A 288,358-nucleotide genomic window follows, 5' to 3' on the forward strand; every position below is an offset into this window, starting at 1 on the left:
GTTTGGTGGGGTAATCCTGAAGGGTTTGAAGGATGGATAGACCAGATTTCTCAGGGGTCTTTTTTCCAGCAACAAGTTGATCCTCCTCTGTGTTGACTTCCAAGTCCCTGATTGCCAACCTCACTGGGTCATCTTCTATCTGGAGTTGAACAAGTGGCTGGTGTCTGGCAGTCCTCTGAGTGCCAGTGAGGCAGCTGTCACTATGAGGTGCTCACCAGCTTGTGTGCCTATGCCTGTGGTTCCCAAGTGTATGTCTATACCCATGGTTCCCATCCAGGTGCAGCAGCAAGTCTGAGTGATGCTCCTAATGTCTCAGAGGTTTACAAGGGTAAACAACAACCTGCTTCCCCTGCAAATGTTGTGGGTAGGTTTACATGCAAGTCAAAAGAGAGAGACAGCATTACAGCCAGTAGTTAGAAGCGGTGTGCAATGCCTGAGATCAACATTAGGGTTAATAGAAGTCTTGGAGTGGCATTAAGAGTGATACTTCGTTGTTTGGCAGAAGATGGATATTTCTGTGACCATACAGATGACTCCAGAAGAAGCACTTGAAAAGTTGACTCTACCTCTTTCTTCAGAGATCCTGCCACACCTGCTGAGTCTCTCACTTTCTGTTTTGTATTCAGATTTCTGGCATCCAGAGTACTTTGTTTTATGTGAGATTCACTCGCATTGCTGGTTTCCTGCCCGGCTGGAAGCATAACTTTATTGTTTAAGAAAAGAGTGTCTCAATCCTGGCAAAATCATAGCTGTCACCTAACAGGTAGAAATGCAAATATTCGAATCACAGAAATAAGCATCTTCTCATTCTCTGAGCAGTCTAGTTTGAAATAGCTAGCCTTGAAAGATGCTCAAGAGATTGTACAAATCCACTGCATGTCTTTAAACCAATATTGACAAGGTTTGGGTTTAGGGATTCTTGGTCAACTTCAATCTGGAGTATTTGAATCCTGGGTCCAGATTTACATTGTGTAGCACCAGTACTAAACCCACAATGTAAATGTTAGATTTTGCAACAGTGGCAAAATAAAAACAGTTGTATTCAGGTGAAGTGAGTGATTTTCAAATATCAGATCATGCGTTCTCACTCCTTGCCTGATAACATAGTATCGTGCTGAATCCATTTTCTTGGTTAGGCTTTATTTTAAGAAATGTATGAGTTGTCAATGTTGGATGATTGTTGATGAACAATTTTCTGGTTAAGTGAAGGTAGGAAATTCAGTGGCACCTCTTGGCTACAAAGAAATAATTGGAATGAGTGTTGCTTCCCTTATTTTTAAACAGAGTCTAGATCTGCCCTGTCATAAAGCATTTTCTGACCTCTATTTAAACATTCTAATGGAATTCCCACCTTTTTAATTGGGATCATTACCTAACTCTTTTGAAAATTGTATTAGATTACAAACGTAAGATCACTGCAAGCCTTTTTTTAAAAATTCAATCTCCAACGGTTCATGCTGGAAAATGGATGATTTTCCTCTGAATTTCAAAAATTTATATCTCATAATTTGCATATTTTGTCCTTTTACCCCCACGTATAATTAAGTAAAACAATCATCACTCCACTGATAAACTACATCTTTGACATGATTCCAGCATTGTCCTTGTGTAGTCGAGACAATGCTTGTTGATTTTTGAAAATAAATAGGCAGACAAACAAAGAGATGTGATTCAATATAACTAAGATATTGTATGGTAAATAGCTGGGGGAGCTTCCTCATGTGCATATATTAGCCTTAACCTTACAGGCAATCATATTCCATTGTGTATTTCATTGCAGCTATCCGATAATGAATACCTGAGAAAGCAAAAGTAACCCGATAGGACAATTTTCATGCCTATTGAAGATTCATGTTTTCTGGGATTGACATGTTTATTAGTAATTTGAGATAATCAATGTTTATAAATAGACAGACATTTCTGTATATGAGTCTCAACTGGAAAATTCCAAAACCTGTGTACATCTTTTGTTTTACATATTGGCAGGTAGATAAAGTGTTGACATACAATTAATGTTTGCCTTTGTTTAAAGCTGCATTTTTGCTCATGAATTTATCACTGGTGCAAATTTTCAGTACACAACAAGATATTTTTAACAAGCCATGATTGTATCTCTTGCAGCATGTTCTTTTATTCTGCAGTAATTGTTGTTTCTGTATCCTGGTACGAATGGGTTTCTCAGAATTTTTCATTGCAACAGTTGCAATATTAATCGCACTTGTTATGAACAATTTTATAGTGTTATATGTGTTTTAAAAAATCAGTCATTAATTTAACGGTAGGTAGTTTGTTTTGTTTATACTGCATTTACATTAGAGTCTTGCTTTCAAAGGTGGCCTTTGTTCGCTAGCAGTGTTGAATTGTAAATGAGCTGGCCTCAAGGGCTGATTTCTCACTTGGCGCTATGGATGTTGCTGTCATTGGCAAACGTAACCAAACATTGTTGTTAACATTGGTGAAAGCTTACAGTCAAGAGTAAAGATGACTAATATGAATTAGAGATGATACATATCAATAACTGTGTCCTCATAGAAACCCCATTGCTCCGAAGCACATTTGAAGTTTCACATTTCAAATCCCAGCAATTTTACATACAGCTCGAATACCGACAATTACATGTCTGATATCAATAGCTAAAACAGTGTTTGTAAATCTGTGCAATTAGATCTTCAAATTGATGTAAAATGTGCCTCCTCCATACCTTTTCAATATATGGTTAATTTCTTTAACATGATCCATTTTGCCCGGGTGTACTTTTTAAATTGATAAAACTTTACTACAATATGTGGTACTGTGGGTTCCATGGGTCATGGCTATATAACCCAACAGACAACAAGATAGCATGCAGGAGCAAGAACTCGCTGCTAATTCTTTTTAACCTACTGGACGAAAGACAAACCTTTCTAGTATATTTTCTGATCAGTTATCTTGGACTAACAGGCAAAAATGTGTGGATCCAATTTCTGCCGTGTTTTATGCACAGTCAGTGTTCTGCTTAGCATTTATATTGATTAGAAAATTTCCCATCGATTAATATCGAAATTGGATCCTGATGACATCATTAGGCATTCACATAATTTCCTACAATTTATACCAAAGAAGCATAGTCATCACCTGCTGATTTAAAAGGGGACTCAAAAATTAACACAACATGCTATGCATAGAATGCATTTGAAGAACTTTGTATTAAGCTTTAAAGTAGGCTTTTAATGCTATTTGTAAATTATTTTTCTTTCAATTATTTTCAGATTTTGTGCCAAACAATGTGGTTGCACTGTTTTCTGTAATTTCCATGACTCTTGAACAATGTTGTTCAACGAGAATTTCTCTTTGGAGAATCCTATAATAGAGACAAAGATCTGTGGTGGCAGGCAGGTTGACTGCACCAAGACAGGAGGCAGGACACGGACACGAGCCAGATATCAGGATAGCTTCCAATTCCTGACAACAGCCCCAGGGAGGAAGCAATCAGCAAGACTGGGTTTCCCCCATAATTTGCTTGGGGACAAGATAGATGACTGTTAGCTTGTCATTGGAATGGAAATGGAGATATCTGATTTGACTAGATCATGGCACCATTGTGGATGCCATGCCATTACATTAACAATTGTTAAAAAGGTATCTCAGGAGAGACAGATAACTGGATGCTTTCTTCTGCAGAGGTATCACCCCAACTGGGTGGCACAGTGGTTAGCACTGCTACCTCACAGTGCCAGAGACCTGGGTTCAGTTCCTGCCTCAGGCAGTTGTCTGTGTGGAGTTTGGGTGTTTCAGTTTCCTCCCACAGTCCAAAAATGTGCTAAATTGCCTGCAGTGTTAGCTGAAGGGGTAGATGTAGGGGAATGGGACTGGGTGGATTGCTCTTCGGAGGGTCAGTGTGGACTTGTTGGGCTGAAGGGCCTGTTTCCACACTGTAAGTAATCTAATCTTTATCCAAAATAATACTTGGAAGCCTTGTTCCCCTTTATTTGGCCTCACAGTTTCAGTAGGGTGAAGACTTCCAGCACTGACTGATACTTCAGTGCCCACTGTCCAAGCAACATTCACTGCTCTGATGGTGTGTGCAAGCCAATGGCTGAGTCCTCCTCTGCAGCATTCATTCTTACATTTTTTTAAGTCTGCAGCTATTTTCCCATCTAAAGCACTGTGCGTGGGCAGAGCTGAGAGCTAAACCCGGGAAAAATCATAAAGAGCTCAGCAGCACCATTGTAGTGGTCAGGCGGTAATCTGTGTCCAACACAGAGCTAAATTAATTTGAGAAGGACTGGAAGAAACCTGAATAGCTATCAAAACCTTCAATAGCAGTAAAGATTCTGCAAAAATATAAAATATGACCAAAACATTTCCAACAGAAAATGGATTTCCTATCTGAGCTTATTTTGTTTCAGCAATGTATTGAGCTATGTTTTCTGGATTACAATATTTTCAAACCAGATTAACAAGCTATTCAAATTGAAATTGCTCTAGGCAATGAAGATCTCCACAGACTGAATACAGGTCTGGCCAATGTTAATAATCTGGAAGAAAATATGGTCAACACTTAAAAGTCAATTGAAGTTAGTCTCATCTTCAGAATATGCTGTCTGGAAATTTTATCTTTCAGAATGCAACCAACAGGGACCATTGACCAATACATCGGTAAGTACAGTAATAGCAGTTGATTGTAGCTGAGCCAGCTGACTGAATAATCATGCATGTGACAGCATCCATCGAGCAAAAGAGATCCAAAAGATCTCTTAGCTCAAGCCAAACATGGATGCACTAATACTAATGGATACAAGTAAAAAGCCATACTAAAGCCATACTATGTGCAATTCATCTATCATCAGCTCATTTGGCAATACAAGCAAGACTAGTATGCACTGCAGGTAGTGCAGCCACTTGCATGTACCCAGTAAATTAAATGCTCAGCCTTTATACTTTATACAGGGCATGTGGCACCTGAGCACACCGGAAGCAATGATGCAGAAAGCAAATGGTGGAATAAGTGATTCCTTATTTTAGAAACCAAAAAATGAAGCCAGAGAGGTACAACATTCAAACCAATCAACAACGTAAAGACAAGGTCTACAAAATGTTGAACCAATGTACACAGTCAAATGACAAGCATGACAAACATATTACAAGGAGTGAGCAGCCATTCAGCACAGTGAACATCAATGAATATAATGATGTTGTGGTACCAACAGAAATCTTTACTATGATTTATATTAATTGTCTACAGAAGTAAGATCAGTTGGGTTATATGTGTAAGTATTGTTTTTTTCCAGTTTGCACATTGAAATGTATGTCCTCACAGAAGGAGAACTGATGATTTGCCAAACAAACACCAACTTACCACATAAAGCAACATTATGATTCCTTTCTTGGAATCCATCATATTGTGTCATTGCAAAAGCTTGTCATAGTCACCCATCTATTTAATGTTAAAAATCACTGTGTAATAGAGAACTTGAGAGTGCTGAATAAAAGACATTTTGTTGAAGCTTTTTGTCTTGCCGTCATCTCTTGATCACTTCTAGGCTGATCAAGCTTTTCAGTTCATTTCCTTGTCCGGTGGTTTGTAATGTTGTTAACTGAATGCTGCTGAGCACTTTAAAGGAAAATAAATCCCAGCATTGATATGTTTGGTCCACTATGTGACTTCATTTCAGCATCATTGATTTCAATAGATCACTACTAGATATGAGGTGATGACTGAATGAACATTTTAAAAACATTTTTATGAGTATGGTAAATAATGTTGAGTGTGGAATGCTGTCAATTATTTTCACAATAATGTAACCCATCTAGAAAAAGGAGCCATTTCCACTTTTATTAAACATGACTTGGAGGTGAACCCTTTCTCATTTATCTAAACTTTTACCTTACGATTCAAAATGTCAGTTCTTCTTGAAAAATGAAAATACTGTACTAAAAAGGGAAACATTATTATAACTTGATTTAGTTTCAAAATGTAAATTGGAACAGAAATAAATTAGATATTCCCTCAACTTAAAAATCACGCCTCAAATCTTTAAACCATCTAAAGGGCATAATTACTGTTTTGTAATAAATTTGCTAATAAATTGGACACAATTAGAGTCACTTTTATTGGCGGTACCAATGTGAGGAGTTTGGGCCTAAGGGATTTCAAGTTTAATTTATATTATGCCATTAATATAAAGTCAGGCTTTACTGACTAAAGGTTAAATCCCAGAGACACAGAAGGCATTGAGATTGTTAATTAGGACATTCAGGTGGATAGCAGACTGGAAAGCCACCACTTCTTCACATTGTGTTGGTTTTGCGACAATGGATATCTCAGAGCATTTCCCATCAAAGTGTTAGAATAGATTTTAATTGAATACATTTGACAGGTTTGGTTGGGGTTTCCAAATCAAGGGGATAATATTTAATCCAAAGTATTAGCTCTGGAGCAGAGATGAGAAGTTAGAGGGTATGTGATTTAAAGTTTTTTTCCTTTCTCTCACTCAAGAAATGAGTATCAGACAATCTGGAACAGATAGAAAGGGATCTTACTTTGCAATCAGTGTGAGAGACTTGAGACTAAGGCCTGACATTGAAAGAGCGAGTCTTAGTTTGATCATGGACTGCTAACTTATCAGTGTAGGTAGGAAATAAAATGGACAAAAATGGAAAATTGTGTTCTGTTCATTCTGTCTATTCTATATAAAAATGTTGTTGGTTTACAATCAGTTCCATCTGTCTTGAATGCTTCTCACTCTGTCTCTGAGAGAACAGTAACAAGCTTCAGCAGTTCACAGTTTGTTATATCTGATCATTTTATTTACATAACAGGAATTTCTTCACTCAAAAGATAACACTACCTGAAATATGTTGAAACATGATTAGTATAAAAGCTTGAACAAATGTAAATGTGAACTGCAAATTAAACTGAAGCTATGAGATGCATAACATCTACTCACCTGGAATTCCTTAAGATTTTCTCCCAGTCTATGGCTACTACTTCAAAATAAATGGCAGAACCCTGGCAAAAACAGAATTACCAGCCAAGTTTAGCCATGTCTGCCACTTAATCAAGGGTGTCTCTTGAATTGTTGTAGACCATCTGTAAAACCATGTAAAAATTCACTGCCACTGTATTATTAGCAACGTCCAGGATATTTACCACTTGGAGCAATGTGAAATGGTGGAGTGGAACCCTTTTTTAAGGCTCTTCAAAGAGGATTTATGGATGGTGCAGTAGCATTATTGTTGCTGTGCTCTGACTGGCCATTTAATCAACTGTGAGTTGTAATATGGTACATTGATCTCCAGGAGAGCACAATCAGTTAATTAAAGAGCAAATGCAACCTGAGGAATACAGTTTTACTGCCAGATTGTACTTACCGTGGTCTGTTAGTGGACATTGAATAAAATCTGACAAGTACACTTTTATGTTTTCCAGCTTATGAGATACTATATAATTTTTAATTGACTCATTTATATAACTTTATTCAAATGATCTGCAAGGATCAATACAGGGTCCTAGAAAGCTACAGCCATGCCAAATTTAATATTGAATTTCATCAATTAGGAATTCCTATCTTATGTAATCAGGGAATGTCAATAGTCTCGATAGACTTAGTAGCATAATCATTCATATGTTCAAATATTATGTACATGTCTTGTGCTGCTAATGGAAATGGAGAATTATTTACTCTGCTATTAATTACATTCTTTTCCAATTCTACACCAATATTTGCTTTGCTACATGTGCAAAGCAAAAAGAATCCTTTCTCTTCAAAGATTTATCAATTTTAACTTTTAAACAGATATCCAATCTTTAGAGTTTATTTATGCATATAAAATATAATTTTCCTGCTACTTCACAAGTGTACTCAGTTTATACTGTCACAACTGACAGGGAAGGAATAGGAGAAATTATCCCAACTCCCAGCCTGTCACAGCTGCTCCCACTGCTTGTTCATGAATAGTTTATACTACTTAAGCAACACAAATGTCTTTACTGGGTCCCAACACAGCTAATTCTGGTTTGATTCTGCTCATTTGATGTTCTTTCTATCTTGGAAGGATTCTGTCTGAAACTTAAAAAGAAATATGATAGATGTTAAATTTACATATGTGGAGAAATGTATAGGTTTCAATATGAACATTCTTAACTTTGCTGAGGAACTGCTTAGTCTACAAAGTAAAGACAATTGAAACTGGTGAGCAAATGAGTCAAAAGCTCAAGGAGGTTAGGAGAGTTAACTGTGATGAAGAGAATGTTCTCAGACATTTATTATAAAATAATCCACATATTTTATTATGCTTCCTCTCTATTGCTATCTTCAAATCCAAAATGCAAATTGTTAGGATGTAGCATGAGCAAAGGCAATTATGACGCATAAAAGATTGGAGATACAACTAGCACCAGATTAAGGAATAGCAGGGTGTTAGGCAATGCCAAACTATGAGAGAATGAAGTAAAAACTAAATTAGGTTAATAATACATGTATATAAACACTTGAAATGAAATAAATAATGTTGATACACTATATGTGCAAATAGCCACACAGTGATGTGATGTTGTAGCAATAACAGAGGTCTGGCTCAAAACAAAATGCAGTAACGGGTATTAAATGTCCTGGGTACATGGTGTACAGGAATGATAAGGATGGAAAATAAAGGAAAGGAGGGATGCCAGTAATAGTTAAGGAAAATAGTGCTGTAGGAAGAGGGTCGTCTAGAGAAGTCAAGCACACAACTTATTTGGTTAGAGTTAAAGCAAACAGTTGCTTCTCAGTACATATTGTATACCCTCAACTGGTTACAACATATGTAGAAGCAAATGTATGAGCAAGTTATAGCTGACTGCAGAAACTATGGAGTAGTGAAGGTTGGTTATCTTAATATACTATGGTTGTAGTAAAGGGGAAAGAAATCGGTAAGAGTTTTCTAAGAGTGTTTCAGTGAATTTTCTTGAGAGCCAATGAGATTTCCAGAGATTGACATGGGAAAGCCCATTCTTCTGGATGCTAATTGATGATTTACATGGTGTACATGACATAATTTCCAACTTTTCAGATGAAACAAAGCTTGATGCAAGGTTTGTGAAGGTTTGTAGCTCAGGTTGAGGTTTAGGGTGTAGGTTTGCTTGCTGAGCTGTAGGTTTGATATCCAGACAATTTGTTACCTGGCTAGGTAACATCATCAGTGGCAACCTCCAAGTAAAGCAAAGCTGTTATCTCCTGCTTTCTATTTATATGTTTGTCCTGGATGGGGTTCCTGGGGTTTGTGGTGATGTCATTTCCTGTTTGTTTTCTAAGGGGTTGATAGATGGCATCTAGATCTATGTGTTTGTTTAAGGCATGCCAGAGAATTCCTCGAGGCCTGGCATTCCAACACAACACAATAAACAAACACATAGATCTAGATGCCATCTATCAACCCCTCAGAAAACGAACAGGAAATGGCATCACCACAAACCCCAGGAACCCCACTAGCTGGCAAATTTAATGAGCAAGTATATGACTTAATGACTTTTGATCGAAAGAACAAGGAGTGATAAAATGAATTAATTGTACAAGTGTAAAAGTGATGAGGAACATAGATACCTGTGGGTATATGTGCATGAATCATTGAAAGTGGCTGGGCAGGTGAGAGAGCAATTAAAATGTCATAGAGGATCTTGGGCTTTACCAAATCATATAAAAGCAAGAAATAATAATTACATTTTATAACCATCAGTTTGACTTCATCTGGTGTGTTGTTTTGATTCTGGGCATTGTATTTTAGGAAGAATATAATAATTTTAAAGAAGAATCAGAAAAGATTTATAGGAATGGTTTCAATGATGGGAGACTTCAGCTTTGTGAATATAATTCAGCAGTTTGTGTGGTTATCCTTAGACAACGGGACGAGATTTGAGAAAACACACATATACAATCTGAGATAGATTAGATATAGAGAAATTCTTTCTTTTGGCAAAAATATAAATAATTATGGATACAAATTGAAGGTGCTTCGCAATAGAAGCATGAGCAAGAATCATTTTTATGAAACAATTAGTTATGAATGCACTCCCAGAGAGTGTAGTGATGGCGGGTTCATTGTGACTTTCAAATAGGAATTAGATAAGCACACGAAGAAAAAACATTTGTGCTTCTACATGGAAGGGTTCTCGAGTGGGACGAGCTGAGTTGCTGTTGCATAGAGCTGGCATGGACACAAATGGCAAAATGACACTGTAGCTATTTCATGATTCCATGTCAAATTCACAAACAGTCGTGCACAAAGTACTGAAAACGTGTAATTTGAAAATGTTAATGGAATATTTGGCTGGTGCCAATGATCCTTTAATATGAATGTATGACAGTGATATCTTGCCTATATTGAGTTTTGGTCACACTATCGTCTGGGGTATTGCATTCAGTTTTAGGTGCAGATATTCAGGAAAGTCACACTAACCTTGGAACTAGTAATATTTCTATTTGCAAGATGATAGCAAAGTGTGATAGCAAGTGTCATAAACTTGGTTTGTTAACTGTGGAATTATGAAAGTTGGAAAGTGGTCAAATTGAATTAACTCAATAAAATCTCAAATAATTTTATTTGGTTTATAGAGAGAAAGCATTGTGGAGGAATCCAGAATTATATGACACCATATTAAAATTAGAATTATGTTATTTGGAAGCAAGTCAGAGAATGCCATTTTATGCAAAGGGTGATAGAATATATTATTAAGCAACAGATTTTGGATGCTGGTCAATTTAAACTTTGAAGACCAAATTGATTAATGCTTTACTCAACAAAAATCTAAGAATATGAGATTGAGTTATAGATCAGCCATGATCTCATTAATTAGCTGATTAATGTTCAGATGTCCCTTTATTTCTAGTTGTCTTTAACTATTAATCTAGGAGATCAACAACCTCAGTAAAATATGACTGAATATTTCAGGCTTTAAAATTACATTTTGTCTTAGTTTTGTGGTGATCAAGTGTTGGCTGGGATATTTAGTTGTTGTTAGGGTTAACAGGTGAGTTAGAGACGTGACATAAATTGTCTTGGGTTTGGAATATGATCATGGATTTCAGCCAATGGCTCTCAATTATTAGTAGACTGCACCACAGTTATTTGAACAGTTGATATTGATATGCTAGATGAAAGGGACCAATGTATTGGGCATTCCCGGTGAGAGGTATAATGAGAACTACCACACGGCGGCGCAGTTGAGAATTAAATCCAGGGGTGTGATTGGAAGCAGCACTGAGCTGAGAAAGGGTGACATTTTCTTGTGGCTGGATGATTAGATCAATATTATTTTAAAACAACACCATTTAAACTTGCTTAAATTTTCCATCCAAGAAACAAACATAACTGCAGAGCAATGGGATGCATGTTCAGTCGCAACTGAACTTTCTACCCATTTATAGATTTTTTTTAAGATACCTTTCTAGTTCCCGAGCTTTCATTGCATAAAAGCGCTCGATTTTTGAAACAATCAGAACTTTTTTTCGCTGCTTAGAAGCAAGATGCATTCGCAATTTTTTTTATTATAAATTATGGACAGCTAAACTTGGATAATGAGCACATGTGTAGCAAACTGTGAGACATATCTGAATATAAAATATGGGGATAACGAGGTAATTTTAGGGTAGGCACTGCCTGTCTGTTCCATTCTTCGCCCTGTTCAGCTGACTGTTCCGTGCTTATGTCTTTTTCTTTCTTTATCGTGACGTCTTACTGGCAAAGATCATTTACATTCAGGCAGGATTTTTAACAAGGTAAAGCAGAGCGTTCATTTGCAGTACTCTTCCCAGGCTTTCAAAGTGCAGTCGGTGAGTGACACAAAACCGGAGGGACTGTCTCTGACACACAGATCAGACAAGGGAGCTCGGAACCTCGTGAGCAGGACCAGGAGTGAACCTCTGGAATAAATAGATCGCCTGAAAAACCCGTCCAGACGAACTGATATGGCAGCGTCAAATAATGTTTTGTTTGGCTGTGGTCTTCTCCATCAATAATTCACACCGGGATTTATAGATCAAGAAGGGTTTGTTTTTTTGTGTGTGTGTCACACATTCCGGGGAGAAAGGTTTGCAAGGGACGGGGGACTTTCAGGTGCAGTGCCATGTTTCATGGAGGGGGTTCTGCCGATTCGTACTGGGATAGCCAGGTGTAGAGCAGGTTAAGAGGAGCAGCTTTCGTTCGTCCAGCTGAAATCTAGGAAGAGGGAAAGGAGGAAGACACGAGAGTTCGGCTGGAGTGGAGAGAGAGGCAGGCTTGTTTCTGGTTGCTTGGTGTTGCTGCGAGGGCTCGTGTTGGCCGCAGTCGACAATGGTGCTGTCCATGGTGCTGACGGCGCTGGCTGGCCTGGCGCTGACCACGGTGCCGGTGCTGACACAGAATGACACGGAGCCCATCGTCCTGGAGGGGAAGTGCCTGGTGGTGTGCGACTCCAATCCGACGGGAGACTCCAAGGGCTCATCCTCCTCCTCCCCGCTTGGGATCTCGGTCCGCGCCGCTAACTCCAAGGTGGCTTTCTCCACTGTGAGGAGCACCAACCATGAGCCATCGGAGATGAGCAACAAAACTCGGATCATTTACTTTGATCAGGTAATCTCGGAGAATTGGAAACAAGAACAGCCAGTGGGAGATCTCACTTCCAAAGCCAGCGCTTATATCAAGGACTGGCTGAAAGATGGCCAGGTGTGAGTCAGTGTTAACCCTAACGTGGAAATGCAATGACATTGTTTTTAAAAATGGCTAAATGTTCAGTCAGTGTGTCACTCCACAAATCGATTTATTTGCGTGTCTATCTGAAACTAGGAGAAAGTGAGGACCGCAGATGCTGGAGATCAGAGCTGAAAAATGTGTTGCTGGAAAAGCGCAGCAGGTCAGGCAGCATCCAAGGAGCAGGAGAATCGACGTTCCTGAAGAAGGGGTTATGCCCGAAACGTTGATTCTCCTGCTCCTTGGATGCTGCCTGACCTATCTGAAACTAGACCCGTATTATAAAACAAAGAGGATTGACAGTGTAGAATGGTGCAACAAGTGTTAATGGGCAAAGAGGGAATCTCAGTTTAATGGAACTATCTTGTATTACTGACTCTAAATGTACTAGGATGTAGCAATAAACGTTTTGATGAAATGGCATTGGATTAATTCAGGATTAATTGTAAACGAGAAGAAAAGGAACAGATGCGTTCAGAATGTATAATTACATAATCATTGCCAATAAATAGGAGTGGATGCATAGCCTCTGGCTCTCAATAAAACTAAAAGAAGCTAAATATAAAATAATTCATTCAAACTGTACATTATCTGCGCTTTAACATTCATAGGATCCAGTAAGTGAGAGATATTACAGTCATGAACTCAGTTTGATAATGTCGCGCAGTTTCGATTTTAAAACTGCCCGTGAGGGATATATATTTCAGTAGATAAATAAAGTTGCTGGAGAGAAGCGGATTATGATTCAGGTTTCAGATAATAGGATCTTACTTCGGAAAAGTTAGCTCAATGTACATTTTCTAAAGTTGCATCGGGAATCACAGGCAAACATTGCGTTAATAGTTTCCCTCTCCTTAGTTAAAATGTCTCAGCGTTATTGTTATCGGATTGTGACACAGAATACGTGGCAACTACTAGAGGGGGAAACAAGCAGCCTCAATCAGATCAACTCCAATATTGCTTTCCCCACAGAAATTATAATTTAAAAAATCTCAACTTTTCTTGATTTATTTTCAGATAGTCGCCTTCTTCAGTGTGTTATTAAAAATAGCCAGTAGTTGTGATCTGTGACTTCCTTAGTATCACTCGACATGTCGGAATGTCGATTGACGAGAAATATATTGATCAGTTCAGCACACCTTAAAGTTGAATTAATACAGCTGCCATCTATACCAGCTGCCAGATTCACATGGAGTAATGATTGGAAAGAGGGCATTTATTTCTACATTTGGTCAGTTTGGATTCGCATCAGCTGCGTATGTAAATATATATATAATATATAATATCTCCTATGATTTGCCAATGTCTGTGAACGCAATGATTTCTCCTCCAGGCTGACAACACAGACTGATCAAATTATCCCCCTCTGTCTCTCTTTCTTTATTGCAGATCTTAGTAAATGTGGGCAATTGCTTTACCCTGGAGTCGGTCTTTGTTGCCCCAAGAAAAGGCATTTACAGTTTCAACTTTCATGTTATCAAAGTGTACCAGAGTCAAACTATTCAGGTTTGTATGTGAATGTTTATAGCTATTGAAATTCCCATTGCAGCAATGTGGTCAGTTAACCCTATCCAACGCTATCCAAATACAAACAGGATGATGTGTATGATGTGTAAACATGACAAGGGCTTTTACACATGGAAACTCAGGACTTTGTGCAGGTATTTTCTTGGGACAAATCTGCCACACAATCACTGAGAGATATGTCATCATTGCATTGTTTCTCTACATTGATTGTGATACCATTAGTGATGTAATTTAAAAAAAAAGAAATTAAATTTGTTACTTTCAACTCAAATAAAAAGAAATAACTTCAAAAGCCATAATTGACACTTTGCATTTGCTTTGAGAACTAACTCTTGCACTGGATAAGGAAACTGTGTCGAGATAAGCTAAAGGAAAATTCACTGCTCAGAGTATATCTGATTACAGATACAATGTGAGAGAGGAGACCCAGACCTCTCTTGCTATAGAAAATTTATAAGAAGCTTTTCAGTCAGCTGCAGTTCTTTTAACGTAATGGCTTCTACCCTGCAGCACTGTCTAACTCTAGCATTCAGTTCATCAGCTAACACTGATCTTAAGGCTGGACTTTACATATCTGTCAGTTTGAAATGCACCAAGTGAAGTATTCCATTGACGTTTGCAATGAGACTTATTCAAACCCTCCATTTGAAGTCTGTTTATTTATGACTTTTTTTTGGTAATATTTGATATGTATTGTGATCAGGAATATCATTGCTGTAGGGCAATTCACTTACTGTCATCATCAAATATTCAGGTATAGTTAGTGAATTTCATATCCATTTCTCTTGGATGAATCCCAAAAATATTAACAACATTTTCCCCTTTACCACAGCATAAATTAAGTTTCCATTTTACAGAGTCTACCAATTTAAAACCATTCATAACAGAATCTGAATTGTTTAGATCTTTGAAATCTAGATGGATGAAGTCATGTCTTCCAATAATATGGTAAAGCAAATAAGAAAGACAAAAGATATTGAAGTCAATGGTGTGAATAAATGGGATGGGAATTATCAGACTAGCAGAGTTTACAGTGTTGTAGAAGGCTAGGCTATTGGAGGATTTAAACAACATTGTTGTGTCCTTAAATGTTTTATCTTGTCTTACCGATGTTACTGTTCAATGCACACATTTGGAATTAACTTCAATAGCCTTTGTCAATGCCAAACACCCATCCACAAATAGCTGTTATGCTCTGCTAACAGATCAATTTTGGTTTCCCAAATGCATTTCCCTCCACAACAGTTTTTCGTTGGTGAATAAGGTCCATGCTATTCATGACCATATTGTGAATTACTATATTGCTAATCATTGTATAACCTACATATTTTACATTCTATGCAGTTTGACTTTGAATTGAATTTAAAAAAAACTAGAGAGGTATATATGTATGGCTCATTCAATCCTGTTAGGTTCCCATCAGAAGATGGGAAATGAGAGTTGTGCAACATCATTGAGAACTTTTAATTGTATTCAAATGTGTGTGATACATGTTTGCAATTCCAAGTCTTAGTTGATGCTAAAGCTTAGTTAAATGACCAAAGTTTTGATCACAAGTTTGATATCTCCTTGGTTTGGCATCAAAAACATTTTTATTGTTAAAGCTTTTCCAAACACACTATGTTCAAAGTGTCATGCAAATTCATGTTATTATTGTCAAACATAATAACCATGTTCCAGACCACAAGCTACTCATGGACAGTACCATAAGAAATATGATAATTGTTTAAAAGTTAGAAAGAAAACTCAATATTTCAGTCTTGAGAAATTGAAGCAGTTGAATGTCAACTTTTACAGTTCATGGAAATAACTAATAGTGAAGGTCACAACAAGATTGATAGGGAGCAGTGAAGAAAATTCAGCTAGACTGGTTTTGAAGTTTTAGTTTAGCATTGATGTCACAGGAATCATAATCAACCATAGCATGGGACATTACATGCTGCATTAACTCCATAACATCATCAGCAGCACCAGCAGAATGTTTTTATTATGTACAGATGTTGTCTCATTGTTATCTGTAAGTTGTTTTGATCTGTTGTCATCCGCACTTGCTTTCTTAAAGTAGCATTTTCTGATGCTCTCAGCTCTTTTGTAATTCTGAAATGGAAAGAGTAATATTGATCTGATTCTGACCCACAGCATAAAACATGCTTTGTGAAGGACAATTAAATCTTTTACTTTTTTCACTTTAAAATCTGGGCAATGTTAGACTTCATTTCAATTGCATTATATTTCACTTTGCTTTTCCAATGGTACATTGCTAAATTTTCTTATTTTTATTGACACTGTCCTCAGTTTGGGATATTCTTCCATTTCTTCTCAGTCAGTCATCCTATTTGTTTTTTTGTTCATCTCTCTTCATTTTCTCATAATTTCATTTCCTTGTGAATATCTTCATTCTTAGCAAATCTTCCCCTCCCTTTTCACATTCAGCACTTTCCTGATATTATTTCTGCTTCCTGTGTATGATGCACGACATCATCTGGTAATAATGTTACCTCTATTTCCTCAGTGCATTGCAGTTTTTCCTTCATTCTTGCTGAATTTTCTTCACTGCTTTTTCTGTCAATCTTAATGTGACCTACGCCATTGGCTACCTCACAGTGCAAGGGACCTGGGTTCAATTTGAGTTTTGGGAAATTGTCTGTGCGGAGTTTGCACCTTCTCCCTGTGTCTACGTGCGTTTCCTCTGGGTGCTCTGGTTTCCTTTCAAAGTCCAAAGATGTGCAGGTTTGGTGAATTGGCAATGGGAAATGCAAGGTTCAGGGATGGAGTAAGGAATGGGTCAGGCTAAGGTGCTCTTCTGAGGGTTGGTGTGGACTAGATGGATTGAATGGCTTGCTTCCACATTGTAGGGATTCTATGATTCTATGATTGACTGCATCACCATGAATCACAAAACAATTATGTTTCTCAGGACTACAAAACTAAGTTTTGCTTCTTTTTTTAAGCAATTCTCACATTTTCTGTGGCATTTTTCCCTGAGTAGCCTATGGTCTGGGACATGGTTGTCACCTTTGACAACAATAACATTAATTTGCATGACAGTTTTAATATAGAACTCTTGTAAAAGCTTTATCAATAAAAATGTTTTTGATGTCAAGCCAAAGAAATTATCAAACTTATGATTGAAAGCTTGGTCAATGAACTAAGTTTTAAGGATCAACTTAATTTGAGAAAAAGGAGTGAAAAGTGAAAAGTAGAAAGAGGGCATTCCAGAGCTGGGGGCCAAGATAGCTTAAACATGGCCACCAATGGCAAAGCAATTAAAATTGGAAATACACAACAGTCTGGATTTAACAAGTGCTGTGATGTACTAGACTTGAATGTCTGAAGAGGGTCGTAAAGTTAAGGAAGGGTGAGCTCATGAAGGGCTCTGACAAGGAGAAATGAGAAGGCATGGCTGTGATTATTAAGGGATGAGTTAGGATCTAAAGATGTGCAGCTTGGGTGAATTGGCCATTCTATTTTGTCCATTGTGTTCAGAGATATATATGTTAGATGCATTAGTTAGGGGAAATGTGCGGTAATAGGGTAGGGGAATGAGTCTGGGTGGATTACTCTTTGGAGGGTTGGTGTAGACTTGTTGGGCCAAATGGCCTGTTTCCATACAGTAGGGATTCTATGATTCTATGATATATTTGAGTGCATGTAGGAGAGACATGAATTATCAGTGGTGGTCAGCATCAGTCTGATGGTGGCTGGGAGTCTGGTAATAGTAAAGGGTTTGAATTCTTATGGTGGTGCAGGTGGTGTTGATGGAAGAGGAGTTTACAGATGATAGCATTGAGGTAGGGGGCATGTGGTGGTAAACTTTAATGTTTATATTGCTAGAATAAAGGCTATCATTGGGATGCAGCCTGTATGCCATAAAGGTTGAAATTGATGGACAACACAAATAATTGTGTTGCACAGAAATCATATATTATACTTCCTTGTATGGAGTGATATTCAGTTTTATGAGGAAAACCAGAAACAATTGATTGGGCTGGAAATGCAAGCAGCATACTGAGTAGATTCATCGTTTTTCCTCCAGGTTCCAATTGCCTTTCGTGACCTAATGCAATATCTTGTGAGGCAATAGTTGTACTCCTGCACCCAATGGTCTACAAATTGTTTTGAAGTCATTAAAATAGAAATAAAAGGGATCTAAAAATGAAATACAATATCTATTAAAATAAAGGCATGATCAGAATATTTTAAAATGACCACATTCCCTCCTGCAATTAAGAGGCAGTTGGATAGGTACATGAATAGGAAGGGTTTGGAGGGATATGGGCCGGGTGCTGGCAAGTGGGACTAGATTGGGTTGGGATATCTGGTCAGCATGGACGGGTTGGACCGAAGGGTCTGTTTCCATGCTGTACATCTCTATGACTCTAGGAGTGCCTACCCCTCTTTCCCCAACTCTGTTGAAATCAGAAGTGAGTAGACTGTGTAAATTTTCATTTTGAATTCCAACTGCTAACTTGATCCAAAGTTGCCCATTTTGTGAATGAAAAGTCATGTCAATCATCTCAATCTTCCTAATATTTACCTCATGAGTGACACGTTGGGAGCTGAAAGGTGGTTCATTGGTTATCAGTAGTTAGTGTCAGGGACCCAGGTTCAATTCCACCCTTCGGCGACTGTCTGTGTGGAGATTGCCCATTCTCTGTATGTTTGCTGCAGGTGCTGCAGTTTCCTTCTGCAGTCCAAAGATGTACAGGTTAGTTAATTTAGCCATGCTAAATTGCCCACAGTATCCAGGGATATGTGGGCCAGGTGGGTTACCCAAAGGAAATGCAGAGTTACAGGGATAGGATGGGTCTGGGTGGGATGCTCTGCAGAGGATCAGTGTGGACTCGATGTGCTGAATGGCCTGCTTCCACACAATGGAGATTCTATGCATTCTATGATCTGGGAAATGGTTGTGATGTTAATACATAGCCTGGAGATCACTGCTGTGAAGATTGGGAGAAATAGATAACAGACTGAGGATCTGGTATCTTGTCTTGTACATTTTCATCCAGTATAAATATGACAACAATCTTGATCCCACTCCTACTCCGCACCCATCCACTTTTGTAAAAAAATCAGCTGCTTACTTTATTTCTTTCCTTGCCTTATGGTAGTGACCATATTTTCAAAGTATATCATTGGCAACATAACACTTTGGGATAATGTGAAATATGAATCACAATGTATAAAAGTGGATCTTTTACTTTTCATTTTAATTTATTATTCAATCAATAAATATTGATGAATGAGTATGTTAAATGTATTTTTTGCAGATGATTACATTAATAAATATTTATGAAATGAAATTTAAAGATTGAAAGAAAATAAAGGCTCGAGAATCATATTCTAAAAAAAGAAATCAATTAATGGGATAAAATGGCAACTTTAGATGTCTTATTGATATGGGGAGATGTCAGGAATCCATGAGAGTTTGCTAAGGATCTCTGAGGCGCTTTGGGGAAAGTTAGAGTTAACATGTGGCACGATGATCCTGGAGGCTCAGTCTTAGAAAAGGTAAACTGCAAAAGACTTTCTATAAATGTATTGCAGAGAGGAACATCACTTAGTTGTAGTAGCCAAAATCCTTGGCGTTTTGTTTTGTAGAGACAACTGGACTGGGACTAAGAGTCACTCTGCGTTATTGCAAGCATGGAGAAAGAGGTGAAATTCCATGCTGACCAGCAACAAAAATAAATGTGTTGGGGAGAAATAATTTTCTGAGAAGGCATCCTTCTTTGTGTTGAATAGTATTTGGTCTTATAAGGAAAATAATGCTGAATTGGGTTGAGATGATTTGAGGAGCATATTCCAAGTAAATTCATCATATAAGCACTTGCCTTCAACTATCCTGACTCCCTTTATTTTGCCTTTCATTTCCTAACATGTTGATCCATGTATTGTCGGTTAATAATGGAGAAGACAATATTCTCAATTCTTGGATTACACCAGTAAGACCACATATTCACCAGGACTGCTTTGTATTCTGGATTCCTTCCAGGCCTGCTATTTGTTGTGCATATGGTCAGAATGATTTTTGCTTTAGATTGCTTGCAGTAATGCCCAGTAAATTTATCGTTATCTCTGGGAGACTTCATGGCTCCCAGAAGGGAATCTGAGAAGGCTAATGGTCCTAATGTTAGAACATGGGTGTGTTTTTTTTTTAATGTCCATGGCATATGGGCATGGCTGACCAGGCCAGTAATCATTGCTTATTCCTAATGACACCAGAGAAGCTGGTGGTAGGCTGCGTTCTTGAATTGCTGCAGTGCTTATAGGATAGCAACATCCAAAATACAGATAGGAAAGGTGTTACTGGAATTTAATCCAGTAACATTGATGAAATGCCGGTATGGTTCCACGTTAGCACCATGGGTGACTTGGAGGGAAAACTACTGTTGATGGTGTTCCCAATTGTCTGCTACCATTGTCTTTCCAGGTGATAAAAGTCATACATTTCTGTGCTGTGATAGCGTTGTCGAGTCATAGAGTCATTCAGCATGGAAGAAGACTCTTAAGTCCAACCAGTCCATTCTGAACACAATCCCAAACTAAACTAGTCCCACCTGCCTGCTTCTGGCCCATATCCCTCCAAACCTTTCCTATTCATGTATCTATCCAAATGTCTGGTAACTTGTTGTAATTGTACCCACATCCACCACTTCCTCAGGAAGTTCATTCCACACGCGAACCACCCTCTATGTGAAAGGAATTGCCTCCTATGTCTTTTTAAACCTCTCTTCTCTCACCTTAAAAAGTGCCACTTGCCTTGAAATCCCCCAACCTAAGGAAAAGACAGCTACCATTAACTCAATCTATACCTCTCATTATTTTATAAACTTCTATTAGATTGCATCTCAACCTTCTACATCCCACTGAAAAAGTCCCAGCCTATCCAGCCTTTTTTCATAATTCGAACCTTCCATACCCAGCAACATCCTAATAAATCTCTTCTGCACCCCCTCCTGCATAATAAAATCCTTCCTATAACTGGGTGACCAAAACTGGAGACAGTATTCCAGAATAGGCCTCATCAATGCTCTTAACATTGATGACTTAACCTTAACCTTAACATGACTTCCCAACAGCTATACTCAAATGGCTGAGAAATGAAAGCAAGTGTGCCAAACACTGTTTCAACCATCCTGTCTAGATATACGCAAACCTGAAAGAATTACATACCTGCATCCCTAGGTCCCTCTGTCGAAGGAGTTTAGGTGAGTTACGTTTAGATGGTACACAGTGATGCCATTGTGTATTTGTAGTGAACATTGAATATGCTGGATGAAATTTCAGTTACGTGCGTTGCTTTGTCCTGGATGATGTCAAGCATCTTGAGTGCTTTTAGAACTGAACTCACCCAGGCAAGTGTCGAATACTACATCTTATTCCTGCCTTGTGCCCTGTAGGCTTTGATGGATCACTCTGTGCAGAATTCTCAGCCTTAGACCTGCTCTTTTGTAACTATGTATATGGTTGGTCCAGTTCAGTGTTTGGACAAAGGTTACCAGCCAGAATGTTGATAGTGGGGGCAGTCAGTGTTGGCAATGCCATTGAATGTCAAGGGGAATTGGTTGGATTCTCTTTCATTGGACGTGGTCACCACCTGGCACTTGCAAGGCATTAATGTTATTTGCCATTTATTGGTCTAAGCTGAATGTGTAAAGGTTTTGCTGTATATTGATACAGATTGCATTAGTATCTGGAGAGACATGAAATATATCGGACACCATGCAATTATTAATTTATGTTCCCATTTCTGACCTGACAATAAAACGAAGGCCATTGATGAAGCAGCAGAAGATGGTTGGGCCCAGGGCACTATTCTAAGGAACTGCAGCAGAGATGTCCTGGGATTGAGTTAATTGACTTCCAGCAAGCTTTTTCTTTTGTTCTAGGTATGACTTCAAACAATGGAATGTTTTCCCCAATTCACATTCACTTCAGTTTTGCCAGGGATCCTTGATAAATATGTGTCAAATAGTTATAAATAGTTATAAATAGTTATTCCAGGATAACTCTTATCCTGATCTCACCTCACTTCCTGAGTTCAGATCTTTTGTTCATGTTTGGAACAAAGTGTAATGGAATTAGGAGCTGACTTACCCTAGCAAAATCTAAACTGGGCATCAGTGAGCAGATCATTGGTCAGTCACTGCCTGCTTGCTAGTGACTCCTTTCAACACTTTAGGGATGATTGAGAGTAGCCTCAGGGGTTAGGAATTGACCAGGTTGGGTTTGTTCTGCTTTTTATGGACAGGACACGGCTGGATAGTTTTGTACATTGCCAAGTAAATGGCATTGTTCTGGATACTAGCTGAGAACTGCTTGCCACAATGTAAATTCAGATGTGTCCCTTTAAGATCATAAAATATAATACTGTCATCTGAGGTCTAACAGGATTTACAAATTCTGAGGAAGGGTCACTTGACCCAAAATGTTAACTCTGATTTCTCTGTACATTTGCTGGCAGACCTATTGAGCTTTTCCAGCAATTTCTGTGTTTATTAAGGTTTATTACTATTTGATAGAAATGGACACGAATATTTATAGCTTTAACTTTGATCTGTACTTATACATTCCATGTTTTAAGAAGGGAAATCATTTGTTCTGTTGGATTTCTGTATGTGGTCCCAAATGGTCTAGAAAGTTGTTCCCATGCATTTACGTGAGGCCTTTAAATATCCTTAAGATGAATAGCTCAGTGCTGTGGAAAACAAAGAGTAGAAGAGAGAAAAATTAATGTGCCTTTGTTTAACAACAACTTTTTGGCTGACCTAATGAGACAGAAATAGAGAAAAAGCTATTTTAAAAAGTCAAAACTAATCAGAAGATCAGTGAGTGGACAGGTCTTCTTCACAGAGAAACACATAATTCAGAGAGGAAATAGCCTGTAAAATCAGACGTGCAGTTTAACAGTCTCTAAAACAGAAGCAAAGGAAACCTGAGTAGCTTGGAAGTTAGTGAGAGAAAATGATCCAGAAATAGAAGGCATTGGGTGTCAGAGAGGAAACATCCAACAAAGCTGTTGAATGTATTAGTTTAAGGAATTGACATGAAGGAGTGAATGAGCTGTGTTACCAGTTTGTTTTAGGGTTTCATGAAGAGACATTAAATAAATAAGATAGCATAGAGTGGTTCCAAATGATTGTTAGAAATAAATCACGACAGCATTGTCAACTGGGCAAGAATATTTCAACTGAAAACAGAATGACTGTTCACTGATGTTTCAGAATCTATAAGGTTGTGGTTGAGGAAAGAAGGGTTAATTTTTTATTGTTGATATATTACAGTTTTACATAATTTTTTAATAATGAAGATGTTTTGTGAATCAGTACTTTAACAACAAGTGGCAAACAAATTATGGTCATCAAGTCAGGTTTCACTCTTTGACCTTACTTGTTCAGTATTAGCAATAGCTGAGATCAAAACAACTAAAAATCTTAAGTTTGTTTTGCAATATAATGTGTAACATTTGAATGGTGTTAGCTGCACATTATATGCATGCCACCTCCAAAATGTCATTTGTGTCACTCTACTGGTGAAGGCAACCTGACAGAAATAGTTCAGGTGTCATTAAGATTTACAAGAATGGAGCCGTATTGATATTCTGAGCGCCAGTAAAGATGCCTGAACACACCGCCCAATTCGGGGGCTGGAACATTGTAGCAACAACGATGGAATACACTGGGGAAAGAAGACATGGGAAGGGTCCATTGCAGAAGAAAGGATGCAAATCTTCAGATTCTTAGAAGATGCGTTTTTATTGATGATCAATTCCATTCAAGGTCAATTGTTCAGATTGCTAAATTTCAGTGACTATGGTAGATCTCACACCACTACTTTTTTCAAAAGACTTCTAAGCATGTTCCAGGCAAACAATATTTCAGACAATTAAGTAGCCTTTATGGTAGCCAAGTGATCAAACACTTCTCTCTGTCTTTAACAAAATTATTCTTTAACATTGTGGATTTCTTTGTAAAATTAAATTCTATTTACTTGTGAAAGAGTCATGGAGTTATATGGCATAGAAACAGGCCCTTCGGTCTACCATTTCTTTGCTGACCAACAGACACCAAACCACACTAATCCCATTTACCTGCACTTGGTCCATAGCCTATATCCTGGCATTTTAAGTGCTCGTCCAGATGCTTCTTAAATATTGGGAGAGTTTTTGCCTTCACCACCCTCTCAAAAGCAGCATTCTCCATATTTCTATCACCATCTTGGCAGAAAAGTTATTTCTCAGATCTCCACTAAACCACCTACCCTTTACCATATACTAAGGCCACTAGTCTTATGCAAGTCTGCCATGAGGAGAAACATTCTCATGATCTACTCTGTCTATGCCTCTCAACATTTTGTATATCTCAAAATATGTCCCCCCTCAGCTTCCTCTGCTCCAGGGAAAACAAACTCAACCTATCCAGTCTCTCCTCATAACTGAGACTTCTTGTCCCAGGCAACATCCTGGTGAATCTCCTCTACCCTCTCTCCAATCCTTCTGATAGTATAGCAACCAGAATTTCACAAAGTATTCAGTCAGTAGCCTAGCTAATGTTGCATGACATTGTAACAAGGCTTCTTTGCTTCTATATTCAATACCCCAGCTGATGAAGGCAAGCATTCTGTACACCTTCTTCACCACCCTGCCTACCTATGCTGATACTTTCAGGTGACTATGGCATTGTACACCAACCTATTCCTGTGATTTATTTTTGTTAAATGCATGTAATTAAACAATTATTTATGACTTGTAACAAAAAATAAGCAAATTCAGTCCCCAAAATGCTGTTATAAATCTCAGAATTGCATTATAAAATTGCATTAAATGTCTTGAGGCACTTCTGAGCCCTAACGTTATTCTGTTATGGCATAAATACAATTATTGTTATATATCGACAACTTTATTCACACACCGTGAGTAAAATCATGGGATATCTATTAGTAGTTACAAAAGACTGAGTATATTCTGCTGAAATTCCCTCATCAGGCAAACCAATAAAATTTGGTGCTAACAAAGATCACTGCTTGGAAAATAATGGGCTTTCAGATTTTATCTTCCCATTCATTTAAATCAATAGATGGAGATCTAAGGCCCAGTCTGTAATCTCCCAAATATTGCTGGTTACTAATAATGCTCCTCACCAGAGACGTCTGTTTGGTAAATCTGCTCTCTGATGTACTTTTAGTTGACTTGAGTATTCCTTTAGTTTGACAGTTAAATTCCCAGTTGTCAAGTAAAAACCTTGACACCAACAATGTGGTATTTTGCATAATTTGAAAGTGATATTGCCTGAGAAATAGAAGTAAAGTACTGGGGATCTGAAATATAATAAATGCTAAAGAAACTCAACAGGTCTGGTAGCATCTGTGGAATGAGTAACAAAGTTAATGTTTTGAGCCCAGCTTCAGAGAAGAGTCATTTGGGACTCAAAATGTTAATCCTGATTCTCCCTTCACAACTGTGTCTGAATTGCTGTGTCTGACCAGTACTTTTTGCAAAGTTTGTGAAGATTTTGTAGCTCAGGTTGAGCTTTAGGGTGTAGGTTTGCTCGTTGAGCTGTAGGTTTGATATCCAGATGTTTCATTACCTGGCTAAGTAACATCATCAGTGGCGACCTCCAAGTGAAGCGAAGCTGTTGTCTCCTGCTTTCTATTTATATCTTTCTCCTGGATGGGGTTCCTGGGATTTGTAGTGATGTCATTTTCTATTCGTTTTCTGAGCGGTTGATAGATGGCATCTAGATCTATGTGTTTGTTTATGGCGTTGTGGGTGGAGTGCAAGACCTCTAAGAATTCTCTGGCATGTCTTTGCTTAGCCTGTCCCAGGATAGATGTGTTGTCCCAGTCGAAATGGTGGTTTTTTTCATCCGTGTGTAGGGCTACGAGGGAGAGAGGGTGTGTAGGGCTACCAACAATCAAACCAAAAATCTGGGTCCGCTATGTAGATGACACCTTTGTCATCACAAAAGGAAACAAGATAGAAGAGACATTTAACATCATCAGCAACACCCTCACAGGCATAAAGTTCACCAAGGAGGAAGAAACCGACAACAAACTCGCATTCCTAGACGGCACAGTCGAAAAAAAGGGCAATGGAGAACTACAAACCTGTGTATACAGAAAACCGACAAACACTGACCAAATACTTAACTCCACCAGCAACCATCCCAACATATACAAACAAAGCTGTATCAGAACACGATTCCAATGAGGCACCACACACTGCAGCACAGACGAACTTCAGAAAACAGAGGAAAACGTTTTCAAGAAGAACAAATACTCAAAAAATACAGTCCACAGATTCCTCAAGAACAAACCACAACAAGCAGACCAAACACAGCCAGAAACCCTAACCACCTTACCATACATCAAAGAAGTTTCAGAAGTGACAGCCAGACTACTGAGACCCCTCGGAATCCTAGTAGCACACAAACCCACCAACACTCTCAAACAAAAACTAACAAACTTAAAAGACCCAGTACAACCCATGGACAAAACCAACATCATCTACAAAATTCCATGCAAGGACTGCCACAAACACTACTTAGGACAAACAGGAAGAAAGTTAGCCACCAGGATACACGAACACCAGCTAGCCACAAAAAGACACGACCCTCTCTCCCTCGTAGCCCTACACATGGATGAAAAAAACCACCATTTCGACTGGGACATCACATCTATCCTGGGACAGGCTAAGCAAAGACATGCCAGAGAATTCCTAGAGGCCTGGCACTCCAACCACAACGCCATAAACAAACACATAGATCTAGATACCATCTATCAACCCCTCAGAAAACAAACAGGAAATGATATCACCACAAACCCCAGGAACCCCATCGAGGACAAACATATAAATAGAAAGCAGGAGACAACAGCTTCGCTTCACTTGGAGGTCACCACTGATGATGTTACCGAGCCAGGTAATGAAACGTCAGGATATCAAACCTACAGCTCAGCAAGCAAACCTACACCCTGACCAGTACTTTCTGACACAAGGAGGAAAAACCTGGCAAATTTCAAATTTATTGCTGTCTTTGAAGTGTATGCACCTTGTGTACACAGCTTCTGTCTTACAAGTCGTAAAATCCTGATAAAACCATTTTAATGAACATAATTATAATTGCATAAGATTAAATGGTTCTGTCCAATTATACTAAATATCCCGGTGGGAAAAGTTCCCAAGTAAGATTTCCAGCAATACTGAAATCATTTTTCACTGTAATTATTCATTCCAGTTCAGAACAATTGTCTTTGAAGTAACCTGTTTCTAAATTGTTCTTTAAGCAATCAAACTTAATACATTGTAAAGACAGTGATCACATTACAAATTGAAGCACTTTTGCTGTTCTATTATATGTGATCTATGCATGGCTCTAAATGCTTTTCTGTTTTGCATATTAACATAAGAAAGAAGGAGTATCATTGGTGTTGTTTTGATATATACTATCCAATGTCTTTATTTTACATATCACTTCCTGCAATGTAAGTGAGGACAGGCCAGTACTATGGTAAGGAAAAAATAATCTACTTATGTCCACATTGGAGCTTCTATTTTTAATATTTTAAACAAGGACAACTATTGCTTCTTTGAAAATATTGTTACAGTTTAGCTGTAACGGTTTGAAATTTCCAGTTTGTGGACTGACCCCTTTTAATTCCTTGAATGCTCTTCCTGCATCTTTGTGTGTACTACCTTTCTCTTTATTTAATTCAATCTTTTATTGATGATGATATTTGGTCCAGTGTCACAGTTTCTCCTGCACTTTGTTACAAAGCCACTAGAGATTCCCACACATCACTTTACTGATTGAATTTGCTTTTTTTCTGTAAGTTGGATTGTTGGTACATTGCAAATCCCCAATTAGCAGGTGGGAATTGAATCTCTGTCAATCTCTCATTGCATGAAGATAATTTTGTTAGATCTCCAGGGTACAGTATAACAAGAAATACCACAATCTTTAGTTTTCTTCCATTATTTGATTTGAGAAGGATTGGCTAGTGTCAATATTCAGGCTTCTGTGGTATCTGCTGCCTCATATGCTTTTGGAAGAAACTATAAGTTTCCCCTGTGGACTTTATGCTCATACTTGCATGACATATGGAAAAATGTTCTGCTTTGTGGATCACAGGTGCTGCTTCAAAGCATTTTATCAGGATTAAAGTCAGCTCCATTTATTGCATTAAAATGAATTAGTTTCAATCCACTATTTAATATAGTTCCTGTTGGAGTTGCACAAATTTATTTGAAAATCTGAATAGCAGGTTTCTGGTATGTTTAAAATTCATTCCATTTGAAGTTAGGTTTAAGGTTTTAAAACAACGGCCATCACATTGTCTCTGATAACGGGTGAGACTGTGTGAGGTAAGAAGTGATTTTTTTAAAATCCCAAAGTTGACACCAACTTCCTTCAAAACGACTGAAATAACTCCACAGAGGCTACCATCCTGTCACCAAGTCACCCATTATTTACACATGGAAAATTCTTGACTCTGGCACAGCCTCATTAGAGTCAGCACCCAGAGTGTCGGGATCTCAGATACTCCTCCCTTTGTCTGTCAGACCAAATTAACAGTCCAGTCAGGGAGCTCACATTCTGTGGTGTCTAGCTGGCTGACTTCATCACAATCACAGTCTGAGGACAGGAGCTAGTCTTTTTTTTCATTCGAGAGCCTTCTTGGGCGTTTTAGCAGTGGAACAGGTTCCTCCAACTCAGTGTCCAATATGGCCGCCATGTAGCGCACTGGAGCTCACCTCTTGCACCAGGACTGCCCAGGTAGAAATTCACTCTCTTCTTCTGCTGGCAAAGGCATCAATGCAGCTACACTCATTATATCCATCTCAAATTCAGAAGTCTTGAGAACACTTATTGGAGAGAGTTGTGGCTGCCTTTCTGACTGTTCCAAGGAGAAGGGCACATTTTGCTCCATCACTGTTCATGAGTTCTCAACTTTTATATAGTCCACATGCTTGTTCAGGACTGTTGCACCAACCCAAACTTTATACATCATTGGTCCTGACCATGCCCTTTACCCATGCAGGACCATTACTGTGATTCTTACACCAAACTTTGTCTCCTGTAGCAATATGTTTCTCTCACTTGATGGAGTCTTGAGTTCAACACTGATATTCCTGATACCATTACACCCTCCACCCCTAGGTCTGGGATGACAAGATTTAACCTGGTGCAGAGTCTTCTACCCATTAACAATTCTGCCAGTTGCATGATGGGTGGTCCGATAATCAAATAAGAATCAGGACAATTTGATATCTAATGAAGCTGCAGGCTGCTTCTTCAAGTCTGCCTTCAAAGTTTGGACTGCAGTTTCTGCCAGGCCATTGGATAACAGATGGAATGGAGCTGTCCTTATATTGAATCATATTCGAATTTCGGAAATAATCAGAGTCCCTGCTGATAAACGATGGTCTATTATCTGTGACCAAGACTTCCAGGAATCCATGTATTGAGAAAAGATGCATGCAGTTTTTCTATTATTGTTCCCATATTTAACAAATGAACTCCATGCATATCCAACCACGTTGAGAGGGCATCCACAATGACTAAGAACATTGAACCCGTGAAAGGAACTGCATAGTTGACGTGTAACCAAGTCCGAGGTTTTCCTGGCCATTCCCACAAATGCAGGGGAGTTGCTGGAGGTAGTTTTTGTCCTTTTTGGCGCTCTGGGCACTGCCTCACCAATATGGCTATGTCTGCATTCAAGCCTACCCACCAAACATAACTTCTTGCTAACAACTTCATTTTGGAAACCCCTAGATGACCCTGGTTGACTTCAGAAAGTATCTGACCATGACTTTGCTTGGGACAATCACTCTTGCTCCCCATAACAGTACGCCAACCTCTCCTATGATCTGGTCTCTCTGGGTCCAAGAAGGCTTTAATTCTGATTGTGATGGCCCTTCGGTTTCCCCAATCACCACCAGCTGTTTCAGTTTTGCCAGAGTCGAATCTTTCTCCAACCAAAATCCAATATTGCCAGCTGTAACGGGAAGTGTGTCCAGAAAATTCAAAACCATTCAGACTTTTCTAGTGGCAGTCCCACCGATGGTGTATCTGGCAGTGAGTAGTGGCTCAATGCTTCCGCATTTGTTACTTGGCCTCCCAGATGCGGTTCCAACTTATAATTATAGGCACTTAGTATTAGAGCCCATCGCTTGAATTCAATCGGAAGCCATGAGTGGCACTGCTTTGTTCTCTTTAAACAGACCTAGCAGGAGTTTGTGGTCTGTTGTAATTACAGAGTTTCACCCATTAAGGAATTAGTGAAACTTCCTGGCTCCAAATATGATCACCAATCCTTCTTTCTCTAATTGGGCATATTTACCCTCTGCATTAGCCAAAGTCCTGAATGCAAGGGCTATTGAACGTTTGTTTCCATTGGGCCACCATGAGCTAATACCACTCCGATGTTATATGAGGAGGCATCATATGCCAGTATCAACTTCGGATTGTAGTGTGCCAGCACCTTAGAGGATGATAGCTGTTCTTCACTTCCTATTATTTCCAAACATTTTCAAGGCTGACTCTGTTTTAGAAATTGATGCAAATGTGCTAGGATGGAGGCCAGGTTGTGTATGAACTCTCTATAATAATTTACCAGCAAAAGAAATAACCTAAGTTCCTGGACATACGTGGGAGTCAGGACACCTTGGATTGCCCTCACTTTATCTTTCAACAGGTGTGACCTGGTCTTGTTGACACTGTAGCCCAAGTAGGGCATTTAGGATGTCTGGATTATGCATGTATCCCTTCTTAGGTGTATGCCTAAGTTTTCTATTAGTCTTCTCTGATATTAGTACTTCATCTAAATGAATGATGACCTAAGGTATCTGTTACAAAATGTTCTCCATCATCCACTGAAACATTGAACAGGCTGATGATAACCCAAATGGCAGTCTCATATATTGTTATAAACTGATACAGGGATTAATTGTAGCATGAATACAGCATGTATCTGACAATCCTGAGCTCCATTCTCCTGCCTTTTCCCCTAATTCTTAATTCCCTCATTGACATGTCTATCTCAAACTTGAATATAATTAATGACACAGCTGTATAGTCCTCTTTGGTAAAGAATTTCACAGATTCACTATGCTATGAAACAGTAAATTCCTCTTCATTGCTGTTTTAAATGGGTGACCACTTGCTCTGAGATTATGCCATCTCATCCTAAACTCTCCCACAAGTGGTAACAAACTCTCAGTGTCTACCCTGTCAAGTCATCTACTATACTTATATGTTGCAATAGGTCACATATTATTCTTCTGAAGTCCAGTGAGTACAGACCCAACCTACTCACTCTCTCCTCATAAGAAGATATCTCCATACTCATTTCAACTTAATGAACCTGTCTAGACTCTTTCCAAAGCTAGCAAAACTTTCCTTAGATAAAGGAATTAAAACTGTTCACAGTATTCCAGGTGTAGCCTGACCAATCCCTTGTATTAGCTTAGCCAAGACTTCTCTACTTTTATAATCCATTCCCAGTGAAAGAAAGATCAACTTTCCAGTTTCTTTCCCTTTTAATTGCTGAACTAGTATGCTAACTTTTTCTGATTTACACATAAGGACTCCCAAATCCTTCTCTGTTATAGCTTTCTGCAATCTTTCCATATGTAAGTAATATTCAACTCCTCCAATCTTCCTGCCAAGGTTCATAACTTTATACTTTTCCATATTATATTTAATCTGCCAAGTTTTTGCTCACTCCCTTAAGCTGTTTATATCCCTCTGCAGACTCTGTGTGATTTTCACCACTTGCCTTCCCATATAATTTTGTATCATTTGCAGACTTGGCTGTAGTACAGTTATAGTCCCTCATCATGATTACTAATATACATTACAAATAACTATAGCCCCCTGACACACTCTGTTAGTTACAGGTTACCTTCCTGAAATGCCTCTAAATCCCAACTTTCTGCCTTCTATGAGTTAACTAATCCACTAGGTGTGTGAACATATGACCTCCAACATCATAGGTTCTTACTTTATTAAGTGGCCTTATGACTGGTACGTCAAGGAAAGCCTTTTGGAATTCCAAATATGTTATTTACTGGTTCCCCTTTATCTACTCTGCTAGTTACCTCAAAGAATTATAATATATTATTCAAGCATAATTTCCCCTTCCTTTTAGCCATGCTGACTGTTTTGCATGAATGGCCAGGACTTTATGAAGCCCAAGGAGCTAAGTGGGATGCGGGGCGAGGCTGTAAAATTCAATAAAATGATAGAGGTGCTCTGCTCAATAGGCAAAAGTGAGGACTGCAGATGCTGGAAACCAGAGTTTAGATCAAAGTGGCACTGGAAAAACACAGCAGGTCAGGCAGCATCCGAGGAACAGGAAAATCGATGTTTCGGGCAAAAACCATTCATCGTCGATTTTCCTGCTCCCCAATGCTCTCCCTATTGCCTTTCTGCTGAGGCTGGCATTGTGAATGGTGGGATATATAATGAATGGCCTATCCTTAGGCCAATTGAGGCTTTTGAGGGGCCAATAAAGGGTTAGTTCTGTGCCTCATTCTTCATTTGCTGGACAACCTCCTCCAGTTTTTGCTTTGAAGTGAGGATGATGTTCAGTACGGTTCCTGTAAATGTGTGGCTGATTGTTAAGATGAATCATTGCCCATGTTGCTAATAACATAAGATACCTTGTCTTCAAAGGGGCCACACTATTATTTAATTGTGTTAGATACAGCAATCCTGGAAGAGCTTCTCCCTGGTCTCGAAAGTGATCTCAAAATTCCTACATGAAGGCTGCAAAGCATTTTTATATACTGAGGGACTATAACTGTACTACAGCCAAGTCTGCAAATGACACAAAATTATATGGGAAGGCAAGTGGTGAAAATCACACAGAGTCTGCAGAGGGATATAAACAGCTTAAGGGAGTGAGCAAAAACTTGGCAGATTAAATATAATATGGAAAAGTATAAAGTTATGAACCTTGGCAGGAAGATTAGAGGAGTTGAATATTACTTACATATGGAAAGATTGCAGAAAGCTATAACAGAGAAGGATTTGGGAGTCCTTATGTGTAAATCAGAAAAAGTTAGCATACTTGACATCTTTGACTGGACCAGCATTTATTGCCCTTCCTTTGTTGCCATTGAGAAGGCGGTGGTGAGCTGCCTTCTTGACCAGCTGTAGGCCATGGGCAATAGATAGACTCACAATACCCTGAGGCTGGCAATTCCAGCATTTTGACCCAGCAACAGTAGAAGAACGGTGATATAATTCCAAGTCAAGATGGTGAGTGACTTGGAGGGGAACTTACAGGTTGAAGTGTTCCCATGTACCTGCTGCCCTTGGCCTTTGAGATGGAATTGGTCATGGGTTTGGTAGGTGCTGTCTAAAGAATCCTTGGTGAATTTTGGCAGTGCATCTTGTAAATATTACACACTGCTCCTACTGAGTATCGGTGGCAGAGAGTTTTGCTGTTTGTGAATATGGTACCAGTTATGCTTTAACCTGGATTGTATCAAACATCTTGAATGTTGTTAGAGTTGCACCAATCCAGGCAAGTGGGATGGGTTCCACCATGCCCCTGACTTGTACCTTGTAGATGATGGACAAGCTTTGGGCAGTCAGGAGGTCAGTTACTCACTGCAGTATTCCTAGCTTCTGACCTGCTCTTATAGCCACTCTTGTAATATGCTGAGTCCAGTTGAGTCTCTGGTCAATGATAACCCTCAGGTTGTTGATATTGGGGGATTCAGTGTCAGGGAGTGGTGGTAAGATTGTCTGTCTCTTATTGGAGATGATATTTGTCTAATATTCGTATGGTGCGAATGTTACTTGCCACTTGTCAGCCCAAGTCTGGTTATTGTCCAGATCTTGTAGCATTTTGGCACGGGCTGCTTCCGTATCTGAGGAATCACTAATGTGCTGAACATAGTGCAATCATTGGCAAACACCCCCTCTTCAGACCTTATGATGTTGGGAACAGTCATTGATGAAGCAGCTGAAGATGGTTAGGCTTAGGGCACCAACCTGAGGAATTCTTGCAGAGATATTCTGGAACTGAGGTAACTGACCTCCAACAATCACAGCCATCTTCCTATGTGCCAGATATGACTCCAAACAGCAGAGAGTTTGCCCCCGATTATCATTGATTCCAGTTTTGCTAGGGGTCCCTGATGCCACACTTGGTCAAATGCTGCCTTGATGTCAATGGCTGTCACTCTCACTTCCCTCTTGTTCAGCCTTTTGTCCGTGTTTGAAACAAGGTGTAATGAGGTCAGCAGCTGACTGGCCTTAGTGGAACCTGAACAGGATATAGTTGAGCAGGTTATTACTGAGCAGGTGCTGTTCGATAACATGTTAATTATACCTTCCATCACTTTACTGATGATCGAGAGTAGATTGATGGAGCGGTAGTTGGCAGGGTTGCATTTGTCCTGCTTTTATGTACAGGACAAACCTGAGAAATTTACCTCATTTTTGGATAGATGCCAATGCTGTAACTGCATTAGAAAAGCTTGGCTAAGGGAGCAGCAAGTTCTGCTCCACACGTCTTCAGTACAGTTACCGGAGTGTTGTCAGGGCTTATTATCTTTGCACTGTCCATTGCCTCCAACTGTCTTTTGATATCATGTGGAGTGAATCAAATTGGCTGAAGACTGGCATCTGTAATGCTGGAGAGCACCGGAGGAGGCTGTAAAGGAATTATCTGCTCGGCACTTCTGGCTGAAGATTGCCGCAAATACTTCTGCCTTATCTTGTATGCTGATATATTGGGATCTTCCATCATTAAGATTGGGGATGTCTGTGCAGTACTTTCTGTGACTGGCATGAGAACACAGCCCTGACTCAAGCTTAGAGTTTATCTGGAGTTGTCTCAGGTTGAGCAGCTTTCCATCCAGAATATATCTGATTTTGGGACTAGCATCATGATCATAGAAGCATTGGAGAGCATGGCAGAGAAAAATATGCTGTTGGTGGTAGTGCATAATCCTGTTTAAGTCAAGAGTGACAGGAGATTCGCCAGCATCCAGGTCATGTATGAACACATGATCATCAAAATGTCATACCATTGTAATGAATTTCTCAAAGCAGTTGAGTTTCTCTGTTACATTCCAAAGGCCTTCATGGCTGACTACATCAAAAATCTTGGTAAAATCAGCAAACATGGTGCAAATATCCATGTTCAGTTCTCGCTGTTGCTCCTGGAGCTAACTGTAAGCACCATACCAATAGTTCCTCAAACATTTCTGAAGCCAGCCTGATGCTGGCAGCATATCCTGCTCAAAATGTTGCACTAAATGACTCAGAAAGATTCTGGTGAACATTTTGGTGATGAGTGAGATTCCTCTCTGTCTGTTCCAAGACTGGTGAGATTATTTTCATGTGTTCATGTAGATAATGAGGCACCTTTGTATTTTTGCATTTTCTTGATTCCATGTAGACTGAAAGAGTTCAATGAACTAAAACAAAAACAGAAACTGCTGGATAAATTCAGCAGATCTGGAAGCATTCATACGGAGAAAGTAGAGTTAACATTTTAGGTCTGAGGACTCTTGATCAGAATGGATAGCAGCCAGGAAAACGTGGCATTTATACTGAAGACAGGGTTGGGGGACATTGGGGGAGAGGTGAGCGGATAGGTGGAGATGGAATCCAGAGGGAGACAGATGTTAAAGGGACAGGCAGACGAGGGACTACAGGACAGAAGAGAAGCTGAATAAGTGATAATGAGAGCTGAGAGTGGTAGGCTGTGCTGAAAGTAATAATAGGACAACAAGTGGGTGACAATAAGTTGTGTGTTCTGGAAGCGACAGATGGCATGATAGGACCAGGGTTTGGAGATTGATAAAAACATGAAAGAATGGAATCAGACTCAAAATATATTCTACTGAACAATAAGTCCTAGAGGCTGCATGGTCCCCAATTGTTCATTTTTGCATACAGAACATAGGTGTTTTGCAAAGTGGTCACCCTAGTGTAGAGCAGACCATACTATGAACAGTGAATACAGTAGACTATATTGAATGAAATTCAAATTCTCTTGCCACCAGCCCTCACCCCCAAGCCCTCTCCTCCCTCCAGATCTAACCCCCACCCCACCTTGTCCCACTCCATACTTGACCCACGTTATACCAGGAGCCTTCTCCTGCTCCAGACCTGACCTCCCATTATACCACTCCATAACCGAACAACTACCAGGAACTGATTAGACCCACTCTGGACCCAATAAGACTGATCACTGCATTGATCACCTGCTCCACACCCAAAACCCATTCCCCTCAGTGAGACTGACCCCCTTTACTCACCAGGACCCAATTCCCCCTCACCCCACCCCACACACTGCATCACCTTGTCCCAGTCCAGACCCGAACCCCTGCTTCCAATACACCCCAGGGCCTGAAAAACCCTAGCCTCAGACATATCCCCCACCCTGTCCCAACCTGATACCCACCCTCCCAATCCACTCCAGACCCAATTATCTTCTCTGAGATGTGGATGTTACATACTTGAGGATTAATTTTTGCAATTACTCTAACAGTTGGACTGTTAAGTCTGATCTTTAAATTGACATCAGAAAGGGTGGGAGTGAAATAATAATAATATGTATCCCTAAAGGGGCTTTGCTCATTTGGACTGTAGTTTGAAGGATCAGATACATTGGATAACATGTTTGATTCATATCATTCCTAATTTTCCAGTGATTTGCACGAGTTGAAAGAATTGGAAAACACGTTTATTTTCAGGAGGTGGCATTTGAAGGTGTGAAACTGTTTAATTTAGAAATAGAGTACATTTAAGATCTCCCTGTTACTGGATCCAGCATCGCTTTCCAGCCCCTGTTGTGCACCAGCAATCTTAAGTATTTCTATGCTAAATGAAATGTCCTTACTAGGGCGATTTGAGATTATATGCGTTAAACTACTAACTTTGTATAACGTAAACAAACACCTGAAGCAGTATTCTTGCCTCCTGTTTCTGCAAATATAAATTCCCCTTTCCCAGTAGGGAAGCCATGCTGTAAGTAAGCATACATCAGACAAAGGACAATAACACATTAGCCTGATTCCTATGAGCGTGGCTTGCTCTAATAGCACTTGAGTACTGAACTTCTCTTGCAATGTGATCCAATTTAATTTTTAAGAAGAATTGTGATAATGTTAATTTTTGAGTTTGAATTGCCTTTCAAGCCTTTGTAATCCAAGTTCATTTCATTTTCATTTGGTTCTGTTTGACTCTTACCTTCAAAAAATATGGCGCAGTGATGTCCAGAGCTTAGGTACAATGCAGCATCCAGACTTTCTTCTGCCCAAGCTTGGTGTATCTCAGGCAGCAAGAAGATTAAATAGGATTAACAAGGTTTGAGGCTAAATCTCTACTCCTAATAAGTTTTCACGGTAATGTCAATGGCTGAAAGGGCCCAGGAATTGACTAAACACCACAAGCTAAAGTACCATAATCTTACCAAAACCTCAGCAGTAGTAATGCTTCAGAAGACTATGCTTGCTTACATAAGTTGCCAACTTCATTTATATTCAGATAACACCTTTACTGTAATGAAACATGACAAGGTGTTCCACAGAAGTACATAAGTGAAGTATGACGGAGAGCCATGCAAGGAGCTAATAGAGCAGATGATGAAAATAATTAGGTTTTAAAGAGCATTGTAAGGAGGAAAGTGCGATGGTACGGTGAGGTGTAGGGAGTGACTTCCTTGAGTTTTATGCAATTGAAGGCACAGCCTCTTATGATTGTGTTGCACATGGGATTAAAGTTGGAAGAGTGTGGATATCTCAGAGGCTTGCAGGGCTAAATGTAATTACAGATAAACTGAGCAAGTTGTGAGTTGTCATGATCTACACTGCCATTGCCCTTCACAAAGGCTATCAACCTATTCAGTAAGAAAGATTTTCAGCCAATGAATAGCAGCTGTCTATATTTAACAAATAATGCATGCCACAATTCTTCTATTTCTAAGGCTGTCAACTATGCCACCATTGTATTCACCTTAACCCCAGGTATTTGAGTGGTTGTTGAGTGATCAACACAGTCCTCTGCTGTGGTGGCTAACAATATCAGTTTAATTCCCTGTTGAGAACTTTTTCCAATGAAGTTGATGCTGCCTCCAGAGTCATAACAGAAAAGATCATTGATTTTCTGAGGGTATGTTCAGGTTCCTTGAGAAATCTGGGGGAAGCTGTCAAATAATATTTATCCTGGTATTGTCAAATGTAATTTGCTGCATGTTACAGCATTTTGCAATTCCAAGAGAATAGGTAAATGCCCTGCAGTGACAAAATAAATTGTGAAAGTTCAACATGATGAGCAGATAGCCAAGATCCCCTTCACGGAGAGATTGCACATTTATAGCACAACTCACGAAACACGTCTTTCTGAAAACTACACTTGCAACTACTGTGGATAAAATATCCAGACGTCGTATCCTACCTTTTCTACAAATGCCATGTTGTTTATATGCGGACATCTTGTCCCCTCACTGCAGCTCCCCCCCCCCCACCCCAACCCCCACCAAACTATTAATACTGCCTTCTGTTAGGGAGTATTCATCAATTGCATTTTGTTAAGCTATTCATAGAGTCATTGAATCGTTGAGGTATACAGCATGGAAATAGGCCCTTCAGCCCAACTCATCCATGCTGAACAGGTTTCCTAAGCTGATCTCCCATCTTGTTCTAAAGCAATTCTGCACATACCAAAAAGAACTTTGGGCTTGCAGTTGCTAAAGTGCATGATGCTGTATCTCAAACAAGAAACTGAAGGTTTTCCCTATATTGAAGTTCAGACCAAAGTGAATATTAACTGAGTTAGCTATTGCACCTTTGTAAGGAGATCTACCATTTACTAATGTTGAATTTTGAGCTGCTTGTATTGCTGATGGAAACAGACTAACCAGGAGGGCCAATAGAATGGCAATGGTAGAAATGATGGGTGGATGTAGTGTCTCCTTGAGAGTTGGAAAGGCAAAGTTGGAAATTTTTTCTTTATATTGTTCTGCCACATGGGACAATTGTATACATGAAATCTTGTCTATTCCTTTTAGCTGTGATCCAAACTGTCAAAGTTTCTATTCACAAAAAAAGAGGATTGCTTCTAAACAATGTGAGGAAAAGAGTCATAGATTAGCTGAAGAAGTGCTTAAACTGGAATTAAGTTATTTTAGAAATATAGTCTAGGGAAGAACTGGACTGATAAGTGGCAGATGGATTTCAACCTGGAAAGGCGTGAAGTGTTTCATTTTGGAAGGTCGAATCTGAATACAGAATATAGGGTTAAAGGCAAGATTCTTGGCAGTACAGTGTGGAGGAATAGAGGGATCGTAGGGTCCATGTCCATAGTTCCCTCAAAGTTGCCACTCAAGTTGATAGGATTGTTAGGAAGACATATGGTGTGTTGGCTTTCATTAGCAGGATCGAGTTTAAGAGCCACGAGGCTATGCTGCAGCTCAATACAGCTCTCTTTAGACCATACTAGGAATATTGTTTTCAGTTCTGGTTGCCTCATTATAGGAAGATGTAGAAGCTTTAGAGAGGATGCAGAGGAAATTTACCAGAATGCTGCCCAGACTGCAAGGCATGTCTTATGAAGAAAGTCGGAGGAAGTGAAGGCTTTTCTCACTGGAGCGAAGAAGGAAGAGAGGCGACTTGATAGAGGTGTGCAAGATGATAAGAGGAATAGATAGAGTGAATAGTCAAAACTTTTTCCCAGGGCAGAAATGTCTATCACGAAGAGGCATAATCTTAAGGTGATTGGAGGAATGTTTAGGGGAGATGTCAGAGGTAGGTTCTTTACACAGAGAGTGTTGGGTGCATGGAATGCACTGCCGGCGGTGGGAGTAGAGTCAGATAAACTAGGGACATTTAAGCAACCCTTGGATAAGCATATGGATGATAGTAAAATGAAGAGTATGCATGTTAGAATGATCTTAGATCCGCACAACAGCGAGGGCCAAAGGGCCTGTACTGTGCTGTCCTGTTTTCTATGTTCTGTGTTCTAAGATTTTACAAAATATCAGTATTTAATATTTCTATGGCTTCTTTTAACTGTATTTAAATCATGCATCTGTGATATAACACGATCAGAATGAACTTAGCTTCTCACCATTGAACACAATCAATGATGGATCATTTAACTGCAGAAGGAAATACTGGCATTAAGATCGAAAAGTCAAAAAAGCAGTCTCAAAAAGTATTGTCGCAATGCAATTGATCAGTATTCAAAGCTGGAATAATAAGTTACAATCAAGATGAATCATCAGTTCATTTCAAAAGCAGCAGCTGCCATTTGGTGGAATGAATAAGTCAAGTGAATTCTGTTGCACTGCTTCCTTGTCACACTGTACGTAACTGTAATGTATGAAGAACTGCTCGTTCATAATCCTTTGGCTTATCTTTGTCTTTTTAACTATTATGTGAGAATACTGGAAGAATCTTACATTTTTAAAGTTCTCTCCATTTGGGCAGCACCTCATAATTATGAGCAAAGTGCACCACTCTTTCTACCTCCCACTGACCGACAATGTATTCAGAATTAATCTGTGAAAGCAGCAGCAAGTTCTGCACCCACACATCAACTGTGCAAGTGTCAAAAATTTTACTTTAACTGTAGTGGTTGTTTACATTTTAGTCAGTTCAGAAGCATTTGATTAGCATCAACATGAATTCATTGACATATTATTAAATTTATATACTACTGCATACAAATGAAACTATTATTAAGTGACTTTACCTTATTTTTGATGGCTGATTTGTGCCCACATAGCATCACTGGATTTTCTTTTTACTTATTTGCAGAGAGATTTATCACAGAGCTTTTCAGAGGAGTGATCTGAGTACAAACTGAGCAGAAGTGTGCAGGTAGAGGAGAACCAGGTTGATGTAGATAAATGTAAACTCCATACTTCCAATGAGGTATTAAAGGACAGGGAATAAGGTGCAGGTGGTGGCGACATGGAGGATTTAAGAGCCAAGTAGTGGGAGTCCATTACTGATGGGAAACAAGTGATTGGCAGATTTGATGAGAAATGAATATGACTGGGGTTGGGGGTGTTGGGGTGGGTGATGAGTGGAAGGGGGTGACCGTAAGAATTTGAGGAGATTCAGTACTGCACTGAGGTCTTGGGCTTAATCCTGCTGGTATGGCTGCTAATCGAGTCAAGGCCAGTCAGATGTAGATGCTGTCAGGAGCAAAAAGAATTCTGAACATCCTTATATTTTTTCTGGAAGGTGTTTCAGCTCATCCAGATCTTGGGACTGAATTTTCAGCTTCGAGATGGAAATCAGTAATCAAGAGTTTTTTTTCAACTGTGCAATCCTGCCTCCATTATGGCAGTGGCTAACTCCCACAGTTTCATCTTCACAGTGGCTGGAATGGGGTCTGCTGCATTCTAAAATGGCCCTGAGATGGGCAAATGTCGAGGTGGACAACTTACAAGGCCCACCTCAATCTGCTGAGATCTCAGTACCGTTATAAAAAACATAGAGCATAGAAAAATACAGCACAGAACAGGCTCTTTGGCCCATGATGTTGTGCCGAGGTTTAATCCTAATGTAAAATATAATAACTTAACCTACACACCCCTCAACTCACTGCTAACCATGTGCATGTCCAGCACTCACTTAAATGTCCCCAATGACTTTGCTTCCTCCACCACCACCACAACTGGCAACGCATTCCATGCATTCACAACTCTCTGCGTAAAGAACCGACCTCTGACATCTCCTTTATACCTTCCTCCTAGTATCTTCAAACTATGACTTCTCATACCAGTCAATCCTACCCTGGGGAAAAGTCTCTAGCTATTGACTCTATCTATTCCTCTCATTATTTTGTACACCTCTATCAAGCCTCCTCTCTTCCTCCTTCTCTCCAGAGAGAAAAGTCCGAGCTTATTCAGCCTTTCTTCATAAGACAAGCCCTCCAGTCCAGGCAGCATCCTGGTAAACCTTCTTTGCACCCTCTCCAAAGCTTCTGTATCTTTTCTATAGTAGGGTGACCATAACTGGACACAATTTTCCAAGTGTGGTCTTACCAGAGACTTGCAGAGCTGCAGCAAAACCTCGTGGCTCTTAAACTTAATCCCCTGTTAATGAAAGCCAAAACACCATATGTTTTCTTAACAACCCTATCCACTTGGGTGGCAACTTTGAGGGATCTATGCACTTGCACACCGAGATCCCTCTGTTCCTCCACATTGCCAAGAATCCTGTCTTTAATCCTATATTCAGCATTCAAGTTCAACCTTCCAAATGCATCACTTCGCATTTATCCAGGTTAAACTCCATCTGTCATTTTTCTGCCCAGCTCTGCATCCTGTCTATGTTGCACTGCAGCCTGCAGTAGCCCTCTATACTATTGACGACACCTTCAATCTTTGTGTCATTTGCAAATTTATGAACCCACCCCTCAACCTCCTCATCCAAGTCATTTATAAAAACTACAAAGAGCAGAGGCCCAAGAACAGAGCCCTGCGGGATCCCACTCAACACTGTCCTCCAGGCAGAATACTTTCCATCTACAACCGCTCTCTGCCTTATGTCAGCCAGCCAATTCTGAATCCAGATAGCTGAATCTCTCTGTATCCCATACTTCCTGACTTTACGAATGAGCCTACCATGGGGAACCCTATACCCGAAAAGTTGATTCTCCTGTTCCTTGGATGCTGCCTGACCTGCTGCGCTTTTCCAGCAACACATTTTCAGCTCTGAACCCTATCAAATGCCTTGCTGAAGTCCATATACACCACATCCACTGCTCAACCATTGTCGACCTGTCTTGACACCTCCTCAAAGAACTCAATAAGATTTGTGAGGCATGACCTGCCCCTCACAAAGCCATGCTGATTGCCTTTAATCACACTATGCTTTAACAAATAGTCATAAATCCTAACCCTCAGAATTCTTTCCAAAACTTTGCTGACCACAGACATAAGACTGACTGGTCTGTAATGCCCAGGGATTTCCCTGTTACCTTTCTTGAAAAGAGGAACAACATTTGCCTCCTTCCAATCCTCTGGTACGACCCTCGTGGAGAGTGAGGGGGCAAATATTCTGGCCAGCGGTTTAGCAACCACCTTTCTCACTTCCCGGAGCAGCCTGGGATAAATCTGATCTGGCCCTGGGGACTTATCAACCTTAATGTTTTCCAAAATTTCTAGCACATCAACTTCATCAATCTTGATCTGGTCAAGACTGTATCCCAGCTCCTCTAAGTTTTCATTTACAACAAGTTCCTTTTCCTTGGTGAAAACTGAAGCAAAAAACTCATTTAGGGCTTCCCCTATCTGCTCAGACTCCACAAACAAGTTCCCTACACTATCCCTGATTGGCCCTACCTTCTCCCGGATCATTCTCCTATTCCTCACATATGAGTAAAATGCTTTTGGGTTCTCCCAAATCTTTCTTGCCAAGCCTTTTTTGTGTCCCCTCCTGGCTCTCCTCAGTCCATTTCTGAGCTCCTTTCTAGCAAGCTTGTATTCCTCTAAAGCTGTGCTTGATCCTTGCTTCCTCCACCTTACGTAAGCTGCCTTCTTCCTTTTGACGTGAAGCTCCTCTGTTCTCGTCATCCAAGGTTCCTTAATCTTACCCCTTCTTACCTGTCTCAGAGGAACAAATTTGTGCATCACTTGCAACAACTGCTGTGAATAGTCTGCTGTGCCCTTTCTGTGGAACGATTGCTCCTAGTCTGCACTTCCCAACTCCTGGGAGAAAGTGAGGACTGCAGATGCTGGAGATCAGAGCTGAAAAATGTGTTGCTGGAAAAGTGCAGCAGGTCAGGCAGCATCTAAGGAGCAGGAGAATCAATGTTTCGGGCATAAGCCCTTCTTCAGGGATCATGTCTCTGCCGACTACATCTGCGTGAAGAGCACCCAACTTCCCAACTCCTGTCTGATAGTGTCATAATTTCCTTTTCCCTAGTTAAAGAGCTTCCCTCGGTAACTGCTCCTTTCAGTCTCCTGCTAACTGTGAGCAGTTGTGATCACTTTCGCTGATGTGCTCTCCCACTGCGGGATCTGACACTGTCCTGGCTCGTTGCCGAGCACCAAATCCAAAATGGCCCCTCCTCTCATCAGTCTGTCTACGTACTGAGTAAGGAAACCCTCCTGAACACTCCTGACAAAAACGGCTCCATCCAAACCATCTGCAATTAGGAGGTTCCAGTCGATATTGAGAACGTTGAAATCACCCATAACAACAACCCTGCTACTTCTGCATTTTTCCAGAATCTGCCTGCCCATGAAATCTTCAATCTCTCTGCTGCACGATGGCTCAGTGGTTAGCACGGCTGCCTCACAGCGCCAGGGACCTGGGTTCGAGTCCCACCTCGGGCACCTGTCTGTCTGGAGTTTGCACATTCTCCCCGTGTCTGCGTGGGTTTCCTCCGGGTGCTCCAGTTTCCTCCCACAATCCAAAGATGTGCAGGCCAGGTGAATTGGCTATGCTCAATTGCCCATATTGTTAGGTGCATTAGTCAGGGGTAAATATATGTTTGGGAAATGGGTCTGGGTGGGCTACTCTTCGAAAGATTGGTGTGGACTTGTTGGGCCGAAAGGCCTGTTCCATACTGTAGCTAATCTAATCTAATCTATTCTAATGTAATCTAATCTGCTTTTAGGTGATCTGTAGAAAACCCCCAATGCAGTGGCTGTTCCCTTGTTGCTCCTAACTCCCACCCATACTGACTCAGTAGACAAACCTTCCTCAACAACCTTCGTTTCTGTAGCTGTGATGCACTCTCTGATTAGCAATGCTACATCCCCTCCTCTTTTTCCACCCTCCCTGTTCTTTTTAAATGTTCTAAACTCTGGAACATCAAGCAACCATTCCTGCCTCTATGAAACCGACGTCTCCATCATAGCCCCAAGTACTGATTCACGCTCTAAGTTCATCACTCTTATTTTGGACACTCCTTGCATTAAAGCAGACACACTTTAACCAATCCTTTTGTTTCATCACGTGAGAAACCTTCTTGATAGATTCAGTATATCCTGTCACTGTCCTGTCTGCAACAGACCCCCTCTCAGACATGTGGCTCTGATTCCCATCCCCCTGCCAAACTAGTCTAAACCCTCCCGAATCACACGAGCAAATCTCCCACCCAGGACATTTGTGCCCGTTCCAGTTCAGGTGTAACCAGTCCTTCATGTACAGGTCCCACCTTCCCCAGAAGGTATCCCAGTGGTCTAGATATCTGAAGCCCTCCCTCCTGCACCAGCCTCGCAGCCACATATTAAACTGCATTCGCTGTCTGTTCCTCATCTCACTATCTCGTGGCACCAGTAACAAATCTGAGATCACTACTCTATTCATCCTGCTCTTCAGCTTCCAACCTAGCTCTCTGTAGTCACTTTTTCAGATCCTCAATCCCTTTCCTGGCTACATTCCTGAAGAAGGGCTCATGCCCGAACCGTCGATTCTCCTGCTCCTTGGATGCTGCCTGACCTGCTGTGCTTTTCCAGCAACACATTTTCAGCTCTGATCTCCAGCATCTGCAGTCCTCACTTTCTCCTACATCATTTGTACCAATATGTACCATGATTTCTGGCTGATCCCCCTCCCCCTTCAGAATCTTGTAATCCCGATCTGCGACATCCCGGATCCTGGCACCGGGGAGGCAACATCCCTTCCGAGAGTCCCGTTTCTGACCACAAAATCGTCTGTCAATCTGTCTCACTATTGAGTCCCCTACCACTAGCGCTTTTCTATTTCCCCCCTTCTGTTCTGAGCCACAGTGCCAGGCTCAGTGCCAGAGACCTGACAACTATGGCTTTCCCCTGGTCGGCAATCCCCACCAGCAGTATCCAAAATGGTATACTTATTGCTGAGGGGAACGGCCACAGGGGATCCCTGCTTTGACCGTCAGTTCCCTTCTCTCCCCCTGACAGTAACCCAGCTGTCCTTATCCTGTGTCTGGGGAGTGACCACCTCCCTGTACATCCTCTCAATTTCCCCCTCAGCCTCCCGGATGATCCATAGTTGATCCAGCTCTACCTCCAGCTCCAGTTCCCTTACTCTGTTTTCGAGGAGCTGGAGTTGGGTGCACTTCCCGCAGATGTAGTCAGCAGAGACATGTGCAGTGCCTCTCACCTGCCACATTCTGCAGGAGGAACGTGCAACTACCCTAACATCCATACCCCTCTACTCTGAAAGCCCGCACAGAACTAAACAAAGGAAGAGAAGAAAAAAAGAGAAACCTGAAAACTTACCGAGTTTACAGACTCTTAGTAAGTTTAGAGGAGGTGGATGGGAGGGAGGCCCAACGGTGTAGTGTCTCGGGTTTAGATCTCAGCCACTTAAAACCTTTCCAGCGGTCCTTCACTCCTCCCTCGCACCTCTTCGCAAATGGAGGCCCCAACGCCTGAAGTAAGTGTTTTAAACAGTTAGACTCACCTTCCCAGTGGTCCTTTGCTCCTCCCTCGTACCTCTTGGTGCTGGACCAATACTGGGACATAGGTGGTAAACAGACAGATGCACTGGAAAGGGCTCTAACCAAACCATTGAAATAACTTTCCTGTTGTACTGGATGACAGGGAGAGAGTGATGGGTGTGAGTTATAGTAGAGTCAAATACATTCGGGACATTTAAGCGACTCTTGGATAGGCTCATGGATGATAGTACAATGAAGGGTATGTATGTTACTTTGATCTTAGAGTAGGATAAGATATTGACCCAACATAGAGGGCTGAAGGGCCTACTCTGCTCGACTGATCTATGTTCTGTGATTAATTATTACACAATTCTTAGGTCAAAAAGGTGAAACCCTTGTATCAATCATAAACTTTGTTAAACATTGTTACTAGCACTATGCTTAATTGTTCTTTTAATAGAGGAAGAGAAATTGACTCAACTTTTATTATTTAAACTTTCATTAATAACCTGCCACCACAGGTAATTTACTTTAAAAAAACTAAAATAATATTCTTAAATTTGCCATAGATTGTTTTTTTTTCTGAGTAATTATTAAAAACATGAATTCTGAATGTAGAAACTAAGTTATTACATAGTTAAAACAGCAGTCAGAAATCAACTATTCATTTAAATATAGTACCAGGATGGCAATAAATGAACCGCTGCTATTCCAATTCAAAGTTCAAATTAAAAATTAAATATTAGCTAATCACAATAAATATTTCTATTTCTAACTGCGCTGATAGATGAAGGTATAAATATTTTACTAATCTTTCAGAGCTAATTAATTTCTGTTTCGTTCAGTATTTTCTTGTCCTATCCATTTCAATTTTTTTCCATCGTACACTGCTTGCTACATGACTCCATAACTCCATGATCTTCTTAGCTTTGTTTTTAGCTATATTGTGTTTCTATGTGTTTTCTTTCTCATTCCATGTATGTTAATGATATTTTTAGCAATCTAGATGTAGGGCGAATAAATAGGTTCCGACTACTTAGTAGGTAAGTAACTCACCTCCTGACTCTTCAGAGCCTGTCCACCATCTATAAGGCACAAGTCAGGAGTGTAATGGAACATGCCCCAGTTACTTGGTTGAGTGTAATTTCAGTAACTCCCAAGAAACTTGATACCATTCAGAACACAGCAACACATTGAATTGGCAAGCCATCCATAATCTTAAATATTCACACAATGATGCACAGTGGGAACATCGTGAACTACAAGTTCCACACCAAGTCACATACCATCATTGGAACCCCAGTGCCATTTCTTCACTGTGTCTGGATTAAAATCCTGGAACTCTCTTCCTAAAGGTAACTTAAGCAACAAAGATGACAGCATTCCTCGAAAGTGGCTCTCTACCATTATATCAAAAACAAATTAGGAATGTTCAACAAATACTTGCCTGGGCATTGATGCGCAGAGTAATAGAGCCAAAGAGTCCTATAGCCCGTCAGCCCAAACTGGTCCATACCCAACCAAAATGTCCACCCATACTAACCCCATTTCCCAGCTTGGCCCATATCCTTCTAAACCTTTCCTATCTATGTATTTGTTCAAATGCCTTTTAAATGTTGTTAATGTACCCGACTCAACCACGCCCACCGGCTGCTCATTCCATATGTGCGCTACCTCTGCGTAAAAAAGTTGTCCCTCAGGTTCCCTTTTATTCTTTCCCCTCTACCTTAAACTAATGCCTACTATTCCTCCATTCCCCAACCTGGGAAGAAGACTGAGTGCATTCACCCTATCCATGTCTCTCATGATCTTATACACCTCTGTAAAATGGCCCCTCAGTCTCCGACGTTAGAAAGAAAAAGTCCTAGTTTGTCCAAACTCTCAGATCCTGAAACATAATTTTAAAAATAGATTTAAGCATTTCTTTGATTTAGACAAAGCAAAACAGCCTGCAAATAAGAAAGACTTCTAGATTAACATCTAGTTTAATGCATAATAAGTATATTTTGCTTAAAGTATTAAAAAAATCTATATTTCTGCAGATGTCATAGAGGACAGACTGGTGCAAAATGACTGCTATAGTTCAAACATACATATATTTAGCATACATTGTCATATCTTAACTACTTGAAGTTACTAAAAACTTGACATAAGCAATCCCCTGACTTTGTAAACCTTTCATTGAAAGAATTAGATTTACCACACAAAAGAAGACCTTTTAATCCATTGAGTTTGTTCAGTTCTGAAATCTCAAGTTTAATAGTGAACAAAATAATTAATATTTGCGGTTATAACCAGTTAATATTGGAGATATTTGGTACAGGTACATGAATATTATTCAATGTAACTTTGGTATGACACCTCTGCAGATAATTGTTTTGTTGTAAATTGCTATGAATTTCAGAATATTATTTAAACTATTTGTAAACCCATTAATAAAACAAATACCACTGTTAAGATCAAAGTTTTAAACAATACATATCCTCCAACATTGTCTATGTGACTATTGTCATATATTACCCTCTCCAGGAAAATAATTGAACATCAGTGCTCTGGAAAGTGTGCTATAATACATCTATAAGTACTGGAGAATAATAATAAATGCTGGCCTTGCCAGCAACATCCACATGGCATGTGTTAATAAACAAGTCCAGAAAAAGAGCACTCATTCATTAGTTCTTGCAATATAGATTTGTAGAAAAATATGCTAATGTAATGATTAACTAGAGAGTATGCCGTCTTATTAAATCTTTTTGGTTAACGCTGTAATATATTTGAAGTCTGGAGATAGTGCAGTCGCAAATTAGTGATCAAGACATACTGCTGGAATGCATTCATGTGATAACATGAATTATTAGTACAGATAGTGCTGTAATGTTTAATGCGCTGGAGATATGTGTTCTCTGGTAATAGTGCTAAAATGTCTTAATGCTCTTTAGAAGGTGCTGGATAATGTTATCAGGTATCAGCACTTTGTAAGTGGTATTGTAATCCTGTGAAGAAGAACTATAACATTTCACCACTTTAGAATTCATGTCCCAGAGATTGTTGTTAATTACGTAGTTATTTTAATTAACCTGTTTGGCCGTGTTGGGTGACACACCTCCAGGGCAGGTTGAACTTGAGCCCGGGTCTCCTGGCTTAGAGGTAAGCATATCACCACTGCACCACAAGAACCCAGTTTAATTGTGCATATATTTTCTAATCAGCCTGTACTCACACACTCAGGAGCAGCTGGGACTTGAACCTGGGCATCTGGCACAAAGGTAGGGATGCTACCACTGTGCCACAATACCCATTATTAACTGAGTATCTATTGGCTGTTAATTGTGTCCAGGTCGTGACCATTAATTGGAAACACACCTGTGCGGATAGATGCAGAATGAAAGCAGGTTAATTTGAAAGTCTACAAAATATAACGCATGATGACTCCAAGTGCAAGCTTGTAACTCAATCAAGACTAGGCTCCAGTATTGTATTCCTCAAACCTAGTTATTGAGTTTTGACAATAGTGTTGTAACATAGAGGTGATCCTGAGATTATACTGTAATATGTGAAGAAATAGCTTTCTGTTATATTAAAATTTTGCAGTTAATGTTTGGGTAGTATTAATGATCTGGGGATAGGGGCAAATATTATTAGTGGTGTGAGGAAACTGGTTGGTGTTACTAATGCTCTAGGGATGGTGGTCCATATCATTACTGCTCTGGAAATAATGTTTTGTATTGTTAATGCTCTGCAGATAGTGTTTGATATTATTAGTGCCCTGAGGATTGTGGCTGGTATTAATAGTCCTCTGGGGATACTGGTCAGGGTTATTAGTCTTCTGGAGACAATGGTCAATGTTATTCTTGCTCTGGGGTTAGTTTTGGATATTAGATTAGATTAATTACAGTGTGGAAACAGGCCCTTCGGCCCAACAGGTCCACACTGACCTTCCGAAGAGCAACCCACCCACACTCATTCCCCTACGTTTACCCCTTCTCCTAATACTGCGGACAATTTAGCATGGCCAATTCACCTGACCTGCACATTTTTGGACTGTGGGAGGAAACCGGAGCACCAGGAGGAAACCCACGCAGACACGGGGAGAACGTCCAAACTCCACACAGTCAGTTGCCTGAGACGGGAATTGAACCTGGGTCTCTGGCGCTGTGAGGCAGCAGTGCTAACCACTGTGCCACCGTGTCACCCATGTGCCACTGTGCTGCCCATATTATTAGTGGTCTGAGGATTGTATTTGATATTATCAGTGTTTTGGGGATTATGGCCAGTATTATTACTGCAGTGTGCAATATTATTAATGTTCTGGGGATACTGGTCAGTGTCTTTAGAGCTCTGGGCATAGTGTTCAATGTTACTAATGCTCTGGAGATTGTGATTAGGGATATAAGTGCTCTGGGAATAATATTAAAGCCATTGAGTATCTATTTTTCTCATTACTGGAAGATTGAAATTTCAACCTGCCTATAAAGACATGGTTGGTTTTAAGCTATCATTGAAAGTGCAACATTTTTACATCAAAAATTGCACCATATTTCAGTAGGGATATGATTTAGTGGTGACAACATTGATTTAAAATACACCATTTAAATCTTTGGACCAACATAATGAGTGATGGAAATTCTTGTGAACATATTAGTGTTCTGTCACTATTATTCCACAATGTGTTTTCAGGAACTAAAGTTATGAGAGTGATTTTTACACTAGCGCATTTATTTAATCACTTACACTTATACTCATAACAATAGCTTTCCAATCAATGGAGTGCTTTCCAAGAGCAGTCACTGTTACTAAAGGAACAAACTTTGCAATTTGTACAAGGCAAGTTTCCACTAAGATCAGATGAATGTGTATATGTGTTGGATGTTCAAATGGAGAGAGGTACAGAGTTAACATTTCAAGTTGATGATCTTACAACAGAACTGGAAAAAGTTGGAGATGTAACTAATTTAAATCAAATACAAAGTAAAGCATATTTCCTCTTGGAGGAAAATCTAAAACTAGGGTGAGCTGTTTCAGAATAATGGCTGACCCATTTAAGAGACATAAGAAGAAATGTATTTTATACTCTTTGGACCTCGCTTTCTCAAGAGTCAATGGAAGCAGAGTTCTTGAATGTTTTTTAAGGCAGTGTTAGATAGACTCTGGATCAGCAAGGGGATAAAAGGTTATTGGGAAGAAATGCAAATTTTGAGTAATTAGATCAGCCATAATTTTATTGAATAGTGTAGCAGAGTCAAGAGACGAAATGTCCTTCTCCTGCTCCTAATTTGGATGATTGTGTGCAAGCAGTGTGAAGAAAATGAATGATCTCTGTTAGGGAGGGAGGCAGGAGAAATCAAGAGAAATGATGATTCAAATAGAGGTGGTAACGGGGCAAATGAGGGACAAAAAATGATAAGTATAGAGGATCAGTGAATTACAGAGGTGGAATCATTATCAACCTTTGCTGACCAAATAAATGAAGATAGTGGTACAACCTGAAATTGTTGAAAATAATGCTGAGTTAATACAGCTGAAAAATATCTAATTTAAAGATGTAATGACATTACTTGACCCTATATTAAGTATCATAGGGACAATGTCCGAAAATGTAAATTATCTGGATGGTGGAATTGGTTCAGGGAGGAATGCTGGGCAAGACACCAAGAGAATTTTATGATCTTCAGAAGAGAAACAGGGATACCAAACTGGATTAGCTCAAAGCATCCTGTAAAGCTGCTGAGATGCCAAGTTTTTATCACATTAAAAGATCTCAAGTCAATAAAATCATAAAGCTTCGAATTTTCTCATAACGTACAGAGCTTTGGTTTACACTGAACTAAATCCCACTGGATAAATCATTTCCCTGTTATTAGTTTAAAATAGAATATATTTCCATAAAACAAAATGGTGAAAAAAAAGCGATTTCAAAATGGCTTTGGTGTTGCAGCCACATACCTAATTGAGCTGTATGTGCAATCCAAGTTAACATTAGTAGCTTTACTACAATGGACCTCAAGCCAATCAATCTTTGATCATTATGGCTCATAGTTATGAAAGGAACCAAGTTCTCCTTGTCAGTCAAGGAAGCTATAAGCTGCTTGATTTCTGAAAACTTATTTCATGCTAAAGCAGCCAACGGCAATTTGTAGATCAAACAAAAGGTACTGAGTCACCTCCTTCAACAGAGCAGGCCATCATTTTTGTGGAGATTAACTTTTGGAAATGCTGCCGATTAGAAGCCCACATGCTGCTGAGCAGCTTTACCTTTCCAAATCAGAATAAATCATTTGTAGTTATGAAGGTTTAGATAAATGAATATTAAAATATCTGCATATGATTTGCTCTTAAGTAGCAGTGTTAATGTTGATATGTATCATAACAAGTCAGATTTGTGCCTGATTTAATCTCTTAAGAGCTACAGCAGTCTAATTGATCATAAAGCATTAATGTAAGACTTTAATAAAATACAGTTTTCAAACCTTGCAGAAGTTGCAGTTACTATTTATATAGCTGTAACAGAAAACATTACCATGAATTTTCATACTTAGTGTATATATGTTATTTCAGTCACCATACATTATGATAGAATTCCAGGATCAAGACCGAGAATAATTTTAAATATATATGCCGTTGGGTTATAGCAGAAACATCCACAAGAAAGGTTGAAGTAATAATACTGTGCTATTTACAAGTGCAAGACTTTCAAAATCTACTCAAGCCTAAAAGTTAGAAGTTCTGTTTTAATTATAAATTCATTGCACTAAATATTCCACCTTTCCCTCTCCATCTCTTCCCTCAGCAGTTTCATTGCAATTGCCACTTGATAGCTTTGTTTCTCTTTATATTGGATGTCTTTATTTTCCCTTGCTGCTAATTAGTTTTCTGTCACTTGAGGAAAGTGCTGTGACAGACAAAACATTATTCGAGATGTGCTATTGGTCTCAACGCTCCATTGTTACAGTCAGCCCATCTCATTGAATAAAAGAGATTGAAACCAGTAGGACTTGTTGTTAATAGACTAGGAATCGATGGTTACCAGTCACTAAACTATGTATTTGTGCTAGCACAGTGATCTTCATTCAAAAAGTAATCCATTACACCATTACAGACTGCACCAAGCATCCTGTATAACAGAATGGAATATAGTGCGCAGCTGATTCAAAACCATGGTGGTAAATCCAGTGTCTGAAGTGAATGATTCTAGGTTTGTTGCCATTGCAAATCTGCTTCCTCTTATCTCAAGAGGGATTGAGAGAGTTAAACCATTATGATTGCTCATTGAAAGAACCATTGTGTTCCCAAATCATTCAGTGAACAAACTGTTTGATTGCAGTGTTCAGGAACCCTTATATTGCAATGGAATGTCAGTACTCATTCATTTACTTGAGAATACAAGGAAAATCAATTATTTTTTTCAATCCAAGCACAGGCAATGAGTCACAGAAACAAAATAGTTTGCATTTAACCCGGCATTAATTATTCATCTGACTGGAATCTCAGGTACTCAAAATCAGCAATGTAAGAAGAAACTTTCATATATATTGCTCCTTAACATATCCACAGATTACTCTGCTAATAAATAGCATTTTGAAAATTTATAGCCAAGTTGCACACAGTAAGATCCCAAGATCAGCAGTAGGATTACCAGTTTGTATCGGTCTTGTGTAGAGAGTAAATTTGTTTAAGCTGCTGAAATAGTAGGCAGAATGTTGAATGTGCCCTAAAGGGGGAGTGGAGGTGGACTACCTGGAATTGCCAGGTGCCAAACAGTAGGTTAGTTAGCTGGCCTGGTCCTGCCTCTGGGGCCTTTTTTAGGAAAAAGGATCAGGACAAACTGCGCACAATCAACTAATGATAGGTCGCTAAGTGAGACCATTTTGGGAGATGGTCATGCCCCCAGACCACATTGAGGAAGGTTTCTTCCTCCACAAAGTCTGTCTGGTGCCTATGGTCTTTTCTGCTCAAAGTGCTGAGAGGGTACTTCCATCGTGATGAGCTTTCTGCTCTTTAAGTGCTGCATTGCCTCCAAATGGCCATCTAGTGACAGATGACTGCCTGCTGGTCTGATTAGAACACAGCTGTTCAGGTCATTACTTTGTCCATCCAACAAAAATAATATTGTGCATGATATATGTATTGTTTAGGCTCAGGACCTGAGAAATAAAGAACTTTAGACCCACAGAGCCCCCAAGAAAAGAAACTGACAATATATTTGGTTGAATACTCCATGTACTGCAAGTGTATGAGGACCACAAAATCCTGAAGCAGTTCTTAGCAAACTTTTCTTTTTTGCAAATTCAAATATTAAGCATCTAAACCTATAAAAGACCAAGCAACAGTTTGGAACCATATTAGTCATACTGCACCTTCATTTTGAAACTTACAAGATGAGTCAGACCAATATTTGGCTTTCAAAAATGATACCTTTTCTTCCTTCTGGGATCACTGATGTAAAATAGGAAATAAGATGTTGCACTGGGGTGAATTTTAACCCCACTGGGTGGGTTTCAAAGCACATGAAGGTTTGAATCTAGCAACATTGATGAAATGTTAGAAACTGGCACCAACATACTGACTTCTGTGTTTCACTTGAGTGCATGAGGATTTCTGTTTGTTGGCCTGTTTATGCAGAGAGATTTGTTCACAACATGTGCACTGAAAGCTTACTCTGAAAACTTACACTTCACGCTTTGAAGAATTCTTAAATTCACTTTGAAGGCATGGTATGCACATTGGAAGTCATATCTATCAAATCAGTATGAACGCTTTTTACACTGACTTATATTGGACCTCAAATGAGAACAAGGTGTTCAGCAGCAATATTAGGAGCAGCAATTAGCTCAGAATGAGAGAAGTAGCAGAGGAGGTGCAGTTTAAGTACACAGCATACCAGCACACATCCAACATTTCTTCAATTGTAGGTGTTGGACTAATTACCCTATAATTTCCTACTTTTTGACTCCATCTTTTCTTGAACAAGGTGTTTTATTTTCAGTCTGCTGGATACTATCTGAATCTAGCTAATTTTGAAAGATTACAACCAATGTAGACACTATCTGTGCAGAGACTTATTTAACACCTTACGATGGAGGCCATCAGATCCACAGGACTTTTATATGTCTTTAGTTCCATTTGTTTTCTGAGTACTTTTCTTTCTCCAGTAATACTGATGGTTTTAAGTTCCTCCCTTTTTTCCATTGCCTTTTTATTGCCTTTGGGATACTTTATGTATCTTCTTGCCGAAGAACAGACATAAAATACTTCGGCAAAACCTCTATCATATGTTTGCTTTCTGTTATTAATTTTCATTTCCCATACCAATGTTAACTTTGGTTACTCGCTTTTCATTTACTGGTAGGAGTTCCTACTGTATGTTTTTATATTTCTTGTTAGTCTATTATCATGTTGTAAATTGTCCCTTTTCAACATCATCTTTTGCTGGTTTCCAAAATGTTCTCAGTCTTTTTGTGCACAAATCTTCAAACCTTGCATGTTTTTTTTCAATTTGATATGATCTTAAATTCTTTAGTTAGTTATTAACATAGGACATTAATTATCTCATGTGTGGTAAAGCTAATTCTAAAAACACAAGGAATTTCACCATTCCATAATGGGCTCAATCCAGTTGGGTTTATAAGCAATTTCCTTCTGTTGTCCACAGAAGTTGCATAGACATAGGACTGAATGCTATATGGGATATGAAGACATATAACAGAATCAGCCAAGAAGTCTAGTGAGGTCATTCTTGATGGTGGAAGCAATTCATTGCACCTTCTAATTTAACATTTTGGAGAAGAAGGTGAGATTCTCATTGCCCAGCAGTCAGTTGCTTATTGAGAAGGGGTAATGCTTGTTAATGAGTTTATAAGCTGCAAATCTTGCCTTGTTGATATGCAGCTTTCTATCCTCACTTCCTCCATGAAAAAACAAGACATCAACAATTCTCGAAATGGAAATCAAAGCAGCTATCTGGTGACTCCAGCTGGCTGCTTGCTCCATCTTAGATAGCAGGCACCAACATCAATTCTATGGGTACTGGCCACATGCCCCACACTTGGACAAACGTTAGCATCCAATGTGCATCAACTCCTAAGAACCCTCATGGTATACTTCTGATCCACACATAGGACACTTTTGCACTTCAATGCTGCACTTTGTGCTGCACAGATAATTATCACTGTAATGCTGCAGCAAGGAACCTTTGTGCTAGGTGAGACACACCTACTTCATGGTCTAGACCAACTTACATCTCCAAGCTGTTTTCTTGCTCTTTTTGTGGTCTCTGAATTTACCTGGATGCTCACAACTTACTAGACATGTTTTGCCTTTGTGTGTCTTGCCTTTTTGCGCTTTGGCCCTCAGCCAATTATATTTGGCTTACAGTACTGCTGTATTACTGTGTTATTTAGCATAGGCACACAGCCATGGTTGTCTGCAGGCCTCAGTCAAGTCAAGAGAGCTAGGTCTTGGTCAAGTTCTATCTTGGTAAGTAAAGAGGAGTATCTGATACCACAGTTCATGGGCTTGGATACAGTCACTCAGCCACTCGGGGTGGTCAGAACCATGATCTCCACCTCATTAGATGCGAGGAGTTGGATGGCAGGCAGCACCTCATGTGGCTTGACTCTTTCTGCCCTTATGTGGGTTGCTTTCCTCCTGGAATAAGAGAAAGAGACAGAGATTAAGAAAGATGAAAATGGGGAAGTGTCCTGAGCAGGTGAGTAAACTGCATAGAGGGCATGTAGGATTAGTGTTGTTGGACATTCGGGTGGATGAGAGTGAGTTAAGAAATTGTAAGCGTTGGGATCGTGATTCTTGGCAGGTGGTGGGTACAGTAGCATAGATGAAGTGAGTATGGTGGTGACATGAGAGAAAAGATGGTGACACTTATTTTGGCAGAGTGGAGATGATCATTGACCTTCTTCCTACATTACTGTGGAATCCTCTAGACAGCTGAGACTGCACTGACCCAGATAGGAGCTGTAACTCAGGTTAGTGCGGTTTGGTGTTGTGGTGTCCTCTGCCAGTCATGGAGAAGGTGGAAGTGCTGCTTCTATACCACCTATCCATTAGGATGTTCAGGTCCTTGCCTACACAACAGAAAGTCAATATTCCCTTCTCTGCAATATCCAGGGCAAATATCAGGATCCATACAGGGCAGCTCCAGGTGAACAGTGCTTGTCCGGATGTGATTTGGAATAACTGGGGTGGACAAAGTCAGAAGTCACATGAAACCAGGTTACAGTGCAATAGTGGGTCAGGCAGCATCCAAGGAGAAGCCAGCACCACAATCTTGAGTCTGATCTCCAGCTTTTGCAGTTCTCACTTTCTCCTATAGTTCAACAGGTTTATTTGAAATCACAAACTTTTGAAGTGCTGCTCCTCCACCATCATAATTTGCTCACTTGTGAAGTGCAAAGTAACATGTATATACCCAACTATTTAACCAGTCCCACCAAATTTGTGATTATCTGAACTATTGGCATATGGTTTTCATGTGAAGCTTAAGAAGATGTATCTTCAAGGGAGTGGTCTTCTCTAAGAAACACTTATCATTATGGATGATGTCTTGTATCTCTTCAAGTTAAGTGAGGGCCTGTGGAAAATAACAGGATGATTATTGTTTGCAGTAAGAATGACTGAACCTATCATTGTGTTCGCAATTATATTTCACCCTCTGTTGATACCAAATAAATAGAAGTTCGCTAGGACATTACTGTCAAATTATTCTGTTATAGGTATGTATGCACATAGTATATACATAACACATGAAAAAGTTATAGGACTAATCTTGTACTATGAAGAATTAAGGTTGAGTGTTACATTACATTTCCCTACTCGCTGGTTGCAAGTAACAAAAATACTGAGTTGATTATGATCGATGAGGCATTATTTAATTCTAAGTCCTTGCTTGGCATGCACTCAGTTCATATTGAAGCTAAGTAAAATAAGGTAAAACACCTGATTTAAAATGAGAAATAATAACTATTTTCAAGTTTACTTTACTTGTCTTGCTTATACATACAAATTAATGAACATAGCTTGTACTTGTATCTGTAGTTTTGTAGACTTGAACTACTTCCTACTTTATTGGAGCTATACAAGTCTAAGTGTTGTTGCAAGTTTAAACAAAGGAAGAATGACTGTCAGCTAGGAAAATCACAAACCAAGTTATGTATTCATTCAAATGCTCTCTGGTGGTTGAATCTGTTAGATAAGAACCTTTTTGATAAGCTTTAAACATCAGTATGCCTTTGGCTATTGAAACAATGTAGGAGCATTGTAATATAAGAGTAGAACGTGAAGTCAATTCAAATTGTTATGCAAGCAGTTCCAAAGTGATGGAGACTCAACAAGGACTAGCTGCTTAAGCATTAATGTTAAGAAAGTTCAAAATTAACAGAATGAGAGTTCTTTGCAAATGTTAAATCATCTCTTTTGGAACTTTATGAAATTTTGGGGTGCAGAAGAATTCCATCACCTTTAAGTTTCCATTCGAATATCTTGAATTGGGCAATATATCACTGCTATGTCAAAATTGTGGAACTCCTTGTACACCAGCTGAGTCTAAGGTCCTTCAGCATGCCAATTCCAATACTTTAAGAAGGTGAACTACTATATGGGCAACTAAGGATGGAAATAAATATTGGCCTCCCCAGTGATAGTCACATCTGAATGTAAGTTAAGACAAAAAAATTCTTGAGCCTTGAACAGCTAGAAAGGAAAATTTATGCACACTTTGGATCAAGGGAAAGAACAAAATAAATTAAAGCTAAATAAAAAAGTCACTAATTAAATATTTGCTTTAGGCAGGGTAATTTACATTCATAAATACATTCATACATTCATCTGGTTATAAAAGTACTAAATAGGGGAAGAGAATGTATGTTGAACTGATGCCCTAATCAATCCTGCCAAAGGATTCAAAGAGCTCAAAGAAGTGACAAACTGCTGCATGGTTTACTGAACACATCAGCCTCAGTGAAGTAATCAAATCAGCAGATCAGTAACATAGATAAACTGACTTGCAGGCGGACTTGTAGATCCTCCTTCTGAAGCTCAAACTCTTTCTGTTATATATTGTGGATTATCCATTGGTCAGGAGCTATTTATAATTACAGTACCAGCTGAAAAATAAATGAGTGATGAGAATGTTGTTGTTAATAAGATGGGGCGGGTCTACTGTCTTCCCCTAGCCTCGCTTCTCCATGGTTTGCAATACAAATTTAAATGTTCTATTATGCTTTCAATATGGTCGGTCATGTGCTTTCTCTGTTATATTGAGAATAAAGAAGATTTAGGAAATAGTGTGCACTGCAGATGCTGGAGAGTCAGAGTTGATAAAGTGTGGCACTAGAAAAGGCACTGCAGGTCAGGTAGCATCTGAGGAGCATGAGAGTTGACGCTTCAGGCATAATCCTTCATTAGTCCTGAAGAAGGGTTATGCCTGAAATGTCGACTCTCTTGTTTCTCTGATGCTGCCTGACCTGCTATGCCTTTTACAGAGCCACACTTTATCGACTCAGTAAAAAAGATTTGTCAACCTCTTTTCTTCAATAAACATCATATCATTAATTTATTATAAAGCAAAATTGACTCCACTAAGTGCAGAATTAGTTAATTTTAAACAGTTTGCAATATGGCAAACAAATATTTATATTTCTAAACAAATCAAGACACGCAAGCACACATGAACCAGAATTAAGGGGGAAAAAATGGATTTCACTCTGCAGATATTCATTTTGGAAAGGTAAAGAAGCACTTTTGGCCAATTAGTTTTTGTTCTTGAAAGCCAGAAGAACAGAGTGTGGAATGTTCAGCTGGCTGATGGTCTAATTTTCTGGCATGTGTAATGTCACCGAATCTAGGCTGTTATCACTTGGCAGGTGCATCTTGCTCAAGAAACTTAATTTAAGTAAGTGTGTGCTAACGAAGCAAGGTGAAGACCCTGATGTGTATCTTGTTCTGATGCATGACATTGGTGCTTGTCCCTGCTTGCAAACTGGTCTGTTGGCAATGTTGTAATGGAAAATTTTCGAGTGCTCCAAAATGTATTGGTGAAATGCTGAACTGTATTGTAAGTGAGTTCAAAATCTGCCATGTTGATACAGTGAGGTTAGTGCTGGCAACCTCTGTAGACAAAGGGTGTAAGCAGTGCTGCCCATGGAGTATGCCTTGAGGAGCGGAGTCTGCCTTAAGGAGATGGAGCATGCTGTCCAAGGTAAATTTCCAGAGGAGACACTGGTGAGATGCAGCTGCCAGATACTTGCTCAGACTCTCATGTCAAGTCTTGTCATTGTTTGAGTTTCTGTCCGCTGTGAAAATTACAACTTGACAAGATTAGGTCATAATGAGAGGTTAATGCTTGCAAATAGATCCTTGGTTGCTCACCAGCAAAATTCTCATCTAGCTATTAAAATTGTGTGTGGAAAATTAAACTTTTTTCTTAACATTGAGTCTCATTTTCCTGTTCTTGCCATATTTTCTAAAAGAAAACATCATTACCTATTTAATTTAGGGCTTGGTAAAATCCAGTTCTATGTCTAAACTAAATGAGTGGCTTTTGAGTGAGAGCATTTCTCATTCAAATTATTCTTTAATTTATTCATGGAATGCGGGTACCACTGGCTGGGCCAGCATTTATTATTCTTTGAGAGCATAGGAACATGATAGGCCATTCAACCCCTTGAACCTGTTCCTCTATTCACTGAGATCATGGTTGATTTGTGGCCTAACTCCACATTCCTGTCTTAGACACATTTCCCTTAATACCTGTACTTGTCAAAAATGTATCTATTTTAGATTTTAAATCAACAACTAGTCCAACATTTACTGCATTTGGGAAAAGTATGTTCCAAACATCAACCACCATTTGTTTGTAGTACTGCTGCCTAAATAGTCTGTCCCTAATTCTCAAACAATGTACCCTTGTTCTAGAATCCCCAACCAATGGCAATTGTTTATATTTCTCTACCCTCTCTTTTCCTGTTAATATCTTGAACACTTCAATCAGATCACCCCTTAACCTTTTAAAATCAAGAGAAAACAGGCCTAATTTGTATCATCTCTCCTCATGATTTAATCTCTGAAGTCCAGGTATTATTTTTATAAACCTATATCGTACTCTCTCCAAGGCCAGTATATGCTTCCTAAGGTGGGTGTCCATATCTGCTTAGAGTATTCCAAGTGGTCTTCACTAAGACCTTAATCAGAATGTAGTGTTGGGCTGCCCTCTTGAGCTGTTGCAGTCTATTTACTGTAGATAGACCAACAATGCCATAGGGAAGGAGTTCCAGGATTTTGGTCTAGCAAAACTGAAAAAGCACCAATAGATCTCTAGGCCAGGATGGTGAGTGTCTTGGAAGAAAACTTGCAATAGACTGTTATTCCCTGACCAGGAATCAAATCCCAGGCCAACTCAATGAGAATGCTAAATCCTAATTACCTAACCATGAGCAAAGTTGATATATTAAGTTTCATACATTGAAATTTGGTCATTCAGAAAGGTGGATGCAGGTTTCCATTGAGAAACAGATGTGCCAATAAATTTGTTGGATTGCCAATCAGTCATTTCATTATATTATCATCATCGAGATTGAGCAGTGTTTAATCAACATCTCAGCAAATAAAAGGACAAGGTTCTAAAAAGTTAAAAATCACACAACACCAGGTTATAGTCCAACAGGTTTAATTCGAAGCACACTAGCTTTCGGAGCGATGCTCCTTCATCAGGTGGTAGTGGAGGGCTCAATACTAACACACAGAATTTAGAGCAAAAATTTACAATGTGATGTAACTGAAATTATACATTGGAAAATTGATTGTCTGTTAAGCCTTTCATCTGTTAGAATACAGTGATAGTTTCACTTCTTTCATGTGTAAATCACAAAACCTTTTTTTTAAAAAAGTTGCATTCTCGGGTTAGCTGTTAACAATGGTGATAGCTAGACAATATGTTGAAGGTGTTGGCTCCCTGTGTTCTCTGTCGATGCCATGATGCTTAGATTGATTCTAATCTAAAAAGTGAGATTACAGAGTTTTACATGAATTCAGGCAGTTTTTGACCTCAGAGTTCTACATGAATGCATGCAGTTTTTGAGCAAAGTACAATGTAACCCTGAAAGTACAAATTCACCCCACAACATATATGTGTGCATCTGGGTCTTTATCTGTGTGTGTGTCTGTCTGGGTTGGGGTTGTGAGTGTGAGAAAGTGTATGTGTGTGTGCAGTGAGTGCAGAGTGTCTTAAATCTGTGGGGGGGGGGGGTGCATGTGTGAGTGTGAGAGTGTGTGTGTCTGTGATGGTGTGTGTGGTTGTGTGAGTACGCGTCTGTGTAGGTGTCTGTGTGCATGTCTGTGTATATGTGTGTCCGAGCGTATGTGTGTATAGGAGTGCCTGTGTGTGTGAGAGTGTGTGTGTGTGTGTGTGTGTGTGTGAGTGTGTGTGTGTAGGAGTATCTGTGTGTGTGTATAGTGCAATGGTGGTCACCTGTACTGTGACATGAACCCAAGGTCCCGGTTGAGGCCCTCCCTATGGGTACCGAACTTAGCTTTCAGCCTCTGCTCGGCCACTTTTCTCTGCTGCCTGTCCCAAAGTCCACCTTGGAGGATGGTCACCCGAAGGTCCGAGGCTGAATGTCCTGGACCCCAACTGGGAGGGAACACTCCTGTCTGTTGATTGTTGTGTGGTACCCATTCATCCAACACGGGCATCTCCAAATCAAGATTCTAAAAGCATTGAAGGAAAATCTCTGAGCAGTTGCAGAAATGGCTATACAAAAAATGGGCTAACGTGTTTGACTGTGGGGAAGTATATTACAGCTCAGTTCAATGAATCATCATTAAGTAACTGGTGATTTCTTTCAAATATTCAATGTCATACACCCCCAGAAAAAGTTTCACATTAATTCTGTCTGGCTCTAATAATAATTATGCTTATTTGTACAACTATGTTTTACATAGTCATATAACATGATTTTACAGTCAATCAGTAAAAGTTTTACAGCACGACAAGGGAAAGTAATGTTAAGAATTTGTGACTTAACCCTTTAGTTTGTCCTGGCATTTTGAATAAAATAGCAGCAGACCACCATGACTAGAATCCTACATCCTCTAGTAAATGCTAGTAAACTATTTATGCTGTGGAGAAAAAAAGATTTGAATCCAAGGGACATATACAAGTGCATTTGCATTGAATTGAATTTATTGTCAAGTGTACCAAGGCACAGTGAAAAGCCTTGTCTTGTGAACAATACATGCAGATCACACAGTTAGGTTGTATAGATAAGTAAATAATGGGTAAACAAGTGGCAAAAACAAAAACACAGGTGCAGGTGAATGTTAAGAGTTTGTGAGTCCATTTAGTATTCTAACAACAGTAGGGTAGAAACTGTTACGAAACCAGCTGGTGTGTGTGTTCAGGCTTCTGTACCTTCTCCCCGATGGTAGAGGTTGTAGAAAAACATTGCCAGGGTGGGATAGATCTTTGAGAATGCTGGCGGCCTTTCCTTGACAACGGGCCTGGTAGATTGGAGGTTGACCATTGTGACTATCCAGGCTGAGTTCACCACTCTCTGTAATCATCTCTGATCTTGAATGGTACAGTTGCCATACCAGATATATCTAGACAGAATGTTTTCGATGGTGCACCTATAAAAGTTGACAAATTTCCTCAGCTGCCTGAGGAAGAAAAGACATTATTGGGCCTTTGTAACCAGTGCATCCACATGAAAAGTCCAAAAAAGATTGTTGTTGATGACCACTCCCAGGAGCTTGACACTCTCCACTTGTTCCACCTCTGTTTTGTTAATGTGTAGGGGAGCATGAGTAATATCCTGCCGAAAAGTCCATAATGAGTTCCTTGGTTTTGCTGGCATTGAGAGCTAGGTTGTTCTCAGTGCACCATTGTTTCAGGTCTTCTACCTCCTGTCTGTATTCTGTTTCATTGCCATCTGAGATTCAACCGACTATGGGTGGTGTCATCAGTAAACTTGTAAATGGCATTAGTCTGGTATTTGGCGACGCAGTCATGGGTATACAGTGAGTACAATAGGGGCCTGAGTTTGCACTCCTGGTGGTCTCCAGTGTTGAGTGTTAGTGAGGATGAAATATTGTTCCCAATCTTCAGTGATTGTGGCCTGTGGGTAAGGAAACTGAGGATCCAGTTGCAGAGAGTGGAGCTCAGTCTGAGATCACTAAGTTTAGTAATCAGTCTCAAGGAGATAATAGCGTTGAAGGCTGAAATGTAGTCAATCAGTAGGATTCTTGCGTAGCTGTTCTTGATGTCAAGATGTTCAAGGGAGGAGTGAAGGGCAAGTGATATGGCATCTGACTTGGATCTGTTGGTCTAACAGGCAAATTGGAGCAGGTCAAGAGTAGTGGGGAAGCTGGAGTTGATTAATTCCATGACCAACATTTCAAAGCATTTCATGACCACCGAAGTTAGGGCCACTGGGCGGTAGTCATTGGGACATGCTGCATGAGCTTTCTTGGACACAGGGATGATGTTGGCCCTCTTGAAACAGGCAGGGACAGTGGCCTACTGCAAGGAGAGGTTGAAGATGTCCGAGAAGGCCTCTGCCATTGATGTGCGCATGCTGTGAGTGCACGGCCTGGTACTCCATCTGGTTCCAGCACTTTCCTTGGATTGTCATGAAGGAAAACTGATCTGACCTCTGATGCAGTGACTGTTGGGATAGGTCCGTCAGCACTTGTCAGAATAGGTGTTTCCTCTCTGACAAAATTCTGCTGAAAATGAGTATAGAAGTTGTTGAGACGATCTGGGAGGGATATGTCATCGAATGCTATCTTGCACTGTCTCTTTTTAGAAACTGTGATATCATTCAGTCCTTGCCATAGTTGCTGGCTGTCTGTCTGGCTCTCTAGTTTCGATCAGTATTGGTCCTTGTTGTCTTAATGGCTCTGTGAAGGTCATACTTGGATTCCTTATATTTGAGTGGTCTCCTGATCTGAAGGCCTCACATCTGGTTTTTAGCAGGTTCTGTATGTCCTGATTCAGCCAGGGTTTCCTGTTGGGGAACACCCAGATTGACTTCCTCGGAATGCAGTGCTCCGCACACTTGCTGATAAAGTCTGTGACGGTGGTGGTGTACTCGTCCAAAGTACCTGCAGACTGTTGGAACACGGCCCAATCAGCCAATTCCAGACAGCATCAGAGTTGATCCTCTGCCTCCTCCAACCAGCACTGGACCTGTACCCACGAGGGGGGTCTCCTTCTTGAGCTTTTGCCTGTAAGCCGGGAGAAGAAACATGGCACTGTGGTTGGAGTTCCTGAAATGAGGGCGGGGAATGGAGCAATAGACATCCGTCACAGTGGTGTAGCTGTGGTCTAAAATGTTCAGGCCCCTGGTGGGGCAAGTAAGTTCTGCAAGGGCGACATATTCCTTAGATTGGCTTGATTGAAGTCACCAGTTACAATAAATAGAGCCTTGGGGTGTTCCATCTCCAGGGTGTTAGTGGTGGAGTACAGCACATCCAGAGCTTCCTCAACCTTTGCTTGTGGCGGTATGTACACAGCAGTTAGCATAGCAGTGGTAAATTCCCATGGTAGGTAGAAGGGACAGCATTTGATGGTAAGGAACCCACAGATTGGGGAGAGTTGCAATGTCAGTGCACCACTAGTTGTTGATTAAAAAGCAAATCCCTCCACCCTTTGTCTTACCTGAGGACGCTGTACGGTCCATATGATGGATAGAAAAACCATCAGCCTGAAGTGCACAGTCAGGAATGGATGGGTGAACCAGGTTTCTGTGAAGCAGAGTGCACAGCAGTCCTACTGTTCATACTGGAAGCTAAGCCATGATCTGAGCCATGATCATATCCACAGCCTGTGTAGAAAGTTGGTTTTGTTGTGGAGTCTCACATTAATTTGCTCTGGAGTCATATGAGGATCTGCTTCCAGATAAAACTTCAGCATTGGTGCACAAAACCAAAAGTTGCCAAAATGATAACTGTAGCATAATTACAGCCCACATCTTGCATTTAATGAAATGCAGCAGGCTCTTGGTTCCTTGAAAGTAGAGTCACAGGGAGATAGGATAGTGAAGAAGGCATTCGGTATGTTTTCCTTTATTGGTCAGAGTATTGAGTATAGGAGTTAGGAGATCATGTTGCGGCTGTACTGAACATTGGTTCGGCCACTTTTGAAACATTGCGTGCAATTCCGGTCTCCTTCCTATTCGAAGGATGTTGTGAAACTTGAAAGGGTTCAGAAAAGATTTACGAGGAGGTTGCCAGTATTGGAGGATTTGAGCTATAGGGAGAGGCTGAACAGACTGGGGCTGTTTTCCCTGGAGCGTCGGAGGCTGAGGGGTGACCTTATAGAGGTTTATAAAATCATTGAGGGGCATGGATTGGATAAATAGACAAAGTATTTTCCCTGGGGTTAGGGAATCCAGAACTAGAGGGCATTGGTTTAGTGTGAGAGGGGAAAATATAAAAGGGACCTCAGGGGCAACTTTTCATGCTGAGGGTAGTGCGTGTCTGGAATGAGCTGCCAGAGGAAGTGGTGGAGGCTGGTACAATTTCAGCATTTAAAAGGCATCTGGTTGGATATATAAATAGGAAGAGTTTAGAGGGATATGGGCCAAGTGCTGACAACAGGAACTAGATTAGGTTGGGATACCTGGTCAGCATGGACGAATTGGGCTGAAGGGTCTGTTTCCATGCTGTACATCTCTAGAACTTTATGACTCTAACACATTTAAAAATAAATTCCTGGCAGCGGTAATTTTGACTTTGGCAAAGTCAATAAGAATGTAACTCAGAAGAAATGCATCATGAACAAATATCTTCTATTTGACTCAATTGTTCCATACCAAAATTATGCCATGTACCAACTATTGGCTCACATAACTAAGGTATGGATGGTCATGGATGTACATTTCTGCCAAAGATTTCACCACTTCGTTTGTGTTTCAGTTTCATGTTTAATATTTTCATGGCATCTGCTTGATTGCAGCTCAGATAAACAACAGGCCAGTTACGTTACGCATTGTGTGAAATGAAAATAATTCAAATTCTATTGGAAGTTGTGCTTTTCTTCATGATTTTAGTATATTCATGAGTAAGCATCAATGTTACTGTGACTAGGAGAATGTAAGGACTACAGATGCAGGAGATCAGAGTTGAGAAGTGTGGTGCTGGAAGAGCGCAACCGGTCTGAGGAGCAGGAGAGTCATTTTTTCAGGAAAATACCCTTCATCAGGAATGTGGGGGGAGTGGGGAAGGGGCTGAGAGATAAATAGGAGATTGGAGGTTTGTGGGGAAGATAGCTGGGAAGGCCATAGGTAGATGCAAGTGGGGGTGATTGAGAAAGAGCTTCAAAGTGGTCTCTTCTACCCCGGGGAGACAGGACGCCAACTCGTGGAACATTTCAGGGAGCATCTCTGGGACACATGCACCAAACAACCCCATCACCCTTTGGCCAATTACTTCAACCCCCTCCCCTCCCATTCCACTAAGGACATGCACATCCTGGGCCTCCTCCGCCGCTAAATCCAAAGCACCCAATGAATGGAGAAAGAATGCCTCATCTTTCACCTTGGGACCTTTCAACCACACGGCATCAACCTTGACTTTACTAGTTTCCAAATCTCTCCTCCCCTAGCCTCACACCAGATCCAACCCTCTGACTCAACACGCTCTCTTAGCCTGTCCTACCTGTCCATCTTCCTACCCATCTATTACAACCACCCCCCACCTCCATCCACCTATCATCCTCCCAGCTGCTTTCCCCCTACCCCCAGCTCTACCCTCCTATTTATCTCTCTGCTCCCTTCCCATCCTACTCCCCCACCTCCTTCATCTCAATGCTGGTGTGGTACTACATGATTGTGAGAGTGGATTAAAGTTCCCAGAATTGGTTTGCTTTGAAGGCTAAGTATTGTAATATTATTTATGATTAATTTTCTTCCCCTACAGTTATTTACAACTTTCCAACTTGCAATTTTAATTAATGTCAAAGGGGTTGTTATGCATTACTACAACGTGCTGCTACCAAATACCCTACAATAATAAGAAATGTATTATCTTCTTGAAAGCCTAATGTTTGGCCTTGGTTAAAGGAGAGGAACCAAAGCATATACTTGTGAAGAAAGAAGTAATAAAAAATGATTTTTAAATGTTGTTTGGAGAAGAAATTTAATGTTTACGTTCCTTGTGAATCATTTTATGACTCAACATGTAGTTAATTGTTATAATATATTATAGATATATTATTATAATTCCCAATCATCTTTCAATCAGTATTCAGAAACTCTGGGCTGCATTTCCCCAGCATTTGGCTAACTGTTAATTTTGGGCCGTTTCAATGCGTTTTCCTGTCCATGAAGGCATGCAGAGTTGGTCATCTGGTGGGGATGGAGTGGGTGAGAGCCATTGAGGTAAAATGCTGCATCCCTTACTGAGAGTGGTGGACCATGAACCTTTGTGGAAGGTGGATGTAGAAGCCGGGTTAGAGTAGGCCTGACGTCACAGAGAGAAGCATTTATCTTTTTTTTTGGAGTACAAAGTCATTTACCTTCTTTCAGCTTTACTGGGCATGCCTCCATACTGTTGATGCTATAGTGATCCAGATGGCAACTTCAAACCAGGCTGGTATGATGCAGTGCTGTGTTCTTTTCTGGCAGTCCTGAGGATAGAGAACAGCTCACCTATTCAAAAGAAACTTGCAAGACCCCTAGGTTTGTGTCAACGAAGTTTAGATTAGATTACTTACAGTGTGGAAACAGGCCCTTCGGCCCAACAAGTCCACACCGCCCCGCCGAAGCGCAACCCACCCATACCCCTACATCTACCCCTTACCTAACACTACGGGCAATTTAGCATGGCCAATTCACCTGACCTGCACATCTTTGGACTGTGGGAGGAAACCGGAGCACCCAGAGGAAACCCACGCAGACACGGGGAGAATGTGCAAACTCCACACAGAGAGTCGCCGGAGGCGGGAATTGAACCCAGGTCTCTGGCACTGTGAGGCAGCAGTGCTAACCACTGTGCCACCGTGCCGCCCACCAGAAGTGAAGAGCCACTTTTGCTCTATCAACCATTTCTTATAAGTCTTCAAACACTGGAACTGTGAAAGACAAGTTATGGTCTGCAGCATTCAAACTGGTGTACAGTTGGTTTTGAAAATGGTTGATTTTGGAGATTTGTGATCACACCCACCTACTACAGGTAGTTGGTCATTTGTAGGCAATTTTCAGATAATTTAGGAAGAATGTTAAGAAGTATCAGTTTAGGTTTGGTATATTACATAATTAGTCAAAGAAAGGAAATACATGATCCATTGGATTCGCCCAAGGAGTTGGTGGCTTTTTTTCCTGGATTATATCTCTTTTTCTCTTTCTCTCTCACACATTCGTCCCACCTATTCTTGTTGATGTGCCTTATTTTGGAGTCTAGAAATCTATACTGTGTCAATCCCCTACCTAAACCCTCGTGGTCAATGACCATAGGAAGCTTCTCACCACACCAGGATGACAGTTGTCTCCACACCAGCCTTCATCTGAGGGCTAGTTTCGTAGGTATTTTTCTGTAAGCTAAGGCTTATTTTCTTCAGTAAAACATTGTGTGTACTGTATATATAGTTCCAGATATATTATTAATGTTAATTCAATAGGATATTATTATTTTAGTGATTCTTGTGATGTTTCCTTTTGTTTTCATATGATAGAAATTTGGAAAGCTACATACTACTGTAATAGCAGTTAAATGAAGTCTCTTGCTTCACAGTAGAGATTAGGACCATTCAGGTTTCACAACAGAGTGTCAGAAGGACCCAATTTCCAACATAGTATTGAAAGGACCCAGCAGTGGTGAGTACCTCTGCTTCTGGTGAGTGCACAATGGCACCTGAGATGTGAATTCGAACTGCAGGAATTATCGTGGCCATATTCGGGGAATGCAATGAGATGGATCCCCTGGACCTAAACACTCAAAATGGCCAACTGGCTGTGGACAAGGTCCTGGGATAAGAACACACATTGCCCTTGACTGTGAAAATGGCTATCTCTGATTATTGGTTATCCCACTTAACTAGACTAAGGACTACTCCTAGGAGAAAATGAGGACTGCAGATGCTGGAGATCAGAGTCGAGAGTGTGGTGCTGGAAAAACACAGCAGGTCAGGCAGCATCTGAAGAGCAGGAAATTCAACATTTTGGGCACAGGCTTCCTGATGAAGTGCTTATGCTCAAAACATCGATTCTCCTGCTCCCTGAATGCTGCCTGACCTGCTGTGCTTTTCCAGCACCACACTCCTGACTTTGATCTGCAGAATTTGCAGTCCTCACTTTCTCCTAAGGATTACTCCTCTTACATTTTGAGACATGGCTACTTGGTTGAGCCACAATCAGTGAGTTGCCTTGTAAGCTAATCTGGCACATGGTGTAGGTCTGGCCTTTATGAAATATGTCAATCCCCTTGACTGATAATTGCGGGCAAACATGACAAGTTGCCTAACTTCCTGACTGTGCTAAAAATCAAAAACACTGTGAGCCTGTAAGATTGAACAAAGTGGCAATGTCAGAAAAGACAAAACCAGGTAAAGATGCGGTGAACATGCAAGTAATCACAAAAGTAACTTAGCAATAAGAAAGCAAGTTGAGTCCTAATATGCACCCTGTTCTGATGCACAAGACAGATGCTTTTCCCTGTGCATAAAGTGATCTAGGGCAGCACTGGATGGTCAGAGAAGACACCAGCAAGCTGCAGCCATCAGGTACCCACTCTATTTTCATGTTCTGAATTGGCACTGTGTAGTTTCTCTTGGTTGCTTGATAATATGGCGACCTGTATATAGGTGTCATTAGGGAATAATAAGTTGTCAATATATGCAAAATATATGCAAAAGGGTCCCTTGTCGATCATGAGCAAAATTCTCATCTGGCTGTTAAAAACTTATGTGGCTTTTATTTTATTTTAAAGTTGAGAAAACTTTATTTTTTTTTCCACATGTTCCCAACTTTCTTGCTGTTTTCTGCCTGTTGTCTTACTCTTATTTGTATTGTTTTCATTGAAATGGTGTGATATATTAAAATGTGATTTTTAAAATGTGATGTTTACCTATTTACACATTAATTACAAGTCAGTAATACACAAGATGCTTTGAGAAAGAATGAGAAGATCAGACTGAAGCAAAGCACAAAGCTTCCTAATCTATTTTATCAACTAACCATTGGAAAGATTGGCAGTGATAGCTTTGCACCAGTCTCTGATTTCAGAGGATGTAAATTTTCCAGCTGGAATCTTGTTCACAACATTGTGTTTACTCATTACATTACACTGTGTTGTAAAATGTTAGTACAAACATCGCTGCAACCTTGAAATGTTGAATAAAACATTATTTTGAAAAATCAAGGAAGTTTGCAATAATCAAAGCCTCAGCTTGTCTTTTTTTCTCATCTGCAATGGTTATGGTTAGTAAGGCCAGGACTTCACTTCAGGAGTTTGTCAGGGTAGTATGCTACCTTCAACCATCTACAGTGGCTTCAGTAATGACCTTTTCTTCAATGTGAAATCAAAGGGAATGCATTTGGTGATAATTGTAATGTTCACAATTCTTCAGATAATGAATCAATCCATGATCGCATACCAGACAACATTCAGACTTGAGTTAATAAGAAATGAGGAATATTTGTATCACAAATATGACTTTAAATGACTCCCCACCCAACTCCCCTCTGTTATCCCTCCCCATCATGAACCATCATCAGCAACAGTAATGTTTAAAGTGATCAAAAGCACTTATATTTGGTTGTTGGTTTAGTATTTCTGGCTACTGGTCAAATTGTACACATTGTTGGAGTTCTCATATACTGAAATGCAGTTGAATATTTTACAAAATGCACTCCCATTGGTCTTGATCCAGTTTCTTGGTCACTCAAAATATTGTGCTGATACAACATGCTTTCTTGAGATGTATTGCCCGTTGAGGTTTTATCCTGGTGACTGTGAGAATGAGCTGGCAGGGAACACAACAAGCTGCTAAAAGGGGGAAGAGGAGATGGGCTTTCAACTCGGGTTTATAGCCAGCAAGGGACTTCAGTGAGCAATTACCCATAGTCTTCTTCAGCCAAGTTCAATATATAATGTTGAAAAGCCCAGTTCAAAATTTATATGTTTTAGAATAAGACTTATAGTTTCAGTAACTAAGTTGTAATTGTGGAAAAATGGGAACACCTGCTTGAAAAAGTAGTAAACTCAGCAGGGATGTAAAGGCAATTGAAACAGGCTTGGGTTTATTGAAAGCAAAGCTTCTAGTATTTACACAATGTGGACAAAGTTGACAGTGGTAAAACTTGAACATTGGATGATCTATCATTAAACTTTGAACAGCCTTCCGTTAACTTCAACAAAATATTTAAATGACTTATGTAGTTTCTCGATGAAATAAAATTCAAAGGCTATTGGTTAAAAAAGAGTTTCTGGTAGAAAGTCATAACTTCATTAGTGATCGTTCATTTGGATTACAAAATCAAAATGTTGTGCTGAAGGTAAAAACTATCAGCTTGCAGTTCTGTTTGAGTCATTCAAAGAACTTCATGTTATCCTGGAATGGATTGTGGGGGCTTAGAAGATTCTTTAGGTTCTCTGATTTTTGATGATAGAAGAGAATCAAGTACCAAATAAAAAAGCTAAGTCATATTGTTTTGCGCAAGCTGTAGCTTAGTGAATTGGGAGAAACAAAGGAAATAAATATTAGTCAAATCTGCATCTTAGGCAAAGAGAGTGCTATCTTTGTCATTCAGAGTAAGGAATGCAGCTGAACTTACAAGAGCTATTGTTGTACCATTAAAAATGCTTGGCTGGGTCTCAAAAGCCATGTCATCTCAATAAAGTATTTACAGTTTGATTGAGAGGAACTGAGTTAAGTATAAAGTCAAAAATGATTCTCTTTCAATGAATGAAATGAAGTTTTATTCAACACAAAACATTAATTCTGCTTCTCTTTTCACTGATGTTGCCAAACTCATTGAGTATTTCCAGGAGCTTCTGATTTTTGCAGAAATCTAAGGAGAATCTGAATTCCAATGCTTTTTCACCTCTTTATGCCTTTGCCAGAGCAGATTAGGAATATATTTGGAAACCTCATTGGCTGGGGCATGCAGCGTAATACTGCATTAGAACGACAATTAGAAGCAACTTTTTCCTCGCAATACTTCTTCCCCAAAGCCAACATATTATACCTATGTCAGCAATTCTGCAGTTTTGAGATGGCACATTCAATCAGAAAGTCAGTGAGGTTTGAAGCTAACATGACCTCAGCAGTATAAAGGGAGATGCTGAAAGGAGCTTGTGATAAAAGAAGCGGCTACTGAAAGCTAATCTCAGTGACATTCTTTTATGGAGAAAACAACTGGGTCCCATTTCTGTCAAGTAACTTGGAGAGTTCTACAGAACCCTTTTTTTAAACCTGTAAACCAGCTCAGCAGCAACAGTGGCAGGAGGAATACCAAAAAGAAGAGTATTGGACACAGCAGACAACACAACCACGTGCATCTGGATGTAACAAGATGGAATGGCTACTGAGCAGCACCTGGAATAAAGCTGTAATCATCTGAATGTGATCTCTTCTCCAAGAATCTGGTTTCATGATGTAATATTAAATCTGCGATCAAGTGGTTTTGAGGTCTGTACGTGGAGATTTTGGTGGAAGATTTAAGGCTTTTTGCAGTAGGTGGTTGCCTATTTCCAAATGGCGTTGAATCTGTCAACATTACTCCATGACTTCCATCTGTGACACATACCCATCAAGGCAAATGTCACTGTGCTTGTGGATGTTTTTATGACAGTGCATCATCAGATTGATGTTCCTCCACTGAGTGTGACACTGCCTCCTCTCTCATCTCTTGATGTATCCCTGGCAATGCCCAATGCAGGTGATGCTTCATTGATACTCATTGATGCTTCATGAATGGGGAGAATGGTCTAATTCTTGCACTGTGCTGCCAATCAGATTTGATACATAGCTGTAATGAATCAACAGGGATAACAGGTCTGTACCAAGTGTGATTTGTGATGCTTTCACCAATCCTTGGCTACTCTCATTTCTCTATCAGAAATAGCCTGTTCAGGTTTGTCACCTTTCTGATTTCAATGCCTTCCTCCTTTGTTGGTCCCAAGGATGCAATTCCATTCCCACTCCTCCACCTTTCCTACCATTGTGGGCTCCTTTCTGTGCAAATGAGATGAGGCAGACAGTTAAGACCATGAAAGACAAGTATGTAAGGCAGCTCACTAAGCTGGAAGGTTTGACTTCAGAAGTTTTGTCTCCATACTAGGTAACATCATCAGTGACAGTCTCTGGTGAAGTGCTGGTGGTATGTCCCTCCTCTCTATTTATTGGTCTTAGTTCCTTAAGGTGGGTGATGTCATTTCTGTTTTGTTTTCGAGGGAAGGTTGATAAGATCTAAATCGATGCGCTTATTGATGGAGTTCTGGTTAGAATGCCATACCTCTAAGAATTCTTGCGTGTATCGCTTGCATGAAGAACAATTGAAGGGGTCACTATGGAAAGGGATGAACAAGGTCATCAGCTTAAGGGTGATTTGTGATGCCATTTGTGGAATTGGAGCATTAGGGAGGAATCCAGGGAAACGTTATTCTGTATGATTGAAAATTATGCACCTCAAAAGACATGGTGCTGATGTCTGTTAAGGAGATGACAAGAATAATGGCTGCCAGTTGAGATTTTTTTGCCATTCACCTAGCTGAATCTCATGTAGTCAACAAAGCATTAGATCGGTGTCATTTTCAGCCAAGCCTGTTTGATGATACAGGCTGTCTGCCTTCTAATATCCTCTGGGAAAAATACCTACCCTTGATAACTCTCTTACTTCCAAAATCACCTCCAGGGAACTGTCCATGAAGTAGAGGGCAGCTCCTTCATGTCTCGTCTGTTCTTAGCCTTTTTTGTGCCACTCTGCTTTAACTGTATGTGCTACCAGTGTTTCTTTAAATGCAGCTCCTTCATCTGTTCTTCTGATCCCATATTCCAACTCTTATCTTGACTTGGACAATGATTCTAAAGGAAGGCTGCTGGTGCCTGCCTCACAGAAACAGCAGCAAGAAGGCTGTGTTCGAGTGTTCAGGTTCGCAACCTGCAAATGACCCCAATATTGCACAAGAGACTGAGGCAGTTAGATTCTGTCCATTGTTTCATCAATGAGAATTCATCACAATATTTATAATTTATAGTGAAGATACATCAAGAGATTTGAGGTTAGCAGGGTGACATCTTAAAAAGGGCTTCAAACTCTCTCCTGGACTAATTTAGATAGGCTAACCTTTAGTTTTATGACACATTTCTCTCTCATGAAACTGCATCTGGCTGAAGTAAAAAATTGAACAATATTTTAGCACAAAGTGCTGAAAATATAATGGGTAAATGATAAAAGACCACCTGCATTTTGGTTGGGACCTTTCAAAATAATTTCACAATGTGGCATTTGCAACTTGTTATTTTGTCTGTAATATTTTTAATAAATCCTTCCAGTTTAAGGTATTTAAAGACATTCATGGCCTCAGCTGAATTGCTGACAGACAGCATGTACTTAGAAATTTCAGCAGAGGGCTGCCAGCCTGGAACACTACCGTAAGGAATTGAGGCTGATTGATAGTCCATTAAAATTCCTAAGGCCAGAGACTTTAAGCTTCAATACGCCTGTAGCACCAAGCTGACCAAAGCTGTAATAAAGACAAATACAGCTTTATTTGATTCAGTAATCAATATACTTTTCCAGTTTAGATATGACAAAGGTTACTTTGATTAAAAAAACGATTGCACTGATTGAATGAATTTATGGAGGCAATTTCCAAATTATTGCTCTCTATTTAGGTATTTGTTCAAGCTGGTTTTACATTCCAATCAGCAGCTGGTGAGTCATTTAGTTGTTTCAAACATTTATGAGATATGCACAAACTAAATGTCATATTTGTACAAAACATCAATATCGACCAATTGTCTAAATTTATAGTTGGTCCCATTTGAAATATGAGGAGAAATGGAGAAGACACTTAAAATTAAATTAACTTCCAAGTTAAAGGTTCCAAAGTTGGAAAATGAAGCATGCTGCAGGATTCTAAATTCTTCTCAAAATCTCATAGCTTGTCCACCATCATAGGCTATAAATGAAGTAAGCCAACACATTGAAATATACTATAAATGCCTAAATTGTAAATGTGTATTTATTTGTAAATGGACTGTAGCAGTGACACTGTTTCTCTTCCCACTCAAGCTTCAGATACAGTGAGAGGACAAACCAAATACAGATTCAGGGTCTGATATGAGTGAGTGGAGTGCCAGTCCATTATACACTGTCTCAACATGTGATTTCAATTCGGTTGGGATTTGGACTTGAAATCTAATGTGCACACAGGAGATTAAAACACAAGTGAGAAAACAAAACAAGTGTGAATGCACTCTTAACTGATAGTTTAAAAAATAGGTGAATAGCACAACATTTTTGATATCTGTGATATTAGGAAATTGATTTACTTCACATTAATTGTAAGCATGAAGAGACCATTGTTATAACGGTGAAATTTACTTATTTCTTACCACAACTTGTCATATCAAAAGCAATAAATTATGAAAATTATGCCAAAATGACTGACTTTACAAGCTAGAAACACTGAAATGGCAAACACTACCTTACAAAATCAGTTTCTTTCCAGTTTCAAGTTTGCTGCAAATATCCCCCTTTCAGGAAAAGAAGAGACCTAAATTTATCCCTCTCCAATGCAAATTTGGAGATGTGTTTCATAAAAATAGTAAGAACAAGATTATCAATGGTCACACAGAGGTCCTGAAAGCAGATCACCCACAAACCTGGTTAAAATAAAATGTAATGTTGGTTATAATGGACTAACGACAACTTATATTAATATACATAATTTCAGTACAGAAAAAGACCTCAAGACATTTTATAAGAATATCATCAGACAACATTTGACTCTAAACCACTCAAGGAGTATTAAGACTGAATAGTGGGAGAGAGGTAGAGAGATTTCTTGAGATACTTCCAGGCTTGGACCTAGCCAGCCAATGGCACAGCCACTAATGGTGGAGGGATTATAGTGAAGAGATTATGCTCAAGAGGTCAGAAGTGAAAAGAAACAAGATCATGTTCTGTGAAGGACTGAAGGGATGGAATTTGGGGGGAGTGAGACAATGAAGGGATTTGAAATAAAGATGAGTATGTTAAAATTAAGTTAAATGTTACACAACACCAGGTTATAGGTGTGTGAATTTTAACTTTGTCCACCCCAGAACAACACCGGCATCTCCACGTCATGTTAAAATTAAGACATTGCAGGAACATGAGTCAATCTATTGAGGAAGCACAGTGATGATTGCAAAGGGGCTTGGAGGTGAGAACTTGACTGTTAAAGTTATCAAAAGTATAGTTGGAGAAGAAAATTAAGCAACAATTCATTTTCTCATTAAATTAGGATGAATCCATACAATTCATAGAATGGAAGAGGTAAAGGCAAAATGAAAGAGTTAATAGTTTTTAAAGACTTTGAAGATGTGAATGGATGAAACAAATCAGAGTAGTTCCTGAGTGATCAGCGATGAATAAATGACAGCTCTGCTGTGGATGATGGAGCAGATAGCAGATAGAGCCCAGACCTAGAACAAGAACTGTGATGTACGGCTTTGAGAGATTTTGGAGATGCGTTGGAGTACCGCCTGCTGTGATTGTAACGAGGTTAGCCAGGTGGATCTCACAGAATATAAATCCCCTGATTGCAGCTATTAATCTGATCCAATCAGGGAGCCCTGGCTGACAGATATAAACAGCAGTGATTTTGTGAAAGGCACTGCTTGTCACTGGCCACTTGGGTGTTTTCCTTTCTTCCTGGTGGTGGAATTTGAATTCATACATCTTGCCTCTCTCACTGGGTCTCACACCTGCACACACACAACATGGCTGCTGGGGAAAAAATAAGCACTACCGCAGTTAGGCGGTAGTGTGGGAAAAGGAAAAAAGAAACAATACTGGGTAAAGAAGAAAAAATAATAAACAGGAGTGTTGTTTGATCACACAGCATTGCTCTTTGATGTGAAGGACACTGCTGGTCACTGGCCACTTGGGTGTTTCCTTCCTTCCTGGTGGTGGAAACTGAATAAAGATTTGTGCACCTTGAAAATAAAACAGGAGTGTTAGAGATTCTATTCCCTCTGAGGGAGCTGGATTAGTGTCAATGACTCTCCATGTGCAAATAAAAGGTGACTTGGTGATGGGTTACCGGCTTCCGTGGTGTGATTTCACTGCCATCCAATGGATCAAAAAATAGCTATGAGAAATTTGAAATTGGAGCATTAATGGAAGTGACTTAGGAGCTCTTCAATTTGATTTACAAAGCATAAAAGGTGTGGTAACGTGATTTAAAAATTCTTCAGAAGATCAGGGTACTTAGTGCAATAGGTAGAGTATTTACAAGAGGCAATTGAAAGGCAGGCATGACAAAAGTGAGATTCCAAATCACTCAGAAGAAGATTAAGACATGAAACTTACATGCAGACTGTAACAATATAAGCGTAGACATGGAAAGATAGGAAGCAAGTACCTGCATTTGGAGTGGTAGCTTTAGTTCTTGTTGAAAGACAATTCTGAGCTCTCTTCCATTTGTTCCAAATGATATTCTTCAATCTTTTTTAAAACAAGAATTTAAACCTGCTGATTTTCATTTTGTTTACTTCAGCTGAGCGAGTAATGCTATAGCAGCTGAAAACCTTGATAATAACACAATGGCATTTACAAGGAGCAAGTTTCAAATAGTGAATTGATATTTCTGTCACTAGTAATAGACAAGGAAATCTTCTCTGGGATTGCTAATTGTGATGTTGCTTATCTTGTGCTCAAGTTGAAATTTTATCCTGCCTGTTTTTCTTTGTTAGAACATGTCTTACATGATGATGTAAAAAGGTTCAAGAGTTTTCCCCATCTATAATAAGTAAGGGATTTTTAAAAAATCAGATAACCCAGTGACATAGAACTCAGGGTCATTCTTGTGTTTTGCAATGATTGTAATAACATCATGGCCAAAATGTTGGGCTCTATGGAGGTTGGTTTTCTGGTAGCACAAGTGCTTCTTTCTCTCTGATATGGTGCATGTCTCATTTTAACAACACTGGATGCCAATTTGGTGACAGTATTAACACAGGGAGCGTTGACCAGAAATATACGCAGTAGGCAGAATATGGCATCAGCAGAGTGTGTAATTCGGTGCCATTCTGGCAGTTGATTTTCTTGCTTATCCTTTCTCTATCTGAGTGGCATAATAGCACTGCTGCCTCACAGAGGGATTGATAACATTTCTAAGGTCGAAAATGCAGTAGACCTGTGACTGAAGGGTGTTTTCCTGACTTCAAGGATTCAACACAAACCATTTGCTCCAAGAGATGGGCACAATAGTGCACATTCTCCTTTGTCTGCAGCATGACAAGGGGAATGAGCAGAGGGAACACTGAGCAGAAAGGCTGCTGGGAGAAGCAGGATGTGGACGAGGGGAAGCAGGGCTTTTCAGAGGGTGCCATATAAATGCAGGATATTCAGGGATAAATTCATCTCCCTGGAGCTTAGTTCGGAATGGGTGTGAGGCACTATTGTCAAGAGTGTGGTGCTGCAAAAGCACAGCTGGTCAGGCAGCCCCGATGAACAGGAAAATTGATGCTTTGAGCAAAAGCTCTTCATCAGGAAGATGAAGGACTTATGCTCGAAACATTGATTCTCCTGCTCCTTGGATGCTGCCTGACCGGCTGTGCTTTTCCAGCATCATACTCTCGACTCTGATCTCCAGCATTTGTAGTCCTCACTTTCTTCCATGAGAGACTAGCACTTCACTGAGGATGTTCTCACTGAATCTGCCATCGCTCTGTTACTGACCATCAGAGTCACCACAAAATAAAATATTTCAAAACCAATTGATAAATCAAACCTTGCCAGGTTGCCCATATATGGTATCCTTGTACATTTCCTTTGCTCCTGTCTTGTTTAGCCTGCCTTTCAGAAGGTGTTAATGCAGATAGCCTTAGAAGATGATGTTGAGCAGTTCCACCCTTCAAACATCTGGCTTTATTGCACCACTTCAGCACAAATGACTTTGTCTACCTGATGAGCAAAAGCAAGGGTGTTGATGGAGTGGCAGTAGTAGGAGGATGAATACTGGTTTCCTGAGAAAGGGTAACAGTCATTTGCTTTGATAAGTCAGAGCCTTTCTCAAGGGAAGAGCACCTCAGCAACATTAAAGTTAACAGAGGACAGATTGATGGACATCTGTGACAGCCTACAAATGTATCTGAGCAGTGGGTATCTGCAGCTTCTTTAGCAGCAGCCTGAGTGCCAGTGGCAGCAGGCCGAGTTGGCATGACTCAAATTGAGCTTCCACTGCAGCACCCGGTGATCTGGTGATTCTTCTGGAAGTCTTCTGGAAGTATGATGGTGGGCGGCACGGTGGCACAGTGGTTAGCACTGCTGCCTCGCAGCGCCGGAGACCCGGGTTCAATTCCCGCCTCAGGCGACTGACTGTGTGGAGTTTGCACGTTCTCCCCATGTCTGCGTGGGTTTCCTCCGGGTGCTCCGGTTTCCTCCCACAGTCCAAAGATGTGCAGGTCAGGTGAATTGGCCATGCTAAATTGCCCGTAGTGTTAGGTAAGGGGTAGATGTAGATGTAGATGCAGATGTAGGGGTATGGGTGGGTTACGCTTCGGCGGGGCGGTGTGGACTTGTTGGGCCGAAGGGCCTGTTTCCACACTGTAAGTAATCTAATTTAAATCCTAATTGGTTGTCTGCCACTTAATGCTGTAAAGGATGGACAACACACTGCTCAAAGTCAGGTGAAAGGATAGGCTGGTAGGTATCGGGAATGTTGGATGACGAAAAAAACTGAGGGTTTGGTTAAGAAAAAGAAGAAAGCATATGTCAGTATAGACAGGATAGATCGAATGAATCCTGGGAAGAGTATAAAGCAGTAGGAGTGTACTTAAGAGGGAAATGAGGAGGGCGAAAAGGGGACATAAGATAGCTTTGGCAAATAGAATTAAGGAGAATCCAAAGGGTTTTTACAAATACATTAAGGACAAAAGGGACATGTGGGAGAGAGTAGGGCCCCTCAAAGATCAGCAAGGCAGCCTTTGTGTGGAGCCGTAGGAGATACTAAATGAGTATTTTGCATCAGTAATTACAGTGAAAAGGACATGGAAGATATATAGTGTAAGGAAATAGATGCTGATATCTTGAAAAATATCCATATTACAGAGGAAGAAGTGCTGGATGTCTTGCAAAGCATAAAGATGGATAACTCCCCAGGACCTGATCAGGTGTACCCTAGAATTCTGTGGGAAGCTAGGGAAGTGCTGGGCCTCTTGCTGAGTTATTGTATCAACGATAGTCACAGGTGAGGTGCCAGAAGACTGGAGGTTGGCTAACGTGGTGCCACTGTTTAAGGAGGTGGTAAGGACAAGCCAGGGAACTATAGACCAGTGAGCCTGATGTTGGTGGTGGGCAGGTTTTTGAAGGGAATCCTGAGGGACAGGATGTTCAAGTATTTGGAAAGGCAAGGACTGATTGGGGCTAGTCAACATGGCTTTGTGCATGGGAAATTATGTCTCACAAACTTAATTGAGCTTTTTGAAGAAGTAACAAAGAGGATTGATGAGGGCAAAGCAGTAGACGTGATCTATATGGACTTCAGTAAGGCGTTCAACAAGGTTTACCATAGGAGACTGGTTAGCAAGGTTAGATCTCATGGAGAACAGGGCGAACTAGCCATTTGGATACAGAACTGACTCAAAGGTAGAAGACAGAGGGTGGTGGTGGAAGGTAGTTTTTCAGGCTGGAGGCTTGTGATCAGTGGGCGCCACAAGGATCAGTGCTGGGTCTACTACTTTTCGTCATTTATATAAATTATTTGAGTGTGAGTATAAGAGTTAGAGTTAGTAAGTTTGCAGATGACTTTAAAATTGGAGATGTAATGGACAGCGAAAAAGTTTATGTCAGATTACAATGGGATCTTGACCAGATGGGCCAATGGGCTGAGACGTGGCAGATGGAGTTTAATTTAGATAAATGTGAGATGCTGCATTTTGGGAAAGTAAATCAGAGCAGGACGTATACACTTAATGGTAAGGTCCTAGGGAGTGTTGCTGAACAAAGAGACCTTGGAGTGCAGGTTCATAGCTCCTTGAAAATGGAGTCGTGGGTAGATAGGATAGTGAAAATGATGTTTGGTATGCTTTCCTTTATTGGTCAGAGTATTGAGTACAAGAGTTGAGAGGAGAAAGTGAGGACTGCAGATGCTGGAGATCAGAGCTGAAAATGTGTTGCTGGACACCTCTGGGACACCCGGACCAACCAACCCAACCATCCCGTAGCCCAACACTTCAACTCCCCCTCCCACTCCACCAAGAACATGCAGGTCCTTGGACTCCTCCATCGCCAGCCCATGGCAACATGATGGTTGGAGGAAGAGCGACTCATCTTCCGCCTGGGAACCCTCCAACCACAAGGGATGAACTCAGATTTCTCCAGTTTCCTCATTTCCCCTCCCTCACCTTGTCTCAGTCAAATCCCTCGAACTCAGCACTGCCTTCCTAACCTGCAATCTTCTTCCTGACCTCTCCGCCCCCACCCCATTCCGGCCTATCACCCTCACCTTGACCTCCCTCCACCTATCGCATTCCCAATGTCCCTCCCCTAAGTCCCTCCTCCCTACCTTTTATCTTAGCCTGCTGGACACACTTTCCTCATTCCTGAAGAAGGGCTGATGCCCGAAACGTTGATTCTCCTGTTCCTTGGATGCTGCCTAACCTGCTGCGCTTTTCCAGCAACACATTTTCAGTACAAGAGTTTTGCGGCTCTACAGGATATTAGTTAGGCCACTGTTGGAATTTTATGTGCAATTCTTGTCTCCTTCCCCTCAGAAAGACGTTCTGAACCTTGATAAGGTTCAGAAAAGATTTACAAGGATGTTTCCAGGTTTGGAGGATTTGAGCTATAGGGAGAGGCTGAACAGGCTGAAGCTGTTTTCCCTAGAGCATCGGAGCCTGAGAGGTGACCTTATAGAGGTTTATAAAATCATGAGGTGCATGGATAGGATAAACAGACAAAGTCTTTTCCCTAGGGTGGGGGAGTCCAGAACTAGAGGGCATAGGTTTAGGGTGACAGGGGAAAGATATAAAAGAGACCTAAAGGGGCAACATTTTCACACAGAGGGTGGTATGTGTATGGAATGAGCTGCCAGAGGATGTGGTGGAGGCTGGTACAATTGCAACATTTAAGAGGCATTTGGATGGGTATATGATTAGGAAGGGTTTGGAGGGATATGGGTCAGGTGCTGGCAGGTGGGACTAGATTGTGTTGGGAAATCTGGTCGGCATGGACGGGTTGGACCGAAGGATCTGTTTCTATACTGTACAACTCTATGACTCTAGGACTCTATATGCTAGATGTTGCCAGACTCCCCAACATTTGTTGACCATACCACTGAACATTCTTCTGTAGATTGTTGAGGTTTTCATCTGATTTCTTTTTTGCAAAACTCATGGAATCATTTAGAACAGAAACATACCCTTTGGCCTAACCAGTCTATGCCAACCATAATCCCAAACCAAACTAGTCCCACTTGCCTGTGTTTGAACTGTATCTCTCCAATAATTTCTTACTGGAATCATCGAGTTACAGAGTAATGCAGCAATGGAACTGGCCCTTCAGCCCAATCTGGTCTATGCTGACCATGGTGCACACTCAGCTAGTTCCAATTGCCCACATTTGGTCCATATCCCTATCATCCCATCCATGTACCCCTCTGAATGTTTTTAAAATATTGCTATTGTATCAGCCTCAACCACTGTCCCATATATGCACCACTCTCTGCGTGAAGACATTACCCCTCAGGTTCTTCTTAAATCTTTCCCCTTTCATCTTAACCCTATGCCCACTAATTTTCAATTCCCAACCCTGGGAAAAAGACTGTATGCATTCATCCTATCTATATACCTAATGATTTTATACAACTCATTAAGGTCTCATTCTCCTACATTCCAAGGAATAAAGTCCTATCCTGATTAACCTCTCCCTATAACTCAGGCCTACTAGTCCTGGCAACATCCTCATAAATCTTCTTTTCACCCTTTCCAGTTTAACTATGTCTTTCCTATAACAGGGTGATCAAAGCTGTACACAATACTCCAAGTGTGGCCTGACCAATGACTTATAAACTCTAACATAACGTCTCGACTCTTCTATATTGAATGTCTAGACCAATGAAGGCTCACACACTAAAGGCATTCTACACCATTCTGTCGACCTGTAATGCTGCTTTCAAACAACTGCATACTTGTACTCCGAGGTCCCTCTGTTCCACAGCACTCCTCAGGCCCTTACCATTAATTGTATAGGTATTACTTTGGGTTGACTTTGCAAAATGCAATACCTCACCAATCTGCATTGAATTGTATTTGCCAATTCTTAGCTCACTTCCCCATCTGACCAAGATCTCTCTGTAACTTTTGACAACTTCCGTCTCTATCAATGATACCTCCTAATTTTATTTCATCCACCAACTTACTAATCATGCCTTGTACAGTCACATCCAGATCATTTATATAAATAACAAATAACAAATGATCCAGCACTGACCCCGTGACACGCCATTAGTCATAGGCTTCCAGACTGAGAAACAGCCTTCAACCATCACCCTCTGCTACCTATCATCAAGCCAATTTTGAATCAAATTAGCTAGCTCTCCCTGGATCCCATAACCTTCATGACTAGCCTGCTGTGCAGCATCTTGTCAAAGGCCTTACTAAAGTCCATATAGACAACATCCACTGCCCTACCCTCATGTATCCTCTTGGTTACCTCTTTGAACAATTTTAAAAGATTTGCTAGACATGATTTTCCATGCACGGATCCATGCTGATTATCCCTAATCACACCTTGACTATCCAAAGATTAGTTGATCCTATCCTTGAGTATCCTATCCTTGAGTATCCTCTCCAACAACTTGCCTACTATTGATATCAGGCTCATTGGCCTGTAGTTTCCTGGCTTATCTTTGCTACTTTCTTAAACAATGGAAGCATATCAGCCACCTTCCAGGTTTCCGAAATTTGTAGCTAAAGGTGAATCAAACATCTCTGTGAGGACCTCTGCAATTTCTTCCCAATTCTCCCACAAAATCAGAGAGTGGACCTGTTCAGGCCCGGGGATTTATCCACCTTAATGTGCTTTAAGGCTGTAAACACCTCCTCTCTGGTAATATGTACATGGTCCAAAACATTCCTGCTTGTTCTTGTTATTACCTTAGCTTCCATGATTCTCTCCCCAGTAAACACTGAGGAGAAATGTTTTATAAAAATCTCCCCCATCTCCTATGGCTTCACGCATAGACAACCATGTTGATCTTTAAGGGGACCTATTCTCTTCCTAGCTCCCTTTTACTCCTAATATAGCTGTGGAAACTCTTGGGATTATCTTTAACCTTATCTGCCAGATCTATCTCATACCCTCTTTTTGCTCTTCTGATTTTGCTCTTAAGTGTGCTCCTATTCTTTTTATAGTCTTGAGCCTGTTAGCTTAAACCCAATGTATGGCTTCTTCTTTTTCCTGACCAGAGCCTCAATATCCCTCATCAGCCAGGGCTCTGTAAACCTGACAGCTTTTCCCTTCACCCTAACAAGGGTCTCTGGACTCTTGATATCACACTTTAAAAACCTCCCATTTGCCACTCGTTCCTTTTTCTTTCAAACAGACTCACCCAACCGATATCTGCTAGGTCCTGTCTAATGGCCCTGTTCCAGTTTAGCACCTTAACCTGTGGATCTGTCCTATCTTTATTCATAACCATGTTAAACTAAGACACCTTAATTGTTTGCCTGACCTTTTTTCCAATTCATGTACATATGCAAATGTATTTTAAATGTTGTAGCTGTATCCACATCTACCACTTCCTCTGTAGGTTCATTCCACACATGAACTACTTCAGCGTAAAACAATTGCCATTCAAGTCTTTTTAAAATCTTTCTTGTCTCACCTTAAAATATGCCCCCTAGTCTTGAAATAACCCCACCCTCAGGGAAAAGACACCTGCCATTTACCTTATCTATACTCCTCATGGGTTTGTAAACCTCAATAAGGTCAACCTTCAACCTCCTATGCTCCAATGAAAAGAGTCCCAGCCTACCCGTGGAGCGGCACAATGCCTCAGTGGTTAGCACTGCTGCCTCACAGTGCCAGGGAGATGGATTCAATTCCACGCTCGGGCGACTGTCTGTATGAAGTTTGCACATTCTCCACATGCCTGCGTAGGTTTCCTTTGGCTGCTGCAGTTTCCTCCCATAATCCAAAGATGTGAGGTTAGGTGGATTGGCCATGCTAACTTGCCCATAGTGTTCGGGGCTATGTAGGTTAAATGCATTAGTCAGGGGAAATGTGGAGTAATAGGGTAGGGGAATGGGTCTGAGTGGATTACTCTTTGGAGAGTTGGTGTCGACTTGTTGGACCAAATGGTCTGTAGGGATTCTATGATTCTATGATATATTTGAGTGCATGTAGGAGAGACATAAATTATCAGTGGTGGTCAGCATCAGTCTGATGGGGATTGGGAGTCTGGTGATGGTAAAGGGTTTTGAAAGCTTATGGTGGTGGAGGTGGGGTTGAAGAAGGAGAAGTTTACAGATGATGGCATTGAGGTATGGGGAATGTGGTGGTAAGATTTAATGGTTGGGATAATCCTCGGAGGGTCCTTGTGGACTTGTTGGGCTGAACAGCCTATTTCCACACTGTAGGGATTCTATGATTCTAAACCTAGCATCTCCTTATATCTCAAACCCTTCATTCCTGGCAACATTCTGGGAAATTTCTTTTGAATCCTCTGCAGTTTGATAATATCCTTCATATAACAGGGTGACCAGAATTGGATACAGTATCGCAGAAGAGGCATCACTAATGTCCTGTATAACTTCATCATAACACCTCAACTCCTATACTCAAAGGTATGAGTGATGAAGGATACCATGCCAAATGCCTTCTTAATTATCTTTACGATATGTGATGTAAACTTCAAAGAATTATGTACCTGAACCTCTATGTCTCTCTGTTCTACAACACTAACCAAGGCCCTACTTTTACTTGTATAAGTCCTGCCCTTTTTATGTTTTACCAAAATGCAATATCTTGCATTTATCTAAATTAAACTCTGCTAATCTTTAGCCCATTGGCACAAATGATCAATATCTCTTTGTAGTCTTAGATATCCTTATTCACTGTCCATTGTCTCATAGTTTTTAGCATCATCTGCAAACCTCTGAACTATGCCTTCTATATTCTCATCTAAGTCATTAATTAAAATGACAAAACAAAAGTGGACCCAGCACCGATCCCTGTGGTACATCACTGATCACAGACTTCAAGTTCAAAGAATAACTCTCCACCATCACTCTCTGTCTTCTGCCATTGAGCCAATTTTGTATTCCACTGGCAAGCTCACCCTGAATCCCATGTGATCTAACTTAACTAATTAATCAACCATGCGGAACCTTATTAAAGGGTTACTAAAGTCCAAGTCAACAATGTCCGCTTGGCCCTCATCAATCTTTTTTGTTTCACTTCATCAAAAAACTCAATCAAGTTTGTGAGATACAATTTCCCTCATACAAAACTTTGCTGACTATCCCTAATCAGACCTTGCCTTTCCAGATGCATATATATCTTATCTTTCAGAATCAATTCCAACAACCTACCCACCACTGAAGTCAGATTCACAGGTCTACAGCTCCCAGGTTTCTCCTAACAAAGGTAGAACATTAGCCACTCTCCAGTTATCCAGCACCTCACTCTTGGTTATAGATGATACAAATATTTCTGCAAAGAGCCCTGTAATTTCTTCCCTAACTTCCTACACAGTACTCGCATATATTAACTCAGGTCCCAAAGATTTATCCACTTTAACATTTTCTAAGACCTCAGCACTTCCTCTTCTGTAATGTGCAAAGTTAAAAATCACACAACACCAGGTTTTCATCCAGCAGGTTTATTTGGAAGCACTAGCTTTCAGAGCGCTGCTCCTTCATCAGGTGGTTGTGATACATAAGACCACAAGACACAGAATTTATAGCAAAAGATTACAATGTCATGCAACTGAAATGAAATATAGAACAAATCTAGATTGTTGTTAAGTCTTTCATCTTTTAGAATGGGTTGCAGGTTTCGATTCATTAATATGTAAATCCAAGAACTTCTTTTAAGTCGCCTTCTCGAGATAATTTTAAGTTTTATAACAAAAGGTGACATCTCAGCTCAGACAATGCATTAAAGGTGTGAGGTTAGAGTTTGTCTGTATCCCAGTCTTGAGTCAGACTGGTCCTATTTCCAAAATGGAATTTACAAAATATGACATGGATTGACTATAGACAGTCAACAGAAACAGTCATCATTCTGTAATGTGAACTGTTTTCAAAACATTGATATTTATTTCCCTGCATTCTCTCGCCTCCATTTCTTTCTCAATAGTAAAAACTATTCATTTAGTATCTCTCCCATCTCGTGAGGTTCAACTCAAAGATGACTTCTTTGATCTTTAATGAGTTCCACTCTCTCTTTAGTTGCTCAGACATAACTATAGAAGGCATAGTTCAGAGGTTTGCAGATGATGCCAAAAACTATGAGACAATGGACAGTGAATAAGGATACCTAAGACTACAAAAAGATATTGATCATTTGTGTCAATGGGCTAAAGATTAGCAGAGTTTAATTTGGATAAATGCAAGATATTGCATTTTGGTAAAACAAAAAAGGGCAGGACTTATACAAGTAAAAGTAGGGCCTTGGTTAGTGTTGTAGAACAGAGAGACATAGAGGTTCAGGTACATAATTCTTTGAAGTTTGCATCACATATCGAAAAGATAATTAAGAAGGCATTTGGCATGGTATCCTTCATCGCTCGTACCTTCTGCGATACTGTATCCAATTCTGGTCACCCTGTTATATGAAGGATATTATCAAACTGCAGAGGATTCAAAAGAAATTTCCCAGAATGTTGCCAGGAATGAAGGGTTTGAGATATAAGGAGATGCTAGGTTTAGAATCATAGAATCCCTACAGTGTGGAAACAGGCTGTTCAGCCCAACAAGTCCACAAGGTCCACTATGCAAGCTGGCATTGGCAATATCATTGCCCCTTGACCTTGCTGTATCTCATCTGCGTGATGTCTCACCAGTTGCAGACTATGGCTTTAATTTATCCTTCAAAGTATATGCAATATCTGAGTTGAGGTCATGAATATGAGAGTGGGCTTTTTTCTTCATCACCATTTTCCTGTTCGGCCATTGCCTTGCCAGTTTCTGCACCTGGGCATTCTAGGAAAGGAGAAAGCTACAATATAATGAATCATGGATGACGGAAATGACAGATTCATGTTTAGTTCATCTGCAGTTTGTAAATAAGAAGAGATTTTCAGATGAGGTCAAAGTGGGATTCGTGATGTATGGAAACTCCACTGATAGCAACACCTTCTCCATTAGGGTCAAAACATGTAACTCTGTCAGTGCTGCTTCTGGTTAGTCGCTGCTGCCTCTGGTTAAATGCCTTCTTGACCTGTAACAGTGTCATTTAACATCATGCAATGTATTTGGTTGTTGTGTCTGACATTTTTGAATAACTAGCAGTATGTGTGAATTGTAATGTGTATATGTTAGATTTGCGGCAATGCTGAGTGTGAATGGGAGACCTGAAGCTTTGGTGCAAAGGATGAATTCAAATTGACAAGAGATTGTTATTAAGCAGTGATGGAGGTGGTCTGCATTATGTGTGAAGCTAGTGGTACAGTTGGTGAGAAATAGCATTCACTGACCTTAACCTTTCGCATGAAATTTTGTGGCTCTGAATTCAGATCATTTGGATAAGGTTCCTGGCATTGATTTTTACAGCTACTTGGCCCCTCTGTCTTTAGAAAATTTGTCTGGAGGGCCTTTCATACCTTTTTGATTCAGCATAGCTTTCCTCCTCTTCACCGTATGTAAGAAAAATTCAAATAAGCATTAAACATACTTTTGAACCATGCTTCTGCCACTATGTGCTATTCTTGTGTCTTTTGCACAACAGAAGTTTCATTTATTCTGTCTTGTAGACCACGCTTCAGCCATAAAGCAGGCTGAATTTAAATAAACCAGCTAGAACTTGTCATCGCAACTCATGAATTTGCAACTCCTGCTCAGCCATGCACCCAGTCCGTTGTCTGGTGAGCATTAGTTGGACACTTCAAGCATTTAAATGAACAGGCAGCACAATGTTTATGTACTGCCTGCACTTGTGTGGTTTGCACTGAAGGAACAGGCTTGAGTTTTTGTGCATTGAGGTCTTTGTCCCTGTTTTGTGGTTTATCAGACTTAGCCATCGTGGTTCATAGATTTTTTTAGCACAATAATTTATGTATGAGCTTTATACACCAAGGGTATAATATGCTATGGCCCATTTTGCTGTTGAAATTGTTGCCTTGATACTTTTAGTGCATCTGCAATTATTTCAGAAAGTGCCATATATTAATCAACTTGTTCAGGCCAGTATGCCACACATTTGGAGCAAGTGGAGCATGAACCTTGGCTGTTTGGCACAGAACCTCAGCCCAGAGTTTGTGGGAGGGGAGGTGGTGGTGGGGCTGGGTGGGTGGGGGAGGCGGGGCTGGGGGGGGGCGGAGAAGGGGGAGGAGGGGGAGGCGGTGGCAGCTGCTAAAGTGACACAAGATTCTAAATAGACATTTTCTACTCAACATGTCCAATAATGTTATTACAAATCTCTGGAGCAGGTGGGATTTGAACTCAGGGCAATTGGATAATGAGTAGAGACACCAGCAGTGTACCACAAGAGCTGAATTATATTTTGTCAAATTAGTTCACAATAGCTGAACTGCATTATTGCTAGTTTGTGTGAATAGAACAATTAGATTTTAACAACCTCAGAGGCACTGCGTGTTGTGGTTCATTTGCATCCTATTTTCTCAATCCTTCCTATTGTCATTCTCCTATTTCAATGATTTGGAGGTGCTGGTGTTGGCCTGGGGTGTACAAAGAAAAAAAATCACACAACACCAGGTTGTAGTCCATCAGGTTTATTTGGAAGCACTAGCTTTCAGAACACTGCTCCTTCATCAGGTGGCTGTAGAGTATAAGGTCGTACCCATGAGGATGGCCTTAGCCAGGACCCCACTGCACAACACACACACACCTACAGACCCTCTTCATAGACAAGCTCTCTCTCATTAGTTCACACATACACTCCCACACTCACCCTCTCATAGACTTACACCCCTTTACACTCACACTCACACACACGTACTCTCTCTCACAGCCACTCATACCACATTCGCCGCCCCCCCCCCCACCACCCCTCACCATACACACACCCACATGCACAGACACATACATAAATGTTTGTGGGCTGAATTTGTACTTGCAGAGTTTCATTTTATTTTGCTCAAAATCTGTATGAATCCATGTAAAATTCTGTAAATCCCTTTTTTAGATGATTATCAGTCTGAACATTGGGGCACAGACAGATTCACATAGGGCATCTCACACATTCAATGCATCATCTGGACCAACATGGCACCTATTGTCTAAGTTCAGGTGAAAATGTAACTTTAAAAAAATTCAGGGATTTACTTACAAAAGAACTGAAAGAAACATGGTCATTCTAAAAGATGAGAGACTTAACAAACAATCCAGGTCTTTTTCAATCTATAATTTCAGTTACATCACACTGTAAACTTTTGCCATAAATTCTGTGCCTTACCATCTTATACTCCACAACCAACTGATGAAGGGGCAGTGTTCCGGAAGTTAGTGCTTCCAAATAAACCTGTTCAACTATTTATAGAGTCATAGAGTCATAGAGATGTACAGCATGGAAACAGACCCTTCGGTCCAACCCGTCCATGCTGACCAGATATCCCAACACAATCTAGTCCCACCTGCCAGCACCCGACCCATATCCCTCCAAACCCTTCCTATTCATATACCCATCCAAATGCCTCTTAAATTTTGCAATTGTAACAGCCTCCATCACTTCCTCTGGCAGCTCATTCCATACACGTACCACCCTCTGTGTGAAAAGGTTGCCCCATAGGTTTCTTTTATATCTTTCCCCTCTCACCCTAAACCTATGCCCTCTAGTTCTGGACTCCCCCAACCCAGGGAAAAGACTTTGCCTATTTACCCTATCCATGCCCCTCATAATTTTCTAAACCTCTATAAGGTCACCCCTCAGCCTCCGACGCTCCAAGGAAAACAGCCCCAGCCTGTTCAGCCTCTCCATATAGCTCAGATCCTCCATCCCTGGCAACATTCTTGTAAATCTTTTCTGAACCCATTCAAGTTTCACAACATCTTTCCGATAGGAAGGAGACATTTGGTGTTGTGTGAGTTTTGACTTCCTATTTCAATGTTATACTGTCAATTTTACGTGTTAAGAGTGTGGTGCTAGAAATGCACAGCAGGTCAGGCAGCATCCAAGGAGCAGGAGAACAGACATTTCGGGCATAAGGCCTTCATCAGAAATGACCTCTCATTCCTGATGAAGGGCTTATGCCTGAAATGTCATTTCTCCTGCTCCTCGGATACTGCCTGATCTGCTGTGCTTTTCCAGCACCACACTCTTAACTCTGATCTCCAGCATCTGCAGTCCTCACTTTCTCTACTGTTAATTTTAACCCTGATTTCACGCTTCAAGTCCAAACATGCCTTTATTCGTGTGATTTCCATGTAGTGAAGCTTCGATCAATTGGCTTTTCATCCAATCAGGGGTGAGACATTTGCCTTTGATGTTGTTGCATTGTTCTGACAATTCAAACATATGGCACATTATCTTTTTCACAGGTCTGTACAGAAAGAACTGCTGATGAAAGGTTATGTTATTGATAATACTGTAAGAGCTAAATGTGATTTAGTTGCTTACCTGCTTAGTTACTCAGTGTGGGAGAAAGTGAGGACTGCAGATGCTGGAGATCAGAGCTGAAAATGTGTTGCTGGAAAAACGCAGCAGGTCAGGCAGCATCCAAGGAGCAGGAGAATCGACGTTTCGGGCATGTATCCTTCTTCAGGAATGAAGAAGGGCTCATGGCCGAAACATCGATTCTCCTGTTCCTTGGATGCTGCCTGACCTGCTGCGCTTTTCCAGCAACACATTTTCAGCTAGTTACTCAGTGTCTCTTGGTTTTATTTTGGAGATTAAAAGTCTTGGATTAGATTACCAATTACCTAATATCCGCCCTTCTGTGTAATATTCAAATTTAATCAGTGTGACTAATAAGACAGTCATAAGTAAAAATAACAAAATAGCTTCTATTAACTTCATTGTATCACCCAATGAAGTGCAAGTGTAACGGAAGTGATGATAGCAATTGCAGCACTTATTTTACAACAAAGTCTAAACAGCAAACAACAAAAAAGATCTATTTAAATTGTGTACTACAGCAATAAGTTTTATATTTACAGCAAATAGAGTCCATTTAAAAGTGTCTCTATGAGCTGCAGTGAACAGAATGCATGAGCAAAACTGCATCATGTCTTCCGACAAAATCAGGATTCTTTCTTGGGTAAGAATCAGTAAGTCGAGGGCAATTTCATATTGCAAATTATGTGTGTAAAATCAATTCCAGTCGCTTATAGTAGTGCAAGTTCCAGATGTGATTGGGAAAGAAATTCCAAATTATTTCCATTTTGGCTGAGATTAATGATGCTGGAGTATTGCACTGGGTACTTCCACTCATTCATGGGCGATTGTTCACTTCTTTAAAAAACGTTGCCTTCAGCTTGTCTTCTATCATTGAAGTAAATAGCTGGCCAATATATTGTAGATTGTTTATTTGATATTTTAATACCTCGATAATTAGTCCTGATAAAGAAATCTTGATAAAATGGTTTTTGAAATTAAAGATGAAAAACTGCAATCAGGGTTCTTAGCAGAGGCAGTAATGCAGAGACTTGAGCAAACACCTCTGCCAACCATCCAACCCAAACTCTGGGTCCACAACATGGATGAAACTTTTGTCATCACTAAATGAAACAAGTTAGAGGAAACCTTCAAGACCATCAATTATACCCTTACTGGCATAAAATTCACTAAAGAGGAGGAAAACAACAACAAACTGCCAGTCCTAGATGTCACAGTAGAGCGAACAGCCAACAGGGAGCTTCAAACCAGCGTCTACAGAAAAACAACATATACGGACCAAATATTGAACTACAGAAGCAATCATCCCAAAACCCACAAACGAAGCTGCATCAGAACATTATTTCAATGAGCCAACACACACTGCAGCACAGAAGAACTACGCAGAGCAGAGGAAAATAACCTATACCATGTATTCAAAAAGAAAGGGTACCCAATGAACACAGTCTGCTGATTTCTCAACAACAAACCCAAACAAGCAGATAAAACACGGCCAGAAACCCTAGCCATTCTCCCCTACATCAAAGACATCTCAGAAATGACTGCCAGACTACTCAGACCTCTTGGCATTATGGTAGCCCACAAACCCACCAACACACTAAAACAGCAGCTAATGAACTTGAAAGACCCTATACAGACAATGAGCACAACTAACATCATTTACAAAATACCGTGCAAGTACTGTAACAAACACTACATTGGACAAACAGGCAGAAAACTAGCCACCAGGATACATGAACATCAACTAGCCACAAAAAGACATGACCCTCTCTCACTAGTATCCTCACATAAGGATGAGGAAGGACACCACTTCGACTGGGACAATGCATCCATCCTAGGACAAGCCAAACAAAGACATGCACAAGAATTCGAAGAAGCATGGCATTCCAACCGGAACTCTATCAACAAACACATCGAGTTAGATCCCATCTACTACCCCCTGAGAAAAGGAACAGGAAGTGGCTTCACCGCCAGAAATAACATCACCACAGGAAATGATATCACCAGCCCAAAGAAACCCAAACATATAAATAGAAAGCAGGAATTTTCAGCATTGCTCCGCGTGAGGTCCACTGAAGATGTTACCTAGTAAGGTAATGAAATGTCTGGAAATAAACCTTTCAGCTCAGCGAGCAAACCTCCATTCATAGGACAGAACTCACTTTTCACCCTTATTGACTTACATACAAATTTCACGAGATTTTCTTGCACAGCTTTCTTTAATAATAAACTTTGCATGTATTCTCATTGCATATATCAAACCAACAATTTGGATCAATAGTTTTAAGGATTATGTACAGTTTCTATTGAAGTATTTCTTACTGTAGAATTTTTCAATCCCTGTAGGTAGTGAGTGAGAAGAAGAAATACTTGGCTGAATTGGAACGAAAGAGATATTCACACCTTCTTGCCACCTACCAGTTAACGTCTAAAATAGAAGGTCCATTTGGGACTTTGTGGACCACCATCAATTAAGAGCTTTAAGTGGTCAATTAATGAGCACTCAGAGATATCAACACACCATCTCCCTGATTACTTGTCTTCCTGACCAACCAGAAAAAGGGATTAGTTTCCTAACCAAGGATGAGCTGCCTGTCAGGTTGGAGAAGTCTGCAATTGTCCCACTCTGGAGGTAATCAAGGCATGACAAGGAGTAGAGTGTACATCAGAAATCCACCTCTGTACTTGGCTCCAAACACTCATCATCCGGTGAGAAAATGTCATGCAGAGTAGGCTCATCCAATATTATCAGGCCCAATAATAAGCCAAAATACTTGCGAAAGCTTGCCACTCAGGTCTTAACCAATTGATTCTTGTATGATCTGTTGCATTTTCTCAGTGGTATGAAGATCTTATGTTTGATAGTTGTATTTTTCTTGGAGTTTGATGCAATCTCCCCACTGTTTTAGCTGCTGGATTGGGAATATTCCAGATGTATTATGATAGTAAACTGTAAAAGCTTTCTTTTTATTTTTCTTCAGTTTTGATTGTGAACTCAAATAGGGAAAGAACTGTTTTTAAAAAAGGATATGGGAAAGAATTGCTGCACTTCTGAAAACAAATTACTGTAACTCATTGTAAGGTTAATTTAGACTGCTGGTTTGCAAGCAGTAGGTAAGGTGAGATCAGAGGGCATGGTGCTGGGGAATGTGTGTAGAGTGAGATTTAACCAGCAAGAAGTAGTTGAATGGTTTGTGTAATTATGACCAGATGGGAGGAGTGTGCAACAAGTCAGTATCAATGTAAATCAGACTGGGAGAAGTGTACAATGCAAATCAGACTGGGAGGTGTGTATAAAAGGCCGGTATCACTGTGAATCAGACTGGGAAGACTATAAAAAAGGTCAGCATCACTGTGAATCAGACTGGGAAGACTATAAAAAAGGTCAGCATCACTGTGAATCAGACCATAAGAGCAGAACTGTGAGAAGGCCAGCAGTAGTGAGAGATAAGGACCAATGGTAGAGAGCTTGCAACATACTTCAACCTATCAGAGTCAAACTGTGTTGTCACAGGAAAACAAGAAAGTGATTGGTGGCTTTTTTTTTGTTTCTGTTTTAATTGGCCAAGTGACTTAAACAATGAGACTTTGTTAACACTGAAAAGCACAATTGGGAAACTCATATTTAAAATTTATAGCATCCAAATGAATGAATTAAACAGAATAGAGATGACTGGAGAGGTGATGTGTTGCAGCTGTATTATTTAGAGCTGGTGGATCCCACCACAATCCACAGTGACTATATCTGAAGCAAGTGTTCGCTGTACAAGGAAGGTCAGCTGATGAGTGGAGTTGAAGCTGTGGATGCTGTGACTCATTAAGGTGAGAGAGAGTTACTTGGAGACTGTGCTTCACGAGGTAGTCACACTCTTTACATTAATGACATCAAATTTGATTCATAGCCAATGATAGAATGTTGTGACTATTGAATAAAACAGATCTGAGGATGCCAAATTTATCTTTGGAGGAAGTTCAATCATTGATAAGGTACTTGCTCCTAGTGTGGATAAGGATACAGATTGCAGACAGGATGAGCAAACTGACCAAAACATTATGGTGGGGAGAAGAAATAGGAATATCATAGCAGGGGGCAGTATAATTAGACGGATAGATACCATTCATTGCAAAATTAACTGAGCGTCCCAAAGACTGTGTTGTCTGCACAGTTCCAAGGTTTCACATATCTTCACAAGTCTGTAAGTAAGCTCGCTGAGCTTGAAGGTTTTTTTCAGACATTTTGTCACTATACTATGTAACATCATCAGTGAGAGTCTCTGGTGAAGTATTATTGCAATGTCCCGCCTCTCTATTATTAGATCTTGGTATCTTAAGGTGCGTGATGCCAATTCTGGTTCTTATTTTAAAGAAAGGTAGGTAGGATCTAAGTTGATGTGTTTTTTGATGGAGTTATGGTTAGAATGCCATGCCTCTAAGAATTCTCGCACATGTCTTTGTTTCACCTGTCCTTGGATGTGTGTGTTTTCCCAGTCAAAGCGGTGTCCTTCTTTGTCTACTTGAGCTACAAATCTTCTCAAAAATCACTAATATCTTCACAAGGTTGGAGAATAGCTTAGGGAGGCAGGAGAGAAATTCTGTTGTCATTCCTCCACATTGGTTCCAGTGACTTTAGTAGGACTAAAAAGGAGTTTCTGCTGAAAGATTTTGAACAGTTAACAGCTAAATTATAAAGCAGACCCTCCAAGCTAATAATCTCTGGACTTCTAGCTGAGTACAGGTAAATTGGTAAAGGATAAATGATGTTAAGTAGTTAAATGCTTGTCTTACAATTTGATGTAGGTGAAATGGGTTTCAGTTTGTGGGGCACTGGCACCTGTGCTGGAGTAGAAGGAAACTGTTCTGGTGGGACTGGCTTCACCTGAACCATGCGGGGACTAGAATGAAAGGGTGATGGGTTAGCTTTATTGGTGTGAGATGGAGTAAGTAAAATAGCATGAAATAATCTTGGATTGGAAGACATAGAATCCATAGGACTGAAGGCAAGAAATAAAAATTGAAAGAAGACACTGATCAGAGTAGACTATAGGCCACCAAACAGAAACTATATGGTAGAACAGAAAATAAATCAGGAGAAAATGAGGGCACGAGAGAAAAGTAATGCATTTGTCATGGCTGACTTCAATTTTCATGACTGGAAAATTCAAATGGATGCAGGAAGCCATGAGGAAGAATTCATGCAGTGCATTTGGGACAGTTACTGTTCCAAAGCTTGCATCCCTTGGAAGGTACTTGAAGAGATAAAATGCTGGGAAGATCTTCTTGAGCACATGTTGGGTATTACCCCAACCATAACCATTTGACCAGATTGATGATGCAAGAAGAGAATGCTGCCTCTGAACTAGACTGGAACATCCTAGCCATCCTGGCACAATTGAACTTGTTAATCATGAAACTGCTGTGCAAGTGGACACTGTGTACTAAATGTAGTTGCCAGGACAGATCATTTCAAACAGGGCAGTGTGTACTGAGACCTCCAGCAGGAGGGTGCTGAGGAAGAGCCCCAGTAGTTGTCCTGGACCTTGAGGTGATGATGATGATGATGATGACGATGAGAGATAGCATAGCTGAATGGACTCTTATTTGGAAAAAGGATGTTTTTAGAGGAAGGAGGCCTTATGGTTAGAAGGAGCTGATAGATAAAGCATTACTCAATCTCATGAATTATTCCATGCACATACTCCTTTCTTTGACTTTAATTTCCTTTCATGTTTGTAATGACCTGTTGCCAGTAGAATAAAGAATCCCTGCTTTATGGTCTTTAGGCTGTCCGTGTATTTAAATTTCATGTTACATTTCAATAAACAAAATTTTAACTTTTTGGATTTGTCACTTGAACCTAATTTATAATCACAAGTGAGATAAAAAGAATAAAGTCTATCCAATTTCATATAAAATTAAAATGTTAAGCTGTTGATGATATTTCAGTGAATTATATTAAATAGGATTAAACAACTATATTCCTTTGATATCTCTGAATAGAAAATATAATGTATGAAAATGAATGCATTCACTTGGTATGCAATTACTGAATTATATAATGATAACAACAGTCATATCTAGTTCTAAAATTAACATTGAATTTTGATTAAGTAGTCTCTGCTGTCCTTGTTCTTTTGGATGGAAGTGGTTGTGGGTTTGTCAAAAGAGCCTTTGTGAACTTCTGAAATTCTTCTTGCAGATGGTACACAATACTGCTACTGAGCATTGATGGTGAAGGGAGTGAATGCTTATGATGTAGCCCTAATCAAAGAACTGCCTTGTTCTGGTTGGTGTCAAGCTTCTTGAGTGCTGTTGGAGCTGAATTCATCCAGGCAAGTGGGCAGTATTCCATCACACTCCTGACTTGTGCCTTCTTGATGACCACTAAGCTTTGGGCAGTCAGGAGGTGAGTTATTTGTTGCAGGATGCATAGTTTCCTGAGTTGTTTTTGCAGCTACAGAATTTATATGGCTGGTCTTGTTCAGTTTCTAGTTAATGGAAACCCCCAGGATTTTGATATTTGGGGAATTCAGTGATGGCAATGCCATTGCATTTCAAAGAGTGATGGCTAATTTCTCTCTTGTTGAGATAATCAATGCCTGGCATTTGTACGCTGAAAATATTACCTGTCATTTGTCAGCCCAAACTTGGATATTGTCCAGATCTTGCTGCATTTGGATATGGACTACTTTAGTATATGAAAAATCTCAAAACGTTATGCAATTAAAAGTGAACACCTCCACCTTTGACAATATGATGGAGGGAATATTATTTTGATGAAGAAGCTTGAAGATGTTTGTGCTGAGGACACTACCTCAAGGATTTCCTGTGATGTCCTGAGCTGAGGGAACTAACTTCCAATAACCATAACCATTTTCCTTTGTGTTAGCAGAGAGGTTTCTTTCTGATTTCCTTTGATCTAGTTTTCCTAGTTTGCTCTTTAATGCCACATGCAGTCAAATATGGTCTTAATGTCAAAGATAGTGGCATTCACTCACTTCTGAATCTAGCTCCTTTGTCAATGATCTCTCTTACTTTTTTACAGATTTTAATTGATTTGCTATCAGATAGACTGGCTTGAATTTTGTGATGGAAACAATAGAAAGGCAAACGGTATTCACTGTTATTAAAAATCAACATGCAGAGACAGCACATGCACAGTTCAAGGGGAAAAACAAGACATTGCTGGCTGTATGCTTTGTATCTCCAAAGGTTACTCTTGAATAGTATCTTGCTGAGATTGAGAGCTCTGGAACAGAGTGTGAAGCTGGAGTATGTATCCACTAGAAACTCTTAAACAAAGCAGAAAAGTTAAGATCTGTTGCAATATATCTTAATTACTTCCAAACATCCTGTATGGAAAATTAACTTTTCTAAGCGTGGGATATGTTTTCATTTTTAAATTCTTGAGCAACTTTCAAGAATGTATTTTTAAAATCCTAACCTTATTTAAATTGCCTCTCATTTTTTTTTAGAAATTGTCCTTTCTTCCTTCTGTCTTGAGTTTGGCCTCTAATGAAATATCCAAAGTGAGCCATCTTGCTTCCACCCCGGTTATAACTGCATTGGGGTTCTGGACACAGATAAAAAAAATTCAAGGTCAGGAACTCTATGGGATTTTAACTCAATGGTGCACATTTTTTTTATTTCATGGCTTGGCTGCCTGTCACTCAGACTGCTCCAAATAAGGTTGTAACTAGGTGCAGATAGGTCTTGTGGTGATTGAACATTGGAATCGTGTTGGTACAGGTAGCAAGGTGATTAGGGAGGCAAGGAAGATCATGAGAGTTTGGAGAGATTGGTGGCATTCAGATCAGATCTTAGAGGTGATAATGTATTACGTTTATTGGCTGAACAAAGAAGGATGTGGACCAGAAGGTCTACGAGCTCCTGCATACAAATTTGTGTTTTTTTAAATTCATGGAATATGGCAAGGCCAGCATTTGCACTTCTGAAGGTGGTCCTGAGTCACCTTCTGGAGTTGCAAGTGCAGCACATTTGATCACAGAGCTAAGAAGGAGGGAATTCCCTGTTTTTGATCCAGTGACATTGAAGAATTGGTGATAGAGTTTCATGTCAGGATAGTGTGCAACTCAGAGGAGAACTTGCAATTGGTGGTGCTGTCGATACTTTTGGCCCTTTTCTTTTCAGTGGTAGAATTTACTGGTTTAGAAAGTTCAGTTGGATGGGTAGCAATTAGCTGCTGCAGGGCATGTTGTAGATGATGGACACTGTAGCCACAGTGTACAGTGATGGAGGAAATAAATGTTTAAACCCTTTTAGCTCAGGCTCTGGTAAAGTATTCCTGGAAACCATTTAAAATTGGCTTTTGAATGGCCTCTTAGACTTCCAAATGATAGATTTAATGTCGCCTCCAATTTCAAAATGTATTTACTCTGCAAGCTGCAGATGCTGTCTTTCTGCTTGTGGGACTAATAGGTTATACATGTTTCTTAACTAGTTATGATTTAAAGGGACTGCTGAGACTGCTGCCAAAGTACTGATTTTTAACTGGTTGTGGAGCCAATATGAGCAGGACTGGTGTCTTTGAACTATAACTAAAAAAAAGGATTCCTCCCTCCAAGTATCTACCATTCATGTTACATTGTCAGCTACCATCCTGATCATCTGATCTTTCTGCTCTTTCTTGACTGAACTGCCTCTAGGATGGTGACAACCATCAGTGGCTCACTGTGGACAAGCTATTATCATAAACAAAAGAAGCACTGGAGCATTTTCCTTTGGTATTAACTCCTGCCATTTTAACCAGATACAACATGAATTACACCTGCACCCAATCTTGGTGTAAACACAATCCACTTTCTTGGCCATAATCTCAGTGTTATTGTGCCAACTTTGTTTGATGTCAAATTTGTTTGATGGTTAATCATTTAATTTCCTCCAATTCACCAAAATTTATTTTTTTTAATATATTTCATTGCGGCCTTTCTACTATGGTTATTTATCATTGATACACAGCTCTGCAAGTTGTGTTTGAAACTGCTTAAAGCATGCTTGAGGTTGCATCTGTGAATGTTCCAGCTTATCATCAATCATTAATTCTTCTTGAAGTGGGCATACTGATATCTTTTTGAGTCCTTCCAGTTGAGACAAGTAGCTCAGGACTTAGGCTGAAATCTCAATTGGCAGAAATTTTAAAAGGCATGAATCCACTTCATGACATAGACATGTTCAATCATTTTCTAATGAATGATACCATTTTTAATGTCTTTTTATTACCACAAAATGCAAGATGAGTTTTCAGAAATGAAGAATAGAGTCATGGAGGCTTACAGCATTGAAACAGCCCCTTTGGCCCAACTTTTCCATGCCCTCCAGTTTTCACAATTAATCTAACGGTGGTTCCCTGCGTTTGGTCCATGTGCTTCCATGTCAAAAGCACAGCAACTCAGGTAGCATACAAAAGGCAGGAGAATCAATATTTTGGACATAAGCACTTCATCGGGAATGATGAAGGGCTTATGTATGAAATATTGATTCTCCTACTCCTCAGATGCTGCCTGATCTGCCATGTTTTTCCAACACCACACTCTCGACTCTGATCTCTAGCATCTACAGTCCTCACTTTCTCCCATATCCTTCCATACCTATTCCATCCATGTACCTGTCCAAATGTTCCTTAAAAGACAAATTGTACTCACCTCCAACACTACACTGGCAGCTTGTTCCAGACACTCACCACTCTCTATGGTAAAAATTGCCCCTCCAGACTCTTTCATGTCTTGCCCCTCTCACCTTAAATCTATGCCATCTAGTTTTAGACTCCCCTACTATGGGGAAGAGCTGTTGGCTATCTGCCTTATCTATGCCTTTCATGATTTTATAGATCTCTAAGGTCACCCCTCAGTCTCCTCTGCTCCAAGGAAGGAAGTCCCACTTTTTACAATCTCTCCTTATAATTCATTCCTTCCAGTCCAGGTAGCATCCCAGTAAATCTTTTTTGCACTCTTTCTAGTTTAATAACAGTTGAAATGAACTAAGAAACATTTAAAGTATATAGCTGTGTGTCACCACCTGTGTGACTATCAGTTGAGCAGACTTAATTGAACAGCAAAGCATCTCACAAATAAAACATGTTTATTTTCTCATTGGAAAGTATGCATCAATCTGAACACACATTATACATAAAGAGGCATGCATCAGGAAACATTCCATGAAGTTATGAACTATTGAAGAAAATTTGACATATCAGGTTAATTATTAATGTTATTTATGCTTCAAACACTGAATAATGTATTATATTGTGTTTTATTAATTATATGCAAATATGTAACCAAATTCTTTTAAGCAATTACTATAATTCAGTCCCTACTAACATTTTGGAAAAAAACAGGGTTCAATAAATTTTGAGCTTACAATCAGGTGAACAGAAGAATGCATGAAACCCTTATTCATCTATCATTGTTAGGATCATCTCATTTATGTTAATGATCGTTACCAATGAAAGTAAGGTAATTATTTTACACTTGACACTCTACTTATGTCAAAAGGATTCAAAATTAACGTAATGATATTTTTTTGAAAATTATTATAGAAACAGTACATTGAACTCAATTGTCACATTATTCTAAATGTCTCTTCTGTTTAAGGGACAAGGTCTCATTCCCTTTTATCAGTATTTTTCATGTTTTCGGTCTGTTGTTTAGATGCCAATCAAGAGCTAATATTTGTACATAATGATGACTGCTGTTCATGGGCAGAGAGATGTGCTTCAATTAATTAATTAATTAATTAATAAAGCCTGAATCTGTGCTCTTCATCTTAGCTAAAATGGTGCCTGAAGCACATATCCTGTTCTCTCTTCACCTGCCCCCTCCCCTCCCATTTGTATAACTGTGCATCATGGAGTCAACAACACAAGTTAAAGTGCAATAACCCCAAGCTGATCTGAATTTTACTGGCAGTATGCTCTTGTGCACTTTAGCTGTGACTGGAAAATGTCTGCGCTTGTCAGATTTCTTTGACGTGAAAGGGTCCTCTTTTAGAGAGGTAGTGTACCCTCTAGATATTGCCTCAGGATGCCTTTGGAGGGGGTCAAGTATTATTTGAGAGAGGTGAATTTTGTTTAGATTGTTGAAAGTAGACAGGAATGTGCATAAAAAATTTCAAAAATATATTAGAACTCTCGGGCTCATCCGATCTGTCAAGAGATCTGTAAAGCTGACAAGGCATTTAAATCACTTGCCCTTTAAAAAAAACTGCAGTGTTTAAAAAGTGCTCATCATTATAGAATTAATGCTCCATGACATATTCCACAATGTATTATTTGCAGTGAGGTGCCAGTCGATTCACAGTTTGATTCACATCTCTAAGTGCTTGTTAGCTGGAAGTGTTTGGTCTTTTGAAATCATGAATTTATCAATAGACATTTAAGTTAGTTTTATTTTATCTCGGCATTGAACTTGAGATCTTCACATGATGAGTTGGTATGTAAGGTGTAAAGGCAAAGAGTGGATGGTGTGGGTTGATATGAATTTTTATTACGTGAGCTATTGAATACCGAGTGGGAGGTGTTGGTAATATGTTGGCATGAAAACATGAAGGGTCGTGGACAGTTGATGAGGTAGTGTGGGCAGGCATAGGTGGAGCATGGGGATTGTGTGGGTGTGTGTGTATATGGGGGGAGGGCAAGGGTATGGGCTGAAGGGATGTTTTCTGTATATTTCTTTCTTTCTTAGATAAAATGTGCCACTGTGAATGCCAGCCTTTCGGCCTTCCTGCTTCCACAACTGATACAACCCGTGGCTACCTGCAATCCATTTGCTGGGTGAGGCCATAACTGCCAGTTTCCATCCCCTGAATTGGAAACTAAAACTATTGAGACATTTTCTTCTCAGTTGGATATGCAGAGCCAGGAATTATCCAGCATACCCAATCAGAGAGAGAAAAAAATGTTGGGCCTCAGTCTCAATAATGATAACTGTACAGAAATTTGTCTATGGCCATCAAGACACATCCATTCACCAATGTCTTTCAGGGAGGAAAGTCTCTCCTCCTTAGCCTCTGTGGCTCATATATGATTCCAGACTCCCAACAGTGTGGTCAACATTTCATTGTTCTCTGAAAGGGCCTAGCAAGCCATCCAATTCAAGATCAAGAAGGGGTCAACAAATGCTGTCCTTGTTAGCAATGCACATATTTCATTAAAAAATAAAATGGTTGTCATTATCAGTGCATAGCCGAAACAGTCAGAGAGGCCATACCACGCACAGTCATCAACACACAGAATTATGTAGAAGCTGCATTGAGAATGCAGAAATTAGATAATTACAGAGAGTTGGCAGAATTCAATGAAGATCAAACAGCTACTAAAGGGAAATGTTTCCATCCAATTAAATCCAACTTGATGCATTCTCTGAGAATATTCTCCAGGTTGTCAGATGAAGTAAATTGTGTAGATAATCCTGGAAGAGGGGAGTATAGGTGCCACTATATATCTGACTTATCCTAAGAAGACAAGTCTTTAGTGTCTGTTTCTCTGTCTGTCACTTCTCCTCCCTGTCCATGCACAATTGTTATCTCCTCCACCTCTTAATAGATTGGAGCTGCTGGAGTGAAGTTCAGGTTTACAATGCCCCTCTCAGTGGAGTTAAGGTCAGAGTGTATATCCAGCAGATGCCAATTGCTCTGCTGGACCTGACTGTCTCCAACAACATCACTCAGTCCATGGAGGCAGCCATATTCTCAAATGCTGGAGCCACAACATCAGACAGGATGTGGCATACTCTTCTGCCCTTTGCTCCTGTCTAAGCATGATCTCTACCATCTCTGTTGGACAATCCCTGTTGTCTATGCTTCTGTGTCAGATTATTAATGGAAAAATCCAGAGGGTCATTATTTGCACTAGATTCAGCAGGGGTCCATTATCTAATACTCCTCAAGTGTCAGACTGCTTAGCCATATCATCTTCCTTTCACACTGGACCATGTCAGTGCTGAGCTCCCCAACATGTGACAGAGCACCTACTCTAGTTGCATTGCCCACCAGGTGTATCTCCAATGCTGAAGGGTGGAGTGCAAGACCTTGACAGGGCTTTGTCTGAGGATTCCGGCTCTTCTTCCTGAGGTCTCAGAGAGATAGGACTGTGGGCTGGGACACTTCCTTACTCTTCTAGCTCTGAATTACAAGTGGGAACCAAATATTATGGGCACGAACGTAAAGATTTGTTAGTGTTACATGGCACTACCATTACTGAAGGTTTTAATAAGACTTGGATGTTTGATGTGTATCTGGAGTAGCTGCTTGGGGGATTTCTGAGTAGATGCTCTCCTGAAGCTCCTGATATATTGTGAGCAAACTAATTTCTGGCATGCAGTTCCCTGTGTGCACACACTCAACTGGTTATTCTGCAGAGTTATAGAAGAATTAAGAGATGTTTACATTGCTCAGCTCAAAACGAGCTTTTGTGGTCTCATTTCATTCCATGTGAGGCTTTAGTGATTAACTATGTGATGTTCTCTAAGTTGAGATGAAAGGTCAGTGAGCTTGCGGTATATGAACGACATAGGGTTATATCTCCTCATCTGCTTTAAGTTTGGCAAATGGGGGAGAGACAGAAACACTGTGGTGTGTTATATGTAACTATGAACAGAAATGCTAGATTAAAATGGTATATTAATAAGGACAGCAGATGCAATTTTGAACTAATGCTGTGTATATGTACTTATTAAAATTATATATTTACACTCGCCCCACTGTTTAACTGCACCTCACCAAGAAATTCCATATGTTCACACCAGGAAAGAAATAGTCGTGAGGTGATATAACTGATAGCTTTCTGAATTCTAAAGAGAATGCAAACATATCGTGACATGATTTTTCATTCTGCACAGAATAGTAGAACCAAAGGACATAACAACTACTATTTGAAGTAGGTCAAATATTTCAGTAATTAAGTAGTCAACCTATGGGACAAGTTCCCTGGGAAAATTCTGGGAGAAGTTAGTACTGATTTTTTTCAAAGACTAATTGGTTAGATTTGTTTCAGAAAATCAAACTTTGAGAACAAGAATATCAATGGAGTGACTTCATGGGCCATTGACTGGTCAGAAAGGAAGGATGCACGTCCATTACAGGAAGGGACTGGCAGACCACTTTCATGTACTTGGTGGTCCCCTTACAAGGTGGAATCTTCCTGCTGCCTGTAAAATAGCCATTAAAATGTCAATTAATTGGCTGCCTTCATTAGGTCAACTTGTGGCTGAGCCACTTACATTCTTGCACTTGGCAATATCCTGTGGGAGAGGAAACAGGTTGGAATTTCCTCCTCATCTCTCTCTCATCTTCAGTTTGAGCCGCCCACCTCCAACTCTTTCCCAGTGGGTTTTGACTGTTTAATCATGCAGCATTGCTCTTTGAGAAGGGCACTGTTTGTCACTGGCCACTCGGATGTTTCATTTCTTCCTGGTGGTGGGTTTTAACAAAGATTTACACACTTGTTGTTCTTCACTGTTTCCGACACCTACACACACACGACATTGGGTGCTGGGGAAAAATAAGCACTCCTGTTGCTTGGCAGTAGTGTGGGGGACAAGGAAGAGAAAAAAAACACAGCCTTTTCTTTAATGTGATGGCAGTTTAACTACCACAAACGTAGTGAATTATAGAGTCATACTGCACGGAAGCAGACTCTTTGGTCCAACTCATCCATGCTGACCAGACATCTCAATCTGACCTCGTCCCATTTGCCAGCATTTGGCCCATATCCCTCTAAACTCTTTCAATTTATATACCCATCCAGATGCCTTTTAAATGTAGTAATTGTATCAGCCTCCACCACTTCCTCTGGCAGCTCATTCCATACACACATCACCCTCTGGAGGTGAAAAGTTACCCCTCAGATCCTCTTTTGAATCCTTCCCATCTTATCTTAAACTTATCCCCTCCAGTTTTATACTCTCCCACACCTTGGCTATTCACATTCTCCCTGCCTCTCATGATCTTATAAATCTCTGTAAGGTTTCCCCTCAGCCTCCAGGGGAGAAAAAGCCTGGGCCCATTCAAACCTCTCCCTATAACTCAAACCATCCAGTCTCAGCAACATCCTTGTATGTCTTCACTGCACCCTTTCAAGTTTAACAGCATCAAAACTCATTGCAAAAGTTACAGACCAATCAGAATTAAGATGTGTTCTGAAATTTATTAAACAAGAATACTTAGAAACCAAGGCAGTGCTGAGCTCTTTTATTGAATGTGTCTGCTAGAGAGTTAGATGTCAGTCAGACTTGACAATAATGACAAAATCCCCAACCGGGAAAGCATATTACATTTTGAGAATGTCTGTCAACACAACTTGTAGCCATTCTAAGTAGAGTAATGTGCATGATGGATTACAGTGAAATGTGAGTTTCCAATGCTGTTCATAGTAAATCCAAGAGTTGACACTATTTTCTCCATTATTACTGTTTTGGATGAGCTTAACATTGAAGGATACATTTCTCTATATTGATCAACAACGTAAAGGCAATTGATGTTCCAAAAATATTACTGGCAATTAAGTTCCTATTAGCAGAATTACTACATTTTAAGTCCCATCATGACAATGTTTGCAAACCACAAGTCTAGGAACTCTCCATGCAGAGAACAAAGAGACTAGAGGGTATTATGAAGCAGTACTAAGAAGATGATAATTCAGCGTTACCCATTAGAGTCATCCCATTGCTTATGAGTTTTGAGAACATTTGTAGTTCAGGATGCAAGAAATGTTTACTTCTGAGTCAGGAAGCAAGTTTGGATGTAAATTTGCTCACTGAGCTAGAAGGTTTGTTTTCAGATGTTTCATCACCATACCAGGTAACATCATCAGTGAGCCTCAGATGAAGTGGCGGTGGTATGGCTCGCTGTTTATTTATCTGTTTAGCTTTCCTTGTGTTGGTGATGTCATGTCCAGTGTTGATATCATTTCCTGCGGTGATGTAATTTTCTGTTCCTTTTCTCAGGGGTAGTAAATGGGATCCAAGTCAATGTGTTTGTTGATATGTGTTCCACTGAACCACCTGATGAAGGAGCAGCACTCTGAAAGCTAGTGCTTCCAAGTAAACCTGTTGGACTATGACCTGGTGTAGTGTGATTTTTAACTATTTAACAACAAGTTTTATCCTTATTTTCCTTAGCATTCTTTTTCACATAAAATCAAGACTGGGTGTTTTCCTACTTTAAATGCCCTCTCCCTGTCTTTATCTATTTGATCCTCTCTAATTGATCTCCTCCCCCTTACCTTGTAACACCTAAAGTGCATCTAAATATTCTTCAGTGATTTCTGTAAGAATGTGCAGGTATGTTGATATTGAGATGGTTTAAGTGTGATATGCCCATTATTGAAAAGTTTATCGGTCCTTGTTATCAGCTTGCTGTGCAAATTCTAGACAGTTTAGAGGAAACATAACACTGGAACTGGTCCAAAGAGGGAGCGTGATAATACATTTGTGTGGCACACAAGTGGATTCTATAGTCACTTATACAAAGAACCAAAGGATAGTCTTAAAGAAAGGTGGGTCAATATAGGACAAGATAAGACATTTATTTTCTGAAGATGGAGGCATGACTAAAGTACTAAATGAGTACTTTGAATGTAAATCAATTGTAAAGGAGGTAATGGATTGCAAATTAGGATAAAATTGCTAACGTTGGAGGATGGCCATTTAAATCAGAAAAGCATCCTATACTGGATTTTTACGCAACAGAAGTTCAAATTTACTTTATCCACTGGTTCCCCTTTAGCTACGTTACCAGTTATATTCTGAAACAATCTCTAATACGTTTGTCAAATATAATTTCTCTTTTATAAAACCATGTTAACTGTGTCTGATCATACTACAATTTTTAATGTGCATTATTATTTTTAAGTGATTATAACACTTTCATGATGACTGAATTGAATTAGCTTTTATTGTCACATGTACTCGCTCACATGAGTACAGTAAAAAGTGTACAAGCTGCCACTTACGGCACCATTATAGGTACAAATGTACCTAGGCACAGAATTTTGCTACAAAACAGTGAACTAAAAGAAAGCAAGTTAAGAAATTAAACATTGTACTCCTTACTGAAACATCGAAAAACAAAGAAACACAGTTAATAATTCAACATCACAGTCCATAAACACCTGGGCTCACTGGGCTCACCTGCTGGGCTTGCACTCCTCACAAGGGCTTGACCTTGACCCCACTGCTGCCTCAATCTCCTTGTTCCCTCTCTTGCTGCCAGCTCCACAGTACTGCCTATTCCCTCTCTCGCTGCCGGCCCCCAGGGCCCCCTGTTTCCCCTCTCACTTTTGGCTCCGTGGTGCTGCCTGTTCCCTCTCTTGCTGTTGGCCCCAGGTCTGCCTGTTCTCCCTCTCATTGTTAGCCCCAGGGCTGCCTGTTCCCTCTCTCACTGCCAGCCACCCGCTGCTGCCTGTTGTCCCTCTCACTGTTGGCCCCAGGGCTGCCTGTTCCCCCTCTCACTGTTGGCCCCAGGGCTGCCTGTTCCCCCTCTCAACTGTGGGCCCCAGAGCTGCCAGTTCCCTCTCTCGCTGTTGGCCTCAGAACTGCCTGTTCCCCCTCTCACTGTTGGCCCCAAAGCTGCCTGTTCTCTCTCTCACTTCTGGCTCCCAAGGTTCCCTGTTCCCCCACTCACCATTAGCCCCAGGGCTGCCTGTTCCCTCTCTCGCTGTTGGCCCCAGAGCTGCCAGTTCCCCCTCTCACTGTTGGCCCCAGAGCTGCCAGTTCCCTCTCTTGCTGTTGGCCTCAGAGCTGCCTGTTCCCCCTCTCACTGTTGACCCCAGGGCTGCCTGTTCCCCCTCTCACTGTTGACCCCAGAGCTGCCTGTTCTCTCTCTCACTTCTGGCTCCCAAGGTTCCCTGTTCCCCCACTCACCGTTAGCCCCAGGGCTGCCTGTTCCCTCTCTCGCTGCTGGCCTCTAGGGCTGCCTCAGCCTCCTCTCACTGCCGTCTGGAATGACTGACATCGACATCAGAGACCTGTCTTGCCACGGGCTCATACCTGACATAAAGTACATAGATTAGACTAAGGAAAGACAGTAGTGAAAGAACAAGAAAAAAGTAAAAAAATAAAGTGGACAGAGCAGATGAGCCACGTGTGAGCAGGAGCCCACTGCTCTACTATTCTGCCATCTTGAATTTACAAGCTAACTGGAACATAGTTCCCTTTCTCTTTCTCACCTTTCTTGAAAAGCTGTTCCACTTCCTACATGCATTTCCAGGAGGACCATTCTGGAATCTGGGGAAAGTTTGAATGTCATAATCATCTGGGATGCACTACCTCAGCAGCTACCTATTTTAGGGCCTTAAGATGAAGACCATCAAGTCCTGGGCATGTGTCAGATTTTAATCAATTGTTGACATTCCTCCATGAAGAACTTACAAAGTTCCTCAATTTTTGTAACCTTGTGGTTATCCTCTATTTTGGTTTACTATTGATTATCTTTTATAATTGTTGGTGTGGGGTAAATCTAAATGAAAGCAATGCCTGCCTCAGTAGTCCAAAGTTCATGAGTAAGAGCGCAAACTCCAAACGTTTGTTTCAATCAGAGCCTTAGGGAAGGCAGAAATATAAGAATGACTGAAATTAGTTGTACACGTTAATTATTGATCCAAAATGATGTGTAAAATATACTGAAAGTTTCTTCAAGTTTTCTTTCTACTTTAATTACATTTGAATGGTGGGGCAGAGAAGAGGGAAGAATAATAAGTAATTTCACATGGATAGAAGGATTATGGAGAAGGAGAAGACTGTTCTGAATATGTCAGATGGTTAGAATTAGAGGCAAGTAGCAAAACCAGAGAAGACATGCATAAATGGCAAGGGGAAGGACTAACTCAGATTAACCTTATTTTTTAAAATCTGCAATAAACAGAAGTGTGCAAGTAGTGTGAGGGGATAACACTAGGTCTTGAGACAAATACAAATAAGGATCAAAACTTTTAGATCACATTACCTTAGTTGTGTAGACAGGGGAAATGAAAGACAGAAAATGACAGATGGGGAGAATGCCACAGAAAACATTTAGGAAGGATGGAAAGAAGGAATTTTTTTTAGAATCCCTACAGTGTGGGAACAGGCCATTTGGGCCAACAAGTCCACACTGATTTTCTGAAGAGCATCCCACCCAGACATGTTCCACTACCCTGTTCCTTTAACCTTGTCAATTCATCTAACTGGAATATCTTTGAACTGTGGGAGGAAATCCACGCAGAGATTGAGAGAATGTGCAAACTCCACACAGTCACCCATAATGAAACCACAGTGAGATAGGCACCAATAGAAAGAGCGAACACAGAAATTTGAATTAGCGAGTCTTGAAAAAGAAATAGAGTAACAACAGAGAAGATATGTTATAAGTTGAAAAATATAAATCAGTCAATGGCAGATTCTATTGAAAAAGTGAGAAATGGATTGTTCTTCAATGGGTTAGTGTGATAAAACTGAGGTTTTAATCGGAGTATTTTGTCCTAGTCTATTTTTATGAAAAAGAAGTTAAGGCAGAGGTGGCAATCAGTCTGCTCCAAAGCTAATAAAGTAAACAGCCCGTATGAGGCTTTGGGTTTTGTTTTTTAAAGCTGGAACACTAGAAGCAGCATGGATGGGTGGGGTCAAGCAGCAACAGAACCAGTTTTTTTTTAGTTTTAACCATCAGTAGCAGCTGCTGGGGTCTTGAAGCTTATTCCTCACTCTTCCTGCTGCTGGAATTGCACATGAGACAATCTGTTTCCCTGAATTTGCCTTTGCCAAGGGTGCGTTTATGGCCAATTACAATATTGGAACAGTTAATTAGTAATAGTTAATTCATATGTTATTTCGTTAAGCATTTGGTAGAGTTACTGTTAAGCCAATTATTTTTTTTTCATTTTATTTTGTCTGTATTTTAATTATGGTGTTCGAATAAAGTGTTTTGTTTCAAGCCTGGTAGTTTGACCAATTGAATTGCATCAGAACCACAAAACCTTACACTTCCCTTTAAAATAAGAAAAGGTTAGGACCTAAGGTTGGCTTCTTAATATATTTTGAGGGGGTTTGGTCTGGTCCATAACAAATTGTGATCAGACAAATGAGAAAATCCTTATTATGGACATGGGGAATTTTTAGCTTTACTGAGAGCCTGTTGCAGCATAATAGGCTTATGCAGTAAAACAGTCAATTCTGCAACTCTCCTGGGAAATGTCACAGGAGATTGACTATTAACAGAAATGCTTTCCAATAGGCATTATGTGCTTTTTTTTTCTTTTTTGTTTTAGTGCTTTGAATTTCTGTGTAAAGATCTTTGCTGTCTATCACATCAAGTTGATAGGCAGCATGTCTTACAACAGAAGCTCAGTGTATTTCTTCAAATGTCACTGTTGAGCTTAATGCTTGTCTTGTAACTCAATGTGGATTAGAGTTGGCTCCAAAAGATTTAATACAGGACAAACTTTATGAGGGAAAATGATTTGTCCCTGAGGGAGATAAATTACAATTTCTTATGTTAACTGACAAGCTCAGAATATTTATTTTTTTTCACTTGCTGGACAATTTCCAATAAGATTGGACAGACTAAGTTGGATAGCTGTGAAAAGGGATCAGTATGCACAATTATCCTGTGTCATTCATTATAGAAAACAAGCAAACGTCGTGCTGCTTGCTGATTTTGAATGATTTCAGTGTTCTGTCAGCATTAAATAGATGGCTGATTGATTGGCAATATCAAGAAGGTGGTCAATATTGTAAAAACATTGAAGCTAAATAGCCCTGCTTAAAACTAGACTGTGCCTCTTAAAGAGGAATGACATTGTAGTTCAAGCAGATATTGGTAGTTGTGTTGGAGGTGACCTGAGAAATATTGAAGAAATGGCATGAGATGGAGTAGGATCCAAGGTTTTCAAATGCTGTACCAGAAACCTTGGCAGAAGTGATGAAAAGAGGGAGTAACCTCATGGATTCTTATGAGTCAGGAAACCATATGAAAATATGTTCACAACACAATGGAAGTGAATAACTATGGAGGCCAATGCTCGGAGTTAGGGACCTGGATGTAATGTTGCAAGAAGTTCAATGACCTCAGCTAAGTGGTCAGGGTCAGTGAATGTATCTTCAATGCCATTTCCCTTCAACTGTACTTGTTCACCAACCAACCAATAAGTTTTATCAATCACCACTCATGCCTAACCTTCAGTAACTTCATCACATCCTCTCACCCACAACCTCATAGTTTCACGAAGCCAGCTATGCAGTCATGACAGCAACATCACGCAACACATTACACATCACTCATTGACAGCCTTCTCTCTCTTATGCAGGCAAAAGCTGGATATAGCAGGATTTAAAGTACAGCGCCATCTTCGTTTCCAGCAACACCCCCCCCCCCCCCCCCCCCCCCCCCGCAGCAACACATCTAGACACACACACGCACGCATGCACGCACACACGTGTGGATGCACTCACACACACGGACACACCCATATGCAGACACATGGTAGACGCACCCAAACACACATACAGCAGGGATGCATGCACGCACACGCACACTTGTTCTCCCTCTCTAATGGTATCCTAAAACTAAAAATTTTCTCATTCTACTTCCCTAGTCATCCAAAAATATACTCCAATATAACATCAGGAGTGGGCATGTTTGCTGATTATTGCAGGGTTCAGTATAATTCTCAATTTCTCAAATATAGAAATAGTCCATGCCTGCTTGCAGCGTGATCTGGGCAACATTTAGCCATGGGCTGATGAATGCCATGTAACATTCACATCACGCATGTGGCAGGACATGATTATCTAATGGTATTACCAATCAAAAAACTGAACAGGGCCAATCACACAAAAAAAAACCATCAGGACAAGTCAGATTTGGGGAATTCTACAGTGAGTGATGAACCTTCTGACTGATCAGAGCTGTCGAGGATCTACTGGCTACTGGAGTATTTTGGAATATTTTCTAAATGCCTGAATGAGTGAGTCCATCTTCAACAACAGTCAAGAGGCTTGATACAATCCATGAAAGAACAGTCTGCTTGATTGGCACCACATCCACCAATTTAAATGTCTCCACCACCTGTGCGGAGTAATAGTAATTTGCACCATCTATACATCATAAGGCACACTCACCAAGGCTCCTTCTACAGCACCTTCTCCTTCAACAGCATCCTCCAAGCCTATGACCTTACCAACTAAGATAAAATCAGAAGTTACATGACACCAAGTTATAGTCCCACAGGTTTATTTGAAATCACAAGCTTTCAGAGTGCTGCTCCTTTGTCAGGTGAAGACTCGAGTGCTTTCTGACTTTGGCCATCCCAGTCCAACACTGGTACCACAACATCATGGCATCTTAGACAAGGGTAGAGTGTACATTGGAAGGTGCATGTGGTGCACTGGGCGTGTCCCTAACTCTGGACCAGAAGGCCCAGGTTCATGTCCCACCTGTTCTACGAGATATGTTGATTCAAAATATCTGGAACATACAATGGAATAATCGCACCTGCAAGACACATCCCATTCTAACTTGGAACTACATCACTGCTCCTTTGCTGAGTGAAAATCCTGGAACCCCTCACAATATGGTGCAGAGCAGCTGTTTAACCACAGCATCAGCAACTGTTCAGTGACAATAAAATATGGACTATTATTGGCTTGTCAGTGTCACTTATATTTCAAGCACCGCTAAAGCAAACACACTCAGCTGCAATGACATAAGCATATCCCCTTTCTTTTACTCCTTCAGCACTCAGTTGTGCAGGTGCCTATTCTCTGGAGGGCAGAATTGACAAGTCTCTAGCTGCAGAGGACTCAGATGAGCACTGGATATGGTAAAGTTTGCTCAACTACATGCTTACGATGCCTGCCAGAAAACCTATGTTCAACCTGAAAGAGCACGGAAGAGTGTAGCACCAAAATGGTACTGGGTTTTGCACAGAGCTTGGAGCACATCTGTTACAGCATGGATATGGTGGGCAATGCATCAGCACATTTGTGGGCCTAATCACCTCTCATTGGCTGATGTCACAGCTTCCAGTGCAGCAGAAGTAGAAGTCACTAAATAACCGAGTTTGGGCACAGAAGCTCAGACAGCTGTCACACAGGACCAGATTGTACACAAGCATGCTTGTCATGGCTATAGATTACAGTGTGGAAATAGGTTTTGCAGACTGTCAGATGAAATTCGTTCTCCAATCGTAGAGCTGTTGAGACACCATCCCAGGGGATTGGCAATTCTTCAGTGGAGCACGTTCCTGCTCTCCTCTCTCAGGATGACAATGTTCATCTTCAAACACCTGCCACTTCATCAATTTCCTTTCTGTAGCTTGTCAACAAATCAGTTCAGGTTACTGCTGTCCAAGACTGAAATGATTCAATCCAGATCTGGGTCCTGCAGTCCCAAAACTGCTCAAGGTTGTCTTCCAAATCCATTTGGAATCAATTGGTTGGGTGTACTGAAAACCAAAAATCCTAATGCTTTTATATGGACTGTTCTGACATCAAGCCCTTTTCAACACCCTTGAATATCAAAATATCAATTTATTATGTATATGAAAAGTTTCCTTTGCTATTTTGCAAATAGTTGTAGCCTTTAGTCATACCTTCATTTTTATCCCCCAGTGTTATCTTGCATTCAAAGATTTTAGAAACTGTGGATGACTAATTATAGGGTACATGGTATTTTTCAAGATGACCACTTCTGAATATCTTGTTGTATTTGCCACTTCCATCAGTAATACTGTGTAAAGCTTATTTACTTGGTTACTTAAAGTTTGATTAGAGCAGTTCCTCAGTGGGGGTGGAAGGTAAAAAAAAAGAAGGTAGAGAATATTCAATTGTAGTGTATGTATAGTGATAGCCATAGAGTTGTACAGCAGAGAAACAGACCTTTTGTTCCAATACATCCATGCTGACCAGATATCCTAAATTAACGTGGTCCCATTTGCCAGCATTTGACCTGTATCCCTCTAAACCCTTTCTATTCACATTCCCATCCAGATTCCTTGAAATGTTGTAATTGTGCCAGTCTCTACCACTTCCTTTGGTAGAACATTCCATACATGCAAACAGCTTCTCCTTGAAAAAAGTGGCCCTTAGATCCATTTCAAGTCTTCCCCCTTTCATCTTAAACCCATGCCCTCTAGTTTTGGATTCCCCACCCTGTCTATTTACCCTATCCATGCTCCTTACAAGGCCCTTTCACAAGAAATTTCTTTCAATTTCTTCATTTCTTCTAAAACAAAAGCTGAAATCTTCAAAGTTTGATAGCCCTAATCTAAATTTCTTCCCTGGCCCTTTCACGGTCCCCTGCAGTTGTGCCTCATTGTACCTGATGTTGCTCATGGCAGTGCTTGTTGATGACCCTGTTTTACACTCCCTTGCCTTCCCTTTTTGGTCTTTTTGCAATATTTCATCAACTTCTTACATTTTCCCTTGAGGATCATTAACTTCATCTCCTCAAGATTCTGCTTCCATTAGTCTGTACAGTGCTTTCTCCTTTAATGGCTTTTTCTTCTCTATTTGTGCCTGGCTTTGGAGTACTGAGTTTGCCTTTTTTTCTGTGTCCACAGGCGCTGCTATCTCCCCTTGTCAGTGGTTGCCCTTTAACTACTGACCAACTAAATGTTTCTTCTTAAAGCAGTACTGCTCTTAACGTGGTAAACTTGTTTGCTTGATTTTTTCCTTCCTTTTCTTTGGCACTTCTAGATTTCTTTTCACAATGCTGCTAGTCAAATCCAAACCATGAGAATCATGTCATATTTTTCCAAATGACCACTCTTGGTACTTTGTAATATTTGCTAGTATGTGCTACTGGGTCAGGATTGTTTGAGGTGTTTTGTTGCCACCAAATTTGCTTCACCTTTGTTTAGTCTTTGGCCTATCATGTGATTAATAGCAGAAGATGCCCCACTGTAAACCATCTGCAGAAGAGGTACTGTTGTTAAACAGTTTGAAGGTTTATTGCGTGATAACAATAACTGCAAGCACATTTGGTCAGAAATAATTGCTAGGACCTTTGGAAGTTGCTATAGATACATCTACAAGCGAAGGTAGAACGTATTGTGTCCACTTACAGATTGTGATGCATCAACGTAATGAATGGATCCACTATAACAAGACGAGTTAACTTCTTCAGAACCATTACCTTATATAGCAAAACAAACATTGAGGAAGGTCCTATTCATCTCTAGCTCTGATCTCTTTTGATGGATCAACGCTGTACATGTTTTATTTTTCTTCAAGCAAGTTTTGGTATCGATCTCATCCAAATTCCTTTGAACAGAGGTACCTCTCAATAAGAATAACCTAAAAATATTGTAAATGTTATTTCTTTATTCTCATTTTGTGCATTAATCTCAAGAAATCAATATCTGAGTTCTTCATCTGGTAGCATTCATCGCATTTTATGAGCTGACTTGAATCTTTTACAGATTTGCTGAGGGGGAAGCATAGTCTGAAACTGCCTTGATCTCATCTGTACCATTGAGATTACCTATATCCCCAGAAGTAACATTTACAAGTATCTACCATTGAGTCTTGTAGGATTTCCTATAGTATGGTTTCAGTAACAAGAAAAGAAAGAGCAGGCAACCAATGAAATAAAATTTTATTTCAAATGGGAAAAGGAAAGCATTTGTTTTTAATTGTACAATGGTGATGCAGCAAAACAAAATATACAATATTTGTGGTAACTGAACTAGAAAATCATGTGAAAAATAATTTAAACTTTGCAATATCATTGGCTGTGAACACACTTGACTGAATGAAAAGTACGAGCAAACTGCCAGACGCATTGCTTGAACTGTGCAATTTAAAAATGATGATGGTTCATTTGCATAATAAACCAAAAGAAAGCATGAAAATTGTGTTAGAAAAGAGTTTTACATCATACAGATGCCAAGCAGAAGGATAAACTTTCAATGATAGTGTCTTTGTGTGAAACTGATGAGGCATGATCACCTATCATTTTAGTGTACTGTTGTGTTAGTGCTGATCCTTTGAATTTAATACGGCATCAAAAATTCTGACTCACTGTATCAATGTTTGTTTAGAATGAAAGTTTCAACTGTGTTTTTTTTATAAATATCAGTTTTGCTGAAGTCATCCTTAATTTGAACGGAAATTCATTTTGGATTTACTTGCTTAAGCAGCAGCATTCCAGCTCCTAACTAATTCATAAACCATGTAACAAAACATCCAAACTTGCAGGAACTAACTGTGCTACTTACTTCACATGTATGAGCATTGTTGCAAATAAGCAATGAGATATGTTAATTAATTAATTATTAGACTTTGTCATTTGTAATTTCACTTAAAAAATACGTTCAGCAACATAACTTACAGCAAGTGCAGAGTGAAGTTCAGTACATTCCACTGGACTTTTCTGTTCAGAGTTGACAATTTGACATAACAAACTAAAATACCAAGTAGACTCCATGTGACTTAGTCATATCACCTGTCTTTGCTAATTTCTGTTTCATGGACTTGTGTTTGTTATTGATAAATGAGATCAGAAATTACAGAATTGTATTAAAAATAAAGAAGAAATAATGAATACAGCAATTAAACCATTTGTAGATCAAACCTCTGGCCTGGTCAGGTTATGTTTGTACATTTGTACATGTGAAAAAAAGAAAAAGATTAAGTAAGACATATTCATCACTGTCTGAAACAGGAGAATTAATAATGGAGAGCAAGGCAAGGCAGAGAAATTAAACAACTTACTTTAGTTTTGTCTCTACAGAAGGGCATACAAATAACTTTAAAAGGAAGGATGAATGGAAGGACGTTAATATTAGTAAACAGCTTAAAATTGATGACTTGGTTTTATATTTATGTTATGAAGGACAATGGAATCCCTACTAAAGAGGAAAGTGGAAAATTTGAAACAATCTGCAACATAAATGTGAATGATCAGCATTGATTTCAAAAGGCATATTCTTGTTTGACCAAGATTAAAGAATTCTTTTAAGAGACACATGAGAGAATGATGTCGTGTTGCAGTTCACTCGGAGAGTCTATTGTTGTGGTAACATGTATGTTGTAGACTGGAGTTGTGGATAGTCATGTCAGTGGCTCTAACACTCTTTCCATCATTACTGTGCTCAAAATACACAGGGTGGCAGGCAAGGTTAACCCTCAAATCACACAGGAAAATGAGCTCAAGGAGGCAACCAATAAGTGAAAGTTGCCCCCATAACCACAGAAGTATTACAATGTGGAAAGAGGCCATTTGGTCCTTTGTGCCTGCACCAACCCATTACATAAACATTGTTACTAAGTGCCAATGTTCTGCTAACCATCCAATGCCCAGTTGATTGCCTGAATTGAATCCATGATCACCATGTTTCCATACAGTGCATTCCATTATCTGAAGTACTCGCTGTGTGAAAGAATGGGAACATATTCTCCAAATGTACTCTATCCAGAGTGCTCATGATTTTGAAAACCTCTCTCAGATCTCTTAGCCTTCTTTTCTCCAAGGAGAACAGCCTAAAGAGAATGAATAGCAATGATGAGGAGAAGCTCACCCAATCATGGGCTGATTCTCTCCAGTGCTTGCTGCTCATAGGTTAACTATAAAGCAACAAACACAGGACAAAAGCAATCTGTGACTGGTGACTGAGAACCAATGGCCAGATGCTATCAACCAGATATGGGAGGACAAGGATGGGCATGGGAGCTCATGTCTGGGGATAGGCAGACAGGTCAGTGGGAGGAGCCAGTTGTCATTTTCCGGAGGATGTGAGAGGGAGCGGAGCTGGAAGTACACTTGTTTAGCTGAGGTGGAATTATGAGGAGAGATTGGGGAGAATGAGGGAGGTTAAAGATAGCAAGGCTGCAAGGAGACTCAGATAGATAAGGAAACTGAATATTTCCACAGTTGAAACTCTACCTGGAGCCCTGATGCAATGTGGCACTGCAGCCTGTGCCAAGATCCAGGGGATGGTAATGGCCTGCTGTGAACAGAGCAGTCTCCTTCTTCTGTATTTTTGAATGTAGTTATCACCACTTGCACAAAAATAAAAGAGAAAAGTCAGATTATTCCAAATACTGTGGGAACACCCTCCTTTCTAGAATAGGTCTAAATCAGCTTGTGCTTACTATTTCAGAAGAAAACCCTTCAGGTAGTCAGTTTGGTTTAAGAGCAAACTGAGGCCCCACAACTATGATATTTGTAATGAGACAAATGCAAGGAAAGTGTCATGAGCTGAACAAGGCCATTACGCCACTTTTGTAATCAGTACTGTGTGTAGAGATGGACTTTGGAAAATCTTTGATAAACTGGGGAACCAACCAGGTTTTTGATATAGTGAAGCAACTTTATGAACATCAGTATGAGCAACTCAGGCAAGACAGTTACCTCTTTACAATGACATGACTCTGCAGTGGCATAAAGCAGGGATGTGTGCTGGCCCTGATCTTATTCACCATTTTCTTCAGAATAACGTTGCAGTAGACAGCAGGATATCTTATGGAGGACATTTACTTATACTTTCAAACAGAGAAGTCTCCTTAACCTCTGGTATTTACATATTCACAAAAAAAACTGAGAAATATCTCATCTGTGCACTTCTTTTTGCTGATAATTGGACTCTCCTAGACTAAAGTCAATCAGGCCTGTAATGTACAACAACACATTTCTCTGAGATGGCACAAACCCTTTGGATTAAAATGAGTTGAAAGACAACTGAAGTCCCCCATAAGCCTGCAGCCCCCCCAAAAATGTAGACTTATAAATTTTTGTCATCAAGAGCTGAATGCCATCAAGTTTGGGAGTGTCATCTATTTTGTGGCATTGTAGACAAGAAAGTGGACAAATTCAGAAAATTCAGCCGATTCTGTGACTGAGTATGGAGCAACCACAGACTCAGAAAACTGACTAAAATCAAAGTGGACAAAGCCATAGTACTTCCTATGTTCCTGTGTTTCACTAAGTCTTGGGTCTTGTATTGGCATCGTATATGCCTTCCGGAACAGTTTCAGCAGTGCTGCCTCCACAGCATCCTCAGGATCTCCTGGCAGAACTGCATCACAATTATTGAAATTCTGGAAACAGCCAACGTTACCAGCATTGAGACTGTCCCCCTGAGAAGCCAATTGCGTTACATGGGTGACATTGCACAATAGCTGATGGTCGCTGATTCAAGATTGTGTTGTAATGAGAGCTATTCATGAGTAAACAAAACACAGTGCACCACACAAATTCTTCAAGGACTCTCTGAAGAAATCCCTCCCCGTGTGCCACGTCAACCACTGCCAGCAGGAAGTGCAGGTTATAGATCACGATGCTTGGAGATGCTAATCAGGAATGCTTGGAGATGTTAATTGGGAATGCTACAGAGATCCTTGATCCTTGAAGAGTCTACACAATAGAGAGAAAGAGGAGAGGGATAGATTCAATTGTGTCCAGCATTATCTATACCTTCACTTACATTCAGTGCAGGTAGGAGTATTTGGAGAAGGCTGAATAGCCAGTGATGAGCTTGCACCAACTTCCTAAAATTTTTGCCCACATAGAAATACCAAGAAGACTGGAATGATTTAGAGTTTGCAATCGAAAGCATAGAAACTGGAAAACATAGTTAATGCAGACATGGGCTGCAAAAAATTAAAAGAAAGAAGACATTACTGACCTTATAAAATACATATGTTTTATAATTGGCAAATTAATTTCAATGTAGTTAAGTATATGATACTACTTTTTGAGAAATATATGGTGGTCATATAATAGGCAGGAAATATGAACAACTGCATGAGAGTACACAAAAGTATTAAATGTATTAGCACAGGTTAGTTTTACCACTGAAAAATGCCAAAACAAATGCAAGCATTTACATTTAGGTGGGAGAGTTAAAAAGTAGAGAGACAAATTTATATTGAATCTTCTTTAGACCACGCTTTCAGTATGTGTATACCAGATCACCAGATAATAATAAAATATAGAGTGCAAAAAAGATTTACATGATGATAACAAAAATCTGGGGATTGTATCTATTTGGAAGGGGTGAAATGATTGGCCACCATTTCTGTTGAAAGAGAAGGTAGATGAATGACCAGATCTTTAGCTTTCTAACCAAAGACAAATCAAACCCATAGTGCTGTGCTCTTCACCACAGGTAGGGAATGGAGTCAGGTCCCAAATCCAGCATTTGTATTTATCCCAAATTGTAAGGGAGCCCTGGCTGACAGATATGAACAGGAGTTTTGGAGGTTCTGGTCACTCTGAGAGCTGGCTGTGAGGGAGCTGGATCAGTATTAAGGGTTCCCAAGTAGAAAGTAAATAAAGGTTACTTTGGTGATGGGATACTGGTTTCTGTGGAGTTATTTCAGAAAATAGATTTTCTTGTAAAAGGGATGATAGTGTTTTCACAATTGTTGATTGTGGCTGTTATCATTATGGAGATTTAAGTTTCCAGTAGCCATCAAGGCAAGATTTTGAACCCATTCCCCTATAGCATCTACCTTTGATTACTAATCCAGCAATATTGCCACTGTGCCACAATCCCCCAATGGCATTTCAGCTTTTACTTTTGTCCCATGTCATTTACCTTGTTCTCTCGTCAGTTGAATGAAAAATGATGAAAGATTAATACTTTTTAATTTCTTGGTTTTCTATTTGTGAAAAGCATTTAATGTGATTGGCTAAAATAAAGAAAAAGAACTGTGGATGTCAGGGATCTAAAATAAAAGCAGACATTGCTGGTGAAACACAACAAGTCTGGCAGCATCAATGGGAAGAGAGCAGAGTTAACGTTTCAAATGTGGTAACTTTTCATCAGCACTGATAGCAGTTAAGAAAGAAAGTGGTATTTATGCCAAAGCTGAAGTGCCAGTGATGGGGAAGTGAGCAGATAGGTGGAGATGGAGTCCAGAGAGAGAGAGAAATATGAAAGTGGTAGGTAGTCAAGGAGATTACTCATAGAAGGCTAGGGCAAAAGAGAAGCCGAACAAATGATAATGAGAGCAGAGTGTAGGAGAGAGTGGGTTGACTGTGCTGAAAATAACACGTGAAAAGACAGGAAGAGGGTGTGGGGTGGGTCGAAAGCATGGATGGATGGAATAAGGCTCTAAAGTTATTGAACTCGATGCTGAGAGCTAGAGGCTGCAGGGTTCCCAAGTAGAAAGTAAGATCTTGTTTCTCAAGTTTGCATTGCTGTTCACTGGAACGCTGCAGCAGGCCTGTGAGAAATGTTGGCATGGGAAGACAGTGGTGTGTTGAAGAGGCATGTGACTGGAAGCTCAGTTTCGTTTTTACAAAGAGAACGTTGGTGTTCTGCAAAGTGGTCACCAATCCACATTTTGTCTTCCCAGTGTAGAGGAGACCACACTGTGCAGAGCAAATTGAGTGAAATCCAGGTAAATTGCTGCTTCATCTGCGGCGTGTGTCTGAGGCCTTGGATTGTGAGGAGGACTGGTATTGCACTGTCTGCGATTGCTTCGCAAGGTAAGCTATGCCTGTGGGAAGGTTAAGAGGATAGAGGAGGAGTAAACCAGAGTGTCCCTGAGGGAATGGCCTCAGCAAAATGCCAACAAGGGAAGACTGGGGAGATTGTATCCTGTGGCCTCTGCTGGAGGCAGCAGAAATCATGGTTATAATGCTTTGGGGAGGCTGGTAAGGTTCAAGGGGACTATATTGTTATTGTGGAATGGAAGAGAAAGAGTGAGGCAGAAGTGCAGGAGTTGGATCAGACCCACTTAAGGGTCCTGTCAACCAAGATAGTGAGAATTCTATTTTGATGAAAAAGATGGACATTTCTGAAGTCCTTTTGCAGAAGGTGACATCATCAGAACAAATGCAACTGAGACAGAAAACTGGGAGAATGGAATAGTCTTTACAGGAAGCAAGGTGTGAGGATGAAAAGTCCAGGTAAATGTGGGAGTCACTGAGGTTGTAGTGGATATTAGTGGCCTTCCTATCCCCAGAAATGGAAACAGAGATGTCAAGGAAGGAAAGGGAAGAGTCAGAGATGGACCAGCTGAAGGTGACAGCAGGGTGGAAATTGGCAGCAAAATTGATAAACTTTCCAATTCCACCAATGAAGTAGCAATGACTATGCCATTGATATACTGGAGAAAGTTGTGGGGAGGGACCAGATGAGGATTGGAAAAATCCACGTACCCCACAAAGATACAGACTAACCTAGGGCCCATGTGAATACCCATGGCCACACCTTTGACCTGAAGAAAGTGAGCAGGAGTTAAAGGAGAAATTGTTCAAAATGAGGAAGCACTCAGACAGGCAGAAGAGGGGAGTGGACAGGGATGGTTCAGGAAGAAGCACAGAGCCCTGAGACCATCCTGATGGGAGATGGACACAGAAAGGACTGCACATCCACGATGAAGACAAGGTGGCTAGAGTCTGTAAACTGGAAATTTTGAAATCAATGAAAGAATCAGCAGATCCAAGTGGGGAGAGACTGGAAAGAGGGGAGGAAAAAATTAACTTGAGATAGGAAGAAATAATTTCTGCTTGGGGCAGGTACAGGCAGAAACAATGTGTCTACCTCACAGTCCTGTTTGTGGATTTTGGGGAGAAGGTAGAAGTGGGCTTTGCGAGGTTGAGGAACTATAAGCTGGGAGGCTGTTGTGGGTAGATTCCCAGATGAGATGTGGTTGATGATAGTCATGGACAAAATGGCATGATGCTCAAAGGTAAGGTCATGATTCAGGAGGAGATATCCGAAAGCTGGCCCTCAGCGTCTAAATGAAGAAGTCAGGCTACTATATTTGCTGTTTACAGTGTGGTCTCCTCTACACTGGGAAAATGAAACACAGACTGGGTGACCACTTTGCAGAACACCTACATTCTGAGCATAAAAACGATCCTGGGTTTCAAGTCATCTGCCACTTCAATGCATCACCCTGTTGCCATGCCAATATTTCTGTCCTAGGCCTGCTGCAGGCTTCTAATGAGACTTAGCGCAAACTCAGGAACAACATCTCCTTTTCCACTTGGAGATCCTGCAGCCACTAGAACTCAACATCAAGTGCAATCACTTTTTAGAGCCTGATTTTGACCTTCCAAATTTATTTTCCCCAGATGCGGGTCCTGTCACGACATGGATTACTTTCAGCAATGCCAATCGCTTCTCACACATTCTTGTCCTATTATCATTTACATGGGTGGCCTTCAGCACAGCCGACCCATTCTCTCCTTCTCTCAGCTGTCATTATCACTTATTTAGCTTCTCTTTTGTCCTGGCTTACAATGAGTAATCTCATCTGCCTACCCCTTTCATATGTGTGTATATCTCTCCCTCTGGGCTCCACCTCCACCCATTTGCTCACCTCTCCTCCCATGCTCCCCAACCTCGCTTTCAGCTTAAGTGTCACTTTTTTCTCCTTGTTGCTGTCAGTTCTGATGAATAGTCTCTGGACTCAAAGCTTTAACTCACCTTTCTCCCCTTTGATGCTGCCTGACCTGCTGTGCTTCACCAGCAATTTCTGTTTTGGATGTGATTCTGGATTAGTGGTGCTGGAAGAGCACAGCAGTTCAGGCAGCATCCAGGGAGCAGTAAAATCGACGTTTTGGGCAAAAGCCCTTCATCAGGAATAAAGGCAGAGAGCCTGAAGCGTGGAGAGATAAACTAGAGGAGGGTGGCGGTGGGAAGAAAGTAGCATAGAGTACAATAGGTGAGTGGGGGAGGGGATGAAGGTGATAGGTCGGGGGCGGGGAGGGTGGAATGGATGGTTGGAAAAGAAGATGGGCAGGTAGGACAAGTCATGGGGACAGTGCTGAGCTGGAAGTTTGGAACTAGGGTGAGATGGGGGAAGGGGAAATGAGGAAACTGTTGAAGTCCACATTGATGCCATGGGGTTGAAGTGTTCCGAGGAGGAAGATGAGGCGTTCTTCCTCCAGGCGTCTGGTGGTGAGGGAGCGGCGATGAAGGAGGCCCAGGACCTCCATGTCCTCGGCAGAGTGGGAGGGGGAGTTGAAGTGTTGGGCCACAGGGCGGTGTGGTTGATTGGTGCGGGTGTTCCGGAGTTGTTCCCTAAAGTGCTCTGCTAGGATCCCAGAGATGTCTGACTACTTCCCCTGTCTGATGACATCACTGTTGTTAGGTTTCTAAAGAACCCCTTGACTTACAGCCAGGTTGAAACTAAAATTAAGAAGAGGAAATCCATGTCAAAGAGATGGCCTGAGCTTGTAGACAGCAATTTTAATGTCAGCAGCATATCTCGACCTTTGCTATTTATTGTTAGCATATGACTAACAGAAATTAAGTTAGTAGACTGCTATTATTGATACTCACAATGTATAATTTGCCACATTTTTGAGAGATTTTCACCGCTTTCTACACAACAGAGTTAAAGAAAAGTTACATGTTAAGTTTATTAAATGCAATGCATTTATGCACATTAAAAAAAGATACAAAAATGCTAAGGTAGCAGACAACCTTCAAAACTGAACGTAAAAATTTAATTGTTAGATTATTTTTAAAATAATTGTTAAAGACTCACATCCTCTATAATCCTGTGCATATTTGTTTGGCAAAAACACTCCTGTCTGATTGTGAATTTAAATGCTATCGCAGTGCAAGACCTGAATTTATTACGTTCTGATTGCCACTAGGCAGGATTCATAAAGTATTATGAGCACACTTCAAAGATTTGTTAATGGAAAAATGAAGAGTGTAAAATGATTAAAGTATAATTTATTCCCTCAGAATATCAGTTACTTTTTTAAAGTAACATGTCAGCACTTTGTGACATTATTTCCTTGCTGAATTATTGCTCATCTGACATCTTAATGGACATAGACCTTACAATTTAAAGAAGAGAGTGATTGGATTAAAATAAATTACAACAGGTGAACAGGAAACCGTGATGGAATCTATTAATATTGAATATAAAGCCCTCCATGTGATAGGGGAAACTATTAATGTTTGAGTATGCAAGAGAAATATGAACCAAAATAAACAAACCCTTTCAGCCTTCGAGACTGAAAATAAAGTACAAATGCCAAAGTCCAATAGATATGTACAATTCATAAGCAGTAAATATTAGATGCCTTGGAATAAGAGCCACAACATTACCGAGCAGATGTGTTCTTATTTTATGTTTTCTTGTTTTTATCTTGTCTGTGCAGAGCAGAAGTAATAAATAATTAATCACTTGAATTTGATTGGTCATTTGAGCAGTTGCGGTTAATGTCATGTTGAACAATTTTGACCTTGCTTCACACAAAGCATTCCTCAGCACTTGACTCATAAACGTATCACTGATTAAATTATTTCCACTTTCATCTACCTTAAGAATAAAATTAATTTTATAATTGCATACTAAGAGGGAATCTGTATTTTTAAAACATCAGACAGACCCTAACTCAAAATAAAAACTGAACAGACAAAAAACTGAAAAGGGAAGCAGCAAAGATAAATCTTGCAATGAAGAATGAATTCTCATTTTCTGCTGATTGTAAGCCACTTTCTTGAACTGCTTGTGCAATGAACCAGATTTGATCACGGACCTCCGAGTAAAGGAGCCGTTAGGAGGTAGTGACCATAATATGATAAGTTTTAATCTGCAATTTGAGAGGGAGAAGGGAGAATCGGAAGTGTCAGTATTGCAGGTGAACAAAGGGAACTATGGAGCTATGAGGGCGGGCTGGCCAAAGTTCAATGGCTCAATACCCTAGCAGGGATGGCAGTGGAACAACAATGGCAGGTATTTCTGGATATAATGCAAAAGGTGCAGGATCATTTCATTCCAAAGAGGAAGAAAGATTGTAAGGGGAGGCAAGGGTGACCATGGCTGACAAGGGAAGTTAAGGACTGTATAAAGATAAAAGAGAAGAAGTATAACTTAGCAAAGATGAGTGGGAAACCGGAGGACTGGGAAACTTTTAAAGAACACCAGGGGATAACTAAAAAGGCAATACGTGGAGAAAAAAATGAGGTACGAAGGCAGAAAACTGGCCAAAAATATAAAGGAGGACAATAAAAGCTTTTTTATGTATGCGAAAAGAAAACAAAAAGGTTGAGACTAAAATTGGGCCTTTGAAGATAGAAATGGGTGAATTTATGATGGGGAACAAGGAAATGGCAGAAAAGGTGAATTGGTACTTTGGATCTGTCTTCACTGGGGAAGACACAAGCAATCTCCCAGATGTAATAGTGGCTGAAGGACCTAGGGTAATGAATGAACTGAAGTCAGAGTCAGCATCGATCTACCAAGGGGAAATCATGCTTGACTAATCTTCTGGAATTGTTTGAGGATGTAACTATGAAGACAGACAAGGGAGAGCCACTGGATGTAGCCAGTGGATAACTGAACTTTCAGAAAGCCTTTGATAAAGTCCCACATAGGAAATTAGTGACCAAAATTAGGGCACATGGTATTGGGGTCAAAATACTGAAGGATTGAAAATTGGCTGACTGACAGGAAGCAAAGAGCAGTGATAAACGGGTTTCTTTCGGAATGGCAGGCGGTGACCAATGGGGTACCACAAGGTTCGGTGCTGGGACCGCAGCTGTTTACAATGTACATCAATGATATAGATGAAGGTATTAAAAATAATATTAGCAAATTTGCTGATGACACAAAGCTGGGTGGCGGGGTGAAATGTGAGGAGGATGTTATGAGAATACAGGGTGACTTGGAAAGGCCAGGTGAGTGGACAGATGCATGGCAGATGTAGTTTAATGTGGACAAATGTGTGGTTATCCACTTTGATGGCAAGAACAGGAAGGCAGATTACTCTCTAAATGGAGTTAAGTTAGGTAAAGGGAAAGTACAATGAGATCTAGGTGTTATTGTACATCAGTCAATGAAAGCAAGCATGCAGGTACAGCAGGCAGTGAAGAAAGCTAATAGCATGCTGGCCTTGATAACAAGGGCAATTGAGTATAGGAGCAAAGAGGTCCTTCTGCAACTGTACAGGGCCCTGGTTAGACTGCACCTGGAATATTGTGTACAGGTTTGAGGAAGGACATTCTGGCTATTGAGTGAGTGCAGCATAGGTTCACAAGGTCAATTCCTGGAATGGCAGGACTATCATATGTTGAAAGATTGGAGTGACTGGGCTTGTATACACTTGAGTTTAGAAGGATGAGAGGGGATCTGATTGAGATGTATAAGATTATTAATGGATTGGACATTCTGGAGGCAGGAAGCATGTTTCCACTAATGGGTGAGTCCAGAACCAGAGGACACAGTTTAAAAATAAGGGGTAGGCCATGTAGAATAGAGTTGAGGAGAAACTTCTTCACCCACAGAGTGGTGGATATATGGAATGCTCTGCCCCAGAAGGCAGTAGAGGCCAAGTGTCTGGATACTTTCAAGAAAGAGATGGATAGAGCTCTTAAAGATAGTGGAATCAAGGGTTATGGGGATAAGGCAGGAACAGGATTGTGGATGATCAGCCATGATCATAATGAATGGTGGTGTTGGCTCGAAGGGCCAAATGGCATACTCCTACACCTATTGTCTATTGTCTATTGTTTGCTGCAGACCAAATGGTTTAGATACATCCACAGTACTGTTAGGAATTTGACCCATTGGCAGTGAAGGAACAACAATATATTCCAAATCAGGAGCTTGGTGGGAAACTTAAAGGTGGTGGTGTTCCCATGTTCAAATGTTTCTGTAACTGGAAGACAACATTGGTTAGTCTACCCCATCCAGACCAAGTTGAAAAGGTCCTGTAGGTGTGTGACATTCATAGTGAAGATTGTACCCATGGAACTCAAATTGGTTATATCGTGCTGTTGACTGGCGATCAGACTACCTTACAGAAGAGATGAAATGAAGTTATTTATGATGAAGTCCAGATTATGAAGAATATTTTAATTGAGTGTGATCATTACAATCTTAGTGGAGAGCTGATCCAATTTATAAGATCTGTCTCTAAATTGTTACTCTTTTCATGTTCTTTGTATTAAGGTTGACTCATTAGTTTTGATCAAAAAATCCTTGATTTTCATTTACCTCAATTCTTTATTAACTAAAACAACATTTACAAATGCCAATTTAGTTAAAGGTCCCAGTATGGAATTTTGTTTTCATTGCAATTGCCATTCAAGGTGTAATATAACTCATAAAAAGTTTGGACTGTAATTTGCATATTCATTTATGTCTAACTTATTGATTCTGAATGTAAGAGTAAACGTTGATATTATTTAACATTTTTGATATTGACCCTGTATTGTAAAAGCTCTTCTTTTAAACTTCAGAATCTTGCAGATTTATTCTTTCAGTAAATTATCAGGATTTTAAATTTTACCTATCATGTTATACTTACAGAAAAGATGAATTTTAGAGATCCAGTTTTAGATGAAAGGATAGGGAGTTAATGTTTTTACAGGGTACAATTTCAAGGGATTTAATTTCAAGCGAAAGTTACTGGGGGAAGCCATCACAAGATGAATGGAAACACTCGCCTAGAATTTTCATCATTTGTGTATGTATCGATGAACAGTTTTAAACCATGAAACTTATCTTTGTTTCCAAAAATATGTCAGGACCCAATAGTACTCTGTGTACCAGATAGCTAACCCATTACCATGAAGATATTTTTAGCCTCGTCAACATTGAATTACACATAGAGTTCCCATGGCATCTAGTTTCAGAATGATCCAATGTTACTGTGTTCAACACAATGATCTGTTACTCTCACCAAGACATCATAGAAGCATCAAACTCAAGTCCATTTCTACATACACTTTCAGCAAACTGTGGTGTTGCACCAGGGAGCCCTCCAAGCTCTTCCTTGAATCCCATTGACTCTGACCTTCGCTATCAGTCTCCCATGTGGAACCTTCTTAAAAACCTTGCTGAAGTCTAAGTCAAAGATGCTGAAAACAAGCAGTCCCTATCTGTTCTGAGGGTTGAATACAGCTTCTGTTTGTTTATTATTTGCTTTTGCTGTTACCTCATAAAAGTGAACATTTGGAATACTTTGAAGGCTTTCCAATATATGATAGTCACATATTGAACAGTGAGAAGATGTTGGACTACATTGGGCATTGGGGAAAGGAGACCACTCCCTTAGGGTTCTAAGATGGGATAATACTAAGGATCGGTAAGCTAAGGAGTTTGTTTCTTAAATAGTAATAGACTTATGAGTGTGAACTTGTATGTGCAATGACATATCAGCAGTGTGAGCCTTTATTTTTGTGTTCCCCTTACAATATATGCCCAGTGAAGGGCAGATCCTGGCTGGCAATGCTTGTCCAAGTGCACTGCTGGGCTTTAAAGATGGTACGAGCACCAGCGATCCCAGGAGGTCCTGGCAGTGGTGAGTTCTTCTGCCTGTGGCAAGAGGGAGGGTACAATGATTGGGATGCTATAGATTGCAGTGTTATTGGTCATGAGGAATCTCACTAGGCTTCTCGGGGAGAAACCTTCCATGAAATTAAGCAATATTGACATTTTGTAATTTCTGGTAAGATTCAGCCCATTGTTGCTGTGTGCAGCAACAATTAATGATGATCTCTGTACTTCCTCACATCTTAGCCTCACAGGTAATGTTTAATGCTAATTCTCAGTTTAAAATGTGCCTTTTTTTAATCACTTCAAGCTACTGATAGGAGATGTTGCATATGTTTATTTTGTTTATTGAGCAATCTGTACCACAGCTCACCATGTTGTATGATGTCATTGTAAAAATGCACACTATAAGGTAGATTTGCTGCTGCCACTCTCTTTCTGATATGGATCTACAGGGCTGGTTTGGTCTGGTGTGGTAGAGTCATAGAGATGTAGAGCGTGGAAGCATGCCTTTTGGTCCAACTTGACTATGGCGACCAAATGTCCAATGTAAGTCTAATCCCATTTGCCAGCATTTGGCCCATATCCCTCTAATCCTTCCTATTCATATACATTCCTGATGAAGAGCTTATGCCCGAAATATCGATTCTCCTGCTCCTCGGATGCTGCCTGACCTGCTGTGCTTTTCCAGCTCCACACTCTTGACTCTGATCTCATCTGCATCTGCAGTCTTCACTTTCTACTGTTCATATAACTATCCAGATGCCTTTTAAACACTGCAGGTGTACCAGCCTCCACCACTTCCTCTGACATTCTGTACATGCACCACCCTCTGCATGAAAAGGTTGCCCCTTAGGTTCCTTTCCCCTCTCACCTTAAACCTATGTCCTCTAGTTCTGGATTCCCCACCCCAGGGAAAAGACCTTGTTTATTTATCCTCTCCATGCCACTCATGATTTTATCAACCTCTATAAGGTCCCCCCTCAGCCTCCGATGCTGCAGGGAAAGTAGCCCGGGCCTATTCAGCCTCTCCCTTTAGGTCAACCATTCCTATCCTGGCAACATCCTTGTAAATCTTTTCTGAATCCTTTCAAGTTTCACAACATCCTTCTGAAAATAAGGGAGACCAGAATTTAATGCAATAGTCCAAAACTGGACTTACTAATGTCTTGTACAGCTGCAATATGACTGGGAAACCACTTGATAGGTTACTAAGAAGAGACTCTCATCATAAATAAGATGTACTTCATTACAGGATAGCAACTTAACTTATATTAACAAGATAGATATTTTCAGAGACTAGAGGAAGACCCAAATGATCGGTCTAACTCCTTCAAAATCCTCAGATATTATCCACTCAAACCCATGTATCATCATTGTAGTTGGCAATACTTAGGGTAGCCATCCTTCCTGATTCTTGTGCCCAGTGTACAAAAAAACATTTACTACAGTGAAGGATGCATATCCAATCATTCAGCCTGTACTTCTGTAGCATTGGTTTTATCTTCAAACTTTGCGTGCTGCTGCATATTTATTGAAAAGCAGAAATCATTACTTTAAGTTGGTAAATGTTGTTCAACAACATTTTCCAATAATGACCATAGCTCCCATGATAACATGACCTCTGGATTTCTTAGGTTGATCTCCTTTCGTTCCTGTCAACATAAAGAGGAATGGTTAATTGACTGTGGTCAGCAACAAGGGCATGAATATTAACAATCTAAGCTAGTTAGTGCAGATGCAGAGGTCTGATCTCATGGTTTTTTTAATGGTTTTACTGATTTATTCTATCCTCTTTAGATTATTTTCTGATTTTGAATTTTATGGAGAGAGGGTTTTATGTGACATTGAATTGTACCACATCAGAAGCAACGTGATCACTGGGACATTGTGGTGAGAAGCCAAACATTTTTGATTGCCAGTTCTCACATTAGTATTGATGATTGGCAGCTTACACCTTAGAAGGATCAGATATCTCTTGTGACAATATCCATTTGAATTGGGCTTGCAGCCCTGAAAGTGAAATGCGTAATATTTTTTATTTAAAATTATGCACTGTTTTGAACATGCATTGATTGGTATCTTTAGTATTGAAGTTTACCTTTGGACCTAAGATGTAAGGGAAATCTCATAACTTAAAGGGGTGAATCAGAACCAGGATAAATATCTTTACAAACCCTAGCTTGTGAGAGAATGCCTTGGAGTTCATTGGGACAGGAAACAGAAGTTTTAGAGATAGATTGACTGCTGCATAGTGCCTGCTTTTTTCTCTTCCCCATTTTCCTTTCTAAAGAAATCCCATATGCATTTAACATGGCAATCTGACAAGAAAGTTGCTGCTTAGCCTCTGCTGCACAAATTTTCTCTTACTTGGTACCATTGTCTCTCACATTTTTCTAATGCTAATTCCATGGTTTGAACATTGTTACACAAGTAGCACAACATCATTTGCTCCATTAATATCAGCACTCAAAATCAGCTTTCCAGTTGGAATAAAGTGAATGCGAGCTGCCTGCTTATGATCAATTATTTAAGATTGGAGCACTTCTATAGGTGAGACTGCTGACTGGTCACAAGTTGGATCTTAGTCATAGAGTTGTATGACATGGAGAGAGAGACCCTTCAGTCCAACTCATCCATGCAGACCAGATTTTCTAAATTAATCTACTCCCATTTGACAGCATTTGGCCTAAATCCCTCTAATCTTTCCTATTCATAGACCTATCCAGATGCCTTTTAAATATTGTCATTGCACCAGCCTCCTCCACTTCCTCTGGCAGCTCGGTCAATACATGCACCACCCTCTGTATGAAAAGGTTGCCCCTTTTACATCTTTCCCCTCTCACCTTAAACCTATGCCCTCCAGTTTTAAACTTCCTTACTCTGGGAAGAAGATATTGACTAATCATCGTATCCCTGCCCCACATAATTTTATAAACCTCCATAAGGTCGCCCCTCAGCCTCCAATGCTCCAGCATAAGTAATCCAAGCCTATTCAATCTCTCCCAATAGCTCAAACCTTCCGACCATTACAACATCTTTGTAAATCTTTTATACAAAGTTTCAATTCTTCTGAAGAGGACAGGGATACTCACTTTAACAACCCAACCTTTTTGTAAATAATTGTCTATGCATGCAGGACATTGGCAATCTGCTTAAGAGTTGGCAAGCATAGATATATTCACTTCCAGCTCCATGACATACTGCTATCTGCCTGAGCAATTTTGTTATGTATTGTAATGTACTATGTGGTCAGCTCTTTAGAAGCAATATTTATTGCTGCTGCCCAGGTGATGTGACACCGATTCTTCTTGGATCAAAGCCCAGCCTGGTGTCTGAGCACCAATAACATTGAGAAGCTGGGGGAATACACTGATGTGAACTTCACTGTTGCTGATATCATGGATCCCTGTTCACCCTCAACTGTGGAAGTACTGAGGTACAGCCTCATCAAAGTGACAATGGAACAATGGACATGGTATGCTTTGACCTTGTTCATGATTGCAGCTGTCATCTCTGTCACAATTCCTACAATGATCTTGGCTACTGTGCCAAAAACCAAGGTCAGCTCTTCCTTGCTGAAGTGTCAATGTAGAGCTCCTGAACAGAGTAAATCTGAGCTGTGCCTCTCTTTGGGGGTCCTGCAGAGACAGAGCTGCTCCTTAAGCTCCTATACCTGTTATTGCTGACACTGTTTCTCCCGCTTTCCTTCCTGCAGTTAAAATGGGATGACAAGTATTCCTCCCAGTCTTCAGTGAAGCAAATAGCCTTCTGTGCCAATGCTCCAAATGGCAGTATATATCATGAAACATTAGAGTACTACATCTGTTAGAAAACACTCTCAGTAAATCTTCAATTGGATGAATGTCTCTTTTCAATTGTTTTTGTGAGTGAGTATCGCTGGCAATTAAGATCAGTTTTAGTTTCCAATCCCTAACTGCACTTGAGGGATTGATAGTGAACTACCTTTTAAGCCACTGCAGTCCATGTGGTGTGGTAGATATTCAATGTTGTTGATAAGTGAATTCCAGGATTTTGACAGAATGATAATGGATAACAATATATGTCCGAATCAGATGACATGTGGAAACGAGTGGCCCTTCAAATGCTGTCAGAAGTGATGATTTCTAACCTCTACTACCTCGGCAAATCATTTGCTGAATGTTCATAATTAAAGTAATACTGATATCATGGGAAACTGATTTGCATGTATTATGGAGACTCCCACCACTTTCAGTCATAGAGCTGGTGTCTAGGTTTTGCTGCAAATAGCAGTTTTTAGATCAGCAGCAGGAACAGGGAGGGAAGTTTTGTGCTTTTATTTTTGGAGTGTTCCTGCTTCTTTCTGGCACAAGCAGGGACAAGCTGGTCCCACAGCATTTCCAAAGACATCACACAATTTGGATTTCTAGTGATTGATTAGAGCCTTTCATGGTGTACAGATAAATTTATGGAGAGGGGAGTGCATAAGAACTGCTGCCTATGTGATTTGCAGATATTATTGTTTTAATTTCAATGTCACAATATAATGACAGTGAAGAAGATGGAAATAACATTAATTTAGTTCTATAATAAATGCCTTTCTCATTTCTTTCAGGAAAGTCATCTTTGACTGCCACACTTTCCATCATCCCTTCCACTTTAATTTGCTTATACAAACTATCGCACTGACAAATGTGCATTTTGTCGAACGTATTTTGGCAAGTTAATGATATATTTCTTTGAGTACAGCAAACTATTGATGTATGTGTTTTAGAAGAATTATATCAAAATTTAAATACCAATTCTTATATGATTTATTAATTTAACCCTTAACAGTTAAAAATTATCACCAAGGGCTTCTGATTTCATTAATGAAAACTAATATTTATCTAAGTCACAGAATCATTACAGTATGGAAACAGGCCATTCAGCCTAGACCAACCCTCTGAAAAGCATCCCACCCAGACTCATGCCCTACCTTTTCCCATTGCTAATCCATCTAGCCTGCACATCTTTGTACTGTGGGAGGAAACTGAAGCACCCAGAGGTGATCCACACAGACACAGGGAGAATGTTCAAATTCCACACAGATAGTCACCTGAGGGGGAATTGAACCCAGGTCCCTGGTGCTGAGAGATATCAGTGTTTACTACTGAGCCACCATGCCACCCCAAGTCATTGAGCTGTTGAGAGCAGTTTTCTAGGAAGCATGTCTTCCCTCAGCGATTGCTTAACAGATGATTGGCAACTTCTTCCCTGCCGTTACCTTCACTTCATTCACTCCCCTGCAGCTGCTGTTCCCAACTGTCAGTCTTCACCATCTTGCTGTGATGATGGGCAAGAGGAGAGGTTATATCAACACCATCAGCTCCAGCAACAAGGTAGAAAACACCCAGCTGTCTTTTCCCCAAAGAGGGATGGACACAGAGATCTTGTTGGGAAAGAGGTGAATCTCTCAACACAGTTTCCAGAGGTCAACTTTCCCTTGATTTGTCAGAGCACCAGTAGCTCAGGAAGCTCACACTTCCATGACAGGTTGTTGTTTACATCTGCAGCCTTGGAATGGGGCTTCTTTCTCAGTGACATTCCTGAACATGGATGGAGGATGGCAGAAGGGTGCTTCACATTGGAGGGCCAATTTCTCTCCTTCAATCCCTAGCTCTTGCCAGGTTGTGTGGTTATTTCTCATGCAAACAGAGAATACAAAGGTGTGAGCCTTCATAATGATTTGTGTGAAGAGGAGAAAAAAGACCCTGCTTGTGAAGAGTCCTGTCAAGGATAAGCTGAAGAGAGCATTGGGCAACAGTAAGTGTGACTGTCAGATGTTCAAACAGGAATGCACAGAGAGGAATGAATGGAGGTATAAAGTATGTATGTGCTTTGCTGGAGAATGATGGACAAATTAGTCTTGGACGTGTGTATGTTAAGCCACTCACCTGTCAGGTTCGTATTGGGTTCTAAATCCTCTTGGATCATAGTGTCTAGGTTGGAGGGACCACATTCCTGCTACTGACTTCTTCAATTACTTACATCCAAACCTGTTTGGTACAGACTTCTTCAATCACTCACATCCATACCTATTTGGTACAGGAGACTGTTCTTCTTTCCATCTTTGGCAGAGTTCAGAGTTCACTGAGGCATACAGAATTCAGAGCAGGATGTTCAGGAAAGAGTGAGAGACCTGGAAAGCAACCACCTTGGACCTCCTCTCTTTTACTGCGGGTGCTGTTGATGTGTCCCTCAAACTAATTTTGTTGTTCCTTTAGTTAGCAACCTTTCCCTGACGTAATAAGTCTCCCACTATTTGGTTAGGAAGTAGGTCCACAAAATTCCATTATGATATTATCTCTGTTCCCTCTGTAAGTGATGTATCAGTTATTGTTTCAAGAGATTTGATTGTCGCTGACTAGTCCATCTCTCATGGCCTCTAAGAAGGTGATAATGAGCTATTTCCTTGAGCTACCATATGATGTAGGTATGTCCACAGTGCTGTTTGGAGTAGTAGTGATGGAATGGTGATATTATTCCAAGTCAGAATGGTGTGTGGCTTGGAGGGGAATGTGCAAGTAGTGCCATTTCTGTACATCTGTTAAATTTCTCCTAGGTGGTCATGATGGATTTAGAAATAATACTGTGGAAGTCTTGGTTCATTGCTGCAGTGCATCTGATCAATGGTATACCCTGCTACCATTGGGAGCCAGTTGAGGAGATAATGAATGTTGAATGTGGTGTATGAGGTGCAAATCAAATGTGCTGCTTTATCCTGGATCATAGCAAGTATGTTGAGTGTTGTTGAGGCTGCACACATCCTGGAAAATGATGAGTATTCCATCAAACTCCTGACTTGTGCTTTTGAGATTGTTGGGCAGCTTTGGCAAGTCACAAAATGAGTTAATCTCCACAGAGCTCTGAACATCTTACCTACCAACCTGTTTAGGCCATGATACTTACATAACTAGACCAATTTCCAGTCAACAGAAATCCTTAGGATCTTGATAGTAGAGGATTCAGTGTTGGAGAGGCCATTGAATATCAATGGGAGATGTTCAGTTTGTTTTTTGTTGGAGATTGTCAATGCTTGGCACCCATGTGTAAATGTTCCATCTTACTTGTTAGCCCAAGGCCAGACAATGAACCACTTCAGTGTCTGATGAGTCATGAAAGATTCTGGACAATGCACAACTACTTGTGAACATCCCCACATCTGATATTATGTTGGAGGGATAGCCATTAGTAAAGTAGCTGGATATGGTTTGACCTAAGACACTATCCTGAGGAACTCATGTAGAAATGTCCTAGATCAGAGCTGATTGATCTCTAACAACCACAACCATCTTCTTTGGGCTAGGCATTGGCTCCAGCTGTGAAGAATTCTCCCCTTGATTCTCATTGACTTCACTTTTACGAGGCATCCTTGCTGCAATAGTCAGTTACCTTTACCACCTCTTGTGTTCAGCTCTTTTATCTGCATTTAGCAAAAGGTTGTATTGAGGTGATGAGCAGAATAAGACTTGCAGAACACAGATTGAGCATCAACAGGTTGCTGCTAAATAATTGTCATTGGAAAACACTGTTGACGATCCTATCCATAACATTGCTGATAATCGCAAGTAATTGACCACGTTTGATTTGTCCTGTTTTTTTGGAGTCATAATTTACTTGGACAATTTGCCACCTTGCAGTGTAAATGCCATTGTTCTAGCTGTACTGGATGGAATGGGTGGTGTCATTACTTAGAACTACTTGAATAAAATCAGAATTTTGTGTTACTATTATATCTGGGCACCTCACGGTTTAAGCCAACAGAACTGTTAGAGATGAAGCAATCAATACAATCCTTGAGCAGCTAACATTCTTCAGATTATGCTTCTCACAGGAAACTCGCAAAGAAAAAAAACTCACTGTACAATCCCATGAATTTGATAAGGTTTTGAAGTTTGCATTTATAAAATATATTAGCCAGAAGTACTGTGCCATCACCTTTGTAGAAGAATTTTCATGTTTAAAAACTGCTATTGTCATTCATTAGTGTGGTGGTGCTGCCCTTTTAACAAGGTATTTCTGTCTGTGGTTCTTTGTCAAAAGGGGTTGTAAGGTCAGTGGTGGCGAAATGGCTAACAGACACTGTCGAAGTCAACAATCAGAGGTGGCCTTCAGGTGTTTTTTAAACAGTTGTATAATGAAAGGGGAGTGGCTAGTTCTCCCAATTCAGGTTTTTTCTAGTTTGGTTTAGTTTTTAGCAGGTAGTCAGAAGCTACAGGTAGCAGAGAAGCAGCTACAGCGAAAAGAGGTTCAGTGCTTCAACAGCAGTCTTGCCTGAACTTTCTCTCTGAAATCTCTGCTGCCTGTAAGACCCTACGTTTGAATTTACCCATTTGCCAAGGGGTGTGTTTAGGGGCTGTTGCAGGGATTGGAACAGTTCCTTTGTTAAGTTGCGATAGAGTTGGTCAGGTTTTCAAAAAGGTTATTCTAAATTTGGTTTTCTTTTGATTTTGTTTCATTCGTAGTGTGTAAATGAATCCTGTATTGCTTAAAGCCGAGTGGTTTGACCAGCTGCATCACTCCTGGAAAATCCACTTCAGATTTGCCTTTAAAAAAATAAAAGTTAGGGTCTGGGCTACCTTCGTAAAATATCTTGAGGGGTCTGGCCTGGTCCAAAACAGACAGGGGGCTCTTAGTGGGATTAATTCTATATTTTCAATTTGGGATTAGGATTGTTGGACTCAAAGGCAGTGAGTGGTAGGTGCTAGTGTCTTTTGTTCTGGGTGTTGAATTCAGTTGGTTTAAACAATGCTTTGTGTAATAAAGGCTCTTTCAGTCACTACTAGCTTTCCGGGGGTGGAAGAATTGACTTTGGGGGCTTTACAAAAGATGAACAAGACAAGCTGCTGGAATTAGCAGACAAGCTGAAGTTGGAGCCTGTCAGGAAAGGAGAGATAATTACAGCAATAGCTCAGCATTTAAATTTGCTGGAAACACCATCAGATTCTTTGGAAATGGCTATAATTCAATTGAAAATGAAGCAGCATGAGGCAAAAGAAAATGAAAAGAGAAAAATAAATTAAACAGTTTGAATTCTGATTAAAAGCAGAGCAAAAAGTAAAAAGACAGATTCGCTTTAGCAGAACAAAAAGTAGAGAGAAGAAAGGGAAAAAGAGAGAGAGTTTAAACTTCATGAATTGGCACTTAGACAGGAAGGTTGGCTTAAAAAGATGGAAGTGAAGGCAGGAGGTAAGCTTAGTGAGGATGGACAAACCATGGTAGCCAAAGGCCTGGTGAGGATCTGTTTAAATATATCCAACCATTGCCTAAATTTGATGAGAAGAATGTAAAAGGCTTTTTCATCTCATTTCAGAGGGTGGCTAAAGAAATGAAGTGACTAGTGACCATGTGGGTTTTGTTGATCCAAACAAAGCTGGTAGGTAGAGCTAGTGAGGTATTTGCATCACTATCAGAGGAGGTAGCTGGGGCATACAAGGAGGTGAAGAAAGCCATTTTAAGTGCATATGACCTTGTGCCAGAAGCCACTAGACAGTGCTTCAGAACACGAAGGAAGGACCCTGGTCAAACAAATATTGAGTTTGAAAGGAACAAACAAAATAATTTTGATCAGTGGATAAGGGCATTAAAAATAAAGCAGACGTATGATGCTTTTTGAGAGATGATTATTTTGGAGGAGTTCAAAAATTCACTTCCTGAGGTCGTGAGAACTCATGTGGAAGAGTAAAGAGTTAAGACGGTAAGATTAGCAGCATTAGATTATGATTTGGTCCAAAAATCAAAGTTTGGCTTCCAACATCAATTTCAATCCATGGGGAATAGAAATTGAGGAAAAGAGAAATCCTCACGTGGAAAGGGAAAGGTAGGTCTCAGTGAAGATCATAAGGATAACTTATCACGGTAAAAAGGAAACCAATGAAGGGGGAAAAAGAAGTTAAAAAGCTCCAGTGTTTTCACTACAATAAAGTGGGCCACGTGAGATCACAGTGTTGGTGGGTTAGGAAAAGCACTGGGAAGATGAATGAAGGAAAACAGGATTAAACCAGTGAATTTTGTTGGAGTGATAAAGGAAAGCACAGTGGAGGCTGAAAAGCTGCACCAGAATGTATAACCTGGTCAGAAGTTGGTCAAGGAGGAAGTGCCAGATCTTCTCAAATCATTTACATGTGAAGGTAGGCCAGGAGCAACAGATAAAGAGGTTACAGTAGCAATAGATATGGCATCATGTCAATCTTTGATGTTGAGAGATGAGGAGATATGTAACTCAGATGGACTATTGCCAGAAGAAGTGCTAGTATTGAGACAAGAAGTGCTCAATTCTGCAGAGAGAGGTTAGAGTGTCCTGTGAAAAGTGAAAAAGTGGTGGTAGGAGTACAGGAAGAACTCTCAGCTCCAGGAATACAATTTGTCCTTGGTAACGATATAGTTGAGTCACAGTAGCAGTGCTGCCTAAGGTGGTTGAAAAGCCAATGGAAAACCAAGCAAGTGTGGTATTACAGAAAGCATAGCTGAAGATTTTTCCTGACTGTGTGGTAATGAAGTCACAAAGTCACCAGTTGAAACAGAAGGAAAAATCAAAGAGTACAGATAAGAAAGTTGAGGCAGACTTATCAGAGGCCATATTTGATCAAATGATCAAGATAAAGGCCAATGTGGATATCTTTAGCTCAGAGAAGATAACTGAGTTACAACAGAGAAATGAAAAATTGAAGCAATTGTATCAAAAAACATATGTGGAAGAGGAATTTGAGTATATTCCTGCTTGCTACTATCTTAAAAATTATGTCTTAATGAGGAAACGGAGACCATCACATATTCTGGCAGATGAGAAATGGGAAGTATTGTCGTATTGCTAGTGGATTATAGAAAGCTTATGAACTTCCAGTAGGAGGTCATTTTGCGGTAAGAAAAGCTCAAGCCAAAATACGATTTTACTGGCCTGACTGCACAAGGGTGTAGTTAAATTTTGCCAGACATGTCATACACGCCAGGTAATTGGAAAACCGAATGGACTAATAAAACCCGCACTTTTAATACTCATTCTTGCATTTGAGGAACGGTTTTACAAGAATCTTAATTGATTGCATTGGACCTCTACATAAAACAAAATGTGAGAATCAATATTTGTTAATAATAATGAATGTGTCCAGTAGATTTCCAGAGGCCATTCTATTACACCATATCACAGCTAAAAGGATTGTAGAAAAATTACTCAAATTTTTCACTAGATACGGTCGACCCACAGTGACACAATCAGATCAAAAGTCAAACTCTACATCAAAATTATTCAAGGAAGTTACGGATAGTTTAGGAATAAAGTAATTCAAACCCACTGTGTACCATCCAGAATCACAGGGAGTGCTACAAAAGTGGCATCAGCCATTAAAGACCATGTTAAGGGCTTATAGAATATAGAAAACAGGACAGCACAGTACAGGCCTTTGGCCCTCGATGATGTGCCAACCTTTTATCCTACTCTAAGATCAGACTAACCTACATACTCTTCATTGTACTAACTTCCATGTGCCTATCCAAGAGTTGCTTAAATGCCCTAATGTATCTGACTCTATCAGCACTGCTGCAGTGCATTCCATGCACCCACCACTCTAAATAAAGACCTGCCTCTGACATTTCCCCTAAACCTTCCTCCAATTACTTTAAAATTATGGCCCTTCATGCTAGACATTTCTGCCATAGTAAAAAGTCTCTGGCTATCCACTCTATCTATGCCTCTCAACATCTTGTATACCTCAATCAAGTCACCTCTCATCCTTCTTTGCTCCAATGAGAAAAGTCCTAGCTCCTGGGTAAATTTCCTCTGCACCTTCTCTAAAGCTTCCATGTCTTTCTTATAAGGAGGCAACCAGACTGAACACAATATTCCAAGTGTGATCTAACCTGGACTCTATAGAGCTTCAGCATAACCTCGTGGCTCTTAAACTCAATCCTCCTGCTCATGAAAACCAACACACCATACACCTTCTTAACAACCCTATCAACCTGAGTGGCAACTTTGAGGGATCTATGGACATGGATCCCAAGATCCTTCTGTTCCTCCACACTGCCAAGAATACTGCCTTTAATCCTGTATTCTGCATTTAAATTCGACCTTCCAAAGTGAAGGGCTTCACACCTTTCTAGGTTGATTGGGATTAGGAATTCCATTTGTACTTTTTGTCATCAGAGATGCACCAAATGAATCGACCAAATTCAGTCCATTTTAATTAGTTTTTTAGGCGTGAAGTGAAAGGCCCATGAAAATTGATTAAGGAGAAATTTGGTGAGTGAGAATTCGGAACCACATATTTGGACGATGTGTCAAATTTCAGGAAATGATTAAATAAAGAGGGGGAGTTGGCTAGACAGCATTTAAAAATATCACCGCATATGATGAAACAGGAAGCAGACAAGAAATCAAAAATTCACTATTTTGCTAACAGAGATAACGTGATACTTCCAGAGACAAGTGAACTTTTAAAAGCAAGGTTTAGTGGACCTAATCAAGTTGAAAGGAGACTGAGGGAGCTGAACTATTTGATAAGGACTCCAGACAGAAAGAAATCTCAAACAGTGTGTCATGCGAATATGCTCAAAAAGGATTTTGATGGGAAAATGAGAATGTGTTCCTAGTTACAACACAAAAAAAAACAAATTCAGAGGATTCTGATTTAGACATTCCTCAAATTAAATTGGTCAATGAAGAAATTGTCAAAAATTGGAATATTGAGGTACCTTTCAGAGAAAAATTGAAATGACCTGAAGAAGTTATTGCTATTTGGAAAGATGGAAAGGAGATATGTGGAAATAAAGCTGGGAAGTACTAATCTAATTCTGCAAAATGTAGATATCGGAAATGTTTTTCCAATTAAGCAACATCCTTATAGACTTAACTCTCTAAAGTTGACACAGGTTCAAAAAGAGGTTGAATGCATACTCCAAGATGACATAATCGAAGTGAATTGCAATGACTGGATCTCACTCATAGTAATAGTGCCAAAACCAAATGGTACCTAATGGTTATGTATGGACTATCGCAAAGTCAATGCAGTTACAAAGTCTGATTCACATCTGATTCCATGTTTGAAAGACTGTATTAAAAATGTGGGACAAGGAACGTATGTTTCTAAGTTGGACTTACTCAGAGGATACTGGCAAGTCCCTTTATCTGACAATTTCAGCTTTCATAACATCAAATGGACTGTATCGATTTAAAGTCATGCCGTTTGGCATGAAAAATATACCAGCCACATTTCAAAATTGAATCAATAAAGTCATTTCTGGATTACCCATTTGTGTGGTTTACATCAATGACCTGGTGATTTTTAGTCTCACATGGAAGGAATATTTGCAACATTTATCAGAATAATTTGATCAACTTTAGAAGGTAGGCTTGGTGATAAAGCTGGCTAAGAGTGGGTGGCACGGTGGCACAGTGATTAGCACTGCTGCCTCATAGTGCCAGAGACCTGGGTTCAATTCCCGCCTCAGGCAAATGTCTGTGTGGAGTTTGTACATTCTCCCCGTGTCTGCGTGGGTTTCCTCCGGGTGCTCCGGTTTCCTCCCACAGTCCAAAAATGTGCAGGTTAGGTGAATTGGCTATGCTAAAATTGCCCTTAGTGTTAGGTGAAGGGGTAAATGTAGGGGAATGGGTCTGGGTGGGTTGCGCTTTGGAGGGTCGGTGTGGGCTTGTTGGGCCGAAGGGCCTGTTTCCACACTGTAAGTAATCTAATCTAAAAGAGTGAACTTGCCAAAGCCCAAGTCACCTTTCTGGGCCATGTTATTAGACACGGACAGATGGCCCCATGGAATGTAAAACAAAGGTAATTGGGGAGTTTCCCATACCATCAACAAACACAGCAGTACTACAATTCCTGGGATTGAGTGGATTTTATCAGAAATTTGAACCGAATTTTAGCAGTGTGCCTGTTTCATTCACTGAATTGTTAAAGAAAGGCAAGAAGTTTCAGTGGATGTCAGACTGTCAAAAGGCATTTGACAGCCTGAAAGCTGTGTTAACCACTGCCACACCGAATTACACAAAGCCATTCAACATGGCTATCGATGCGAGTAATGTGGGTATTAGTGCTGTTCTCATACAGGAAGATGACGACTAGATAGAAAGACCAAGTGGATATTTCTCCAGGAAATTGAAAATTCATCAACAGAAATATTCAACAATTGAGAAGGAGACTTTGAGCTTGGTATTGGCGTTACAACTCTTCAACATTTATGTTGCCAGAAATGTATCTGAGACAATCATATATACTAATCATAACCCATTAAAGTTTTGGGCAAAATTTAAGGACAAACATTCTAGACTGTTTAGATGGAGCTTATTATTGCAGCCATTCAGTTTGAAAATTGTGCATGTAGCAGGGCAAGGAAATGTGTTTGCTGATGCATTGTTGAGACTTGGTGAGAAACAGAGGTGTTCAGTGGCAGGAGTATCAGACAGAAATGGAATGTAGTAGTTCATGTTTGCATGATTATAGTCAATGTAATCAATGCGATGTATATGTATTGTAGTGAACGAACAGTGTAAAGCTCAGGAGTTTTAAAATGAAGCATCTTTGTATATTGATGTTTTTTTTAGGGGGAGGTGTGATACTGCTCTTTTAACAAGATTATTCTGTCCTTGTTTTTTTTTAAAGAAGGGTTATAAAGTCAATGGGGCCGAATTGGCTAACACACACTAAGTCAACAATCAGATGTGGCCTTGCGGTTTTTTTTTAGAGACAGTTATACAATGAAGGGGAAGTAACTAGTTCTCCCAGTTCAGGTTTTTTCTTCTTTGGTTTAGCTTTTAGCAGGCAGTCAGAAGCTACTGGCAGCAGGGAAAAGAGGTTCAGTGCTTCGACAGCGGTTTTGCCTGAACTTTCTCTCTGAAATCTCTTCTGCCTGTAAGACCCTATGTTTGAATTTACCATTTACCAGGGATATGTTTAGGGTATGTTGTGAGGATTGGAACAGCTCCTTCATTAAGTTGCAATAGAATGGGTCAGGTTTTCAAATAGCTAAGGTACTCTAAATTCTGTTTTCTTTTATTCATGTTTCAACCATATTGTGTAAATAAATCCTGTAATGCTTAAAGCTGAGTGGTTTGACTAATTGCATCACTCCTAGAATATTCACTTTACATCTGCCTTTTAAAAGAAAAGTAAAAGTTAGGGTCTGGGCTACCTTCTTAAAATATTTTGAGGGGGTCTGGCCTGGCCCATAGCATTAGCATTGCTTTAACAATGAGAAATACTGTCTGCAACTGGAAATCAAAGTCCATGAGGAATTACTAAATTACCATTTAACCATTAACAGCTGTCATGGATTTTGCCTGATATAACATTTTGCAATGACTTGAGTCTGAATTTAATGGATGCAGCAGTATTCCTATCAACTAAGCTGCCTAGTGTCTGCTGTGCCAAAAGCTGTTTGCAACTCCAACACTGCCAATTCCTGACAGGACTGAAGGTTTTCAGGGAGTCTGCTACCTTCTATTGGTGTTCCTATGTCTTTGAATGAAAAGAGCTTGCCTCTCAAAACTGCCGGACGATCAGTGAGTCAGCAGATCTTGAGTCCCAGCAGCACAAAGAGAGCAATGGCCATTGCTGAGACTGCAGAAATGCATCAATGACAAGAAACTGTCTCTGGAAGAGAAGTGAGTTGGGCAGGCTCACCTAGGCTGGTCAGGGGAATCCGAGCAAAGAAGGTTGGAGGTTTAGGTGGACATGGAGGATTCCTGCAGGGCCAACACCACACGTCCCCAACCCCCAATACCCAACCCACCATTAAGATGCCAGTAATAGGGGAATAATATCTTAAGTGGCCATTCATTTTCTACTTGACTCCTAATTGGCCTAGGGGTGAGAAGGCAGCATCCGAGGAGCAGGAGAATCGACGTTTCGGGCATAAGCACTTCTTCAGGAATGAGGCTGGTGTGCCAAACGGCATGAGCTAAAAGGTGGGGGGGAGGAGGATGAATGTAGATTTCTCCAGCTTCCTCATTCCCCTCCCCCCACCTTATCTCCGTCCCAACCCCCGAATTCAGCACCGCCCTCTTGACCTGCAATCTTCTTCCTGACCTCTCCACAGCCACCCCCTCTCTGGCCTATCACCCTCACCCTCACCTCCTTCCACTTATTGTATTCCCAGTGCCCCTCCCCCAAATCTCCCCCCCCCCACCTTTTATCTCATGCCGCTTGGCACACAAGCCTCATTCCTGAAGAAGGGCTTATGCCCGAAACGTCGATTCTCCTGCTCCTCGGATGCTGCCTGGACTGCTGCGCTTTTCCAGCACCACACTTTTCAACTCTGGTCTCCAGCATCTGCAGTCCTCACTTTCTCTTAGGGGTGAGAAGACCAATTCAAGCGGTGGGAAGTGATGGCCTAGTGGTATTATCACTGTTTTTTAAATCCAGAGACCTATCTCATGTTCGGGGAACCCCAGGTTTGAATCCTACCATGGCAGATGGTGGAATTTGAATGTGATAAAAATCTGAAATTAAGAGTCGAATGATCATCATGAATCCATTGCTGATTGTCAGGGAAAAACCCGTCTGGTTCACTAGTATCCTTTAGGGAAGGAAACTGCCATCATTACCTGGTCTGGCCTACATGTGACTCCAGGCCCACAGCAATATGGTGGACTCTTAACTGCCCTCTGGGCAATTATGGATCAGCAAAAAATGCTAGCTGATCCAGAGACACCCTCATCCTGTAAATGAATAAAAGAAAGTTAATTGGCGAGGATCTGGAAGGGAATAGTATTTTATTCTCACACTTCCCAAAGCTCCAGGCTACTCTGAGGGGGGAAGCAAATTAAAGAAAGTCTACTCCTGAGATGCACCAGAGCAAAAAAAAAAGTTGTTTGGTTCCAGATCCTTTGAAAGGAAAAGCATTTAGTATAAATATTAACACAAGTTTGATGAATCCATTTGTAAAGTAGATGTTTGTTGCTTTGCAATTGGATCTGCCTCAGGTGGAGTTCACCTTTTGAATTGTTGAACTGTACAATGAATGGTTCCTTATAGTAACCTTTTATACCCTTTGGCTGAATCTTGCTTGTAGTAATAACTGATCTTGCAATTTTTAATATAACAAATGTTTCTTTTTTAATCATAGGTCAATCTTATGCTTAATGGTAAACCAGTAATTTCTGCTTTTGCTGGGGACAAGGATGTAACTCGTGAAGCTGCCACTAATGGAGTCCTGCTCTATTTAGATAAAGAAGACAAAGCATACCTGAAACTGGAGAAAGGTAACCTGGTTGGCGGATGGCAATATTCAACATTTTCTGGTTTCTTGGTTTTCCCTCTGTAAATCCCAACAAAATATCTTTGAATCAACATGCATAATTTTCTTGATTATAAACTGATTGTCCTATGTGTTGGTTTTGAAGATCATTTAAAAAGTGTGGATCATTTGTCCCAAATATTAATCTGGACTATACTTGGTCGTATGATACAAATACTCTCAGTGGATGTGAATTGTCTGGTTTATTTGAACTGCTTTAAAGACTTCTGGAGGGAAAGAAAAGTTTACAACATCTTAGCTAATCTGCACAAATGAGAAAAGACATAAAGTGGAAAATCATAAATGAGAGGAAGACACCCTAACTGCAGTTGACGTTAAGATGGAACAGTTTGCCTGCAAAATTAGTACAAAATTTCTGGACTGGATACATCTGTGTACATTCACAAATATGTTTTGCCTTTAAAAAGCCTGTCAATGAGGTTAGATGCATTTAATAATGGCTTAAATTAAAGTTGCATTATTAATACACCATTCAAAGGAGGAAAAAAAACCTGTTTACCATCGTATAATGGTGGATTTGGGATATGTATGTATGTTCATTACCATGCTTCATTTGCTTACATTGCCTTAAAATACATTGACGTATATGTACAATTCTGCTTTGTCATTATTTACCTTTAATATTTAAAACAAGGTGTTGCTTTAGGTTTTCAATGCACTTTACCTGAACACACTTTTCATTTTTAATGGAATAATTTTTCAATGAAATGAGCTTTCATGGGCTAATGGTGATGTTGTGCTGCCTTCAGGGTGCTGTATAATGAAAACTGATTTCATAACAATTTAGTTGGATGGTGATGTCATTCTGAAAACTAGCCCCTGCTTCTAGCATTGTTTCTGACACCTAACCCCATTTGTGGAACAGCGAACCACCAAACTAACACTTGGGAAAGTGTTAACTCTGTCTCAAACCTGTAATCATTTCACCTTTGTTTCAGTTCATAATCCATCTGCTATTGAGAACTAGGCAGTTGACCAAATTCTTATCAAAGCTACAAGAATGCTGTTAGATTCCATACATATTTTACTTGAAGTTTGTTTTAATTTAATGTTATTATCTCTGTTACACTGAGCTGAAATTTGTGGCATGGGTTTGGAATATATACATTGACTATCTTAACTATCTTAATAATAAAACTATCTTAATAATGGAGTACCAACAGTTTCAAAGCTGACTTAGCCAGAGAGTTAAATTCAAAGATTTTGTTGAAACATCTGCCTAACATTACTTCCAATCTGGTCTGTTTCCAGCCAAATGAACATCAAGAAAAATATTGTAACAGTGATCAACATGCCTTACACAGTTTGCACCTCCAAATTTAACAGGGATGAGTTAATTGCTGTCTCACGTCAAGTATAAGCCATACTTCACAATATAACATTCCTGAACAATCAACCAACTGTTGATAAGAAAACTGTGTTGAAGTTCCGGAATATGAATATACTCATTAAAGTCTGTGCTGAAAATGTATTAACTCAAATAATCTATTATTTATATTCTAAAATTGTGGTTGGAGTTAATACATCCAAACTGGATGTCTTCTGTAAAAGAAAGTATTACAGGAAAACCATTATGGCAGCAGACCTATTGAAAACTCAGTTTATTAACCACTGGAATTGCAAACTTGAAGCTGAGGGAATAAAATTAAAAAAAAACTCTTGCCACATGCTGCTGGTTGATCAGGCTCATGAGAGAATTAGTTTCACTTTTGGAACTACTTTTGCCTTATTGAATAATAAACAAAATAACATTGCTCAAGGTGACACGTGTAATGGTTGCATCATAAAGTGACCTATGTGTCTATGAAGTAGCTTTACTCAAATATGACAGCCCTGACAATTTTCCACAGTTAAAGCATCATTTCCATACATTTGTGTAGAATTCCACTGTATTGTAGAAAAGAGCTGAAAACAAATAATGTTTGGTGTGGTTAAAAAGGCAAGCCTTCCAAGTGTCCTCATGATTTAACAAAATGTGTACAAGTGACATTTTCTCATGGGTCATTCGTGTCTTACTTTGATAAGCCTCACTGTAATTGCAGGTATAGTTTCTATGAATAAGGGCTTTTTGATTCAAGTATACATGACAATGAACTAAATTGATTTTATGGAGTACAAGTTCATGTCAATAGAATTCCAATGTTCAGGAAGCAATCTTCCTGTGACTGAACATTTTTGGTGGAAATCTGGAAAGCAGTGAAAATAAAATAATATAAAGTGGTGTATATGATTTCGGACAGCACTCTAAATTACACATGTATTCAACTCATGATTCAGTTTCACAATCAACTTAATGACAAAGGATATTGTGGTCAAGCCATCCACTGAGATGTTTTTGATAGTTGCATTCGTGATTTAACATTTCCACAATTGGTCTTTGAGAGACCTAGCTCACAGAAATTAAAATAGAAATGGAAAGATAGTGGATTCTTTCGCTTTACTTTATCAATTTTTCCTCATGTCTTGACCAGAGTTGTTCATGCCCCATAGTTGTTGACTGACTTGTCATATAGTTCTCCAATTCCTACTTTAAATTTGCAAATACAGCCCCTGTGACAGACTATGAAACTCTGTTCAGGTCAATTGATAGTTCTGGAAAATGCATGGGGGCACCATGGATCTTTTGTTCTGGTCTCTAGTGAAGTGACCTATCAAAGTGTCACTGTCACCCAAGTTGAGATTGACTAATTCTTTCCTGGTCTCCATGGGCTAGGTCAAGAGGAAGAATGATTTCTCACTAGTTTATTGTTTCCTCCTAATTTCTGATCCTGTTATTCATGGAAATAAATAGATTTGGTGGGGGGTGGTGAGGTGAAGGTAAGTTCAACCTTCAAGTGATATCATTCCCCATTTTAATAAGAATTTTTAAAAAACATTACAAAAGAAGAGACATTCAGCATTCGTCTCACCTCCTTGCTGAGCTGTCTTTTAACCTAAAGCCTTGACAATATTATTACAGTGCCACCACTGTTGTGAGAAAATGCTACTTGTATATTCTGACAGTAATAGTGGTCTTTTAAGAAAATACATTGTTGTTTAAATTAGCCTGTGACTTTTCTGTAAATCAATATAGTTTGCTGTCACAAAGCCTACGGAAAGATTTGGAATAGTATAACAGCCAAACTCAGTGTGTGCCTGCGTTTGTAATATGCAGTACTGAAGAAATAGAGATGATCAGATTGAATGCTAAATATTTTCAAGTTTGTATCCATTATTAGCAGATACACATCAATTATTGCTCAATTCAGGATAAAGTTCATTTAATAAAGGCAAATGAAAAGATTTCTTCCATGCTACTATCAACCAGACAAACTTATTCAATCCCATAACATGGCTAAGAACTCTTAACAAAACCTCTGTCTAATATTACACAGTAAGTGGCCCTACTTTGATTCTGATAGGGAACAGGGTTTTCGTTAAAGATTATTTAATATTCATAATATAACGCAATCAATTATTCACTACACAATCCTACCAATTTGTCTAAAATTGTAGTGGTTTTCTATTTTTCATCTCAAATTCTGAGAATCACACAAGACTGGAAATTATCATCAGCCAATTTATTTCAATTCTACTTGATATGAGTCTCTGAGTTTAGAGACATTTGTGATGTTTGAAACAGATCTTCTTAAAACTAATCGTTACCACTATAGATTGATGCTGAGGTACTTGTGTGACAGAATATCTTCTCACGTTAGACCAACAATGCATTGATTGACATAATATATAAAATAATACAAATAAATAATGGATAAGCTTCATCCATGTATATTTCTTTTTTAACTTCCACACAAATTTCTATACAGAGCTATAGAGATATACAGGACGGAAACAGACCCTTCGGTCCAACTGTGTGTCTGTATATATGGTATATTGCTGTTCTCATTCCTCTGTCTTTCTTCTATAATCCTTTTATCATCTCTTTCTAACTCCTCCTACCTGAGCTATTTCCCTTTTGGCATGTTTCTCTGTTTTGGTACTGTCCCATTCTTCCCTAAAGTACATGTAGGGATGGTTGGCCCTTATAAATCATATGATAGGTAGGACCTGTAGATGGTTTGCAACTGTCCAATGTGTTCAAAGCACACAGAAATTTAGATGGAAATACAAATTCTCAATGCTTTGTTTTAAAGAAACTACATCATCAAATTCTCATAGTTGACTCACTTTGACTGCCAACTGAATCACCATTATCCAGTAGCCCAGGATGTCAGATACATTACTTATGCTGTTCCCTTTTTAAACAACAAACATGTTGCCAATTTTTCCACTCTTCCTGAATATGCAGTCCCATTACTGAGGGAGCAGGTAGAGATCCATGGGAGTTAATTAACTTTCAGTACCGTATTCAATGAGTAATTTAGCCGATTACTTTTTGGAAGATTATTTGACCATCAGAGGCCAAACCATTCTTATCCTTAGCCAACATCAGCATGTGTGAAGTTGCTGTAAAATAAGAATTTGCTATGCTAACCTTGGAAGCAATGAGGCCCTTTGGCACACAATTTTGTCTTTCTAGCATACAAGTTATATAAAACATCTTACCCCCAATAAAAGTTTTAAATAGACCAACATGTTTGTGGCTCATGGGATCTTTGTGGGAGATGGCTCTGATGATGCCTGTCCTCCAGTTCCTTTGGAGCTGTGGGATTCATATTATGTAGCTCTCAGAGATATTCTTACAGAAGGATCCTAATAAGTAATATGTCTGTCTGCAGGTCGTACTTGAAAACAGTACTGAAATATTCATAGAATATGACATTTGGAATTTGAAAAAAACAAATTATCTCTGTTTCTTTTTGAATCTATAAAAAATTCAATTACGTTTTCAATAATGTGTCTAAAAAAGATAGATAACATTTTCTGTCCATATCTGTTTAGGTGGAGATAACTATGGAACTGTTGAAACTTGTTAAAGGATCCTTCTAATGAACAGTCTCCTGAGAACATTTTTAATCCTTTTGGGCTGTCTTTCACTCCAAGTCAAGTGCAGAACTTAATCAGAATTGAGAATACAGCTTGATTTGTATTCCTTACCACCATTGTTGCCTTGTCCTTTTGTGTAATCATACCCTATCTGAAGTAAAAAGAAACTGGACTGAATTTAGTGACTACAGTGGTGACCCTGAAACCCGGTATGGCCATCTCCAGAAGCTCTGACACGTTACTAGGCAGTTCAGGCTTCTGTTTCTCTAAGTGTACAAATCCCACTTTTAAGAACAGCTAGCATTCAGAGAACTGGCACCTCTTACAGCTCCAGCAACTAAGACCAATGGCCATTATTAACATTGCAGCAATCTGGAACCACCAACAAGAGAGCAGACCCTAGAATGGAGATAAGAGTATTGCACTTGTTGGGGCCAGTCAGGCAGGTGGTGCAGTGTGGGTTTTTGTTGAAGGAAAAGGAGTTGTGCTGTCTGACAGGGTGGTTCCTTGCTGCTAGTGTCCATGCATGGACCCCAGCATATGTGATCAGGACTGCCCGCCCGCTGATCCTACAGGGATGTTGCCAGTCTTCCCATGTGGTTTATGTCCCATTCTCAACCAACTCTTCCAAACATTGACAGAGTACAAGCAATGATGAGATGAGGCCTTTAAGTGGGCTCATTTTGCCACTTAAGCCCTCAGTTGGTCTCTGTGTGGAAAGATCCTTTACAGCTTTTGCTAACCCTGAGTGCATTGCAAGGTATTGGGAAGGTGATAGATATTCCGTTTCATGCCTTCCCTTCTGCCCTGAGTCCCCGCTCCCAGTCTGCTGCAAGCAAGGAGATGAAATTCCTTCCAGCATGTGGAAGCAGGGCCATTGTTGTTAAAAATGCCAGTAAATGGCTTTTTAAATCAACGATCCCATCTCCATGTCGACTAGAGATCGCTGGTTGAAATCATGACAATCCTTGGAAATCTCTGAAGTTGCAAATCACAAAAGAAAGAGGCATTGAGTGTTGGAACTTAAAGGTATTTACACATCAAGTTATTTGAATTCTATTTCTGAATGCCGTCATTCAATTTGAATTTAGAAATGCTGAGCAGAGACCGACTCAAACGATGGGAAATTACCCTTACAGTTTACACCTTCATAGCAATAAGGGTTCATTTTCATAGCGGGAAGAGGCATAGACCATACTTCCTAACCTGATTCTTCAGCTTTGAATGGATACAGTACTAGGACAGCCTTTAAAATGGTGAAGAAAGCAAATTAATGCTGCCTTAAAAGAAAGAAGGGAAAAGGAAGTCAAAATCATTTGCCTTTGAATATGCATAGAGAGAAATGAAACCAGTATTTGGTAATTTGGATGATATTTACAAAGTGTGAAAAGGTTCATGTGAATCCTAGACTTCAGCATGAACCCATTCCATTGAGTATTTAACTTCTGTGTTGTATAATTTACCTCCTACCATATTAGTAAGGTATCTGTTTGGCTGCTTGAAGCTTGCTGAGAAAAGTTAGAGAATAGTTTAGACCTCTTGCCTATAGCATTGGACACACTCCAAGGACAGGCTGCCAATATCTTGCCTATCAAGTTCCCAGAAAATCACTGCCCTATTCTCCAACTCTGCTGAAGTTAGCTCAGTATTCTTAGGTATGACAAAAAATTGTTGACATGAAACGTGCTGTTGAATGAAACTCTTTTTTTCAAAAAAAATGTTCTTTAGCATCATCCTTCCCCTTAATGAGAAATTGGAATGAAAAAAAAGTAATTGCTTATTTATGGTTGATGTAGAAATAAAAGATTGGACAGAATGGGGGAGGTCCTCTGTGATTAAATTTTGATACATGAGGTTAATGTATGCTGCGTGCCTGCCCATATTTCTGAGTTAAACTGCGAATCCATTTTTTTTCATTTTGCTTTACATTACTTTTCTTAAATATGAATAAAGATTGGGCTCATTCAATAAGCAGGTATTTTTCCTTAAATGTCTTGACTTGTTTTTGTCTAAAGGCCTGACAATGCCTAGCCAAACAAATTGCTAATTTTTAAATATTTTCTTTGTTGTTTCAGACAGTTTTTTTTCATATTATTGTAATAATTTCCTAAATGATGATGGCAACTTCACACTGTTTTGCCATCCAATTTGAATAAGTTTTGGTCAATAGAAATACTGCAAAGAAGTTGAATATCAAATATTAAGTGTACTAAAAGTGGTGCACAGAAGAACTGTTTGCATAAATAAAACTTGAATTCTCTTTTGTATAGAAGACTGAAGGATGGTTTAATCTTATTGTTCAAGATGATTAAAGGAGTTGGATAAGTAAAGGGAAATTATTTTGCTGAGTGGGGAATTCTGAATGACGGGGCAGAAATCTTAATAATAGTGGTAGATCATTGATTGCGTTCACAATGCTAAGTGACAAAGGGGAGGTGGAAACCGGAAACGTTCGTCAAACAGCAATTAAGATCAAATTTATTGGGAATTTCAAAAGTAAAATTGATAAAAATTGTTTTGAACAACTTTAGCAAAAGTGAAAGGTTTATGGAACCAAAATGGCTGGATACAGTTAAGGTAGAAATTGCCCATGGTTTATGGTAATTAAATGACGCAACAGGATTGAGAGGCTATACAGCCCACCTTGTTCCTATTGTGGAAGTAGAGCTTCAACAATGTAGGAACTTATACTTAATTACACTTCTATGAAGCCTTTAGGATAATGTTGTGGGAATGCTTTCAGCATTGCGACTTCTATCTACTGCCTTTAACAGCTTAACATAAAACTATTAATGTATCTGTTTAAGTTTTGAAAAGCCTTTGGTTGAAAATGACAGTTGCACATCAGTGTCATCATTAAGATTGGCAAACTGCATTGGGTTGTGTTTCTTGTTATGTATAAACCTATTAACCTTGGGTGCAAAGTGTTAAACCCACCCTAACATCATGTGAAATTATTGTTATCTTCCTGTTGCAAGTCCAAATGATGAATACCTTCTGACTTACCATAACTTGCGTAACAGTCCAAAGATCTCAGTCAAGTGTGACAACACTTAGAATGAAAAGTAGTTCCAGTCTAATTGCTACTCAGGTCTGACACAAACCCATTAACAGTTTCACCAGCTCAGTGCAAGAAACCAATTCCCTGGCAGATGCTCTATTGCTTTTGGTTTTGTAATTCACTTTGCTTTAACAATGATCGACTGAAATAAAAAAAATGGATCAGGTATAAAAGAGAGCTTTAAATTGCAACCTTGTCTCTGTTTTTAATCTGTCACTTGATCGGTCTATCTCAAGCTTCCTACAATGTCAATACTTTTTTGTTTAAAGTGATATAGCCTTTAGTCCATCCTTTGGGTTAATAATAGAGCATAGTCTGGAGTTCAGCATGGCAGTTAGTATCTGCATCAGAACAGCATAATTTGATTTTACCAGTACAAAAATGTATCCTCCAAGCATAAAGCTGAGAACCATGTTAAAAATCTCTGAAATATAACTAATTTCCAGGTGATTTTTTTTTCCTTTTGGTTTGCCAGTATGTTTAACCCTGCTGAGTGCTGTTAAGTGCTAACCACTTTGTACCACTTGCCAAACTCAAAAATCAAACTAATCTTAATGACCATTAAATGATCTTGCCAACACCAACCCCTGACCGTTTGTTTTAACATGGCTACAATGTACAATTATGACAGATAAAACTGCACCTCTCTGTTTAAACATCAATACTGTCAACAGCTGCCATTCCAATGCTATTACTTATTCAAAGTTGTTACCACTATTCAATTATAATCACAAGATAAGTAAATGAAATGTCTGACATGACAGATGGAGAATTTCTCCAAATCAGATGTGTTTATCTATGAAATAAGTGGAGGTTAATGTGCCAGTTCTTCCTTAAGTGTGTAAGACCTGTAATTTACAATCACCACAGGTGTGAGTGACTTCAGATCTTTATTCTGCATGAAAGAATGCTGTTATGTATGATCATTGGTATGGCATTTTTGATACACTTTTTAAAGACGTTTTGCAATGCAACACGTAAAAGATATTATTAAAGGATAATTCACTGCAATTGTTACTTTAAAAATAATTGTGCTTAAATTTTAAATGTTAAAAGTATTTGCTAAGAACGTGCGGCAGATGGGAATGTGGATTGAGACCAATTTAAAAAATATATCATTTCAAACTTTTAATAGAGATTAGAATGCTGAGACCTTCTTTATTACTGTCCTGAATTTGAATCTAATTCTTGAAATGATGTGGTTCTCAGTCCTTGTTTTACTTTTCACAGCAGTGAAGCATCACATCTATTCACAGTGAAAATGTACCATTATCATTTGAGAATTGTACAATATATATCAATTGCAATGTTAGTTTTATAAGTCTTCTGATACTCATGGTGTATCCTAATTTGTCTGTTTATTACATATCCGGTGCATAATGTTTTTTAGCTTGCTTAACAGTAAATAAAAATATATATGGTTAAATTTGGATTGGTCTCGTAATATTTAACTGTTGGCAATCTCAGTGACTAAAGTGTGCAAAATTGATACAAGAATTTGATTATTAAATTCTTTATGTTTAGATCAGAATGCTGATTATATTGAGAAACATTGTGCTCCTGCTTCAATTTCAAGGTAATATTTCATGATATAAAATCTTCCCCTAATCTATAAAACTAAAATGATGGAATAATTCTTGAAACAGTTCTGGATGAACAGGAAAATGTTTCTCAAGTATGGGATGGCTTACCAATGCATCAGATTTGCCAAGTTGACAGTACTCTTGCTTTAAATCAGCAGGTACATGTTCCAGGCCCAGCACGAAGCTCAGCACATAATTTAGGTTCAGCGTTTCCATGTAGGACTCAGGGTAATGCTACTTCTCAAAGGTGTCATCTTACAAATGAGTTTTTAAATTGAAGATGTACCTCACTGTGAAAGTGGATGTAAAAATTTTTGTTCGCTTTGAAGGAGACTAAGAAGCTCCGAGTGCCCTGTCCAACAATTGTCTATCATTGAACACCAAAAACAGTTCAAACTTTGATTCATTTGGTGCCTGTGGGATCTGTTGATATCGTTAGATTCATTAGTTGTAGCACTGAACAAGCGGAGAGAGTGAACATCAGTAAATAAGTACATTAATTTTTCCTTTGCAGGTGCACAACTGAGTAGTGGCAACAATTTGTTTGCACCAGAGGAGTTATGTGCCAGCAGGCGTTTTGTTTCATTGGTGCAGAATGGATTTGTTCAAAATAACATGAGTCTATCCAAATCAAGTTTTAAAGCCAATGCTTCAATTATTTAAATACAAAGCATAATCAATGCTACAGTTACAAAGTCATACTTTTAAAAATACATTATCAACACTTTGATTGTGAATGTAGATTTTGTTGTTTATCTGTTGTTGTTCTTTTATATAGATCACGCCCTTGCATTTGATTGATACACGTTTATTGCTTTCTGCAACTTCTTTCACTAGTTTTAGTGCATGATACATTATCACACTTTTTGCAGATGGATCATGTTTAATTCTCTCCAATGTTTATAACTTAAATGCCACTGCATATGTTCCTATTATGGCACCGATATTTGTTTTTAATTATGATAATTAGAATGTGCGAGGCTTTTGTTTGTGTTAAACTCTACATTATTTTAGTGTAAATCACAAAATATTTGGCGGCTAGCATCCTCCATCTGGCCAATTGGGGAATTCATGTTATTGCTTGATTTGCCTGAAATAACTCCAGATTTTGTATAATGGTAACATATCATTTTGGTGGCACATTATGAGTTTGTATTAAGAGATGAACTGGAAAAGCACACACAATAAAAGTGAAATGTTCACTAAGATCTCATAAAATTAGCAAGCAAAAGCTATATTCCATCTGTATATTGAAGAACAACAGAAATACCTCAAATGGCCAGATGGAAGATGTAGCTTTTCATAGCTAATTTAGTGAGATATTTCTGAATACATTTCTTAACTTTAAGTGAATACAAATAAATGCTAGCAATAATCTTGGTACAATGGCCTGTTACGTCCTGAATCAAGTGATCACAATGCACAAAAAGATTCATTTTCTAGCAGAGTCTATTCATGAGGAGTAAGATAAAATGACCTTTCTCCAGTTGGAAACATAATTTTCCAAACTAATCATGCTTTACTGTAAAATAGGGACACTTAAAAACTGATACCGATCCTAACATTCTTAAAAGAATTGTTCTGGTGATTGAGAAAAATATCAGGGTTAAATGCTGCAGGGAGGGGGAAACTGAGTTCACAGTGGATCAGAAAAGCTGGACTTCCATTACTGAGAGAGCAGCTTTAACCCTATCTTACCAAGTTAAAAAGAAAAGTAAACTTTGAGCTAAACCAAATTAAAGGAACACTTTCCTCACTTTTAGTTTATTTATGAAATGAATTGCAATCTAGAAAGTGAGTCGTTGTTTTTGAATTGTTTAGATGATGGAACAAAATTATTGAATATAAAGATACATAGACCTGGAACAAAAACTGGAGGAGAAGAAAATACTTTGTGTGTGTCCATCTGGATCAAAAATCAAGATTACCTGGCAAGCCAGATGGCGCTGTCTCCCTATGTGTGCTCTTATTGACACCATTTATTTGAATAAAGATAGTCAGGACAGCTATAACTTGGATGATCTGGTGCGAATAAAGGAATAGTGTTACTAAAGTGCTTAAAAATGCTGAATGACTTTATTTGGGAACCAGGACCTTGATCTGACCTCTTTTCCAGAATTAGTGATTTCCACCAATCAGCTATGCTAGTGTTAGTATCTCACTATATGATGTTGTTTGAGTCATGTACAGTATAACAACTGAGTAACTTTGTAGTCTGCAATTCTCTTCAGAAAACCTGGTAATATCTTGTGTATATTTGTGCAAAAGAAGTTAATGTCAAGAAATAGTTCAGGTAGAGGAGTGTGATATTGTGGGTGATGAGAATGACTGTCAAGGTTGAGGATGTCCATAGTTTTTATAAAGTGAAGAAACTTTTATGTCAGTAAAGGATTGATACAATTGTTAAAGAAATGTGCAGACAGGATTTGTTTTCATTTACCTTGCGATGTTGTTGAAAGCTGCCTGAATGTTCTTATGTCTTGTGGTTTTATTCCCCACATCTGAAAGTCGAGTTCAAGACAGACTGGTTGAGGAGAAGGCACAACCAAGAACTGATTGCAGAATTAGGCAAATTTAGAACTACACTTATTGCATATTCATGCTAAATGCAATTATATATGGTAGTCTGGTATAGCCAGGCCCAAATTTTAATCATTGTGAAGACACCAAATCATGAACTATATCTATCTTCGATTTAACTAACTCTGCCCAGACTGTGCTATTTATATTGAATGGACAGTAGATCCATGACTTCATTGCAAGATGTCTCCAGATTCCTAAAACCCTTACAGAACAGCTATTAAAACCAGTGAAGATATTTTTGCAGTTTTATGGAGACATGATTTGCCTGTAAGAGCTAGTGTAAAGAAGATTGAAAAACATATATAATATAACAACCAAAATGACCTAACTTGGATCTGCATGCAAACAAAAGAATGATTTGTTACCTTTCCATGCAACACCATATTGTTTAGTTAACCATGGCAACATGTCAAAAATGTCTAAATTGGGGTGACTTCAAAACTGGAGAGTCTGAGGTCGCCCATTTGTAATTTGGTCAATATGCTCTGCTCAACCTGATCAACTCAAAGAAATCTGAATTGGAACAAGGGCTAGTATAAATCTGAAGCTGCTCTGGTCACACGGCCCATATTGCATGGGATTAAACATGTGCAACAAGAACATCTGATTTACATACTTGTCCACATACTGGAACTGTAGTACTGGATTTGCAAATCAGCAGAAATTAATGAAAAATGTGATAATGCTTGATCATTTTCACACGTAGTGGTTCAAACATTGAAAATAAATAGAAATGAAGAAAACTTCAAATCAATTAGAACTTTGATTAGTTGTAGCTGAGTCTGATAATAGGGCTTATAACTTTTCTGGGGCAAACTATTTTAAACTGAATACTACATTCATAATTAATTAGCTGGTAGGTCCGTAAAGGTTTCCTTATAAAAGTATTAGACAATAAACTGGTATAGAATTTATTTGATTGATCAGATCATATGTAGATTCTACGTGATACTCTTTCTCCCTTGTATATGCAGATGAGACAATAGACAATAGGTGCAGGAGTAGGCCATTCTGCCCTTCGAGCCTGCACCACCATTCAATATGATCATGGCTGATCATCCTTAATCAGTATCCTGTTGCTGTCTTATCTCCATAACCCTTGATTCCACAATCCTTGAGAGCTCTATCCAACTCTTTCTTAAATGAATCCAGAGACTGGGCCTCCACTGCCCTCTGGGGCAGAGCATTTCACACAGCCACCACTCTCTGGGTGAAGAAGTTTCTCCTCATCTCTGTCCTAAATGGTCTACCCCATATTTTTAAGCTGTGTCCTCTGGCTTCACTCACCCATCAGCGGAAACATGTTTCCTGCCTCCAGAGTGTCTAATCCTTTAATAATCTTATATGTCTCAATCATATCGCCTCTCAGTCTTCTAACTTAAGGGTATACAAGCCCAGTCGGTCCAGTCTTTCAGTGTAAGGTAATCCCGCCATTCCAGGAATTGACCTCGTGAACCTACGCTGCACTCCCTCAATAGCCAGAATGTCTTTCCTCAAATTTGGAGACCAGAACTGCACACAGTACTCCAGGTATGGTCTCACCAGGGCCCTGTACAGCTGCAGAAGAACCTCTTTGCTTCTGTACTCAATCCCTCTTGTTATGAAGGCCAACATGCTATTAGCTTTCTTCACTACCTGCTGTACCTGCATGCTTACCTTCATTGACTGGTGTACAAGAACACCCAGATCTCTCTGTACTGCCCCTTTACCTAAATTGATTCCATGAGGTAAAACACTTTGTTATATTTATCAGCTTTTTATATGTGTCACTTTCCCCTTTCCGAACCTGTCATGCCCATTATAATTATGTTTGCCTTGAAAACTATCTTTGTTTGGGTTAAGCTGTTTCTTCTCAGTTCCATCCAACTTTTTAAATGAAGTAGGACAATTGGAGAAAAGATGGTAACAGATGTATTTAGATACCACATCCTCAATGGTCAAGGGATGGTCTATTTTCAGAATTGCAGTGATTTAAGAATTGTGCAGCAGTGAGAATGGGAGCATCAGACATAATCGTTGTCAACTGAATGTTGTTAGTATAACTAAAACAAACTATAGAAATACTGAAGAAGGGCTTATGCCCGAAACGTCGATTCTCCTGGTCCTTGGATGTTGCTTGGCCTGCTGTGTTTTTCCAGCACCACATTTTTTAACTCTGGTCTCCAGCATCTGCAGTCCTCACTTTCTCCTATAGAAATACTTCCTCAGAATAGACAATGGACAATAGACAATAAGTTCAGGAGTAGGCCATTCTGCCCTTCGAGCCAGCACCACCATTCATTATGATCATGGCTGATCATCCTCAATTAGTATCCTGTTCCTGCCTTATCCCCGTAACCCTTGATTCCACTATCCTTAAGAATGGTTTCAATGTTTCATTTTTTAAAATGTTTGACAAGCAATTAAGAATTCAGCTGGAAGGTTATTCTTTATTTCCTCATTAATTTAGCAATGTTTAATTTAAAATCCAATATTAAATTTCCAATTATGTTGTAATTCTTCAATTTTCATATAGTCTATTCAATTGAAGATAGCATAGAAAAGTTGCATGATTATATATGGAATCATTTTTAATACTAATTCACCAGAATAATGGTATCGTTGAAGTATTAATTTTTCTTCCAATTGCTCAGACCTACTTAGTCAAAATAATTAGCTGAGGTATGTTTCAGGTAATTATCCTGAATATCGATGTAAATATTGTAATTCTTAATTGCATTAAACATAAATTCAAAGTCATCAAATTACGTACAGATATCTGCTTAGGTCAAAAGCCAGGCTGGTAAGGTATACCAGGTGACCAATTCTGCCTCCTTGGCATTTTACTATTTTCAAGTTACAATTCCTTATTTGCCAAAGTCTTAAATTGGAATGGATATCCGGATAGCAAAGAACATTAACAATTGTGTTCTTTGCAACCATTGAAGTTTACTTAATCATTTGGTTGCCCTTTGCTAAGATATTTGTATCATCGTTAGCCGCAGGTGAGGAGCCAGAAGACTCGAGATTGGCTAATGTGGTGCCACTATTTAAGAAAGATAGTAAGGCAAAGCCAGGGAACTATAGACCGGTGAACCTGATACTAATGGTGGGCATATCATTAGAGTGAATCCTGAGGGACACGATTTACATATATTTGGAAAGACAAGGACTGATTAGGAATATTCAGCATAGCTTTGTGCATGGGAAATCATGTCTCATTAACTTGATTGAGTTTTTTTGAAGAAGTAATGCAGAAGGTTGATGAGGGTAGAGCAGTTAACACAGTCTATATGGACTTCAGAAAGGTGTTTGCTAAAATTCCTCATGGGAGACTGGTTAGCAATGTTAGATACAGGGAAAACTAGCCATTTGGATACAGAACTGGCTCAAAGATAGAAGATAAAGGGTGGTGGTGGAAGGTTGCTTTTCAGACTGGTGGCCTGTGACCATTCATGTGCCACAAGAATTGGTGCCGGGTCCACTGCTTTTCAACATTTATGTAAATTATTTGCATGTGAACATAATAAGTTTGCAGATGACACCAAAATTAGAGGTGTAATTTTCAGTGAAGAAGGTTATCTCAGAGTACAACAGGATCTTGATCAGATGGACTAATGGGTAAAGGAATGGCAGACAGAGTTTAATTTAGATAAATTTGAGGTGATGCATTTTGGAAAAGCAAAACTGGGCAGGAGTTATACACTTAGCACTAAGCACTCTTGCAGAGTGTTGCTGGACAAAGAGACCTTGGAGTGAAGGTACATATTTCCTTGAAAGTGGACTTGCAGATAGATAAAATAGTGAATAAGGCATTTGGTATGCTTACCTATATTACAGATCATTGAGTACAGAAGTTGGGAGGTCATGTTGTGGCTGTTTGGGACATTAGTTAGACCACTTTTGGAATACTGTGTGCAATTCTGGTCTCCTTCCTATTGGAAGGACGTTGTGAAACTTGAAATGATTCAGAAAGGATTTACAAAGATGTTGCCAGGGTTGGAGGATTTGAGCTATAGAAAGAGGTTGAATACACTGGGGCTTTTTCCCTGGAGCATTGGAGGCTGAGGGGTGACATTATAGAGGCTTATAAAGTCATGAGGGACTTGGTAGGGTAAATAGACGAGGTCTTTTCCCTGTAGTGTGGGAGTCCAAAACTCGAAGGCATAAATTTAAGGTGAAAAGGGAAAGATTTAAAGGGACCTGAGGGGCAACTTTTTCACACAGAGGGTGATGTGTGTTTGGAATGAGCTGTCAATGGAAGTGGTGAAGGCTGGTACAATGACAACATTTGAAAGGCATCTGGATGGGTACATGAATATGGAGGATTAAGAGGGATATGGGCCGAATTCTGGCAAATGGGGCTAGATTAAGTTAGGATATCTGGTCGGCATGTGTGAGTTGGATGGAAGAGTCTGTTTCTGTGCAGTACATCTCTAAGACACTGATTAATCAGTCTGAGCTGATTCTAAAGATGGGAGTTTTCCCTTTCCTAGAAGTGGTGGGCAAGATAATGGTTAGGTAAATAAGTGGCATTTGGCAGATAACGTTCCTCTTCCTGCAACCTGCACAACTAAGTTCTGAGTAGGAAGGTCCCTGATTGACCTTCCCAAACTGCCACCAATTAAGGCCCTTAAGTTGTCAGATAATGCCCAGCCTAATTACCTACCTTTGTGGTATGTGACAACAGTGCTGCCTTCTGATTTGAGGAAACCAGGCAGCCAACTGGTTGTGGTGGAGGTTCAGTACATCCCAGACCAAGGCCCAACACACAAACCTGTAAATGCACACAATATGGCCTGAAAATTAAGTATTTAGGAACAATAGATAGTTAAATGTACATTAGTAATTATAAGGTAGTTTATTACATTTAATAAGAATGAGTGGTTATGATTCTTACGATGTATTGGCTAAATGTGCAGAAAAGCTATCCAACCTGTGAGAGTGAAGAGTATTTCACTGATCCTAGAGGACCAATAATGGTTGGCACAGCTAGTGATCACAGCGTTCTGCTCTCCAGCCAAATTGTTCAGAAATTTCATCTTCCTCACTCTTCCATGCTCTTCTTCCATCTGAAAAAGTCATCTACCTGTTAAGGATTGCCTCCCCACTTCAAGCATCTCTTTATATATTTTACTTCCAGAGGCTGGTTGCTTCCCTCTGTCAATTTCTTTCTCAGATTGGATTGACCAATGAAGATGAGCCAGTTAAGATGTCAAGTGGTTTCCTCCCATCTTATTCATCACTTTAATTCATGGTCACCTTTTAGTTCACCTCCTATTGAGGATCTTTTTTTTTTCTGGGCCTTACTTGTTACTTGTATAGATAAAAGAACAACACACTGTCCTACTGAGCTGGCAATGGCAACACATAGAAGCCTGAAAAAAGCACCTGGACATTTCTCGGAAATGGTTGTGTTTTTCCAGTGAGAAAATAAAATTATTTTTCTGCCTAAATGGCTTTGTGCTATGCCTACTCATTTTGCAGGAATTCTATATTTATTCACAGATGGATCATTGAATAAAGTTTCCTTTTTTTTCTGTCTAACCCATTCCCATGGTAGCTCTGAATCTTTGCTCTTTGATACATCTAACCCCTCTCCTGCAATATGTCCCATCTCTCTCCTATGGTAAATCCTCGGACTGCCCCCACTGATTACCAATCCAACACTGATCCACTCACAGAAGTTTAAAACTTAGGAGTATCCTATTTAAAACTGAGTTGGGGATGTTGTTTTTTGAGTTGATAGGTTATTAGTCTGTGGAATTTTTAGCAGAGCGCAGTGGAGGCTGGATCATTGAAAATATTCAAGGCTGAGTTATGTAATAACTAAGTTAGCTTTGGTATTATAAACACAAGACGTGAACAACTTGATACTGAAAGATTCAGCACAGATTTATGAATATTCCTAATATATGCAATTATTACAGTTACAGGCATTTCAGTGTCTGGACTAATATTAAGCTATTCGGTTACAAAGAGTAACACATTTTCAGCAATGTATCATGCTTCCAATGGTCCTCATTACGATGGAGTCTGAGACCATTATATACCAGGTCAAATGCTATGATACAGCATTTCAGCAAGGAAACAGAATTCTTCAAATAATTCTGACCTTTCCATTATTTCAGCTGGACTCACAGAAAGCTTAACATTCAATTTCCATTGTTAATCTCACCCCTACCATTCCCTGCACCCTTCTGTATGGAGTATTGCACTATTTAGATCTGTAGCATACAGAAACTGTCAATTCAGAAAGTCTTGGATATGGAGTGGTCATGAGCAAGGCTAATGAATGATGGAATACTGTTTGTCTACGGCAGCCACTGTGAACTTCGGTCCATTGTATCAGAAGTAATAATCAAAATAGATGATACAAACAACATGTTAAAAGGACGGCAAGAATTCCTAACGTTTGAACAATCCCAGCTGTAAACTGGAAGCCTAAAGCAGAACAGGATAGTGTTTGAGTGAAGGTGGGTGAATTATGAACCAGCTGCAGGTGTTGCTGAGAAAGCAAAGGATTTGAGGAACACTGCATTCTTTAATGTGGTAAATGAGAAAATTGCTGATCTAGAAGGTACGTATATAAGCAGACTAATGAAAAGAAAGTACAGGAAATGTAATAGTAGTTACAAGTCCTCTTTGCAGGCAAAAAAAAATGATCTGAGAAAAATCTATTAAATTCAAGAATTCCAAGGGGTTTGAAGTAAACAATGGAATATGAGATGATTGCTATGTTGTGCTGTTAAATAATCCTGCATGTACTTGTATTTTTTATAAAGTGCAAGTGGAAGGAAATGGCTATATTGTGGGGTGGGGAGGAAGCTGGAGGTATAAATATTAGTGACTGTCGTTACAGTCCTGCTCGTTTGTAACAAATCTGCATGTTTAATGCATAGGGGCAAGGATAAACCCACTGACAGGAAATCCAGAAAACAGAAGCCAAGCCAGATTGGACAGAAATTGATTGACAACCTGTTCTGTGGAAAGAAATAGCATGAGCACATGAATCATGGCTGAGTATTGATTTCTCTGTGTAATCCCAGGATTGAAAATCTCATGCTCAAATAAAGAGAGATGGAGGGGAACAACAGTGCCGCATCGAGGCAATTGAAGAAATGGTAGGCACACACAAATCCATCAGTTTTGATATTAAAGTGCAATAAAGAGTGGATAGACTATAGTTGATGCTTTATAACATGTTGGAGTTGATACAAAAGAACCCTGTGGTTAAGCTTATCATGACACCAGAAGAGATTGAGCACATTGGCAATGTGCAAAGTCATGATATGTCCAAGCTGCAACTTACTGAAACACAGCTAAATAGTGAAAATTAAAGCTCCAGTAAATGTTTAACACATTGGGCTAAATTTTACCAAAAACCAGCTCTGTATCAATTTTGGTCATAGAATTTTTCTTTCTGTCAGCGTTAGTGAGATTTCTCACACTATTCATTGTAACCTGCCCTTTTATATTTGAATACACCTCTATGGTACACTGCTTAACACATCTTCCCTCTCAGAGGCACTTACTATAGCCAGGACCTCCAGGATTGCCTGGCTCAGTACCTTCTCTAAGGCCTAGCCACATACCAGGTAAAGTGCTGCCAGCCAGGAGTTGTCCTTCACTGTGCATGTAGTGAATCCAAATCTAAGTACTTCTCGGGGAAAATCAGTGGCATGGTTGACAATTCATTACAAATACACATTCACAGAGTATTGCTATTGAGGAACCAAGTTATACAAGTTGCCTATCGTTAGCATCATCCCATCTTAGCACTTTCTAAGGGAATGCTATACTTGGCTCAGCAAAGACTCTTTCTCATCATCTTATTGTGTGGGAGCATCTCATTAAAAAGAAGCCTTCAAATGGATGCAAATGTTCACTTTTATTTCGCAACAACTGAAGCAAAGGCAAAACAAAAAAAAACTGAAACTGCATTTACTCCTGCTGTCTTTTGTGCAGCAACACATTTACAGTTAGTAAGTGACTCCTGCATCCAGCTCACATCGATTCGAACCAGCTGTCAATTAAAGAAAATACTGCAAATGCGGAATTCTGAATTAAAAATAGAAAATGCTCTTGGAAATGAAACAGAAGACAGAATCTTATAGAGAGCCTATAAGAATCGGTCGAGAAGACCAACAAGACTCATCTTGGTGGTAGGAGCGACTCTCTCCATCACTTATCGTTCATTAATATTCAGTCTCCCTATGTACCAAACTTGTCAAATAAGCTCAACGTTGAGAATATTCAACAGGGAAATCAGACCAGGCACTTGGTGGATTCAGATCACCACTTGCTCTGAACGACCTCCATGTTGGACACCAGGCACTATCATGTCACATCAAACTCCATGGGTACTGGCCGTTGGGACCCCATGTCAGTGAAGATTAGCAGCTGATGTTTGCCAGCCTCTCAGAATCCTCATGACACAACTCCATGTACAGTAAGCTTCTGCACTTCAATGCTACACCTTTGCTGCACTAGCATTTTTTATAATACTACAGTTAGGACACTCTGTGCTCATGGACTGGACCAGGCTACATCTCCGGGCTCTTTACTCACTGTCATAGCACTCATGCACTCTGAGCCTACCTGAATGGTCACAGCATCCCTGCCTTGGATTTCCTTGCCCTTTATGCATTTTGCCTTCTCAGTCAAATATACCATATTACCTCTGTTTAGTTCTGCTGTTTAATAAAGGCACAAAGCCAGGAAACTTGTCATTCATGTCAGCAGAGTCAAGTCAGTAAAGTCAAGGGGGTAGCCTTCGCTCAAGGATCCCAGCACAGTAAGTCAAGCACAGTTTCACATACAGTCTAGGGCTTTGAAAACATTCCATTAGACACTCAGAGCTCTTAAAGTCTGGATGTTGTCCACATAAGGAGTAAGGAATAGAATGTCAGGCAACCTACCTCCCATCTTGAGACTTTCTGCCAAGTGAGCCAAGTGCTCAGGGAGATGAAACTAGGTGGCACTGTCATTATGTTTACTGCAGCTAGGGAGGTGTCACTGGTAAGTGTGAGTGGATATACTGAGGCTATACAGGGTTGGTGTTGTCAGGGTTGGAGTGGCGAACAGTGGGTGAGGGAAAATATTGCAGGCATTCATGAGAGTGGTGGCTCATGAGGCTAGGTGTGGGGTGGCAAAGATAAAGCGAATGTGAGGTATCAGAGAGAAGATGGTGTCACTCATGCTGGCACAATGGAGAAGGTCATTGATCTTCCTACAATGTTGGTCACTTCTCCAGGTAGCTGATATTGCTCTAACTTGGGTGAGAGTCTTACCAGTCTGACATGGTCCACTGTTGTGGCCTTTTCTATTGGTCCTGGGGGAACAGGAAGTCCTGTGTCAACACAGGTTTGTCTGGCAGGACCTCTGGGACCCTGCTTGCAAAGTACTTCTGTCTGCCTGTGACTCACTGTACCAATCTGCAGAACTGAGTTTCTCAACTTTCCAGCAAAGCTCTGGTTCCTGATAACTCCTTGGACTTTCATTGAGTTGACCCCTAAGACTGCTTGTGGCCCATCCCTATAACTGGCTTCAATGGACAGCCTTGGTGAATGACTGACCATATCCTGACTGATACCCATGTTGCTCCCCGCATCTCCATTGATTGGTTGATTGCATTGGACCTTCCAGATTGACCACAACCCATTCTTAGAATTGTAGTGGCAGGAACCACCTGACCCTGGACATCCCTCATGACTAACTGACCTCCTGCAAGCCCTGGGAGTGATATTAGATACTACTTTTATTTTATTTTGCTGGGACACCCTGATCTAAGTCTGTCTCTCTTGGTACGACTAAATCTTACACCTCTTAGGCTTTGAGAGATGGCCATTTGACTGAAGCGCATGTCGTCTGTTTGCTGTGTATACTTCTGGTATATGGTGCAAGTATGAGACTAGTGCCACACACTGACATGCAGCAACCTGTCTGTGCCCTAGATGGTCACTGTTGACAACCATGACAAGTTGTCTGGTTTTGTGTCTGCACTAAAACACAAGACAAGCCAGAAATACTGTGACTCGTTCAGCTCTGGCTGAGAGCCAAAGCACAAAAAAGCAAGGCAAAGCAAGAATGCTATGAACAGCCAAGTAGACCCAAAAATGTGTGAGCACTAACAGAATATGGGAGGAGCCCTGTGATGCACCATGGTCCAATCCTTGAGATGAAGAATTGTCCCATCTGCAAAAAAAAATGTCCTTACAGCAGGGTAAGTGCTGATGCACTCCAAAGTGCAGTTTTTGATGTGTAGAAACATAATGTAAATGGGTCCAAGATGTGCTGTAAAGGTACAGTGAGGCTGGAGTCTGATCCAACATCCAATGAATGGGGGTTTGCAAGTGTCAATACATATTGACAGTGCCCTGATCTGTTGGTGCCTGCTGTCCTCTGGAGGTCTGATGAACTGGACTTGTCAGGTACTTGTTCTGGCTTCCATGTCAGCAATTGTCACTGTCTAGTTTCTATCTGACAATGTGCGAGAATAGTAAACAACAGTTCAGTGCGGTCAGACTAGATAATAATGGCATGTTGTTGCAAGCAAATGGATGCAAATAAGCTTCCGGCCATTCATTACTGAGATTCACATATTGCCATTCAAAACATGGCTGGAGAATCAAACTTTATTTTCTTGATATTGGCAGTATTGTTTCTGCCAATCTCCCCCTATTTTCCCACTGATTCACCAACATTCACATCATCAGGGCTGGGTAGATCCTGCTCATTGTTTTGACTGAGTGATCAAACAGAATATGAAAAGAAGGGAATAATTATAGTTTTCTTCCAAAGGCAAAGATTTTAGAATTAACTTTCTGATCAAGAGTAAATAATCATCAAAGAAAACAAAAGTATTTTTCTGAGAGATGTGAGATCACAGAATATTTGATCAAATCTGCTCCAGTCACATTGCGATCAAACACACATGCTGACATGTAACACAAATGCAGAAATCAATGATTATATTTCATTCGTCAACCACATACCAAAGAACCACAGAGACAACACCTGAAAAATTCTCAAATTAAAAAGTGTCAGTCTGCTCTCTTTGTTTTAATTCAAGATTAAGTCAAGCAACTGTTATAGTCTATAAGACGGAAAACTAGGCAGGATGTTTGGTGGGCAATTGATACATTGCTGCTCGTTTTCAGTCACTGTTCAGAATTAGAATCAGCCAGATGGGGGTCACAGTTTCACTTAATATCTGGATATCCAATTGACCTAATTTAGGAGGGGATGGAATTTGGAATGGATTTTAAATAGATGATAAAGCACAGACCAATGTCGAAGAAAAATCAAGCCAGCACAAAAGACAGATCACATAGACATATTAAGGCACAAGGGAGCACAAATGTCTTCTTTTAATGCAAGGAGTCTTGCAAGTAATGACTTGAGGGTGCTGATTAATACACTGGAATATGACATTGTTTTCATGGAAAGATGGTTGAGGTAGTGACAGGTCTGGGCGCTCCATATTTCAGGGGATGCCTCTTCAGGTGATATAAGCAAAGCCACTGTAAAAGAGGAGGTGGTGTGGTCATATTAATCAAGAAGTGAAGTATCCCTCCTACAACAAGGAGGGATAAGTTCTTGACAGGTTGTTTAATTGAGGCCTTAGGGGGAGAATGTAAAACCAAAAAGAGTGTAATAACATTATTGGGAGCGGAGAGCAGAACCCTAAAGTGTCAGGGAGACATAGAAGGACAGATATGTAGGCAGATATCAGAGAAGTGTTAAAATAATAGGTAATTTCAACTTCCCCAATAGTAACAAGAAGAGGCAAGGTGTGAAAGGCTAAGAGGGAACAGAGTTTTAAATTTATACAGGAAAGCTTTTTAAGCCATGTTGTAGAAACTTTTCCAAGTGGGAGTGGTACTGGATATAATTCTAGGGAACAAGTCATAGAATCATAGAGATGTACAACATGGAAACAGACCCTATGGTCCAACCCATCCATGCTGACCAGGTATCCCAACTCAATCTAGTCCCACCTACCAGCACCTGGCCCATATCCCTCCAAACCCTTCCTATTCATATACCCATCCAAATGCCTTTTAAATGTTACAATTGTACTAGCCTCCACGACTTCCTCTAGCAGCTCATTCCATACATGTACCACAATCTTAGTGAAAAAGTTGCCCCTTAGGTCTCTTTTATATCTTTCCCCTCTCACCCTAAACCTATGCCCTCTAGTTCTGGAGTCCCCCACCCCATACCCCTCATAATTTTGTAAACCCCTACAAGGTCACCCCTCAGCCCCCGACGCTCCAGGGAAAACAGCCCCAGCCTGTTCAGCCTCTCCCTATATCTCAAATCCTCCAACCCTGGCAACATCCTTGTAAATTTTTTCTGAACCCTTTCAAGTTTCACAACATCTTTCTGATAGGAAGGAGACCAGAATTGCACACAATATTCCAACAGTGGCCTAATCAATGTCCTGTACAGCCGCAACATGGCCCCCCAACTCCTGTACTCAATACTCTGACTAAGAAAGGAAAGCATACCAAACGCCTTCTTCACTATACTATCTATCTGCGACTCAGCTTTCAAGGAGCTATGAACCTGCACTCCAAGGTTTCTTTGTTCAGCAACGCTCATTAGGACCTTACCATTAAGTGTATAAGATTTGCTTTCCCAAAGTTCAGCACCACCTATTTATCTGAATTAAACTCCATCTGCCACGTCTCTGCCCATTGGCCCATCTCGTCAAGATCATGTACATTCTGTCCCTCAGTATTCCCTCCAACAACTTGCCCACCACCAATGTCAGGCTATAGTTCCATGGCTTGTCCTTACCACCCTTCTTAAACATTGGCACCACTTTAGCCATACTCCAGTCAACAGAAACATTAAAACTAAAGTCTATGGGTTTGGGGTAGCGTACTCTATATCGACAGAAAGCTGGTTGACAGATAGGAAACAAAATGTAAGAATAAATGGGTCTTTTTCTAAGTGACAGCTAGTGATGTAGCACAGGGCTCAGTGCTTGGGCCCCAGCTAATCACAACACATATATTAATGATTTTGATGAGTGAACCAAATGTAATACCTTTAAGTTTGCAGACGACACAAAGCTGGGTGAGAGGGTAAGCTGTAAGAAAGAGACAGTTTTGCTTCAATGTGATGTGGGACAAAAGCATGCCAGATGAAGTATAATGTGGATAAATGTGTGATTATCCACATAGCTGACAAATACAGGAAGACAAATTGTTATCTGAATAGCAATAAATTGGAAATGGGGAAGGCGAGGCTTGGATGTCCTGGTACATGAAAAACTGAAAATAAGTGTGCAGATGCAGCAGGCAGTGAACAAGGAAAATGATATATTAGTCTTTATAGCAAGAAGATTGCAGTACAGAAGCAGGGATATTCTTGCAGCAGTTTCACAGGACCTTAGTGATACCTCACCTGGAGGATTATATACAGCTCTGATTGCCTTATCTGGGGAAGGATGTTCTGATTGTGGAGGGAGTGCAACAAAGATTTACCAGACTAATTCCTGAGTTGGCAAGATTGACATATAAAGAGATTTTGGATCTGTTACGTCTATACTCACTGGAGTTCAGAAAAATGAGGGAGTATCTCATAGAAGCCGATAAAATTAAAACAGGACAAGACAGGGTAAATGCAAAAAGGATGTTTCTGATTATAGGAGAGCTCAGAACCAGTAATCAAAGTCAAAGGGCTAGGCCATTTATGACTAAGACAAGGAGAAATTTCTTCATCCAGAGAATGGTTAACCTATTGAATTCTGTGCTACAGGAAACAATTGAGGCAAGAATATTCAAGAAGGAGATAGATATACTTCTTATGGCTAAAGGGATCAAAGAGTATAGGGCAAAAGCAGGAACAGGATACAGAGTTAGTTGATCAGCCATAAGGATATTGAATGGTAGAGCTGGCTCAAATATCTTAATGGCTGAATTTTGCTCCTAATTTCTAGGTTTCTAAGTTTGAAGATAGCCTGCTTAGAATTGCATTGTCAGACTTAGTTGGTATTCCCTTGTTCACCGCTATTTGCTCTGTTTTCATGCCACACGCAAGCAATCATTTTTAAAAAATGCTTGTGATTTGACATTCTTCCAGAATCACAGATGCAGAGAGCAGAGAGCTGTCTAATTCCTGTCTTGTTGCTGCATAAAGATATCTGCTGTTATCACGTTGAGTTTCTATGGAAGCCCAAAGTGAACTATGTTGCTGAGACAAGCATGCAACGACAAGTCGCCCTAAGGTTTAGAGTGATTTTTGAGTGCTGGAAAGAAAGAATATGCCAGAACTATTAATAAAATACACAGCCTTTTAATACTTCTTATACAACAAAGCATTGAAAATCAAATTCCTGTTGTGAATTCCATTTTATTTTCAATGTAACAGCATAATATACATAATTGTTTCTTCTATCTTGTCAAACTTGATCACGTTTGTTAGGAGGAGCAGGTTGTATTTTAGCTCATGTTTGCTTTATTTCAAGTTGGAAAATAATAAAGGCCAATGTATAGCATTCTGGTGGCTTACTGGATCAAGGCAGTGTTTTGATGCAGTTAAATCAAAACATAGTACATGGAAATGAAGTGCTGAAAACCTAATTTGGATTTCGTTTAGGGTATGCAAACTGAGCTGGCAGTATGTTTCCTGTGCATTCTAAAAGCTGAATAGTCTATCAACACAATTGGAATTTGACAAAATATTCGAGGAAAGAACTGACTTACAAAATATCAGGAAAATTGTTTAACAGACTACAGGATGTAGTCACTTATTTAAAAAAAATCCCACCTGCATGAGAAGTAATACGTATGCCAACCACTTTCATCTTCCATAATAGCTACCTCTCTCTCATACTCACTTAGAGCAAGAGCCTACCATACGGCAGAAAGAGTCAAGACGGGTGCTATGTTCCTCACCCCTAATGAGCAGATATTCCTGCCTCTGACTGCTCTAAGCAGGGCCTGGACTGGTCAAGGTAGCTACACTAGACTAAGAGTGTCAGGATGGCATGGCAAGTCTTCAGTGTAATATGAGCCAAGTGTATCTGGCTGAGAGGGCAATGCTCTAAAAGGGAAGGTAATGCAAGGTCATGATGCAGTCAACATCCAGGTGAGCTCAGGGTGAGTTAGTGCAATGAGAGCAAGCAGAAAAGCCAGTGATGCAGCCTGGTCCAGTCCATGAGCTGACTGAGTCTCCCTGAGTGCACATTGTCACTGCTGCACCATTATATTGCTGGTGCAGACTGAAGTGCATAAACATCTTGTAAGTGGACTGGAATTTGTGCCATGAAGGTTCCCAGAGCCTGGCATGTTATGAATGCCAATGTCATCTGTGGACGTAGAGTATATATGGCCAGTTTATGCCTTTTGGTCCAAGTTGCAATTGGACCCACCGACTATCCATTCTGTTTTCCATGTCTCATGTTCCTGATGGCTAGTATTGTTGATGACTTTAGTGAGAGCTCAACACATAGTAAGTTGGGTTCTTAATGCAAGGCATTTAACAAGCAATGATGAGTGTCCACTTTGAGCTGACTGCTGCCTAGTGAGAATCTCACCATGCCACGTGAGAAAAGCATGCAAAAATAAAATGAGGTGACCTTAACATCAAGCTTGTCCTCATCAAACATCTCATCCGATTCCACCACTCATTCAGCTTATCTCATGGCACTCAGAGCCTGGTAAGATTCAGCTCAAAGTAAACTGAGATTGTGGGGAAATTTGATTGAGGTGTTGAAAGTAATAACTTACCTTAGCAAATTTTCATTCTTGTGCATTTTGAGGGTCTGTCACGTAATGAAATATAAGCTTGGGATCAGCTGGATGACAAAGTCATGTTCTGGAGCTCCACCTCTAGAACATGGCTTTGTAGGAACCTAGCAGATACTGATGAAGTCTCAAATTCCAACTGTTTTCTTTCTCATTTTGTGGGATGCGGGCGTTGCTGGCTGGCCAACATGCATTGTCCAGCCCTAGTTGCCCTTGAGAAGGGAGTGTTGAGATGCTTTCTTGGACTGCTGCAGTCCACCTGCTGTATGTTGACCTACAATACCCTTAGAGAGGAAATTTCAGGATTTTGACCCAGCAACAGTGAAGGAATGGTGATATGTTTCCAAGTTCAGGATGGTGAGTGATTTAGAGGGGAACTTGAAGGTGGTGGTGTTCCTGTGTATCAACTGCCCTTGTCCTTATAGATAGAAGTGGTCGTGGGTTTGGAAGATATTGTCTGTGGATCTCTGGTGACTCTCTGTAGTGCATCTTGAAGATAGTGCACACTGCTGCTACTGAGCGTCAGTAGTGATGGGAGTGGATCCTTGTGGATATAATGCCAATCAAATGAGCTGCTTTGTCCTGGATGGCATCAAGCTTCTTGAGTGCTGTTGGAGCTGCACACATCGAGGCAAATGGGTAGTATTCCATCACACTCTGTACTTGTACCTTGTAGATGATGGACAGACTTTGGGGAGTCAGGAGGTGAGTTACTCACTGAAGTATTCCTAGCCTCTGACCTGGTCTTGTAGCCACTGTGTTTATGTGGTGAGTCCAGTGAATTTCTGGTCAAGGATAACCCAATGGATATTGATAGTAGGGGATTCTGTGATACTTGACTTGACTGTCAAGTAGTGATAATTAAATTGTCTCTTATTGGTGATGGCCATTTGTGTGGCATGAAAGTTACTTGCCCCTTGTCAGCCTAAGCTTGGATATTGTCAGATCTTGTTACCAAGTTTTGAGAGGGTTTGTAGCTCAGGTTGAGGTTCGGGATGTAGGTTTGCTGACTGAGTTGGAAGGTTCATTCTCGTGAAACCAAACTTCCAGCTCAGCAAGCAAACCTACATCCAGATCTTGTTACATTTGAACATGGAGTGTTGTAGAATCTGAGGAGTCATGAGTGGTGCTGAACACTGTGCAATCATCAGTGAATATTCCCACTTTTGACCTTATGACAGAGGGAAGGTCATTGTTGAAGTAGCTGAAGCTGGTTGGGCCTGGGACACTACCCAGAGGAACTCCTGCAGAGATGCCCTGGAGCTTTCTTGACTGACCTCCAACAAATATAATTATCTTCCCATGTGCCAGGTATGACTCTAATCAATGGAGAATTTTCCCTGATACCCATTGATTCCAGTTTTGCTTGGGCTCCCTGATGCCACACTTGGTCAAATGTGGTCTCGATGTCAAGGGCTGTCAATCTCACCTTACTTCTGGAATTCAGCTCTTTTGTCCATGTTTGAACCAAGTCTGCCATGAGCTCAGGAACTGAGTGGCACTGGTGGAACCCAAACTGGTCATCGCTGAGCAGGTTATTGCTGAGCAGGTGCTGCTTGATAGCACTGTTAATGACACCTTCCATCACTTTACTGATGATTGAGAGTAGACTGAGGGTGCGATAATGGGCCGTGTTGGATTTGTCCTGCTTTTTATGTGCAGGATACATGTGGGCAATTTTCCACATTGTTGGGTAAATGCCAGTGTTGTAACTGTATTGGAAGAGCATAGGTAGGGGATCAGTAAGTTCTGGAGCACAGTTTGAATATTATTGCCAGAGCCTGCAGCCTTTCCAGTGCCCAGTGTCTCCAGCTGTTTTTTGTTCTCACGTGAAGTGAATCAAATTGGCTGAAGACTGGTAATGCCAGGGACCACTGGAGCAGGCAAGATGAATTATTCACTCGACACTTCTGGCTGAAGATTGCTGCCAAAGTTTCAGCCTTAGCTTTTGCACTGATGAGCTGGACTCTTCCATCATTGAGGATGGAGCTATTTCCTTCAGTGAGTTGTCTAATTGTCCACTAGCATCCAAAACTGGATGTGGCAGAACTGCAGAGTTTAGATCTGCTTGGTTGGTTGTGGGATCATTTAGCAGCAAGAAAGCTGACATTTGACCTGGTTTGTTGCTTAGCACCAAATCCAGTAAGGCCTCCCCTCTAGTTGGCCTATCTACATATTGAGTCAGGAATCCTTCCTGGTCATACCTGACAAAAACTGCTCAATACAAACTACTTGAAATAAGGAAGTTCCAATCTATCACTTGCTGCCTTTGCTGTTTGGTATGCAAGTAGCCCCACTCTGCCAAGGACATGCAGGTCCTGAGAATCCTCCATCGCTACTCCCTTACCACCCAACACCTGGAGGAGGAACGCCAACCCCAGAGCATCAATATGGACTTCACCAGTTACCACATTTCTCCTACCCCCACCTTACCCCAGTTCTAATCTTCCAGCTCAGCACCATCCTCATGACCTGTCCCATCCATCCATCTTCCTTCCCACCTAACTACTCCATCCTCCCCTCCGACCTATCACCAGTACCCCCCCAACCTTCATCCATTTATCACACTCTCAGCTACCTTTCACCCAGCCCCAATCCCCTCGCATTTATCTCTCCAACCCTGAGGCTCCCAGCTTCATTCCTGATGAAGGGCTTTTCCCTAAGTGTCGATTTTCTTGCACCTCGGATGCTGCCTGACCTGCTGTGTTTTTCCAGCAACACACTCACAACTCTGATCTCGAGCATCTGCAGTACTCACTTTCACCTATGCAAATAGTCTTGTTTGGTAGCTTCATCAGTTTGACACTTCATCTTTAGCTATATCTGATGCTGCTCCTGGCATGCCTTCCTGCACTCTCTATTGTTCTAGGGTTGATCCACTGGCTGGATGGTAGTGGTTGAGTGGGAGATATGCCAGACCATGAGGTTACAGGTTGTGCCAGAGTACAATTCTGCTATTGTTGATGGCCCACAGTGCCTTATGAATGCCCAGTCTTGAGTTGCTAGATTTGTTCTAGCAGGAGGGATAGACAGTTCATCGGGCAAAGTTGCAGTCAGTGTGATGGGTTGATGTGTGTCTATTTTGATGCAAGAAGTATCAGGAATAAAGGTGATGAACTTAAAGCATGGATCAATACTTGGAACTATGATATTGCAGCTATTACAGAGACTTGGGTATCATGGGGCAGGAATGGTTGTTGGATGTTCCAGGGTTTAGATGTTTCAAGAGGAATGTGGGAGAGGTAAAAGGGGTGGAGGAGTGGCATTGTTAATATTGGATAGTATCACAGCTGCAGAAAGGGAGTTTGTTGAGGAGGGTACATCTACAGTGTCAGTATGAGTGAAAGTAAGAACCAGGAAAGGAGTAGTCACTTTATTTGAAGTTTTCTACAGAAGCAACAGAGGAGGAGCAGATTGGGAGGCAGATTTTGTAAAGGTGCAGAAGTAACAGCGTTGTTATCATGGGTGATTTTAACTTCCCTACTATTGATTGGAACTTCCTTATTTCAAATAGTTTGGATTGAGCAAGTTTTTGTCAGGTGTGACCAGGAAGGATTCCTGATAAATATGTAGATAGGCCGACTAGAGGGGAGGCCATATTGGATTTGGTGCTTAGCAACAAGCCAGATCAGGTGTCAGATCTCTTGGAGGGAGAACATTTCGGTGATAGTGATCACAACTCCCTGACCTTTATTATAGTCATGGAGAGGAATAAGAGCAGACAGTATGGAAAAATATTTAATTGGGGGAGGGGGAATTATAATGCTATTAGGCAGGAACTGAGGGGCTGAAACTGGGAACAAATGTTCTCAGGAAAATGCATTACAGAAATGTGGAGATTGTTTAGGGAGCACTTGCTGATAATGCTGAATAGGTTTGTCCCATTGAGGCAAGGTGAAGGAACCTTGGGTGACAAGGGATGTAGAATATCTAGTCAAGAGAAAAAAAGAACCATACTTAAGGTTGAGAAAGCAAGGAGCAGAGATGACTCTAGAGGGTTACAAGGTAGTTGGGAAGGTACTGAACAATGAACTTAGGAGAGCTAGAAGGGGGCATAATAAAGCTTTTGCAGTTTGGATTAACGAAAACCCTAAAGCATTCTACACTTACGTGAGGAACAAGAGGATGGCCAGAGTGAGGCTAGGGCTGATCAGGGATAGTGGAGAGAATTTGTGCCTGAAGTCAGAAGAGGTAGAGGAGGTCCTTAAAGAATACTTTGCTTCAATATTCACTACTGAGAGGGACCTTGTCATTTATGAGGGCAGCATGAACCAGGCTGATATGCTCAAACCAGACTTTAAGAAGGAGAATGTGTTGAAAATTTTAAAAACATATGAATAGATAAATCCCCTGGGCCAAATGGGATATATCCAAGGTGTCTACAGGACGTGAAGGAAGAGTTTTCTGTGTCTTTGGCAATGAGCTTTGCTTCCTCACTGTCCATTGGAGTAGTGCCAAATGATTGAAGGGTGGCAAGTGTTATTCCTTTGTTCAACAAATGGAATAGGGATAATCCTTTGAATTATAGATCAGTCAATCTTATGTCTGTGATGGGCAAATTACTGGAGAGGATTGTGAGAGACAGGATTGATGTTTACTTGGAAAACCATAGAGTGATTAGATATAGTCAGCATGGCTTTGTGAGGGGCAGGTCATGCCTCACAAACCTTATTGTATTCTTTGAAGGTGTGACAAAACACATTGATGAAGGAAGAGCAGTGGATGTGATACACATGGATTTTAGCAAGACATTTGAGAAAGTTCCCCATGATTGGCTCAATCAGAGAGTGGGGTCTAGCTTAGAGTGGTGCTGGAAAAGCACAGCAGTTCAGGCAGCATCCAAGGAGCAGTAAAATTGACGTTTCATCGAACATAGAACATAGAACATAGAAGAATACAGCGCAGTACAGGCCCTTTGGCCCTCGATGTTGTGCCGATCCAACCCCACCTAACCTACACTAGCCCACTATCCTCCATATGCCTATCCAATGCCCGTTTAAATGCCCATAAAGAGGGAGAGTCCACCACTGCTACTGGCAGGGCATTCCATGAACTCACGGCTTGCTGAGTAAAGAATCTACCCCTAACGTCTGTCCTATACCTACCACCCCTTAATTTAAAGCTATGCCCCCTCATAATAGCTGACTCCATACATGGAAAAAGATTCTCATGGTCAACCCTATCTAAACCCCTAATCATCTTGTACACCTCTATCAAGTCACCCCTAAACCTTCTTTTCTCCAATGAAAACAGCCCCAAGTGCCTCAGCCTTTCCTCATACGATCTTCCTACCATACCAGGCAACATCCTGGTAAACCTCCTCTGCACCCGTTCCAGTGCCTCCACATCCTTCCTATAGTATGGCGACCAAAACTGCACACAGTACTCCAGATGCGGCCGCACCAGAGTCTTATACAACTGCAACATGACCTCAGGTCTCCGGAACTCAATTCCTCTACCAATAAAAGCTAGTACGCTATATGCCTTCTTCCCCGCACTATTTACCTGGGTGGCAACTTTCAGAGATCTGTGTACATGGACACCAAGATCCCTCTGCTCATCCACACTACCATTAGCCCAGTACCCCATCTTTTTATTACTCTTACCAAAGTGAATCACCTCACACTTAGCTACATTGAATCCATTTGCCACCTTTCTGCCCAGCTCTGCAGCTTATCTATATCCCGCTGTAACCTGAAACACCCTTCCTCACTGTCAACAACTCCACCGACTTTCGTATCATCCGTAAACTTGCTCACCCAACCTTCTAGCACCTCCTCCAGGTCATTTATAAAAATGACAAACAGCAATGGTCCCAAAACAGATCCTTGCGGAACACCGCCAGTAACTGCACTCCAAGATGAACCTTTACCATCAACTACTACCCTCTGTCTTCTTCCAGCCAGCCAATTCCTAATCCAAACCTCCAACTCACCCTCAATGCCATACCTCCATATTTTTTGCAGTAGCCTACCATAGGGAACCTTATCAAACGCCTTACTAAAATCCATATACACCACATCTACCGCTTTACCCTCATCCACCTCCTTAGTCACCTTCTCAAAGAATTCAATAAGGTTTGTGAGGCACGATCTGCCCTTCACAAAACCATGCTGACTATCCTTGATCACATTATTCCTATCCAGATGTTCATAAATCCTATCCCTTACAATTCTCTCTAAAACTTTGCCCACAACAGAAGTGAGACTCACCTGCCTATAGTTACTAGGATTATCCCTACTCCCCTTCTTGAACAAGGGAACCACATTTGCTATCCTCCAGTCCTCTGGCACTATTCCTGTAGACAACGAGGACATAAAAATCATGGCCAATGGCTCTGCAATCTCCTCCCTTGCTTCCCAGAGAATCCTAGGATAAATGCCATCAGGCCCAGGGGACTTATCTATTTTCACCCTTTCCACAATTTCCAACACCTCTTCAATACATACCTCAAAGCCGTCCATTCTAATTAATTGTGACTCAGTATTCACATCGGCAACAATGCCCTGTTCCTAAGTGAATACTGATGAAAAGTATTCATTCAGTGTCTCCCCAATCTCTTCAGCCTCCACACGCAACTTCCCACTACAATCCTTGATTGGACCTATTCCTACCCTAGTCATTCTTTTATTCCTGACATACCTATAGAAAGCATTAGGGTTTTCCCTAATCCTACCAACTAAGGACTTTTCATGTCCCCTCCTTGCTGCTCTTAGCTCTCTCTTCAGATCCTTCCTGGCTGCCTTATAACTCTCAATCGCCCCAATTGAACCTTCACGCCTCATCTTTACATAGGCCGCCCTCTTCCCTTTAACAGGGGATTCCAATTCCTTATTAAACCACGGCTCCCTCACACGACCCTTTCCTCCCTGCCTGACTGGTACATACTTATCAAGGACACTCAATAGTTGCTCCTTGAACAAGCTCCGCATATCAATTACACCCTTGCCTTGAAGCCTACTTTTCCAAGCCACGCATCCTAAGTCATGCCTCACTGCATCATAATTTCCCTGCCCCCAGCTATAACTCTTGCCCTGCAGTGCACACTTATCCCTCTCCATCACTAGAGTAAAAGTCACCGAATTGTGGTCACTGTCCCCAAAGTGCTCACCTACCTCTAATTCTAACACCTGGCCTTGTTCATTACCCAGAACCAAATCCAGTATGGCCTCACCTCTTGTTGGCCTGTCTACATATTGTGTCAGGAAACCCTCCTGCATACATTGAACAAACACCGACCCATCTAACGACCTCGAGCTATAGCTTTCCCAATCAATATCAGGAAAGTTAAAGTCCCTCATAACAACCACCTTATTACTTTCACTCTTCTCCTGAATCATCCTCGCAATCCTTTCTTCTACGTCTCTAGGACGATTAGGAGGCCTGTAAAAGACTCCTAACAGGGTGACCTCAACTTTCCTATTCCTAACCTCAGCCCAAACTATCTCAGATAGCAAGTCTTCATCCATCGTCCTTTCCACCGCTGTAATACTATCTTTGACGAGCAATGCCACACCTCCCCCTCTTTTACCCCCACCTCTGACCCTACTAAAACAATTAAACCCTGGAACCTGCAACAGCCAATCCTGTCCCTGATCTAGCCATGTCTCCGTAATAGCCACAACATCGAAGTCCCAGGTACCAACCCATGCTGCAAGTTCACCTACCTTATTTCGTATACTTCTGGCATTAAAGTATACACACTTCAAGTCACTCTTCTGTTTACAGGCACCCTCCTTTAAGATTGATGCCATGTTCCAAACCTCCCTACACTCCAGGTCCTGCACCCTAAAGCTACAGTCTGGGTTCCCATGCCCCTGCAGAGTTAGATTAAACCGCCCCCCCCACCAAGAGCACTAGCAAACCTACCCCCAAGGATACTGGTGCCCCTCAGGTTCAGGTGTAGACCATCCTGTTTATAGAGGTCCCACCTTCCCCAGAAAGAACCCCAGTTATCCAAGTACCGAAATCCCTCCCTCCTGCACCATCCCTGTAGCCACGCATTTAACTGTTCTCTCTCCCTATTCCTCGACTCTCTATCATGTGGCACGGGTAACAAACCAGAGACAACAACTCTGTTTGTTCTAACTCTGAGCTTCCAACCTAGCTCCCTAAAAGCCTGCCTAACATCCTCAGCCCTCCTCCTACCTATGTCGTTGGTGCCAATGTGGACCACGACTTCGGGCTGCTCCCCTTCCCCCTTAAGGACCCGGAAAACACGATCAGAGACATCACGTGCCCTTGCACCTGGGAGGCAACATACCAAACGTGAGTCTCTCTCGCCCCCACAAAACCGCCTATCTGTGCCCCGAACCATCGAGTCCCCAATAACTATTGCTCTGCTCTTCTCCACCCTTCCCTTCTGAGCAATGGGGACAGGCTCCATGCCAGAGGCCTGAGCCCCATTGCTTACCCCTAGTAAGTCCCCCCCCCCCCCCCACCACAAGTTTCGGGCAAAAGCCCTTCATCACAAATACAGGCAGAGTGACTGAAGGGTGGAGAGATAAATGAGAGGCGGGTGGGGGTGGGGAGAAAGTAGCATAGAGTACAATAGGTGAGTGTGGGAGGGTTATGAAGGTGATAGGTCGGGGGGAGGGTGGAGTGGATAGGTGGAAAAGAAGATAGGCTGGTAGGACAAGTCATGGGGACAGTGCTGAGCTGGGAGTTTGGAACTAGGATGAGGTGGGGGAAGGGGAAATGAGGAAGCTGTTGAAGTCCACATTGATGCCCTGGGGTTGAAGTGTTCTGAGGCGGAAGATGAGATGTACTTCCTCCAGGCATCTGGTGATGAGGGAGCGGCGGTGAAGGAGGCCCATGGCCTCCATGTCCTCGGCAGAGTGGGAGGGGGGGTTGAAATGTTGGGCCATGGGGCGGTTTGGTTGATTGGTGCGGGTGTCCCAGAGATGTTCCCTAAAGCGCTCTGCTTGGAGGCATCCAGTCTCCCCAATGTAGAGGAGACCGCATCGGGAGCAACGGATACAATAAATGATATTAGTGGATGTGCAGGTGAAACTTTGTTGGATGTGGAAGGCTCCTTTAGGGCCTTGGATTGTCCCCATGACTTGTCCTACCTACCTATCTTCTTTTCCACCTAACCACTCCACCCTCCCCCTGACCTATCACCTTCATCCCCTCCCCCACTCACCTATTGTACTCTATGCTACTTTCCCCCCAACCCCACCCTCCTCTCATTTATCTCTCCACCCTTCAGGCACTCTGCCTTTATTCCTGATGAAGGGCTTTTGCTCGAAACATCGAGTTTACTGCTCCTCGGATGCTGCCTGAACGGCTGTGCTTTTCCAGCACCACTCTAATCTAGACTCTGGTTTCCAGCATCTGCAGTCATTGTTTTTACCTCATTCAGAAAGTAAGAAGGCTTGGGATACAGGGAATTTTGGCTAGAGAATTTGCTTGCCCATGGAAGACAGAGAGTGGTAGTAGATGGGAAGTACTCAGCTTGGAGCTCGGTGACCAGTGGTGTTCCACAGGGATCTGTTCTCGAACCCTTGATCTTTGTGATTTTTATAAATGACTTGTATGAGGAAGTGGAAGGGTGGGGGTCTTAGTAAGTTTGCTGTTGACATGAAGGTTGGTGGAGTGGTGGATGGTGTGGAGGGCTGTTGTAGGTTGTAACAGGACAATGGCAGGATGCATATCTAGGCTGATAAGTGCCAAATGGAGTTCAACCTGGATAAGTGTGAAGTGATTCATTTTGGAAGGTTGAATTTGAATGCAGAATACAGAATGCATATTCTTGCCAATATGGAGGAACAGAGGGACCTTGGGTTCCATGTCTATAGATCCCTCAAAGTTGTCACCCAAGTTGATAGAGTTGTTAAAATGGTGTATAGTGTGTGACTTTCATTAACAGGGGGATTGAAGTTAAGAGCCGCAAGGTTATGCTGCAGCTCAACAGAGGCATGCTTAGATCATACTTGGAACATCGTGTTCAGTTCTGGTCATCTCACTATAGGAAGGATGTGGAAGGTTTAGAAAGGATGCAGATGAGATTTATTGGGATTCTGCCTGAACTGCAGGACATATCTTATGAAGAAAGACTGAGGGGGCTAGGGCTTTTCTCATTGGAGCAAAGAAGAGTGACAGACGACTTGATAGAGGTGTACAAGATGATGAGAGGCCTAGCTACAGTGGGTAGTCAGAGACTTTTTCCCAGGGCAGAAATGGCTATCAAGAGTGGGCATAATTTTAAGGTGATTGGAGGACGGATCAGGGGAGATGTCAGAGGTCGGTTCTTTACACAGTGAGTGCTGGGTGCTTGGAATGCACTGCCAGCAGTGATTCTAGAGACAGATACATTAGGGACATTTAATCAACATTTTGGATAGGCACATGGATGATAGTAAAATGAAGGATATGAAGGTATGTTTGATTTTAGAGTAGCTAAAAGGTCAGCACAATTTTGAGGGCCAAAGGGCCTGTACTGTACTGTTCTATCATCTTTTCAAAGTCTGTCCATTTAACATGACGATAGTACTAAGCAACACGATAGATGTTATTCTCAATGTGTAGGCAGTACTTTGTCACAACAAGGACAGTGTGGTGGACACTCTTACTGGTACTGTTATGGACAGATGCATGTGTAAACTGGCAGATTAGTAAGGATGAGGTCAAGTGTGTTTTTCCCTCCTGTTGGTTCTCTCACCATTTGTTGCAGACCCAGTCTACTAGCTATGTCCTTTGGGACTCAACCAGCTTGATCAGCTGAGCCACTGTTAGTGGTGGACATTGAAATCCCCTACCCACTGTACGTTTTGTGCCCTTGGTGCTTCCTCCACATATTGTTCAACATGGAAGAATACAAATTCATCAGCTGAGGGAGGACAGTACATGGTAATCAGCAAGAGGTTTCCTTGCCCATGTTTAACCTGAATCCCTGGGACTTCATGGTGCCTGGAGTCAATGTTGGGGGCTATATATATCAGTGTACCACCACCGCTGCTGGGTTTATCTGAATATGGTGATCATGGTGCCTGGTACATTGCCTGTAAGGTAGGATTCCATGAGTATGATGACATCAGGCTGTTGCTTGACCAGTCTGTGAGCCAGATCTCCCAATTTTGGCATTTGCTCCCAGATATTATTCAGGATGAATTTGCAGGGTCAACAGAGTGGCTTCTGCCATTGTCTAGTCCAGTGCTTTGTTCGGTGCCAGGTGATCCATATGGTTCCATTTCTATGAGACGTTGAGGTGATTGGTATAACTGAATGGCTCATTAAGCCATGTCAGAGGGTGATTGAGATTCAACCACATTTCTGTGGTTCAGGAGTCACAGGTAGGCCAGACCAACTGAGGATGGCAGATTTCCTTCCCTATAGGACATTAGTGAACCAGATGGGTTTTCTGACAATCATGGTCATTAGTTGATTCTTAATTCCAGATATTTTTATTGAATTCAAATTCCAACATCTGCTGCAGTGGGATTCAAACTCGTGTCCCCAATAGTTAACTGAATTTTTGGATTAATAGTTTAACAATAATATCACTAGGCCATCACCTCCCATTGTAACCCCTGTCAAACATCTCCAAAATCTCAAGACAATTTTAGTTCAATTCCAGCATGTTCCCCCAGAGGTGAGGCTTCTTGAGTCATTTTAATACGCTACAATTAAACAGGTCTTTTGTTGTATAAGAAATTAGTGCCATGAAATGACATGACTGAAATGTAACTTTTACAAATTTTACACAAATATCTCCATAGCATTTAGGATTATTGTTAAAAACTTCAGGAACATGTTAATATGTTTCAAAATATTCTGCGAGAGAAGTAGCTAACTCAATCCTTTTGCCAAATTGGTCAGTTTAATTAACACAAAGGAAGACTGTGACAAATTACAAGAAGACATTAATAAATTTGCAGAATGAGGTGTAATTGGCAAATTAATTTCAATAGAGATAAGTGTTAGATCATGCATTTTAATACATAGAATAAAGAGCTCCAATGCTAATTACAAAATAAGAGTCTAAGTGGAATAGAGCAGCAAAGGGATCTAGGGGTAGTGATACACAGAGTAACACTTTTGGTTTTATATTTATAATAAGGACATGGATGCATTGGACAAGACTCAAAATAAATTCAACAATGATAATGCACAAATAGAAATGTAATACCTGGTAAGACAGATTAAATAGCCCCGGGCTCCTTTTTTTCTAGAACACAGGAGGCTGAAGGATAACTAGGCAGAGAGTTTTAAGATTATGGAAGTGTTTGATTGGATAGACATTGAGAGGATGTTCATGTCGGGAAGTAGAACCATAAAATAACACAGCCATTAATGTTACTTGTATTGTTATTAATTGTGTTTAATTATGGCACAAGTGCAAGATGGGGGCATACACTTTTGTTTCTCTAAATAGATATGGGTTGAAACTATGATTGCTGACTTAGAAGGTTCGTATTTGTTAAGTATATATCTATACAAGAGAAGCTTACATATTGTTCACCATTGTCCACTAACTGACCTTTTGGAATGCAAAATGCGATCAGTCCAATTCAGAGAATAATGAGAATGTGAAATCTGTGACTTGTAATTATTCACTCAGGGGTTGTGGTTAGTGCTGGCAATGCCAGCGTTTTTTGCCCATCATATGTTGCTTTTGAGAAGGTGGCAGTGAGCGATTGTCTTGAGCGATTGCAGTCCTCGCCTTGCTAAGGTTTAGAAATGGCTACCTTTGATGCCAGCTTGTTCCTTACCTAGACTTAACTGTCTCGATTATGTCACATCACCGCTCTGTTCATGTTCCTTGGCAGTTCCAGATCTTTCCATTACATAAATAGCCATTGTAAAAAAAATCCATTTCAAACATTGTTGACAATAAGAAGAACCTTAATATGGAAGTAAAATGCTATAGATGTTATAAGTCTTAATAACACGCTGTTGGAGAAAAAAACTGATAACCAAATCACATTAAACTGCAATTCAAGAAATAGGAACGTTCACAGAGAAAGTAAACCAGTAACCAAGGACAATTCCAGGGTTGCTATGTGATCAGCAGAACAGAGTGGTACAATCTTGACATAAAACGCCTTTAAACTGGAATAAGTTAGAAGCACGTTGAAGGAATCCCACTGAACTTTGAGTCACTTGTGAACAACAAAGTATAAGCTTAACGGCCTGAAGAGCCAATTATTAAGACAGACATGAAAGAATCACAAAGGGAATGTGGATAGAAAGAATATAAGAACTAGTACAATATCTAACATTTTTTATTGCAGTGCACTCAGACAAATTGGCCCCAGTTTTATTGGAAAAAAAGATTGAAGTATTCAGCAGATTTTGAGTGATTTTCAGTTTAGTCAGACAAGCTCTTGAACATTCCAGGTTGGGTGTGTTTTCATTTTTTAATTTAATATATATTTGCCATTAACCAAAGTTAATTCTTACAGAACATTAACTGATAAGGGGAGATGGGACCAGGAGCATGCAGATCATTAGATCCCCTAAAAGTGGTATTGGGACAGAAATTCAAATATGATTGTGCCCATTTTCATAACACCCTGGAACTGTCAGATAAGAGTAGGTCATTAATTACAATTTAAAACAACTATTCTGACATGAATAGCCAGTACATCTATTTTTGTCATCTAGTTGTTGTCAGCGAATTCCCTGTGTCAACAAAGTGAGTTCACAGTAGACAGTTCCATCCCAGTCAAACTGATAGGCTTGGCAGGCTTTAAACACTGGAGAAAGTGAGGACTGCAGATGCTGGAGATCAGAGTCGAGAGTGTGGTGCTGGAAAAGTGCAGCAGGGCAGGCAGCATCCGAAGAGCAGGAGAATCGGCGTTTCAGGCATAGGCCCTTCATCAGCAATGAGGCTTGTGGACCGGGGGGAGAATGAGAGATAAATGAGAGTGAGGTGGTGTTGGGGGGAAGGTAGCTGAGAAATCGATAGGTAGATGAAGGTGAGGAAGAAGGTGATAGGTCGTGGGGTGGGGCGGGGGGTGGGGTAAGTGGTGTGGAGTGGATACATGGGAAAAGCACTGGACAGGTCAGGAGGGCAGTGCCGAGTTGGAGGCTTGGGACTGGGATAATGTGGGGGAGGGGAAATGAGGAAACTGTTGAAATCCACATTCATCCTGTGTGGTTGTGGATCCCAAGGCCTTCCACCAGGCGTCGGGTGGTAACGGTTTGCTGGTGGAGGAGGCCCAGGACCTGCATATTCTTGACAGAATGGGAGAGGCAGTTGAAGTGTTCATGGGACGATGGGGTTGGTGGTTACGGATGTCCCGGCTATGTTCTTTGAAATGATCCACAAGAAAGCGTCCTGTCTCTCTGAGGTAGAGGAGACCACATTGGGTGCAACGGATACAGTAGATGATATTGGTAGAGGTACAGCTAAATTCCTGTTGAATGTGGAAGGATCCTTTGGGGCCTTGGATGGAGATGAAGGGTAGGTGTAGGCGCAGGCTTTGCAATTCCTGCTGTGGCATGGAAAGATGCCAGGAGTGGGGTGTGGGCTGGTGGGGGGTCGTGGACTTGATGAATGTGTCCTGGAGGGAATGGTCTCTCTGGAACACTGATAGGTGTGAGAGGGAAATATATCACTGTTGGTGGGGTCCCTTTGGAGGTGGCAGAAGTGGCGGAGGATGATGCAATGTATGTGGAGGTTGATGGGTGGAAGGTGAGGACTGGGGGAGGGTTCTGTTGTTGTTGCTTTGGGAGGGGTGGGGTTCAAGGATGGTGGTATGGGTCATGGAAGAAATATGCTGGAGGGCATCATCAACCACATGGGAAGGAAAATTGTGATCTTGGAAGAAGGAGGCCATCTGGGATTTTCTAAGGTGGAATTGGCCATCCTGGGAACAGATGCAGCAGAGGTGGTGGAATTGGGAATATGTGATGGCATTTTTACAGCAGGTAGGGTGGGAAGAGGTGTAGTCTAGGTAGCTGCGGGAGTTAGTGGTCTTTTAGTAGATGTCTGTGGTTAGTCAGTTGCTGGAGATGGTGATGGAGAGGTCCAAGAAGGATAGGGACATGTCTGAGATTGTGAATTTGAGGTCAGGATGGAAGGTGTTGGTAAAGTTGATGAACTGTTCAACCTCCTCGTGGGATCATGAGGTGGCGCTGATACAATCATTGATATAGTGGATGAACAGGACGGGGGTGGTGCTGGTGTAACTGCAGAAAATGGACTGTCCCATCTACCCAACAAAGAGACAGGCATAGCTGCGTCCCATGCGGGTGCCCATGGCTACCTCTTTGGTTTGGAGGAAGTTATTGAGGGTGAGGACCAGTTCAGCCGGGTGGATGAGGGTGTCAGTGGAAGGGTACTGGTTGGGATGGTGTGAGAGGAAGAAACGGAGAGCTTGGAGACCATCGTTGTGGTAGATCAATGTATGCAGGGACTGCATTTCCATGGTGAAGATGAGGCTTTGGGGCTGGGGAAATGAAAATCTTGGGGAGGTGAAATCTTGGGTGGTGTCCCGAAAGTAAGTGGGGACTTCCTGGACTAAAGGGGACAGGTAGGCAGAGATGAGTTCAGTGACAGGACGGTGTCAAGGTAGGCTTTAAACAGTGGGACAGAAGAGCTGCAGCCATGTCCAGGTAAGAAGTTGCTGGTTGCAACACTTTTTTCTGAGACAGTCTTTTTACTGCTGGCAGTTTCTTGGAAGATAGTTTACCTCACCTGTTTTCCACTGTCAACCTTCACCACTTCTGATGAGAAAGAAAGGGAGCAGCAACAGCAACACCAAAAGCACTCAGAGAAGTGGAGATGTTTGCTGATAGTTTCACGATGTTCAGCATTATTCACAACTCCTCTAATTATGAAGCATTCTACACCCACGTGCAACAAGGCTTAGACAACACTCAGATTTGGGATGATATGTTGTAAATGACATTCACGCAATACAAATGCCAGATAATTACATTATTGAATGAGTGTATCATCTTGACATTCATTGCTACAGTATGCTGCTACATGTATAACAAGCTGATGGAGCAGCACATGATATAAAAAATCTGGCATCAAGCAAATCAGATTTATGTTCTATAGAAGAGTCTTACCGAACTTGAGACATCCGAGTTCTGAGGAAGGGTCAATGGACACGAAGCGTTAACTCTGCTTTCTCTCCACAGATACTGTGAAATCTGCTGAGTTTCTTCTGCAATTTCTGCTTTTGTTTCAGACTTTCAGCTTCCACAGTTCTTTGTTTTATTGCACTTGCAGCATTAGTTATTTTCTTTCTCCACAAATGACCCCAGACTTGATGGGTTTCTTTACTACTTCCTGGTGTAAGTTCAAATGTAAACTCTACAGTGTGAACAGATTTGAACATGAGCAACAGTGGAAATTGGACAATTAATCAAAGCTCAACAAATATCCCAGCCTCACATACCCATACAAAAGGAATTGGAAACAAAATTTACCTTGGTCTTTTCCTGAACTTCCTATTGTCATGGATACCAATTTTCAGTCAATTTGATTCATTTCATGAGATTTAACAAAATAGCTAAAGTACTGGAACATTCAAAGACTATGGCCAAAATCTATACTCCATTCACCAACCTAACTTTCACTCTGGTCACCATAGGCACACAGCAGCCACAGTGTATACCATCAACAAGTTGTGTTGCAGCAACTCACTGATCTTCCTTCAACAGTATCTCTTATCCTGTGACTTGCACCACTTAGAAGGATAAGAGCAGCAGATACATGGAAACACCATCATCTGCATGTTTCCTTTCAAGCAATAAACCATCCTTACTTCAAACTATGACACCATCCCTTTACTGTTACTGGATTAAATACCTAGGATACACTTCCAAACAGCATTGTAGATTTAGAAGTTTGTAACTGTTATTAAGTAATCAAGAAGGCAACTCATCGCAACCTTCTCATGGTCAATTTGTGATAGTAATGAATACTAACCTTTCTAGGGATGCCCATTTCCCAGTCCCTCCCACAGTTCTCAAGTCTCACTCTAACAGCCAGGAAAGTTCTCTCACAGTGTCCCAGGATAGACTGACCCTACACTGACACTGCACCTTGCTCAACTCCAGGAAATGGATTCAAGGGCAAAAGAATTTGGTCTGTCTGTGGCCCTGACATCCTGAAGGTCCCCTGGGCTGGGGGGAGATGAAACCAGAAGCATCTGCTCAGATGGGAACAAGGATAGTGACGAGGAGAAAATCAAGGTAAATTGTATAGACTAGGAGAGCATGGAAGTTTATGGGAGCTGGTGTTATTGCAGAGGTCATCACCATTACCTCCACAGGGGGAGGGACAGGACCAGGCTGGCCATCGTTAAAGCTAAATTTCAGGACTTAGAAGGAAAGGAGAAAAGTTGGAGGTGAAGTACTATGTGGTGAGTTTGGGATGTGGTGGTGGATATCAATGAAAATGAACTGTCTGCTCAAAGAACATATGAATACTAAAGGGACTGTGCCTGGCTAGCAGGGTTAATCTGTTGCAATTGCATTCTCTGACATCACTTACTGTTTGTTAAAGTGACATTGCTCTGGTAAATACCCGGGCAATGTCAAGGATGGGCATAGTCCATGTGGGTCTGATGGACAAAAGCACAGGCTTCACTTCTGCTGGGCAGGAACCCATCAAACAATCAAATGGATCAAAATATAGCTACACATTTTGCAAACAACAAATAATATAGGCAAATGGAAGGAAAATGTTGTTGAGAATGATCAGGTCAGCCATGATCTCATTGAAAGGTGGAGTGCACCTGATGGGCTGAATGGCCTCCTTCTGCCCCTATTCCTAATGATTTTACAGAACTGTATCATCATGCCTATGAAATACATGGAGGATATGTTTGAGATTCAAATACTGATCGTAGAACAAGGTCCACTTGTTTACCTTGCAGATTGCACATAGAAATCTCAATAAAGCAGAAGTTATTGTTATTGACTTTGAAAGAGGCAGATGCAACCAATATAGAACTTGTATTATCCACAAGAATGCAATGGGGCATGGAACAAATGGTCTCTATAATTGTGCTGTGAAATTATAGAGGCTACTGTGTGTAATAATAATGTTGCATGATTGATGAGAGATGGAGATAAGAAGGGTTCAGAGCTCATGGAACAATCCCAGTAGAATGTTATGTGTTAGCCATTCAACTGGTGCAAACATCCACCATGTAGGTGACTATCACAAAGAACCATGAGAACTCAATACCTGCTCAACTGCTGCATGTTTCATTGTATGGAGGAGTTTGTGCAACTACCATCTGCAGCCTATGACAGCACTGGCCTTCCTTTAAGCCAATAACTTGTTCTGTTCCTTATTTTCCAATCTAAGCTGCTGCCAGCAGGAGTCAGGATCCAGTCAGAGATGAGCTCTGGCCACAGTGATTGCCTGGTGAAGGCAGTGAAGGCAGATTCATGAGGAGCAGGTTAGATAGTAAACCACCACCAAGCCAAAGAGTACCCAGCTCAGGCAGACCCGGCAGATACAAGGGCCCTTCAGATTTATCAAGGCCAAAGGAGGATCAGAGTCTTTCATCCTGGAATCTCTCTCCTGGAGATGACCAATGTGTGGTATTTATGTGGACTGCAAATGTCCCAGGAAACTATGCCTGCTCCTAGACTAGGATCCTAAGGGCTGAAGGAGCAGGACCAGGAGTGTGGGACCATCCTCATTTCGGGGCTGTGATGCTACTTTGAACTTCTACATGACTGGCACCTTGCAGCGAATAATGGGTGATTTGCATGGGTTCTCTCTGTCATCCATCCACAAATGCATCAGGACAGTGACCGATGCCATCCGTGTAGGATCACAATGGTTCTTAATGTTTCCTGATTATGAGGTCAATGCTGCAGGAACGTAGCTGGGTTCCCCCATGTACAGTGTACCATCAACTGTCCACAAATGGCATTGAGAGGACTGTATCGCACTGCTACAAAATTCATCAACAGGGAAGAGTTCCATTCCATTAATATCGAGATGGTCTGTGATCACTGTTTTCAATCCCTAGGAGGTGTGCCCACTACCCTTGAGCACTTTTGTGTATCTGCTGTGGTTGAAGGTCCAGGTGTCTTACAAGGTTGGGTATTGGGACAAGGACTACCGACTGACCATAGCTCAAAGCACCAATTCACAACTTCCTAACTTTGGAAAACACATACAATGCCAACAGAACTTTGACAGAGCCTTGGTGGAGCAGATGACAGGACTGCTGAAGATGTTGAAGATGTTGTGTTGCATCTTCCTAGCATGTTGTGCTCTACACAATTGGAACAGGTAACAAGGTGATGGTCCAGATATTGAGAAACTAGGAGAATGGAAGCTGTCTTCATCTCAGGAGGAGGAGAATGAGAACATTGAGAAGGAGGAAGTTCTTCCTGTGCTCAGCAGCATTGGATGCCTGAAGCCAGACAGGATCTGATTGACATCCACTTCCAGTAGAGGACATTTGGCTGCAGCAGACAATTGTAGATTGCAAAATAGTCATTGGTCATCTTGCCAGCATTTAGCTGGCATTGTGGGGGAGAACTGCACCCTGTGTTTGTTTTGTTTGTGTTTGTTTTTGATGGCAGTAACTAAATACTTACCTTTGAAATTGACTGAACACTAGCTTGTCTGTGATGGTTCTCCACTGGAAATTGAAAAGTTGCTGGTCTACAATGGACATTAAGGACAAATGAACAATGTTGTAGAGAGGATGACAGGCTATGATATGGCTAAAAACAGTCAAGCTGTGTGATCCAGTGGTTAGACAGCAACCGGGGCGAGAAAGTGGACTAGTATATGTGAAGAAGTATCAGCCATGTGTTTGTTACTGTAGTGCCATTACATTACCATTGATGGGAAACTCTGGAATGCCAACACTAGGATTCAACCAGAGGTTAAAGATGGTGAGGTTGCTGGGATTGCTGGTTTATTCCAGGGTATCTGGTGAATGGTGAGTTCTTCTAGCAATGGCGAGTGAGAGAAACATGTTAGCATTGGACAAAGAGGGCATCAGAGTAGCAGTGTTGTTGGTTAATGAGATAAGTTTGGACAATGTGCTGAGAAATTGCATTGGACTTTATAGCGAGAAATCCTCCATCAAACTCAACAAAATTGACACTTAGGCAAAATATCATAAGATGCAGCCCACTATAATGACAGCAATCACAACTCCAATCAGTCAGCCATTAAAATGTTATTGTGCTGCTTTTCCAGTCTGCTAATCTTGAAATTCCCAGTATCATCATATAATGATCCTAATGATTTCACCTCCAGAAGAGGGCACATTTAATTAACATTATTTTAAAGGTAGGGTGCCATTTAAAATATATCGAAACAGCAGGTGACTTCATGGCAAGTGACAATAATAGAAATAAATGTACCTTGTTTAATGGAGCTGTGGTGAGTGGCTATAAACTAATGTGGTTCTAATTAAAATTCATTAATTTTACCACTATGGGTCTTTGATATTTTCCTGTATTCCCTGCCATTCTGTCAGCAGAGCAAGTTGGATGCTTTGTCTTCACCACCTGCACTCAGTACCATAAATGTCTAAATGAGAACCCAGCAATGCAATGATACATCTTTAGTCTGTCAAAGCTTGTTTGCACCTGGAGTATTTTTAGATACCAGATGTTCTTTTCCTAATATAATCCAACGATAATGTAGTCACCCAAATGGATTAATGTGAACATGTACTGACTGCAACAACCAAACTTCTCATTACTCTTTCACCTGAACTGATGTAACTATTTTACGTCTTATTTCCTTCATTGAGTATTATAAATAGGAATCTGTTCCAGCTAGACTGTTGTTTTTTAATATGAGTCACCATTATAGATTGGTGCCATTGATTTCATCTGGTGTGAACTGAAAGTTCATTGCAGCTTTCAAAACACATACTATTTCATATGTTGTTTACCCAAAACTATTTTAGTTTTCCAAAACATTTACAGCAGATGATTTTGAACTGCATTTATGAAACAAAAAGCTTACAGAGGCAATTTCTTGATTGAGGTATGACCTTTAAATGAGCAGAAAGAGCATCAGCTTGTATTATTTTTAATTCTGGTAGTAGAATGCAGAGAAGTATAATTTTCAAGGGAATTGGTTTGTTTAGAAGATCCCGCTACTGTCATATCTCTCGATTCAAGTACAAACTGTATAATAGGATACAAATATCTCCTCACTTCCAATGGTATCAGGGATGTAATTGTGGAGTTTCATCCTTACAGTGGTCACAGGTGGACAACGTAAAACATTATTTATAGTGTTCCAGTACAAACTTGGGCTTGAACTTCACACAGAAATTCACACACACAAGGGTGAGTCCACTTTCATTTGGTTGAATCGCCTTCTGTTTTAACAGCCCTCAAAACAGCTGCTAGGTCTTTGGTCTGACAATACCAATAAGAGTAGCAAATACTCTGGAACTACAGGCAGTCCCTATTAGAAGTAGACAGGCTGGCAGTTCCAAAAAGGGGTTGAGAGGCAAGGTTTGTCAGGGCAGAAAGGGGTTAAGACACTGGGAAAGGACAAATTGCCCATCTATGGTCCTGGTTTTTATCTTGGCTTTAAACCCAGAGTGATTTCTGCAATTGATTTTCATAATTATAGAAGGAGCTATTATATACAGCTAAAACAATTCAACCTATACTACAGATTCTAATGAAAAAAAAACTGAAGAGTTTGAAAATGGAGTTTCATGCAAACATATTATCCAGAAATTCAATAATTAGTTAGGATAATAACTACCACTAAAGCAAATATTTTATTATAAAAGCTTATTACTTATGTCATATACCAAAGACAGGAATGAAACACTGTGGCAGAATATTAAGAACTTGAACAATCTAATTAGATGGCTGATGGGTTGGATTGGTTAACGGTTGGTGTTCTAGGATGTCAGGTGTGTGGGTGTTTGATGTGCCAGGTGAGTAAGGATTGGTATGCCAGGTGGGAGAGAGAGTAGGATACTAGTGCCCAGAGTAGATTGAGAGTTGTGTTATGTGGGCAGTTGGGTCAGATTGTATGAAGAAATTGGGAGTTTGGGGAGAGAGGGAATGGAGGGGGAATGACCCAAGGACAAGGTAGAGTTTGTCAAGTCCATGGTTGGGGATTCAAAGGTGAGTCGGTTGGGGTCATGCATGGTTACGATGCAGTCAGAAATCAGGGGGATTCAGGTCAGGTTGGATTTGATTTGGATGTGGGTCTGGTGTCTCTGGGATATTGAAGAGGGATCAATGGTGCATCTGTAGTCACTTTACCAGGTACTCAGTAATTATAACAAGATTTAATCCCTCTAAATTGTCAAAGCAAAGTCGGTTGGAATCCTTCAAAGTCTCCTACACTAACTCAGAGTCTGGGACATCTTCAGTGGGCTCCAAATGCCAGGTGAGGCACATTGGAAGTTACAACTTCCAGAATAAATCTTATGAAATCAGCTGTATTGGAGCTTCTATATGGTCCCAATGTACAACTCTTACCTACATCGCGACAACAACTATCTTCCCATTGGAAAATCTAGGCTATTATATCCTTTAATGCAGTTCCACAATGTGAAATGTTAGCCAATCTCAGTTGTGATAGAAGTGGATCCTTCCTGTGTTTAGGCTGAACTAGACTGTATCAGTTAACCAATTCAGGGGGATTCTGTACATACCATAAAGGGGAAAAAAAAGTCACAAGTTCATCCCAAACAAACAAGTGACTTTACACAAGAGGTTAAGTACATGAACTTGCTGAATGTGGAAAATGTTTCTTCGAAGCTCATTGTACTCTCGAGAACCTAAGTTACCAATTCTTCTAATTAAGAACCTTGAGTACTTTTGAATGTTATTAATTAATAATATTAATAAAGCTTAGTAATGAAAAAAAATCTGAGCTGCTCTTTCAATCACTCAAATAAAATGTTCTGTAAAAAGGATCTGATTCGTGTAAATGTTAATATTGTTGGTGATAATTTAAGATGCTTCAAGAAAGCAAAGTTTAAGAAATACAATAAATATTCAATGTAAACAGTAAACCACTAAATGATATTTGGTGAAATGTTAAAATGAAAGGGGTAATAGTTTCCCCTAAGCAACTTTGAAGCCTACTGAAGTAAAAACTTAATATAATCCCCAAATTCAGAACAATCTCAATTTTGTCGGAAGCGGCCATTTTCAGGTGTTTATTATCAGTGAGAACACATATGCACCAATATAGAGAACAGTCAGCAGACAACATATTTATCTATCTCAGCTTTGACAAAGGGTCAGTAGACTCAAAACGTCAGCTCTTTTCTCTCCTTACAGATGCTGCCAGACCTGCTGAGATTTTCCAGCATTTTCTCTTTAGGTAACATATTTATCTAAGTGACTCTGTACCTATGTGCCTTTGGCAAGACTGGCTTTTGCTATTCTTTCTTATTGCCTTGAGAAGGTGGTGTTTGGCTTTTTTTGGTTGATATTTCATGCAACATGAAATTTCTTGCCAAGCTATATTTCAAGGAGAATTTTAAAATTAATAAGACTGATATGGGATTGGAAATTTGCATCTGGTTCCATTTGGAAAATTGATGTAATGATATCTAATTTCAGCCTCATGTTCCTAATGTCACAGGCGTGGGCATTATATTTAATCAAACGTGCTTGGGACAATTTAATCAAATGAGTTTTTTATGGACACATAGTTTAATTTTATGTTTACTCTTTTATAATTTAAATTAAGCCTAAAGCTGAATTTGGTTGAACACTCCAACTGGTATTGACCATCTCTTTTCAGTGCAAGTTGAATTTTATATATCTCGATTAACTGCAGGATTTTTCCTAGTAAGGAGAGAGAAGTAGTATTTAAGAAAGAATAGCAAAGTTCACTCCAAGCAGAAACAAAGACAGCAGATATTGAGAACTGGGCTCTGAACGAGCAGATACTGAGAATCAGGCTCTGTGTGTGCAGATACTGACAGCCAGAAATTGTGTGCACCATGAGGATAACCAATTTCTGCATCTGAGCAGCGAGAGGAACTTTATTTCTTAACTTCATTACCTCTTTCCTAGGAATTATTAAACATGATAATTGTCATGTATTAATAATCCCAGTCAACTGAATGTTTTAATGGAAGGATCTAAGATCATAAGATTTCCTGGATGGAAGATGACCTATTTCTGTGCAGTTCATCTTCTACATTCCTGCTAATTGTCAGATGCAACAGTAACCAAGTTGATGTTGACTGATCAAGTATATTTAAATTTTTTACTGAGTGACATGACGTCAGTACCAGCTAAGTTATTTAGTAAACACTTAGACATGACAGCAACTATTTTGCTCCCATTGCAACAAGCTCTAGAGTGAAATAAGCATCAAATTGATTTTGGAGGTACTGTTCCAGAGGTGCATGTAAAATTGGAATTGAATTCAAATTAAGCATGGTGACATCAAAAAAATCAGTAAATCAGTTTATGTATTAAAAAAATATTTTAACTAACAACAACTTCAATCTGATTTTTGTTCTTGTATTAACAATATGAGTGAAGCAAGTATTTGATCATTATTAAACTTTAAAAAAAACAGAAAGTCAAGTATTATACCTGTACTCATATCCTATAAAGGAGAAAGTGAGGACTGCAGATGCTGGAGATCAGAGCTGAAACTGTTGTGCTGGAAAAGCGCAGCAGGTCAGGCAGCATCCAAGGAGCAGGAGAATCGACGTTTCGGGCGTAAGCCCTTCTTCAGGAATGAGGAAGGTGTGTCCAGCAGGCTTAGCCTGCTTATGCCCGAAACGTCGATTCTCCTGCTCCTTGGATGCTGCCTGACCTGCTGCGCTTTTCCAGCAACACATTTTCAGCTCATATTCTATAAAGCCAAAATGCAAATTTATTAAAAAAGGTAATTTACATCCAATTCTATTTACTGCATTTTTCTAAAATGTAAATGCAGTTCCTTTGATTTTTAGTTACATTTGCGTAATTATATTCTCATGGCAAATGAGACTTTACGTTCTTTTTTCTGTAAGAATAGCTGCTTTTGGTTCTCATTGTTTTTTCTTTAAAAATCTATAAAGTTCTTAGAATTCACAGGTGGTCGGCAAGAATTTTACAGAAACCAATAAGGCTAGAATATTTAACAGGGGCTGAAAATAAATTAAACACTGCTTGTATGGCAGATCTTAATGTCAAAGGTTGATGGAATTAGTGCTAATTAAGAATACATTCTTCCACTCAAGCTACTATTTGTTTTATTAAACTTGCTGGTTGTGTCTCTCCACCTGTTAAGAAACAAGGTCACTCTGACAACTATTACCATGACAAATTGTCTTAATTATACCCTTGAGATGCAATCCTCAATGCAAGCCTGGTTAAAATACAATTTAGTGACACATGACATTATTAAACCCTGAAGGTAAGTTGTTGGTACAGTCTCATAAGACAATCACATGCCGAACTCATTAAGAACTATGGTGTCATTTAAGACAATTAAAAGGCAAGGTAATTTTTTTTAACTTCTCTAAAAATTATGAAATGGATTTTTTACACTCAGTTTACTGGTTTTTCACTCGATTGAATTATAAGCATAAAAACTTAGCATTTAAATCTCAATAAACAAAATGTTCTGCTTCATGAGGGTCCAACATCATTTATACATTAAATAATACATAAAAGTATTCAACACTATTCCTATAGACTATACTTGAATTAATAGGTTATGTTGAACTTGCAGTAAAACATAAAATAGTCATTGTTTTTAATGTAACTAACACTTGCTACAGTCAGATTAATTTTGCAAATTAATTTCAATGTTGGCAGCAAAAAGTGTGCATGCATGATTGCATTTTAGCAAAAAATTATTTGGTACTGGGTAACATTAAATACTAATGTGCACAGTATTGTTTCGTCTGGTGTCTTTAAAGATAGTACAACATTATGGTCTATCATTCATGGGCATGTTTTACAGAGCAGTTTATTAGTTATTACAATGGTTTGTGCAGCTTTTTCCAAATCTGTCAAATTTCAGAAAAAAATAGATGCCTCAAGCTTATCCAATTTCATAGAATCATAGAATTCCTACAGTGTGGAAACAGGCCTTTCGGCCCAACAAGTCCACACTGACTCTCAGAAGACTAATCCACCCAGACCGATTCCCCTACCCTATTATCCAACATTTACCACTGACTAATGCACCTAACCTACATATCCCTGAACACTATGGGCAAATTAACATTGCTAATTCACCTAACGTGCGCATCTTTGGATTGTGGGAGGAAACCAGAACATCTGGAGGAAACCCAGCCAGAAATGGGGGGAAATTGTTATTTGTTACTGAGGAAGGATATTGATTCCCAAAAAATAGTTTTTAAATTGCTTAATATTCTTCCACATTGCTTCATTCTAATCTTTCTGTTGGTATATTACCCAAATAATAAGTACCTATAATACAATACTTGCCTTAGTGACAATGTATAGTCCTGAATTATCACCTAATTTCTAGATAATATATTGACTTCAAACCTCCTTCTTCAAATTCTTTAATGGCTTTTAAAAAAAATTGTAGCCTATACTATAGGCTGGATTCTTCGAATGAGCAGTTTATTTTATGGTTATAAACATTGCTTTCAGTTGTCACTGTTTAAATGTAGTGTCAGAAATAGATACAAACCAAACAATAGAGACATGAGCACTTCCTCTGTGCTGTCAAAGTCGCACTGGTTAGTTCAGTAGGCTGGGTAGCTTGTTTGCGATGCAAAGTGATGACAACAGCGTAGGTTCAGTTACTGTGCCAGCTGAGATTATCAAGAAGGTCCCTCCTTCTCAACCATTTCCCTTCACTGAAGTGTAATGACACTCAGATTAAGCCACTACCAGTCATTTTCCTCTTATGGGACTATGGCAACTTTATTTTTTACTGTCAGAGGTGCCCATCACGGATATGCCATATAATGAGACATATGTGTCTGTACAGGATGTAAAAGATCATGGTACCATTCAAAACAGAATAGAATGGCGTCATGGTTAACATTCATGCCTCAATCAACAAGAAAGTTTATCTACTCCTTTCTGTGTACAATATGGTAGTATAGTGCATTACACTGAAACAATGATGAGATCTCAAGAGTACTTTTTTTGCCCATGGTACACATTGTGATATAATATGCTGTAAGAGGCAATATATCAAGGAAAGATTTTTCCTGTTTCATGACCTGCAATTGCAAATGACTTATCGCTATATTTCTTTGCATACTTATTCTTCTAAATACCATTTATATCTTCTGAATGTTCAATTTCTATCCTTTCAAGTTCTTTGTATGTCTATTATTGTTCATTTCAACTTGTTTGACACCATATTGTCAGTTACATAGAATAACATTCGACACTTTAACTGGTAAACCATGGATCTAAGAATGCATTACTTTCAAGTCTAAATGTCAAAGTTTGACTGTGTGGTTATGCTTCTAATGGCTCTAGTGTAATAAAGAAATAGAAATGTTCAATGACATATGAGTGCAACTCAGGAATCTACTGCAAAGAAATCCTAAATACAGTACTAGTACAATACAGTACTAGTGGGCGGCATGGTGGCACAGTGGTTAGCACTGCTGCCTCACAGCGCCAGAGACCCGGGTTCATTTCCCGCCTCAGGCGACTGTGTGGAGTTTGCACGTTCTCCCCGTATCTGCGTGGGTTTCCTCCGGATGCTCCGGTTTCCTCCCATAGTCCAAAGATGTGCCAATCAGGTGGATTGGCCACGCTAAATTGCCCGTAGTGTTCAGTAAGGGGTAATTGTAGGGGTATGGGTGGGTTGCGCTTCGGCGGATCGGTGTGGACTTGTTGGGCCAAAGGGCCTGTTTCCACACTGTAATGTAATGTAATCTAATCTATTCAGTCAACAGACCAAAATTCATGGTGGTTTTGAACCCCTATATATCCTGCCCTGTGAGAAGAACAATCAACAATCTGGACCACCTCATTTGTCCTTTATTTTACAAGTGACCACGTCAATACTCCCTGACCCATGAACATTCTGTCCCCACCACTGTCTCACCATGGCCCACCTTGAACCTTGTATTAAGTTTTATTTCTGAGTGTTTTGGCTAAGTGTGACGGGTGAGACCAAATAAAGCTGCTGCCATTTGAGCATGTTCAAAACTAATTAAATCCTCCACAGAAATTAAACTGGGATAAAAAAAGACAGAAGTAACGTTTATATAGTGCCTCAGGATGATCCAATGCATGGTGCAGATAATTGATTGCTTTTGAAATATAATCACTGTTCTTCTCAGGTTGTGTCCCACTAAAAATCAATAAGACAATGCGACAATTAATCTATTTCTGGATATCTTAACTGAGGGATAAAAATTGAATTGGACACTGGGAAGTCTCCCCTGTTCACTTTGATCAGAACCAGATGGATCTTTTATGTCAACTTGAAGAATGGAATCAATGTAAAATGAAAGAATAACTTGTATGGATTAACTGATCACTTTTAACAGATTTGATCATTCATAACATTTTACATCTTTGTCAAAAACAATTCAATCTACCTTCTTCTTGAGAACAATTTTCAAAAGCAGAAAGCAGAATCAAATCATGGACAATTGGGTTTCACGTTGGCGCTAAGATTGATATCAAAAAGTCAAAAGGTATATCTTGCTCTTATGTCAAGAATCATGACATATATACACATGGAACAGTGAACCTATAACTTCTTTAATATATCTCAATCAATATTTTAGCACTAAATCTTTTTCAGGGCATTTCATTTTCATTTTTCATGAACTTCAATCGTCCGTGCAAATGTCAGCACATAATAATGAAGCCAGTGAGCTATGTTACACGCTTGTTTTCAGATTGTCATAAATTACTCTCATCCTCTTGCAGAGATATCAACATGCATGCAATTGTTTTACAACTACATACATAGCACACTGTGCAAAATAAAAATCAATGACCATCAGTTTCTTTGCAAGGTTATGGTAGCTAATGGACATGGCGTTTGTCATAGGGTCACAGAGAGTCATAGAGTCATACATCACGAAGACAGGCCCGTCAGCCCAAACTCATCCATACCGACCTAAATGTCCATCCATGCTAACCCTGTTTCCCTGCACTTGGCCCATATCCTCCTAACCCTTTCCTATCCATGTGTTTGTCCAAATGCCTTTTAAATGTTGTTAATGTACCCACTTCTGCTGGCAGCTCATTCCATATGCATACCACCCTCACTATAAAAAACATTGCCCCTCATGTTTCCTTCTTCTTTCTTCCCCTCTTACACTGATGACTTCTAGTCCTTGACTCCCCAATCCTGGGGAAAAAAAAAACCTGAGTACATTCACTCTATCCATACCTCTCATGATCTTATGCACTTCGATAAGATCCCCCCCTCAGTCTCCTATGCTCTGACTGAAAAAAGTCTGAGCTTGTCCAACCTGTTGCTATAGCTCAGACCACTGACCTCCAGCAACATCCTTGTAAAGGTTTTCTGTACTCTTTCCAGTATAATATCATCCTTCCTATAACGAGGTGACCAAAACTGAACACAATACTCCAAGTGCGGTCTCACCGACATCCTGTATAACTGCAACATCACTTCCCAACTTCTATACTCAATGCCCTGACTGATGAAGGCCAGTGTGCCAAAAGTCTTCTTCATTGCCCTGTCTACCTGTGAATCCACTTTCAGAGAGCTGTGAGTCTGAACTCCAAGGTCCCTCTGTTCCACTACACTCCTTAAGGCCCTACCATTAACAGTGAAACACCTTACTTGATTTGACTTAAAACTGCAAGACCTCACACTTATCTATATTAAACCCCATTTGCAATTTCTCTGCCCACTTCCCCGGCTGATGAAGGTCCTGCTGCATTTTCTGATACCCTTCTTCACTGTACATGACTCCACTTATTTTAGTGTGATCAGTAAACTTACTAATCATGCCTTGTACGTTCTCATCCAAATCATTAGTATAGATGATTATCAGTATGGACCCAGCACCAACTCCTGAGGCACTCTATTAGTCACAGACCCCCAATCCGACAAGCATCCTTCCATTCGTACCCTCTGCTTCCTATTATCAAGCCAATTTTGTATCCAATTTGCCAGCTTGCCCTGGATTCCATGCAATCTACCCTTCCAAACCAGTCTACCATGTGAAACCTTATCAAAGGCCTTACTGAAATCTATATAGACCATGTCTACCACTCTGCCCTCATCAACCTTTCTATCACTTCATCAAAGAACTGGAACAAATTCGTGAGGCACAATCTCCTTCTCACAACGCCATACTGACTCATCAAACCCTGACTTTCCAAATGAGTCATAGAGAAGTACAGCATGGAAACAGATCCTTCAGTCCAACCCAGCCATGCTGACTAGATATCCCGATCCAATCTCATCCCACTTGCCAATACCTGGCCCATATCCCTCCAAACCCTTCCTCTTCATATATCCATCCAAATGTCTTTTAAATGCTGCAATTTTACCAGCCTCCACCACTTTCTCTGGCAGCTCATTCCATACCCGTACCACCCTCTGCATGAAAAGGTTGCCCCTTAGATCTCTTTTATATCTTTCCCCTCTCAACCTAAACCTATGCCCTCTAGTTCTGGATTTCTCAACCCCAGGGAAAAGACTTTGCCTATTTGCCTTATCCATGCCCCTCATAATTTTTTAAACCTCTATAAGGTTACCTCTCAGCCTCCGATGTTCCAGGGAAAACTGCCCCAGCCTGTTCAGCCAAATGTTCCGACCCTGGCAACATCCTTGTCAATCTTTTTTGAACCCTTTCAAGTTTCACAACATCTTTCTGATAGGAAGGAGACCAGAATTGGACACAATATTCCAACAGTGGTCTATCTAATGTCCTGTTCAGCCACAACATGACCTCCCAGCTCCTGTACTCAATACTCTGGTCAATAAAAGAAAGCATACCAAACGCCTTCTTCACTATCCTATCTACCTGTGACTCCACTTTCAAGGAGCTATGAACCTGCACTCCAAGGTCTCTTTGTTCAGCAACACTCCCTAGGACCTTACCATTAAGTGTATAAGTCCTGCTATGATTTGCTTTCCCAAAATGCAGCACCTTGCATTTATCTGAATTAAACTCCATATGCCACTTCTCAGCCCATTGGCCCATCTGGTCAAGATCCTGTTATAATCTGAGGTAACCCTCTTCACTGTCCACTACATCTCCAATTTTATAGTCATCTGCAAACATATTAACTGTACCTCTTATGCTCACATCCAAATCATTTATGTAAATGACAAAACGTCGAGGATCCAGCACCGATCCTTGTGGCACTCCACTGGTCACAGGCCTCCAGTCTGAAAAACTACCCTCCAGGACCACCCTCTGTCTTCTACCTTTGAGACAGTTCTGTATCCAAGTTCTCCCTGTATTCCATGAGATCTAACCTTGCTAATCAGTCTCCCATGGGGAACCTTGTTGAATGCCTTACTGAAGTCAATATAGATCACATCTACCACTCTACCCTCATCAATCCTCTTTGTTTCTTCTTCAACAAACTCAATCATGTTTGAAACATGATTCCCCACGCACAAAGCCATGTTGACTATCCCGAATCTGTCCTTGCCTTTCCAAATACATGAATATCTTGTCCCTCAGGATTCCCTCTAAACACTTGCCCACCACCAACGTCAGACTCACTGGTCTATAGTTCCCTGGCTTGTCCTTACCACCCTCCTTAAACAGTGACACCATGTTTGCCAACCTCCAGTCTTCCGGCACCTCACCTGTGACTATTGATGATACAAATATCTCAGCAAAAGGCCCAGCAATCACTTCTCTAGCTTCCCATAGAGTTCTCGGGTACACCTGATCAGGTCCTGGGGATTTATCCACCTTTACCCGTTTCAAGACATCCAGCACTTCCTCCTCTGTAATCTGGACATTTTTCAAGATGTCACCATCTATTTCCCTACAGTCTATATCTTCCATATCCTTTTCCACAGTAAATACTGATGTAAAATACTCATTTAGTATCTCCCCAATTTTCTGTGGCTCCACACAAAGGCCACCTTGCTGATGTTTGAGGGGCCCTATTCTCTCCCTAGTTGCCCTATTGTTCTTAATATATTTGTAAAAGCCCTTTGGATTCTCCTTAACCCTATTTGCTAAAGCTATCTCATGTCTCCTTTTTGCCCTCCTGATTTCCCTCTTAAGTATACTCCTACTTCCTTTATACTCTTCTAAGGATTCACTCGATCTATCCTGCCTATACCTGACATATGCTTCGTTCTTTTTCTTAACCAAACCCTCAATGTCTTTAGTCATCCAGCATTCCCTATACCTACCAGCCTTCCCCTTCACCCCGACAGGAATATACTTTCTCTGGATGCTTGTTATCTCATTTCTGAAGGCTTCCCATTTTCCAGCCGTCCCTTTACCTGTGAGCATCTGCCCCCAATCAACTTTCAAAAGTTCTTGCCCAATACCATCAAAATTGGCCTTTCTCCAATTTAGAACTTCAACTTTTAGATCTGGTCTATCCTTTCCATCACTATTTTAAAACGAATAGAATTATGGTCGCTGGCCCCAAAGTGCTTCCCCACTGACACCTCAGTCACCTGCCATGCCTTATATCCCAAGACTAGGTCAAGTTTTGCACCTTCTCTCATAGGTACATCCACCTACTGAATCAGAAAATTGTCTTGAATGCACTTAAGAAATTCCTCTCCATCTAAACCTTTAACACTATGGCAGCCCCAGTCGATGTTTGGCAAGTTAAAATCTCCTACCATAACCACACTATTATTCTTGTAAATAGCTGAGAAATCCTTACAAGTTTGTTTCTCAATTTCCTTTGACTATTAGGGAGTATATAATACAATCCTAATAAGGTGATCATCCCTTTCTTATTTCTCAGTTCCACCCAAATAACTTCCCTGGACGTATTTCCGGGAATATCCTCCCTCAGTACAGCTGTAATGCTATCCCTTATCAAATATACCACTCCCCCTCCCCTCTTGCCTCCCTTTCTATCCTTCCTGTAGCATTTGTATCCTGGAACATTAAGCTGCCAGTCCTGCCCATCCCTGAGCCATGTTTCTGTAATTGCTATGATATCCCAGTCCCATGTTCCTAACCATGCCCTGAGTTCATCTGCCTTCCCTGTTAGGCCCCTTGCATTGAAATAAATGCAGTTTAATTTATTAGTCCTACCTTGTCCCTGCCTGTCCTGACTGTTTGACTCGCATCTGTTCTCAACTGTACCAAAATGTCTATCTTATCCCTCAGATTCTTCTCAAGTAACTTACCTACCACAGATATTAAGCTTACTCGTCTATAGTTCCCAGGCTTTTCTTTGCAGCCCTTCTTGAATAAAGGCACAAAATTCACCTCCCTCCAGTCTTCCGTGACCTCACAAATGGCTAACATTGAAGCAAAAATATCAGCCAGGGCCCTCACAATTTCTTTTCTCGCTTCTTGTAGTGTTCTTGGATGTATCTGGTCAGGACCAGGTGTTTTATCCATCTTCATACATTCTAATACATCCAATACCCCCTCTACTGTGATATAAACTGTCCACAAAGTATCACCACTAACTTTTCCAAGTTCCCAAGTCATATTGGTTAAAATAGCCTGTCTTTTGTTCTACCGAATTTAATGATTTCCAGAAACCTAAAATTAAAGCAGAAAATTATGGAAATATTCAATGTGTCGGAATCATCTCTCTTGAGAGAGAAACACGAAAGCATCACCTCAGTTCAGTTCCAAAGCATTATCTTGATTTTCTGATTGCATCTCATTGTAAGTCTCCATTTTTCTATCATCTTTACCACTCTCTCCTTGGTATTCAGTATTGTCCAATGAAGTCCAATGTCGGCTTGATGAACAACACCTCATCTTCTGATTAGACACTTTACACTCTCCCAGGGCCAAACTGAGTTCAATAATTATAGACCATATTGCAAGATCTGAATCTTCCTAATGAATACTGACTACTTTATTTTTGTTTTTGCATTTTGTTTTTGACCAGATCAGACCCCCTCAAGATATCTTAAGAAGATAGCCTACACTATAACTTTTCTTATTTTACAGGTGGATGTGAAGTGCATGTTCCAGATGTGATGTGACTGGTCAAACAACTCAATGTTAGTCAGAACACAATTTATTTAAACATTATTTGTAAAATACAAACAAAGGAGAGAGGAGTTTAGAATAACTTAGCTGTTGGAAAATGTAACTGATAAATAGATACAGTACCCATTACTCATAAACTGCTCCAATAGAGTAACATCCCATAAACTCACCCCTTGGCAAAAAGGTAAATTCAGACACAGATTCTTACATGCAGTTGTTCAATCCTGGAGGAAGCAGTATCAAGAGAGATTGCAGCGAAAGTAACAGCTAGGAATTATTTATTGAAGCTTCCGGACTCCAAACAGCTTCTGACTGGTGAAGCTAAAAAAAACTAGAAAGTCTGTTCTGTGAGAGCTGGCCACTCCCCTTCCATTGCTACAACTGCAATCTTTGAGAACATTTGTAGCTCAGATTGAGGTTCAGGTAGTAAGTTTGCTCGCTGAGCTAGAAGGTTTGTTTTCAGACATTTCGTCACCATGTGAGGTAATATCATCAGTGAGCCTCCGTGGAAGAGTTGGTGATATGTCCCGCTTTCTATTTCTGTGTCTTGATCTGTTAAGGTGGGTGATACCATTTCTGGTTCTTTTTCTCAGGGGTTGGTACATCGGGTCCAAATCAATGTGCTTATTAATGGAGTTCTGGTTCAAGCCATTTTCAGTAGCCAGTTTGATACCTCTGTTGCTAATGTTTCTCTTCAAAATAAAAATTTGGAACAAAACAAGCTTTTTTAAAATGACAGCATTGTCATAATTTCATTAAGAGACAATCTAATCTAATTTCTCAGCAGGTCCTTATTTTCTTCTCCTTCCATGAGAAACTCGATGACTCCAACTTCTGCGAGAAAAGTCAGAGCCTTTACTTGGGACAGCAACTCACTGTTTGTCGTCAGCTAGTTACACCATCACCACCAAATCCCTGTCTGCTCATTGGACGTTGTTCACTCATACTCCTCCTACTCTAACTATGCATCACCATGCCACCAGCCTAACCACATCGACATGGATCATTTTGGAACAACACTACTTCAGCCCTTCAAGACTTTCTTTCGAGCTCATGGACACTTATGCCTTGCTCTGTCAATGTCACATTTACAGCAGGTGCTGCAACATTCTGCACAGGCTTTAAGCAAATTGCCACTTCTGAAAGTCGAAGGAGATCAGCCCTTAGTGGAGTACGGGAAGTCAGTGCTCATTCGAAATGCCACTGCACTCATTTACAGGGTTTATCCTATCTCAGCCCAGAGGGTTTACCACAGTGGGTTAGGATTCTGGTCAGATCAGAGTTTGGAACTCAGTGTCCTTGTGGTCCTGGATTGAGCCATGGGCAGATCTGCAGGTTGAGTGCAACTGCACTGGCTAGCACAATCACCATAACTTCAATATGAAAAGGGTGAATGACCAACTAGAGCAATTTGCAAAGGCATTAAATTAAATGAGAACCTAAATGGTAAGGTATAAGGGTTGAATGGAAACAGGGCAAGGCTGAAAGGTCATTCGGCACATTGGAACCATAACACAAATGGAAACATGAAGGATGGAGGGGGAATCATTGTTCATCTTAAGTAGGGCCTGCCTGTCTTTGACAAGGACACAGAGTTGAAGTCTTGCCATGTTTACAGTGATTTCAACATTGCAATAATGGATGACATTGTATGCAGAGTCTGAAGAATACTTTACTGCTTTCTTTTCAGGGCCACATTACTGTTATTTGCATATGAGGCCCTGCTGGTGGCAATTGTATTAAGTGTGCATCCATCTGATTCTATAATGCCACCCATTCGCCATCAAGTCATTCCTTTCACAACCACAAAAATAACACATCAGGTCTTAAGCAATCACAACCAATGCACACTTTGCATCGACTAACTTCCTGTCTTATCAGATATACAAAGCTATGCAGACATACAGTCAAAAAAATTTTACCTAGCTTTCCTATTTCGCATTGTTTTTCATACCTGACAATTGAATGCAATGCTAACTGAAAGTGTGCAAAGATATGGTCTGTGAAGTTAAAGAGTACCTTATCTTAGAGAGGGGTGCTACCACAATAGAGAACTGCCTGCATTTAACCTACCAATGTTGTACTTACATTTGAATCCTGCAATATATACCTCTATAAGATTACAGTGCTCAAAACTTCTTAACTAGACAGGAAATTGGCCAGGAAATTGGCCTCCTCGTGAAGGGGAAGTCTCCATGACACAATCTCTAAGGCCATAGATGTTATTTACAGTGAATGATGTGAGAGGTCAGGAGTAGTTACAGACGTCCTACGTTATTTCTGATGTTCCCCATAGATTATCGGATCACTCATTTGAGATGGATTCAGCACCATTAAAAGTCTGCATTGTAGAAGACAGCAATGAGAATATTGTCACTAAGCCCTGAAACAATAATAACTGGCAACAGTTACTGCACAGCCTTTAGGAAGAGAAAGAGCAGCTGGTGACTGATCAAAGAGCCTGAATCTACTAAACTCACTCTCATTGTCTACAGCTGCTGGAAACGCAGTGTGAGTGCAGACTAAGGACGTGCTGGGCCAAGATAACTGAACTGTCTCATCTCTGGAGCAGGACTTGCATTTAGAAGTAAAGCATGGCCATCCTGTCCCAGTCATGTTAATACCACATCTGCCCTGAATGTTTATGGTAGCAGAGCGTCCCAAGGTGCAGCTGGGAACCCATGCGGCATCTTTCAGTCCTTGGTCTACAAATACAGCTGAGGGGTGTCACAGATTCCTTTTTAAAAAGATTATTTATGATGAATTATCACCCATGCCACATACATGTCCCGAGCATGTTTTGTTTTCCTTCACTTCCCTCCGACTACATCTAAGTATTGACCTGGAGTCTGCAGTTGTAGGTGGCCTGATTAGCCTTGAAGAGTTGACTGTCAATCATCTGTGGGCATTTGGGTCAAGAGGATCCAGGTTTGCTGCGAGTCCTTGCTTGATGCAGACTCACCTTCCTCTACTTGGTCATCTAAAGGCTTTGGCATCACCAATGGGGGTGAAGATGCAGGGGTTGGACATCTCTGAAGTCTCTGAAGAGGATTCCTACTTTATCTGGGGGCCTACTGGCACCAATCTGTCTCCCTGAGATGAAGGGATACCTAGAGAATTACCTTTATCCCTCTCTCATCTTGCCATTGGTACTGAGCACAAGAAGTACAGCAATGGAGTTCAAGTCTGCTCACAATCCAGCAGATACTGAGAGTACTGCACCCAGGTTTCCATAGCAATTGCTAGCCTGTCCACAGAAGCAGCCAGGGGCGGCATGGTGGCTCAGTGGTTAGCACTGCTGCCTGACTACACATGGACCTGGGTTTGATTCCAACCTCAGGCGACTGTCTGTGTGGAGTTTGCACATTCTCCCCGTGTCTGCGTGGGTTTCCTCCGGGTGCTCCGGCTTCCTCCCAGAATCCAAAGATGTGCAGGTTAGGTGAATTGGCCATGTTAAATTGCCCATAGTGTTCAGGACTCTGTAGGTTAGTTGCATTAGTCAGAGGTAAATGTAGTGGAATGGGTTTGGGTGGGATACTCTTCGGAGGGTCAGTGTGGACTTGTTGGGGCGAGGAGCCCGTTTCCACACTGCAGGTTCGAAACACTCTAGTTCTAAACAGTCTCAAGTTCTGAGGAAGGATCACTGGACTCAAAACCTGAACTCTGATTTCTCTCTAGAGATTCTCTGGGAAGCCAGGGAGAATATTGCCGAGTCTTTGGCTTTGACCTTTCTATCATCATTGTTTACAGGAACAATACCAGCAGACTGGAGGATAGCAAGGAGAATACAGACAACACTGGAAATTAGAGATATCTGAGCCTTACTTCTGTTGTGGGTAATGTGTTGGAAAAGTTATTAGAGGTAGGATTTATAATCATCTAGAAAGGAATAAGTTGATTAGTGATAGCCAAAATGTCTTGTGAAGAGTAGGTCATGCCTCACAAACCTTATTGAGTTCTTTGAGAAGGTGACCAAACAGGTAGATGAGGGTAAAGCAATTGATGTGATGTATATGGATTTCAGTAAGGCATTTGATAAGGTTCACCATGATAAGCTATTTCACAAAATACGGAGGCATGGGATTGAGGGTGATTTAGCAGTTTGGATCAGAAATTGGCTAGCTGGAAGAAGACAGAGGATGATGGTTGATGGGAGTTATTGAACCTGGAGTTCAGTTACTCATGGAATACAGAGGAACCTCGATTATCCGAATACCAATTATCCGAAAATCGGATTATCCGAAGGAGATCTTAAGGAAAGGTTACATCAAAGACATTTTTAGAACAGTGATTGCGTCTTTTGTTTACAATAATTAAGCAGGCACCGTCTCCAAATGACTGCCTGCCCTCTCTCTGTCCTCACACTTTCCCTGGAGTTCTACACAGATATGTACCCTAAACGCCCCTTCCCCAGATAATCTCTCCAACATTGTCCTGTACAGGGCTAAGGTGGAACCTGTCAAAAATTTGCAGTAAAAAGTTGCGTGTGTGGCTGTGGCTGCGTGTGAGCGCGCGCTATTTGGAGACTTACCCCACAAAGGCAACTGCAGCAAACAGTCTTGTCGTTGGTGTCCAGTCCGGCTGCCCCAGAGAAAGTGGGGGGGGAGCCGGTGTATACGGGGTTGGGGGGGTCGGGTGGAGGGCGGTGTTGGATGGGTTGCGGGCAGGTGGTGTTGTGGGCAGGGCGTGGTGTTGGAAAGTGTTGAGGGTGTTGCACGGGGTTGGGCGCAGGGGGCCTGTGTTGGAATGGGGGGGCGGTGTTGCACGGTGTTGGGGGCGGGGTCTCGTGCGTTGTGTGCTGCTGCAGTCTCCTGAATGGGGAGCCGACTTTAAAAACTCCAAGCCTGAGAAGAAAGGCATTTAATCGATTAACCAAATAATCGATTATCCAAACGAAATATTGCCCACCCATCACGTTCGGATAATCAAGGTTGCCCTGTACTACAAGGATCTGTTTTGGGTCTGTTGCTTGTCATTTTTATAAATGACCTGGATGAGGGTATTGAAGGATGGGTTAGTAACGTTGTGGATGACAATGTTGTAGAGTTGTGGATAGTGACGAAGGATGTTGTAAGTTACAGAGAGACATTGATAAGCTGCAGAGCTGGGCTGAAAGGTGGCAAATGGAGTTTAATGCAAAAGAATGTGAGGTGATTCATTTGGAAGGAGTAACAGTGATGGTAAGATTCTTGGTAGTGCAGATGAGCAGAGAGATCTCTGTGTCCATGTACATAGATCCCTGAAAGTTGCCACCCAGGTTGATAGGGTTGTTAAGAAGACATACAGTGTGTTAGCTTTTATTGGTAGAGGGATTGAGTTTCGGAACCATGAGGTCATGCTGCAGCTGTACAAAACTCTGGTATGGCTGCGGTTGGAGTATTGTGTACAGTTCTGGTCACCACATTACAGGAAGGATGTGGAAGCTTTGGAAAGGGTTCAGAGAAGATTTATTAGGATATTACCTGGTATGGAGGGAAGTTCTTATGAGGAAAGATGAGGGACTTGAGACTGTTTTTGTTAGAGAGAAGGAGGTTGAGAGGGGACTTAATTTAGACATATAAGATAATCAGAGGGTTAGGTAGGTTGGACAGTGAGAACCTTTTTCCTCGGATGGCAATGGCTAACACAAGTGTCAACAGCTTTAAATTGAGGGGAGATGGATATAGGACAGATGTCAGAGGTAGTTTCTTTACTCAGAGAATAGTAGGGGTGTGGAACATACTGCTTGCAACAGTAGACTCAAACTCGAGGGCATTTAAATGGTCATTAGATAGGCATATGAATGAGAATGGAATAGTATAGGTTAGATGGGCTTCAGATTGGTTCCACAGGTCAGCGCAACATTGAGGGCCGAAGGGCCTGTACTACGCTGTTATGTTCTATGTTCTAGATGCTGAGCTTTTCCAGCAATTTCTGTTTTTAGTTCTGATTTACACTAACCACAATTCTTTTGGTTTTTATTAAGAAACTCATAATGTTTGTGAGCTTCTCCATTTTTCAATCCAGTTTACCAAGTTTGCTTTTGTGGAACATCTCTGGACATTTAAAACTTTAGGCCAAGGCCATGGATCATCTGCTGCCTGGGGCTAAGCAGCTGCTAGGTCTCTGACAGCCCTCTGAGTGTCAGGGGCATTTCTTCTGTGACCAGCTGCAAAGACATGCAAAGGATGTACTCCCTAGACTTTGCATCTGAATCCAATCTAGACAGAATATCTACTGAGGTAAACGTCTGTGAGCTGGTGGAGGGCTCAGGTGAAAGTTTTGCCAGTGCATCCTTGGAGGGTTCAGTGCTCAAAAGTGATTGTAGAGCTCTTTGGGTCTGATGAAGTAAAGACCTTCTTCACTTTCCTGGCTGGTGGGTCCCATTCGTATTTGCATAAGAGAAGAAAGGGAATCTATTGTGAATGTAGAGATTAAATCTGGTTTTTGATTAGAATAATTTAACACTGAGGGTTAATAGGAGAGCAGAGCCACAAAGCACAATGAAGCTCACTCAGTTGATTGGACATGAAGGTCTTCATGCTTCTACATCAATAATTAACTTTTCTCAATATTACTTTTTTCTCAAACATAATACACACAGGAGAGAAAATAAGCAACTGATTGTTTCTTGTCTCTGTTGAGCAGCCTAATATTCAGCACCCTGCTGCCAGTCTTGGCCCAGTTATAAGAGATATTTTCCTGTAATGAAACAGAAGGAAAGGTTGTTCATAATGGAAGTAGATGGCAATGATGTTAGTGGTGATGTAGGGGCTGTTACAGTTATGAAGAATTTTGATAGACTAAATAGGGAAAGATTATTTCCTCTAGTTGCAGAGGTTGTGATGAGGAATGATCAATTTGAAGTTGTCACGAAGTGATTCAGGAGAGAAATTAGTTGAAATTTCTGTATGCTGAGGTTTACTGGAATTTTTAATGCTTTGCCACAGGGAATGGTAAATGTATATTTTAAGATAACATTGGATAAATATTTAAAGAACCATTGCACACAGGTTTGAGGGAAATGCAAAGGCAAGTGGGATTTAATAGCAATGTGTCCTAGAAAATAGCCTGTATAAGCCAAAAAAACGACTCCTTCGGTGCAGTGCATCTTAAGATATATCAAGAGGTAGACATAAAGTACTGTCAATTATAGAAGGAAGGAAGTGCTGAAGGCCAAAAAGGAACCAAGCATTTTGTGGTCTGGAAAAGAATGAGCTAAGAATTGCTTATAACTTTTATAACTTGAATGCAGTGAAATGGAACACGGATAATAGAATATGTAGGAGAATGTGCTGTGAAAAGTTCAGTAGTATTGAACTTGTAAAAATATTTTGTTCTCTAATTGTGGACAATGCTGATGAGGCCAGAGTTTTGAGTCATTGAAAATCTTCATGGTTTAGCTTTATCAAAATAGTGTTAATTAAGAAATTGCAGGATTGGAATGGTGAATTTCTGCAACACGTCCTGCAGATTATAAACTGTTGCTGCATAATGATGGAAATAACAGATTTTGAGCCCATTGAAAGGAGCATCTATCAAATGAACTGCTTTGTCCTGATGTTGACTTTCTTACTTTATATTACTAACTATTTATGTTAAGCAATGGTTGACTACATTCTGCTCGATAATAAACCCATAGTTGCATTTAAGAAGGCTGCTTGACTGATTTTTTTTTAAAACCTAACATTTAAAGTTAAAAGTCGCACAACGCCAGGTTATAGTCCAACAGGTTTAATTGGAAGCACACTAGCTTTCAGAGCGTCGCTCCTTCATCAGGTGGTTGTGGAGGACACAATTGTACAATTGTACAAACGTTACCACTGTGTCCTCCACAACCACCTGATGAAGTAGTGGCGTTCTGAAAGCTAGTGTGCTTCCAATTAAACCTGTTGGACTACAACCTGGTGTTGTGTGATTTTTAACTTTGTACACCCCAGTCCAACACCGGCATCTTCCAAATCATAACATTTAAAGGGAATTATTTGATCATCTTTGTAATTGGAAAAGGTATTTTTATTTCATTTTGTGATTCATGGATTGATGAGACTGAAGCAACAGCGTACTCTTATGAGAAAGAAGTTGGAAACTACAGATGATAGAAGAATTGCCTGTCACTATCTTTTATACAAGGTCTGAAAAGGTCTCTCTGCTTTTGAAGCAACGTTTCCCCCAAAAAGACATAAGTTTGTTGGTTCTGATACTTAAATTAACTTAGCACTTGACATCTTGTATTAGTGAATTGCGATCAGGAATGATTTGAAATTAATGTGATCCCTTGCCTTCATGAAACTACAGCTATAAATCTCACTTAAAGATAAATAATATACACAGGAGAGAAAATAAGCAACTGATTGTTGCTTCTCACTGTTCAGCTAGTTAATCAGAAGACCAACTTTCAAGATCCTAATAAATTTTAATTTTGGATGGACACAAAGGAGATAATCAATAAATCAAATTCTAAGCTGAAAGAGAATTCACAGAATTACAGAATTGTTATTGGTGTAGAAAGAAACCATTTGACCCATTGTGCTTGTTAGCTGAGCATCTTCACCTCGTACCAATCTCCTGCTTTATCTCCATATTGTTTTATAATCATGTTGGGCTTGAGTATATTTTATAAGAGCTACACTTAATATGTAGATATCTACATATAGCAAAATAACAAATCTTCTCCCTCTATAGCAAAGATCGTATTCTTTACATCGGTTTTATTTCCTGCTAGTTCCTCCCACCTCATTTCCCTGATGATACTGACTCTTATTGGGGTACATATTGGGGTACATATTTACAACCAGTCCTTTACTCAAGTGGCCATTCTTGCACAAATCCTTCTGCAAGTCGTACAGCACGGAACAGGCCCTTCGGTCCAACCTATCCACGCTGACCAGACATTCTAATCTGATCTAGTCCCATTTGCCAGCATTTGGCTTATATCTCTCCAACCCTTCCTATTCATATACCCATCCAGATTCCTTTTAAATGCTGTAATTGTGCTTGTTTCCACACATCATCTCACATACATTCACACACCACCCCTCAGACTGTTTTTAAATCTTTCACCTTTCATCTTTAACCTATGGCCTCTATTATGGGTTCTTCCACCTGGGAAGAAAAAAACCTTGACTATTCACCCCATCCATGATTTTATAAACCTCTAAGTCCTTTCTTATCATCACCTGCAAACCTTTGGAGAAAACATTGCTGAATAAACATCAGGATCTAGATTTCAGTTGTTCTGGCAGTCTTCCTCATGAGAGCAAGGGTGCAAAAGGTCATTGCAGGAGTGTCAGCCTCGTTGATTCTGGTGAACTTAGTCTCCTGTCAGCCATATTTCCCATTGTTGATTGAACATGTTGAGGGAGATGCATCCCATCAAGACTGAGACCTACAGGTCGAACCTTATGGGGGTCATTTTGCTTACTTCCTGTTGCAGGAGTCTCCACTCAGCAATATCACGCTGCCAGAGATTGGAGTTTCTGCCCTTCAGTAGTGGGAAGTCTAGGCTTCAAAATAGTCCTTGGGATTAAGTGGGCACTAGAGAAATATAAGGCTGGAGTTTGAATGTGAATGGACAGAGGAGCCAAGGGAGGGGAAGGTGTGGTCAAGGGTTGCTGTTGATGGCTGGGCAGGAGGCACATGGTGGGTAAGATGAAATCACATGAAGCTGCTCCTGGTTTGCATTTGTCCATACCTTGAATGATGTGTAACCCCTACTCCACCATTTCCAGCAAAGTTGTTTAAAAACAGTGTTCCCACACTTACCTGTCTGCCAAAAGTAGATGCAGTATCACAGGTAGTAAAATTCTTAGGTCAATAGGCTTGATAGCAAGCAGAATTACATATCAATGATTTTTGTTTTCTAGGTGGCATATTATGGGGACCAGAATGGAGATAGGCAGCAAGACAGCAAACCACCATGTCCCTCATTGCTCTCCCACCAGAGTGTGACCATAAAAGTTGTCATTGAGCCACACTCAAACTTGACAATACAATAGTTTACCTTCAGGATCAGTCCAAAATAACAAGATTACCAGATTCCTCTCCCTTGGTATCTGGAGCAGCATGTGACAATATAGTTCCCCATTTAGTAGCCCTCCATTTTGCAGGTATAAAAATGAACACAAATTACTTCTAACCATTTCTTAAGAGGTTGAAATCTTACCGACCCAGGCAATAATCTAAAAGTCTGCAAAGGGGAACATTTTCAGTCAGGACTACATACTTCCAGATGCTCACACTTGGAGTCAGGATGAAACAACAGCCAGAGAGATAAAGAAAGGAAAGTTTGGGAATTTTTTTTCGAAAAACAATTTTACCCATTCACACAGGAGCCTTAAGTGATCATGGCCAGTGATACTATTCTCTCTCCCAAAGTTGGTCAGGTGTCTGATTGCCTGTGGTATATATGGTGATGTTTGCACCCACATGCCTCACATGTACTTATGATAGGGGAAGTGGCAGGTACAATTTCAACATTCCCACCAGCTTCACAGCCTGAGAAATTTAATTGTCTGTTTTCATTCAGCCATGTAATCCAGCTCTTCATGAGTTAAGTTATTGGATCACCTTAATTAACCGTGTTTCACAGTCAAATTAAAATGAAACCTATGCTCAGGCAATCTTGCATAATGATTAACATTTTGTTTCACCAAATAATTTATCCTGCTATAATATCATCATATGACTGCCTTAGTCACAATGTAGACTAAATTTGATTTGGGCACCAACACAACGATGAGAATAATATTAATCCAAACTCTAGCAGGAGTGTGATAACTGGATGAGGCATCAAAGGATATTAGATCATACTTCCCAAGAGGAAGTGCTTTATCACTCTGCAGTATCCAAGTAACATATAAGAAACATGACAATGAAAGAGTGGTGCATCTGAATATTTAATCTAAAAGATCAATGATGACCTGTAAGCAACTTGATTATTTGTTAACAACACAACATTACCATTTGCTCTACCACCCATTGTTATATACATCTCAAATAAATATTATTTACCTCTGCTGAAAATAATCATGTTGGAAAATAACATTTTGCTTCATTTTACACATTTGATTACAACTATTACTGATGTAAATGATGTCTGAAACAGAGCTGCTACTAAACATATTTTCATGATTTTGTGAACAACCCTTTATAATGTTGAATGCTAAGTCAAGAATGACTCTGTTAGATTAAAACAAAACATATTATGTTACATTGATGACTAAAGTGAATTAAAATTCAGGAAGCAATTATTTGCTTCATTTTTGAAATGTTTTTAAATTTATGCACCCATTGCTGAACGACTGGTGCATTCATAATTGACTATCTATTCCCAGTTATTCATGAGTTATGTGCCGCCATCATGAATCACTGCCTTTGGTGTGGTCAAAGTACACCCAGCCTGTTGATAAGTAGGATGTTCCAGGTTTTTGATCCAGCAACAATGAAGGAACTGTGATTTATTTCCAAATCAGAAAGTGAATGGTATGATTTGAAGAAACTTTGATGACTTTATTTCAGTGCATCTTGTATGTGGTACACTCTGCTGTGATTATGCGCCAATGGTTGTGGGAATTAATGCTTAAGGAGATGAATGTGGTGTCAATCAAATGGATTGTTTTACCCTGAATGGTGTTGAGCTTACTGAGTGTTATTCAAACTGTACTCTTCCAGGTTATTTTGGAGAGTATTTCATCACAGTGCTGACTTGTGCCTTGCAGATGGTGGGAATAATTTAGGGAGTCAAGAGATGGTCACTTTTCCCGAATTCCCAATGTCTGGCTTGTTCTTATGGTTGCTAAATTTATGTGGCTGGTTCAGTTCAATTTCTGAATCAATGACCTGGGGAAGTTGGTAGTCATGAATTCAATAAGGATAGTTGCACTGAATGTCAAATGGAGACATTTAGGCTCTCTCTTGCTGGATATATCCAATGAATAGTACATGAGTGGAGTGAACATCACTCATCATGTGTCAACCCAAATCTGTATTTTGTCCTTGTTTGCTGAATGCAAGAATTAATTTGTTCAGTGCCTGAGGACTTGTGAATACAAAGTATTTAGCAATGATCCTTGCTTCTGATCTTATGATACGTGACAGGTTATTGATAATGTAACTTAAGATAGATTGCATTACCATGTGATATCACCTTTAGAGGTCCCTCAATTCTGGAAACTGCTTCAGGTCTCATTATTCATAAGGTTTAGCCCTATTTCAGACCTTTAACTCCTCTGGTTGGCATTGCAGAGCTACCACTAGTAGAAGACGGAGAGGTCAGCCAAGCTGCGGTGATGAAGGTGTGCTGATTGAGGTGCTGGTCAATATGACAAAAGGAAAATGCCAGGTGTCCATGTGATGATCCTCAGGAGTGCATTTCCCTGGGTAGAGAAGGAAAAAGTATCCCTGCCTAACCAAGCAATCCTGGGGAATGATCGCAGAGGATGTCAGTCCCCTCTGTTAGTGGGATCTCAAATTATCACAATGACTGCAGAGGATCCTGCATCTATGGAGCAACTTCACAGTTTAATAAAATCTTTTGAGACTCGTGCAACAAGAAGCCATCCATCCAAGTTCTCCTCTGCCATCATGGTAACTAAAGGCTCTCATGTTACTGTACGTACTTGGAACATTCCTCAGAGAAGTATCAAATGCAGAGGCTGCCATTCCTCCTCCCTTATAAGGATCACCTGAACCTCCCTGCTGACAGTAAAGATGGAGCAGTATAAGGAATATATGTAAAAGAATTGACAGCATATTCGATGCACTTGGCGTCACTGGTGAACAGATATTTAAACTGTCATTGTTTGTGGCTAATTGTGATTTGTTTTTGCCCAATTTACCTGTGTACTTGGGGGTCTATTAGAATGGAAAGAAGTGAACAGCACACCACAAGGAGTGTTTGGGAGGGACCACTGCTTATGTATTTGCCTTTGGAACCATACAGAAGTACCAACTGGATATGGGCATGGAATGCTCGGATTCAACCAGGTCTGGCAAGAGTGATTTGGCAGTGCCACCATTGACCAAGCTAGCTAAGTCCTGAAGGATGTGCTGCAAGATTGGGTCCTCTGCAGGTGGTGAGGGAAACAGCACAAGGGAAAAAATTACTTGCCCTCAGCCTCACCAATTTGTCTGTGCAATTGCATCTGACTGGGACAGTATTGGTAAGAATGACCACTAGACTGTCCCTGTGGAAATAAATTCCCACTTTCATATAGATCATCCTCTTCATCATATCACTGTGCTAAAAAAAAAATTTGGACAGATCTAGCAACTTAAACCTCGACATCCATGGGACGCTATTCTATCAGCAGCAGAGGAACATATTCCAAGACAATCCGAAACCTCATGGTCTAACATATTCTCCACTCTACCATTACAAGCAACTCAAGGAATTAACCATGGTTCAATGAAGAGAGGAGGAGGGCATGCCAGTAGCAGCATTGGGTGTACCTGAAAATGTAATTTCAACCTGGGAAAGCTACCAAACCAAACTACTTGCAAGCCTATTATTGTAAGCAACAAGTGACAGAAAGGGCTAAGGCATTCCACAATCAATGGATCAGATCTCAGCTCCTGCCACATCTAGTTGTCAATGTTGGGAGACAACTAAACAACTCACTGGAGAATGAAGCTGTGTAAATATCTCCATCATCAATGACTGGGGAGCCCACTACATCAGAACAAAAGAGTGAAGCAGTTCAGAAGTGCTGAGCAGAAGATCCATTTTCACTTCCTCCACAGGTTCTCAGCATCATAGATGCCAATCTTCAGCCAATTCAATTCACTGTACTTGATATCAAGAAATGGCTGGAGGTGCTCGATACTGAAAGACTCTGGGCCCTAATAATAACACTGAAGACCTGCACCAAGTACTGAAGACCTGTGCTCCAAAATATGCCACGACACCAGTCAAGTTTTCCAGCACAGCTCCAACACTGATATCTTCTCAACAAAGTAAAGAATTAGCTGAAAAATGTGTTGCTGGAAAAGCGCAGCATGTCAGGCAGCATCCAAGGAGCAGGAGAATCGACATTTCGGGCATAAGCCCTTCTTCAGGATTCACATTTTTCAGCTCTGATCGCCAGCATCTGCAGTCCTCACTTTCTCCAAAGTAAAGAATTACTCTGGTATGTTCTATTCACAAAAAACAAAACAAATTCAAATGCTAATTCCTGCCCCATCAGTCTATTCTCAATTATCAGTAAAGCAATAGAAGGTGCCATCAACAGTGCTGTCAGGCAGTACTTGACTAGCAATAGCCTGCTCACAGATGCTCCATTTGGACTTTGTCGGGTGACTCAGCTCCCGCCTCACAGCCTTCAAACATGAACAAAAGAAGGGAATTCGAGAGGTGAGCTGAGAGTGACTGTTCTTGACATCAAGGCAACATTTGACTGAGTGTAGAATAAAGGAATCCTGGCTAACTGAAGTCAATAGGATTCAGGGGAAAACCCTCTGCTGTTTTAAATCGTACCTGGCACGTCAGGAGCTGAATAACCCTGGCAGAGCCCAAACTGAGCATCTGTGAGCAGGTTACTGCTAAACATGTACTGCCTGACAGCACTGTTGATGGTACCTTCCAACGTGTTATTGATGATTGACAGTAGACTGATGGGGTGGGAATTGGTGGTTGGATTTGTCCTGCCATTTATGTACAGCAGATAGGAAGATGTTTGTGGTAGTTGGAGATCAATCATTTTAGGAGTTTAGGAGCTCCTCAGGGTAATGCCTTAGGCCCAACTATCTTCAGTTGCTTTATTGATGATCTTCCCTGCATCATCAGGTCAGAATTGGGTAAGTTCGCTGATGATTGCACAGTGTTCAGCACCATTCAGCAGTCCATGTTTAAATGCAACATTTCCTGGACAACATCCATGTTTGAGCTGACAAATGACAAGTTGCATTCACAGCACACAAATGCCAGTCAATGACCATCTTCAACAATGGAGAATCTAACAATCATCCCTTGATATTCAATGGCACTGCAATCACTGTCTACTGTCAACATCCTGGGGTTACATTGAGCAGAAGCTAAGCTGAACTGGTCAAATAAATACTGTGACTGCAAATGTGGGTCAGAGGCTAGAAATGTGTGAAGGGAAATATGTGATGCACTAGAAAGAGTGAAGAAGTGATTTACAAGAATGGCTCCAGGGATGAGAAATGTCAGTAATGAGGATAGATTGAAGAGGCGAGGACTGTTCTCTACAGAGAGAAGAAAGCTGAGAGGAGATTTGATGGACGTTTTTGAAATTGTGAGCAAGCTGAATGGAGTAGACAGGAAGAAGCTTTCCTCACACAAAAGAAGAATGACTGAGGGAGCATAGATTTAAAATTATGTGCAAACAAAGCAAGGGTGACGTGAGAAAAATATTTTCCAAACAGTGAGTAGCTAGGGTATAGAATGCACTGCCTGTAAATGAGGTGGAGGCTGGCTTAATTCGAACATTTGAAAGGGCATTGAATGATTATTGGATAGAAATAGTGTGTGAGGTTACAAGGAAAAGACAGGAGATTGGCACTAGGCAGTAGAATCAGTGCCAGCACAATGGTCTGAATGGCCTCCTTCTGTGCCATAATGATTCTGTGATTCTATGAATCCTGCAGTAAATATCTCACCTTCTGACTTCCCCAAAGCCTATCCACCACCTGTAAGGTGCAAGTCAGGAGTGTTATGGAATAATGCCTACTTGCCTGGATGGGTGCAGCTCCAACAACATTCAAGAAGCTTGAAACCATCCAGTATAAAGCAGCTCACCAGATTAGCACCACATTACCAAACATTCAGTCCCTACTTCACTGACTCATAACAGCAGCAGTGTTTGCCATCTGGCAAATGCACTGCAGAATTTTATTAAGGCTTCTCAGATGGCACCTTTCAAATCTATGATCATTAGGATTTAGATGGACAAGGGTAGCAGATGTATGAGGAGTATGTAGGCACCATCTTTTCTTCCAGGGTACTATGCATACATCTGTAGAATCCGTTGATCAATGGTCACCTGCCAATTTCATGTTGATACACTTGAAACCTTGTCTGTTAATGATGACTGTAGGCCAGCCTATAGAAGGCATCACAATCTTCTGAATGTAGGATTAGTCATCTCCTTGATGCCAAGATGTGTGGTCCACTGGAAGACATTACACATGTCCCCACCAGGAGCCTGGAATGAACCAATAGTGTAAAAGTTAAAAACCACCATAAATTCACCAACACTGGTATTGGGCGATTACCGATGATATCAGGGCCCTGTCTTCAGGCATAAAGGCAACAATGATGGATTTTCAGGAGAGACACAATCTTTGATAAGTCTATGGCTTTGTTATCTGGAGGCAGCTCATCCCATCTTACTAAATGATTTCTTCTTCCTCTCCACATGGGTATCTGCTTACTGTGCCCCATTTCCCCATCTTGATGTAGCACTGGTACTTGGACATGCGATTGTTTGGAGTTGTGTGCTTACTCTTCCTGCCCTCTTGGGTTCTCGCCAATGCAGGAGAAAATGGATACATCCATAATACTTGGTTGCTGTGAGGGCCATTCTACCGGTTGCTTCCTCAGATGCCATGCCCTTAGGCATCAATCAACTCACATTCTAACAGCCATTTCGCATGTTAAAGGTTCAAAAGCAAATCCTTGGTACCTTAGGTTTGCACCATCAATGTAACTCACTTGTATTATACTGCACCAACCCTCACCTAGAGACAAATTGCCTCACCGCAAAGCTGCTGACACAACAATGACCTTAGCTGCAACCCCCTATTACACTTTTGCCGCCACTAAATACTTGTTGAGACTCTGATGCCCTATCATCCCTGTGCATTACTTGAAATGACTTGTAAACTATTAGTCAATCGATGTGTAATCAGGTTACAAACTCTTTAGATTAGATTCCCCATGGTAAGGAAACAGGCCCTTCAGCTCAGCAAATCCACACTAACCCTCCAAAGAGTAATCTACCCAGAATTTATATTTACCCCTGAGCATTCTGGGTAATCCAAGATGGAGGATGGGAAAAAATTCCGTCACTGCTGCTCATAATTTGAGGTATTTTAGGTGCTGGAGGTAATTTCCTTGAATTCCAGGAGCAACAATGACTGTTTCATATGCTGTTGCATTGTTTTGGAACTTTGGAAAAAAAAAGTCAAAACAACAGCAGTTTTAAAAGGGAGAAGAACGGACGAAGGAAGCACATGATGAGGACAGTGCAGGAGAGAGAGAGAGAGAGAGCGAGAGAGAGAGAAAATGAACCTGCACAGTTACTGCCTTTGCTGTTTTGAAATCATGTATTGCTGGACATTGGAGTGCGTCTGGAAAAATTAACAGTGAAATTCACCACTCACCTTGCAGGAAATTGTTTGGGTGAAGTTAATTGTTGTTTTAAGTGTGTCCAACAGAAAGGCTGCAGTAGTGAGTAGAATGGGTTCTTTCTTGATTATATGTCTTTGGAGATATTTCTCTTGATTAAACATTAAATATAAGCCATAACTATTAATTTAGCCTGCGGCAGTGTTTTGTAGAGGAATAAGACGGTGTTATTTTTTGGGTCTGAAGATTGTGAAGGAGTAAAAATGACCTTTAGTACAGTGATATGTATTTGTCAGATGTGGGAGTTTAAAGAAAATTTAAGGGTTACTGCAGATTATATCTGCCATAAATGCTGTTGGATTCAAATCTTACCAGATCAAATGGATTGGTTGGAGACACAGTTAGAAGTGATGAGGAATTTGCAACAGCAACAATATGTGATGGATGGCAGTTATAGGAAGGGGGGAAAATCTCAGATATAGTCACAAAGATGGGTGAACTTCAGGAAACATCAGAGAGTTAGGCACCTAGTGCAGGAGTCTTTTGTGGATATACCCATTTCAAACAGGTACGCTGTTTTGGAAAATGTAGGGGGTGATGGATTCTCAGGGGAATGTAGCACGAACAGCCAAGTTTCTGGTATTGAGACTGGCTCTAATGCAACGAGGGGTACGTCAGCTTCCAAGAGATCAATTGTGTTCGCAGATTCTGTAGTCAAAAGTCCAGACAAACGTTTCTGTGGCCAGCAGCAAAAAAAGCAGAATGGTGTGTTGCTTTCCTGGTGCCAGGATCAAGGATGTCTCAGAGGGTGCAGAATGTTCTCACGAGGGAGAGGGGCCAGCAAGAGGTCATTGTCCACATTGGAACCAACGACATACGAAGGGAAAAGGTTGAGATTCTGAATGGAGATTACAGAGTTAGGCAGGAATTTAAAAAGGAGGTCCTCGAGAGTATTAATATCTGGATTACTTCCGGTGCTACGAGATAGTGAGGGCAGGAATAGCAGGATAGAGCAGATGAATGCATGGCTGAGGAGCTGGTATATGGGAAAAGGATTCACATTTTTGGATCATTAGAATCTCTTTTGGGGTAGAAGTGACCTGTACAAGAAGGATGGATTGCATCTAAATTGGAAGGAGACTAATGTAATGGTAAGGAAATTTGCTAGATCTGCTCGGGAGGATTTAAACGGTGGGATCCAGGGAGAGAGTGAGAAAAGAGATCAATCTGAGCCTGTACAGTTGAGAACAGAAGTGAGTCAAACAGTCAGGGCAGGCAGGGACAAGGTAGGAATAATAAATTAAACTGCAGGCCTAACAGGGAAGGCAGATAAACTCAGGGCATGGTTAGAAACATGGGGCTGGGATACCATAGAAATTACAGAAACATGGCTTAGGGATGGGCAGGACTGGCAGCTTAATGTTCCAGGATACAAATGCTACAGGAAGGATAGAAAGGGAGGCAAGAGAGGAGGGGGAGTAGCATTTTTGATAAGGGATAGCATTACAGCTTTGCTGAGGGAGGATATTCCGAGAAATACATCCAGGGAAGTTATTTGGGTGGAACTGAGAAATAAGAAAGGGATGATCACCTTATTGGGATTGTATTATATACCGCCTAATAGAGGGAAATTGAGAAACAAACTTGTAAGGAGATCTCAGCTGTTTGTAAGAATAATAGGTTGGTTATGGTAGGGGATTTTAACTTCCCAAATATAGACTGGGATTGCCATAGTGTTAAAGGTTTAGATGGAGAGGAATTTGCTAAGTGCGTACAAGACAATTTTCTGATTCAGTATGTGAATGTACCAACTAGAGAAGTTGCAAACCTTGACCTACTCTTGGGAAATAAGGCAGGGCAGGTGACTGAGGTGTCAGTGGGGGATCACTTTGGGGCCAGTGACCATAATTCTATTAGATTTAAAGTAGTGATGGAAAAGGATAGATCAGATCTAAAAATTGAAGTTCTAATTTGGAGAAAGGCCAATTTTGACGGTATTAGGCAAGAACTTTCAAAAGCTGATTGGGGGCAGATGTTTTCAGGTAAAGGGATGGCTGGAAAATGGCATGGCTTCAGAAATGAGATAATGAGAATCCAGAGAAAATATACTTCTGTCAGGGTGAAAGGGAAGGCTGGAGACTAAAGAAATTGAGGGTTTGGTTAAGAAAAAGAAGGAAGCATATGTAAGGTATGGACAGGATAGATCGAGTGAATCCTTAGAAGAGTATAAAGGAAGTAGGAGTATACTTAAAACGGAAATCAGGAGAGCAAAAAGGGGACATGAAATAGCTTTGGCAAATAGGGTTAAGGAGAATCCAAAGGGTTTTTACAAATACATTAAGGACAAAAGGGAGAGAATAGGGCCCCTCAAAGATCAGCAAAGGCGGCCTTTGTGTGGAGCCACAGAAAATGGGGGAGATACTAAATGAATATTTTGCATCAGTATTTACTGTGGAAAAGGATATGGAAGATATAGACTGTAGGGAAATAGATGGTGACATCTTGAAAAATGTCCAAAATTACAGAGGAGGAAGTGCTGGATGTCTTGAAATGGGTGAAGGTGGATAAATCTCCACGACCTGATCAGGTGTACCCGAGAACTCTGTGGGAAGCTAGGGAAGTGCTGGGCCTCTTGCTGAGATATTTGGATCATCATTAGTCATAGGTGAGGTGCCGGAAGACTGGAGGTTGGCAAACGTGGTGCCACTGTTTAAGAAGGGCAGCAAAGACAAGCCAGGGAACTATAGACTGGTGAGCTTGACCTCAGTGGTGGGCAAGTTGTTGGAGGGAATCCTGAGGGACAGGATGTACATGTATTTGGAAAGGCAAGGACTGATTAGGGATAATCAACATGGATTTGTGCGTGGGAAAACATGTCTCTCATACTTGATTGAGTGCCACAAGGACTGCTGCTGGGTCCTCTACTTTTCGTCATTTACATAAATTATTTGGATGCGAGTATAAGAGGTGCAGTTAGTAAGTTTGCAGATGACACCAAAATTGGAGATGTAATGGGCAGCGAAGAGGGCTACCTCAGATTACAATAGGATCTTGATCAGATGGGTCAATGGGCTGAGAAGCGGCAGGTTGAGTTTAATTCAAATAAATGCAAGGTGCTGCATTTTGGGAAAGCAAATCTTAGCAGGACTTTTACACTTAATGGTAAGGTCCTAGGGAGTGTTGCTGAACAAAGAGACCTTGGAGTGCAGGTTCATAGCTCCTTGAAAGTGGAGTCGCAGGTAGATAGGATAGTGAAGAAGGCGTTTGGTATGCTTTCCTTTATTGATCAGAGTATTGAGTACAGGAGTTGGGAGGTCATGTTGCGGCTGTACAGGACATTGGTTAGGCCACTATTGGAATATTGCGTGTAATTCTGGTCTCCTTCCTATTGGAAAGATGTTGTGAAATTTAGAAGGGTTCAGAAAAGATTTACAAAGATTTTGCCAGGGTTGGAGGATTTGAGCTATAGGGAGAGGCTGAACAAACTGGGGCTGTTTTCCCTGGAGCGTTGGAGGCTGAGGGGTGACCTTATAGAGGTTTACAAAATTATGAGCGGCATGGATAGGGTAGATAGACAAAGTCTTTTCCCTGGTGTCAAGGAGTCCAGAACTAGAGGGCATATGTTTAGGGTGAGAGGGGAAAGATATAAAAGAGACCTAAGGGGCAACCTTTTCACGCAGAGGGTGGTACGTGTATGGATTGAGCTGCCAGAGGAAGTGATGGAGGCTGGTACAATTGCAACATTTAAGAGACATTTGGATGGGTATATGAAGAGGAAGGGTTTGGAGGGATATGGGCCAGGTGCTGACAGGTGGGACTAGATTGGGTTGGGATATCTGGTCGGCATGGATGGGTTGGATCGAAGGGTCTGTTTCCATGCTGTACATCTCTATGACTCTATGAATAATGCCCCTAACACTATGGGCAATATGGCCAGTTCACTCGACCTGCATATCTTTGGATTGTTGGAGGAAACCAGAGCACCCAGAGCAAACCCAGGCAGATACGAGGAGAATGTACAAACTCCACACAGACAGTTGCCCGAGGTGGGAATCAAACCCGGGTTCCTGGTGCTGTGAGACAGCCTTGCTAAGCACTGAGCATCATGCCACCCTCTTAATTGCTGATGTTCCAGAAAGATGTCTTGTCAATGTCTCTCTTGCTGCCTGCTGCCAGTAAAATACAGGCCCAACATGATGATGTTGAAGGTCTGTGCCAATATCTGATGGGTCTGTGATGTGTAAGGGTTTAGAGGGATATGGGTCAATGCTGACAAATCTGACTAGGTCAGATTGGGATGACTGGTTGGCACGGATGGGTTGGACTGAAGGGTCTGTTTCTGTGCTATATAACTCTACATATGTTATTTTCCACTCCTACCACCAGTACTACTCCACCCTTTCCAAACTCTACCTGCTCCAGAGTTGGATATTATGGTGCTGCAGAAGACATTTTGCATATCAGGTCCATACTAGTTCCCTGCAGATTTTCACTCAGTCCCAATTCCTCTCTTTTTCCTCACGCTCTCTTCCAAGTCCGGTTCCCTCAAGTGCACATCCAATTTCCAATTACTGGAAGTCTTTAAGGTCTTCATCTCTTTTTAAAATATTTTCTGATCAACTGTATCGGGATGTTGTTACACATCTGGAGCAGGTGGGACTTGAACCCAGGTCTCATGGCCTCGTAGGGGCACTTTCAGCTCTTCTTACTGTTGGAACATATGTTTGTCGTTAGATAATGATTTCATTTTCTAGAGGTCAGTCCAAAAATTATTAAACAGAATGCTTTTTAGACAGAAGACATGTTTAGCTTTGTTCATTATACTTGATTTACTATTCATTTATAAGTTTCACATAAAGATCAGTATCAAATCTCTTAACTTTAGTAAAATATTTTAACTGCTTCAGGCAATGTTCTTAAACGTGCATTGTCTTAAGGAAAGAATCGAAGCTCTTGCTCTTTATGTAATATGCTGCTACTACCTATAAATCCTAATGCTCCATGATCTTGGTTTTGAAAAATGAATGCTTCTGCTTTAAATAATGAGACTGTGAGATAAACCACCATTACAGTCAAAAGTGAAAGTGTTGCTTACCAGCTCTTAGTCTAATTTCACATTTGTGGACAGTTAAGCTGCAGCATTGTAACATAAGATATCTCTGAGGATCGCAAGGCCTGTATTGTTTTACAGTGCAAGAATAAATGATCTAGTCTAAAGATGTTCAGCTCTGTTATGTAATTTTGCCTAGGCACAAACCTGATCACCAATTATTTATAGAACAACCAAAGAAGTCCCCCTTTCACTTCTGCTGTGTGATATTCCTGACCAAAATATGAAACTATCTCTAAATGAAAATTGACAGAACCACAGATGATGTAAATTGGAAACAAAACCAAAAATTGCTGGAAAAGCTCAGCAAGTCAGGCAGCATCTATGGAGAGAAGTCAGAGATAACATTTTAGGCCAAGTGACCCTTCCTCAGAACTCAAAACTTTTCCTCTTTTTTCATTAAAAATGACAAACATAACCAAAGATTGAAAGAAAAGCCTCACTAATGCTGAAAATCTCAAAAAAACATAAAGCAGCAAAAAAAGAGAACATAAAATGTATTCAATGTCAAAAAGATTCCTTTCTGTCGAATAAGCTTGTTCTTGATGTATTTGAATTCTCCAGCTTAATATCAAAGTACATTTTAAACTGCTCAAATTTCAAAGATCATTTCAAATATTTACTGAATTGTAACTGAAGATTTTTTTAACCTAACTTGATTATGAACTTACTTCACTCATTTAATTTGATACAAGCCTGATCTTCTAAAGGTAATATTTAAGACTTTCTTATCTATACCATTCAATACTTTCCATTGTCTTTGAGATTCTGCTCTGTAGGTTGCTAACCCAAACTCATAACTTCACTTTGAGATCATTCTTCCATATTTGAAATGTGTGTCGCTTCCCTTCAGTAGTTGGAATTGCATACGGTGATGGTCCTAATTGATGCTTTTATCACCTTGGAACTGATTTCTCCAACATCCTCCTGACCAGAAGCAACAAGCTATTCAGATTTTAGGAACCTGAATCCTGTCCTGCTCTAGTCTCTTTTGCTCATCATTCCAAACAATGGTAATGTACCATGGGTCTCATCCTGTAACACATGGAAATTAATATCTTATTTTCAGATACTTCCAAGGCCTTGTTACCTCATCAATCTCCTATAGTTCTCCAAGTCTACCAGTTCCCACATTCTGTGCTGTATTCCATGCTCCCTTTCTTGGTGACCATTAATGGAACTTCAGATGTAACAATTCTTTTTGTAATCTCACTCATCATTCTCTGTTGTTTCTCTGTTCTATGTTTTAGCTCACAAACACTGCTCAATACCTTACAGCCAAGATATCAGACATCTCTTCTATTTCATTCAACTTTTTTTTGCATCTGCTCCTTTAATGCTTGTATTTGTCCTCCACCGATCCCCCAGTCCTGACTCCTCTTTTTGTTTCTGTTGCTAGGATACTATTGTCTGGAATTTCCTATCGAATGCCCTGTTCAAAGCTTTCACACCTACTGAGAAATCTCATCAAAATCTACCTCCTAAATGAATTTTTTACTGTCGCGTGCAAAATCTCTCCTTCTGCTTCAGCATTCATTTTTCTTACTTCTATCTGTGAAAAACCTTGGGGTTATTATTACACCAAAGACACAACATACACGTGTGGTTGCTCACGCACCTGTTTTGTTCTGAATCCAAAGCCTCTGCGGGCTTTCAATAATCTCCCACTTTACAGTGACATAAATGTTTCAAAGGAAAAGTCCAAAAGATAAGTAAATCAACAATTCGTGTGAAAGCATTTTGTTTGCAACTTCTCTGTCAGTTTCCTACTCTTTGGTCAAGATACTAACTTTATGCGGATAGATGATTTGCCATCCTTGCTGAATCATATCCTCATGGGTTTTGCTATAAAGCTGCCAAAAAGAACAGAATATTCCATCAGGCAGCTAAGTGCTAACTCAACAAAAATTGTTAAATCAATGATAGCAAATTGGGCTTTCTTGATCATTTCAATTCTTCACCAGTTCTTGGTGAAAATGATTCACTTTTATTGATTTTTGAGTAACAGCAATGCATTGCATAGCAAATAAACTATAATGGGAGATGTTAAAATGTACCAGCCAAGATTGCTATTCCAGAGATAATTCAGCACTTAATTGTAACAACACAGGATTTACCAATCGTGATACACCTACACTCATTATGGTTTAACACATGCCAAATATTGATTTGTCCCTGTGTCTAAGAGGTAATATCTCCAACTCTGAGCAATGCAAACAAGAAATGGTTTGGCTTTGGTTCCCAGTCTGTGTTGATTAAGCTGCAATGTCCCTATAGATTAGGAATGACAAATTTTAGCTTCCATTTATATTTATCATACAGCAACAACTATTGTGAGAGTGTCAGGATGTAACATTAGTTAATCTATTAAGAAAGGTTGAATTGGCAGGTAAGGGAGCAATAAAAGCACTAGTCAAATAAGAAGTTACCCTATGTTCACACAGATGTACATTGAAGGATTGTTGGCAGTCAATTTGCATGCTGAAGGAAAAGGAATGCCTAAAGGTTTATGTGCTGAGTTCCCCATGACAATGCTAATTGCTCTCCTGAAAAGTGCTTTGAAGTAGAACAGTGATAAATGTACGGGGATGCAAATTGGACTACTTCAGCATCATAAAAACAGACTCAGCATGAATCAGCACAGTATTCTTTCCATTGGAGTTCACAATTGTAACTCAAATGTTTTTCTGAGATTTGAAGTGAAAATTTGTGACAATATTTTCTTAGCCAATGGAAAATTCATGTGGCACACCACAGATACAAGCTGCTGGTTCCCCCTGAGCTCAGCTCACATTTTTGCTGCAAATCAATTTCAGCCCTTCTCAGTTGGGAATATTGGCGGCTTGACTGAACAATTGTCATGCAAAATATGATGGTTTTAATCCTATTTATTTCTCAGCTAAATATGACTGTAAGGTTATTGAGTTCCTCCAGCAAGAAATACCATGTCAGTTTTAGATATTTAGAGAGGGTAATTTTTCACCAGTTAACTAAGCTGTAGATTTAATTAAGAAGTAAAGGTTCAGATTTTCAGATAAATGTGAGTGACAAAGAACATGCATTTACAAAGCAGAAAAGATCAAAAATGATTTTGTTTTCCTGAAACACTGCGTGAAGCACTGAGAGATTGGAAAAGCAGTTCTAATTTGATCAACAAGGCATTTTTTCTCTTGCCTAAGGACTGATTTTATAAATAGTTCTCCCAGTAAAACACTTGACCTACCATGTGTCCCCATGAGCATCTTAATGTTTAATGCTGATTATCACATTTTCACATTAAATGATGTTGAGCAGACACATATGATAAAAAGAATATTATTTATATAATATCTCCAGGATATGCCGAAGGGCTTCGCAGTCAATTACATTATTTTGACAGACTGTTAAGGAATGAATTGATCAGGATATCAGAAAGCAACCCATTTACTTTTCTTCAAATAATACCTTGGGCTCTCTTACTGAAAATGGCAGATGGGGCATGAGCTTACAATCGCAACTGAGCCACAATCAGTCCAACTCGGTCTCATGTGGTAGCCTCAGCTACGTGTTCAATTTCTGTCTTGAGGTTTGAACCCATGACATTGTGGTCCAGAAGCAAGAGTATGACTGTTGAATTTAATTGACACTTTATATGCGTGCTTCTTCAAAAGCAGGTGGACACAGATAACCATTAGATATACAGTATCAGAGAATAGGACATTTATGTTGATTATACAGTTTTTTCAATTTTTAAATGAGAATTGCCATCTCTATTGTAATATTGTAGACACTTGGATACAGAACTGGCTCAAAGGTAGAAGACAGAGGGTGGTGGTGGAGGATTGTTTTTCAGACTGGAGGCCTGTGACCAGTGGAGTGTCACAAGAATCGGTGCTGCGTCCACTACTTTTCATCATTTATATAAATGATTTGGATGTGAGTATAAAAGGTATAGTTCGTAAGTTTGCAGATGACAACAAAATTGGAAGTGCAGTGGACAGCGAAGAAGATTACCACAGATTACAATGGGATCTTTGATCAGATGGGCCAATGGGCTGAGAAGTGGCAGATGGAGTTTAATTTAGGTAAATGTGAGGTGCTACATTTTGAGAAAGCAAATCTTAGCAGGACTTGCACACTTAATGGTAAGTTTTGAGGGAGTGTTGCTGAACAAAGAGACTCTGGAGTGCAAGTTCATAGTTCCTTGAAAGTGGAGTCGCAGGTAGATAGAATAGTGAAAAAGGTGGTTGGTATGCTTTTCTTTATTGATCAGAGTGTTGAGTACAGGAGTTGGGAGCTTATGTTGCAGCTGTACAGGACATTGGTTAGGCTACTGTTGGAACATTGTGTGCAACTGTGGTCTCCTTCCTATTGGAAAGATATCGTGAAATTTGAAAGGGTTCAGAAAAGATTTACAAGGATGTTGCCAGGGTTGGAGGATTTTAGCTATAGGGAGAGGCTTAACAGGCTGCGGCTGTTTTCCATGGAGTGTCAGAGGCTGAGGGGTGGCCTTATAAAGTTTATAAAATCATAAGCGGCATAGATAGGATAAATAGACAAAGTCTTTTCCGTGGGGTGAGGGAGTCCAGAACTAGAGGGCATAGGTTTAGGGTGAGAGGGGAAAGATATAAAAGAGACCTAAGGGGCAACTTTTTCATGCAGAGGGTGGTACGTGTATGGAATAAACTGCCAGAGGACATTTGCAACATTTAAAAGGCACCAGGATGGGAATATGAATAGGAAGGGTTTGGAGGGATCTGGGCTGGGTGCTGGCAGGTGGGACTAGATTGGGTTGGGATATCTGGTCAGCATGGATGAGTTAGACTGAAGGGTCTGTTTCCATGCTGTACATCTCTATGACTCTACGACTCTGTGACATAATTCTTAAAGCATTCAACCTGATCAAGTGAAGAGTACATTGAATGATCATGGAAAGGTGAGAAGGAAAGATGTACAGATAAAATATCATAGTTATTTATTAGATTGAGTGGTTGTAAACTAAAAACTTCCCAAGTACATTGGTAGAAACAGAGCAGATTCCATAACTATCAATGGTTGGCCGAATATAATGAACAGGTCATTTTTTTGTTTTAAATTTGAACAGAAAACTTGAACTTGGCCTGAAATAAATTAAGATTATGTACAAACAGTCACACAAAAAAAACTACTAAATGGAGGAATCTGATTACAACCTAACAAGCTACAAGATGGAAGTGGAGTGAGTGAATGAGATACAGTTACCTTAGAGATTAGTGGATCAGTCAACATTTGAAGGCTCAAAACATCTAGAGTATAAAAGTGAACCACCAGCGTGGGTCTTAGTTGATGATATTGGAAACGTTGTCGGCATCTGACACAAAGAATGAGCATGTCTTAATCTTCCCTGCATCTTTGCATTATAGCCTGTATTACCTTCTTGATCTTTTGCACCTAGTTAAGGGGCAAAGTGAAATAAAACAACCTTTTGCATGTGAAAAACTGTGGTTGTTTACTACTATCAGTCAAATAGAAAACAAGGGTTTACTTATTCACCAGGTCATGTTGTCATGGTAATGTCATTAGGCTCGTAATCCAGTACCCAGACTAACCCAGGAAAATATTATTTGGAGATGCCGGTGTTGGACTGGGGTGGACAAAGTTAAAAATCACACAACACCAGGTTATAGTCCAACAGGTTTAATTGGAAGCACACTAGCTTTCGGAACGCCGCTCCTTCATCAGGTGGTTGTGGAGGACACAGATGTAAGACACAGAATTTATAGCAAAAGTTTACACTGTGAAATTATACATTGAAAAATACCTTGATTGTTTGTTGAGTCTTTCATCTGTTCGAATACCATGATAGTTTCACTTCTTCATGTGTAAATCACCAGACTTTTTTAAACAAGTTTGAATGTAACTTTTTAAAAAAGGTTTGGTGATTTACACATGAAATAAATGGAACTATCATGGTATTCTAACAGATGAAAGACTCAACAAACAATCAAGGTAGTTTTCAATGTATAATTTCAGTTACATCACACTGTAAATTTTTGCTGTAAATTCTGTGTCTTACAATTGTGTCCTCCACAACCACCTGATAAAGGAGCAGCACTCTGAAAGCTAGTGCTTCCAAATAAACCTGTTGGACTATAACCTGGTGTTATGTGATTTTTAACCAGGAGAACATGCATTTGAATCCCATCATGGTAGCTGGTGAGATTTGAATTCAAGCAAAACAAAAAAAAACTGGAATGTAAAAAAGTGTGAGTGCAATAATGACCATGTAACTATTGTGGTAAAAAAACCCACCTGGTTTACTAATGCCCTTTAAGCAGGTTTCCTTTCATTAGACCTGGTCTGGCCTACATGCGACTCCAGATCCACAGCACTGTGGTTTACTCTAAACTGCCCTCTGGGAAACTAGGGAAATAAATGCTAGTTAAGCCAGAAAAAACAACCTTCTCATAAACAAATTTGAAAAAAGACTTATAGCACTGACAAATATGGTCGGCCTGTATGCTGTGTTCTATGGTGTTAGGCCTACCCAAGGATGAAGCAGCATAAATGGCTGAAAATGGGTCTTAGTTGGCAAAAAGAGGCTGAGGAAGATTTTAGCAGAAACAACAGCTTCCATACTCTGATATTTGAAGTTACAGGATTAAGATAGCTCTTGTGAAATGTATGCAAAGAGACCTGTTGAATAAGAAATGAAAATGTAGCTGCTGCTTGTATAGTAACAGTTTGACAAGGAACATCCTGAAGGATGTTTGAGGTAGGGGTGACCACCGATGCTCCTGCCGACTTCATCTGCAGGAAATGCGGCCAGCTCCAGCTCCTCACCGAACGAGTTAGGGAACTGGAGCTGGAGTTGGATGAACTGAGGATTATTCGAGAGGCTGAGAGGGTGATAGATAGAAGCTACAGGGACATAGTTACGCCAGAGAACAGAGGTAGCTGGGTAACAGTTAGAGGTGGGAAGGGGAGGAAGCAGGCAGTGCAGGGATCCCCTGTGGTCGTTCCCCTCAACAATAAGTATACCGCTTTGGATACTGTTGGGGGGGGGATCGTCCTAGCAGGGGTAAGTTGCAGTGACCGGGTCTCTGGCACAAGGTCCGGCTCTGAGGCCCAGAAGGGAAAGGGGGAGAGGAGGAGAGTGCTAGTTATAGGAGACTCTATAGTTAGAGGGACAGACAGGCGGTTCTGTGGACATGGGCGAGACTCTCGGTTGGTTTGTTGCCTCCCGGGTGCCAGGGTCCGAGATGTCTCGGACCATGTCTTCAGAATCCTTAAGGGGGAGGGTGTGCAGCCAGAAGTCGTGGTGCACATTGGCACCAACGACATAGGTAGGAAGAGGGGTGGGGAGGTCATTCAGGAGCTCAGGGAGTTAGGCTGGAAGCTAAAAGCTAGGACAGACAGAGTCGTCATCTCTGAGTTGTTGCCGGTGCCACGTGACAGTGAGGCAAGGAATAGGGAGAGAGTGCAGTTGAACACGTGGCTGCAAGGATAGTGTAGGAGGGAGGGCTTCAGGTATTTGGACAATTGGACTGCATTCTGGGGAAGGTGGGACCTGTACAAGCAGGACAGGTTGCACCTGAACCAGAAGGGCACCAATATCCTGGGAGGTAGGTTTGCTAGCACTCTTCGGGAGGGGGTTTAAAATAATTTGGCAGGGGGATGGGATCTGGACTTGTAGTCCAGCAAGAAGGTTAGCTGTTTTTCAGGATGTCCAAGAATGTAGGGAGGCTGTGGAGAAGGTAGCACTGACAGGGAATACTTGCGGACACAGAGATGGGTTCAAGTGTGTATACTTCAAAGCAAGGAATATCAGAAATAAGATGGGTGAACTTAAGGCGTGGATCGGTTTTTGGGACCACGATGTTGTGGCCATCACAGAAACGTGGATAAGAGGGACAGGAATGGTTGTTGGAGGTTCCTGGTTACAGATGTTTCAGTAAGATTAGGGAGGGTGGTAAAAAAGGAGGGGGTGTGGCGTTGCTAATTAGAAATGGTATGACGGCTGCAGAAAGGGGGATCTGCCTTTGAAGGTAGTATGGGCTGAAGTCAGAAATAGGAAAGGAGCAGTCACCTTGTTGGGCGTTTACTATAGGCCCCCCAATAGCAGCAGAGATGTGGAGAAACAGATTGGGAAACAGATTTTGAAAAGGTGCAGAAGCCACAGGGTAGTAGTCATGGGCAATTTCAACTTCCCAAATATTGATTGGAAGCTCTTTAGATCAAGTAGAATGGACGGGGCGGTGTTTGTGCAGTGTGTCCAGGAAGCTTTTCTAACTCAGTATGTAGATTGACCTACCAGAGGGGAGGCCATATTGGATTTGGTACTTGGTAACGAACTTGGACAAGTGATGGGCTTGTTAGTGGGTGAGCATTTTGGTGATGGTGACCACAATTCTGTGACTTTCACCTTGGTTATGGAGAGAGATAGCTACGTACAACAGGGTAGGTTTTACAATTGGGGGAAGGGTAAATACGATGCTGCAAGACAAGATCTACCATGGGGAACCTTATCAAATGCCTCACTAAAATTCATGTACACTACATCCACTGCTCTACGCTCATCCACATGCTTGGTCACCTCCTCAAAGAATTCAGTAAGACTTGTAAGGCAAGACCGATCCTTCATAAATCCATGCTGGCTGTCCCTAATCAAGCAGGGTCTTTCCAGATACTCATAAATCATATCCCTCAGGAACCTTTCCATTACTTTGCCTACCACCAAAGTAAGACTAACTGGCCTGTAATTCCCAGGGTTATCCCTATTCCCTTTTTAATAGTTGGGAGCATAGGCTGTCAGGGAAGGATGTCATTGAAATGTGGAACTTTTTCAAGGAACAGATACAACGTGTCCTTGATATGTATGTACCTGTCAGGCAGGAAATGTGAGGGAACCTTGGTTGACGAGGGAGGTTGAATGTCTTGTAAAGAGGAAGAAGGAGGTTTGCATAAGGTTGAGGAAACAAGGTTCAGACAGAGCATTGGAGGGATACAGGATAGCCAGGAGGGAGCTGAAGGAAAGGATTAAGAGAGCTAAGAGAGGGCATGAAAAATCTTTGGCGGGTAGAATCAAGGATAACCCCAAGGCCTTTTATGCGTATGTGAGAAACATGAGAATGACGAGAATGAGGGTAGGTCCAATCAAGGACAGTAGTGGGAGACTGTGTATTGAGTCGGAGGAGATAGGAGAGGTCTTGAGTGAGTACTTTTCTTCAGTATTTACAAATGAGAGGGACCGTATTGTTGAAGAGGAGAGTATGAAACAGACTGGTAAGCTAGAGGAGATACTTGTTAGGAAGGAAGATGTTTAGGGCATTTTGAAAAACTTGAGGATAGACAAGTCCCCCGGGCCTGATGGGATATATCCTAGGATTATGTGGGAAGCAAGAGAGGAAATTGCAGAGCCATTGGCAATGATTTTTTTGTCTTCACTGTCAACGGTGGGGCAGTACCAGGGGACTGGAGAGTGGCGAATGTTGTACTCCTGTTCAAAAAAGGGAATAGGGATAACCCGGGAATTACAGGCCAGTTAGTCTTACTTTGGTGGTAGGCAAAGTAATGGAAAGGTTACTGAGGGATAGGATTTATGAGTATCTGGAAAGACCCTGCTTGATTAGGGACAGCCAGCATGGATTTATGAAGGATCGGTCTTGCCTTACAAGTCTTACTGAATTCTTTGAGGAGGTGACCAAGCATGTGGATGAGCGTAGAGCAATGGATGTAGTGTACATGGATTTTAGTAAGGCATTTGATAAGGTTCCCCATGGTAGGCTTATGCGGAAAGTCAGGAGGCATGGGATAGTGGGAAATTTGGCCAGTTGGATAGAGAACTGGCTAACTGGTCGAAGTCAGAGAGTGGTGGTAGATGGTAAATATTCAGCCTGGAGCCCAGTTACAAGTGGAGTTCCACAGGGATCAGTTCTGGGTCCTCTGCTGTTTGTAATGTTTATTAATGTCTTGGAAGAGGGAGTCGAAGGGTGGGTCAGTAAATTTGCAGACAATACGAAGATTGGTGAAGTTGTGGATAGTGAGGAGGGCTGTTGTCGGCTGCAAAGGGACTTAGATATGATGCAGAGCTGGGCTGATGAGTGGCAGATGGAGTTCAACCCTGTCAAATGTGAGGTTGTCCATTTTGGAAGGACAAATAACAATGTGGAATACAGGGTTAAGGTAGGGTTCTTAGTAAGGTGGAGGAGCAGAGGGATCTTGGGGTCTATGTTCATAGATCTTTGAAAGTTGCCACTCAGGCGGATAGAGCTTGTAAAAAGGCCTATGGTGTATTAGTGTTTATTAGGAAAGGGATTGAATTCAAGAGTCGTGAGGTGATGTTGCAGCTGTACAGGACCTTGGTAAGGCCACATTTGGAGTATTGTGTGAAACTCTGGTCGCCTCATTTTAGGAAAGATGTGGAAGCTTTGGAGAGGGTGCAGAGGAGATTTACCAGGATATTGCCTGGAATGGAGTTTAGGTTGTACGAGGATAGGTTGAGAGTGCTAGGCCTTTTCTCATTGGAACGGCGAAGGATGAGGGGTGACTTGATAGAGGTTTATAAGATGATCAGGGGAATAGATAGAGTGGACAGTCAGGGACTTTTTCCCCAGGTACAACAGAGTGTTACAAGGGGACATAAATTTAAGGTGAGGGGTGGAAGGTATAGGGGGGATGTCAGGGGTAGGTTCTTTACCCAGAGAGTGGTGGGGCATGGAATGTGCTGCCTGTGGGAGTGGCAGAGTCAGAGTCATTGGTGACTTTTTAAGTGGCAATTGGATAGGTACATGGATAGGTGCTTAAGCTAGGACAAATGTTCGGCACAACATCATGGGCCGAAGGGCCTGTTCTGTGCTGTATTGTTCTATGATGCATATTCTATCCTCAAGAAATGCTTGTAGAAGCCTCCATAGCAGGCTGGTCCAAAGTCTGATATTGATCAAAGGGTAGAAGGGTAGGGGCTCAGCCAAATCAGTAAAGAAATTCCAAGTACTCAAAGCCACAGGTTTTTAATAACTAAATTGAAGGGATTTAACTGCATCGTCATGGATATTCAGTCTAAGGCAGGTGGGAGAAGTCCCCTTGCTATTAGTAGGGAATACTGACTAACAAGGGCAGGAGCTAATGTCTGGAATGTGGTTGAATAAGATGTATTGTGAAGGCCCAATGATAAGAGACAAGGGGTCTGGTAAACATCATGAGAAGACCGAAAACTCTCCATGCACTGATCACACAGTCCCATGATTAACCTGATTGGACATTTATGTAAAATTAAGATCAATTTGCAAAAACTAAAAGCTGGCTACCATCGAATATATAAAAAATGTATGTTTGCTTTGTTCAGTAGAGAGGTCCCTGGTCTGCCCTGAGGCTCTTCCCACCAATGGAAAACTCTTTGATACTGAAAGAGGACCTAAGTATTGAGTGATTCATTTAGTTATTCTGTCACAATATGCAGTAATCTATATTTTAAAATATGTACTGTGATAGTCAGACAAATGTGCTGAGTACCTCTGTTTCTTTCGACTTCTATTATGAAAGCCAAATAACTGCTTTTAAAATGGAATGGTACAGTCATTCATTTTACAGAATAATCAAATGTTTATTTGATTTGCTGCTTCTTCTACAGTGTGCATGAAGCCCTCTTTTTGATGATGGAATTAGCTCTGTGGGCCTCTTTCTGTCTTGCTGTATGTGATTACTCTACAATCTACAGTCTGAAACTAATCCTACTTGGTATGATCAAAGCTAAAAGGCTGGATTTTCAAATTGGTGTCAAGAATCCGACACCCTAATCATTTCCATGTCCCAAGTCTATTCTCCATCAGCTTCAATGATACAATGTTATTTTCAAATGTAAATTACCTGATCTGGCTGGAGGTGAACTCAACACATGCTGGGAATTGCCAGGTGTGGGCTGAAGGAAGGATGTGAATTCAGAAGGCTCTTTTGAAAAGGCAAGTATTTGCCATTAATATTGCCATTACTATCTGCCTTCAGTGGTCTGTGGTGATGGAGGTCATCTACCTCTTTGGTCTAGCCAATGGAAACCTTGAATGTCAAGTGAAGTTAACAAAAAAGACGTTTATTGCATTACTGCACTATACAGTGGAAATTTGATTATCCGAACGAGATGGGTGGGTACTATTTCATTCGGAAAATCGATTATTCAGAAAATCGATTAAATGCCTTTCCTCTGGGGCTCGGAGTTTTTAAAGTCTACTCCCCGTTCAGGAGACTGCAGCAGCACACATTGCACGACACCCTCCCCTGCCCACCTACGTCTGTCCAACAATGACCCCCCCCCCCCACTGCCCCGTCCAACCCCATTCCCCCGCCACCCAACACTGTCCAAACCTACCCCCCTAACCCAGTCCAAACCCTGCCCTCAGCATGGTCCAAACCCGCCCCCCAACCCGGTCCAAACTCGCCACTCAACCTGGTCCAACATGCCCCTGCCCCCCAACCCGGTCCAACATATCCCCACCCCTCCAGCACAAAGCACGCGAGGTCCCGCCCCCAACACAGCTCCCTGCCACCCCCACCCCACCTCTGTCCACCCACACCCCTTCTCTGGGGCAGCCGGTCTGCACATTTACAAGACTGCTGCTGTTGCAGCTGCCTTTGTGGGGTAAGTCTCCAAACAGCACTCACACACACAGCCACAGCCACACACACAACCTTTTACTGCAAATTTTTGATAAGTTCCACGTTTGCCCTGCACAGGACAATGTTGGAGAGATTATTCTTGGGAAGTGGGGTGGGGCGGTGGGGGGGAGGGGGGAGCGGGTGTAAGGGTCTATCCCTCTGTAGATCTCCAGGAAAAGTGTGGGGAGAGAGAGAGGGCGGGATGTTAGTCATTTGGAGCCAGTGCCTGTTTAATCACTGTAAGCAAAAGACACGATCACTATTGGAAACATATCTTTAGTGTAATGTTTCTATCAGGACCTCGAGATCTCTTTTGGATAATCCGATTTTCGGATAAATGATATTGGGATAATTGAGGTTCCCCTGTATTTCACATACCCAAGCACTTGAAGGTCACTCCCTTGATTGTCTCTGTCTCCATCTCACTGTGGAACTGTTCATATGACTGTCTTTGAGACATCATCCAAGTAGGTGGCGTTATCACATACGTCCATGTATTAACTCTTTCAGACCCATATTAAACAGCCATGAGTGTTCTTGCTATCCATTAAGGGCATGTCGCAGGATGAAGCTGATCAAGCCGACACAGCATGGGCCGGTGTGTGCATGACCAATGCTATAGTTTTCCAAAGCTGGTTGGATATTCATGGTCGCAATCTACAAGAGGTAAGCAATTCCCTGCCTAATGTTTGGCAGAACAGAAGATGCAATAGGGGTCTGTTTGGAGGTTCCCATAGAGGTCAGCAGTAGAGGCTATGGCAAGAGGTTCAAGGACATTATGCTCACCAGCATCCTGACTTAACTCCTCAGACCTATCAACTCAGGAACCAGCCTTACTGCAAGACCCTGTGACAGAAGCTGGACCTTACTATAACACAGGCAAGGCAGCCTGGGGAGAAGTCCCCATGGGCACCTCTGCAACAGAGATAGAATCATGAGCATCTCAGCTGTGAGCAGGTACAATGGAACATGCTCCCTCTGCCTCATCCTCAGTCATGACCAAGCACTCCACTGGAGTGGGCATGACAGTCAGACACATTGCTGTTAATTTCACTTGATGAGTGACCCGGATGAAGGTGTTCTTTTCTATTTTGTTATTCAGTTATCTTGTATAATATTAATTCCTGATTATTTCAATCATATTTGTGAGCCTTTATATCATGCTGAGAAGAGTGAAGTTAAGATTATGGAAGGAGAAATGGGTTTTGGTGTGGTTGCGTGATCTGTGATGTTGTGCAACGATGACTGCGGAAACCCTATTCTGAATGTATTTTGATAGCAATGGGATTTTTCAGATATGGATGATCAGTTTTTAATTTCAAAAATGTACTTTATTCATAAAAAAAACATATACATACAAAGTTACTAAAACAGTTTGGTTCTGAACAGTAGTACATGAAGAAAACAAACAAACATTAGAGTTTGACTCTATCAAACAAACAAATCAAAGGCATTGCTTACTTGTGTAAGATTATATTTACATAGGAATGAAGTATGGGGAGAGCCTGATAACTGAAGAGATCCCCACATACCTTCAACTGAAAGACCTCAGACAGTGGTCTTGCTTCAGACAGTGGTCTTTTCCCACTGCACCTTGGTGGCAGCTGCCTCAGGCTTTAGTGCATCCCTCAGCTTGTAGTCCTGGACCTTAGAATGTGTCAGTCTGCAACACTTGATTGAGGTCAACTCCTTGCTCTGGAAGACCAACAATTTTTGGGTAGAGCAAACAGTACCTTTCACCAATTTTATGGTTCTCCAGGCAACGTCGATGTTTGTCTTGGTGTCCATCATGGGAAAGAAACCATAGAGCACAGAGTCCTGCGTCATGGAGCTATTCAGGATGCACTTCACAAAAACTTCTGCATCTTTCTCCAGACTTGCTTTGCAATGACACATTCCAGAATGAGGTATGTGCCAGTCTCAATCTGCCCACAGCTGCTTTGAGGGCAGCACCTGGTGGCACAGACAGATCAGGTGTACACGAAGGATTTCACAGGTATTGCACTTCCCGCCACCAGCCAAGCGATGTCTTGGAGCTTGTTGGAAAGTTTTGGTGATGGGGCATTTTGTCAAATGACTTTGACCGTCTGCTCAGGGAACAGCCCAACAGGATTCATCCTCTCCTTTTCCCGTAGGGTCTCGAGGATGCTACGTGCTGACCATCTCATGAGGGACTTGTGGTCAAAGGTGTTTTTCTTTGCAAATTCACTCGAGAATTCCTCTCTCTGATAGAAAGTGAATTACAGATTGACCTGAAATAAAGCAGAGAGGTGGTCAAGTAAAACACTGTTAAGTTAGAGTAGCCCTAGCAACCAGGCCAGTCTGTCAATCAGAGGCCTGAGATGGTTCATTGGTCTGTCTCTAATGACCGGATCCCATTGTCCTCTTTTGAATGTGTTCATCAGTGTAACCTCATGGCTTCTCGCTGAGAGTACGATGGGTACATCCTCACATGTCACCGATGCTAAGTTCCATGTATCTATCAACTGAAAATCCCAAATTGCATTTTTTAAAGTAGACCTTTTAATTAGCTCAGCTGCTTAATTGAGGGGTTGCCCTGATCTCACTTTGAAAACCACATTGCATTTCAAAAATAGCAAATCCATGCTGTGCATGGGGAATGCAATTTTCAAATCATGGCAATTTCTGTTCCAGTAAATATTGAAGCATACAACACATTAACTCATCTGTTGAAAATTGTCTGATTGACAGAAATATTGAAAGATGATTTTCTTGATTATCTATTAAATAAGCACAAATAGTTTTGCATGCTAATCTTTCTTATTCACTTTTTAGAGAGGGAAGAATTAGATACACAAGGATAAATAATCCATTACAGCTCACTGTCTAAATGCCATCACTTTAACAATTGTCTACATTGTGACTAGCATTGAAGTTGACAGGAATTTATGTCTCTTTGCTACCACTGTCCCTTAGGATTGTTCCAAAGCAAGTTTGAAGTCGAGATGACGTCAAAAAAAAATGTGACCTGAAGATCTTATTATCTTATAGCAACCATAAAATTCTTCCCATGTTAATAAGAGAAACTGTTTCTTTTGGAATAAATGGCTGGACTTTTGTGTATGTGGGAGAGAGTGTGCGTATGAGTGTGTTTGAGTGTGTGTGCGTGCATGCTTGGTCGAGTGTGTGCATGAGAGAGTCTCTCACACACAAGCTCTCTCTCTCACACACACGCTCTCTCTCAGACACACACACATACACCCTCTACACTCACACCCACATGCACACCCTCTCACAGATTTATACTCCACCACACTCACACACACACTCTACCAAACATGCACACACGTGCACACACTCACCCTCACACACACACTCGCTGTCTCTCTCTCTCTCACACACACACACGCACACACATTCTCTCTTTCTCTCTCTCTCAGATGCATGCGCACATGCATAAAAGTCTATTGGGTGAACTTGCATTTGCAGGATTGTATTTGCAGATGCATTCGATTTTGCTCAAAAAACGCACAATCTGCAGGCAGTAAATGCAGGCAGTCAATCCATGTGACATTTTATAAATTCCTACTCTGGAAATAGAACCAGTCTGATTCATAGTTGTAATACATACAGACTCTAACCTCACACCTTAAATGAATTGTCTGAGCTGAGATGTCACTTCTTTTTTATAAAACCTTAAGTTATCTTGGGAATGTGACTTGAAATAAGTTCTGGGATTTACATATTTTAAGAATTGAAACCTGCAACCTCATTCTAAAAGATGAAAGGTGAAAGACTTAATAGCAATCTAAGTTTATTTTTACAATATATCGTATTTGTTGCATGATACTATGATCTTCTGCAATAAATGCTGTGCCTTATGATCCTTCCCCACATATAACTGATGAAGGAGCAGCGCTCCGAAAGCTAGTGCTTCCAAATAAACCTGTTCGACTATAACCTGGTGTTTTGTGATTTTTAACATCATAATTGAGTCCATTTTCAAGTGATGCATCAATAGTATGGCGATTTTTCTTGCCCCAAAGATCCTTCCTAAAGGATTTAGTTGGTGAGGAGAGAACAACAAACTCCAAGAACTTCTCTAGCACTCCCCCTTTGGAAGTGTCAAATTCATGCCCTTTACTGTGATAGTTTATGACTACGTAATTGATAGATGTTTAGGTTTGCTCTCTATACTACTTGGACTGAAGTCTGTTAAACATCGGAGTCAATTTTTACATTGAGCGGTCTTCGAGAATATCAGAGAATTTGTCTGAATCTTTCGCATTGCTTATGGTAAGGTCAAATATGTTTCTTCTGAAAGCCTTCTCCTTGCCAATGGCAAGCAAGACTTTTGGAGCTCTTTTCTTAGGATCATCTATTGCTTCGTCTGTAAAATAGCATGAACAAAGTTGTTTGAACTGTTGGAAGTCAGCAAGGTTTTCACTGCATGACGCGTTCATAATAAGATTTCCATTACCTATGCTACTGCTTTAAAATTATTACACTGTACCACCTTATACTGTGTCTCTGATGTTGTGTGAAATTAAAATTGCTTCTTCTTTCAGAACAAAGTTTGATTGTAACTGCATATAAGAAATTGTTACTTTTGTATCAATTGAAGAAACAGGGCAGTCTAGCCTTCTAGTCTTTTACAATGTAAATGCCTTTCAGGCTTCTTTTTTAAAGTGTACCTAATCTTAGCTTCTACTACATCGTGAAAAAATTCATATATTAATCAAAAAGAAATTATTTCTGTTGATTAGATAATTAGTGCCTTATCTGCAGATCTGTACAGCTGTCTGTACTCTCATAAACTGATGATACATAAGGATGAGGAACTCTTATAAAATCATAAAACATTGGAGCAGAGGTTAGCCATTCAGCCCATCAAGACTGCTCCTCCATTCAATAAGATTATCCGATTGATCCGATAATCGTCATCTGCACGTTCATGCTCTATCTCCATAAACTGTGATTTTCTTTTTGATTTAGAATCTGTCTATCTCAGCCTTGAATATACCTAATGAGCCAGTCTCCACTACCCTGTGTGGTGAGGAATTCCACAGATACAGTATCCTGTGAGGGAACCTGGCATCCTTACCTGGTCTGACCTACAATTGATTCTAACTGTCCTCTGAATTGGCCTGGTAAGCCACTCAGTTGTATCAATTGTTATGAAGTCTCAATAAAGGTCTGTTTCCGTGCAAATGACCCTATAAAGAAATGAAACCAGATGGACGACCTGGCATTGACCTAGGCACCAGAACACATGGCCAGACAGTGATGCCCACATCCCACACATGAATAAAAAGAAAGAAGATATTCCTTCTCATGTCTGTCTTAAATAAGTGATCCTTATTCTGAGATTATGCCCTCTGTTCCTACACTCTCCCAAGAGGGAAAACAAACTTTCTGCATTTACCTTGCCAAGTCCTTTGTGACCAACCCGCCGAAGCATTCAAGACCTAGATAAAGGGTTGAAAGGCTGAGGTGGTGTCTAAATTAGTCCGAGAGTAGGTATTGATGTGGTGAGACTAGTTATTTACCAATACCTGAAGTGCAAAGCGTCTTGATGCCTTTGGAGGATCCAGGTTCATTGTTATGAAGAAGCAGTTGGATGATGTTTGAGATAAGCATTCAGTGAAATCCAGCTGACAAGGTACTGTTTAGTTTTGTATGGAAAAAGAGGAGATTTGGAAGTCTGTATAAATAAAGTGAGTTGGAGTTATGTGGAAATTAAATAGTCACAGCTCAATTGTGAGATTGCCTTTAAAATTTTAGGTAATACTTTTCTCATTGTCAAGAATCTAAATTTTGCATTCTCACTGTATTTACAACTTCCTTGGCATTTCTCAGGCCACACAGGGAAGTGAAAATTAAGACCTGTATATTGTTTTACTCCATTCCCTGCATTATAACCTCCCTGTATATTTTTGGGCCTTATCTTGTTGAATTTTATTTCAATTTTTGTTTAAAAGGCTATGTCATATTTTAACAAGTATTAACCACTCTAATAGAAGAGCTTTCCACCTTTTCTTTCTCCAATGGATAATAACTAATGAAATTCTCGAGGGTTTTGGCAATCTTCACCTTCCTTTGGCAAAAGCAATGTTGTGAAGGCGCTCAGAAATATGAATGCCTTAATTTATGATTCATTATTAAATGTGACTTCAGGCAATCCGTTTCCTTGAATTTCTCCTCTGACGAATGAGCTAACTTTAATTTAATAAACATTGGTTGAATATTATTCTGTTCTACTTTAAGTTTAACCCCTTTTACCGCACAATCAATTTCACAGTTATTCTTGTATGCTCGTGCCCTAAGTGTCCATGAATGCATTGTGTTTTATAAACTTTACAACCTATATATATATATGATGTTTTGTGATTTTTTAGTCAGAGAGTCCAACAAATCAAATACACTGACTATATAAGATTTTGATATTTTGCCTACAATTTAGAGGCAGCTTAATCCAGGAAAGTCAAAGTGAAAATGTGCAGGAACATTTCTCAGAAAGAAATGTCTATATCATGAAACTGACTAGCTCGGACTAAACTACTTCGCAGCCTGCAAAGTGTTTTGTGCCGGTCTCAGAGGTAAACCTAGTGATAAATGAGAAACCAAGGCTGTAGAGAAGGACTGCTCCTTCTGTACTATTGCAGTGATAACAACAATTGGGAACACCAGTAAGCCCCAAGAGGCAGTGTGCTGATTGCAAATTAGATGAAGAATTGCTGGCAGGATCATCATCAATGGATCCTCCATTAATCCAGTTGGGCAGTGATATCACTTTGTAGCCAGAGATTGAATAATTTTAGGTTTGGGATATGTGTTTGGTGTCTGATCATCAGAAAGACAGAGCCTAATCACTGTTTCAGATCGGTATCTTAAGGCAAATTATCAATAGGTTTTCTAATGCTTACTGAGCACAGAATGAACAAAGATACATCACTCAGCATATTGAACACTTCAGTCTGTTTACTCACAAAATGGGCATAATATATTTGGGCTGAGAATCTGGAAATTCCAGAATCATATTCATTAATAATAGAGAAACGGTTGGTCTTTCACCTTTTTAATTCACTAAAATAAAATGCAATGGAAGTGATAAATATGGAGGGAGCTACATCAATTTTTGGACAAAAATCAGTCTGACAATCAGAAGGTACTAGTTAGGGTTGGCCCATGACAGTAGAGTGTAAATGGCCAACAACAGTCCTAACAAGCTTTGCAATATATGTTTAATAGAAATTATGAAGTGTGAAACACTTATGTAACGTGCTCTCAGTATAGAGGACAATGTCTCCTCAGTAAGATCGAATATGCAACATTCTTTGCTACCATAAAGAAAGGAATATTTCATACCAATTAGTAATTTCTTCTAAGTCTTTTTTCTAATCAATCAGTTATAATACTATAAATAGGATTTAATTAAAATCCTTTAAGATCATCATAGATATAACTTCCTAATAAATTATAGATTTAGCACATATGTAATCACTAAACAAAACATTAGAAAGAAAGGCTTAAAAACTAATTACAATTAATAGAATAATAGCGAAGGGCCTCCCTATCTCTTATCAAGGACATCAGCTAAGAGAATTAGAATAGTGGGAAATCTCAAGGAAAACTCTGTTACTGTCCTGCACAAAACAGCAGACACAGACACCATGGTTAAGAGATAAAAGGTCACAAGCCACAATGAAAAGTTCAGTTTCCTGCATAATATATGGGGCCCAGTCATATCAAAGCAACAAGACAATAATAGTGATATACTAGAAACCAAATCATTGTTGAACAACCCAGCATTAATTATCCAACAGTATACAGGGGGAGGGAATATAAGTTGTCATGTAAATGCAACAAGAAAAATGAATAGAATAAACACTTTACTTCTATTTGAAATTACAATATCATTGACTTTTCTTCTGAGCTGCAGATTAAGAGACCGACTGACATTGAGGCCAGATTTGAGGGAAGTCTTTGGCCCCTCCTTACGTTATACTGGTGAAAGTCATGAATAAATTACCATGTGCCTTGAGCTCTACTGTCTCCGGAAAAATTATTATCTCCGTTAGACTCGCTCCAACACTACTGCACACTCTCTGCAAGGTTGGGCAATTGAAGAGGATAGACTGTGCCCCACTTGATCCTAAGTGGCACAGTCCAAAAGCATGAGTATTTGTTTCTTAGCTTGAGTTAGTTGACTTCAGTAATAGCATTTGTTGCAGTCTCCAAATGCACATAATATTGCGATAGACTAGTGACAGCAAAAATCAACAATTCCTACTCTTGATTTCCATTCAGTGAGTCTTGTTGGAATAAGTCTGTCCATTTTCAAGTCATGGTTATTTCCACCAGGAGAGAATCTGTCTCGTTTTTACATTAAACAGCATTATCATTGCTTATTATCCCATCATCAATATTAAAGGAGTTATCGTGGACAAGAAATTTAAGTAGTCACCCATACCAATGTTGCAGCTTCCAGAACATTTCAGAGTCTGTTTCTAAGTAAATCTCATTCTGATTACCCACCATCCACAATGCTTTTCATCAAATAAAGTCTGAACTGAAGAAGAGTCATATTGGACTCAATATATTAACTCTGTTTCCTCTTTCCACAGATGCTGATAGACGTGCTGAATTCTCTAGCATTTCCTGTTTTTATTTCAAATTTACAGTATCCACAGTAATAAGAAATGCTTGGAGTGTATGGGCCCAGTGAAAGTAGGTGGAACTAGTTTAGTTTGGGATTATGGTTCGCATGGATGGGTTGGATCGAAGGGTCTGTTTCCATGCTGTATCACTCTATGACCCGACTTGGCTTTCATCCAATAATACGCAAGAGGATTGACATTATTCAGGCAAAGCAGTCCAGTTGAGTAACACTGCATCCACCATATCGCTATCACTAGCTGGAATTCCTTTCTTAATACCATTGCAGATGCACATACACAACAGGTACTGCAGCTGTTCAAAAAGATGTGCTGACCACCATGGCTGGTCAGTTAGAATTGGGCCGCAAATGGTGGCCTTGACAGAGGTGGCTATGCTCCTTGAACAAATTTAAATAAAAACTTCTGGTGAAACGTGAAACAGGTTCGGATGTCCTGCCACTGAAAGATCAGCCAAGTGATATCTGAAAAATGCCAGCATTGGAAACATACTAGTGAGTTTCAGAACCTTCAGAACAGGAAGAAATAACAAATTCCATGGTACTGTCATTGTACCTAAGTAGGTCAAGACAGAACAAGATTGTGTTTAAACAAAAATTGCCATGTTATGCAGTGTGGTAAGATAAAATTTGAAAGCAAAAGATTTGTAAGGTGACTGATCCCCAAATTTCTGCCAATGAGAACGATTACTTTTCTTTTTAGTTTCTAGATGGAATTCTTGTGTTAATTAAAACAAGAATACTTCACATGGGAAACATAGACAACTTTCTCCTGTGGATCATTCAATCAAGAAATTGAATTAGCAGAGGAACAATAAAGCAATTATATCTGTAACATCAACACACATCCGTTTAAATCAATCTAGAATTTGCCTTGCATGTCCACTGTTTACAGTTCAAAAGGGACATTCAAACATTAGTTTGAAAGACAGGAAAGATTGTAAAATGTAACACAGAAAAGTAAGAATCAGGCACAAAAAAATTAATTATATTTTACCATCTGGTAATGAATAAAATGTTTACATTGGCCATTAATGGAATAGATTGCAGATTTGAAAGGCCTAGCGCAGCGGTCAGTAATCCAAATAATTAATTTAAAACAAAACTATTGTGAGCTAAATAGTAAAATCTGATTCCAGGTTGTGGATAGAAGGTATCCCACATTCATGTGAGTGAACACCAACACTCTTCATAGATTAGAGCAGGAAATGTTAACCTACTGACTCAGGTTTTACTTCCCTGTGATCTGTTATCTATATGACATAGCGATTTACGCACATGCTCAGTAGTTGTTATTGGAGTAAAAGTATAGTTGACTCCACATCTGCCTCCAAGATCACTTTTTCCATAGGTTCTTAACCTCATGATCCATGTAGATTTTCCATCAAGTGTTCATGTATGCCACATGCGCCCAAACTCCTGCAAGTCTTTTGCACCTCAGGCTTTCATCTCCAACAATGTGCTCAGCTATTATGGAAGATGTGTAAGCTGTATGTATTTCCATATTGTTTTGTTGGAAGACAAAAGAGTGGTGCAGTGGAGTTGCATCTTCTCATAACAGCTTGTTCCTGGGCTGTGGCACTTACAATGGTGTGAAAATAAGGGCAGTGAAAACCAATTTTTAAAAAAATTCCAACCGCCAGTACCCTAACTGTCGTACCCCCGTCAAGTTGAATGAAATCAGCTGAAATTTCAATTTTCCTCCTTGTCTGAAATGGATTTTGGCTAAAGGTTAAAGGCTGAACTTGAGAAAAAATTACTTTCATTACTGATGAGGAACCTGGCAGGAATGAATCGGAAAGATAAAATGAAGAACAAAGAGCATTTTGAAGATAGTTCGGGACATCAGGGAATGAGACTTTTCCTATTATGCATGGGGTAGTAATTTATCTTTCCTCTAATCATGGTATCCTTTCATTATTTACTTCAACTCAAAGTTGTTCCACAGTAGAGAGCAACATCACAGAACTCCATAAGAAACCAGCATCATTAACAATTATAAAACAAACTTCTGGATTTTCCATTGGAAAATATCTGTAAGATGTTCCTACAGAGTACTCTGGTCTTCAGTCTTGATGAAAAATAGCAGAATATTCAGAATGTTTCACCAACTTATTTGCTTTAATCTCAGTTGAGAGATTGTGTCCAACTGTTGAGGAGTTGCGTATGTCACATGTGATCACGTCGTTCTCCTTTTTGGACTGTAAACTGGACATTGTTGAAAAAACAGTTTTGCAATGTGAATAAGTCAAGTGGCACACATCTCTTTGTAGGTCAGGTCAATGTTGCTTCGTGAAGTCTGTACATTATTGAGCTAAAGCAGCTTTCGGAGTTTTCTAAAATTAAGGGAGGACTGCCTGATAACAAGCATCTAATTGGTCCTGCTGTAATTTGTTACAAATCCTTAAGTGCAGAGCAACCAGATATTTCCAGAACTGTAAAACTGAAAACATCTTACTCTGTGTCCCTTTGTTCTTAGTGTGAGTGATAAGGCAGAGAAAAGGAAGAAACCGAAAAAAAATCAAAGACAAAAATTTACTGGATCAAATATACAAGTGAAGAATGACCATCACTTTATGGACACAATGTGTCATCATTGCTGAAATCAAAAGGAACTGTGAGCACTAACTTACCACATCATTGTGACCATGACTTTTGATCATCAGAATTTCTTTTTCTGTCCATATCTTTTTGTCACCCATAATCATAGAACTCCTACAGTCCAGATAGAGGCTACTTGGCTCATCACCAACCCTCCAAAGAGCACCCCACCCAGATTCAGCCCTACAATCCCACATTTAACATATATAATCCACCTAACCTGTATATGCATGGACACTACAGGGAAATTTAGCATACCAAAGTACCTTACCTACACATCTTTGGACCTTGGGAGTAAACCAGAACACTTGGCAGAAACCTCACACAAACATGGAGAGAACATGCAAGCTCCATGCACCAAAGACTGGAATTGAACTCATGTCCCTAGCACTGTGAGGGAGCAGTGCTAATCACTGATGCCATCATGCCACCCATTACCTGTGTTAAATTATTTGTCTATCTTATTCATGAATGTGTGTGTTTGTGTGTTTAAGAGGGTATAGTCACATTGCATAGATTAGACATTTGTTAAAGTGACATTGTTATGCATATTCTCAGTAGCTGCTATTAGTGTAATGATATAGTTAATCCTTTACTCCATAAGCTCCAAGACAAAATTCTAAACCAAATAAGTAGAATGGGAGTAAGGAATTGAGACTGCATTCAGTTATTGATTCTCATTATAAAAACGCATCATATAACAACAAATTCAGAATAATTTATTGCCTCTGATTTATTAAAAATAATAATGATTATTGCAATCATAAATCCTAATTGTTGCACCAATGGTAACCATGGTGTAGGCACTTTTCATACTGGTTTAATTGAAGCATGATGAGAAACAGCATTAAAATAAACAACTGAAACCATAAATACAACATAATAACAATCCCTTTTATCTCCACAATTAAATCATGGCTCTTCTTTCTCTCAGTATTTTTAGATTTTTCATGTCAATATGATCCGACTGGAAAAAGTTGGGAGCTGTAAATAGGACATTAAAACAGTTACATGTGACTCTGAAGCCACAAGATGCTGATCCCTGGTCTAGGGTTTCAGGTGTGGCATACAACAATGGGCAGGAATTGCTGGCCTAGCCAAAAACAGCCAATAGACCATAAGATAAAGGAGCAGAATTCTACCATTTAGCCCATCAATCTACTCCGCCATTTGATCATGGCTGATATGTTTCTCAAATCCATTCTCCTTCCTTATCCCTGTAACCCTTGATCCACTTATTAATCAATAACTTATTTTTCTCTGTCTTAAAGACACTCAATGACTTGGTCTCTCAAGCTTCTGTGGCAATGAGTTCCACAGAGTCACCATTCCTCATCATCACAGTTCTAAAGGGTCGTATCTTCACTTTGCATCAATTCCCTCAGGTCCTAGCCTCTCCTACAATTTCTGATTATGGAAAATGTGACGAGAATCACAATTGATGAACATGGATTAAAAGACATGGGTTTTACTGACAGTTAGTCATGTGATAACCATTTGGCATTAAAAGGGAATATAGAAAATTGCAGAAAGTTTAAAATTTAGAGCCACTGTTTGTGACTGTTCGTCTTTTGTTTCTGGTAAACCACTTCATTACAGTTTTTCTGATGGCACTGACTTAATGAATATCTGAGTTCATAAGCCCTTTTTCTAGACAGTGATGTCTTGAAATGTATGCAGTAACGTGAAAGTAAGCAATTGATCTGCTGAAAAATATGTATTTAACTCCTTTGTTATTACGATAGGGCCTGTAGTTAGTTTAAAATAAATTAATTTCCAAGCACAAGTATTGTGTACTGTTTGCCTTTTGGACAGCTTTGTACCAGGTTCCTCTTATAAAATACAATTACTAGACTGTTCATGTTCATGTTATACAAATCCTAGGTGTAGAAATTGGATTATATTGCACCAGTTGTTGTTGTTTTATGAAGTTAAAAATCACACAACACCAGGTTATAGTCCAACAGGTTTAATTGGAAGTTTAATTCGGAGAGACGGTCCTTCATCAGGTGGTAGTGGAGGGCTCAATCCGAACACACAGAATTTATAGCAAAAATTTACAGCGTGATGTAACTGAAATTATACATTGAAAAATTGATTGTCTGTTAAGCCTTTCATCTGTTAGAATACAGTGATAGTTTCACTTCTTACATGTGTAAATCACAAAACCTTTTTTTAAAAAACTTTGCATTCTCGGGTTAGCTGTTAACAATGGTGATAGCTAGACAATATGTTGAAGGTGTTGGCCCCCTGTGTTCTCTGTCTATGCCATGATGTTTAGATTGATTCTAATCTAAAAGTGAGATAACTGAGTTTTACATAAGTTCATGCAATTTTTGAGCTCAGAGTTCTACATCAATGTATGCAGTTTTTGAGCAAAGTACAATGTAACCCTGAAAGTACAAATTCACCCCACAAAATATATATGTGCATGTGGGTCTTTGTCTGTCTGTGTGTGTATGTGTCTGTCTGGGTTGGGGTTGTGAGTATGAGAAAGTGTATGTGTGTGTGTAGTGAGTGCAGAGTGTCTTAAGTCTGTGGGGGGGTGCACGTGTGAGTGTGGGAGTGTGTGTGTCTGTGAGGGTGTGTGTGGGTGTCTGAGTGCGTGTCTGTGTAGGTGTGTGTGTGCGCATCCGTGTATATGTGTGTCCGTGTGTATAGGAGTGCCTGTGTGTGTGTGTGAAGGAGTATCTGTGTGTGTGTATAGTGCAATGGTGATCACCTGTAATGTGACATGAACCCAAGGTCTGTTTTATAAAAACAGACACATTCAGAGCTAATTTATGCAGCAATATCCAATACCCAGTCAGAGCCAGGAACATGGGTTTCACCATACTCACACAGCCAGCTAAACAAGTGTCTGAGATGCATAACTGGAAGACGTGTAAGAGAATTGAAGTTTTAAATTCATTACTGAGGAATAGAAAAATAAACAACAGTAACAGTTGAAGAAGGGACTATATTGAAAGGGAATTTTTTTTATTGAAGTGGCTTTTGCTTAATTTCTACCATTTTATATTACTATTCTTTTACTGAAGTCAAATATCGTTTTCAGTTCGCATTAGCACGTATTGTTCTTTCATTTATTTTGTTCTCTTCTATTATTGCATATGCTGGTGAAGAGCAGTTCCTCTGACCTCTAACCTATTTTCACCTCCATTTCTAGCAAAAGTCATTGGAAATTCACCAGTGTTTTTCACTGTCCTTCCTGAAGACTTTTAAGCCCATTAAATTGACCAAGTGTTAGCCTAACTGGTATCAACTAACTCAGCAAAGACAAATGACAGAATCTGAATCCATTCTAACTTATATGATTATCAGTGTCAGGCTACACAAACCATCAATCCACTGAGACAAACTATATTTCCAAATCTTTTCTTTTGTTCCCTATAAGTGCCTAAAAAAAACATTCTGCCAAGCATTTCTTGGATTTTGTGTGTGCTTTTAAATCAGTGAAATATTATTCTGGAAATCCTGTTGGGCAAATAAAACAAATATAATACTGTGTCAATGCCTCTCTGTAATGTTGCCCAAATAAAATCAACATTAGAATCCTGAACGGCATTCCTTTTAGGAATGTGATTGCTAAGCAAGGTCAGCCTCTGTGTTGAGGCATTAAACTGCTATATTTTGTTCCAGTCCCTCTCTGTTTCCTCAATCCCAAGAATAGCCTTCGAAAAAGGCTATTCTTAATTTTCAACTGCCTTTTCCTTAATCTCAGCACTATACCTCTACTCTGGCCTTCTGTAAAGCACTGAAATGTTCGTTTCAGATTGAACTGTCAAGTTTCTGAAAACCCCTGAAAATTGCATGTTGCCTTTTTTTTCACAAGAATTCATGTTTGCCTTTTTTCCCCTGTGTTTGTATATATTTCTATGCATGGATTTAATGGAATTAGTGGGAGGTTTTATTTATTCTGCCAAGAGCAATTGAGAAGTGTAAGCATGCTAATTACACCGTACACAGAATTCTTCAGATTTAGCAGTGTTGCAAATTACAGATTTCCTGCTGCTATATTATAGTATATTTTTGGCTTTGTAAAATGTGCCTGATGTTCTTGTGAGCAGGTTAAGCTTTGATTCTATACACTTCTGCTCTTGCTTGTTCTATATTTACAGCTGTCGTTTTGTTTTCCCCCCACTAAGGGAAGGGATGCCTAAACCAAAAATAGATGTTTTTGATCAGTTTCAGATACCCTAGCGAAATAAGACTGTGCTTCCAAAAACCATGAAGGCATTTTAGGTTGTGTCAAGGTTAAAAATCACGCAAAACCAAGTTATAGTCCAACAGGTTTATTTGGAAGCACTAGCTTTCAGAGTGCTGCTACTTCATCAGGTGGTTGTGCAGTATGAGATCGCAAGAGCGTAAAGGGGTATAAGTGTGTGTGTGTGTGTGTGTGTATGAGGTGCAATGGGGTCACCTGCTGTGACATGAACCCAAGGTCCTGGTTGAGGCCATCCCCATCGCTACTGAACTTGCCTATCAGCCTCTGCTCAGCCACTATGCGTTGTTGCCTGTCCTGAAGTCCGCCTTGGAGGATGGTCATCCGAAGCTCCGAGATCGAATGTCCTGGACCGCTGAAGTCCTCTCCGATTGGAAGGGTACACTCCTGTCTGTTGATTGTTATGCTGTGTCCATTCATCCATTGCTGTAACCTCTGCTCGGTCTCACCAATGTACCATGCCTCAGGGCATCCTGGCCTACAGTGTATGAGATAGACAACATTGGCCAAGTCACATGAGTACTTGCCACGTACATGGTGAGTGGTGTCACATATAATGTGGTATCCATGTCTACACTCTGATACGTTTTACAGCGTCCGCTGTGACAGGGTTGTATGGTGCTGTCCTGAAAGCCGGGCAGTTTGCTACTAACATGATCTGTTTGAGGTTTGGTGGTTGCTTAAAGGCGAACGGTGGAGGTGTGGGGAAGGTCTTGGCGAGGTGCTCATCCTCATTGATAATGTGTTGTAGGCTGCGAAGAACATGGTGTAATTTTTCGGCTCCTGGGAAGTACTGGACAACGAAGGGTACCCTGTCGGTTGCAGCTCGTGTCTGTCCCTTGAGGAGGTCATTACGGTTTCTCGCTGTGGCATGTTGGAATTAGCGATCGATGAGTTGAGCATCATACTCTGTCCTTATGAGGGCATCCTTGAGTACTTCCAAGTGCCCGTCACTTTCCTTCTCATCTGAACAGATCCTGTATATGTGTAGGGCTTGTCCATAGGGGATGGCTGTTTTAATATGTTTCAGATGGAAGCTGGAGAGGTATAGCATTGTGAGGTTATCCGTGGGTCTGTGGTAGAGGGAGGTGCTGAGGTGCCCATCCTTGATGGAGATGCATGTGTCCAAGAACGAGACAGATACTAGAGTTTGATGGTAGGATGAAACTTGTTGATATCACTGTGTAGTTGTTTCAGTGACTCCTTACCATGGCTCCAGAGAAGAAAATGTCATCAATATACCTGGTGTACAATGTTGTTTGGAGGTCCTGCGTAAAGAAGAAGTCTTGTTTGAACCTGTGCATGAAAATGTTGGCATATTGGGGTGCAAATTTGGTCCCCATGGCTGTTCTGTGTGTCGGGATGAAGAACTGGTTGTCAAAGGTGAAGACGTTACTGTCGAGGACAAAACAGATGAGTTGTATGATGGTGCTCGAAGATTGGCAGTTTCAGACCAATATGGACGGCAAAACTAAAATGAATAGAAAACGAATTAAGTTGTATCTGCATTGCTGAGCTCCAACTATAATTGTTTCATGTAGTGAAGGAATTGTGTGCGCTTAGGTGCAAATATGGATAGTGCTCTCCCATGGTGTTCATGCATCTCCTGCGACTTTTGTAAACTAGAATTGGCATTGCACTGCTTTGACAGTCCATGTGTTGTCAAAGCAAAGTGGTGTGTGAATATCCCCTACAGAGTTTTACTTCACTTTACTGCATAATCAATTTGAGTCACAACTGCACATTTACACTCTCCATTTGGCATTGGTGTGAAGTCAAAATTAGTTCTTTCCAGTGCTAAAATTACACCATTTATGAAACCTGTAGAGATATGTAACTTTTAAAGAGGGAAAATAATTTCTTAATGACTGGTGCAAAAGACTCACGTGACACAATTTCACATTTTAAGTTTTTAACTGCAACAAACTTGGACTAATATTGACATAGCTAGTAATTAACTTTGTTAATTTCAAAAATATACTTTATTCACAGAAAATTATCTATAAGTACATACAAATGTTCTAAATCAGTTCTGTACAGTCTTTGCAGAGAAAAGAAACAAATGAAACATTGGAATTTCTCAGAGTTTCTTTACAATTGCAAAAACAAAGGCATTTCCTACTTGAGACAACAAGAGAGTCTGACAACTGAGTGAACCCCCGTTTAACGTTGGCAGAAAGACTTTAGTCTTTCTTCACTGCACTTCTGTAGCACTTGTCCCAAGCTTTAATGCAGCTTTCAGAATGTAGTCCTGGGTCTTAGAATTTGCAACACTTGATTGAGGTCAATTCTTTATACTGGAAGACCAACAAGTTTCAGAAAGACCAAAGAGCATCTTTCACCAAGCTTTTCCTGATTTAAACAAAGATCTATACTCCTTGCCCCACCACAGTGAATTCTCCAGTGTCCATTTGCATCAAGTCCCTATCTGTCACTCTTCTGAGCATACATGAATGAATTCCAGTGGCATAGCATTCTCTGGAAACTTATTGGTTTTTAAGAATGGAGGAAGTGGGGTGAGAGCAGGAAGCAAGTCCCTTGTGCAATGGAATCAGACCAGAGGACAAGACAGGGAAGCCGGTGAACGGGGCTGTGAATTGAGGCTGTAAGCAAGGAGTGAGTCCGGGGCTTAGGGGTTGAGGAGGCTGTAAGTCTGCAAAGTGGGGAGAGGGATAGACGGGCTGCGCAGGGGCAAAAGGAACAGAATGGTTGCAAAGAATGCAAGGGGACTGTGAAGAGGGGAGATGTGCAGGAAAGGGAAGAGAAGGGCTGGAGATAGGAGTAAAGGGCAGCAAGGGAATGTGATAGTCTGCAATGTAGGGAATCAGTCTACTCAAGGTGGATAGGATTTATAACAGGAGTGCAGGGCTACAAAGAGGAAGAAAACAGTCTTAACTTTCCAACTAAGGAATAATCAGCCAACCGGGAAAAGGAAAACTAATAATGAAATCCTTGTAAATCAATAGTGGACTCTCATCCAATTCTAACCCTGTCTTAACATCCACCATTCCCCGAAAAACGTGTTACTCAACTGATGTCTGTAAATTTTAGGGGTTTGTGATCAGTGACATAATACATGTAATTGATGATTTCTCACAATTTTATCATGGTTCATTGAGATGCAGCTGTTTAAATATGATACATTCATATGACAAAGAAAGGAAATATATGACCTGTGAAAATGAGTATGTTTTACCAATCCTGGAGCAATCCTCTAGAATGGAGGAATAGAAACAACACACTTCTACATCCCCGTGGTCCTGTTGTCCGGTACCAACAGTGTATGTTCTTCCCTCAGGATGATGTTTGGCAGCTCCTAGTCTTCCTTCAGGGAGTTGGTGTAGCTCACCTACTCAGATCTTCTTGCTCCCTCATGCTGTCCTGTCCCAGTTAATGTACCTTATTTTGGCCATCAATTCAATGTCAGTTACCTGTTTAAGCTCTCTTGGCTGGGACAGCACTCATGATGTCAGGTGACCATTGTCCTCCTGCCCACATCTAGCTTAAGATTAGTCTTAATTCCTTCTGGGACCAAATACTTCCTTGCTTCCAGTGCACCTCATTGATAATGCAGTAGGTGGTACTTGATAAATCTTTGACATGAATCAGAATCTCAATGATCCTTATGATCTCTTCTACGTTTTAATGCAGAGGTCTTTTATATTTGTAGAAGATTAGAATACCAACAACAGACTTTTAATCCCTTTTCCTTCCCTCCCATGTCACCCTTCCGCAGGGACCATTCCCTCCAAGATACTCTGGTTGACTCCTCCTTCACTCCCAACACCTCCCTGAACCTCAACGGCACCTTCCTCTACAACCACCATTTATTTCCTCCCTCCTCAGCATCCAAGGCCCAAAACAATCTAGTCTACTGCATTCACTGTTCACAATGTGGTCTTCTCTGCACTGGGGAAATGACGTACAGACCAGGTGGCTGCTTTGCAGAGCACCTGCCTAAGCTTCCACTTGTCTTTCAACACGCCACCATGTTCCCTGGCTAACATCTCTGTCTCAGGCTTGCTGTAGAGCTCCTGCAAAGCTCAGCACAAGCTGAAAGAAGAGCCCCTCATTTTCCATTTGGGAGCTCTACAACATTCTGGATTCAGTATGGAGTTCAACAATATTAGGGTTTGAGCACCTTCTCCCCTATCCTTCCCTCAACCGTCATACAATAGATCTTGCCATCACACGGGATGCTGGCACACACAGCACATTGTCAGCTACCAATAGACCCCATTAACACCCATTCATTCTCCAAGGCTGACCTTTAACCACTCCTTTGTCTGTCCAACTGTTTTTCTCTTTCTTTGGGCTCTATCTTCACCTATCATTTGATCCTCTCCCCTCCCCTCACCCCGTCTTCTGCATAATTACACCTATTTTCCTAGCTATTATTAGTTCAGAGAAAGGATCACTGGGCTGGAAACTTTATCTGTTTTGTCTCCATGGATACTGCCAGACCGGCTGAGTTTTTCCAGCAATTTCTGTTTTTATTTCTAATTTCCAGCATCTGTAGCTCTTTTGGTTTTGGTTTTTAATGGGACACAGTTGGATGAGGTCTCATGCTGCACAGGAAAGCCTATATATAGAATGTTCAGTTAACATGGGTTTAATTGGGGGGGTGGGGGGGGGGGGTCAGTTCTCAATACGTTTATGTCCATGCTATTTTTAAATAGCCACCCAACAAGTGTTGCCCTTCACTGGCAACATAATGGCATATTGGCCACAAAGCCACACTGTGCTGCAATGGCACTTAGCTGACACTCCCACACACAGGCTGCCCCACTATTGAGTTGATTGCTGTTTAATAATCAGAGCACACAATCAACCTGCCGATAACTACATTCCATCTGAACATCCTCTAAGCCAACGCTACCCTGTCCAAATGGGAGAAAGTGAGGACTGCAAATGCTGGAGATCAGAGCTGAAAAATGTGTTGCTGGAAAAGCTCAGCAGGTCAGGCAGCATCCAAGGAACAGGAAAATCGACGTTTCGAGCATAAGCCCTTCTTCAGCAATGAGGAAGGTGTGCCAAGCAGGCTAAAGTAAAAGGTAGGGAGGAGGGACTTGGGGGAGGGGAGTTGGGAATGCGATAGGTGGAAGGAGGTTAAGGTGAGAGGGAAAGGCTGGAGTGGGGGTGGGGGCGGAGAGGTCAGGAAGAAGATTGCAGGTTAGGAAGGCTGTACTGAGTCCGAGGGTTGGGACTGAGATAAGGTGGGGGGAGGGGAAATGAGGAAGCTGGAGAAATCTGCATTTATCCCTTGTGGTTGGAGGGTTCTTAGGCAGAAGATGAGGCACTCTTATTCCAGGCGTCATGTTGCCATGGTCTGGCAATGGAGGAGGCCAAGGATCTGCATGTCCTTGGCAGAGTTGGAGGGGGAGTTAAAGTGTTCAGCCACGGGGCAGTTGGGTTGGTTGGTGCGGATGTCCCAGAGGTGTTCTCTGAAACGTTCCGCAAGTAGGCAGCCTGTCTCCCCAATGTAGAGGAGGCGACATCGGGTGCAGCGGATGCAGTAAATGATGTGTGTGGAGGTGCAGGTGAATTTGTGATGGGGCCTTGGAGGGAATGGAGGGGAGAGGTATAGGTGCAAGTTTTGCATTTCTTGCAGTTGCAAGGGAAGGTGCCGGGAGTGGAGGTTGGGTTGGTGGGAGGTGTGGATCTGATAAGGGAGTCACGGAGGGATTGGTCTTTCCAGAACACTGATAGAGGAGGGGAGGGAAATATATCCCTGGTGGTGGGGTCTGTTTGGAGGTGGCGGAAATGACAAAGGATGATACAATGTATCTGGAAGTTGGTGGGGTGGTAGGTGATGACCAGTGGGGTTCTGTCCTGGTGGCGGTTGGAGGGGTGGGGTTCAAGGGCTTAGGAGCAGAAAGTGGAAGAGATGATGTGGAGAGCATCGTCAACCACATCTGAGGGGAAATTGTGGTCTTTGAAGAAGGAGGCCATCTGGGTTGTTCGGTATTGGAATTGGTCCTCTTGGGAGCAGATGTGGCAGAGGCGAAGGAATTGGAAATATGGGATGACGTTTTTACAGGGGGAAGGGTGGGAGGAGGTGTAACCTAGATAGCTGTGGGAGTCGGTCGGTTTATAGTAAATGTCCGTGTTGAGTCGGTCACCCGAGATAGAAATGGAGAGGTCTAGGAAAGGGAGGAAGGAGTCTGAGACGGTCTAGGTAAATTTGAGGTTGGGATGGAAGGTGTTGGTAAAGTGGATGAACTGTTCAACCTCCTCATGGGAGCACAAGGTAGCACCGATACAGTCATCGATGTAGCGGAGGAAAAGGTGGGGGTTGGTGCCAGTATAGCTGCGGAAGATGGACTGTTCCACATATCCCACGAAGAGGCAGGCCTAGCTGGGGCCCATGCGGGTGCCCATGGCTACTCCTTTGGTTTGGAGGAAGTGGGAGGATTGGAAAGAGAAGTTGTTCAGGGTGAGGACCAGTTCTGTCAGTCGAAGGAGGGGGTCAGTGGAAGGGTACTGGTTGGGTCGGCGGGAATAGAAGAAGCGAGGGCTTGGAGGCCTTCGTGATGAGGGATGGAGGTGTATCCAAATGCCCAGAAGAGGAATGTCACATTGAAGCAAGCAATCATGCAACTCTAAATAGGAGCTTTTATTTCTAGCTAGTAAAAGCGGACACAACAAAGCAAATAGAGGCTGCAGTTTGCCTTTACAATACAAACCAGATGGTGGTTTGATGACCTCTGACTATTTTATGTTTCATGATGGTCAGTTGCATCCAGCTGTCAAGTACCGGAACCAGGGATCAATCAGGTGCTGTCTGATTTTTAATGCCTGATGCTGCTAAGCTCGGTCATGTAAAATGAGAGCTACGTCTTCTTCAAGATCTTTCTCCTCCTCCTTGGAAGACTGCTCCCATTCTCCCATCCAGCCCCTTGCCTTAATGTCTGTTCCAATATTATCTCTCTGTCTGACTGACTCTGAGAGGCTATGGGTTTGTACACTGTAAGACCAGCTGTCTCCTCTTTTACGTTTATGTTAAACCTATTACTTTACTTCCATAAAATCTTGTGAAAAGCGTCTGTCTCAAACAAGCAGGTTAGATGGTGTCCAGACAGATTAGCTCAGCGTTGAGTGGTTTGCAATGCAGAGTGATACCAACAGCCTGCTTTCAATTCCTGTACGTACTGACTGAGGTCACCATGAAGGCCCTGTTTTCTCAATCATGCCACTGTGCTGTACATGTGGTGATCCACTGGTTAAATTCATCATCAGCCATGTCTCTAGTGAAAGAACAAGCTTCTGAACATATGGCAACTTTCACTTTCATTTCACTATGAGTAGGATCAGATATCCCCCCTCTGAACAACTCCATTCATCTGGAATTAAAGGAGATGGTTTAAAAACACTATTGTTTGTAGCAGATAAACAATCATATCCATGCCACTACACTTTTATTTGAATGAGGTAAGTTTACTGTGGCTTGTGTCAAATAGGAAAAGAGCAAAATTTGTCTTTATCTTAATACTTCCATCATTTAAGGACTTATGTTAATCTGAAAATGAGTGTGTGTAAAACAGACTTTAAATTTATTATCAACTCATTTTTCATTTGTAGCCAGGAAGCAATTCACCCTAAATTGTTTAGCTCATCTTATCTGTATGGATACACTTACCTGGAAACTTCATGACCTCCAAATTGTTCAGAAAATATGTTTACTTTGTATCTATACAAAATAAAACAGTAATGCATCACAGAGATTAGATGACATTGACCCCAGTTTAATGTGTCATCGTCCTGTAACTTAGGCCAAGAGATTAGTTTTCAGAAATGTTATTCTCGATTAGTCTGCTATTAATATACTGTATGAAGTCATTAGTCATCAGATTTCTTGGGGACTTCTGAGGACTCTGCATTCCTCTCATTTCTGACCTTTTTTTATCTGAGATTGAGTGTTATAAATCCATTAGAAGCAACTTGATAATAAAGCAGAACAATATTAATTGATTCAAAAGATTCATGTTTCACATTTTTTTGATTTCATATTTTTGAATTACTTTTGATAATTGTTTGGAATTCTTTTTTGTTCGGTGTGAATAATCAGCACTTTCCAATAGATTTTCCTGTGTTTTGATACTACAGTGATGATAGCCAGAGACTCATTTCAGTACAATACCCTCCGTGGGTAATCTGAGACTGGTTTGAGCTGCAGAAATAACAGTATGTCACTTTAAACCAACATGAATGAAGAATCCACGGTATTGCAACTTTAAGCTCCAGAAATGTATAGCATTGGTCAGCTGGCATGTTAAAATATTAGAAAATATGCAAGAGGAGCACTGACACATCGTGTTGACTGTCTTCCAGATCTAACAGAATCAAAATGAAAGGAAGGCACCAAATGTGTTCCCAGAAAGTGAGTTAAATGTTGAAGTCATTAAAAAGCCTACATGTTTTGTTGTAACTGTACTTCCATTTTTAACCTGTGTCAGCAAGATTTCTTGCACCTTGGGAAGTCCATCAGCTAAAAATAGTTGAGAGGACAAGATCTATTAATTAAGAGCCCATACAGCATGATTGTGGCCTAGGAGGAACAAGAATTTAAGCCCAAATTCATTACGCAAACTTGTAAACTTCATCTCCATATTCTCTCCCAGAGCTCCTGTGATCACTGAGCTTCCCCATCCCTTTTACAAATCATTAATCCTCACATGATCACTGACTCAACACCATAATCACTGGCTCTCCCCCATTCTTCATAAGTCACTCTGATTTCTCTCCAATTCCCCATCTCTGCTCTCCAATTGTTGTCTTACCACTATGATGTCCTGCTTCATCCTCCAAGGGAGGCAGTTACAGTATATGTCACTGAACTGGTAACATTGACCCCAGGCAAATGTTCTAGGAACAAGGGTTGGAGTCTCACCATTGGCAATGGTGAAATTTGTGTTGAATAAAGGATCTGTACAATTCTGTTTCATATCGCCTTTCATTCACACCGTACCAGGGATTGAGAAATTCATAACTCATCTGATTCATCTCATAATTCAAAATTGTAGACAAGCATCCCATGAAAGGGCAATGAACCTCTTTGCATCTGAGGGGTCATATCAGGCTGGACTTGGTGGTTAGCCATCTCCTCAGCCCCTCTGCCATCATTGCCTCACATAACCACAATGACAGAAGTAGCCAGTGTGGTTGAGTTTTAAAGTTCTAGGGCCCTACAGGTCTTAAGCAATCAAAGGGCCATTGCCTCCTGCGACCCTGAGAGAAGAAAATCTCTCTATTCTTGACAACCCCCGACACCATGGCTTCCAAGTAGCATTTGAAAGCATGGGAACACTCTGTTGTTCCATTTTTGCTTTCCCTAAGATCTTTCAATCTTACCCAATGGATTTCAACTCCTGCTATAGCTACAATGCTCCCTAAGTCGAGTCATATGACTTGAAGTAGTGCAGTCTGGCTTTTGATAATGCAGCCCTCACATGCATATGAGCTCTCTGTGAGGCGTCAACATTCCTCAGTTACACATACAGCCTTGGCCTGCAAGTCTTAGCCATGGAAACGAGCAGACAGCTCAAAACTTGCTTGCTGCCAATAATCAAGTAAGAAATGATCCCAGCATTTTAATTCAGAGACAATTCGATTTATAACTTTCTAATCTTAATTTCTTATTGTCGAAAAAAATGCCATTAACCAACTTTCAGCCCTTAGTTTTACTACAAAGCATTAGTCCATGAGGAGTTTCAAAGATTTATTATTGTTAATGGCATGGATTTGTTTAAGGTCATACATTATGGGAATTTGGAAAAACCACAGGAAATAAAAAGGTAGAAGAGGCTTAATTGACACAACTAAATTTTAATTTTAAAAACCGACTTAACTTTTAAATCCCTCCTTCTGTAAAAATAACATGTGCATTGCATTCTAAGACAATAAATTGACCTGAAGTTAAATATAATCCTGTGAGAAAATACTTTTCTTTTCCACTTTGTGTGCTCAAGGGAGAACTGGACTATAGCCTGCATAATAAACATTCCAAAAAAAAGAGTACTTCCAAGGAAACCTTCCATGTTAAAAAAAAGGATGTTTTATATTTTTCTTTATTGTTGAAACTATTATATTTCTATAGATTTTTAAAAGGATGTTTTTTTATGATGTTGTTTAGCTCAATTTCTCTTCATCTTTTAAGATACTTCATCTATATTGTTAAATCTGACTAATTCACTGATTAAATCATTGATAGGGAATTGCCACAGTGTTCCCTTGATCTCCAATTGTATTTGTACAAATTAGCCAGTGACGAATGGTAACCTCAGTCTTTTGCGTGAATGCACTTTGTTAAATATCCTACTCAGTAGGCCTCATGTGAGTGGAGCTGATGTGGTGTCAGAGTAGAGTGTGCCTAAGGTCAATTGATAATCTTGAGCACCAGTTCTCTGCACAAGGGAAAGTCGTTACTGGGACAGGAAATCGATATTGATAAAATTGTGGAACAGGTTTTCTCACTTCAACATTAAAAAAGTTAGCAGGAAACTGACCCCTTCTTCATTTTCTTTTCCGCAGATGATTAACACTCGAAGGCGTGTTAAATGCTTGAGACAGGCCTACTGCCCCAGTATGTGGAAGATACACTGCCCCTGAGAGCTGCACGTTAACCTAATGGAAGAATCCAACTGTTTTTTCACCCAAAGCTTAAATTTACTGGATGTCTCTCCTGTCCTTGACTATCTCCCTTTTATCTCCATGACAAAGCCATTATGGGTGTTAATTGGGATGAGGATTGGTCTGTTGCCTTAAGCCTAAAGGTCTAGCTCACTGTTCATAAAGTCATAGCATGCAGTTACATACTGGGGAGGTCTCCTTGAAAATTTTAATGAAATGTCCTCCTCAAACTTCTGGTCTCCCCAACCCTGAGGATCCATGAAATTCTTCCTGTGATTTTGGAGTTATTCATTTATTTTACATGTTCAGAAGTATTTTGTAAGACGGCGAGAAAGGCATGTAACAAAGTTACAAATAAATGGTAAAAATTGTGCATGAAATTGAAGGCAACTTGGCTTGGCATTAGTTAAGGGACAGGTGATGAGGAGGGATTGGATACGTACTCAACCATATGTACTATGTGAATAGTGAGCAGGTGTTAGTTTTCATCATATTTGTAGATGTGTATCAAAATATGTTAACTATACAAAGTTAGGTGGCTCATAAATAATAGATTGGTGCATAAAGTTGCAAAGGGATATGGATCAATTTGGTGAGTGGGCGAAACCGGGCAGATAGAATTTTCTGTGGGAGAAGATGATGTGATATACTTTAAAACCGAAGAAAGATAGATCAAAGCATTTTCTAAATGGCAAGAAGCTAGAAACAGTGGAGGAAATGATTTAGCTATCCAAGTTTAGAAATCAATAAAAGCTAGTGAACAAAAATAATGAAAAAGCCTGATAGAATGTTGACCTTCATCTCACGAGAGTTGGGAAGTTATGTTACAGCTACATAGAGCTCTAGCTAAACCTATCTGGAGGATTGCCTTCAGTCCTGGGTACTGCACCTCAGGAAGTATTGACTTTAACAGGGTTCCCATTCAGATTCATTAGAGTAATACTGAGGATGCACGGATTAGGCTTGTAATTGCTTCATTATAGATTTTTAGGAGGTGATCTAATTGAGCTGTTTAAGACAATTCAGGAAGTCTAGGGTGATAGATTAAAAAAAATCCCATGGTGGTGAATTCTGCAGCAAGGGGGTAAAACCTTAAAGTCTCAGCTCGGCCATTTGGGGCTGGTCTAGCCTACATGTGACTCCAGACCCATCAATGTGGTTTACTCTTAACTGGCCTCTGGGCAATTAGGGACGGGCAATAAATGCTGCATCGCCAGTGATGCCCTCATCCTGTGAATGAATTTTTTAAAAATCCCTCCGTGGGTCTATCTTAGGACAGTGAAAAGAGTTCCTCAACATATATCTTGTGTTACTTACAATTTTTCATTAATTACAGGGAGAATCAAAATAAAAATAATGATTTGAAAATATAAACTCAAACCATAGAGAAGTTGTCGCAGTTTGGATATGCGAAGGATTAGGACATCTCTTGTCTCCAGCTTTTTCTTCAAACATAAGTGATGTTGATTGCATTTTCCCATTTAACCACTACTGGACCCTTGTGCTATATGTCACCACTACCAATTTGCGATACTGGGTAAGGGGGTTTGAGGTATTTTATTGCCACTAATTCTTCTTTTGTTTTTGTCTTGGGCCTATATTATCATTAGTTGTAGAGAACACACTACCATAGAGGATCTGCAGAATGGGCACTATTCTTATACACTAAGTTGATTTATAGTCAGATATATAATTGATATATTTGATCAGGCATAATTACTAGGAGGGCCACAATGACTCCCTTTGAAAGCTGGGATGGAATCTATGTGTGGCATTAGTAGAATGGGTAATACCTAAGTAGCATTCCTGTTGGAATTTTTTGAAGAGGTAACAAGTAGGTTAGACCAGGGGAACCCAGTGGATGTGGTCTATCTGGACTTTCAAAAGGCCTTTGATAAGGTGCCACACGGGAGACTGCTGAGCAAGGTGAGGGCCCATGGTGTTCGAGGTGAGCTGCTGGGATGGATTGAGGATTAGCTATCTAACAGAAGGCAGAGAGTTGGGATAAAAGGTTCTTTTTCAGAATGGCAGCCGGTGACGAGCGGTGTCCCGCAGGGTTCGGTGCTGGGGCCACAGCTGTTCGCATTATATATTAATGATTTGGATGAGGGAACCGGGGGCATTCTAGCGAAGTTTGCCGATGATACAAAGTTAGGTGGACAGGCAGGTAGTACTGAGGAAGTGGGGAGGCTACAGAAGGATCTAGACAGGTTGGGAGAGTGGTCCAGGAAATGGCTGATGGAATTTAACGTGAGCAAGTGTGAGGTCTTGCACTTTGGCAAAAAGAATATAGGAATGGACTACTTTCTAAATGGTGAGAAACTTAATAAAGCCAAAGCACAAAGGGATCTGGGAGTGCTAGTCGAGGATTCTCTAAAGGTAAACATGCAGGTTGAGTCTGTGATTAAGAAAGCGAATGCAATGTTGTCTCTTATCTCAAGAGGGTTGGAATATAAAAGCAGAGATGTACTACTATAAGACCATAAGACCATAAGACATAGGAGTGGAAGTAAGGCCATTCGGCCCATCGAGTCCACTCCGCCATTCAATCATGGCTGATGCGCATTTCAGCTCCACTTGCCAGCGTTCTCCCCGTAGCCCTTAATTCCTCTAGACAACAAGAACCTATCAATCTCGGCCTTGAAGACATTTAGCGTCCCGGCTTCCACTGCACTCCGTGGCAATGAATTCCACAGGGCCACCACTCTCTGGCTGAAGAAATGTCTCCGCATTTCCGTTCTGAAATGACCCCCTCTAATTCTAAGGCTGTGTCCACGGGTCCTAGTCTCCTCGCCTAACAGAAACAATTTTCTAGCATCCACCTTTTCAAAGCCATGTATTATTTTGTACGTCTCTATTAGATCTCCCCTTAATCTTCTAAACTCCAACGAATACAACCCCAGTATCCTCAGCCGTTCCTCATATGCTAGACCTGTCATTCCAGGGATCATCCGTGTGAATCTCCGCTGGACACGTTCCAGTGCCAGTATGTCCTTCCTGAGGTGTGGGGACCAAAACTGGACACAGTACTCCAAATGGGGCCTAACCAGAGCTTTATAAAGTCTTAGTAGTACATCTCTGCTTTTATATTCCAACCCTCTTGAGATAAGAGACAACATTGCATTCGCTTTCTTAATCACAGACTCAACCTGCATGTTTACCTTTAGAGAATCCTCGACTAGCACTCCCAGATCCCTTTGTGCTTTGGCTTTATTAAGTTTCTCACCATTTAGAAAGTAGTCCATTCCTATATTCTTTTTGCCAAAGTGCAAGACCTCGCACTTGCTCACGTTAAATTCCATCAGCCATTTCCTGGACCACTCTCCCAACCTGTCTAGATCCTTCTGTAGCCTCCCCACTTCCTCAGTACTACCTGCCTGTCTACCTAACTTTGTATCATCGGCAAACTTCGCTAGAATGCCCCCGGTTCCCTCATCCAAATCATTAATATATAATGCGAACAGCTGTGGCCCCAGCACCGAACCCTGCGGGACACCGCTCGTCACCGGCTGCCATTCTGAAAAAGAACCTTTTATCCCAACTCTCTGCCTTCTACTAAGACTTTATAAAGCTCTGGTTAGGCCCCCTTTGGAGTACTGTGTCCAGTTTTGGTCCCCACACCTCAGGAAGGACATACTGGCACTGGAACGTGTCCAGCGGAGATTCACACGGATGATCCCTGGAATGACAGGTCTAGCATATGAGGAACGGCTGAGGATACTGGGATTGTATTCGTTGGAGTTTAGAAGATTAAGGGGAGATCTAATAGAGACGTACAAAATAATACATGGCTTTGAAAAGGTGGATGCTAGAAAATTGTTTCCGTTAGGCGAGGAGACTAGGACCCTTGGACACAGCCTTAGAATTAGAGGGGGTCATTTCAGAATGGAAATGCGGAGACATTTCTTCAGCCAGAGAGTGGTGGGCCTGTGGAATTCATTGCCACGGAGTGCAGTGAAAGCCGGGACGCTAAATGTCTTCAAGGCCGAGATTGATAGGTTCTTGTTGTCTAGAGGAATTAAGGGCTACGGGGAGAACGCTGGCAAGTGGAGCTGAAATGCGCATCAGCCATGATTGAATGGCGGAGTGGACTCGATGGGCCGAATGGCCTTACTTCCACTCCTATGTCTTATGGTCTTATGAATAGTAACCTCTTTAGAACCATTATCTTACAAGAGCTGTGGGGCAGAGTCCTTGTATGCATTTAAGGCTGAAATATATAGAACCATGATCAATAGGGAAAACAGGGTTATGGAGAAGAGCAGAAAAATTGTTGTGAGGAGTATCGGATCAGCCATGATCCTATTGAATGGCACAGCAGGCTTGAGGGACTGATCGGCCTTCTTATTTTTCTATTTCCTATGACCTTATAGCATAGTAGCATTCATGTTTCAATCAGTCTGCAGACACAATCTAACTTCTTGATTGGATGGATTATCTGCATTTGCCTTAAGGAAATTAAGGCATTACTCATTTCCTGGATGACAGCAGAAGGAATCATTTAACCCTTATGTTCATGAGTGTAGCCAAGATGTAGCACTGTAATGGAGAGAACACTGAAGCCAGAGGTAATGAGAAAGCCTTGAAGTAAGACCTTGCCACCACTCAAGTTTCACACTTACAATCACTTTTGGTGCACAACCTATATGGCACTGCATGAGTGCAGACTTTTCTGGAGGGAAAGGTTCATTCTATCCATGTGCTTAGCAAGAGAGCACACTCGTTCAAGGGCAAGTGATGACCAATACTCAACTGCCATCCAGGCTCTGCCTCACTGCATAAATATGTATGATTTCACAGACCAAAAGATGAAATTTACTTCACTCACTCTGAAGGTGTTGGTAGCCATTTTTCTTCCTTACTGCAGAGTTGCAATCTGGTCAAAGTTCACATGCTATCATGGTCATATGCCTACGAATGTGTTCAAGGCTGCATTCACCTCCACCTCCACTCTTCATGCACACATTTATACAGTGTTGTGCCAACCCCATCAGCTTTCAGGCTGTCCATGTTCTCATAAATTGCTTTTATTGAATTTAGTATCCCCAATATTTACTGCCAGCCATAAGTTTACCACATGTACATTGTCATGCTCAGTATCTCTAAACATGGTTATGAAGAAGAGCAGGAAAGTTAATGTGAGGAGTGTTGGATCAGCCATGATCCTATTGAATGATCAGTATCCATTGAAGCCAAGGTGGTGGTGAGCTGTGAAACCACCCATCCTCTCCGCAATATCCCTTCCAATCCAGATCAGATCAGATCCTTGTGAGATGGGCCGTTATATTTGCAGTTAGCTCTTTTATTGATATTATCCCCTCAGCATCACAGCATAATGCACCTTATCTTTAGATTTGAATTTTATACTTTTCACTACACTGCATAGACTGTTCCATAATAATCTTGCTGGATTTGTACTGCCTAAACCCCCAGGGCCGATTGTAGCCCACTACTGGACTTATTTGTAAGGACTGTCCATACAACACCCAGTCTAGCCCCTGTACTGATGTCTTTATAGATCCCCAAACTGATTACCTCTGATCCCTGATTGTTTACACTTAGACTTGCTTGGAGGATTGAATGTAGCCCAATCTTTGGAGTATAAAGATACAGATGCCTGAGCCCTGATCACACCAGTGACTGACTGACAGTGAGAAACCCCGTGGACTAAGATCAGATGGTGCCTTTGATCGTGGGTTTTGATCTTCCCATCCCCAGCCCCTCCACACCAATTGATTGTAGTCCCCTTCATTCCAGTAAAGACTGCTCCTCTTTAGGCCTATTTGGCTGAAGGACATTCAGTTTGCAGCAGAAGAAGCAAGTCAAGTCAGAGATGCTGTGAGAATCCAAGTAAAATGCAAAGTGAGGAAATAATAAGAAACAAAGCTAAGAGCCATAATAAACACACTGTGCAGACGCATGAGATAGATGACGAGAGTGGGGTGCTGGAAAACCACAGCAGGTCAGACAGTATCCGAGGAGCAGGAAAGTTGACGTTTCGGGCAAGAGCCCTTCATCAGGAAGATGAGATAGATGAGTCTGTCTGTGTGTGCATAGCACTGGAATGTAATTTGTCCATGAGCTCTGAAATATTACCAAAATGAATTATGAGGTAATTGTGATGGTGTATTGGGTCTGCTTTTTTGCTGATGCCAACTCCCATGGAGCCCACCATGAGATATCAGTGAATGGATATTGAAATGGAGGCCTGAAGAAGTAACCGGTAAGCTGCGTCCATTAGGTAACTGCTCAGACTTTGGAATCAGGAACTGGCGCTGTCTAGTTTCTCACCATTATGTGGGAGAATTACAAATAGCATAAAAATGCAGCAGGATTAATGAATCACCATATGTAATTAAGGTGCTGACCACTTAATAGCAAGAATCTCATTGAACATTAAGGGGAAAAATCAAACTTTTTTTTGAAGCCAAGAATCAGGCACTGAATTTTCCTCAAAGATTTACCTATCAGTTTTGGGCAGTTTCACAGATGGTTTTTCCCCACGAGCACCGACGAGTTTTCTCATGTAATTATGTATTGTTCATGTCTTGAACCAGGAAGGGTTCAGGAAGGGTTTCTAACTCAAAATGCAATAGGCCAACTAGAGGGGAGGCCATATTGGATTTGGTGTTTGGCAACGAACCAGGGCAGGTGTCAGATCTCTTGGTGGGAGAGCATTTCAATGATAGTGATCACCACTCCCTGACCTTTACTATACTCTTGGAGAGGGATAGGGACAGACCATATGGCAAGGTATTTAATTGGGGGAGGGAGAATTACAATGCTATTAGGCAGGAACAGGGGTGCACATATTGGGAACATATGTTCTCAGAGAAATGCAGGACAGAAATGTGGAGGTTGTTTAGGAAGCACTTGCTGATAGTGCTGGACAGGTTTGTCCTACTGAAGCAAGGAAGAGATGGTAGGCTGAAAGAACCTTGGGTGACAAAGGATGTGGAACATCTAGTCAAGAGGAAAAGGGAAACTCACTTAAGGTTGTGGAGGCAAGGATCCAACAGAACTCTAGAGGGTTACAAGGTAGCCAGGAAAGGAATGAAGAATGGAGTTAGGAGAGCTAGAAGGGGGCATGAAAAAGCTTTAGTAGGTTGGATTAAGGAAAACTGTAAAGCATTCTACACTTATGTGAGGGACAAGAGGATGGCCAGAGTGAGAGTAAGGACCAATAGGGGATAGTGGAGGAAATTTGTGCCTGGAGTCAGAGGAGGTAGGGGAGATCCTAAATGTCATGACTGAGAGGGACCTTGACATTTCTAAAGATAGTGTAAAACAGGCTGATATTCTTGAATAGGTTGATACTTAGGAGGATGTGCTGAAAATTTTGAAAATCAAAAGGATAGATAAATCACCTGGGCCAGAGAGAATATACCCTATGTTACTATAGGAAGTGAGGGAAGAGGTTGTTGAGCCTTTGGCGATGATCTTTGTGTCCTCACTGTCCACTGGAGTAGTACCAGATGATTGGCAAATGTTATTCCCCTGTTTAAGAAAGGGAATAGAGATAATCCTGGGAATTACAGCCAGTCTCATGTCTGTGGTGGATAAAGTATTAGAGAAGGTTCTGAGAGAAAGCATTTATAATTACTTGGAATACCAAAGTTTCATTAGAGATAGTCAGTATGGCTTTGTGAGTGGCAAGTCATGCCTCACAAATGTTACAAAATTCTTTGAGGATGTGACAAAAAACATTGATGAAGGTAAACCAGTGCATGTGGTGCACATTGATTTTAGCAAAGCATTTCATAAGGTTCTCCATAGTAGGCTCATTCAGAAAGTTAGGAGGCATCGGATGCAGGGAAATCTGGCTGTCTGGGTACAGAATTGGCTGGCCCATAGAAGACAGAGGGTGGTGGCCGATGGAAAGTATTCAGCCTTGAGCTTGGTGATCAGTGGTGTTCCACAAGGAGCGGTTCTGCGACTCTTTGTGATCTTTACAAATGACTTGGATGAGGAAGTGGACGGGTGGGTAAGTTTGCCAATGAAGCAAAGGTTGGTGTAGTGATAGATGGGGTGGAGGACTGTTATTAGTTGCAATGGAACTTTGACAGGATGCAGAACTGGATTGATAAGTGGCAGATGGAGTTCAACCGAGAAAAGTATGCAGTGATTCATTTTGGAAGGTCGAATTTGAAGACAGAATGCAGGGTTAAAGGCAGGATTCTTAGCAGTGTGGAGGGACAGGGGGTTCTTGGGGTCCATGTCCATAGATTCCTCAAAGTTGCCACCCAGGTTGATAGGGTTATCAAGGTGTATGGTATGTTGGCTTTCATGATCGTGAGATTGAGTTTAAGAGCCAAGAGGTTACACTGCAGCTCTATAGAGCCCTGGTTAGACCACACTTGGAATATTGTGTTCAGTTCTGGTCACCTCATTATAGGAAGGATGTGGAAGCTTTAGAGAGGGTGCAGAGATTTACCAGGATTCTGCCTGGACTGCAGGGCATGTCTTATGAAGAAAGATTGAAGGAGCTAGGGCTTTTCTCATTGGAGCGAAGAAGGGTGATAGGTGACTTGATAAAGGTGTACAAGGTGATGAGAGGCACAGATAGAGTGCATAATCAGAGAGTTTTTCCCAGGGCAGAAATGGCTATCATGACAGGGCATAAGGTGATTGGAGGAAGGTTTAGGAGAGATATCAGGTAGCTTCCTCACGCAGAGAGTGGCATGGTAGTGGAGTCAGATACATTAGGGACATTTAAGTGACTCTTGGATAGGGATATGGAAGATAATAAAATTAAGGGTAATGTCGGTTATTCTGATCTTAGAGTAGGATATAAGGTTGGCACAACATTGAGGGCCAAAGGGCCAGTACTGTCCTGTATACTGTTTTATATTCTATGTTCTTTTAATTGGTGCCAGTGTGAATTTTGCGCATTCACACTGCGAGCACCAAATTTAAAACTGAGCTGACCACCATTTCAAAATGTAGCAAGCCAAGAATTGCTCTTCACTGTTTGTTAGTCTCAGGAATTGCAAGGATGTTGTCTGATAAAACAGCCTGCTTTGATTTTGGGACCTGGATCTCCTGGTGGATGAGCTGAAGAGAAAGACTTTAACTATTTTCCTTGGGCTGCCAGAAGACACCATGGCACTAGACCCTGCCAGCCTGCTTTGAAGTTGCCATCCAGATCATGGTCTGGAGGAGCATGCAATGATGCTGCAAAAAGGTCACGGTTAGGTTCTACACCTTCTCCCTATCACTTCAAACTCAGTCTAACTCAATCTACCTCTGTCACTTGTTGTGACCAGTTTCTTGGTAAGATTCCTCTCTTAATTATGGTCCCAAATAGGATTTTCCAAACTGCTAAGCTCTCCAGTGGTTGCAGCAAGGTTGATTTACAGATGGATCTCTTCCCTGTGGGTACATTTCTCCCAAAGGTAAATTAACATACACTTCAAAAGGAGCCAATTTTTCTAGGATTTCTTGAATTAACAAAAGGATGTCCTTATTAGTTACTACATGCAAGACATAGCAATGGAACACACATATTCAAAAATTACAAATAAGAGATGAATGCAAAATGATAAAAGTTGATAAATATATATTTATGCATCTGAATCATTCTCTGAATTGTTCATGAAGAGCAAATAACATTGCGGCAACTATTGGGTAGTGCTGATAATAGCAATTTTAGAGATTATTAGTTTTGTGGATTTAGTAAAATTCTTTTGTCCTGAAACTTACTTTTAAAAACTGGTTTGCAGCATTGGAGTAATATAATCAATTCTTTACCTGCCACGCAGGAGTGCTTACTCTGTTCTCATGCTCTAACTTCCACAACAGTCTGCACATACTGTCCACAACAGCCTAAGGATAACAGACAGAATACTGTTGAAGTTCTCCATGAACGCCCTTTCTCACATTTGTCTGGAAAGAGAAAACACAAAAAATGTCTACAAGAAGTGACTTTCTGTGAAGGATTGACAGCCTGAGTGAACAGTCAGCTTCCTTATCATTTCAAGTTGCTCTTTCTCTGTTTGAAATTTCTTGACACATCTACATTTAATATTTGATTTAGCCCAGGCAGAAATTTTGCAATTCAATCACTAATAAATTTATCCTGCAGTCATTTTGTCTCTGTAGCAATCCTCTTTTAAAAAACCACATATTTTAGATTTGAGGGCTAAGACCACCCTTTCAACAAAGAACACTGTACCCAGCTGCTCACAGTTTTCCCTCTTACTCTTGTGTGCAGTATCTTCCCCTAATGACTCCCATCCATGCCATTCTCCCAAACAATTAACCCTTCCTGCTTTCTGAGCTTCCGACTTACTCACTTAGGGCACCTCTTGACCTTTTTTCCACCTGCACGAATACTAACCATTTGTGCCCACCATTTTGATTTCATTCAACTCCACCCTTTGCCTCACTGCATGAGAAAGCAATTTTGAAGAGAGAAGAACAGGCTGAGGCAGGTGTAAGTGGTCATATGAGGTCAATCATCTAGCCAATCAGTTCTTCCTCCACCTTTGAGGAAGAGGTCATAGTTTCCTCAGAAGAAGCAGCGGCAAGGTTGTCTTCTGCATATTCGATCAGTTCATGTGCTGTCAGGTCGGTAGATACTTTAACTAGATTAGACTTAGGAGCACATTCTGGTGACACACTAGCACACTTGCACTGCAGGCCAGAGAAGGAATGTTCCAGGTCAATGGTACGCACAGGACCGCTGAAGTTGAGATTCATTCTCAGTGTTATGCCTCGTTGAGTAGCCTGTTAGAAATCAAGCCTTGATATTCTCAGATTCATCATAACAGTTAAATATTTTGAAATGTGCAGAATCCCCCGATTGGTCGGATTTTCTGACTTGGGGTGGCAAAAAATGCTGACCAAGTTTCTGGACTGAACACGAACTCCTGTTTATTCCAAATAAATTGAATCCAGGTAAAGGTAAACAATTAGGAACCATTGGCAAATGACTGTAGTGAAGATAGAGATTGAGAGCCAGCGAGCAAGAGCATGAACCAGAAAGCAAGAGCCAGAGATCGAGGGAACGAATGAGAGAGAGTCAGGCACAGACAGACAAACTTCTTTTTATAAGGGAACCTGCCATCTAGTGTCTCTCATCAACCGATGAAAGAAACTAAAGATAGACAAATGAAGCAATGTACTGGCCAACTGAAAGGTCAAAGTATAATATCAACAACAGAACCTGGAAGTAAAGACCACTGAACTGTCTTTCCAGCTTTTCTTCTGTCTATAATAGCATGATGGCTCAGTGGTTAAAACAGTTGCCTCACAGCACCAGAGACCCGGGTTTGATTCAACCTTGGATGACTGTGTGGAGTTTGCACGTTCTTCTTATGTCTGCATGGGTTTCCATCAGGTGCTCTAGTTGCCTCCAACAGTCCAAAGATGTGCAGGTTAGGTGAGTTGACAATGCTAAATTGCTCCCTAGTGTCCAGGGATGTGCAAGTGGGTTAGCCATATTAACTGTGGGGTTATGGGGATCGAGTGGGGAGCCAAGTTTGGGATGCTCGGTGGAGGGTTATTGCAGATTCATGGACTTAATAGCCTTTTTCTGCACTGTAGGAACGCTATTATTCTATAACCTATTTACCCTGTCTATATGTATGTGTTTATAAGAGGGAGTTTACAAGGGGCAATACATACTGATGCCTTATAAGTATTTATCTGTAGCTAAATTGTAAATAGTTGCATTAAATAGTGATACTATAGAAATTCAATCTGTCCTTTCTGTAAATCTGGGTCTGAAAGTGATATAAGTTGGGAAACTTTAAAAAATACTTTTAAAAATCTTTACCTTTTATGATGACACTGGGAATAGTGGAGCTTGACTTCCACTACACGACCTCAATGATTACTATCAGTGATGATTATTGATAACTCTCTCATTTCCAGTACTCTGTGTCCTCCCTATTGTCTCTCACCCTTATATAATGAGTTGCCTCCTTCATATAAATTACCCTCGCTGCACACTGCCTTGAACCCACTTGTTCCCAAACACGTTACTAGTCCCTGATAAACCTCCCTGATTTGCACAAACTCCCAGGACTAACTGTGGCTCAGACCTGACTGACATGGCCAGAGAGTTCCAACTGTTGAGGGATCAGACCCCAGACTGATCTCTGTTCTGCTGCCTGAGTGGTTTAGTCATAAACCCCAGACTGATTGGACACTACCGGCAGAACTCATCAAGGTCCACACCCTGGACTATAATGGCACAGAATCTTGGACCCTGGTCACACCAAGAGGCTGACTGACTGTGGTGAAGTTGCTGGACTGAGATTGGATGCTGCCCTTGACTGATGGTGGTGACACACCTTGATTGACCATAATCCCCCTTGACTGGGCTACTCCACTTAAACTTTGGGATTTGGCCCTTTGGTTTAAGTTTACTGGGTAAGCTAATGGCACAAGGTGTTGGTGTGACATTGATAACGCACATTGCTATACAGCAACACATCTAACCCTGACTGGCAAACATGACGCATTGCCTGGCTTTCTGTCTGTGTTAAAGGGAAAGGCAAGATGGAGCTACTTGGTGCTTGTAAGATCTGAATGTGGGGCGATGCACAAAAAGGCAAGGCAAAGCAGTGATGCTACGAACATCCATATTGTTGTAAAATGACTGAGCATATAGACAGCAAGCCAAGAGCTCTGAGATCCACTCTGTGCAAATACAGGAGATAGGTGTCTCGCCTTGTGCAAAAAGAAAAACAGCCTGGCAGCAAGCAGTGGACTATTTTTTAAGTGAGTTCAAAATATGTTATGATGTTGTGAGGCAGGTGTTTTCGCTATTGCAACCCTCCTGGATGGAGGATGTGGTATTGGTTGCTCCTGAAAAATTCTCTTCTAAAACTGGGGAATGCTGGCCAAAATGGCTCTCTGGCAAGGGCAGTTGTTGGACTGTAGATGCCAGATAACCCACATGACTTCCAAGTCAGGAATTGGCATCATATAGTTTCTTTCTGTTGCTTTAAAATAGCAACCTGCAGGTAAATGAGGTGAGATTAAGTAATAATGTGATGTTAATACATGCACATAGGCCCCTCACCACTCACTAGCAAGATCCCCATTTAGCCATGAAAATTAACATCTGACCTTTAACATCAAGAATTAAATTTTTTTCACTTGTATTTTCAAACACACTTCACTGTTGCCCACATCGCTCAAAAGCTGGCAGAATTCTACCAACATAACATTTTTCCAACATTACACAAAAGAAGCACAAGTGAGAGTTGGGCAATGCTGGTGATAATTGCTGAAGTTGTCACTTTTCTAGGCAAACATACAAGCTGCAGGAAATGCAACATCTGCCAAAAATAAAATCTATAAAGTAACAAAATGCTGAGATGAAGAAGAGAAGTTTCAACTTCCAGGAAAGGCATTTATCAATGACCTTTCCTTTGAGATGTACATTACATCTGTGAAGGAGAATTTTAACCTCTTGACTGCTGGAATTAATCTCTTTCACAGGCTCTATTTTGGGCATTCTCACTGTATTTTTCAAACTGTTTTGTTTGAAGAATGCAGGGCTGAAATTTACCAGAAATCAGCGAAGTATTAATTTTGGTGCATTTCTTGGAAGGTTTCTCTCCATGAACCCTGGCAAGATTTGTCATGCTGTTCTCCAAACCTCACCTCCTCACCTATGCTCAATTCCTCTATGGTGCCCTGCTAGTCAAATCTCCCCTTGTGCTATAATCCCCTTCAGCATGCACATTTTGTGAAGGCAACCAAGAACACTTCTCATGATATGCAGCTGGTATAGTTAAAACTAAATTTCAAGTGCACGTTCATAAATAAATTACTATTTAAAAACCAAGCTGCATAGGTTATCTATCCTTAGCTTCTTTCCAATCTTAAAACCGTGTGTAAGGGAATGCTACTCGTCCCTCAATGCCCAGTGTAGCCTAAAGCTAGTCATGACAATTATTGTGCTGCACTGTCATCTTGGTTGGTTCTGACTGTCAATGACCCTTCCTCCCATCATGTCTCTTCTTCTCCACTATTGTCACACACCCTTTAATGTTCTCTGCAGTGCTTGTAACGAAGTCAGCCAGGTGGAGTTAATAGAATATGAGTTCACTGATTTGGGCTGTTAATGTGGGGAGCCTTGGCTGACAGATATGAACAGGTGTGTCAGACATCCTGTTCCCTATGAGAACTGGCTCTAAAGGAGCTGGATCAGTGTCATGGACTCTCCACACGTAAATGAAGGGTGACTTGGTGATCGGATACCAGCCTCTCCGGAGTTACTTCAGTGGCAACGAGAGAAGACCGTGATCCTGATGAAATTTACTCATAACAGTTGGGGTAAATATTTCTGGCGTTATGCTGTTATTTGGGATGCCTGATTTGTTCGATCTTGCCATCGAAAACTGGGTTCAGTTTTGAAAAGAATACATTTTTTTTCTGGGCAAATGACATTGGAGCAGATGAAAACAATGAGTAATGGTCACCCAGTTCTAATGGATGTAGATACTAGCGCAGATGTTTCAGTGATCACAGAACCAATCTTTAACAAAATTTGTTCCGGACTGCACCACTTAGTTTGAGTAAGATCTTGGTTAGACTGAGAACCTATACCGGGAACCTTTACAATTAAAGGTACATCTTCAGTTCCAGTCTCTTATGAGAAATAGTTAGTTCAGTTACCACTGTTTTTAGCAAAAGGCTTGGGCCCAAACTTGATGGAGTGAAATTAGTTGAGAGAGATTCATCTTGATGGGTTCAACATTTTTCAGTTAGAAAATGGCTGCCTGAGTGAAGTCAAACTTAAATACCTGGAAGTTTTCCAAGAAGGTCTTGGGACTACCAAAGGAGACAAGTCCACTTTACATGTTGACCGGGAAGCAATTCCACGATTCTGCCCCTTAACCAATCAGACTCTGCCACAATTGTTTTCTAGATTGCTGCAGACGATCACATTGTGCCGTGGTCACCTTTCTTCATTTTTTGTCACCTGACAGGCTGCAGACATGCAAGGCTGACTTGAGCACAGAACTCAGATCTTAAACTTACGCAACATCCCAACATGTATTACTTTGTAGTTATATGTTCGTATTTACCATAACAGAAACTACCTTTTTGATTGATGATTTCTGCCAACCATGCTAAACAGCAAGGCAAAGCAGAAGTACAGTGAATCTTTGAAGGTCTGGCTGAAGGAACAAAGCATAAGCAGGCAATGCAAGACAGATCTGTTTTCAGGATTCAGGTGGGAGCAAAGTGAATAAGTGTGAAGAGAACAAGTGTGGACCCTGAGAAATATCCTAGTCCAATCCATGAGTTAGGTGCCTGTCCCTGCACACAAAGAGCCCTGGCAACAGAATTTTCTTTTTTAATTCAGCTAT

The 288,358-nt window shown here is 40.6% G+C and overlaps 1 protein-coding gene across 1 annotated transcript; it reads left to right on the top strand.

Annotated features, from left to right (window-relative positions):
* The first annotated feature begins 11,645 nt into the window (after window positions 1–11,645).
* On the top strand, window positions 11,646–159,399 carry cbln4 (cerebellin 4 precursor). The gene is made up of 3 exons (XM_072556984.1): window positions 11,646–12,567; window positions 14,074–14,190; window positions 149,827–159,399. The coding sequence occupies exons 1-3, from the start codon at window positions 12,289–12,291 to the stop codon at window positions 150,022–150,024; spliced, it is 594 nt and encodes a 197-aa protein (XP_072413085.1). The 5' UTR covers window positions 11,646–12,288; the 3' UTR covers window positions 150,025–159,399.
* The last annotated feature ends 128,959 nt before the right edge of the window (window positions 159,400–288,358 follow it).

The sequence above is a fragment of the Chiloscyllium punctatum genome, chromosome 37, assembly GCF_047496795.1.
Source record: "Chiloscyllium punctatum isolate Juve2018m chromosome 37, sChiPun1.3, whole genome shotgun sequence".
Classification (NCBI taxonomy): Eukaryota; Metazoa; Chordata; class Chondrichthyes; order Orectolobiformes; family Hemiscylliidae; genus Chiloscyllium; species Chiloscyllium punctatum.

Coding starts and splice junctions, on each gene's coding strand:
- cbln4 (XM_072556984.1), top strand. CDS start 12,289: ATGGTGCTGTCCATGGTGCTGACGGCGCTGGCTGGCCTGGCGCTGACC. Junction 12,568..14,073: donor GGATCATTTACTTTGATCAG/GTAATCTCGGAG, acceptor TCTTTATTGCAG/ATCTTAGTAAATGTGGGCAA. Junction 14,191..149,826: donor ACCAGAGTCAAACTATTCAG/GTTTGTATGTGA, acceptor TTTTAATCATAG/GTCAATCTTATGCTTAATGG.